At 38.9% G+C, this 243,793-nt stretch overlaps 2 protein-coding genes across 6 annotated transcripts; both read right to left on the reverse strand.

The window, feature by feature from the left end:
• Positions 1-9,285: 9,285 nt before the first annotated feature.
• On the reverse strand, positions 9,286-77,019 carry rad18 (RAD18 E3 ubiquitin protein ligase). 4 transcript variants are annotated; one of them, XR_001858508.2, is made up of 15 exons: positions 76,844-77,019; positions 76,371-76,449; positions 76,124-76,185; positions 75,874-75,944; positions 66,147-66,490; positions 61,977-62,076; positions 60,499-60,543; positions 57,110-57,291; positions 54,309-54,379; positions 54,091-54,151; positions 46,177-46,299; positions 43,281-43,413; positions 34,613-34,746; positions 21,093-21,139; positions 9,286-9,522 (listed from the first exon to the last, which is right to left on the reverse strand). XR_001858508.2 is itself a non-coding variant. In XM_017712648.2 (14 exons), exons 1-13 carry the CDS (start codon positions 76,892-76,894, stop codon positions 21,115-21,117), a joined length of 1,347 nt encoding a protein of 448 aa, XP_017568137.1. In that variant the 5' UTR covers positions 76,895-77,018; the 3' UTR covers positions 9,286-9,522; positions 21,093-21,114. The 4 variants fall into 4 exon arrangements, 3 of the variants coding, with proteins under 3 accessions (XP_017568137.1, XP_017568136.1, XP_017568139.1); XM_017712648.2 differs by lacking the exon at positions 34,613-34,746 and having other exon boundaries at positions 76,844-77,018; XM_017712647.2 differs by lacking the exons at positions 21,093-21,139; positions 34,613-34,746.
• Positions 77,020-116,412: 39,393 nt separating this feature from the next.
• srgap3 (SLIT-ROBO Rho GTPase activating protein 3) lies at positions 116,413-243,161 on the reverse strand. 2 transcript variants are annotated; one of them, XM_017712643.2, is made up of 22 exons: positions 242,556-243,161; positions 201,893-202,088; positions 182,134-182,296; positions 175,459-175,521; positions 164,695-164,880; positions 162,023-162,151; positions 155,844-156,065; positions 154,733-154,834; positions 151,323-151,520; positions 150,566-150,650; positions 147,793-147,820; positions 144,375-144,405; positions 143,025-143,085; positions 139,676-139,753; positions 139,092-139,226; positions 138,524-138,629; positions 134,095-134,322; positions 133,698-133,771; positions 127,723-127,903; positions 126,440-126,589; positions 125,410-125,725; positions 116,413-122,729 (listed from the first exon to the last, which is right to left on the reverse strand). In XM_017712643.2, exons 1-22 carry the CDS (start codon positions 242,620-242,622, stop codon positions 122,295-122,297), a joined length of 3,234 nt encoding a protein of 1,077 aa, XP_017568132.1. In that variant the 5' UTR covers positions 242,623-243,161; the 3' UTR covers positions 116,413-122,294. The 2 variants fall into 2 exon arrangements, with proteins under 2 accessions (XP_017568132.1, XP_017568131.1); XM_017712642.2 differs by lacking the exon at positions 144,375-144,405 and adding an exon at positions 144,809-144,911.
• Positions 243,162-243,793: the final 632 nt, after the last annotated feature.

Below are 243,793 nucleotides of genomic sequence, written 5' to 3' on the forward strand. Positions count from 1 at the left end.
ATTACCAGCACTGAAAGGTTTTCAATCATTTATATCCAATTTGGTTGTGAGTGTATGGAATGATGGAATGACTTTCACAGATCTCAAGTAACCAATAGGACATTAGGAAGCTGAAAAGAATGTTACATCCCTACTGTACAACAGAGTATATAATACAATTAATATCCATCATCATATTTCATAAGGGAACAAATTTCAAAGCAGATAACTTCACAAAAAATTGCAAATAAATGCATTTTCTTCTTGCAAACAGAATTCTTAGAATATTGAACAAAAAATACCTCCATCCATCCATCCATTTTCTAAGCCGCTTCTCCGTCAGGGTCACGGGGAGATGCTGGAGCCTATCCCAGCAGTCTTCGGGCGGAAGGCAGGATACACCCTGGACAGGTCGCCAGTCCATCGCAGGGCAGACAGACAGACACAGACACTCACTCACACCCAGGGGTAATTTAGCATGTCCAATTGGCCTGACTGCATGTCTTTGGACTGTGGGAGGAAACCGGAGAACCCGGAGGAAACCCACGCAGACACAGGGAGAACATGCAAACTCCACACAGAGAGGACCCTGGCCATCCCCGGCCGGGGAATCGAACCCAGGACCTCCTCGCTGTGAGGCGACAGCGCTACCCACCACGCCACCGTGCCGCCCACAAAAAATACCTTTTGGTGAATATATATTATATATAAAATAACAAAAATGATTAATATGGTCTGCGATGGACTGGCAACCTGTCCAGGGCGTATCCTGCCTTCCGCCCAAAGACTGCTGGGATAGGCTCCAGCACCCCCCCGCGACCCTGACAGAGAAGCGGCTTAGAAAATGGATGGATGGGTGGATGGATTAATATGGTAACATTAATGGTGATAATACTCCAAACATTTAAACAATAGTGTAATTTCGTAAATTCTCAGCACTGCAGTAACATTAATGTGGTGTTGGTGTGTTAGTGTGTGTGGCACTGGTATGAGTTGATCAGACAGAGCAAAGCTACTGGAGTTTTTAAACAGCTCGGTGTCACTGCTGGACTGAGAATAGTCCACCAAACAAAAATATCCAGCCAACAGCGTTCTGTGGGCAGTATCCTATGACCACTGATGAAGGACTAGAGGATGACCAACACTAACTGTGCAGCAGCAGATGAGCTGTCGTCTCTGACTTTACATCTACAAGGTGAACTTGGACAAGGTAGGAGTGTCTAATAGAGTGGACAGTGATATATATTTTTTTTCGTCCAAAAAAATTACAAATGATATACAGCAGTGCGGAATGAAACTCTTCAATTAGTAATTAATAATAAAAACAAAGAGATACATATTTGTCTGTTCTTGTAGGTTGTAAACATAGCAATGATAGCATCTGCATGACAGATAAAAAATAATAATTGAACTCTTATGACATTTGTGTTATTTATGAGTGAGTTTGCTTTTGTTCATTGTTTTTATTTTTGCCAGCAAGCTACAGCATCATTGTCACGAATGAAGCTTTTCATACACCTAATACAACTGAGCCGCTACACCGGTGTGGGATTTACTGGCCATTTTTTGTTTACTGTACCATCCCTTCCTAATACTGTCTATTGCAAAGAAGTCACATTTGCATTATGGCTAATTACCAATGCATACACAAAGCACATAAAATGAACTAACAATGGAACGGATTTTAAACAAATCCATAATCCAGCCTCTGTGAATGTTAAAAGCGGATATTTGCGTAAGGCCTGCCGCAGTGACGAGCTGCTGGATGTCTTTCAGTGTGGGTAAGATAGGGAAGGCATAGGCTACTGCACAAGCAAAGAAAGAGACTGAAAAAGTGTGCTCTGTTGCCATGACAAGCTAATGCATGTGTCTCTGTCTTTACGGGTCCACATCCATTTTTTGGCTCTAGTGATAAGCTTGTGTGCCTCAGTAGCTTCCAAACCCGCGGCTCAGAGAGCGCGCAGCTCTGTCCTGCCCTTACTGCTGCGGATGACGAGAACAGGCCGTATCCAGAGAGAGAGAGAGAGAGAGAGAGAGAGAGAGAGAGAGAGAGAGAGAGAGAGAGAGAGAGAGAGAGAGAGAGAGAGAGAGAGAGAGAGAGAGAGAGAGAGAGAGAGAGAGAGAGAGAGAGAGAGGTGGCAGAGCGGAGGCAGTCAGTGAGATATCAAGCAAAAAGAGAATTTGAGAAAGAGGAGACCAACGTGTCTGAAAGGAAAGAAAAGTCCAGAAAAAGGAGCAGCAGGGCAGGAGAAAGAGTTTGAATATTCAAGATTATTCACGGTCACACAGTGTTTGGCAGTGTTTGCATTCAGAACAGCTGTGTGTGTACAAATCTGCAACATCCTAATCCTTCTGGGTCATGGGGGTTGAAGGCTATCCCAGTGGTCACTGGGTGGTTTTCAAACAGTATTAAGCCAAATTCATTATTTTAATCAAGGATAACTGGTTGTATCTTGTTCAGAGTAAAGGGAACATGATATGCCTTTTAAATGATATGTGCTGTAATTGGCTATTTTTTTCTAAATAAATAGACTGAAAAGTACCAAAAGGGACCAAGGGGTGGGAGGCCTCTGTGGTATTCAAACAAAAAAGCTAAGGAAATACATATTTATCAGGACAATGAAGAGGACAGCCACATTTACAGCAAGTCACCAAACATGTACCCTTGTAGGAAATCTGCAGATTTATCTTCCCACAACATCATTCTGATTGCAGCCAATGCAGAGCAAAGCATTCAAACAACACAATGATAATCGATGTAGTCTTTTATACTACTATTTGTACATGCATCAGGTGGCAAAAGCAATCAAAGTCAAACCACGGTTTGTGTGCATTGCCTTTGCTTTGGTGTCACTTTGATTGCTTTTGTTATCCGTCACTATAGAAGCATGAGCATGGCCTGGCTAACCCATTTTAGGAAACTTACCTCAGAAAAATCTAACCTACTTCATCAAAACTATGCATGTGTTCAGTTGAAGAAGAAAAAAAATTAGTTAATCCTCACATATTCAAGGAATATTCGCTCATCTAATTCTTCCATCTGCAGTAGCCTGTCCCCAGTCCCCAGTCCCCAACCTGAGGTCACCAAGCACCCTGGTAGTCAGAGGCCCCTGGGCACTAGTCCAGTTCAGAAGTCGATCCCTGCAGCAAACATATTTACTACAGCACAGACATACACATTGCCAAAAGTATTCACTCACCCATCCAAATCATTGAATTCAGGTGTTTCAATCACTTCCATGGCCACAGGTGTATAAAACCAAGCACCTAGGCATGCAAACTGCTTCTACAAACATTTTTGAAAGAATAAGAAATGAGAAAGAACAGTGCGTAGAGAGCTTCATGGAATGGGTCTCTAGGCCGAGCAGCTGCATCCAAGCCTTACATCACCAAGTGCAATGTATAGCGTTGAATGCAGTGGTGTAAAGCACTGCCACCGGACTCTAGAGCAGTAGAGACGTGTTCTCTGGAGTGATGAATCACACTTCTCCATCTGGCAGTCCGACGGACAAGTCCGGGTTTGGCAATTGCCAGGAAAACGGTACTTGTCTGACTGCATTGTGCCAAGTGTAAAGTTTAGTGGAGGGGGATTATGGTGTGGGGTTGTTTTTCAGGACTTGGCTCGGCACCTCGGCACCTTGGCTCGGCACCTTAGTTCCAGTAAAAGGAACTCTTAATGCTTCAGCAGTCCAAGAGATTTTGGACAAATTCATGCTCCCAACTTTGTGGGAACAGTTGGGGACAGCCCCTTACTGTTCCAACATGACTGCGCACCAGTGCACAAAGCAAGGTCAATAAAGACATGGATGAGCAAGTTTGGTGTGGAAGAACTCGACTGGCTTGAGTCCTGACCTCAACCCATAGAACACCTAACACCTTTGAGATGAATTAGAGCAGAGACCGAGAGCCAGGCCTTCTCATCCAACATCAGTGTCTGACCTCACAAATGCACTTCTGGAGGAATGGTCAAAAATTCCTATGAACACACTCCTAGCCCTTGTGGAAAGCCTTCCCAGAAGAGTTGAAGGGAGACGACTGAATACTTTTGGCAATATATGTACAGTAATTACTTATTACTGAAAGATGTAAGTTGATGTAATGAACTGTAGTAAACAATTCTTGTTGAATAGTTTTAAGTTACTCATTTAAAATAAAGTCAGAACATTATATTTCCTCACAGAAAATTAACCAAAGTGAGACAGCAGCAGGTAGCTGATGGGCAGATTTCCCCTGCATGCCCCTTCACCAGGAAAGCTCATTCACATGCACTCATTTCTACCACGGTTTGTGATTTATAAATGATTTCAAAGGTGTGTTCATATATTGAACTATACACTTGTTTTTCTAAATCTCTCATATGCAAATTCTAAGAGCTTTTAATAAGAACTCATTTACTAGGAAATTAAAATACAATTTATAAATAAAGCACCAGCTCCTTCCAAAGTCCAACATAAATTCGTTAGATTCAATGGGAATTCTGTCAAGATTCTCTAAAGCCTGTCCAACCTTAAACACTGTGTGTTTTTTTGCCACATTTGTTTTGAGGGAAAACATTATAAATAATAGCATAAAAGTGCAGAACAGTGATGACTATGAACTGCTGGTTTCTGAGTTGAGAAGTGTAGGAGAAAGTACAAGGAGTGTGAAAAGTTGTAAAATAAAAAAAAAAAAAAAAAAAAAAAAAAAGGCCAAAAAAATTCCACAATGCCACTAATCAATACTTCTGCGTCTTTGACTCCAGAGGTGAGCTGGACCACAGTGTGACCTCTACTGGCTGTCTTTTTAGCTTAGTGACACTGTCCAAACTCCTGCTCAGCTGTATTAAATTACTGTTTCTATCCTGCTTCTCTTCCCTTTTGCCTTTCTCCTCTCTGGGCTGTCTTCCTTAAACCTTGAAAAGATTAAAATATCCAGGCTGTATACTTTCAAACAAACACAGAGTCAATCTGAAGGCTGTCTACAGCAAGAACCACGTACGCCGATAGCAAATGACAGGCATATTCAACAGCTCTCAGGCTCGCCAGGCTGAAGTTTCTAAACAAGGTAAAAAAAAAAGACATACAGCCACCATTTGCCCTAAGAGATGGTTCTTAGGAAGGCAACTGAGAAGGTCATTAAGAACAGTCTAAACAATAAGACTTCCAGTGTAGGGATAGATACAAGACAAGAGGTAATTGTCATATGGAAGAAGCCATACTCTCGCTGCCATGTTGTAGAACGATGTTTCATGTTACTGGGGTTGTACATCCACATAGCACTGATGTTCCAGGCTTTTCCAAGCATAACGTATACATTTCCAAACACGAAAAGCCAGTACAGCCCTCCAACAAGTGCATTTACACTCACTGAGCACTTTATTAGTAACACTATACTAACACTGGGTAGGAACTCCCTTCACTTTCAAAACGGCCTCAATTCTTCATGGCATGGAATCTACAAGTTGCTGCAAACACTCCTTTGACATTGTGGAACATGTTGGCATGACTGCATCATGCAATTCCTGCCGATTTTTCAGGTGTGCTTTCATTCTGCATTTCTCCCATTTTACTACTGTACATCCTCCAAAGGCGTTCTCGTTGTCATGTTCATGAAACCAGTTTGAGACGACTTTTGCTCTGTGATATGATGCATGATAGAAGCAGACATTAGAAGATGGAAAAATTTTGGCCAGAAAGAGATGCACATGATCACCAACAATACCCACACATAGGCTAATGCATTAAAGTGATAGTTGATTGGTATTAAAAAGGAAAAGAATTACACCCCATTACACCACCTCCACCAGCCTGGACTATTGACACAAACAGGCTGAGTCCATTCAATCTTTTTGTGCCGAATGCTGACGCTACCATCTACGTGCCTCAGCAGAAACTGAGATTCATCAGACCAAACTAAGTTTTTTCCAGTCTTCCAACTGTCCAGTTTTGGTGAGCCTGTGTCTACTGCCACAGCTTTCTTTTCTTAGCTGACAGAAGTGGAACTCAATGTGGACTCCTGCTGTTGCAGCCCATCTTCCTCAAGGTTAGACTGCTTTTCAGCTCACCACAAATGTACAGAGCAGTTATCTGAGTAACCGTAGTATTTCTGTCAGCTCGAATCAGTCTGGCTAGTTTCTCATCAACAAGACCTTTCCTTCAGCAGAACTGACACACGCTGAATGTTTTACCTTTATTGCATCATTCTGATTAAAATCTAGAGACTCTTGTGTGTGAAAATCCCAAAAGATGAGCAGTTACAGAAATAATCAACCCAGCCTGTCCGGCACCAACAATTATGCACGGTCAAAATCACAGAGATCTCACCCCGCCCCATTCTGATGGTTGATGTGTACATCGGATCAGCATGATTTTATGCACTGGACTGTTGCCACATGATTGGCTCATTAAATAATTGCATGAATGAGCAGATTTACAGGCGTTCTTAGTAGAGCATTCCATGAGTATATATATGCCTGAAAAAATATCAGACCAACAACTACTTACATCAAATGCATACTTACCACTTAAGAGCCTGAAAAGCATTTGCAACCTTCAATGATAAACAGTCAAACATGTAAAACATCTACAAAGTTGGCTGAGTGGTAACAGCACAGCTGGAGGACATGTACACTTATTTAAATTGTAAAAGGAAAGCCAGGTCAAATAAAGTAGCTATGGACCCATTTCTGCTTTTCTCTATTTGTACCTCAAGGCCTATCATATGGCATTAATAAGGACCTTGGAATTAGAACCACAAGTCAACCTGTAACCCAAGCAATGAGGGGCCTAGAGTAGGTACCGTAGCACTATGTTCAACAAATCAAACACCTACATTTCAATATTAGATTCTCCCGTCCAGTCTGTCGTCTTTGGATGTTTACCTAAATGCATGTCCAAAGCCAAGAATTTTCTTTAACTCTTCACAGATGTGAAACGCTAACTAAAATATGATTCTGTAACACAGACGCGCTGTACAGATGGAATGATTCAAGCAAGAAAACATGCTTTCTCTAAGAATCCCCATATCTTCCTTTCAAACACAAACTTTTGAATCCTTGGGTGGCTTAACTACAAGCAAGCCTGAAGCCCCACTAAAGACCTGTTACCTCTGTTCTTCTTTTCTCTTTCACAAGTAAGCATGTAAATCATTAACCCATTCTTTAGAGCCAATAAAAGGACTGCTAATCCTTTTTGTAGAAGTGGAACACAAGTGCATCAAGTGGAAACGGCCTATGGTCTTCTAATTGAGCACACATTGAGTAGGCTTTGCACGCTAAGCTTCAATTAGGAATATGCCATACAGTATGGGCACGCATGCTGTGTGAATCACTGAAACATCTTTCCGATGTTGAAACACAAATAGTCATACTTTTGTATAAAGACAATATGATTAGATTCAGATAACAGGTTACAATGCCCTAATCCGGTATTTAATTACCTGATTAGATTTGCATTTAGGCAAGCCATCATGCTACATGATCCAAAAAAGGAACTGCAAACCTCTTTTCAGTGTTTCTTGCTAGTTTCCAGAAAGAAAAGCTAAGCTACATATATGGAAGAGAGGAATAAAAAAGCTAATTATGGCCTAAAGGAAAAAACTCTGTTTTACAGGGGTACATGTTGTCATTTAGCATCACATCAGTACTTACAGACAGTTGCTTTAAACCTGGGATAAATGGGCATCTGAACATCCAATTCGACATATATTTCAAACTGATAAAATACCTATATGAGCTTGTTGGACATCCCATTCCAAAAGGAATAGGTGTTAATATGGAGCCTCTGCTCTTCTGGGAAGGCTTTCACAAGATTTTGCAGCATGTCTGTATAAATTTATGCCCATTCAGTCAAAATAGTACTTGAGAGGCCAGGCATTGATGTCCAATCAATGGTCCAATTCATCTCAAAGGTTTTCAGTCAGGCTGCGGTCAGAGCTCTGTGCAGACTATTTGTGCTCCTCCAAATCAAACTCACTAAACCATGTCTTTATGTGCCTTGCTTTGCACACAGGGCCAAACTATTGCCACAAAGTTGAAAGGAAGTAATTGTCTATAATTGTTTGTATGCTGCATTAACATTACCCTTGGGACTGGGCCAAACCCTGAAAAACAGCCCCAGATCATTTTCCCTCCTCCACCAAACTTGTTGGCACAGTATTCCATTCCGATATGTAGCGATCTCCTGGCATCAGTCCAGCGGCAGGATGGTTTTTAATATTTAGCATTGCGCATAGTGACCTTAGGCTTGTGTACAGCTGCTCAAGCAAAGGGGGACCCATTTCATAAAGCTCCCAATGTACAGTTCTGCTGTTGATGTAGCTTCCAGAGGTAGGCTGAGACTCTGTAGAGAGTGATGCAACAGGAGAACTGATTTTTACATGCTTCAGCTCTATACTTTTGCCTGATATACCCTTTTGTAGATGAGCTGTTGCTGTTCCATTTCACAATAATAACACTTATAGTTGCCTGGAGCAGATATAGCAAAGCAGATGTTTCACAAATGTACTAGTGCTAAAGGTGGCATCTTTTGACTGTGCTATGTTTAAAGCTTCACTATGTGAGACTTGGGGAGACCTCTCAGGTGAAAATGTGTAATTGTCTGCAACAACTACACATTTTGTACCATGGATTATGCTTTGGACCCCAATGATGAATCTGATGACTGCGAGTGCATTAATAAAAGACGACGTATGGCATCGCCCAAAAAAGGTCTCTGGATCTCTTGACTATTATTTTTATAATATAATTATTATATTATTTCAGGCTTTACAGAGTGACTTGCAGCAGTGCACGGAAACTATATTTTAAAGTGGTGTTTTGTACTGAGTGAGTAAAACTACTTGCATACATTTTGTTTTTTTGTTAAAATTGAAAGAAGTGCTACTTTAAGGTCACTGAGCTCTTCAGTACGACCCACTGTCCTTTCAGAGTTCGTCAGTAAAGATTTGATTTTATGTACCTGTTAGCAAAGAATGTGACAAACACCTGAACTCAATAATTAAGAAATGACTTTTGCCTACTGCACTAAAATGTCTGCATTTTATTCATTTTAATAAAATTTGAATTTGTAACCCTACAGAAAAAAATATTTCTCTGAAATGATAATTTAGGTAAATTCTGTGCCAATTGTATATCTTACAATTATTTACTATACTAACATCAATATGGGTAATCAGCAAATGTGTCCATGTGTCTCATTTCAGAATCTCATCCTTAGTGTTATACTACAAGAATAGTTAATACAATCAGGCAAAAAAAAAACAACCAAAACACTACCAAAAAGTTATTATTATCTTAATAGCATACTATTTACTGGCACACAGCAGAAGTAGTTTATCTGAACAGTTTTATTTAAAAATACACTATGTACAAAACTCATAATGAATACAGACATTACACAAAGGTATAAAAGCTTCATCATTCATTTTACATTGAGTCCAGGAGTCACACTGGTTCTTTCCACCAAGCTCAGCTTTGAGTGAGTGCATTTCACCTGCAGGTACAGTGTCTATTACTCCCTGGAGCCTGTGGCTGTGCGTTAGCCTCTTAGACCGTTCTCCAGGGCTCTGTGGAAAGAAAATCAGAGAAATTACCTGTCAGCTCTAACAGTAATGCTCAGGTCAATTGAGCAGAAGGAAAGATAACCAAAGAGAAACAAGCATTATGCAAAGTGCTGAAAAATACCAAACACCTGGTCTGAACAAATGGGCTCAATCACACGTCCACCAGCTGCTTGATGTATAATTGCCATAAACGAAAAAGTTATCCTGTGGTTGGGGCGATTTCATTACACCAGTATTCCCTAATTGTTTTCGCTTTTCCACCGAAGGCCTTTCAATCTTTCCAGCATTAGTGCAAACGGCTGGTTTCTACACAAGGGGAAAACAAGAGTACTTAGCCTAATGATAATTAAATGGCAGTACCAGACTAAATAGCAGGGTTTCCAGAGAGACCAATGTCTGGGGTGAATTGACGCTGCCCAAAACACACTCAGAAAGGCCCTCAGAGATCAGAGATTTTCAAGCTTTTTCCATGTTCTGTAGACCTGACTTTAGATCCAGTTCTAAGCCACCGTTCCCTTGGTAAGAACATGCATTGTATTATATATATATAGAACCATGCTCAAGGCAGAAAAGAAGTTCTACATTCTTCTAGAAAATCAATAACAGCTCATTCATCTCCTCTTGCCCTTCAGCCTCCTCTCTATTCAACTGCTTCTCTGAGTTGCTAGAATAGGGAGACAAATCACATGGCTTTCCTTAGGAAAACTTTTCAAATTAATTAACACCCATGCTAAGCTGCTTCTGGGTCAATAACCTGCCAACATCATTTCCTGCTTTCTGTTTCCAGCAAGACAACTCAAAGGGGCATGGTTAAAAAGGAAGTATCACAGGAGACAAGCTAAGAAGAAATTGCACCCATAGGAAGGTAATATATAGGACATCATTACACAACTGCACAGTTGTTTTCTCCTTTATTCTGTAAAGAATGACTCGTTAGCCATTGCGACAAATATGAGTGTATTAATACATTTCGTATTCGCCACTCGGACTTGTGGTTACGTTTTCATTATTTATGATTATGTTGCTGAGGCTTTGTTTCATGATTCTGCCCCAGATGTCACACTGGATAGTTTAAAGCGAGCTTCTTGTGCCTCTAACATTTCTGTTTGTCTATTCAAACCAACATTGGTTCTTCACTGTGTTCTCAATTCTGATGATGATGACTTTTGTTGACATCTAATTTCATCAGATCTCTGACATCTCAGAACGAATACGTTGTCTAACTTGGAGCTGATTCATCGGTATTGCCTGTCCTTTATATTTTATTTTTTTAAAATAAAATATTACGTCTCATATGGAAATAAAGAGTTTTGCACAGTGCAAAAGGAGGAGGACACCTAAAATGACAGCAGATCCTTCACGGGACAGCTGTTTTATAAATACTTCTCCTTCTGTCAGCAAAGACACTTGCAGAGATAAAAGCAGAAAAGAGGCAAACATTCATTAAACTAATATGGGCTGTCACAAACAACTAGAAAAGCAATTTATTAATCTACCCATTAGTAACACAAACCATACACAGCCTTACAAACATTTCAAAATACTTTCCAAGTGGACTCTAAAACAGAAGAACAAAGACATTTTTCAAACTACTGGATGGGAAAAGGAAATAAATACCCTCATGAATGAATGAATGAATGGTGCAGCAACACTTCTCTGCAGAGGATGTGTTATTTTCTCTTAAAAACAATCAACAAAACATGTCATTTGAACCGGTGTGTTCACAGGGATCCAAAATTGGTCTGATAAGTGGGGAGACACCAACATCAAGTGGTTAAAGCCATTTTAAAACAATACAAATGTAAAACTGCAAAACAAATGCAATTACAAATACTGACATCTCATTTTGATACATAAACATGACAACACAAAACTAACAATATTATAAAAAAAGGAAGAAAATAATCACACTATTTTAGGTGTAATGTGACTTTATAACTGTATTTCACAGCCTTATACTATCAGATATTGATATTTGATATTTGACAGCTCCTGTAACTTTTTTCCTGGTAAATTTTTTTAACATATTTAAAAAGGCTTTGTTTCTTACTTAAAATATATATTTAAAATTTTATTCTATTTTATAAATATATGTGATGAAAATTGTTATTCAGTTTTTTTAAATAGAGTAATAGCATTGAATGAAGTGTCCATGATGTCCTATTACAACATGTATGAAACTCTTTCAATAAAGAAATTCACAACAGTTACGCTAAAGCATAAAAATTTAAGAGGAGAAAAGGTGCCTTTGTGCTAAAACCACGCAGTGAAAAAGGACAACCCTGGATCGTAGACAAAAGAAGCACAGTTAGAACCTGAACAGAGTTGAAAATAGATGCTGGTCACACAGTGAGGTAAGGCTCGCTTGCTGCGTACGGTCAACAAGTTGACCAGTGATGCATGCGCAAACCCCCTGAAAACGAGTGTGAAGGTGACATCCTCCTTTGCACAATCACCTGCTGCACTCACGGATTGATGACGCACATTTCATTACAAGGGCTTTAGTGTTGGGAAGCATAGAGGCTCAGCCATAGGTTTTCATTACACTCAAGCAGCTGGAGACGCCTGAAAGCCATTCCTCAGGGGGAAACTGGACACAGAGACTATTAATCTCAGTCGCAAAGTGGCGAGGGGGGACAATGTGACCATTTGAAATACCATAACAATAACACTCCTTTGCAGGTCTGGATAATTCGTTCAGCATTATTTGCGGGGCATTTGCAACGGTTTAGCCAAGTCCAGTGATCCTAATATTTTCCAGCTCAGGTCCTAACAAGTGGAACAAATCAATCCATCCTGGCTAAAATGGAGAAGCTTTGAGGTGGCTTCATAGCCTGAGCAGAAGTCATCATGGGCCAAGGACTTCTGTCAAGTGAGATGGCAGAGTTAGAGGCACAAAACATCAAAATGTACATGCATAAACAGTGCTTGTCCTTGGGCTTTCTAATCGAAGCCTTTTCCAGACAAGGACTCAAACGAAATGATGCAAAAATGATGGAGAATGTTTGATGAGTCACTGAATAAGTAAACAGTCTCCTGGAGTGCTTATGTTACCAAAAATCTGCGGCCTTCTCATGAAACATGATTTTTTAACTAATGCACTAGATAATTAACAGATTCAATTTGATATGCCAATGTGCTCTTTTAAAAAGCATGTTTTAATACACCTTCTATTTTTCTATTGTACTCTCTTGTACCTGATTATGTCTCCGTTTTCTGGCGTTCTACATGACATTCTGAGCATCTTTGAGTCTTTAAAACAATTGTTATTATTACTAAATGCTTGAAAACCTCCCAGAGAGAAAAATCAATCGATTCTTTATATCAGCAATAGGCTTACTTTTTTCCCCGCGCAACTGTTAAATTGCTTAGCTGTACAAGCTCCGCAGTGAACAGAGCTTTGTTGTTTTTCTGTTAAATGAAAGTTGAATGACATCTATATCAAAACTGCAAATAAAAACACAGTCAGCTTAAAATTATGACTACATATACTAAATAATTACAGTAGATTATGATGTACATTTTTCCCAAAAAAAAAAAAAACCCTCTTAAATAAAAGATCTTCATAATGCCTTCTGGTCTCTAGCTTTTAGTATTACAATCATTCTATATTTGATGTTTTACATATACATACATATATATATATATATATATATATATATATATATATACACACACATACATACATACATACATATATATACACACACACACACACACACATATATATATATATATATATATATATATATATATATATATATATATATATATATACATACATACATACATACATACATACATACATATATATACACACACACACACACACATATATATATATATATATATATATATATATATATATATATATATATATATATATATATATATATATATATATATATATTTTTTTTTTTTTTTTTTTTTTTCAACACATTCCAAAAAAGGTACAACATCCTTCTTTTAAACATTTAGTAATTATTTGGAGACTGAAGAAACAAACTGATCCAGTTTTTGAATTTTGTCTGCACAACCGTACATGGCCTCTGTTTTTATATTTTGTCCTTCAGAATTCACCACACATTCACCATTCAAGCACAAAGAAGTTGACTTACGGCTTCCAGTGTACATGGTACAGTTTTAACACATGGTGATATCAATCACTGAAGCATGCCGGTTTTTAATGCTATGCCACCTGAAACATTGAAGGTCATGGGCATTCAGCTGTACGTTTTGACCTAACCTTTTACATTCCCATTTTTTCCAGATTTCCTAAAATGTAATAATATTAAATAATTAATATTGAATAAATAATACCATGTGTGGTAGAGGGTGAAATGCATAATATTTTTAAAATTATAACCAAAACTGTTTTAAACTGTTTAATTATTTGCTGACACATTTCTTTGCAAAGTGGTGAGCCTCGACCCATCCCTGCAGACAAAGAATAGGCCTTTCCTGGAACCACAGTCACAGCTACGTATATTTGACACTTCAAACAGAACAGCAAATCAAAACAAAGGGCAAAAAGAATATGTCCAGTTCAGAAAGCCCATGTTGACATGAATATACTCACATCAGCACAAATTTTACAAAGAGAACTAGATTGATGCAGAATCTCCAACAGCAAGCTGGAGGGCCAATGTGTGTTCCCTCCAGTGGAAAGAGGGATTTCCAATCATTGCTGGGACTTGGTCTTCATGGTCTCCTTAAAACCAAGAGCCTCCCATATGGAATCACTTACTTTTACATGAAGAGGCTCCTACAATCGTTTACTCTTCAGATGTACTTTTTGCCCACAGTCAGAGAGCAAGCCACGGACATACTGAAGAGAAAAACAAAATTCCACCACTGGAATTTGGATCACATGTTCACATATATAAGACGTATGTCGGGAATACGGTTATGTTATATGAATACTGTTATTGCATGTTTTATGACCCACTCATAAACTCGTCCACAGTCTTTCTTCTCACCATCATTGTGAACATACTCATGGAGTCACAGTTAACTATTGTTTACAAAACAGTTCTGATTGTAAATTCTGTTTGGCTGAAAATATATGACACACACACACATACACCAATGACCACATTCATCAAGTGTGTCCTGTACTATAGTGACAAGATACTAAAGATGGTTGCATTCATGAGGTAAAATAGGCTACTGAAGGATTTCCTCACTAAAGGATGAAGGATTTGCTCTAAAATGGCAACCTACAAAATAAAGAATGTGGTAGTTGAATATCTTATTAACTTCCAAGTGTTTATGGTACAGTTTCTATAAGTAGCATTAAAGCCAGTGTGGGAATGCACACCAGTGCTAGCCTGGTACATGACACAACACTTCAAATCCCATAAGGATGCTAGCAGAAATTATTGTAGTAGTCTGACAAAAAGGCTACTGATAAAGGTTTCTTCAGTAAACACCGCTACATTATGCATGACTGGCCCAAACTAATCATTATACATAAAAACTTTAAAAAGGTCACGAAATAACTGGAATATATAATTACTGCCTACTGAAAGCCAGCATAAGAAATAGGCCATTCTGTGACAACTGTTGCTTGGCAACAGTCTTGGAAGGACTATCACAATCATTATTCATAGTAATTAGTAATTGAAATTATTTAACATTTGTGTATTTTATCTTACTGCCTGCTGTTGCTCTCAAGGATTATTAATATATTATATTACAGGCTGAAAGTTGTAGATGAGCCTTCTCATGGATATAAACTGACCCATGTGAGAAGAAAAATAAACAAAAAAACATTATACTTTCCTCCAACACACCTGTCACACAGATCTGTTCAGAACCAGTGACCAACATCAATCATTTACTTCCTACTCCCAGAACAACTGGGTTAAATGCAAAACAAAAGACATTGCTGGGTATACAGTGACAGCCTTAAGTCTTAGGGGTGGTTTAGCTAAATAGAGATGGAGTTGGGGGTCTTTGTTTCATAAAAAATGGCAAAGCCAATAATAGCCAGATCCATTCCCAAATCATTCCTTTTCCCTTTGTATTACAGAACAAAGTCTCAGTGGCCAAAATATTTGGCATTTCACTCTCAGCACAAAAAATAAACAGCTGGGGCCTTGTGGGGGGTAAGATCTTACTTTCAAAGACCTGATCCATGTGTCATCATTTTAATAAACAAATAAATAAAAAAAAGATCATAATAAATTATGATCATTTCTTACTAACTTGTTTATTCCTACTAAATCATGCTAGTAGAAGTAAAGGATGGCTGTTATATTAAAGCAATATTCCACAACAGTCCTGTGTATCTGGTCGTTCAGCACAATGAGATATTCAACACAGTAATGTTATCGTGGACACTCTGGGACACTATCACTCCAATTTAGTCAAACAGGTTGCAGATTTACTTGAGGTTTCTCAGACACACAGAGCAGCTCTGCTTTCACAAACTCCTACTGCACTCGCACACACTGATCACGTGATACAGTCCCTCCTCAGAGCAGAGCTTGTAAACAATCACAACCGCCGCAGTACAGAGTTATGAACGGACAGATTTTTCTCTTTGTTTCCCTAAAAAAGGTGAAAATACGTCTCAGACAGCATGGAGAAAAAATGCTCAAGCTTTGTTTTTCCTAAGTCCATTTGTAGATGCGAGTCATGTAATATTAAACTTCGTGGATAAAAATTCCACTATCATCATGTTGATCCTACCATATAATAAAAAATCTCATATTACACCCAGCAGAAATTAGCACTCTCATCATGGGTCTTTCTGATAAACAAAACCTACCGATTTAGCAAGTTTCCACGTTATGAAACGTCTCATAATGGCTGGTGCCGCACATACGTTGTGATTATGTAATACAGCGCAGTATATGGCGTTTACGCCACTTAGCAGAGGTTTTCTCCAGCTCGACTTTTATCATTTTCATAACGGTAAGCAAAAGCATCAGTGTTAGGAGTGTTGCCCAATGACTCTTACGGGTATAGCGTAGGGTTCTTACGGGTTCGACAATACGGCAAAAAATTATAGTTATTATAGAATGGAAACAAGGGTGAAATGCCTCATGCTACACTATAAACCCCCAGGCTTGTCAATGAGAATCATTCCACTCCAAATGGAGGCCCTAGATGTCTTTAGGCTGACAAGCTGCACTAAAAAAAAAAAAAAAAAAAAAAAAAAAAAAAAAACCAAACACAAACACAAAACAAAACCCAGAAGGGAGAAAAAAAAAATTAAAAAATAAAATGTCCATTATTCTGGAACCCTGGGACGATTCATTCAGAACAGCTGGTGTATTTTCTGAAATAAGAATTATGGATATTTCTGAGAATAATGTCAACACCGATAACAGCAAGCAGATTTGGCAGAGATCGGGGTGCTGCTTCATACACCTGATAACAGCAACCGTAAATGCTGTGGCTTCACTGCAAGGTCTTATCTGACACAGTATGAAATGAGATCCATTTTTTATCACCCAAAAACAGGATTCCTGTCCACTTCTGCCTTGGCCGCAGGTCCCAGCCCCCATTTTCAACCCAGCACAACAATATAAACCCTGACTGGACATCAGCTGCTGAAGATGCATGTGAGGGAGATGTCTCAAATGAAATTTCACCCTTTTTCTACAAAGACACACCCGTTTCCAAGTTGATAACATTAATCAAAACCCCTAGCAGATTCCTGCAGACCTTTACAACATCCTACTTCTATGATAACTGCAGATTGTTACATCATCATACTGCACAATGTATCTACTGGACGCACAACATATCAGCAGTGCATACAGTATTTGCCGATATGTGAGAGAACATTAAGTCCATTCATTCTTATTAATCTGATATTGAAATTATGGTCGATAATTACAATTCATAGTTTGTCAAATTTTTAGCTTGTACACGTACTAAAGCATGTGTAGAAGCATGTGTAGGCACTAAAAATCTACTTTCGTCTACTGACATCCCGAAAGTGTTGTACTGGATTCGGATCTGATGACTGGAAAGGCCAATGAAGAACAATGAACTCACTGTCATGTTTATGAAACCAGTTTGAGATGATTTTTGCTTTGTGAGATGGTGTATCCATTAGAAGATGGATAATTTGTGATCATGAATAGATGTACATGGTCAGCAACAACACTAATAGGCCGTGGCATGAGAACGATGGTTAATGGGTATTAACAGGCCAAAAATTGTCAAGAAAACATTTTTCACTCCATTACACCACCTCCTCCAGCTTTGACTGTTGACGCAAGGAAGACCGGGTCCATGCATTCATGCTCTTGCCGCCAAATTCTAAACCTACCATGTGTGTTTGCCTCAGTAGAACTCGAGACTCATCAGACCAGGTTAGATTTCTTTTTACTTTTGGTGAGTCTGTGCTCACTTCAGCCTCAGTTCTCTGTTCTGATTGAAAAGAGGAATCCAAAGTAGTCTCCTGCTGTTGTAATCTGAACTGATTTAACCTTGCACTCACATCTTGATCTACATCTATTACTGCACAGAGTAATATTTTTTACATCTGTTTTCATCTGTCACTTGATGCACTTTATGAACAGCTGCTCACCTAATCATTATCTTTCTCTCTAATCATTATCTTTCTCTTTTTCCCCTCATGTCCTGAGCTGTTGTCTGGAGGTGTCCATCCAGGGTCCCTGTGCTCTTTCACAGGCGTGCCCCGCTCTTCAGCATAGTATAAAACCATTCTAACCTCTTTTTCTTCCCTCCCACTCTGTTCTCTCTCTCTGTCTCTCTCGCATGCGTCGAGATGTTCGGTTGGCCTGTCTGGAGGTGCCGATTCGTGTTTGCAGCACTCTGGAATCGGCCCTGTCCCGCTCAACAGAGATTAACACAACCCTTCTAACCTATCTTTCTTCCCTCCCACTCCGTTCTCTCTCTCTATCTCTCTCACATGTGTCGAGATGCCCCGTTGGCCTGTCTGGAGGTGCCCCATTCGTGGTTCCAGCGTTCCAGCCATCTTTTTGCACTCTCTTTGTACTGTTGTTCTTGTTTCTGTTCTGTTTCTTCTGTGCGGGTCGACCCACGGGGGTTGGGTTCCTCGGACTGAGCCTTGGTCCCTTCTAAGGTTTCTTCCTCTTAAAGGGAGTTTTTCCTTACCACTGTAGTCACCACAAAATTGGCTTCACTGTGGTGATGCTCATAAGAGGCGTGGACCTGTTTTTCTGTAAAGCTGCTTTGTGACAACCTTGTTGTAAAAAGCGCTATATAAATAAACTTGAATTGAATTGCTCCACTTACTTGTACATACGGACATGTAACTTTAATTTTATTTCAACTTTGCACATACTGTACACTTTTTTGCTTTTACCTTTTACTACTGTTTTTTAGAGTTATTCTTATATTTTCTTTTTTTATTTTCTTAAGAGTATATATGGTGAATGGAGGAACAGCAAAATAAGAATTTCATTGTACAGTGCAATTGCCTGTTCTGCTGTGCACAGGACAATAAAACTCTTGAATCTTGAATCTCTTGAATCTTGTAGCCCATGCGCTCAAGGTTTGATACGCTGTGCATGTCACCACAGTTGTATATTAGTGGTTAGCTAAATTAGTGGTAGCTTTTGTCAGCATGAACCAGTACGAGTATTCTCCATTGACCTCTCTCATCCACAAGGTTGATTAGGTCTTTTTTGCAATATTCTGAGTAAACTCTAGAGATTGCTATGCACGAAAATCCCAAATCAGCAATTATAGAAATTCAAAACAATCTGTTTGGCACCAACAATCATTCCACAGTCAAAATCACTGAGCTCACGTTTTCCTCATTCTTATGATTGATGTGAACATTACCTGAGGCGGCTGACCCATATCTGCATGACTTTATGCACTGTACAATTGAAACACTATTGGCTGATTAGATAATTGCATGAAATTACAGGTACACAAGTATTGCTAATAGCGCACGTGACAGGACAAGCTGTCAAATGTTCAATAGTTTTTTGAAGGAGCTGGTAAACAGTTCTAATAAACCAAGACAGTTAGAAATGCAACGTCAGTAAAGTAAGCTGCCGGCCTGCATGTGTAGAAAGCCAGTCAGACCATTCACACAGTTCCTGTTTACCGTCTATTTAATATTATTGCTACACCATGGGGTCTGAGATTAACGCAATTTCAATTCTCTGTATGTCCTGTACATATTATAGTACTATATGTTATGCAGTACTGCTACATTACTGGCTAACATGATGGCAGAAACTAACTGTAAATGAAAACACTACTAATAATAACATCAGTGATAATGATGGGCTGTGGTGATTTTTGTAACGTTAGCTTATTCACAAATCACACTATGAACCACGCTTTCATGGAGCAATTTAGTTGAGAACATCAGCATGAAAGAAAAGTTCAGTACCATTTACTGAATTTTCTGCTGCTTCGTTTTCTTTTCCAGTGGTCGAAAGCAAGTCAACACAGTCAGACCTGCATGTTTTATGTAACTACTTTCTTAAGACCCCAGGCTTTTTCTTTTTCAACTTTCAGTTACAACCGTTCTTTTTATCTGCTCGCAAAGGTACAACACTAAGGAAATTGCTGCCTCCTTCAGCTTATGTTGTTAACTCACTCTAGGTTAGATGTCACTTTGAAAAGGGAAATGAAAAATTGACAATGGACGATTTTGTAACGTCGTTATTATTGATGACAATACTACAACAAAAAATCCATTATTAGATTATGCAGTATTGTGAAGGCAAGACAAGTTTGCCTACAAAGTTGCAACTGAGGAAAGATTTTGTTAGAGCAACAACACTATGTTAGAAATTGTCACTCTTCATTTATCCATAACTTCTTTCAAGAATGTTAACTTCAAAGCACATTGGAAATTCTTTTCATTGTAGCACCGCTCACAGGAAAAACTGAGTTCTCCAAAAGGAAATGCTTGTGAGCTACTTCCTAAACTGCTGCCTCCCTGGTGACCTGCTCCGAGTAGGAGTGATCACTCTATCAAAAGACAGCAATTTCTTTCCATCTGGACAGACTGCAAGGAGGCCATATTTACTCCACATGTGGTGCAGTAACACATAGGCAGCGTGGGTTAACCACCAGCTAAACAAGGTTTAATTCGATAACTCTGGAGGAGGGAAGTTTATGAGCCAAAAACTGTTCATTCCAGGGTAGAGGAAGTGAGTTATGGAAAAACTGGCAAGCATAAAATAAAGCATAGCAGTGCATTAACGTGAATGGCAGTCTGCATGTGTTTAGAATGAGAGCATGGGATCTCTAGAGACTTCAGTGCACTTTACAAATGAATCAGCCTTCTTGCCTTCGTATCAAAAGGTTATATACTGCTAGAAACAATTAGCATAAACTGAAGTATGGATGAGTCTTCTAGAGGTCAGTGATTTCATGTGATACTAGTTTCAATGTAGACAAACTGTTCTAAACAAAATAATGACAATTAATACAAATGACTTATTCTTTATCAGGTTGTTCATGTTACTAGATAAATAAAATACATACGTTCATTTAAACATATAATACAAGAAACACATTTAATTATATTACAAAGATGTTATTCCAATTTTCTCAGTGTTTTTGTACATAACACTGAACAGTAGAGGATCACTTACTCTGAGCACTTCTACAAGGTCCTCAGTTGAAAACATCAGAAATGGAGCTACAACACAAAACAAAAACTTTATTTAGCATTTTATACACAGAAGCACGAAGAGATTCATGAGACAGAATGTTATTTAGACTTTATTATAAGCCCTACAGACAGAAGAGTGGACAAAAATGCCATCATAAGAAATAGACCTACGGAGACTTTATCTGATAGCACAAGGGTGGGTGTACTCAAACATCTGGCTGATGTCACGCGTCTGCCATGCGGCCTTCTGCTTAACTTACGGTGTCTGAACTGTTTGTCAGTTCTTTTAATGGTAATCCCTGCCAACAAAGAGAAGCTATTTTCCAAACCACTCTGAGCCAAAGTCTAAAACAAAGTCACTGACAGACCACAAACACAATCATTTTAGTTTAGAAATTTAATTCTTCATACATCTCAGTGTTCAAGAGAAAAACACATTGTTCTGCACTGCAACCCAGGATAGAAAAGATATATATTCAGTTTTAATGCATTTATCAGTTACGCATGTAGTGTTTGCCATCTGAACTATTTCACATCCTCAGGGCTGCATCATGTTCTTTTTACTATTCTAAGGGATTTTAAATAAGCATAGGCTGCATTAAGGCTTCTTACAACAAATCTGACCAGTTACACACAAAGGACTAAAATGGAGATAGAGACATAGCAAGAGCGAGCGAGAGCGAGAGAGAGAGCAAGAGCAAGAAACAGATGGGTAAGATATGGGATAAGAGAGAGAAGGAGGGATGGAGAGAGATTCATGATGAGAAGTGATGAGATGGGACACACAGGGAAACAGGAAGAGTAAGAGACAGAGAGAGAAAGAAGATGGGGAGACAGGTGAGGGAATGAGAGCAAGAGCACAAGAGTGAGAAATGAGGAAGCGAGACAGAGAAGATGGGGAGAGAGGGGGTCAGGAAGAGAGCGAGAGTACAAGAGCAAGGGATGGAAAATTAAGTGATGAAGAGATGAGAAAGAGAGCTAGACAGAGAAAGCTTGAAAGAAGGAGACAGTCAGAGAGAGAGAGAGAGAGAGAGAGAGAGACAGAAGAGGGGAGAGAGAGAGAGAGAGAGAGAGAGAGAGAGAGAGAGAGAGAGAGAGAGAGAGAGAGAGAGAGAGAGAGAGAGAGAGAGAGAGACAGAAGAGGGGAGATTGGGGTTAGAGGAAGAGGGAGGGGAAGGGGAAGAGTGAGAGGGAGAACGCACAGGGGAGTGAATGAGAGTAAGCAAGACAGTTAGAGGGAGAGGGTTGAGAGAAATGGAAATAAGAGGATGGGGAGAGTGGGGTTAGGGGAAGAGGGAGAGAGAGAACACACACAAGACAGTGAATGAAAGAGTGAACAAGACAGCTAGCGCAAGAGAGAGAGAGCCAGAGAGAGAGAGTTTCAGTCCAGGTCTGCTGGTGAGATGATTACAGGATGCTGTTCCTCTAATGAAAAGCACATGGATATAATAAGCCACCAGTCAGCCATGGACAAAGTGAGGAAATTGTGAAGCTGGAGGCAGTGAGGTGAGCGGGAGGCATCGACACCAGGGTGATGGAGGGGTGGTGCAGCAAGAAAGCAAAAGATGAAAAAATTCCTCTGTCTCCCTTAAGGTCAAAAAGACAAGTGAAGCACGCAAGCACTCCAAAGAAGTGGAAAAGATTATTTTTAAATAAAGAAAAGAAGAAAAAAATCCCTGTCATGTACGGTCATGGCCACCACATGCATACAAGCACACCATGACCATCTGCACAAAACTAATCCTCACTTATAGAATACTGCCGGTTTGAGCTATATAACACTGTACAGAGTCCGTTTAAGATGCCCAGTGGTTGTAATACAGACATTATTAATGGCGAAGAAACTCAAACTCCAAGAAAATTCAAAGAATCTCAAAACTCCATTGAACTTATCCTAAAAATTAGTTTGGAATGAGAAGCTGGCTTAATAAGCGATTTATCTCATGAAAAACGCATACTGCATGATTTTAAAGTTGCTTTATTGCCACAGATATGCAGATAGTTGCATGATACAGTATGGTATGGTTACTAATCTGCACTCTACACTATCTGTATCCTAATTGAATACATATGTAAGAAACTCGGGTTGATGATGATTCATACAGAAGTGCAAATTAAAATGACAAAATCTGTAATACTGGGTTTGTGAGTGTTCTGTACCACACCACTGGTGCACCTACACTATGATAAGAACTACAGAATACTGTTTTCTAAAGCCTAAAAGTAACCCGGTCACGCTGTGAAATAGTCTGTATCCATTTTGCAGCCCCCTAAACTCTCAGAACAAAAATGATGATGCTTTGCTGTTTTTTTCCCCAGAACCTATAAAGCTTGATTGCTTTATCTCCCAGGTGGGCTGTCTGGAATAACCAAGCTAACACTACTTTAGCTGCTAGAAAGAGAGCTCGACTGAGAACATTAAAAATATTTGTCTCTGCTCAGAAAAGCTACCTGACATGCACTGAGGTAAATTTGTTTTGTATTCATCAGACTGCACTGCATGTTTGGCTGTTGTACACTCAGAAAACAAAGGTTCAAAACTGTCACTGGGCTGGTACCCATAAAAGTATATTTCAGTATTTTTAGTCAGGGAACAAGCTATTCTGTCTTAAAACAACAGTTTATGAAAATGTAGAAATATGTACTTTTCACCTGTAAAAACTTATTTAAGGAAAACACTTGGACCTTAAAACCACTGTTGTACCTTTGAGGGCACATTTACACTGTCTGTACCTTGATGAATGAATCATGTACCTGCATGGTACCTTTATTTCTAACAGTGTACCTGCACAGGACCTTTATTTTTAAAATATATACTGCAGCTGCTATCATCTCTCCTGTAATGTGAACTTTGGTTATAAATTATATACTTTTGGTTACTTCCAAATCTTCAATGAAAATAAGTCTTTTCACTGTTTGATAAACAACCAAAAATTATCCATTATTTACTCCCTTTTTTCCCTGAAATGGCACTGATGTTAAAAACAGCTCTGAGATGATGTAGCACCGACTACCAAATACTGGACTGTCCTCCTCAGTCAGCCTCTTTCCTGCATTGAATGTGTGTATTTGGCTTATATGTTTATGTATGTATTATTTTTATTTGTTTACAGTCAATAATTTCTCTGTACAAGATTAGTAAACTACTATTCCTTCATGTCAAACTTTGTTTAGGTTGAAATCCTTCCAACATTTCCAACTTCTGACCAAGGAGGGAAAATGAGAGAAGGAGAGAATGCGTGTGTTTAACTCTCCAATTTATGAAAGAGCAATAAAAAAAAAACTGAAGTCCATTTGGTTCAAATGCAATATTGAACCAGCTTCTGGAGCACAGATAACAAAGCCTAAAGTAATGCATGCCCTCAATGACTTTTTCATTTTAGACGGGCAAAGCAAAGAATCTTTTCTAAGAGCAGAACATGAGGGCAATTACTCAAATCTGACCCAGCTCAATCTGTGTGGGTGGTTCAATGTTAAGATTTCTGCTGTAGAGCAAACACGGACAAGAGTAAACCACCAATCAATTGACCAAAACACCGCTCTTTTCAATGAGATGTACAGACACCATAAAATGACACCTGTCTAGACCAGGAAGGTTTCAGTAGACACACCAAGAATGTGTTCAGAACGATCCAAATTAGGAAAAATGGAAAGAGAGAGGCAAGAAATGAGGACAAAATGAACCGCAGGCCAAAAACTTCTTCCACTTGGTTTTCCCTAGTTTGTCTGCCCCACAGTTTGGCTTTTGGGAAACACTATCTTTTTTGTTTTCAGTTAGACTGACATTGCAATGACTAGAGTGCACCGAATGATATTCATGGTGTTTCTTATTGGTCAGAAATTTGGCAGGGATAGAAGCTCTGTGGCAAAAATGTAATTTGTTTATTTTATTTCATTTACCTTAAGACCTTTATACAGACAGCTTTGTATAAAATACAGATGTCAAGGTATCTTCAGATATATCTTCTATTTCTGAAAGCTTTTAAAATTAGCAAAACGAAATGTTCCAATCAATAATGCCATCCATCTAATATCAACAACCCTTCCTGTCCTTTAACCTGCTTAGATCATCTGCCCCATGCTTTTAAGCAAGAACAATACAGTACCATACAATACAATAGAGAATATAGAAAATATGTGAAATGGCTCACCCATGGGCAACACTTTACTGCCAGGCTCAACACCATCCAATCAGATTTTGGAAAACCGCAGACTAAACATCATACAAAGCTGTCAGATTCAGTAAAAACACATTTAATTGGAGCAGATATACTGTATAAACAAACACTTCGTGAGGTATCTTCCTCAGTTGTGACAGCTGTAGGCTTTCAGGTTACACAAACTACACTAGATGGCTCTCAGACAGAAAACTTTAAATAAATAACGGCACAACCGAGGCTACTATTTGAGGTATGATGAAAAACATCTATGTACCAAGATGAAACATCACAAAATAGCAGAAATTAACCACCCAATACTTACTGCTTGGTAGAACGAGAACGTGGGGCAAAATAAGTAAATAAATAAAAATAAATAAATAAATGAATTTGAAGGGGGTGATCAATTAAAGGTTATTAAATCACTATGGATTATCACAGTTAATACCTCTTCACAATTTTATTACAAAACACGTTATATTTCCACGGTTCCAAACGGTTGGTTTAAAACCGACTTGAGTCCTATAGCCCTGCGAGAAAGTGAAAGTAAAGCACCATTAGCTGGTTGCTGGGAGGGTAATAGGGCTACTTAAGTTATTGTTTAAACAAGACATGCAGTATTAACTACCATTCTTTAAAAGCTCACTTTATAATGGGGCTACTCTGTTTTAGATAAAAAATTAAAAACATTTTTCAGTTAATACTCCAATAACTTACGTTTACAGGTTAAAACAGTTAGTTAAAAGGTGTGTGACGTGTTGTGTGTTATTCTGTGGGTGACTGTGTGACACCAGTAGCAAGTAACGCGTGGTGACCTCCCCCACGGGTTTTCTGTATGTTACGTGTCTGTTTCTGCCTGTTTGCTAAAAAGCTCAGATCAGTACAATGGCTTCAGTTGATTCTTCTTCTGACCGCCATTACAATATCATAATTATTATAACTTTTATTTTGTACTATTAGTTGCAATTAAAATGGTAAAATGGTTATTTGACAGGCTAGCAACCCTGAACAGAAGTGAGCAGTGTTTTTTTAGTTTAGTTTTTAGCCATTTTTGTAAACAAGATAATGTATTTGTGAAGGACCTCTTCAAAATTTAAAGAACCACGTAACAAAGATTCTACACTAAAGTTGTTTTCCCAAAAACTGTACATCCAAGCCAAGACCCCTTTAGGAACCTTTATAAGTAAGAGTCATTTGATGCTTCCTGTGGCTGATAACACTTCCTGAGTTACATACTCAGGAAGCCAAGAAAAGCTGACCTACCCAGGCCAGAACTGTGTCCACAGGATTTACAGCCCATAAATATTTACTGGACGTAATTACAAAAGAAGACCACAGTTCAAATACACGGCACTGGGGGTCAAACAAGGAGGGTCAGCAGAGGAGGTTGCTCAGAAGGCAGTGATGAATGCTTAGCGATGGAACAAAAAAAGTACTGTTTTGAATAGCCTGCTTTCTAAAGCTCAGAATGACCCAGGGTTGTACAGTAAGCCAACAGCATGTGGCAGGTAAGTGAAACAGTCAAAGTCATTGGCATCTAATGTTGGACAATTCCACCACATGCATTTATAAAAATAGCTTTTTCTGACAAGTGCCAAAGTTTCTGCCATCCGTGGATTCCCTCACAGCAACAGCCATAGCAACAAGAAGATCCAGGCACACTGTACTAGACAGTATGCATGCTATTTCTAAACATGCATACTTTGCCTGGAAGAGCAGACACTGAAAGTGCAGCATGAAGATCCATAAAACACCTGCTTTATTGAGCAGTAAAACAGAAATTATGTTTAGAAATTATGAGTTGAGGAGAAAACTGCATTAAAAAAAATAATTAAAGTAGGAGACTGCATCACAAAACAGGGACTAAAAACCAGATAAATCAGATACACACTGAAGATGAATTTCTCAAATGAATACATTTCAACTGGGAAACTGCAGAAAGCATTTGCCATTCCAAGTAAGTAGGTTTTAAATAATTCTGTACAACGTACTACTGTGGCATGTTTCAATACTTCTACATATACATTTTCTATCTATTATTCTATATATTTCTTTAGTAATAGTAAAGGGAGTTAAACTTCATTAGAGTGTAAAGTCAGTTGCAGGAATATCTATAATTTCTAACAATACAACAACATTTTAAATACAAACTTCAACTGCAAAAAGTTGTGACAGTGGGTCAAATACAAATAAAAAACAAAGTAGGACTGTCACGATCATAAGACTGACAACTGTCATAAATAACTGCAATTAACAATGTCTTTTTTTGTTCACTGAACTTACCTATTACAGTACAAGCCTGAAGTTGTCAATTGGCTGATTAGCCATCTTGATTCTAAGCAATGTTTAATTAGAAGTTAATACCAAGTGTAATGTCAAAAGCATACACTACATTGTTGTGCATGTGACCAAATACACAAATGTCTACAGAATCATGCAGAATCAAGGAAAACAGTACTCCAAGATTACTCACGATTGCCATCTAAACATGTTAGAGCACCAAGTAAGAAATTCAAAAATTCCCATAAACACATTCCTAAACCTTGTGGAAAGCCTTCCCAGAAGAGCTGAAACTGTTATAGCTGCAAAGGGTGGGCCGAAATCATATTAAAGCTTATGGAATAAGAAAAGGATGTTACCCAAGTTCAAATGCATGTGAAGGCAGATGACTGAATACTTTTAATGTATCTTAAACAGGTGATGCAATCATGTCTGGGCACAAAAGCAGCATCCAAGGAAGACCAATTTAAGGCATGGCCCCATTTAATAATATACAAAACATTTGTGTGTAACTGCTTTGTCTGGTCACAAACTTAAACACCAAATTAGTAAGTTCTTAGCACATAGCACATCCTGAACCCTCAATATGTTTGTGAAAAAAGCCATTATTGTCCATTGCCAAGGCACTGCAAGTTCACGTTTAACAGCAGAAACGGCCCAACAGCAACGCTATGCTCCAGCACAACCCACTAAATCCATTCAGTAAATCAAAGCACAGTATTCAGGTCAGGTGACGCAATCCATTTTAGGCAGAATCTTAAATGTCTCTTTTCCCCCTAAAAAGTGCATTACGTAGTTCTCAAAAAATCTAAATAGTGGACAGTATGTCTAACAAAGGACCACTTTGGATTCAGCCATGTGGGCACAATTCCATGCTTGACAAAATCTAATGTTCGTGTATAAATGCCAAAATTGCATAACTCACATAGTGCACTATATAGGGAACAGTGAGCCATTTGTGACTCAGCCTTAGGATTTTCTGAGGAATGATCTTACTGATGTTTAATGTTGCCCATTAATGGACTGTTTAAGTTACCCGTATTTTTACTTCATCAAAACAACCAAACAGTAGTTTGATATTATCTCGAATGGAGAATAAAAATGCGATTTATGAAAACTCATTAAAATGGAGAGATCTGGTTTTGCTAATGAACTTTTTATATATTTTAAATAAATAAAAAAAACAAATAAATTTCATAAGGTATAACAATTTTTATAGTGTGTTTAATTTAATGTAGATATGCTTGCTAGTTTATCTACAGCCAGCTTTATGTCTGTTGGAGTAAGTTGTAATGTAAGCCAGAGTTTACATTTATGCGCTATAGTTAAAATGATCTTTACCTTTATTCCAAAAATGAATTTCTGCTGTGTGATACAAACACTGCAAAACTGCCATCTAAACGTCCATATTTCCACATGTCAGGGTGCATCAGGAGAAACAAAGTAGGGAATCAGATTTAACAGTTGTTTAATGCTAATGAGGCCTGTATCTTTCAGTAGTCAAAGGTTTAAATGATTAGTTCAGTTAAGCCTTAGACATGTCAACATCTAACAAATTGGTCTTTAAATCAGCACTGAGAAAGAGTTATGCTCCTCTTAAGCTGTCTCGTCAGCAGTTCAGAGTTATCAGAGCTTAGCCTGCAGCTCTAGTGGTGTCCAATTACTACTGGTCATTAAGACACACTAGCAAGGATAGAGCATTGTTAAACTACAATCATTTAGGAAGAAAGCCACATGGAACAAGTTGGAAAAAATATTGAGGATAGGTAAATGTATTGTTAAGAGGACTAAGGAAGAGCATCTTATGTTCTTTTATGTCACTTTTCATTAAATGTCAATACGGACACAGAAGGAGATAGCTCCCATCCACAGAGATGCCCTAGCTATAACAGACCAGCCAAAGTCCTCTTGTAGGATTGTTAAATGTAAGGGGGATTAGACACTTGAACATAATCCCACATATGACAGCTTTGCACTAGAGCTTACATCAGTGCTCCTGTAATAAAGCCGATTATTACTGCCACTTCATTACAATATCTGGAATGAACACTTCAAAAAAGCTTGTGCTTTGTGTCTTGATCAAAAGTACTTCAATATCACTTATATGGCAGTAACCAACACAGAATCACAATTTGGAGATAAAAGAACAAAACCTTCAAAACCTCAGCAGACTAAAAAGCAGTCAACAGAACTTTATCAACGTGTAATTTATTGCTTTTAGAGCCTCTAATAAGAAATAAAAAGTGGATTTTAGTAAGCACTACATTAACATACTTCCAATAAACAGCACCTTTCACATTAGAAACTTACGGTTTGACTCCTGGCAAATGCTGTTCCTGAAGCAAACTAAAGCCAAACAACTAAAGGTTTCACAGACATACATATTCAACACAAGTACTCTCAACTATAATGCTTTTGCAGAAATAACAAAAAATAATGAATGAGCTGGATTAACAGTAAAAGCCCCAGTAAATCCATTTCAATTATGTCCTGTAGCTTAAATAACACCAAACACTGCAATTGCATCAAGGTTTCTGTGGTCAGCATTCTTCTTTACTGAGAAAACGCAAAGAACGAGCATAACATGCAAGAGTTAATTTGGCTCTAGAACAGAAGAATACTGTCTAGCGATCAGTGTAATTGGACATGCCCCACTAATCTTCTTTAAATCCAGTGTGATTAGACTCAGTGCATAATGACAGAACTTAAGGGCAAAGACAAAAATCTTGACCTCCAAGTAATGTCCTTGTGTTCTGAGTTATTGAGAGAATATTCATGATTGAATATTTGCAGAATTAGCCCAGAGGAAACAGCACTTACCTTAATAAAGAATACAAGAGGATTATTTCCAAAATACAAACATTAATACACTATACTGTCAAAAGTATTCACTTGTCTGCATATGCATATGAATTTGAGTGACATCCCATTCTTAATTCACAGGGTTTAATATGATGTTGGCCCACCCTTTACAGCTATAACAGCTTTAGCTCTTCTGGGAAGGCTTTCCACGGGGGTTGGGAGTGTGTTTATGGGAATTTTTGACCATTCTTCCAGAAGTGCATTTGTGAGGTCAGACACTGATGTTGGAAGAGAAGGCCTGGCTCTCAGACTCTGCTCTAATTCATCCCGAAGGTGTTCTATCGGGTTGAGGTCAGGACTCAAGTGCAGGCTAGTCAAGTTCTTCCACACCAAACTAGCTCATGCATGTCTTTGTGGATCTTGCTTTCTGCACTGGTGCGCAGTCATGTTGGAACAGGAAGGGGCCATCCCCAAACTGTTCCCACAAGTTTGGCGGAATTAAATTGTGCAAAATCTGTTGGTCTGCTGAAGCATTAAGAGTTGCTTTCACTGGAACTAGGGGGCCGAGCCCAACTTCTGAAACACAGCCCCACACCATAATACCCCTCTACCAAACTTTTCACTTCACACAATGCACCCAGACAAGTACCGTTCTCCTGGCAACCGCCAAACCCAGACTTGCCCGTCGGATTGCCGGATGGAGAAGTGTGATTCATCACTCCAGAGAACACGTCTCCACTGCTCTAGAGCTCAGTGGTGGTGCTTTGCACCACTGCATTCAACGCTTTGCACTGCGCTTGGTGATGTAAGGCTTGGATGTAGCTGCTAGGCCATGGAAACCCATTCCATAAAGCTCTCTACACACTGTTCTTGAGCTAATCTGAAGGCCACATGAAGTTTGGAGGACTGTAGCGATTTACTCTGCAGAAAGTTGCGCACTATGCACCTCAGCATCCGCTGACCTCGTTCTGTCATTTTACGTGGCCTACCACTTTGCGGCTGAGTTGCTGTCGTTCCCAATCATAATACCACTGACAGTTGACTGTCATCCTTTTCAACATAGGTTGAAAAGGATTTGCAAATCATCGTATTCTGTTTTTATTTATGTTTTATACCATGTCCCGACTTCATTGGAATTGGGGTTGAAATTGGAGAAGGCTAATTTAGAGACACACACTGGGAGCATAGTGTATGCAGCCAACTGTTGATCTCTAAACCTAAAAATATAAACAGTAGTCAATATGGAGTAAAATTAACAACTGATTGAGCAAAATGTATGACGTAAATTTGGCTGTGTTTCAGAACAATGCTGCACTCTAGATTGACCAAGCTCGCAGACTATATGTATGCCCTGTTTTTGTCTAATATTCTAAAGTAGTGGTTTCCCAAAAATGCTGTATCTATATATGCTGAAAGCAGGATCGAGTAAATAGAGGGTCTGGGGTGCACTGAGGACCATGATGGTTTGAAAAACACTGTTCTAAAGCAATAAGCTACATCACTGCGTTACCACGGTTTTCATGAAATAGAGCAAAATCACTGTGACAAAATCTTGTGTAACTTACTGCAATTATATAGAAAACCTAGAACATTTAAGCAGTCCAGGGTTTTGTTTTATTATTCTCAGTGGCTGCTTACACTAAGTGAAGATAACACTGATCGCACAGCCTGGCTATTGTTCCTGTAATTTTCATACTTTCCATAAGCAAAAAAACTATATATCCATGAATAAGGACATTCACGTCGAAACTCCCAGAGTCAATAAAATGATCACAACAAAATAAACAGAAACTGTTGGCGAGAAACAAAATGAATATTTTTAAATGGTCTCTGGATCTAAACTAAATAAAGCTATTACATCGATCTAAGAAAGTCAAAGATATGACCCTATTCTGTATGGATAAATGATCCAACATCCCTCTCTCAGGGTGCTTCCAAGTGGCTAATAGTTCACTGACTTTATATTTACCAAGGGAATGTAACCAAGCACTAAAAGGGTATTTCAAAAAACATGACACTAGCTGTTTAGAAACATTTTACAACAAGTGTAATAGAAGGAACTCTACTATTAGCACAGCCTACCAGGCTCAGAGATTTCTGTTTACTAAGCTGCAAAAAGAAGATGCACAATCCCCAGTCCAAAAACTAAATTTCAGACATTAAAAGTACATTGAGCAATAAATCACACTGAGCAGCCACATCTTTGCACTGTATATTACACCGCTGCTTTGCCAGTTTTGTATCTTGGTCTTGATTTTGTATCAAAATGCTTCAGATTAGCATCAAGATAGTGAAGAAAACCTTTTTTATTTTTCTGTAGCACCCCCTGGGACTTGTCTGTAAGAAAACAGATATGCCTTAAAAGCGTCCTGAACATATACTCTCAGATATATGGTAAGGCAGCACACATTACTAGACAGCCAAGCTAGCTGCCAAAAATAAAGAATAAAAAGGCTTCCTCCCTGTTCACCTTGGCTCGGTCAATCCACTAATCTGTGAATAGTGCACTGGCAACATATAAAAGGAATCCATAAAACAAATTAAGTGTCCTAGCGCCTCACAGCCCAAGACATCTAACAAAGTCAAATGGATGTTTTGAAATACCTCCATTTCCATGTTAATGAAGAAAAGGTAGAACTCAAATTGAAAACTGATTCCACTTTAATTCTTTTCTCTAAAGTACATACAGCAGCATATTTTTAGCAGAATTTATGCAGTCGGAATAAGGATGTGCACTCAGTTGAATCTTTCTAACCATTAAATCATGGCTTAAACCTTATTTTGCTTCCAAACTAAAACACTGTCTCTATCTTATACCCTATACTAATTCATTCGTTAAAAATTGGCATAAATATTTTTTATTTTGTATGACAACATTTTAGGGCCACTTAATAAAAATAAAAACAGCAGACTTAAAGAAAAAAAGTCATAATATTTAGAGAATAAAGTCATAATATTTGGAGAATAAAAAAACTGTAGCAGGGCTGGCATAACACGTTGGGGTCTCGGTTGCTGTATTGGTGCACAGGAGTTCCACACACCCCTGTCTCCTTGTGGATCAATCATTTTGATCATCACCCTCATTGTCTGTGAAACTACATGCCCTCTTTGAATGGCATGGAGATGTAGCCACCAATAGCCGTGTAGACGACACGGCCTGTGATTCTCCTTCAAAAAATCCAGTTTCCTCTGAATCTGTCTGGTTCTTTATTCTAACTAAACACAGTTTCTGAAGCTCTGAAGCTTCTGCAGCTTCCAAGGGGTGTCAGTGGTATTTTGGCGTTGCTGGAGGAGTTTTTTGTGCAAACGGGGAGTACTGGTTGGGTCCCAGGGGCATCAATCTGAATGGCCCTGAGGACTACTGCACCCCCCTCAAGTACGGAGCCAAATGGTCCCAATGCAACACCATGTGGTGTGGGGATCTGATGCACCTCTAGACACCACATTTAACAGCTTCTACACTACAAATCAGGGTCCAATTTATTCATGGTCCCGCTTAAAAAGGGGCCTCTCTTGCAGCACAGAAAAAACAGCTAGAATCTGTCTGCTGGCTGAAACTGCTGGCCCTTACTCGCCCTCTCAGTCTCCCAGCACTGGCACTGCAAGTTCAGCTCCTCCAGCATTGGCATCTTTGACTGTGAAAAGCCATGGTGTCCTCAACCTGACCATGCTGCCCCGGGGATCCCCCAACCAGCTATGACACTGCCAGAGCAAGCAGCATCCCACATGGGGAACAAAGACCACACTCCCAGGGAGCTCCAACTCTCTGCTTCATCTATACCACTTGCTGCCAAGCCCGGCAATTCCTTCCTGAGATCAAGCCTGGCCCCAGCTGCTGCAAGAAAGTCCAAACTGACTATACATGCATCTTGTATCCTGTGAGTCAGAACTCATACACTCACCTCTGACCCCCTACCATAGCTGGAAGCCTCCTCCTCCCTCTCATTTAGCTTTGTCGCTCTCAGTGTGATAAAGAATGTCTGGACACAGCAGTGACACAGACGAGTCTGTGTCAGTGAGACTCCTGCTCATACTGCACTTATCCCAAGGACTATGGCAGCCAATGATCTTATAGACTGACTTCCGTTACCCTGCTGGCTTAGATTTGCAGCATTGACTGGCATAGTATCCCCTATTTCTGTCCTGTAGCCTCACCACTTGCTCAGCACACTTGCACACTCTCCCAAATTCACCTCCTTCTCTTCTGCACACCATAAAGCCCAGCACGCCACAAGTTCTCAAAAGGGCAAAACCCGGTCACCTGTGTTTCACGGCAGCTTGCTGCTTTCTTTTGTCACCTTTTGAAGAGCGCTGACCTCTCTTCTCCGTTTCTTGAGCCAGTTCTGACATCACTGTGTCAGACAGTGGTGTAAAAGTGAAATCTACAGTCTGCAACTGCAGGGGGAGCAAAAAAATATTAGTTCTCTCATAAAGCTGCCTAACGGTAACTCATGAACCTAATTTGTTTAGTGTGCAACATTACTTGTGTTGTGCCCTCAATACACACCATAGTTGAACAAATGTATAAGTGGTCAACACTGCCAGCCCATTTACCACTGGTCATTTCTACACTACTTCATCTCAAACTCTTGCTACTTCATTATCAGGCTACTTTCTGTTCAGAGAGTCATTAGGACTGTTACATATACACCACTTTCTTTTGTTTTTCCTTCAGTGTTTGTTAGTCCTCTCTGGTGTTATTACTCACCCACTGATTTGTTTTTGGAGCTTGGCCTAGCCTAGAGTGTTCTATTTGCCCTTGTATGACTTTATGCTGTTCCCTGGTTATGTGCTTTTGAATTTATTGACTTGCCTCATTACAATTGTCCTATGTATGTGTCCTTTTGTCTTAAACACTATAGGAGAGAGCTGTTGTGAGATTTCAAGGTTGCATGTACAGTAATATGTTTGGGTACTCAGTTAAATTAAAGGTTTTCTAAGTGAAAATGAGTTAACATATCTACAGGGAACAAGCTTTAATGTTTTGTGCAAAGTTTTATTGCACAATTTCTAGTTATTTGCTGAGTTTAACTTACTGGAAAAAATAAAAATCTAAAAATGTATCATAACTTCTGCACAGGGCATTTTATGTGAACCATAAAGCTTAAGTGGACTCAAGCATACCATCCGAGACATGAGCACATTTACTTACTGTGGCCCAAAGATTTTTAACTTAATCATTTAACTATTGATAAACTTCAATGACGTTATTTAGGTTAATATAAATAAATGTTATTAGTTTCAGAGAAAGCACTTTTTAGCACATCATCAAACCGATTGTAACCTTAGAGTGGAGAAAGCCTGGAGAAGAATTCCAACCAGACTGAGAGTCTGGTAAACACTAAGAGTGCTGTAAAGCACAGAGGTGTAAACAAAGCTGCTCTTATAGTGGTGTCAGTAAGCTTCAGTTCATTGGTAGGATTAAGACCTCAGAAGTGTTTGAAGACATTTTGGAAGTCAGCACAGAATCTTTTTAAACAACGACAATCTGAAAATTAAGAGTGTTGGAATGGTCTGTTTAAAATAAGTGCCACTTGGTTTGACACTTAGTCCCCTAACACCATAAACTTTCAGGGCCACTTTACTGATCAATACAAAATCTAAAAACACCTTTTTAAAATTTAAGTAAGCATTCAACAAAAACATACTTTTATTATAATGAATTAATACCAGTAATGGCCAGATTTTTGTGTTGAGAAAGTCATTATACTTTGAAACTACTACAAATCTACAAATTGCCACTGTCTAAATAAATAAACACACACTTTTTCAGATTGTTATTTTTGTAAATCATTTAAGGAGCTATCCTTTATATCGTGTAAAAGGCAGATGAACGGATGAACAGAAATCCTCCAAAATGACCTGAAACAAAATCTCTTTACATTAACCTCCATTAAAAGTTAAGAACGTTTTTGTGCCTTCTCTTGTAAAGTTACCATTTTGTATTTACTTTAATTTTTTTAGACAGCGACATAACAGTATAGCACAATGTCAGATCTAGATGCATGATTGGCCGCAGATGAATTAAAAAAAAAACCCAGTTCTTAGATTTTACTTCCATAGTGTGTGGGGGTATACCAGGGGGCCAAAGAACAGCTCTGAAGATTTTGCTGTATGCTGAACATAAATTAGCATGTCAAAATAAGCACATGCTTAGCCTCACACCATTTAAAAGGAGCACAAAGATTAATTTGTGAATTTAAAATCTATTTTTCCCCATATTATGCTACACATAAATGAGAAAAAAACTGTTTTGAAATCAGAACAATAAGATCTACAAAGCAATGCATCTAGTTCAAGAAGTGTGCAAGAGAAAAGAAAAAAAAAAAACTTGCCTAAACAACAACAGGCAAACATAATACATCAAACCTATAATCCTCCTCAAACAAAACCACCAGAATTAATCTAACCTGACTACTTCCTCTTAAATACAACTCCTTACTCTTCCTAAAAAAAACTTTTTCACAAAGCAACTGTAGGCAAATGCAGTCACAACAAGCCAATGAGTCTCCTCAAATAACAGATTAAATCCTCCAGCATTAAAAAAGGGCCAATGTCCCATCTGGAGTAAGTGTTTAAGTATTTAATGCAATGTAAAACAGCAGGAGAATGGGCACCGGCTCTGCATAAGAAGTAATGCTATATGGCAGCCACTCTAACAAACTGCAGTGAAGGAGTAGAAGTAAACAGGAGAAAAGCAAACCTTAAAAATGAGACTCACATGCTGAGGAGAGCAACATCCACAGGTAAAAATAAAGCTATAGAAGGTGTGAGCAATGTTAGCACTGAGACATGGAAATTTTAAGCACTGTAACTCATTTGCTCTTCAGTTTTTGCTGTTCAAGGTAACTGCAGCATTTTAATACAGTTGTAAAAGACATTTAATACTATTGATGCAGGAATACGTAGGAATCCCTCTGGGCAAAGATGATAATTAATAACTGTCTGCTCTGACCAATACCACTATACAAACCACTGTTTCAGATTTATTATGTACAAGTGCATAAGCATGGCAGGCACAGGTCAACCACACTTTAATTTTCAGTTTGCCTGCTTTACTTTTAAACTGACCTCTCCAGAGCTGCCAGGATTTATTATATGTTCTGTATTCTGTAGTACTATGCTGAGTTATGCTGTTTGGGGTGATAGTGTCTGTATCAAATATTGCTGAATACAACTATATTCTGCACAGATGGCACACAACCCTGTTAATATCCTGGGATTTGGTACAATGTTTTGGTATTACTGCCAAACTTTGTACAGCCTATAATTAAGTGCAGATATTGTGTACAAACCTCTGAAATAACTATATATTAGAATGATTACACAAAGGGAATACAATAAAAAAACAGGAAAAGGTGAAAAAAATAATAATCATAACTTTCTTAATTAGATCATTTGAATAATACCCACACTTATTTAAATGATTGCCATATTCAATAAAATCAATTATCGACCCAAGGCTGACAGACAAACAAAGTGAACACATTGGAAGCTGGACAGAGTTTTGCAAGGTTTTAAATGTGGATGATAATACATCAAATTAAGGTTCAGCAGGTGTGCTCTGAAAATAAAGATTAAATATTAATACTGATGTCATGTTGATGCTGACACCAACACAATTCTAAACTCAGATTAGATATCATTATCTAGCAGCCCAAGTCTCTGACCTCATAATTTAATTCAATTGAAGTTCTTTAAGAAAATGACTCAAAGCATCATGTAATCTCCAATTTTATGATCCAATTTACAGATGTGACTGATTGAATAACTTAAACAGCAATAAAATAATACAACATAATACAACGCTACAACAGTACAATAGGTTTTTCTGTATTTTTATGTTTGAAAACCAATTCATTTTAGCCAGAGACTTAGTTAAAGTCAGAGACCAACATTCTCTTATTTAATTTTCAGTCCAAAAGGTCACGGAGTGCAAATTTAGATTAAGATTAGAAAAGATTAAGAGACCCTTATTAGTCCCACAGTGGGGAAATTTCACCTCCGCATTTAACCCATCCGTGAAGTGAAACACCACATACACACTAGTGAGCACACACACACTAGGGGGTAGTGAGCACACTTGCCCGGTGCGGTGGGCAGCCCAATCCACAGTACCCAGGGAGCAGTTGGGGGATAGGTGTCTGGCTCAAAGACACCACAAGTCATGTGCTTTCGGCTCTGGGGATCGAACCGGCGACCTTCCGGTCACGAGGCTGGTCCCCTAACCTCAAAAAAAAAAAAAAAACACAGCAGCTTATTTAATCAGCAAACATTCTCTTTTGTCTATTTCTTTTTCTCTGCAACAGCTATACATTCATTCAGACTCAGTGTTGAGCTGTCTTCTCACAGTGGAATAATAAACAAAGACTTGTGGAATTTTTTCCAATCTGAAGCAAGAGTGGAGCTTGATTTTCGCTTCTCTCAAAGTACCATTTATCTGATGGTAAGAGTTAAGGTGGTCTCTCTTTAACTGATAAGTGTACATATTTTCTCTATATTTTTAAATAATTTTTTTTTACTCCAATTTTGGAAAATTCTCCTTTGACATTCTTTATGCAAGCTATATCTAATCAGAAATGAATAACTTCTTAAAAGCTACTAACTAACATACTGAAAGGCTGTTTTGACTGGAAGTTAAATACACATTGGGTGGTCTCCAACTTTTGCACAGTGCTTTACATAAATATTTTATTTTAATTGATTCCAATCTTCTAAAACTGATGCAGTTAAACAATGAATCCATGCTTTTTACACCAATATCCTTAACTACATTCATATATAGTGTTTGCATGCATTTACAGTGCTGTAAAAGATCATTCCATCTATTGAAGATAAAGATTAATTCAAAACCTATATTACCCGCGTGAAAAGGAACTTGCCCCTAAGCCTAATAAAAGGTTGTGCCAGCCTTGGCAGCACCAACTGCAAACAAACATTTGACATAACTTGCGATAATGTTTTTCATCACTGTGGAGAAATTCTGGCTCACTCCTCTTTGGAGAATTGTTTTAATTCAGCTTTATTGGAGGGTTTTCAAGTATGAACTGCCCATTTAAGGTCTTGCCACAGCATCTCAGTGGGATTCGAATCAGGACTTTGACTTGGAAACTCCAAAAGCTTAATTATATTTCTTTTGAGCCATTCAGACATGCACTTCTATGCTTTGGATCATTGTCCAGCTCCATAACCTAACCTTGCTTTAGACTTAGGTCATGAACTGAGGGGTGGGCATTGTTTTTCAGCATTTTCTCATAGGCAGCAGCTTCCATCAGTTATGACAAGTCGTCCAGGTCCTGAGGAAGCAATGAAGCCCCACAGCACAATACCTCCACCATGTTTGACTGTCAATATATGTACTTATGGAGAAATGCAGTGTTAGTTTGATGCCAGATGTAAAAGGACTCATGTCTTTTTTGGTCAGCAGTGGTTTGTACCTTGCAACTCTCCCACGGATGTCATTTTTGGCCAGTGTCTTTCTTATTGTGGAACTGTGAACACCTTAAGTGAGACAAATTAAGTCTGCAGTTCTTTAGATGGTCATCTGGATTCTTTTGTGACACCCAGGATGAGTTTTCTCTATTTGTACATAATATCTTTCACTGTGGATTGCTGGAGTACCAGAGCCTTATCAATGTCTTTGAAATCTACCAGCCTGGAAAGGGTTACAAGACTTAAGACTTTGTTTCACATCTGGATCGGACTTTCTTTAAAACGTGGCATCATGTACTGCTTTTTGAGACCTTCTAGCCTGCTTCACATTGCCAGACAGGTTCTGTTTAAGTGATGTTTAGATTCAACAGGTCTGACAGTAATCATCATTACTGTTCATCATGCCTGGGCGTGGCTTGTGAGCACTGAAGTCACTAGTCAATTCAACTGGTTGATTTACTAGCTAAGGGGGCAATTACTTTTTTCACACAAGGCCAGGTAGGGCTGAAAATAATCTCTTTCAATAAATGAATCATCATTTAAAAACTGTATTTTGTGTTTATTCGGGGTACATTTGACTAATATTAAAAGTAGTTTGATGATCTGAAACATTAAAGTGTGAAACATGCAATAATAGAAGAAATATGGAAGGGGTGAACATTTTTTCACAGCACTGCAGGTGTTTGGAGAAGACCCAGGGTGATTAGAGAGGTAAAGCCTGTCAATACTGCTCTAAATATAGTAGAATGGCTCCTGAGTGGATAGAGAGTAAGTCTAAATGAAGGAGAGTCACAGTTGAAGAGACAGTACCTCTCTCTCCACTCATTTCAGGGAAGACTCTTATCAGTGTGACGAATGAGAGAGCACGGAGTGCTGGAAAAGTAATTAATCAGATTGCTCCCACACCTGAACAAGTCCTCACCCACACAATTCAAGCGCTGCTGATATTCAGCACAGGCAGAGAGAGATGTGGGGCAACACACTGCATGTAATGCAAGAAACTAAGCCCTAATAAAGACCAGAATACGGCACAGTAATAACAAGCTACATTTAGTTATGAAGTTTCTAAATTATTGAAATATACCATGTGTTGTATTGCCTATAGAAATAAAAGCTGTCCTTTTTATTAACATGGCTATGTTCACTGCTGCTTTCCTATATAATATTTTCTCTACAATCAAAAGCATAAAATCTAAATGCTAATGCGTCTTTTTTCCCCCACCACTTCCCTGACACTTCACAGTTGTAAAAGGAAAACTTCTGAACTCATGCAGGTGTGACAATCATATTAACACAGGGTTTCAGGTGTGACTGGGGAAATTTCAGGGCTTCATGAGATTCAACTCAATTTATTTTTTGGTTTATGCGAACCTACTCTCAGCTATCTTGAGTTCTATAATAATTAGGGATGCACCAGTGTGGGAATTCTGTGTTAATGCTGATATTCAAGACTTTTTCACATCCATATCTATTGATGTCATATACACAGTATATGCACATTTATAAAATAACCAAACTGGGACTATGTCTACCTGGATAAGAATTACTGAGAACTATATGTATTTGTACAAAAAGTTACAAATGCACAAAAATTAATAAAATGCAGACAATTTAGCACAGTAGCCCAGCATCACCTAAATATTCTGCTCCTCCAGAGTACAATACACACAAATATCAGCTTGACATATCAGTATAATTTAGACATCCTTCTAAAAACACATTTTTCTTTTAAACAAAAATCAATGAAAATCACATTAATATGGTTGTGTATCTAACACAAATGCATAAAATTAAAAGGCAGTAAATCCTATCATATTTCTCCATTTCTAAAACAAATTTCTTTGTCCTGTGCTCAAAGCACTGTCCCTTCCCCTTAATCTGGTTAAACATTAAATTCTTTAAACTATAATGTGACGGATTTTTATTTGCGTTGGTAACACTACAGTGTACACTCTTAAATAACTACACACAAGTGCAAGGGATAATCTTTGTTTATATTATGTATTTCTGAATAATAAGAAAAAAAAATATTAGGCAATATATCAGATACATTAGATTTTTAAATCCTCAAATATTGAAATCGGTATTTGTCTTAAAAATCGTATATTGGTCGAGCTCAGTACCTCTAACCACACATTCTACAACATTCTATAAATTCAATAGTTTAGTACTGTACCATTAATATTATGTGATAAAACAATGCACAGCTAAAACAAACTAATGGCCTAAATAGAGAAGAAAACATTTTCTACAAATTATACCAGTGTTGCCTAAAATGGAGCAAAATTTCCATTTTAAAAAACTTGGACACATGAAAAAATTTCACATGAAGAAAAAAAAAATTGAAGCTGTATGATCCATAGATTTGGAGACCTCTCTTGCAGACATGTGCAATTGCACGCAACATATGTAAGTACATCTTCTAATGTAGGCTGCACCTCAGACCCCTATCCCTGAGAAGGTCGAATGTGCATTTGAGACCTAAACATCAAGCCGGATATTCTTTGTGAGTCTGTCATGGTCCGAAAAACTGCAAAATCCGACCTGATACTCAACTGTTAAACTGACAGGGTGCCTCGCAGCAGGAAACACAACATATTCTTTTCTCCTGACTGACACTACTTTTTAGAAATTACAAAAAAAAAAAAAAAAAAAAAAAAAAAACTTCGTGCTTTACATCAAACCCTGATTTGTAAATCTCCTCTTGCATTTTTCGTTTGTTCATGACCTCACCCAAAGAGAACCATTTAAAAACATTTACACTACAATTTTCCATTTTTTAAGTATTTGTTTAACTTTTGCTGCATTGGTCCACTCCCAGAAGATAAAGTTTATTAGTTTAGTTGCATCATGCCTCAGGGCAAAAGGCAGACTGTTCACGGTCAACTTCCTCTGTTTATCTGAGTTGCGTGCTCGTCAAAAAAGCCATCATGAGGACAGAGGTTGATGAATGATGGCTTATGCTGACAGATCTCACCCACCAGCTCCCTCAATAATGAAGAATTGATAAGAAGATACACTAACAGCTTAAAAGTGAATACTTTCAGTACAGCCTGTTTACAAGGCACGATATGCTTTCAAAGCAGGACAAAGAAAACTTCATAAATAATAATAAAAAATAGCAATTACAATAAGCATATATGAAACATAAATTAAACAGTATTACTATACACAATTTTTTGCTAGTTTCTCCTTTATTCATAGTGGTAGACTGTTTTGGTTGTTTTGGGTCTCTCTACTATGAAAGAACAGCACTGCCGGCTGGAAGAGCAATAACTCGTATATGATTTTCTATGACATGTACAACAGCAGCCTCCCACCCTACTTTAGCCTGCTACCGAATGAATTAGAAAACATGACAACCTTCTTAACCAACTGAACAGCCCTCGTCAGATATCACTGGGGAATTTGACGTGAAACAGGGCTCACCTATGCATTGCAATGCATTAGTGGAATTACAGGACTCAGAAAGAAAAAGAATGAAAATGGGAATTTACCTGCTGACTGACACTTCACTCAGGGTGGGACTTGGTGACCTTGATGTAATTTCTATAACTGAAGTCTTCTCATGATTGGCCACTTTCAGCACTGTGGAAACTGGTGTCTGAGCAGAGCTCAGGACTGTTGCAGCTGTATAAAAAAAATAAATAAATAAAAAAAATAAATAATTTATACTGTTTTTCCTTAAGTTTGTGACAAATTCACAAGCAATGTGTAGAATTTCAATTTCACCTCACAGGCCATTGCATGAATAAGCTGATATCCTGTCCTATGCTTTACTAGGTGTGTGGTTTTTTGTGTGTATGGGTGTGTAAACTTAATTTTTCAGTGTCAGAAAAAAAACTAGGAGGAATATATTCAATTGAAAAATTACACAGAAGCCTCGGCAATTAAACATATAAAATCTACCAGTATATAATTTGTTCACGCTTTACTAAAGAGGAAAGTCAGAGGAAGGTCTTAAAAAGGAGGTTTCAGAACTAGAATGTAAAAGACACACAGAAAATGGGACTCTGCAAGACCATCAGATACACAGTACTTAAAGCTTTCATCTTTGAGAGAGAGAAGAAAATCAGCTTCCACTCTGGCTTTAGATCTGAAAACATCCACAGGTGTTCTTTTCATCCTTACACTGTGTGAAGACAAATCAATGCTACAGGTTTTAAATTATGTGTCAAGAAGCTGTTACTGAGAAATAAACAAAACAAAAATAGAAGAAAATGTGTGCTGAAATGTAAAAACTGGACATTTGGGTTGTAGAGTGAGGTTTCATAGACTGACAGTTCTAAATTTGTAATTGGGCTGACTTGGATCATAGGAAGTGGAATGTGAGATCAGCTTCTATGACTGCCTTCTCGAGGTGTGGAAAAATATCCCTACCATTTTTTTTTAAAAACTTAAGAATGGAAGCTAAAGGTAAAGGGTGGACACACTAAACACTGAAAATAGTGATCTTATATTTAGTTGTTGCAGCTTCTGTGAAATTTTCAACCACAATTTAAAAAAAAAAAGTTCTCTTGATGCTGAAAAATGAACAACTTGTCCTTAATGACTGTTTTGAGTGGAAAGTAAACAAATGAAAGGGTGTCTGACTGGCTGTGTACTATAGTACGCCACTTCATAATGATTAACTTCTTCAAACATAACTCCAAACTTTATGATGATTAGCGTAGGACTATTGGGAGTGCAAAGAAATGCGAGTAAATTAATATGAATGTATTGTTCAGTATTAATGTTGTGGATTAATCAGATTACTTAAAGGGGATTTACACCTTAAGCAACTTTCTGAAATTGATACAATAAATAAAAATCAGATTGCAAATATTAACTTTCTGTTAACCTAAACATCATTGTGGAATAAAGATGCTTATGAAAACAAATGCTACTTGATTGCCACATTTGAATATAAGCCTAGTCTTTAAGCCTTGATCTACTAAGTGTCTCAATGGTGGCATGAGGGACCGAGGAGAAGCAATTTCTTCTTACTCTCACACGGCTCTTAATTATACTAAGCACCTGCTTCAACCCTCTGAGTTTAACTGCACCCACTTCAGCAAGTGATATAAGTAAGGCTGCATGACAAACCAGCGACTGGTTTATTATTCACCAATAAATTAGAAGTTCAACATAAACAAAATTGGCATTGTTTGAAAACCCTTGATGGCCTAATTGGTGCTCTGGATGGCATGGCATTCTATTTTATTCATTTGACTGGTGGACAAACATGCACCTGTGCTACAAGACTACACAAACCTTACACTGTCTTTTCAGTGTGTTTGACTTTATCAGTCCTGCTGTCCTGTAGTGCTTCGTCAGCTGTCAGTTGTGACCACATGGCCACTGTCAGCAGGATATTTTTGACGTGGATTAGTTTAATATACAAGATGTGCTTTCAACACAGTCTTTAGGCATCCTTTTACAATTAGGGATGTCCTGATCCTTTTTCTTTTGGCCCAGAGTTGATCAAAGTCCTTCAATATTGAATATCACCCGATACTCAGTCCATAACGCTATGTGTTCATTTTATGCTACTGATTGCAATTCAAGGGTAAAAAACATTGCCACAACTGTGTGCTGTATATACACCTGCAATGTCATTTACAATAAGCATCAGCAACCACGTTTATAAGCATCAGAAAACCATGTCTCTATAAGCAGGCATCTCTAGCCATATGTTCATAATTTACATGGCCATGCTAAAGAAAAGATGGATTGAAAAGATGGACCAGAATTATTTTAGGATTATTTTATCTTGTATTATAGCCCTGTTTGCACATAAAATTTGGGACACTGCAAAATATACATAAACACAGAATGCAATAATATGCAAATGCATTTAAACCCAATAGTTACTTGAAAATAGCACAAAGACAACATATCAAATGTTAAAACTGAAAAATGATAGTTTTTAAAAAGTTATGCCCATTTTGAATTTGATGCCAGTTTGGTGTTTGGGGTTTAAATGACTTCCACAACATTAGATTCTGCTTTTATTTACATTTTACACAGAGCTCAACTTTGTGGAAATGAGATTGTACAACAGAAGATGCAACGTGATGTCAACAGCTTTATTAAACACAAAGTGCTCAAATAAACCACCTGAAATCACTTCATATCTTCTGGCATGCTAACATCAAGATCTTCTGGTGATTTGACATGAATTGCTTTGTGCCTTGACTGTGACTTCATTGAATGGCAAGGAAGTCCATGCAGCTAACAAATAACTGTTCCAAGCAGACACACAAACACAGCCACCATAAGCACGAGTGCCTATTCCTGCACTGGAAATTGCTTATTGACTTGAATCCACCTGGACCAGCAAAAAGCTTTTCTAGGTCCCCTTATTTTGGAGCGAAGCCGTATCTCTGATGGAGATAATGGAGTTGTTGTTACCTTCTGAACACGACGCCTCCACTGACTTCCCTTCTTCTTGCTTTATCTGGGTCCTTCTAGACGTCTCCATACGACCTCTGACTTGGGTGATGAGACGGGAAAACTCACTGCTGTGTTGTTTCCCTATCAAATTAAGAAATGGAGACCACAGTTGAGTGATGCGAACACAGTCAAAGCAATATAATTAGATCAAGAACTAAACAACACTCAGATAACTTTAACTGATTTAGTCTATACAGTAGTTACCACTAATTTGGCAATAAATAAATAAAAATTAAAATGACCTGCCACTCAAGATCAGGAAATAAAGACCACATTTGTATAGAACACGTGAAAGCAATATGATCAGTTCAGAGTAGAGAGACAGAGACAGAGAGAGAGAGAGAGACATCAACATTACCAGAAGCAGATGGACTAATCTGCAACAAAATATACAATTCAGACATTATTTGTGCACAAACTGTAAACATTTTTTTCTCTAAATGTGTACTCATCCCATTGCGCTTTTGAGCTCATGCTTAAATACCAAGAAAATTTAATGCATATATATGTCATAACAAAGCAGATATTTAAACAGCACACACTGAGTACTGTGCAAAAGTCTCAGACAGCCATGAAAAAGTTTTTAAAGTACTTTGGTGCAGTAATTGTGCTGTTGTAACAACACACTTAACATTACAATAGTTACAAACACAGTAAATAAATACATTAAGTACATAAACACAGCAAAGCACAACAAGAACACTGTTTTTGAAAGAGTTATTCAGGTGTTCATTAAAAGAATAAAGTTGCTTACTTATTTATTCTCATTTTTCTCCCCAAACAAAGTGAAGATTTAAAACACGGAAGTGCTCGTTTACCAAGACTTTTTCCTTTTTGCCCAGAAAGATGATAAACATCCACAATCACAATGAGAGAGAAAATCTTATTTTTACTTCATAATGCAATCAGACAGCTCATCTCAAATTATATAAATGATCAAAGAAGGCAAAATCAGACAAAAGCTTAGTTCAGAGGGCACAGCTTGTGGAAGTACCTGCCAAAGTTGGAGAAAGACACCACTTAAGATAAAAAAGTTAATCTTTTAGAATATTACACACAGCCTTCCAAAGGAACAGTAAACACTCACATAGAAGAGAAATTCACTGTTAGAAATGAGAGTCCTCAAACAAGCTATATTTTAGTAAAGCACTTGAAAATATATTTTGCCAACTATAAATGATTAAACTTCTCTATTCAAACTCTTGGTAAAATACTTTGATATACACCATGTGGTTTTGTTAATACATTTATCAACATTTTGCAGAAATTATTTTCTTTATTTTCTTTATTTTATGCCGTTCTAAAATCCAGCCCAACATAACAGATAGGATAGTAACATGACATTGTTTACTTACATCTACCACGTATTAGCCCTAGTTAACAAATATATATGGGCTGACCTGGGCTACCTTGCAGTTTATATGCATAGATTAAACAATTAATTATTAAAATTGGTAGCTCATTTCGCTTTGAACATCTTTATACAATCCTGAATTGCATAATTTGCCAAACATATACTGTTGATACAGATGAGAACTCTGATATGTACGAGTAATTTACCCACATAAGGCAATAACCAGCATTGGATAAGAGAAAAAGAAAACAGGACTTGACAAATAAACTTTATTTTATATAAGTTATTTACAACAACTGAAGACAAAGCCATATAAATACATACCATATGCATGTTTTTAATAGCTAGATCTACAGTATTATCTATTTCTGTTCATCTGTATTATCCTTCCCCACTAAAACCACAAATGACTGCCTGCAGCGGCTGCATTGTGTCCACAAACCCCCTACCTGAGGAACCCTACAATAGCACATCACCAGAGCTTTCTTCATTTCTCTCTAGAAAGGTAATACAGGGAAATGTCATGTGTCGGGTCAATCAAAAGTGCTCTAATAACACAGAAGGATCATCTGACTGGCCAAATAGAGTCGCGTGCAAATGTCACACTGATGAAATGTCACATTCTGCTTCTGCTGTGAGACACTTCCGATCACTTCAGTCCATTTAGGTAAGCGTTCCTGCCCTAAAGTGAAGACTGATTCACCAGAAATAGATTCCAGGAAACGGTAGACAATAATACATTTGTGAAACCTGCCAACTTCAATGATTCCAAAATAAAGAGAGAATGTTAATGGCATTAAAGTCCATAAAGAACAGCTGGCCTTTTGAACAAATGTCTTACTCCAGAGTCTGACATCGTACAAATACTTGATGAATTCACCTACTTGACTTGCTTTTATCAGAAAACTAATAAAAATAAATAAATAAAAAGAGACACGAAATGTGAAAATGGCAGACAGTTTGAGTCTGGCCTCTCCGCTGAAAGATGAGCTTTCAGACTGAAAGGAAATTCTCAGCATGTATTCCACGTCAGCACAACATCTCAGATTTGAGAGCTACAGAACAACTCCAGTGGAAATATTCAGCGTCAGCCAGTTCAGCAGATTTTTACAAACCGCATTTATGGTGAGGAAGTAAAGAAAAATAAATAAATAAAATAAATAAAAGTGTCAGTCATGAAACTCAGAATGTATTATTTTATGCCACTGGGTCCACTTCAAACTTCTTTTTCCGCCGGCTTGCTTTTGTTTTGGGGCAGCGCAATGTATTGTTTGTTAATCAGTACTGTAACACCAGTATCACAAGGCTGCGATATCAAAATGAGCCATGGAACAAGTCAGACTTTTTTTGTGCTCTGTGAGAATCCTGACCTTTTCTAAAGGTTCACTTTTGGTGAAGTGATATGATTTAACTAAGAATTCATTTGACCAACATAAATTTTAATCTTAATCATGTCATGCCAAGGGTTCATGGTTTTTAGATGCAATTTAGTTATTCAGCAAGTCAATTAGCACCCCAATAAGTCAGTCAGTGACGCAGTCACATATATAGTAAGCTAAAGGTTTTCCACAGGGGCCCATATACACCCCTTTTACACTTCTGAATTTGACACAGAAGAAGTAGGGAAAACATAACATGAGGGGCAGCATTTACAAATGAGAACAGTCATCCCTTGTAATGTCTCTGATGTAAAGCACTTACTTGGCTACAAAAGTACATTTTAGGATCTCATTATAAGTTAAAACCAGTTTTCTCTTTTCCTAGAATATAGTCAATGTCATGCAGGTTGGGAGTAGTTATTTTAGTCAGTTACAACTTCTTGTTATTGGACTTTACATCTTTATATTTCCTCTAACATTAATGTTGTATTTTGTACAGTATCCAGTGTTATAAAAGGCTAGGCCAGAGTTCCTATCTAAGCTTACCAACATGCCAATGTTCAAGTAGTTCAGAGTTTAAGGATTGATATTAACATTAACCTTGATGTGGAAAAGTCCACGCAGTTCACTGGTTCATCTAACTAATGTTGTATAACTAATTTAATGACATATTTGTATAAAAAAAAAAAATACATAAAGTCATTTTCTCTCTCCCAACCAGTGAGAGCTTTTTACCCTCTTTAACCCTGCACCACTCGTACATTCAGTGCTGAAGCAGCAGGCATCAGTGGTCTACTTTTAACGTAGCCTTTCCTCAGCTTGCTCCTAACTGGAAATAAAAACTGCTTCACTAAATGAAAAACACCCTTCATGGAAAAATTAGGTGACTATCTAAATAAGGGTGCAAAAACGTGCGAGTCCTCTCCATTCTCTTTCGTAAACAATGACACTGCTGTAAAGTTTTCCCTCTTATGTCAACTTCTGCACTGTTGAATAAAGAAAACGAATGAAAACTGAAAAGGGTCTCCCAGCACCAAAATTGCTTTGAGTGCTTGGCATCAATGACACTGTGTCCTTGTTTTCTACAATATTTTAATATTGTGCAACCACAATATGCAGCAATGTAATCTGAAAATATGGTATTATGTCCATATTGTTCATCCCTACTGTGTTATTTACAAAACAGAAAATTCATCTCATATCTCATTCATATTTGCATGGCCTTAAGACAAAGGTATGAATGACATCATGACATGTACAAGGCAAAACAATCACGCATTCAGGCTTATGTGTACTAACAGTCATTAAAACATCTAAACAACACTGAACATTCCCCACCGACAGCTGTTGTATGTAATCTCCAGTGAACTGTGCACAAATAGGGACTGTTCTTATGTAACGCTGGCCTCAAACGCAAAACACACGTGCATGAAAATGAAAGCAGGTTTCTTCATTTCTAGTCCTTTCTTCTCTCAGCTGCTCCGATGATAGGTCAGGAAAGGTATGATTTTCTATATGCAGCACGCATGTTTCAGCCAAAAATTCAATTTCAAACAGAGCTAAAGGTGATTAAAGCCATATCCAGCCCAAGGCTGAAGACACTCAAACACTCCTGCATGCTGAATGAATGCTCTTTCACTGGAAGAAATAATGGATCAATGGAAAAAATTAAGGTTTGTAAATATTCTTGACAGATGTCTAGTTTATTTTTCCATGTTGCACTGGATCTAATATCCCACTGGGCTCATATCCTTCTTTAAATTTGTTTATGTAAAGAAGAGTTTGGTTTACTCCAGCTCCAAACATGCGAAACAGGACAGCTAACAGAGACAACGGGTAGACGTGATGGCTCACTATTCCGTTTGACCACTAAGGAACCATCACTGATCAATGACCCGTTTTCTCACTATTCTCATTCATTCGCCATGTCATTTCCCCATTCATCAGCCATTCAAGCAGCCCAGTGACTCAAGGCTTTCACTGATTAATCAAGAGGTTATCTCAGCATGGCTGCTATTCATAGAGACCCCTGTGTGCCACACATCAATATTTTAACATCCTCTTTCTAGCACAAATGTCTGACTGAGTTATTTTCATGCGCTCCTTCATCCTCCTCTTACCAGGTCGATTATGCATGGCAAATACCAACCAATCTGTCCGACGTGCGAAAAAGCACACAAAAACGAGCTCAAATGACTTCATTTCTTTTATTTGTTTGTAAAGGAGGCTGGAAGTGCAAGCAGCTCCAGAGAGAAGAGCCTTTGGCATAGAGAACTCAAGTGAAAGCTGCAGTTTAAATGGGCAGCACTGGGAATTGTGGGGCTTATTGAAGGGCTCTTTCTAAAACATATATGATACAATATCTTCTTATATGTACAGTGCACAATACTAGGCCTGGGTGATCTTTTTAGTGCTTATGCTTTTTGTTAACAATAACTGTTTTAAAGAAAATCTTTAATCTAGCTGGTATAAGGTAAATACCCAGTCACTTTATCTTGGTTGCTTTACTGCAGTTAGTCACACTAAAGTAAGCTGACGTTTCAGCGTCTATTGGCATTTATTTTCAGTTCCATGCTAAATCTAACAAAGTAAAATGAGTAGATGTATTGTCTTCTACGCCATTGGGTTAGTTGTCAATCAATCATCGACAATAACCAGTTGTATTGCTCATCACCAAGGCCTCATTAATCATTTCTTAAGCTGCATAAACACTGTCACTCTGTGTGTTGAGGACTTTTTCATTTACATCCAAAAATGTATCATCAATCGACTCGAATCTAAATGTAGAAGTTTATATTTCCACATTTCCATACTTCACAAATGTACACTGAAATATTAAACATCAGTGCATTCTACATGAGCTAAAACCGATTCTGTTAAATGCAAAAATATGAACACCCACAGTCAAATCATGTTTTGCTGATTTTCAAACAAAGGAAGTTAAAACATCCTCTGCAGGGAACAATATATATTTATTTGATGATTTAAAGTATCAAAAATAAATGAAAAAATGGATAAAAATAACGTGACAACTATTGCACAGACATGGTGTGTTTGTGTGTATTTTCCCAGTATGTTAAATCGATCAAATAAACAGTAATTGTGCATTAAAATGTGCAGAAGTGCGTTCTTTGTAGAGGATGTGTATTTATTTTATTATTTTCACAAAACACTACCCACAGGCGAGGTGTAACTGCAAAAACAAGCTTCTTTAGAAAATTAGATGCTTATGTGCTCAGTAAGATTTGGTCTGTTTTCCCCTTTTTTGAATAAGCGCTGTGTACAGGCTTGTTTAGAAAGATCAGAACACTGAATGAGGCAGGATTGATTGCAAGGACTTGTTGAAGCTCTCATCGTATTGATTTATCTCCTTAAAGCATCTCACACAGTCTCACACACACACCCTGGCAACACCGCAACTTATTTCAAAGCTTTTCATTTGGGAAAGTTTCTGGAAAAAAGCTCAGCAGAACCACCGAAAAGTCAGAGCATTTTCACTGAAACCACCAAGACAGAGCAATGGAAAATTAGAGAAGGCAAGTTCTCCCTCTCCAGTCTACGTTCACTTAGAAATCTGTTTCTTAAATGTAATGGGCCTTGAGTGCTCAAGTCCAAATTGCATATGAAAGCATGTCAGACTGTAAATTACAGAAAAAGTAGCCTAATGAAGGAAGAAAGCGCAGATGATTTCGCTCAATGCAAGAACAAATTAAGGTAATGAACTAAGCATGAAAATTAACAATGACACATTTTTCCTATTTAGACTGGCCAACTTAGAATGAATACATACTAACTAACCTACTCCCTTCTAATCATAAAGCTACTGTGGTTTACTGTGATTAGCAGTAATTTGGATTGAACAGGACTCGCCATTCAATGTCTAAATGACACCAAGGCATATTAAAACGGCTGAAATGTTTACTGTTTTTGTATTTGTACTGAATTCAGAGAAAATCAGAACAAGTCTGGAACTATCTGTACTTTTCTATGTTGGAGTGCATCTGGGGTGTAAAAATGTCCCCGTCTCATTCTTTATTTGGCCCCTCAAGCTACATTAGTTTCAGAGCAATATTCCAATTTTACATGGTAGACTGAGAATCATCTAGACTAATGAAGACAGACATATGGTATAGCACTGCAAAGGCAGAAGGATACAAATGCCTGATTTTCCATAGTTTAACAACAAACAATTACTGTGAAGATTTCTTAGTAATGTGTTTATGGAAAGGCCTCTAATCCTGACATCGATTTCCTACAGCCATAAATGTTAAAAGTGAGGAGGTAAGAAATCCTTTTCATAACCATACTTACACAACTTTATATAGTAAGTTGCTTAAACAAAGTATAAGGAGAGACCCTGCACTGGTTGTGATGTTTCCACCAGCACAGTCTGAATAGGTAAAGTCAGTTTAAACAATCTGAATTTTACTCTCTTGAACAATTGATACTAAATACAACATCCATTTACATAAATACATTTGAGTTTGGTTGCAATCAGGGGATGTCTGTAAAAAATAAATACATAAATAAATAATAGGCCTCCTCCATGATAAATCTAACACAATAATATTACATTACTAAGTGAGTTTTGGGTGCAATTTCTAAGAACCTGGATGTTTGTGTCACATGTGATCACTACCAAGTCACGTGAAAAGTTAATAATACTGTGCATATAAAGCAATGTTTTATGATATTCTGCAGCTATATGTGAATATAAAGTGCTTTTTAAAATGTTGTTGCCATAAGAATCTCCCCTTTAATCAGCCTGAAAAATCTCACTTCCCTGCTAGATTTTTCTTTGTTTCTCCTGCTGCTAAAGCTGTCCTAGAGTTGATAAGATGGAGAAAGTTCTATCACCTAGATAAAGTCCACCATTTCTACTCTGATGCAATCTACTCAGAAAACAAGGCAAAATCACAGAGATATGAATCCGGACCATACTAAGTTCATCAAACAACTGCAGAGTTTGGTGAGAAACAGTAGGTAATTTGAATTGAATTTTTCTCAGGGACTTGAAAGATCTGGAGAGAAATAAATTCACCAAACAGCACCTGTAAAAGTGAAATTACCCCAGGAGCCCATGCAAATTTAATCCCGTCTGAATAGGGCTTAAGTGTCGTTATTAGTGTGCCAACTTACGGTAGTTTGCGTGCAACTGTTCAATTTCTTCAGCTGTTTGGTTCTTTGTGATGGCTATTGCCTGCAATAAAAAGATAAAACATCAGACTCTAAAACAGCTTGTTAACGAAAGTGGGCAGTTTTGAAACTGCAGTTCATTATATAATAATGTAACATGTTACTGACTGACAACTTTCTTTAAACAAGCAAGCTACAACATAGACAAGACTGGTACCTACAGGTTTACTTTTAGTATCCAGTTGATTCTTTATTTTCTCATTGTTTTCGACCTCTTTAGCAATGTCCTCACCTGTCAGGAAAAGAACAGTGTATTATATTAACATCTCAAGTCATGACACGCAGATCTAGATGAGTGAATAATGATCCACTTATTGCATGTTTTGACTATACTGATTTTAAAGTTACTAGGAGACTACTGGCTGATACATCATTGGACAGAAAATGTGCTCTTTGGGCACATTGGTCATAAAACCAATGCACAACTGGAACGAAAATGTGAGTTCCACTGGAAGGGATTATGTCTGTATTATAGAAACATAAGAGTCCTAAAAATGTAAAGCCTTAGCAAATGATTGGAAACTGAACTGATTAGAGCGACTTGAATGAGGTGGCACTGATTTAAATTACACATACTAAGCTTGGAAGTGTCATAAACCATTGTAGCTGACATTACACCAACACTGAAATGTCATGCAATTAGCCAAATAAGACATTTAATCCTGAAATTACAAAAATGTACATTACAGTTTGCTATATGTTTCACCATGCCATAAATCTTTTTTCCATTTGTTTATTTCTGAAATGCAAACTTTGTTTCTTTGGAATGCAATTATCCCACAGAGAGTATAGCATTACAGAATGTTTATTTCAAGTAATCTGCAAAAAAGTCCTAAAACAAAAACAACCCATATATTCTTTACCTCAAAAAAACATGCGCATCTAAGCTTTGTCATGCAGGATTTTACTGCCCATCAAAACAGTTTCTATTGAAAGAACACTAACTAGTGAAGAAAATGCTTTAAGTCATTGAACCTTACTCAACCTTTGGGGTTTTGCTGCCAATAGCTAAATGTTGAGCAATCAGAAAAAAAGGGTCAGAAAGGGCCCTGCAGAAAACTTTCAGATGTTTTCTTAATGTTCACTTCAGCAACAAATTGAGATCTGATTTTTTTTCCCCACTTACTGCCAATAAGACAGACATGTGAAATGAGTTGTTATTAGGCCATCTCATAATTTAAATACTGATATATACACAAATGTTTGGGCCTTGCAAAAAAAAAACAACAAATATCCATGTATATTTATAATTGATTAGTCCCAAAAAAACAAAAAAAACAAACAAAAAAAAACAGAAAAACAAATAATATTTGTGGTATGTGCAAACACTAAGTCAGTACTTAGTAACATCTTTTTTGGCAGAAATAACAGCCTGTAAATGCTTTTAGAGTTTTGTGACTTTAACTGCATAATTTATTATCTCCTCTTCCTTACAGTCATTAAAAGCCTAATGAGTTTAGTTAACATACTAAGTTGACTGGATGAGTGTCCAAATTCTTTTTTTTTCAAATTTTTTAAACTAATTACTCATTTATACTTAAGGAAAAATACCACTGTAAAAAACTGTTTGCTGCAAAAGTCATGTTACTTATTTTTACTTCTTCTTCTTCTTTCGGCTGCTCCCTTTAGGGGTCGCCACAGCGGATCATCTGCCTCCATCTTGCCCTATCCACTGCCTCCTCTACTTTTACACCAACCATCTCCATGTCCACCTTCACTTATTTTTACTTTAATAAATCGAAATATGTAATTTGGCCAGGGGTGCCCAAACTTCTACATACAATTGCACTTTATCTGTCAGACAAAATAAGGCTATAAGGCTAGTGTCACTTATCACTGAGTGGGAGCTTGCTGCCAAGCTCATCAAATTAAATTCAATTTATGTTAGACCACCTTGTTGGATGACAATCTTGCATTTCCAATGTAATAACTTTGCATAGCTGACTTCCTTTGTCCTACTTGCACAGGGTAACTGAAAGCTTGTTTGCTATTTTTTACTCATCTTCTTGTTGCACTGAATAAGATTTACTAATACTAACAAATACTAATTTAAATTTTAGTACATCTGACTTAATTTGACACAGGTCAAATTAATCATATTTCATCAGATATTATGTAAGACTTTGTCTTAAACGGGTGGAAAAAAGTGAAAAGTGAAGCATCTGATGTTTGCTTGACATATTTCAAGATAACTAAAAGAAATACATAGGACTAGTTTAAAAAGTGGTGTTTTTGGAAACCTTTTGGGAATTGTTAAAAATAAATAAATAAATAAATAAATAAATAAAAACACAAGACAAACACTTCAGGCAAAGGTTTTAGACTAATAGCGCTAAGTCATTTTATACAGGCTGAATGTACACAAAAAATATAAAGTGTTTTCTGCAAAACCTAAAGGCAGCTCAACACAAAGTGATAAATTCAGCACTGCTTTCAGAGTCAGCTTGAGGGAAGGCACCAAGTTAATATAAGGCCAACAGCATTTTTCACTAAAAGAGAAACTGCTCTGCCATGGCCTTTACAGAACGACTAAATCTACATATGTGCATCGTCCTCCAGCGCCTACATTCTCTCAACAGCTGCAAACTGCGGCCTTCTAGACTATTATCTATTATTCAACATCTTGGCAAAAACTGCATAACACAAAGGCATATACACTTTTTCAGACTGGTCTCACTGTATCTGCACACAGGGAAAGTTTTGCCATTCTGTAGAAGCACTGTAGAAGTAACCTGTGAGAGACAGTTAACCCTTCAATGCTGATCCAAAATGTCTTTGTTGTCAAACTTCCATAAAGACAAATGATAAAAAAAAAAAAAAAATGTTATGTTACCTGAGAAAACAAGCAGACACATACATTAAAGACACAGAATTAAATGCTGCTATGCACTCTCTCAGCTCATATTATTATGTTCATATTATTAAAAAACTGAGCATCATCTTTTAGATCAGATAGTCATACTTGATCTGGGGTTCAGTGCGTCACACTGAGCATTGTAGATATGGGTGAACTCCTGGTGTCGTCTGATGAGCTGATCTCTGGAGCCCTGGGTAGGTAGGTGGCACTCTCTTAGCCTTCTCTTGAGCTCAGCCATAGTTAGCAAAGTGTACACCACCTTAGCCATTGGCCTGCGCTTTCCAGAGCTGCAATTAAAGAAATATTAATTGTATTAAAATCACCTACACAAATGTTATTAAAATCTTCTTGAAATTATCTATAAAGTGATCTGCAATTATTTCTTTCCATTATTTAAGCTTAAGCTAAACTATCACTGACTGAGCCTTTTCCCAAATGAAGATTGTAGGTGTTAATAGCTGATCATACGTCAAACACATTTTAAAAACTAAAGCAAACTTTGCATGCAGATACAATTAGCTGTTAAATTCCTAGTGCCTAGAACTGTACCTAGCTTTGGGTGAACAATGGTTTTGCACTCAGGAAAGAAAAGATCTAACTGACATCATTTGCTCACATCATCTTGTGGATTATGGGTATTTTTTTTTTTTTAACACATTCACTTAAACATTTAGCATAAAATGTCCTGTCAGTTTGTCAGTTATTCTGACTGCTGAGGAAAGTGATTCTGCAAAACTGGGACTTATAAAAAATAAAATAATTTATTGTAACTAATTGAATTACTGTACATAATTAATCGTGATCAATCACATTTCTCTTATTTGCTCAAATATGAATCTAAAGAGAGATTTTTTTTTTAAAACACAGTGCATTTGTTTTAAATATATACAGAGGGACAGAATAAGCTTCATCAGAACCCATTCAGTAATTCAACGATATTACTTTTCTCCATGTGAACACAGGAGATTATTTACTTGATCCTGAACCTGTAAATCAAACAATTTCCAAAGCGTGAATAGTTTCCAATTCTCACTGCCGACCACCTAGTGAGAGCAACAATGTCTCCATGTATATAGGATATATGTCAACTTCTGTACAGCTGATGCCCTCTAACTTTCATGCCACTGGCTCATGTCTTGTTTCAAGGGGAGCTGGAACCTTCCACTTTGATACCACATCTTTTTTTTTTATTTGCTGCTCTTCAATTTCTCTATAGTAGTCCCACAAGCAGGTCCAGCATTGACTACCAAATTACTGACACTGCAGGCATCAGCAGTGTTAATAAACGATACTTCAGGCTGAACGCATTTCATATTATATATATTTAATTATTTACAATAATTGTTAACATAAATAATTGTTAACAAAATCTGCCATTTAAAAGGCCCACACAATTGAAACCGAAACCTTCTTAAACAAAGAAATCCAAAGTAATATGTTAACACTGCTTAAGTTTCTGTGATGCTGTAAATGTCGTTTTCATACATCCACTTAGTCAGCCACAGCAATTTAGCCCTGCCCACTCACATTGAAGGCATAAGGCAAATCTCATTCTGGACTGATTGGTTGCCCTAAATTGTACCTCAGTTAATCAGAACAGAACTTATTTACATATAGTCACTGTCCAAAAAAAAAAGGGGGGGGGGGACATTTCCATAGGTATATTCATCATTCATCATGAAATTTTTCATACAATGTAAAGGGTAGCTGCTGTGCTCAAATGTAGTAAAAATGCATTAAAAAAATTATTCATTAATCTGAAAGGCCCAATAACAAAAATAGTCTGTTTGATTCTAAGGGATAAACAGAGGCTGGAAAATGGACAAGTAAAAATGTTTTATGGCTGTTTTTAGTTCATAAAATAAAAAAAATTAAGTGCAAGAAAAAAAGGATATGGGCCTTTAGAAGTCACAGAGTCAGTCACAGCAGCATACATGTGAACAGCTGGATTTCAGTGAGGGACTATGGATAAATCAAAGTGTCAATCAAGAAAAAAATGCATTTATGGCTTTAAAAAATAAAATAAATATAAAAAAAAAATAAATAAAATCAGCAGAGTGCTTAAAATAAAAATAACCATCAGACAGATGCTTAGATTAGACCAATATTTCAAATCAATATCTGGGAGTAGAATATTCAGATGAAAATTGGGCTACTCTGCTAAAATATCTGCATTCATTAATTTTACTGCATTTGTAGCCCTACAGAAAAAAAACATGCTAATGCAGTTGGACATAGCCTCACTTGGTACACTAAAGAAAAACAAAATTAAATAAATGAAATTCAGGCATCGGCCCACACCTCTCAAATTGATGCACTTACATGTTGCTGCGATTGCTGTTAAAACTGCCCGAAAGTAAATTTGTGGTCATATTTTATGCCCTATGAAAATGCTTAAGGTTGAAAAAAAAAAAAAAATGAATAGCACTAAAAAACTTCTACTGGAGGTTAAGGAAAAGATGTACCATTACCTTAAAACCATTAATTCACTCAACAGAATCCACTTAGCCTCGATGCCCAAAAACACCCACGACTAAAAGGTGAACTCATGCATCATGTTTTTAATTTGCCACCAGCCGCTGTGGCTGTGTGCAAGTGCGGAGTGGTGGGATGTGCTTAAGGCCAGCAGAATGCTGAAGCACACGCTCATTCATCAGTCTTTCCTCAAGGTCCCCCTGCAAACTGAATCAGCCTGCCTGCCAATCAAATCCTGCACCAAATGGCTGCCCTTCAACATGCTCCCAGGGGATTTCGGCTGAGAGGGTGAATAGTTGGGTTTAATAGAAACGCAAACAGAAATGCTGGGAGTCATGATAAGCAGGGTTTTTTTCCTCAGGGCACATTTTTGAGTTAACTGAACGGTTTTCGTTTGGTTTACATTTGGAACACAATGTTCAGAGAAAAAAGAATCCCAGGGAGATAAAGTTGGTATCTAAAGATGAAGCACAGCACTGTTTATTGACAAGACCAACATGGATTGGAAAATGGATTGGATTGATGGACTAAACGCACTTTTGTTATAAGAAATCAATCGAAAAGAAATTTTCTACCCAAGACTTACTTGTACAGTTTCCTTTGCTATTGTAAGTACTCTCTGTTTATCTTCTGGCCAATTATGTAGGATTGCTTCTATTTGTCTATACTACTCACAGATGCACTTCAGTCTCAGAGTGTCTTACATGAATGTATGCCACTGCATTGTCTCACATCCTGAATGCATTACACACTAACTCATGAAAAACCCAAGTGCATCTTTTTGCGCAATTTCTCCAAGTGCTTAAGTGGATATCTTCTAGTTAGTGGTTTCCCAGTTTTTTTTTTGTTTTTTTTTAATATATACAGCAGTGAGCAACTTCATGGAGGCTAGCTTAACAGCAGATGCTTTATCACATTATCAGAATGCAGCGCAACAACAGGAAACCTGGGCCAGGATGTTAGATAGTGTAAACGAAACCATCTAATCAAATTGCTTTAAGATGATCTTAGGAACTCACTTGGGCACTACAATTGCAGAACTGGGAGAGCCTAGCTGGTCAGACCTATGGAGAAGATAATAATTCATAAGACACAACATAGCTTCTCTTCAAAAAGGAGAAAAACAATGCTGCTTGCAATCCATTTGCAGAACATTCAACCCGTACTACACGGTCAAAAGTATGTGGACCATCACACTTACATGAGCTTGTTGGACATTTCATTCCAAAGCCATGGGCATTAATATGGAGTTCTGGGAAGCTTTCCACCAGATTTTGTAGTGTGTCTGGGGAAATGTGTGCCCAGTCAGTCAAAAGAGCACTTGGGAGGTCAGACACTAAAGTTGGATGAGAAGGCCTGGCTTCAATCAGATAAACAACTGCCAAATAGTGAAGCGTGGTTTATCTTAGGTCTATGTGCAGCTGCTCTGCCATGAAAATCCATGAAGCTCCTGATGCATAGTTCCTGTGTTGATGTTGATTCCAGAGGCAGTTTGGAATCACATGGTGAGTGATGCAACAGAGGCTAGGCAATTTTAAGCGCTGTACGCCTAGTACTCAGCAGCTCTGAGAGTTTACACTGCCTTTCACTTCATGGCACTGACAGTTGACTGTGGCAGATCTGGCAAGGCAGAAAATTTACTGACTTATAGCAAAGGTGGCATCCTATGATACAGTCACATTTGCAGTTACTGAGCACTTGAATACAACCCATTCTGCTGCCAACGTTCGTCTAGGGAGATTGCATGGCTACATGTTTGATTTTATATTTATGTCAGCAATGGATGTGGCTCAAATTCTGGAACTCAATAATTAGGAGGGTTGTCCACATACTTTTGATCACAGTGTATTTTAACTAAAGATTCTGTGAGATCCAAAATTAAAGTTCTTTGCCTGACAAAAAATGTCCCATGGTAAGAAAGTCTACTATATTCTTGACACAACTTTACATCTTGAAGTTCAGATACAAATCCAAGGTTTGTGAAGTCACAAGCTACAACAGCTGAGCTACCCACTGGCCCTTCCCACAGTTCAGTAGAAGCACACCACAAAATAATGCAGTGTCTTCAAATCGTAAAAATGCTGGCATATATTTAAACTATTCTAGAGTTTAGATACAAGAAAGTTTCAGGTCAACAATATTTTGCCTATATGTATAGGACATGATGCAGTGGAAGCATTTTCACAGAACTGATTTGTGGAATGTGTTTGTGATTGTGGAAAAACCTGCCTTACACTGAAAAAAGTTCTTAGAAAAAGTTCAAATAAGGGTACAACCTGTACTTTTACAGATTAATTTTAAACATTGTTCAATTCGTGACTTGTGCACTATATAAAGGCTGCACATTCAGGAGACATGCATAAGAAAAAGCAAACCACTGCAAGACCGACTATTATTTTTATGCACGTAACACTTAACCAAGCTTTCGCTGCTGCAGCAATTACTTACAACATCAGTCTTCTAGTTAATGTGGATTTATAAACTGCAATCTCCAAACCTTCTGAGGCCTTCCTTCTTCTCCCCTCTCATCAGACAAGTATCCAGATGTTTGTTAATGTGCTGCTGAGACACACCCACTCCACATACTGGACACTCCACTGCAATACAACAAATTAGGCAGAAGGCAAATTTGTTAACTTCACATATAGTTTCTTTATTGTGCCACATTTCAGTTTATTATACCATGTCTAGGTTAATATGTCACCCAAAGTAATCAGGACATCTGTTAAGCTGATAAGGGCCTTTTACCTTACCACTACCAATAATAAAGTATTAAAAGTTGAACAAACTTGTTAAACCGAAGGCAAAGACAGCCAAGCTGGAAACAAAAACCATCTAGAAAATCTTGCACACTGCAGTTATCATCAGACAGATACAGTCATGGCTGAAAGTATTGGCACCCCTCAGACTTTTCCAGAAAATGAAGTATTTCTCCCAGATAATTATTGCAATTACACATGTTTTGTTATGCACGTTTATTTCCTTTGCGTGTATTGGAACAACACAAAAAAGTAGAGACAAAAAAAAAGGTAAATTTGACATAATTTCACACAAAACTCCAAAAATGGGCAGGACAAAATTATGGGCACCTTTTCAAAATTGTGGGTAAACAACTTTTTCAAGCATGTGATACTTGTTTAAACTGACCTGTGGCAAGTAACAGGTGTGGGCAATATAAAAATCACACCTGAAACCAGATAAAAAGGAGACAAGTTGACTCAATCTTTTCATTTTGTGTCTGTGTGTGCCACACAGCATGGAGAAGAGAAAAAGGAGAACTGTCTGAGGACTCAGAACCAAAACTGTGGAAAAATATCAACAATCTCAAGGTTACAAGTCCATCTCCAGAGATCGTGATGTTCCTTTGTCCACAGTGCGCAACATAATCAAGAAGTTTACAACCCATGGCACTGTAGCTAATATCCCTGGATGTGGACGGAAGAAAAAAGTTGATGAAAGGTTGCAAGGCAGGATGGTCCGAATGGTGGATAAGCAGCCCCAGTCAAGTTCCAAAGAAATTCAAGCTGTTTTGCAAGCTCAGGGTACATCAGTGTCACTGCAAACTATCCGACGACATTTGACTGAAATGAAACGCTATGGCAGGAGACCCAGGAAGACCCCACTGTTGACACCGAGACATAAAAAGGCAAGACTGCAGTTTGCCAAAATGTACGTGAGTAAGCCAAAATCCTTCTGGGAAAAGAAGTGCTTTTTGGTAAAGCACATCATTCCACTGTTTACCGAAAACGGAATGAGGCCTACAAAGAAAAGAACACCGTACCTACAGCCAAATACGGTGGATGTTCAAAGATGTTTTGGGGTTGTTTTGCTGCCCCTGGCACAGGGTGCCTTGACTGTGTGCAAGGCATCATGAAATCTGAAGATTACCAAAGGATTTTGGGTTGCAATGTAGGGCCCAGTGTCAGAAAGCTGGGTTTGCATCCTAGGTCATGGGTCTTCCAGCAGGACAATGACCTAAAACATACTTCAAAAAGCACCCAGAAACGGATGGAAACAAAGCACTGGAGAGTTCTGAAGTGGCCAGCAATAAGTCTGGATCTAAATCCCATTGAACACCTGTGGAATGATCTTAAAATTGCTGTTGGGAGAGGCACCCTTCAAATATGAGAGACCTGGAGCAGTTTGCAAAAGAAGAGTGGTCCAAAATTCCAGTTGAGAGGTGTAACAAGCTTGTTGATGGATATAGGAAGCGATTGGTTTCAGTTATTTCAGAGTTTTGCATGAAATTAGATCAATTTTGGCTTTTTTCTGTTTTTGTGTTGTTCCAATGCACACAAAGGAAATAAACATGTGTATAACAAAACATGTGTAATTATACTAATTTTCTGGGAGAAATACTTCATTTTCTGGAAAAATTTCAGGGGTGCTAACACTTTCGGCCATAACTATGTGAACAAGCCCAAGAAAGCCTAGTTTAGCTGTACAACAGGGCCTAGACCCCCATGCTGCTAATTACAGCTATTTAGATATTTATCTGCAAACAAAGCCAGCTAGCTGATTAACATTAAACAAAACAGTCAGTCATTCTTGGAAGTGATCTGTATAACCACCTATCTATTATTAAGTGATAAGAGACAGAACAGTGGCCACTCTTTACGACAGGAAGTCAGTCCACTTTGTCTGCTGTGAATACAGAAGCAAGCAGTATTGTTGATACTGCAGCAATTCTCTAATGTAACCATGAACACTGCATATTGTCCATTTAAACATACGCACTCCGCAGCACTGGTGAGTCAGTAAGTCAGCTAGTCAGTCATGGATACTGACGATTACCGGACAAAACAGCTCACCAACTTATTCTAAGTTAACTTAGAATAAAATTAAAAGCTTTTATACCATGGAATTCAAACAAGAGGTCAAAATTAAACTGTCTTCTGCTTTCCAAGCCAACATGAATTTCAGTCTCTGTTATATGAATTTTGCACAACTGCTCCATGTACACCTCAGGGACCAATATAAAGGATTTCAAGCTTTTAAATTGACTTCGCATGTTATCACTGAGCTGCAAGACAAGTGGTTAATTAAATATGAGAAAGGAAATTATGCTTTTGGCACAAATTAAAAAAAAAAAGTAAAATTCAATGAGTGACAGCACAGAACAGGCAGATGCTGAACGGAAGAGCAAGTGAAGAGAAATAACCATGAGAGAGAGAGAGAGATAACCATGAGAGAGAGAGAGAGAGTGTATCAGAAGTGTCAAGGCATCCATCACAGAGGTGATACTGGCACAGTTCAGAAAATAACCTTTCTGTACTGTGCCTCCTTCTCTTACACAAGGCAACCTCTGTCAGAATGTAAATGAGTAAACATAAACAACAAGAACAACCTTGCTGAAACTCAAAAAGGTGAGATCAGGTATCTTTAAAATTAAAATTCAGCTCAACACCTAAATTCAAACCCTTTCAGACATTTCAAAAGTTCAAAAGCATGGTAATTAGAGACCGATGCAGCTGCTTGCAGAAAAAGGAGGTGAAGTGGTTTGTGTAATGAGTGGAAAGAAACGGTGGAGGTTTCTGAATGACGTCAGCACCTCAGAAGTCTTCACATCACTAAAACAATTATGCAACCTCTCAGCTTATTTCGCATCATCAACAAAAAAAGTACTAAAAAGTGCTAAGCAATTCACAAATCACAGAAGATTATGGCAAAGTGTGTGTATTTAAAATAAGCCGTATACTACCATGTGCAAAAGTCAGAGACCACCCTTTTATTTATTTTATTTGCAGTCTAAACCAACACCGATTGATTACAGATTACACAGAAGCCTCAACAACTAAATAAAATCTCTCCTTTGCCCTCATTACAGTTTGCATTTGCTCCAGGAGACTTGTCAAAGAAATCTTCAGTGGAATTTTCCACACCTTTAAAGTTCAGTCAAAAGAAGCTGGTTGGTTTTCTACTTCTCATGATACAAGTAATCCCAAATACAAACTCAAAAAAGAACCTCGCTATTCGTATGTCCAGTTTCACTGATCACCTGCAAATTCTCTTCTTTTTTGTCCATTTCCTTTTTTCAGTGAAGGCTTCTTGACAGCTACAAATTCTTTCATTTTTCACATCTTAAGCAGGAATAGAACTTGATTTTCTTCTCTCTCCTAAAGAGAAAGGTTTAAGTACTGTTTATCTGATAGTGACTGTTTTAAAGGTCTACCAGATCTTGCACAGTTGCTAGGAGTTACATTTTCTTTATGTCTGTTACAATTTTTGAACTTGTTGAAGTCCTGTTTTTCACTTTTTTTCCTTTGTTGTTTCTTTTTGCAAGCATTATCTTACATGAAATCTACATCAGAAGTATCTCTTTCAGACAGTAGAGATGCACAAAGAATCTGAAGACACCTAAGGGGAGTTGGGTAGCCGCTTGTACGAATGTTAGTGTCTCTTTTAAGGAGAACATAATGTTAGTGGGAACAGCTTTGGGAACAGTGGGAACGTTAGTGGGAACAGCTATAACTCATTGATATATATATATATATATATATATATATATAAAAACTTGTAATGGCGGTTTTGACTGCAAATTATATAAATGAAAAGGATGGTCTCTGATTTTTGCACAGTAATGTACTTCAGGCTCTAGTTCTCCACAAAAGCAACTGATGTAACAGTCTGAAACATTTCATAAAACCTACACGGAGGCGTACATCACCTTTGACCACTGGATTAGCAACCTGTGATGTGGAGGGGAAAGCAGACACATCCATCTTTTCCTCCTTCACCCTTGCACTCTGAGCTTCAGTGCTCTCCCGCTTTAGATCTCCCAGGACCTGCACACACACCTCCATGGGCTCCTCTTTCACTGGGCAGGAAAGAATGGGGTTTGTCTGTACCCCTGATGAGGGGGTCGCAGGAGGCCGTTTGTGGAAAAAGTGCGTCAGAGGGGTGCCCTCTTTCCTGGGGCACTTCTGTCTTGCTGCTTTGCCTTTCAAAGCCACAGAGGGGGTCTTGGGGGAAATCGGAGGGGAGTCAAAATTCGCCTGTGACAACTGTTGCCTGGGGAAAAAGAGAGAAACAGAGCAAGAAATTTAATTAGCCACAAAAAAACTGACACCTAACGATACACAATGTGCATACACAGAAATGTGGCACAAAAAACATTTGTAGACACAGCAAAAAAAAAGTAAGCCTTTTTATATAATTTTGCAGATGAAGTGCACATGTTGGGAGGAGGTGGCAGGGGCTGCGTATGTGACAGAGAAATATGAGCGCCTCGGCATGAACCGCGCACATCCAATTATCCTGCACTTCTCCTGCTGTGTACGTGCATGGGGTGGCTAGAGAGAGTGAGAGTGAGAGCACGAGAGTGAGAGAAAAGCACAGTTGGCTGCAACCTTGTAAATGTGGACGGCAAACAAACAGACCGGATAGTCACAAGACCATTATGGGGCTATAAAGTGGAGTCAATGAGGTGTGCAATGCTCTGCTTTCCACACTGAGACTTTTTATGTCTTTTGTCTGCACGTCTGCACCAAAGAGCACCCTCATTACATAGTCTCTTCTCTTGACAGTCACAATCACATCATGGACACAAACAGAATTCTAAAAATTAAAAAAAAAAAAAAAAAAAAAGGCATTCCCTCCCATCCATCCATCAAGAAGTATACATCACTAAAGGCCATATGTGACATGCTGGAGACACCTTGAAAATTATATGACAATATCAAAAATGACAATACCCTGTCTGGAAAAAGGACATGTAGAGATAAAGCCAAGTTTAACCTTTCCCTATAATTTATGAAAAATAAATAAAAAAGGACTCTAGAAAGTATGGGGATGCAATCAAAGCCATGTCTGTTGTGACTTATGCAGAGTCATGTCTGGAAAAGTAAAAGCCCCAACCTTCTGAGGGAAGTAGAAATCTGCAGAACTGGCACAATGACACAGTAAAAACTTCTAACTTGCACACTCGTTTTTGCCATAAACTTTGCCAATAGCTTTACAACAGTATCTTATCCATCTAATATTTTGATTAATTTCCATGTACTGTCATGTATAATTGAATAAAATCACAACCACAATAGGCATTGACCTTGTGCCCTTTTCTTTAGCGAGCACATTAAACTGAATACAGCTAGAGATAGAATCTTCAAGCTGATAAACTTTGCTTAAAGACTTAGCATAAAAAAATTTCACAAATTAATAGCAATCACACTAAATAATCTACCATTAGAAGCCTAGAGCTTGTCTCATTTTGGTATACATTTAATTTACACAACACAATTATTTATAGGCAAGTATAAAACTGCATAATTAGTTACAAAGTATGTTAAACAATAAATTACATTTACATTCTGAAGCAACAAATTTTTTAAAATAAATAAAATGACAAAAATATTATGGTCATTTTTTTCATTTCACAATACACAACAGTATAAATTTACATACATTCATATACACTGATAAGCCAAAATATTTTGACCACTCACCAACTAAGCAAATAACGATGATCGATTATTTCTTAATGACGGTGCATGTCATGGCCAGGGATGTATCTGACATAAGTCAGTTCTCATAGCTGATGTGTTGGATGTGGGAGAAATGGGCATGCATGAAGACCTGAGTGACAACTTCTAAACTGCTTAGCTCAGATGACTGAGTCAGAGAATCAGCAGCGGTGAGAGCCTACCCACAAACCAAGAACTGGTGACGGGGTGCTGGCTGCCCAAGACTCATCAAAATGTGAAGGTAATGAAGGCTTTCCCTTCTGGCCTGAACCAACAAAAGGGCTACTGTGGAACAAATCACAGAAATTTTTAACAATGGTTACAGGAGGCATGTAGCACAACTCACCCTACTGCACATGAAGCTGCACATGGAGAACCAGCATATTAGTCAGGTGGTCAAAATGTTGTGGCTCTTCAGTGTATACATACTTATTCTTTGATGCAAGCACAGTCATGTCATAGCCAAGGAAGGTATCTATGCACATGCTTTAAATTTTAAATAAACAGAGTCTTTCTACTATTATTCATAAATATTTTGAACAGCAGTGTCAACAAAGAACGATTCAGTTTTGTCATTTAAAGTAAGACCTACAGTATAAAGTATAATGTACCTCTGGGACAGATGGGTCAACTTCACCCACAGAAAAGCTTTATTCAGAAGAAAATCTAATTTTTCACACGTTTCCACTTCAATGACATTTTCGATCAGGCCTTGCGATACAAACAAGTACCAACAAACAATACAACAGGTAGATTTACTTTGATGCACAAATGGATTACAATAAGATTTTCAAACGGTGATGTGGTATTTGCATATTAAAGCAAATGAAGGCACAGTTTCAAGCACAGTTGGCAACCATCAATGCTGAATCCTGAAACCATAAAATATTTACACATATTATATACACATTTTTTCAAAAAAGAAAAATTCAGGGCATATACACCATCGAGGACCAATTAAAATCAAAATACACCACAATCCACAGCAACTCTGACGATGACCATGTTATAATAATCCTGTAATGTTACATTTAATTATAACCAAGTATTGCAATAAGTATAATGAGTATAATGAGTATAACGGATACAAGCATGAAATCATGAAATCAGTTAACTCACATTTTGTTGGAATTCCACTTTTCGACCATACTGATTTACAACTGTCTGCTCTCCACTCAACAAGGGCTCAAAATAGAATTAAATAGGGGGAAACAGCAGAATAGTGCAAAATATAAGGTCTTTGCAAATAATGTAGCATGTATATATCGCCGCTGTCCGACCAAAACCATGCATCTCCAATTTCATGATGAATGGACCAACAGAAATGCTCAAAAATCACTTGCAATAAAGCCTTTTTCTATTAACTTGCACTGGAAGGTAAGACTGTTTTTGCCCTCTCCCGTAACTATTTTGGAGACTTGTTTTTCAATGGACAGTGACGATATTTGGCCTGGACCAAAACATCCCAAGAATACAAACAGTGCATCACAATGCCAACGAGGGATATTAAAATCCACTAAATATAAATTAGACTTGGAGAAGCAGAAGAAGACCGAACTATGCTTCTCCTTAGTCATCACAGTCCCAGTCGGAGTATAACAGTTTCAAATATAAATGCTGAGCAGAATCGTGTATTGGCATAAACATTAAAGGCCCCTTCACTTCACAGACTGTCAGCACTCCAAAACCTCTCCATTTACAAGGGGCTGACAGGCTGTATTTGAAAGAATCCTTTTCTATTTCTCTTCTCTCTCTCCCCAGGTCTATTTCTCCCTCCCACTCTTCTCTTCATTTGTAGTGTATTTTATAACCCAGAATAATATTCCACATCAGTGGAACCAGCAGAGTGTCCTGTACGGCTAAACTCCACAATATCAGAGCAGCGCACATTATGACTGAACCTGAAATTGGACTAGAACACGGATCACATGACAATGCGATGAATACTTCCGTGACTTAAAATTTATGCTTCTTCAAAGCATCTTTAGTCAAGAAAATGGTCATATATAGAATCATGAACACTCAAAGAACCCTTTGCATGATTAAATGGTCCTTTGCATCACAAAGAGTTTCCTCAGGCTGATGGAGAATGTGCTATATAGCACCAAAACGGGTTCTTCTGTTGTTACAATGTTAAGCTTGTAATAATATATAGAACCCTTTTGGGTGCTTTACAAAATCCTTTTCAAAAAGGTTCTATGCAAAAAGCTCTACAGCACATACTCCATAAGTCTGAAGAACCCTTTCAGGATGCAAATAACCGTTTAATCATGCAAAGTGTTTGTGTTCATGGTTCTATACAGAACCATTTCCTTTACTAACTAAACCCTTGAAGAACCATTATTTTGTGCATGTGGGCTTCAGCTGACTGGTGATAGTACTGTGAACCGTTGATAGACGGCACTTATCGTGACTGTAAATCAAGTTTTTCTTTTAAATATCCAAAAACACATCATCCACAGCTTTAAGACGCGCTAATGCAATCATATTTGACCTGTAAAGTTTTAGCTCCTCTTTTAACATGTACTCTATGCCCATTTCAGTGTTAATATGTAGTGTGGTCAGATCATTCTATAGCAGCACTTTTTTGATTTTTAATTTTTATTTGTCTGAAGTCATGCATGTTAAGCAGATAAAGCACTGCTGCAGGATTCCATGTAAGGAACCCCTGCCTTCATAAAACTTATGTTTTTAAAAATCTACTACCACTGTTAATAATAATACTTGTAAGAATAGAATATGATTGTGGAAAGCAACGATAATGGCAGCTTATATATTTCCCATTGAAATGTCTGTTTCCACACCAGCAGAACAAAAGATACAAGGAAAGGTTATTGCACATATCTGCAGTTTTCAATGATTTATAGTTGAATAACCCAACATAAAAGATAAAAACCAAGAAATGATTATTTAATATGGTGGTGATGATTTTATGACTGTATTAAGCAACTACAATTTTATGACTGCTTTAATCTGCAACACACAACATCGTCTAAAGTGAGAGGCGGTCCTCACCTGACTGTTCACCTGGTTTAGTGATTGATCTTTGTGTTTTAGTCATGTGTGTGATAACAGTTCTTAACTCTGCCACATTTCCGTTCAAAATATTTCCACATATTTTTTTTTTCCTCAGTCTGGGATATTAAGCTTAAAGTGATTCATATCATCAACTGCTGCCATTCGCTACACTGTACAAGACATTATATTACAAGATAACCCACAATGTATTGCCTTTTTATTCAAAACTACCTATGTTTATTTGAGAACCTGATTAAGTAAAATAAGTATTAATACTGTCCAACATTCATATTTCTTTAAGTAGTTCTAAATGACCGCTGCCCACAAAGAACAAAAACTGAGGCTGAGGATCAGATGACAAATGGTGGCTGACAATTCTGGGAGAAAGAGCCACAGCAACACTCACTATTTGGTAAAGACAGATGAGCAACTTGGATAACACGTAAAACTGATGATGTGCCCAACTGATGATGTGAAACTGTTCATGAAAAATGGAACTGAAATCAATAAATGTGCCCAAGTTTCATACTAACTCAATCAAATCACATAATAATATAACAATTGGCACTATGTTACTGTAAAAATCTGTGTATAATCATAAAAATTGTCACACGTCAATATAGCAGGCTTTGAAAGCAAAGGAAACCGCTTTTCACAGCAGGTGGCAAAGTAAGGGCCATAGTTACAACTGCATTCAGATGCTTGGGGACTCATTGATCACTCAGAAGCAGTAAGAGAAGGAGGACAAAGAGCAGATAGCTCACACACAGTGACAGATCAGAGAGGAAGTCAATACTCAGGCCAGTCAGCTAATTGCATTGCCTCCATCCTCTCTGCCCCTACTGAGCGTAGTCAGGTGAACTCACTGAGGCATGCAAATCTAAATATATGCAACACATATATCCAAAATGCTAAGTGCATGTTATGCACCACAGCATATTTATTTCACTGAGATCACAGTGAAAATCTCCTACAAAAAAGGAATCTTCACTACTCAGTCACACGATGAACAGAACGAACAGAGATAGCTGACAATCAGCTTCTGAAAGAGTTCAAAATTTGATTTTTGTTAGTTATAAAATGGGAGTATGGCAGCCGAAATACAGACACCTACCATTCGGTTCAGAAACATATTTAAATATTCTTGCTCAAATTTTCTATTTTAAATAAAGGTATGTAAAGCATTCAAAGATCCTCCGAGACCTGTGAAGCCAGCCGCTTCTTTTCGAACTGCTGCTCACGCAACGTCATTGGACAGGCAAACGTGCTCGGAGGAAAGCAGCAACCGCCAGATCACATGCCAGGGATTGAACTCACGATCTCCTGACGATAGGTCACTTATATGGTTGCGCCACTCAGGAGCCCCTATATGTTTTTTTCTGACATCTAAAAGCTTAAGTTAAACAGGACTAATTTTGCTCTCTTTGTAATCAAACATGCAGTTGGAAGGTGTTTTTAAGTACTGACTGTAGCCACAACACGCTCAGTAAGCCGTACTGTGACTTATCTTTACATAATTTATCACAATGACAATGAAAATTATCATAATGGTCCATCTCTAAAGGAACATCACTGCTTTAAGTGTTACATCATGCTTACATTATTTTACATTGTGTAACAGGAAGGTTGTAGCTAACTGACCAGCATATGTTGAGTACAGACTAGCCAGTTTTTTAGGTTAGATTAGATGCTTGTGAAAGAACTATGTGCAGTTCAAACTGACACTTCGCTGATAGGACTACATGGAGAATAGGGGAATCTCACACGGCACTAAAACGTGGTGAAAGCGAGAATAAAGTGCCTTTCAATCACAGAGGCCCTTCTGTTGATGTTTGTACAACCTTGAATGTGGAAAATTATTGGTAGATGTAGAGCTTGTGATGCCACAGCCATGCATAGCTAGGAAATAATTGGCTCTGTGTAAGTGAGTAGTATGGCCATCCCTCCCACCTTACTCAGCCTAATGCTAGCCAGTACAGGTGTCTATTAGCCAACATAACAGAACTGGCCGTTAGTGGTCTCTGACGAGTGTGATGAGCTGTTAGAGCCAGCAAGGCTCAAGAGTGATGATGTCCTGTTGCCTCAGGAACAATAACAATAGCACACCGAATGATTTAAACGATTTTTGGATACTTCAGGGATGATTAATGTTTATGCATTAACTTCTCTGTAAAATAGTTATAAAATCATGAATGTGGCACTGTGTTCACTCACTCTAAATAAAGCAAAGTTTAATCCAGACACTGTTATTAATATCACTGTTCGATCAAATTTTTACTGCTAGCATTATGCTAATTTTCTTTAGCCCATCAATGAAGATTCCTATGGAATATCTGCATGAAGCTAACAATCGTGTCTATTCACAGGATTCACTATTCAGGACACTCTGCCTTAAACACAGACTATTAAGCTTGTAACAGATATTCAAGTAACATTTATCCGTGAATGCTGGATTGTAAGTGAGAGCCATGAGAGCTACGTTGAGAAAATGAAGTGGATGTCTTCACATGTCTCAAGGGTAAGCATCTGCTAGCCATTTTGTTGGTATAATGTGATGGAGGAGACCTAGCTAGCTGGCAGAACTGGCCATGACTAAATCAGGCAGACAACTGGATAAAAATGAAACTAAACGTTTTATCTTCTAATTAAGTCCTATCATACAGCACCTCTGGCATACATCTGCATATGCATATTCAATGATACAAAAACCTGTTGCGGATAATGTGAACAGCTAAAAGCTTGGAATGACATGAAATGATCAATATTGCTCAGATCTACACTTGAACATCTCTGAACATCTCCATTGTTCATTTTGATATATTGTGCCTGTATTTATAATACAAAGCAACACAATATAATGCTGGAAGCCTTGTTTCATCCACAAAGACCAAATCCAGACCTTCTACTGGTTTTGAGTCACTATTATCTAAACTCACAGCACCAAAACAAAAATGAACCAGGCAGAATCCATCACCCTAAACAATGTTGTTCCTTAGAACATACACACTAGCAACATCCGATTAAAACAGTATGACAGACTATAAGAATAACCTTCCTTCTTGATGCTACTGCACTTTGCCTTTCACATCACCAATGTGAGACAACAGGAAATTAAGCAACTGAGAGCAACACAGACATATAAGCCCCTTCTTCCAGCAGCCCGATGGCCATCTCTTATTCCACTATCCACTAAATTAGGCCCTCAGCCCCCAGACAATACCAAGAAGATTGATGACCACCAGTGACACTGACTCAAAAACTAATGACACTGTGGATTAAAAGCTACTGATCTCTCCAATCACACACAATCTGGTGCTTGTACAGCTCTTGGTAGAACTTCAGGCATTTTTATTCAGCAGACTCTCTTTTCTGGCTTACGACCAAACATATCTGATTAAGTCCTCTTATTACCAAGGTGAATCCACAGGTTTGCTACACAGCTTTAATATTAGTCTGAATTTAAGACTTTGAAAAGCTCTATATAAAGCATGTCTAATGGTCTATGGCAGAAGAGCACTACCCTCGTAGCAGGTGAAGAAAGCCACTGAAATGGATCAAGTTAATGAAAACAAAATCCCCACATTCATACAAGGAAATTCCCGAATGCATGGCAGACAAAAAAAAAAAAAAAATAGTAGGCCAACTGAAACAAATTTGTGAGCTACACTAGTACATAAAAGGAAGAGGCAAAAGGATTCAATAAAATATTTCATTTAAACCTTGATCCTATAAATTTGCTTGATTCCAGACAGAATTATGTCATTGGACAACATAACGTAGGATAACGCTGGTTTTAATGATCTTAGTCTTCTTTTAGATTTATGTGCTGATCTTCCATGCTTACATGGAAGAGCCAGTGGACCACAAAATGAGAAACATGAACATAATGCATGCTGGGTGTGCTAACATCAAACTGGATGTTACATTTCCAACAAGCACATTTTGTACTAGACGCACAAAATTTAACGTTCAATACAACATGCAATCCGCTTGGTCTGACAGTTATTAGCCCAAATCAAAGTCTATTATTCAGCTACGGGGGCAGTATCCCTAAGACACAGCAGGGTCCAACACAATTTGCTAAAAGATACAACAAGCGTATTATAGCAGGGGTGAACTTATCCTTTTCTGGATGTGGTTCTGCAGCTTCTGGTCTATGACACACCACTCAGCTACACCTAAACATTGCTAAATCATTTGCCATGACCATCAAGGATGTCCTAAATGTCAGGAAGCAGAATTTTCTGAATAAATCCACATAAAACATTTATTTTCATTGTCTGACAGCACCTAATTTGGTAATTAGGTGCATAATTTTTTATTTTCATTATTAAAATATAAATGAACAGTGTATTTTGTGTCCCTAATATCGATATTGGACCCTGCCGTCTTGGCCAATACAAATGGAAATAGGATATATTTCTTCTTTAACAACTACTAAGCTTTAAAATGAGCCAAGTTGTACATAGGAAGAGCAGCTAAAAGTAGGCTAAATGTTACTAACCCACAGTAACAAATACACAGCTAACATCACAACACACAACGGGCCTTATTCACCTCACCAATATCTTCTTAATTTTGTTCTTAAGAAAAGTCCTAAGAAAAAGACCACATTAGATTTGTGACATGTTCTTAAACCACAAAATTGTTCTCATGTTTGTCCTTTTGAGTGTGCGTACGTTCTGTTCTCACCTAAGAACAAATCTCAAGAGAAAACATTGGTGAAGATCAGAACCTTCGTAAAAACTGTGTGAGTTTTAATGAGGCTCAACGTGTGCTGTTTCAGGCTAGATTTTTTAACAGGATTGGATTAGATTTATTCTTCTGAGGTCAGCCCAATATTAACACATGGTGTTGGATCAATACCATCTCTATTTATAAATTAATATGACAGTCAAAAGCAGGACATCTTACCGTGCAGTTTGGAAGCTCTGAACAATGTCATCTAAAATCCGGTTGTTCCTCAGATCCTGTTCTGTCATTGGCTGAAATGAAAGCAGATGCCTTCATAAAACTGTAACATTTATTCAGCAGTATTATCACTATATGAAACAACTTTAGCTGCAGGAATTTAGGAACCAGCAAGACAGTGGACAATACACAATATTACTATATAGAACAGTATTATAATCAGTGTAAAAATACACAAAACCCCAATACTCACAGTGTTGCAAACAGGACACAATAATTTGTAGGAAAGAAACTTTCGAATACACAGGGAACAAACTAGGAAAAAACAATAAAATGTGTTAATCACGTGTTTCAGTGTTAATCATTTCATACTTGATGTCAGAACAATTCTCCACAGCAACACTAAAGCATACAGGACAGTAGTGACACTGAGCTGTTTTATATTCATTCATCTTATTGTGCTTTCACATCCATGTTTACAACACGACAAACATACTTACAGTTATGAGAACACTGCGTCATCATGGATATGTTCAAGAAGTCAAAGCAAATTGGACATCGGAGCAAGGTGTCTATAGTCTGTTAAAACAGAATGACCAAAAGGAGTTAAGGATCACGGCTACCGTGCTGTTCCACTAAGAAAGCCGACGTTAGTCGCTGTGGGTTGTGTCTTGTGTCAGGTAGTTAACAGCCAGCTTGTTGACGAAAAACGGTTTCAACCTGAGTTTAATGTTAACGTTAGCTAGACTAGCTAATTGACCAATGTCGTACCTAACCAGCAAAATACCAACATTCATGGCAGGGAAACGAATCTCCTTGTCGTTTATAAATTAGCTAAATTATAAAAAAGGAACACAGTAAAATCCTAAAATTGTGCACAGTTAACGCCACAGCAGCAACCTTAGCTTAGCTAAGCTAACGTGGGCTAATGTAGGATGGGTGATTTAGCAAAGCTTTCATGAGCGGAACTCACTTTCAGACATGACAAGTTCGGTGGTAAATCCGCCTCGTTTGAAATCGACATAATTACCCAAATATGTGCAGACAAACCAAATTTAGTGGATGTTTCTAACAGTAAACCCAGTCTGGTTGTGCTGCTACTTAATGCCGAACCTGGACGTCAACAAAGAATTTCCCCGCGCACACTTTTACATCCTACACTGACGTCACTTCCATTCACCGTTTCAAGCGATTCGCGGGAGTCACTCTCGACTCGGAGTGATGAAGTTCGATTCAGTTCAGTGAACCGATTCGAGCTGTACGTTTCAATTAATCAAACGTCGAATTAAATGACTCATTGATTCACAGATGCAGCTCAAATTTCGCCTCGGCTGTATCAACAAAAACAAAATAATATCACTAAATATTATGCCATAATATTGCACCTCCAATGGTAGTTAATACGTAGCGTGTGCAGTATGGAAGTGTGCAATTTTGGACGCAGCCGTGTTCAATCAGATTCCTTTCAGGCGGTGAGTCTGATGTCGCTGTTTGGAATAGATAAAGTATAAACAGAACACGAAGAAAGCTACAGCTTATAGAATTCACAGAGACAAAAACTTAAGGTACAGTGAGGTGTTTTATGTTCATTTTTTGAGCTCACGTTTCGAAACATTATCATTAGAACTCATGTGCTTATAAACATGTAGGCGCTAAAAGATTCGGTGCAAGTTCTGAATCGGCTCGACAGGCTAATTGTATTTGTTAATAAAAACAAGGGTTTATACATCTTATTTCTCAGCTCCAAGCTTACTTCATATGTACATTCCATTTAAAAAGATAAAATATTTCAAATGGGATATAAGCAGTGAGAATGAGACAGTAAAGTGGGTGGTGAAGTACAGTGGTAAACACATTTTTCTATTGCTTTTGTCGGAAGAAAACCGTGTATCTCCAAAATGTTAACTCTACAGGAGAAGAAAAGAGCATACATTACTTTTAATGTAAGTCAAAACTTTAATGTAAGTCAGACATTTTTCCAAGTCATTTTGGGCTGTTTCTTTTGGTCCATTCATCATGAAATTTAGACACAATGTAAAGGGTCACAGGTATTTTCAAATCATGTCAAAAACTGATGAACATAAACATGATTTTATCAGCCTTCTTCAAACCCATGCCGAAAATAAATACATGGGCATGTATTTTTCATTCAGAAATGTATTTCAAAAACTAAAGTACATTAAGCAAAAATAGATTCTTGGCCATTTTCATACATTTCCAAATGTATTTTAAAAAATACACTTTACATATCGTTATATCTTGTATCTCCATTTTTGATGTTTTGCAGTTTTGGCATGAATTGAAAATACCCGTTACATGTAACATTTTATGGAAATTTCATGATGAATGGACCAAAAGAAATGACCTACAATGACTTGGAAAAAAATCTGGTTCCATTAAAAGTAAAGAGGAAAAAGTTACCATTTTACAGATATGAGGTTTTCTTCCCCCCTTTACATATAGGGAAAAAATGTGATAAAAAAACCCCTGAGCTTTTCAGCTCTCTCACAGAAATACTCAGTGGTAAATCAGAAGAGTCAGTATCTGTCTCACATTTATCACAAAACAATGGAAGGCAGTTTGAATGTCCAGAGAAAAACATTTCGAGTCAAGAGTGCCTTCAGGTCTGTACTCCAACCTTATTACAGCTTAGTAACAAACACTGTTTGATACCCTGAATGTATTTGTAGAATGATCATTCTAATAACTCTTTGAGTGGCCTACAAATCTCTACTGGGCTTCAGAGCACTCATGTTACATCAGGATCTGGATCGTGGCTTCTGTATACAGGACTCTCAGCACTCAAACCATCATATTCCTGCCTGGGTTTGAGTGATTCAGACCAGGATTTCTCAAGGTCGCCTAGGTGTCTACCTGCACAAACAGAGCTTACAGGCAAGCTTAGAATAAAATCAAACTTGCATTGAAAGAAATTCTGCATGCAAATATTAGTAGGGTAGACTGAGGAAAGTGCTAACAGCAGGGCAGTTATAATATTTCCTTGCCATATAAGCTTCAAGTGCCAAATTCATACTGCAACATGCATGATATAATCCTCTTTGAGGGCTGGATGAACTATGCAGATATCTCTGCTACAAAGATAGGAGAATACATTTACTTTGGGGGACAGTGTTTACTTTCTTATCTTGTTTTTGGCTTAGATAGATTCCTGTTCCTACTTAACAATGGAAGAAAACAAATAGTCAGTAGTATTTCCTACTTATAAAAATCTGACATTCACCAATGTTTTCTTATTTGGGATTTGTTCTTAAGTAAGAACAGAATCTAAACCCACACTTTCTTAGGACATTTCTCAGGACCAAATTTAGGCAAAAACTTAGGAAGATAGTGATGAATAATTCCCAATGTTAAGATTAAGGTTTTCTTAGCTGTAGTGCAAATTGTTCATCTGAAGTGGCAGCTTCAGTTATTCAGCTTCAGTTATTCAAACCTTCTCCTTATTAGACTGGCTAGTTTTCATTTAGTTTAGTTTTGAATTAGCCTAACTTTTATTCATATTTTTTTAGTTCTCAATCCTGCATGTCTGAACATTTTGTAAAGACAGTTTATTTTTGAATAATGAAATGTTTCAGGTTTAGTCCTCTGTGTTCATCTACATTGTTATTTGTTCTACTGAGGTTTGTAGTCTATTAGCACTAGTGTTACAGGTGCTACTTGAGCTGGAAGTTTGACAGACATAGCAACAGTAAAGTAAAGGAGAAAAAAATCTCACATTCATTTATGCCAAACCAAAACACTCAGTAACATTAAAAAATAAATGGCTTATATTTATTGTCATCGTAGCCTTATGGCTTAATCAGTTTTTGTATTATTGCTATCACTGTGTTCATTATTGTTGATGAATTGATATTTGCAATTATTTAAATAACACCAAATAAAACAGACATTTAAAAATCAACATTATATCATGCAGTGTGCAGAGCGACAAATTCAATTCAAATCTAGATTAATTTAATAGTGTGTTTTACAACAGCTGTTGCCAGACAACAGCTTTACAGAAAATCCAGATCCAAGCCACAAATGAGCAAAGCAAGGGCGGCAGAGGCTAGGAAAACCTCCCTAAGAGCAAAAGGAAGAAGAGTCACAAGGGCAACTCATCCTCTTATAATCAAGAGCAGATAGCAGAACAATAACAGCACTGTGAATAAAGAATAATTTAATATAATATACAATAGTGAATATGGAAAAGAGCCTGTCACTGGAAAGAAGTATTTAGATCAACCAATGACAACTGATGACTACTGCTAGAGGCCTAGAGGTAACTCTGAAAACCAATGACCAGTGGTAAAATTAGCCTATGTAGCAGAGGTTAGAAACCTATTTTGATAACATAGTATGAATATATGAATACATCACCATTGTTCTCCTTATATAAATGAAGTGTACATGAATGAAGCTCAAAGATTTAGTAACTCATTACAAAGGTTGGTGCATTAGTTTTGTTTGGCAAATACAGAAATCTAAATTTAAATGAAATGTGACCTCTACCAGAGTGAAGTTACCTCTGTTATTATTCCATAGGCCAGTTTTGCAGAATAACAAACAAGTGTTCCTGCTGTCCCTGGTATAGGGTCCATTGTCATAAATGACTTGTTGTCTTCTGCACTTGCTGTGAAAAATATAAACTGTACAAATGTTCTTGACTTTGAATTTATTAGTATACAGATAAAAGAAACACAGTGCAAGAAAAAAACAACAATTGTACTCTAAATAATGGACACTGAGCAAAGCAAAGGATGCGTTTTTTTGAATAGTGATTACAACTAAAACGTTATGATTGTGCCAGGCCATTAAATTGTTCAGAGGGAAGAGAGGTTTGAGAAGGACCCTGAATGGAAGAAATCAAAGGAGGCATTCAAGAGAAATAATCCCTCAAACAATAGAGACTGATTTTGCATGTAACACATGGATAAATAGGAGAAGGGTGACCTTGAATGGTTATAATAACTGATCAACAAATCTTACAAAGGAGTTGTCATGTTCAAGAAGATGTGGCGCTTTCAGAAAAACTTTGAAAGGACAAGGTGGACATGAACATAAAGAAGGCAATTGTCATGATAGTGAGTTTGCTGTTGAATTCTTCAAACAAGTCTCAAAAGTTTTGATCATTTGCAGTATATTTAGCAATCCTATACACCTCGATTAATGTTTTCTTAGCTGTAGTGATGGCATGATAGCGGTAGTGGTACTTTCAGCATTAACTTGACTGAGGTGGCAGCTTCAGTCATTCAAACCTCCTTATTAGACATGAAAACTGAACACTTTAACATCTACTGGCCATAAGTTTTTATTTTGTTTAGTTTTAAATTAGCATATTTTGTCAGTTCTAAATAAGGCTGTACTAAAGATCTTGTAAATACAGTTTATTTTGAATGATAAAATATTTCTGTGTTCATCTACATTTTCATTTATACTGCTGAGATTTTTAATCTACCTTTACTACCTGAGCTGGAGGTTTCACAGACATAGCAACAATAAGGTGAAGGAGGCAGGACATATCAGAATTTTGCAAATAGTTAATTACACTTGTGGTAAGTTACAATATTAGATAAAATGAATGAAGTTCAGTCCCACATTCAATTAGGCAAATCCAAATCATTCAGTAACATTCAGCTGGTGCTTGGCCCCCGTTAATGATGCTTTCAGTCTTATTTTGTCTCATAATCTGGGGAATTAGTGTGACACAGTTGTTGTTGTTGTGAATCTGGCACTGTGCTGATATCATAGCACTGCACCCTCTCATTATAAACATGGAAATAAAAGTGTCTCCCTATTCAGGATTCCTTTAAATCCTTCATAATGATCTTCCATTTCAGTCAGTAGTCCATCATTGATATGGTTATTTGGGCAGCTTGGAAAAAAAGGCTCTGCTGTTCCAGAGCTTCTGAGAACTGAACAGCATTAGTGATTAAAACACAGCTCAGTGAATGAGCCTCAGTTGCATGTTCCTCAATTCCCTCACTGTAAACAAGGCTGAAAACACATAGCGCTTTCTTAAACGTCTATGAAATTGATTTAAAAATCCCCACATAATGAGCAGTTGCATTTGAATTAACACTGTTTTGCTGAATGCAGGTATAGCTAGTGTAAAATGGGTATTTTTTATAAATCTATATGAATATTTGGCCTGAATACCAAATAAAGAAACCAGTTTTGTTCATTTTTTTCCCTGAGAGATGGCTAAACAGCTGTACAGGGCCACATCATTAGAATGAATGGAGCAGACTGCAGATCACTCTGCACGTATGTAATTAGTCAAAGGAACAGACCTACAGCCGAGTGTTTATTTTTAAAACTCTCTGCCACAAAACAAAGTAAGTTGTAATTTAGTATGGACAGGGTGATGTGCTCCTGCTTTGTTCAAACAAATACGGACTGCCACGCACTCTATCTCTGTCCCAAAGCAGGACTGCATTAGATCTCCGATGCTTTGTCACTGAATCTCCTGCATGCAGTACCTGCCTTAGAGCCCAGGAATAAAGAAATGTCCATAAAACTGATGAAGAATGTAATTAGGTCAATTTGCATATTTATCAGCCCTATTCATAAATCCAGGCCTGTATTTTTGTGCAGCAAAGTTGTGCCAACTCACGTAGTGGTATTGATCAGAGTTATGAAAAATGTCTACAGGTGTAAAGCGTTTTTTATCCTGATCTATTCTAATCAAATGAACAAGGCTTTGCTAAATTAATTTTCGTGGTATCATGTGGAAGCATTTTTCTTCACATTGTGAGCATAGACAGTGTAGAAAGAGTGACAGCATTGAAGTTTATGAGTTAGTCACAGAATTTACTTTTCAAAACTAAAAATTAATTATTTCAACCACTTTTCTCAGAGAAAGACTAGCAGTCACGAGTCACAAGCATATGTAATGTATTAACTAGGACTGGACAGTAAGAAACACTTAAATCCAGTGTAGATCTAGTGCTAGAACATGAGGAGATGGAAAAAGAGAACACAGGGAAAATAAACTTTCCAAACCACCGTCCAGCCTATGTGAAATTAGCAAGATGACAAATGATGCATGCTCACGCGTGAAAATAGGCATGACCTAATCAACGCATTACCATTAAAGGAGGATCTGCTGCCGAGTCTGTACTGCAAATTTACTACTGCTCCACAATCAGAGTTGTAGTTTATGTCACAGGCTGCGAAACCAGATCCTGGAGGCCTCCCTGGTCTGTACATTTTAGTGTTTTCATAACTCCCAACACACCCCACAAGTCATGAAGGGCTTGTTAGTTAGCTGATTAGTTGGTTCAGGTGTGTTAGGAGCAGGAAACCATTGGAATTTGTGGATACACTCCTAAAAATACACAGTGATGCATAAGATATTTACATATTTGGTTGTCACTGACAGTGTTGTCACACAATATGAATAAAGTGTTAACTTTAGAAATGCAAGTAACCAGACTGATTTAATTATTTTAGCTCACTGAGCCTTAAATAGTAAGTCAACAGAATGTACAGCAGACATTATTGTCCTCTATTGCACAATGTTGACTCAGGGTAACAAGCCCATTTTCCACACTTTGCAATCATATATTCAATGACAATGAAAGGGTTTGTAATGAAAGGTGATATTTGATCATACAGACTCCTGATGGTGTATAGCAGGGGTTCCCAACCTTTTGCAACCCAAGGCCCACTTAACGCACCCCAAAACTTTCCACGGCCCCCCAGAATATTTTTTATTGCCGTTTGAAACCAAAGACAGTGCAACCATCCACGTGATCTGTGGAACTGACTGCATAATCACACAACAAAAGAAACTAAACATTTACAGCATTTGTCACTCACCTAATGAGATGGCTGATGTTGTTTGACAGCTACCTAGTGGTGAATGTCAGGTTGAAGTGCAGAAAGTTGCAAACGGAGGTCTGGCTCAACATTAAGCCTATTCCTATATTTGGAGTACCATGAACATAGAAAATCGTGAACATTAAGCCTATTCCTATATTTGGAGTACCATGAACATAGAAAACACTCAGACTTGCGATGGCTCCTTGGCATATGTCGACAAAGGGATTTTCTATCCAGCTGAAATGAACGTCTAGAGCTGGAAAGTAATTGCATAGCTGCATTTTCAAACTTTGCAGGTGCTCAACATTTGGTCTTGAAACCGCATTTGCCAGAGAAGCATTTTCTTTTGTCAGAAAATCTGACAGATCGTCAAATGACTCGTAGTTTGACTGTTCCACACACTTGGTCCACATGTCCAGCTTCTTTATTGTGGCTTCGATTTTGTTTTGGACTTGAAACGCTGTCACTGATTTGCCTTGTAGGCTAAGATTGAGTCCATTCAAGTGGGTAAAAATGTCTGAGAGGTAACTCAATTTAGCAAGCCACTCAAAATCAGTGAAGCGGTCTGAACGTTCAAAGTTTGAGTCCAATAAAAAAATTCTTACTTCATCCCTCAATTCAAAAAGTTGAGCCAGCACCTTGTTGTATTTTCTTCTTTTCAATTTATGCTTGCTTTTCCCGGTTCTCTCAGTAAGAGATACAGTGGCTGCTTCACTTGTAGATGGTCCAACTTCAGGGTCTTTTGTTGTCAAAGTTTTTAACCATTTATCCATGATGTGTACACAAGACAACAGCTTCACTCAGACTGAAGTAGCTAACTAACTAGTTAGTTAATCCACTAGCTAGTGCTGCGTGTCATGTGATTGTACTACGCCAAACCAATCAACGAACTTAAACTAAACACGTTTTGTTTTGCAAATAAACAAACTAAATATGCTGAACTATCTATTTATTGGAGAAAAAATACTTAGCAAAAAAAAAGAAAAAAAGATTTTTGGCCTGCGGCCCCCTTGCAGTATGTCTGCGGCCCACAGGTTGAAAACCACTGGTGTATAGAATATAGAGTGTAGAAGTAGTCCTACACTTGCACTGAAATCATTTTCTGGCATGTGCCAGCCTTTGCTTCAGATTCTTTCAAAAAGCATTTTTTTTGTCATTTTGTCATTCATCAAGACAAAAAATTAAAACCACATGTTCCATTGAGTTCCATTTGTGATATTCAGCATCATATAAAGTATATGTAGAATTTGTGAAGTTGCTTTAAAATGTATTTTGCCTATAAGCAACTGTGACATGGAGTGAGGAGGCAGACGCATGTGCTGAGTCAAGCGAAATTTATTTCAGGATCAGGGTCGGAACAGTCCAGGATCATACAACCAACAGAAACACAGCACATCAAACACAATCAAACAGTACATCCAACAAACAACAAAGACCAACACAGACCAAGGCAAACACAGGGCTTAAATACACGAGGGCTAACAAGGGATCACAAGACACAGGTGGAAACACAGGTGGGAACAATCAGGGGCAGAGTAACCAAACAAGGGGGCAGGACAGAAAAAACAAAACAAATGCACATGGAAGACCAGGAAGTAAACACGAGCAAATGGACAGGACAAAGGTAAACACAAGCTCATGAGGAGACTGGGAGGGGCCAATCGTGACAGCAACATTATGCAACAGTGAAAATTCCTTAGCTTAGTCTAAACTGTGGGTGGTTACACACATCAAAAATCCCTGTTAATGGCTTAGTTATGACTGATGTAACCAATAGAATTGTAATATTACTTAATCTAGATTGATTTCACTGTTTTTAATTAATAGAAAACAAAATAATAATTTGCAGAAATACACAAGAATGGCTCATTTAAGGAAAGCAGTGTGTTAAACCATACAGACGAACGCTAAAAGCCAATTACAAATGGCAATGGAACTAAAACTCTCACTCACTCACTCCTCCTTGATGAATTGAACACCTAATGGTATTCTACAAACCAGAGTCAGGCAGGCATTTTGTCTTGTCTGTGCACTGATGTCTTTGTACTTCGAGTAAGCATGTGCAGTAAGTGGTGCTGGCTATATGTAATCTGTGTATGTATAATATCCCCTGTTGTTTATTCATTTGTTCATTTATTACTGCACTCAAATTCCTCTTGGGCATTAATAAAGTATAAAATGTTTGGGCATTAATAAAGTATAAAATCTCTATCTATCTATCTATCTATCTATCTATCTATCTATCTATCTATCTATCTATCTATCTATCTATCTATCTATCTATCTATCTGTCTGTCTGTCGGTCTATCTATCTATCTATCTATCTATCTATCTATCTATCTATCTATCTATCTATCTATCTATCTGTCTGTCTGTCTGTCTATCGGTCTGTCTATCTATCTATCTATCTATCTATCTATCTATCTATCTGTCTATTTAAAATATATGATAGTTTTTAGTACACAGTGTGAGGAGACATGATTCAAGACAAGGAGGCTCAGAATAAAAGAAGCTTAAAACTAATGATGGATAAACAATAATTATTGTGTTTAATGAAACTGCAAACCTCAACCTTTCTATTTATTGTGCACAGTACTGTGAAATTACCCTACAGGATGTTATTTTTCCCACATCATTACTTTCTACATGTACATGTAGTTACATCTGTTAGTCACATAACACAGGAGTCAGCCTTTTTTTCAGTTAAAACCAAAATATTGCAATTCTATTGCTTATATCAATCATAATTAATCAGATAAAATGTATGGGTGCAAACACACCTCCCCAGTCCTGAGTGAGCAACAGACTAAACGCTATAAGTACAGAAATGTATTAAATAGGCAATCAGCTCCACACTGGTGAAGGATCTACTGCACTGATAGCAGACTATGATAAATGAAGTGCTGTAATGTGTGTGTATAATACTCACTCCCCAGACACTCGCAGTGTGTGATTCGCACTTACATTGTCCATTAATCGCACTCACTTTGCCTACTGCAATACAGAATATGCTGCCTCATTAGTTTAACAGAAAGTAAAGTAATTACTATGCACACAGTTTACAGGATTCGTTTTGCATCCATATTGGAGGCCCAACTCATTAGGCTAATGTACTTATAGTAGACCTACAATTAAGAAACCGTTAAATAAATAAATAAATACATGAATGATATGTATGAAAACAGGCTAAGAGTGAAGCACAAATACATCACAAACAATTAACAAATAAGTAAACTTCCTCTTTGTAACATTCCATAGTAAAATGATTATATCAGAATCGTATAAAATCAGTACTGGATAGATGTTTAGATTTTACCCATATTTCAAACCAATATTTGATGCTGTATTGATTGTACTCTGGGCATGGGGACCATTTAGATGGCACTGGGTTCACTGCATTTTGTAATAAAACTCTATCATGGTATAATTCAAATTTCTAATCATTTTGGTATGTAGCTGTAATGCTGGGAGAGACAAAGAGGCAGGATGCATGTGCAAGTCCTTTGATTTATTGAAAACACAAAAGGAAATGAAACTACAAAAGTGACTAAACAAATAAGGAACACTACTGACAAAATACTTACACAGAACGAAAACAAAAGACTGGATAACAAATGAGAAACAAGCAAAACAGGGGCCGTGAGAACAAAACACCAAACACAAAGCAAACAACCAGGGAAATAAATATACATGGAACGAACCAGAAACACCTGGGATAAATAAGAGGGCAGGCTATGGACTACATACAGGTGGGACAAATGACAAGGATGCGGGACCTGGGAGGAGACAAAAACTAGAACAACATAAAGAAAAGCACATGGAACAAGAAAACAGTGATCGAAGCAGTGAAAGACAAAGACAGGACAAGACAGGCATGTACAAAAATGCAAACCTATATTTAAGGGTTATTGGCTTATTATTCTGAGATGTTCCTTTAAATTTGAATAAGAACCATTTTATCAACCAAAGTGAATCAGAAATATTTGTATATTTTTGTTGTGAAAAATAAAAAAAATGCCTGATGTATAAATAAACCTATGTCAATATTGCTTTCAAACACTAGCCCCATGAACCTGGCAACAACGGTGCTACATTCTGTATCACACCTTTGTTTGTATAAGAATGTAGTTGGTTTCATATTTCCTGTCATTTTTCCACACAGACACTGCTGTCGTCTGACCCAGCTAACCAAGTCAGGCGGCTTCTCAAGAAGTATAAGAGGAAGTGTGTCAATCAGCCTGGTGTGTCTGGTGCCTATGTCAGCCTAAGGCTAAACTCAAAATGCTGGTCATTTCTTTGTCTGCTGTCTCAAAAATGAAGTGGACCACTTCAGATGCTACGGGCTAGAGAGAGGGATTGAGTTGATTGAGTGAAACGTATTCAATCATTTAGCTAAAGAGGCTAACAAGCATGGTTTGCACTGTTTGTACATTATGTTTTCTGTGTGTATTTGTGGCAGCATAAGTAATGCTATTCCACTTGGAATTAATGCTACATTTTATAAATGTTTTTGTATCAGCATCAGCAGATATGTAGATGAAAAATATAGAAAGTAACAAATTAATAATAAAACATCTATAAGCATTTATTTAACTCTTTCAAACTTAAGAATATTTGTACAGGACAGTTCATTTATCATTAACGCATGTGCTGACTGGTGAGAACTGCAGTGAAGTAGGATAAAAACGAAGCAAACCCACAGGAAAGGAGCACTTGAATTTTGAACTTAAAGATTCAAATACGCATGGTGGTCTTAAATAATGTGTTGTGTAAGCTTAAGCAGGGATCTATTAACAGAAATGGAATACTGTATACAAAGCCATTATTTCCTTAGTGTATAAACACCTGTAACTACGAATCATTGCACATTCATTCGTTTAGAATGAGCCCTTCACATCTACATACTGAGCAGAGCATATCTTCCAACAGAGGCCATTTGTCATGTGCAACCATGTTTCGAGAGTAGCCCAGAACGGACAAGCCAAACACTGGTTCTAGAGGATGCCTTTTGCTTTTTTATGGTGAAGCAGTAGCATAAATTTGGTGGTACTACAGCATCAGTCGGAAGATGCCGAAGAATCAGTGGTGGTATCTATCCATCAGGGTTGGGATAGCTACTGAAAAATGAGTAATTAGCTATTTTGTGGATGGCTACAATTTAGCTACTTTTACAGAAAATTGTAGTGGCTACTTTTTAGCTACTTTCAAAGCACTACACACCAAACAAGCCCAACTGATAGTGTGAACAAGCCACTGCATTTGATCATGTGCAAGAAAGATACAATTGAAAAGCTGCAGAAAAGTGACCAACAATCAGACTTACACAATCAAAGGTGTGATATCCAACAAAAATTTTGACTAAAGGCAAAGTTAATCATTCCAGGTTTTCCTAACAAAAATCAACAAAACTAACTGATACAAACCAGAGAATTTTGTGTAAAGCATTGTCAACTGCTGAAATAAAGCTGCTCCAATTTAATCATCTCAGCAAGGTCTGTACAGACACGACATTCAGAGTCATTTGTTAAACTTCAGCAACACTTTTGCCTCAAAATCCTCATCAGTGACTCTGGCTCTGTTTGGGGTGAGAATCAGCCTGAATAATCTCTCCACTACTGCAGAGCTGCTTCAGCTCCACAGCCAAACTAGATTTTAGGTAAAATAACATAATCCTCCTATGCTATAAAACTGTTAGAACACACAGCTCTAACATAGTTTTCACTATAAATGGTCTTAAACGCTGGAGTTAATGGGTAAGTGCTAATGCAGCCTACTTTCAAGGTTGGTGTCCAGATTGCTGGACATACAGCAACGCAGATAACAGTCTCGCCTAGTGGCTAACAAAATAGCAAAGAGAGAGATTTAAGACAAACATTGATAATTTGGAGATGAATGAATTTATCTGCATTCAGCTGGTGTCCTGATATGTTTAATCTGCAACGAGAAACTGTCAAACACAAAGTCATGAGGGTGCATTTTTCTCTTTCGCCAGCTTCTCGCTTGATTTATCTCATTCCACCTTAAATGACGCAGCAGTTATATTTTGGTGTCTCGGGCGTCATTTAAGATGAGACAGGAGAAGCTGGTGAATGAGAAGCGACTTCAGCCTCGTAAAAACCTGAACATTGAGAGACATTTTACAAGAAACCCTTTTGCTGTTTCCTGACTGAGATGCTAGAAAAGTGGCCACAGCTGAACTAAAGCAGCTTAAAGCAGAGCAAAGTAAGTCTGGCTTTTTGTGTACATTATATTTTTAGCCTATACTAGGACATTAGCACATACTGAGAGTTATTTACAGCCAAGATTGTAAAACGGACAAAAAAAATGTTGTGGCTCCCAAAGTGGTTTAATTTTGTTGAAAGGACAAAATGACTCATGTTAGCATTTCAGTTGCAGACCCCTGAACTAAGCCTACCCATTTGCTTGAACGGTGTGCGGCTCAGTCAGGATTGCAGAGTCGCCTTTAGCCCAGTTAACGACCGCGTTGTGTGGTTCAGATTTTGCGTGGATTACCTGAAGCCTGTAGCAAAATTGTAGTGAAAATTATCGCTATAGTTACACAAAAATTAGAAGGCGCTACATCTGTTAGCTACATTTCATAAAACTGTAGCTACAAAGATTTGTAGTTAGCTACAAGAAGTAGTACACTACTTTGCTACTCCCCCATCCCTGTTAACCATTCTGTGTTGTGAGAAATGAAGGATTATACACATTATATAGTACAATAAAAAGTAAGGGGGTGATTCCTTGTCGTCAAAGAAGCAAAAACATGAAAAAGCAGAACGACATCGGGACAGGTGATGACAGAAAACCTCTGACTCTACTGTAGGTTCTACTACATGCTTGGAAAGGGAGGGGTGAGAATCAGAATCAGAATCCTTTATTGATCCTAGAGGGAAATTGCAGTTACAGTTGCAACCATGTATGTAAAAGAATAAACAATTTAATAATTTAAAACAAAGATAAAGAGAAAAATTCCAATAGGTGAGGGAGGGGTATTCAGTAACTCACCATTAGTTGCCACTAAATCTTGCACACTGTACCTTTAAATGGCAATGATCTTAGTTCTATTATTATTGGAAAAATGCGCTACATAATGTGCTAGTATGTGTAAAAGGAGATCACATGGAACCTACACATGTTGAAATGCTGCAAAAGTTGCTTTCTAAAGCAGTTTCAACATTTTTGGTTCCAGTAATTTCAGATTTCACAGAATAAGAAATCTATACTTTCAACCATATAAAGTCTAGTCATGTGCATGTGTATTAAAGGAGGTGAATGAACCACAGGAAGGGGAGAGGGTAATGGTTACTGCAGGAGCCGTGCTGGGCACACGAGAACTGGACTTATGTATCTTTTCCACTAGACATCAGCACTGCCTCTGACAGACATTCTGTTGAGAAGTGTGTATAAATAAGCGCATGCTGTGGCAATCCCAGACTTTTGGTGCTCTCTCAAAAATCTCTTGAGTTTAACTAGAGGCTCACAGCAGTAAATAAACAGCGCGCACACACACACACACACACACACACACACACACACACACACACACACACACAGCCTTATTATAAAACAGCACATGACAACTACATCTCTCCCTCACTCTCTTTCTCTCTTTCTCTGTCCTGCAACCACATGGTCACAAATCAAATACAGTGCTGCTAGATTTCAGCTGCATACTTATTTTCACTTTTGCAAGCCCAATTTAGGAGGAAAGGCACAGTGATTACTCTTAAATCTGAAGGTCTTTTTAATCACATGTGGACAAAATGCTACGCTTCATGAGCTCTGAAGTAATTTTGCTCTGTTTTGTGGTTATTCAAAGCTGGAAAACTGTTCTCATGAGCCAACAGCAGCCACTGGGACAGCAAAGCTCCATAAGACACATTGTTATGTATAGATATGGACTTCCTGATTGAAGCACAGTGCACAAGGTAGGAAAAGCACAGCTCTCTCAAAGCATTTAACACAGTTTAAACAGCATATATTATATATTTCTGTGCAATGAGTCATAGAATTCAAATATAATAAAATAGTGAAGGAAGGAGGAAAGAAAAGAGAGAAGGAAAAACAAAGCCTCAGAAGCTTTAGAAGAATAAAAAATGATTTAAATAGTGTGTAGATGAATATTACTGATGTTATTTTAAAGTTTTTTAAACACAGAGAAGTGTAGAAACTTAAGAATAATTGGAATACAAATACAGTGGATGTGTAATAATAATAATAATAATAATAATAATAAGGTGTTTACCACTGTGTATCGTCATTGCTAAGGTAAAATTCTATCTCTTCTTTGGGTTGTTTTCAATAAATACCTGTACCAAAGTATTAAATTCACAGCTTTTTGTTTTTATTTGTATTTTTTCCTAGTGTCTCAACATGAAATTAGGTAATAATAATAATAATAATAACAACATATTGTTGTTATTATTATTATTATTATTATGAAAACAACAAAGACCATCCATCCTTGAGTGTGCCTCAGGCTAAAGGGGGCGTAACATGTAGTATGTGAAGAGAGATGGAAGTAAAGTGAACAGCAGTGCCACTTTCAGTCAATTTGTTAAATCTATGGGTTTAACGACAAATGAATAAAATTACAAGTTGTGCCCAAGCTGCCTGTCCGCACCTCACACTTGAGGGAGTGGGGCAGAGAGCGAGAGAGAGAGAGGGCAACAAGGTGAGGCTGAAGCAGTAAGTTCACTACATTTTCAAACAACCAGGCAGCAAACAGCAGTCAACTGTCACTGACCTAATGGCCTCAACCACAGTCCCAGGTAGATGCTTTTATCCTCAAAAAGCCACCTCTAATCAGACAGCAGCAATTCCAATTGGAGGATAAGAGAGAAGAAGCCAAACACCAGCGACAAAGCCATTGGTCAGACGCTTAGACGTACTGTTCATGGCTCTTCAAGGCTTCTTTAGTAAAGCCTATTTTACTATAAGAACCATTGAACAATGAACATTTGAATCTAAATAAACACCCAAAGAACAATGTGCATACTTAAATGATTCTTCAGATTGATGGAGAATGTGTTAAACGTGGTTTTATATAGAGCCTTTTTGAAAATGGTTCTATATAGCACCAAAAAGGGTTCTTATACTCTCATGTGTTCGTGGTCCTATATACAACCATTGGCTTTACTGAAGAACTCTTGAAGAACCATTTTTAGGAGTGTAGAAACAAAGAAGAGAAGAAAAGAAATCAAAAAGGAAAAAAAAGCTACAACAGAAAAAGTGCCCCCCCGGCACGTAACAAATACGCATTGTGAAGAAAGGAGAAAAGGAGTGCATCCCCAGCCAGCTATGATGGACCACCCAAGGAGATCCAGAAGGATATCACACTGTCCTGGGAAAGGGATAGTGAGTTCACAGTTCTGAAATGGTGACATGAGGAGCCACTTTGAGTTGAGTTTACCAATAACAGTCCATCATTGCGGCCTGTTCCAGCAGCAGGTGGCTGAGCTGCTGTATGGAGCGAACAGTGAGAACTTCATCCACTAGGGTTGGATCCTACAGGTTTTGGTGATAGGAAGATTCGTATGGTGATACAGTATTCGTATTGAGTCATACAGAATGACACGCTTTTCTGGGAATGTCACAGCAAGGTTGCAGTGTTTGAATCAGTCCACAACAACTGTGTCTTTCTGATAAAAGAAAGTCGTCTGATTTGGTAACCTGGTAGCTTTAATAATTCCAGGAACTGTACCAGCCTCCAGAGTGATTCTGATGAAGCTCATTATGGGGAGCTACGGCCATTTCTGAGAAAAAAAAAACTGAAAGAAGATATTGTCCTCTCCTTCAGGAAGAAGGTATGACTAATAGAAGATGGCACGGGTTGCGGCAGCTGTGTGTCTTTGAATGATATTGTATTCCTTCAGATGATTAAAGCAGCACAACCCCTGGTTTTATCACACTATTTCAGACCAGGCTAGCATGAATATGGAGGTCATTCTCTTTCTTTCTTCCAGTCTCTCTTTCCATCTCTCTCTCTCTCTCTCTCTCTCTCTCTCTCTCAGGGGACTCGTAAATGTCACAGCCAATCAGTTCTCCTGCTCAATTCATCTCGTTAGCCAGACTGATTAAATACCTGGAGCCAGAAACGATATATCATCAGCTCTCGCTCGCTCAATCTACAACACAATGAAGGACACTGCAAAATATTCGACAGCGTTATTGTTATTGTTTAACTCATTTATTCTGGATCTATTTTAAAGTGAGCCTTAATTTGTTTTCCTAATTGTCATGCATAAGACCTTCGTGATGTAAGGGTGGAATATCCTTTTGTTGCTTGCTTTCGACAGGAAAACAACGCAAAGTAACTCTATTAGGACTTTTCCATCTGGGATATTAATGGAGGCTCACGCTGGTTATTTTTCATATTTTCAGAAAGTGAGTTTTCTCCTGTAGGTAAGCTGCTTAACCGGCGGTGACAGATAAAGACACACACACACACACACACACTCCAGACAGTAACCAGACACTTTAACTGGCAGACCTATAATGTTCCGAGCTGTAATTATAAACCAGTACAAGTCTCAAGACAACTAAAGTCAGGAATTACCCAATCACACTGCATTAATGTCCTTATTTTGCAGGCTCTGCTTTAAATTTACTTGGTTCAAATCTGGGCATCTTTTCCACATTGACAAAACACAGTAAAGGACAAAATTGTGTTGGTTATTTCATTAATGGTTGGTCTTATTTCATTAGTGTGGCAGTAGTTGCAGTAAGGCTATGTTTCCTCTCATTCCTCTCTCTATATCATTGACTTCTAAAAGGGGTATTCCATTGATTTTTCAGAATTTCTACATGATTCAGTTGTTCAGATCATGCACAGTTTTAAAGGGATGGCTGAGGTGGCCAGTGTCCTGCCTGAAATCTGATTGATCTCCCCAGATAACTGACTCAAAATGACTGAGTTACTATCTCAACTATTCATTTTTGTGTTCATTTGATTTCAGATGAAGTTACTCTGAATTTCTATGGTATTTAAGTTGTGTTAACTTAATTCTTTCGTTAAGATATGCGGTGAGTTTTACAGTGTGGCTTTTAGAAGCATTGAACTTTTCAGACGTCTGGTTCCTATCACCAGCACTGTGAAAAATACTGACTCAACATGTTTCTCCACACATAGCATTTCACATCAAACTATTCTGAACAATTCTTAACAATTCAATTATGCTGGTATTTAGAAAAATCTGTGGAATTTCCCTTTAGGCAGCATTGGACTTGATTTCACTCCTCAGTGCCCACCCTCTGTCAGGAGAAGTTTAATGATAAGAAAGTGTCAAAATTGATTTATTGATTTATGCTTTTTAATAAAGTACACAGTTCATCCCAACATAGCAAAACACTGGTGAGGGAGGAGGGACACATTTTGGTCACAGTTGACGACACCTAGTTACATCAGCCCTGTAGCTCCAGTGCAAATGAAACAGAGTTCAGTCACTAATCATGTCCTGGCTGATAAACTTCGTTTGGGGTAAGCAGGAAATTGAAGAAATTAGATTTTTGGGTGATCCATTCCTTTAGAAATGCATGGCAGTACAAAGGACAATGTCTTCTAAATGCATTTTCCATTATTTTGACAGTGTTCTTGTGAGAATGCAGACATGCAGCTGTGTCCCAGCTGTCTCAGCCATCATCTGAGAGGGCGCAGGAGCTGCTATCTCTGCTCCACCTGCAGAAAACATTACAGCGTCTGTTCTGTGTGTTAGGTGTTTGAGATAAAACACCATGTTGTCAAAGTGTCAGGACTGGGAGAGCGAGCCTGGAGGATGCTGAACAGTCTTCCTAGTACTGTAACTGAGTGTGTGTGCACGTGCGTATATGCACGTGTTTACCTACACCCACTGTGAGCTCTCCAAATCAGATTTCCAGGCAAAAATTAACTTTGTAAATTAAAAATGAACCCTTTTCAATCACCACCTGTTTGGCAGGAGGGCTCTCAGTTAAGCGATGCATTTTTTTTTCTCAAATAATGTTGATGAAATATATTTCAATGCTGCCTGCTATCTGATTTATCTTAACACACAGTCTTTATGGAGGTAGCAGGAGGTTGTCGCTAGAGGCTCAATCAGGTAAGAAGTTGAAGCCCAAATTCGACACATTCCCTCGACTTTGAAAGCCAGCCCAGCCCGGCCTGGCTAGTAGTGCTAAGTGCAAAGACCTGAACCTGACCCAAGACCCAAACTCGACCCAAGCCTGCTCACACTCACTAACAGTGATGATTTCAGACATAGTTTAAGAGAACATTTTGTTGTTACTCATTGCTGGGGCACATTCACTCTCTCCTCATACATTTTGACAAAGAGAGAGAAAAAAATGAAGTGGAAAGAAAAAGTGTGAGAGTGGCCCAATTCTACTACATTCATCAGAAAACAAACTAGAGACTGCTGTTGCACATGAAAATCGGCCCAAACTCAGCCCGAAACCTAATACTTTGTCAGGCTGGGGGCAGGTAGCAGACCTCTGTTTCTTATCCCTCTCCTTTCCACTCTTCATTGCTCTCTAGCAGCTCAACTCAGAGTTACAACATTTCACACACAGAGATATTTTATTTGATTACATTCATTAAAAATTTCAACTGATCATCCACACTCAGAGAGATTTTCTATGTCTTTTCACCAGGATGCTATATTATAAAAATGACAAGTGGCTGCAGGCCTGTATGAAGCAGATTCAGGTTTTAAGAACCTAGTTTCTCATTTATGCACAGCATTGTGTCAAAGCTTGACCCTCTTTGAGAGCAGAACTGAAAGCAGCTTAACTTTTTTTCTTAGTGTTCTGAGCAAATTGCTGAATAAAAAGGCCATTAATTATTTGAGGACACTTGAAACAGAGAGCAATATTGTTATACCTTCACTCCTAAAAATAAAGGTGCCATAATGTTTTAAAGCAGAATGTCACGACTGCCCGTAACAGGAGAGACACTCGCTGATGGATATTACAAGGTTTAATTTAATAGGGCAATACAAGATAATCGTAAGGGACCGGCAGGGTCAAAAACAACAACAACAACAGCAGCAACATAGACATACCAGAGGGTGGTCGGACTGAAGAAAGGTCGGTACACGGGAGAGCAAAAACCAGGTAAAGGGGCTAGGCTAAAGGGTAGAGACAAGTACAAACAAAACGGCAACAGAAAGGCAATCAATGGGCAAGGCAAAAAAGGAGAAAACGAAGTACAGGCAAAGGACAGAAATAACAAAGGGAAAGAACAAGGAAAACGCGTCATAACAGAGCTAGAGGCTAGATAATACTCAGCACCAAACACAGGAAACAACAGGGCTTAAATACACAGGTTCACAGGTGTAGACAATCTCACTGATTAGAAACAAGGCGAGCCGGAGCGCCGGAGTGTCACATGCTCAGCAGAGTCACTGTAGTCCATAGGTAGAGCATGCTGGGAATTGGAGTCCATGGAGGTAACAGAGTCCAAGGCAGGCAGACTGACAGCGTCAGAGCTGACAGAGAACCCTTTTGGTTCCCTAGAAGAATCATTTAACAGAGTGACCTCAGCTGTGTTTTTTAAGAAACACCCACTGAAAGGTACTATTACTTTGAAGAATCTTTTTTGTGTTGCACAAATGTCCTTCATTTTTCAAACTGCTGTGTTTGGAAAGTTTACTGTGCATCTTTGAAGTTTCCAAAAAGACCTTTATTTTACTTAAAGTAACATTGTACATCTGTTCAACATGGAACAGCTGCTGCTTTGGCTGCATAGCAGTAATGAATTCCAGTTTATGAAATGCTCCATCATCATCTTCATTCTGTATTTAAGACGGGAGCTCTGTAAAGGCTTCATCACTTATCACAAGGCCTCCCAGAATGCTGTTCTGCACTCAGGAGGAGGAAGGTTTGTTTAAAGGCAGGGAAAAAAAAACAGCAGAAGCATGCAGAAGATGCCAAGCTGAGTTCTTCTCCCAGGAGCTTTAGCATTGTTTTGTTCCTGTGGATTTTCAAAGTTTCTGAGGTTGAAAAGTGAATGAGCCTAGCTGCGCCATTCTCTAGATCTAAATACCTTTTTGTGGAGCGCTGTGGAGATGACTAATTGTGCATGATCCACTTTGATTGCAGGCACGTTTTGCTATGCAGTTCTGGGCCTAAAACCAGCCTAAATGAGCGCCACTCTTGTGCATGGAAGATCAGGTGGATATAATGAACCTGACTGGTAATAGTGCAGCACTGAAGACTTAGAGAGACTTAGAGGAAGCTTGCCAGCTGTGCAGCGTGAAAAGCCGCCGGGCTCTCGCTTTTAACTCTGTTTTACACCTGTCAGATCTCAAACTTTCTTAACAACACTGTTCTGACCCACTTCCCTCGTCGGCATGGGTGTTACCTGCTAGCTTGTAGAGGCGCCACACATGGGTGAGTGTCACTTTTTGACACTGCGAGTAATGATGAATAGGTGACTGAGGTGAGTCATCTAATTATCCAATTGCATTAGTGAGCCGTCTGGGGATTCTCTATTCAAAGCTGTTTAGTAGAGCTAATTGCATACAACCGTCTCTCTCTCTCTCCTCCTCCTCTCTCTAAGTGTTTTCCTTTTCCATTTAATACCCACAAAGGCTTAAAGTACACGTGTCAAAACATACACTGAAAAACTCTGTGCTTTGAATGTACACTAACTGTTGTAAATGGAAAAAAATGTTACATCAACACAATTCTTGACAAGAGAAGTAAAACATGCACACACACACACACACACACACACACACACACACACACACACTCACACACACACACATACAAGCACACGCACACATCTTCCAAGCCTTCTGGGTGACGGGTGGAGCTGGAGCCCAAACCAGCAGTCATTGGGTGGAAGGCATTCCATTTAATACCCACAAAGGCTCAAAGTACACGTGTTAATATATTCACTGAAAAAGATGGCGATTTGTATGCACGCGAATTGTTGTATAACCAGTCCATCACAGGGCAGACAGACATATACATTCACACACCTAGGGGCAATTTTGCATCTCCAATTAGCCTGCTTGTCTTTGGACTGTGAGAAGAAACTGGAGTACCTGGAGGAGACCCACACAGACATGGGGAGAACATGCAAACTCCACACAGAAAGGACCCTGATCGCCTGGCCAGGGAATCAAGTCCGGCCTGTCTTGCTGGGAGGTGAAAGCGCTACCCACTCCCACTAAGTGGGAGTGTATATTGACAATAAACTGGACTGGGCTAAGAACACTGACGCCCTCTACAGAAGGGCCAAAGTCATTTCATTTTCTGAAGTGCCTGAGGTCCTTCAACATCTGCCGGACTATGCTCAGGATCTTCTATGAGTCTGTGGTGACGACTGCTATCCTCTATGCTGTTTCATGCTGGGGAAGCAGGGTGGCAGATGCAAGGCCAGTGATGTTGTGGGAGTGGAGCTGGACTCGCTGATGGCAGTGTCGGAGAGGAGGATGCTGTCTAAGCTGCAGGCCATTATGGTCAATAGCTCCCACCCACTCTATGACACAGTGATGAAACACAGGAGCTCATTCAGTGCAAGACTCATTCTACCGAAATGACCACAGAGCGGCACAGGAAGTCATTCTTACCTGTGGCCATCAAACTCTATAACTCCTCCCTCAATTTGTTAGAATTTAAATCTCATGTATGTATTGCAAATTTCTCTTTTTTGTTTTAAATTATTAAAGTGTTTATTATTTTACATACATGGTTGCAACTGTAATAACTGCAGTTTCCCTCTGGGATCAATAAAGTATTCTGATTCTGATTCACTGCGCCACCATGCTGCCGAGAAGTAAAATGACAGGAAGGGATTGTATACATGACTACCGCTTACTTGTGTAAGTGCTATGCATGTAAATCACCTGAGAGTCTGTTACTATGCTAATAGCAGTCCTAGAGTCTGCTAACATTACTAGAGCGCTGACTACATCAGTCCTCATGAATCTTTATGACATAACAGTGGATGCAGTATGTCAGAATTATGAAATTAATCCAATGAGAACTTATATTATTTTGTAATGATTAATGTATTTGTTAGGAAATTGAAACAGATCAGATACACGCAGATTAAAAAACAAGGCGGTTAGAGGTTTAGGAGAATCACAAAGAGGGAGACATAACAGTCCAAAGTCAAAACCAGAGAGCTTAATAGCCATAACCAAAAGGACATCAGGAGAGCAAAACCAGTGAAAAGAGATCAGAATAATCACAGCAAACAATAAAGGGTGATCACACTTCCCAGTTCTCAGTCGGACACACACTTCAATACAAACTCCCCTGTTTATCATGTGTCTCAGTCAGCAGATACCAGTCACCTGAGTACTGACTATGTTCACCTGTATGTAAACCTGTTTCTTCCTCTCACACATGGTGAAGTATTGCCTCTGTTCTATCAGTGAATCCCAGTGAATTCTCACGTTATGCCATTTTCCTGTTATGGCCTTGTTTTGTCTCTTGTTTTGTGGATCAACCCCTTTGGCTCAGTTAACCTGTGTTTTGGCTTTTTGGTTTCAACTCTTGCTTGTTTCTATACTTCCATGTACAGTATCTTGTTTTGCTGCCCTGGTCTGGTGTAAACCCTGTTCTGTGGGGGAAGTCACCTTTTTATAAAGCTTCCAGTGTAATTTTGTATCTGTGACTGTCTGGTTAGTCAACAAGGGAAGTTAAAAACACGAAAAAACAAGAAAGACACAAAGCTCAGTATGCAATAAGGAAGGTTGGCAATACTTCACAGTGTGTTAGTCTAAGGCTTAAATACTGAATAGCTAATGACTAGATGATAAGCAGGTGTGTGAATTCAGAAGTCTAGTGAGGAGGGACGAAAGAAAGAACGTTCTTCAATGAGGAATGAATAAAGAACAGGTGAAAGAGAGCAGTCAAAGAAGGCGTCCTCAACTGGAGGCATGACAACTTTTGTCAGATTTAATTTTTAGCAGTACTGCTAGTAGTAGTATTGTGTTTGAAATGCTGATAGATTTGCATTTACTGAAAACAAGTGGCTGGTAAAAAGTCTAATTGGGCATCATGCAGACACCGCAGGCAGGTGCATTAAAAGGTTCATTTGCCACCCTGCACATAATGCAAGGGCTTTCTTGTATTTTGGATGATGGATACGTTCAAGACAAAAATACCATGCAGCCAATGGCAGACTAGCAAAACCAGGCTTGCCCCGTCTTCTTAAAACCAATACATTCTGCACCATCACTTTTGGAGTTGTGACGCCACCCCTGATAGTGTTGTAACATATTTTAATCATGTGCAATCAAATGACACAGTGGAATCATGAATTTAAGATACCATTTTTTTCATTGTACAAAAATTTCCCCAGCATGTTTATCTACATATTTCACCAGCATTCTCTTTTCATTCAGACCATTACAACTCAATGAGCTGTTAGTATATTGTGAGTTGTCAAGTGCACATGGTTTGTTTGCAGCCATGAAGATGTTGTTGAAGTGATCCACAGTGCACGGTCATGTGAATGAGGAGTGCCTTCTGAGTCATCAGCTTTGTGTGTGTGTGTGTGTGTGTGTGTGTGTGTGTGTGTGTGTGTGTGTGTGTGTGGTCTTCTTACTCTCTCTCCCCACCTGCTGCGTGGAGGGAAATTATGTTAGCATCTGCAGCCACTGCTCTGGCCCACAGCTGCTCCAGCCTAATCAGCTGGCTGACTTGACAGATGGCCAGTGTTTACTTTCACACTCGGCCTGCTACCTGCCAGACTGCATCCACCCTGACTGTGCTGAACATTGCACTGTGTCCGGCTCGCGGTCAACCAGTGCCCACTTCATCAAATCTTTACTTTTTATTTTCAAAATAAATTGTATTCCCACATCAACCATGAGCTTCACCCTCAGCTAAAGACAGGCGGACCCTGAATAGTCTTTGAAAATCACAAACTGTGAAATTGTTTTTGGTTATAACTTAAAATCGATTGCTTAATCTGATGTGATTGTCAGTCAAATTAATGCCTGATCAAAGCCAGCCATACTGACAGTATGTGACCACTGCTATGATGTACATCTATTAAACTGATTACAGTTTATTTGTATAGGCCTTTTTACAATGGGCGTTGTCACAAAGCCCCTAATGAGCAAGCCGAGAGCAACAGTGGCAGCATGTGCTCCAGGCTCCAGACAGGAGGCGAGTGGATGTAAATGTGAGTGAGAACAAAACACATGGAAATAGATGAGTCAGCAAAGAGAACCAAATGAGAACAAACACTGGCTTTGCAAAAGTAAACACAAGGTAACAAATAAAGATACAGCTGTATAAATCAAACAACAAAACACACTGAAGACAAACAAAGACACAAACACTGAGGTTACACAAACACAACGTCTAACCAGGCTGACTGCGGAACACTAAAGGCTGTGTCTAAAAATTTGAAACTATTATAACTATTAACTATAATACAGGTGTACTGACCACAGGAGACTCCCAGCACTGCTCAATTTCTCTAAGCACCACAGCACACACACACACACACACACACACACACACACACACACACACACACACACACACACTTTCTAAGCTTCCTTCTGGGTCAATGGGGGGAGCTGGAGCCTATACCACACAGACAAATACAACCACACAACCACAAACACACCTATGGGCAATTTAGCATGTTCAATCGTCCTTTGAACTGTGTTAGGAAACCCACCCAGTCATGGGGAGGACATGCAACCTCCTGACAGAAAGGACCCTGTTCACCCAGCTGGGGAATTGAACCCAGGCCCTTCTTGCTGTGCCCCCTCATCCCCCCTCCCACAAAGTTAAAATATAATTATAAATAAAAGTTGATGAATTTTTTTCTAATCTAAAGCATTAAAATTTGAGACTTAACTGATGGACCTCCAAATGCAGGCTGGAACTGAATTTTATGCCAACTGTGAAAAAGGGGCTAAACACAGAACAAGAATGCAGAAATCAGGTAGGTTGCATGTGGGTTTAAAGTTACACTGAGAACAGCAGGAAGTGTCAGGTCTTTAAAATAAACAGTCAAATGATAATGTTGTAGTTGTAAAAATGCAAACTTACTTTTTTATATCTTTTTTTCTCTGTTATTGCATCTTGCATTAACTCCAAAAACACATGGGTAACAGCAGAGACATGAGATATTGAAAAAGACAGATTTGTTTTGCATATTACAGCTCCAATAACGTCCAATTTCACTGTAATTACAGCCCATTACTGTGTTTGTACGTCATATTTTGTTTCTCAGGAACACCCCAGAGAAAATCACACTCTAGTCTTCACTGGCCTCTACAGTAATAAAAGCAGATTCAAGCTTCAGATCCTCAGTGCTGTTACCCTGCTTCTAAGCCTGATCCCTCTCTTATTGCTGCACTTTTCCTTCTCTCTCCACTTTGTTCTCCTCTTTCCTGCGCCAGCCACTAAAGCACCGATTACCTCTGGATTAAGGGTGTGGTCCAAAGTGTTCTGTGTGTTCCTGGAGCACGTCCCCTGCTCCCTGATGCCCTCTGAGATGGCAGAGATAGCCACCGCAGTGCCCGGCACTCCAGGCCCTCCCTCCAAGATCAGTGAAAAAAGTGAAAAACCTGCTGTCTTCAGTCGTCTCTGAGCACCACAGACACTGTGTTCTTGGCAAGTAAACAAAACCAAAGGCGCTTCTTGCCGCATGGTTTCCAAGAGCCATCTTAACAGAGAGCCAGAGTGCTCAGAATGAGTTAGCAGCAAGACACAGTGGATTGTTTCTGTGTAAACTAATAGGTTCAAGTATTTAGATAATTCACCTGCAACCATGAACGGATATTTGTGACTTTCTCAGGCTCACATGTCTTGGTATAACTCATGAAAGGCAGCCAAAGTGAAACAGCAGCGCACAATGCAGGGAAACTACAACTGTCTAGCAATTCTGGCTTACATTCCTCAGATCAGGGGTTTTTAGTCCTGGTCCTGGTGGGTCAGCGTGCAGCATGGTTTGGCGATTTGCCTGTGAAAACACACCTGATTCAGCTCCTGAATTTAATACTGTTGCAATGGACAGTTGTACATGTAGATTACGAACAAGATCTATTGCAGAGTCAACATTTGTGGTACTGAGGGGCTGGAGGCCTGGACCATTTGATGATCCCTGCTCCAGCACACCTACTAAAGCTGGCCACTAAAGGACAGCTGAAGCATTTTCCTATTAAAGCAGCACTATGTAATATTTTTTGTGATAACTGAATGTGGAGAAAAAGAACACACTCAAATATGGTGAGCGTTAGCTGCTGCCAAACACCCTGTAAAGCCTGAAATAATCATTTAAAAGTCAGAGGTACTGGGGCAGATTAGGCAGGGTTTTTTTGGGACCATGTCATGTGTCTTTATGTATTAACATCACACACACAGATTTAAAAAAGAATGTCCAACTCAGTGTTTAGGTCTCAAATGCAAATCAGCATCATAGTGATGAAGGTATGATGACAGTAATAGATAATTAATTTACATACATGGGAGATACGTCCTTCACCAAGTTTTGACTGAATATTCTTTTAATGTGCTCGCAAAAGTCAGTTTTATCTACTTTTGGGGGTCTGAAACACGACTAACATTACAAACTGCTCTTCCACACGCTGCATGCAATTACATATATCCACCAGAGAGGTCTCCAAATCTCCAAATACTACAGTGTTGTTTTAACCTGAACCCTATCATTCAACCTGTACTATATATCGTCTCTCTACAAAAAAAAAAAAAGATTTTTATCTTTATACATCACTTAAACACAGCAGCTGTTCTTTACATTATGTGAAAATGCTTAGATCAAAATCTCTACATTAACTTACATTAAAAGTAAAGTTACTGAAAGTTATGTTCTGAAAAGTTACTGTTTTGGAGATGCTTGTTTTCTTTGGACTGCTGCAATATGTTGACTACTATTGACAATCATTTTGACTTGTTTTCCTGTGCTTAGAAAAGAACTGAAAACCTATTCATTTAGATTTTTTTAACAATATTTTTATCGGTAAAAATTAGGGCTACACTTTATTTCGATGGCCTCCTATAGATGATCTGCAGATACTTAAATTATTAACAAACTTTTTGGTGATACTCTTTAGGGTTAGGTTACGTTTGAGGTTGAAGTTAAAGCCAGGTTTAGGTTCAGGGTTGGGTTTAGATTCCATAGAATCCATCACACTCAATTTGAAGTTAAGTTGCATTTAAAAGATATTTAGCATCTTCAGTAGACTGTAAAAATGTGGTACCCAAATTAAAGAGGAATTCCACAGATTTGCATACATTTCTACACAGTTCAATCATTGAGGTCTAAGCAAAGTATTTCATTGTGGTCTGATGTGAAATGGTCCGTCCTAGAGAAGCTTACAGAGTCAGAATTGTTTAGAGTGGAGGTAACAGGAACTCTGAAAGCTCGCACACAGAAAGCCTGTACATGAAATGGAGGCAAATATGTTGTCTGATGCCTGAGATATTGTTTTATGGTAGTTTTGAGAAGGTTTTGGCCTAAAGCATTAGTGGGGCAGAGGTACAGACAGGGCATTACAAGGCAAAATAGTACTTTAAGAAATCATCAGGATTGCAGAAGACACGTCTACGTCTCCTGATCATTTTGGATAGGAATTTAAACGACTGTGTATGTGTTGTAGACATGTGACTCATGGTTTCTGTGACCACCACTGTAAAGTAATATGAGTCAGTAGGTTCCTCTACAATCAATCGTTTTACATCAAACCACTCTGAAAGACCTTGTTTACATCTCACTGATCAAATTACATAGGAATTTAGAAAAATCTGTGGATTTTGCTTTCAGCTATAAATCAATGGTAGTGTTTTGTTAGTGTAGTGGTATGGGTGGAGTTTTCAAAAGGTTCTGCCTGATCATACATGAAGACCAGAACACAGGAACTCTATTTTTTCATCAGGTTTTAGCAGCATTTGGAAGTTGGATTAAACCTTGGGGGCTTATTGAGACATTCTTTCTTGTCTTTATCATTCTAAAACCTATATTGTTTGAATGTAATCACGGTAGTTTTGAGTTTGCATTATATAGTTATGTATTTCAAACATTAATTAATGAAATTCAGCAGCTGCTCCATTATAAATGAGGTTCAGGTCAATGTGTTCTTTAAAAAGGGTACATTATTAAATTATAGTCTATGATAATTAACAGTATGATACAGATGCAGCAGGGAGAGACTGGGATAAAAATCACTAGAGTTGAATTGTGGGTGTTGGAGTAGGTAAATTACGAGACTGTGTACCAGAGTTGAGTATCCTATTCTAATGCATTTACATAAGTAAAGCTTGGTGTCAGTTCCAATGCTTGCTTTCTAGACACGTTTGCACTTCGAGTGCATTCACTGAAAGATGGTTCTCACCATCTTATGTAATTTTATGGAAACCCTCCTTGATTCCTGCACTTTCGTCCAGCTTCAGTGTGTGTGATCTGGACCTTTGAGCATGTGCAGTAATTAGCTGCCTGTATTGATCTGTTGAGTGCATGCTGAATGCAGAGCAGTGAGCCATCTGCCAACTCCCCTAATTCAGACCAATTACAGCAGCACCAGTGCCTCAAAACAGCAGCAGTGCACAGGGGCGTCACCATGGCAGCGCTGCTACCACGTCACCACACATTCAACAGATCATGACGAAGGCAAAGTATATTTTAAGAAATAAGATGTATTTTGGGTGCTTCTTTAAAAAGTGCCCTTTTTAGTCTAGAATATGTTTTACATTATGTCTTAATGTTAGAACTACTTCATAAAAGCAAAGCTTCAGTTACATGTTGGTGTTGTTTTGAGACTCACTGCAAAGCTGGTTTAAACATGCACAAATGTGGAGGTTGCCATGGTGATGCCCATGTTTGGGGTGTCTGTCTTATCCACTACGCTATCCCACGAAGTGTTTTTGATAAACATGAATGATTCACAGTGCATTTAATTGTGTTTTTATGTTCCACGTTTAAATTTGTCTGAAATATATTTTCACACTGAATGTGATGAAATCCATGATATACAAATCCATCATTGTGCAGAGACAACAGGAAGATGGTTTAGCATTTTAAAATATACACTCATTGGTTTCAGTGTGTTATATTTTAGATTTTTATTTGCTGTACCGTTCTTATGGTGAGAGTGCTTGTGCAACTGAGCTTGGAAGATTTTTTTTTTGGATAAGCAATACAATTATTATTTTTTTTATTAAAAAACATGATCTTTTACATTGTGGTATGTACAAAATTTGCAAAATACCAACAAAATAACAAATGGTTTTATAATAATACTAATACTCATGCTACTACTACTACTACTACTACTACTACTACTAATAATAATAATAATAATAATAATAATAATAATTCTAATAATAACAATAAAATAGAGATGCTTGACAACAGTCACTGCACTTCAAGTGAATCCAGTGTTGAGTTTGACATCACTAGCTAACACCATCCGTGACAAAGCAAATGAATCATTTTGATGTTTATGAAAAACTAGTTAGAAAACTAGTTGCTGGGACTCATGTCAACAAAAATTTGCATGGAGATGGCAAACAAATAATGTTATTTCATCTTAAAAATTGTGTTTGTTTGCTAAAAGCCATTGGTTTTACATGTGCTTGAATTTACTAACATCTAAAGAAACAGCTCTATGTGTAAAGGCCTTAACAAGAACTGTGATGAAATAACTTTCTTTAACAATAGCATAGCAACATAGTAGTTTAATTGAATTACAACAGCATAGCAATGTAGCAGTTTTTTAAATGACATCCTCTATCAGTAGTGCAGCACTAGCAGTTTTATTTAATTACAATGTGATAAAGGAGCACATAATAATACTCTGATGAGCCCATATTAAAAGGAAAGCTTTGTATTGCCATCTATGATGTTGCATTTGAGCAAATTCCCTTTTTCAGAGCATAAATAATGGCGGAGTTCAGTAAATGATGCTCAGTAAATGTCTCTGCAGGAAACCAAAATCATGCTGTTCAGTCTGTGATGTTTTAAAGAAATCTCAAATGTATGTCCACTGCAGGCCCCCATGAACAACATGCAGCCTATTAAAGACCTTCGGCTGACGTTCTGATCCTAAGAAAGGTTTTAGAAGAGATTTAAAGAAAATCATTCTTCTCTTCATTCCCTCTAACAGGGATGAACAAGCGACCACATGAGTCAGACTAAATCTATAGAGAATGAGCTGAGCTGGAGGAAAAAAGACAGGAACAAAAGAGAATAAGAAAAACAACGGGATACTTGTGTTTATTCTCCATTTTCATATTTATCTTCTAAAAAAACATTTGTTCTGATTGTCCTGATGGGAAATTAAAGGATGAGCTTAAACTAAATGCTAGAGGACATTGGCAAACTCAACCATCAGTCAAAATGCTTAAGCTCTGATTCCCTCCCTATAGGCACAATCAGGGTGTTTTTCTAGGATGAAACCATTATACACACCACATATAATACCATTATGACCACCTCCTTTTTCTATGCTAATTGTTCATTTTATCAGCTCCTCTTACTATATAGGTGAACTTTGTAGTCCTACAATTACAGACTGTAGTCCATCTGTTTCTCTGCGTACTTTGTTAGCCCCCTTTTACCCTGTTCTTCTGTGATTAGGACCCCCCATGGACCCTCACAGAGCAGGTACTATTTGGGTGATGGATCATATTCAGCACTGCAGTCATACTGTTGTGGTGGTGGTGTGTTAGTGTGTGTTGTATTGGTACGAGTGGATCAGATACAGCAGTGTTTATCAGTCAAACTTGTAGATGTAAAGTCAGAGACAATGTGTTGTGTTGGTCATCCTCTAGTCCATCAGCGGTTGCAGGATGCTGTTGGCTGGATATTTTTGGTTGGTGGACTATTCTCAGTCCAGCAGTGACACCAAGCTGTTTAAAAACTCCAGCAGCACTGCTGTGTATATATATATATATATACTATATTGCCAAAAAATAGTCACTCACCTGCCTTTACACGCATATCAACTTGAGTGACATCACATTCTTAATCCATAGGGTTTAAATATGATGTTGGCCCACCCTTTGCAGCTATAATAGCTTCAAATCTTTGACCATTCTTCCAGAAGCGCATTTGTGAGGTCAGACACTGATGTTGGACAAGAAGGCCTGGCTCTCAGTCTCTGCTCTAATTCATCCCAAAGGTGTTCTATCAAGTTGAGGTCAGGACTCTGTGTGTGTATACATGACTGATCTATTCTTAAGTTACAGAAGTGTGTAATAACCTTTGGGCCATTTATAAGGGTTAACTGAAGCTAACTGTAATTATACATGTGACTCATACTAAGGTAATCTACTTATTGCAGTAGTATATATAATATCCAGCCCTCAGTTGTAGTGCAGGGAGAGGTTAGACTGATACATCATAATTTCTCAGGATTAACATATCATGGATGCACTGCTGGACCACTTCCTCTGATCTAGACTGTTTGACTACATTTATCACCTCATCTTCCTCCTCTTTTCTGCAAACATATTATCATATTGTTTACACGCTGCTCTTGACACCCTGCCAGTGAAATTCCAGCTGGTTTTCTGTCCCGAATCCAAACACATCAAAGAGAAAGCACAAGTGCAGCAGTTATCTGGCACAGTCAGCTTCTCCAGTCCTGACTTATGTAAGAATATGGACAGTTTGGACACAGAAACATATAAAACATATGACTAACAATTTAATACAACTGTTCATTTTCTTTTGACAGCAAAACCAGCCCTGAACACAAAGTCACACAAAACAACAGATTTACACATCTGCCAATTCAGCCGACAGCAGTTTAGCCCCACCCACTCACGTTAACGTTAAAAGGAGTGTTTCAGCCAGTACTGCTTTAAAAAGAATGCTTACTTTTTTAAAATAAAAGAGTCTGACACAGTAGTTAATGTAAACATTGTCAAAGAAAATACTGGTTTGTGGTCTTGTGTCTTGCATATAGATATTTCTCCAGATTCTCTGCATCATTTAATGTTATTATATACAGTAAATGATGAAAAACAAAAGTTTGATATTTTATGTTGAGAAACGTTATTCTTGAATTATTGCATTATTTGATTGTGCAGTCTTTCACAGAGTCCTCATCTTTACTTCTGAAAGACTCAGCCTCTCTGGGATGCTTTTATGTTCCTTATCATTTTACTGTTCTGTTGCCAATTAGCCACTGGGCATTTTTTAGCATTACACAATTTTACCAGCCTTTTATTGCCTCCATCCCAACTTTTTGGAACATATTGTTGGCATCAAATTTAAAATGGGCATACATTTTTCCAAAAATAATCAAATTTGTCTGTTTCAACATTTGATTTGTTGTCTTTGTACTAGTTTCAATGAAATATTGGGTTTAAATCATTTGCATATCATTGCATTGTGATTGTATTTATATTTTGTCACAACTTTTTTTTAGAAATTGGGATGTCAAAATAGTATTAAAGTATAAAAAATGTCGGTTATGAGCCCTTTAAAGGTATCAAAACAGCCTGTTTAAATCTAAGGGGTAAAGAGAAGTTGGAAAATGGCTATGTAAAATGAATTATAATTGCTTTTGGAACATAAGCCCACACTAAAATCATAAGTGGACCTCAGGGGAAACAAAAGCAAAACAAATGCAAGAAGAATGCAGGTGCAGTTCCACTTAAAGAGAGAATGAGTAACAAATCCGCATTTCACGCAGAATCTATATACTATGGTTCCCTCCTTCAACTGAAAGCTAATTTTGTCTAGCGCTGAGTTTAAACACTGTCCACTAAAAATAGATGTAATCTATGTCTGTAAGCCCAGGTTCAAACCAAAATGAGGGAAAGTTCTCCACATATATCAGACACTCCAGTGGTCAGAGAGCCTGATCACACATTAAGGCTCAGGAGTGGTTGTGGTTTCAAGTTCAGGTAAGAAATCTGCCAGTTCTGATGTAGCCTTGAGTCAAGCAGAGTCAGCTGCATGGATAATGATGATGTGTGTGCATTTGTGTGTTTCTGTGCAGCATGGATAAAAATATGTATTTTCAGACTTGCAAATTGATTGTTCTGTCACTATTTCAATCGTCGCACAATAATTTTTCTCCTGGGAAGGTGGTAATTTTAATAAATGATGGACTTGTGTAACCTGACTTCCCTCAAGGGCTTTCTATTAGCTCAGTAATTGCCAGGCAGTTCATTTGTCCCAATAAAGCAGAAATGAGATGAGATAGGTGAAAAGGGGCTGAAGGTGGAAATTACCATACTACTGCATGTTCTGACACAAGCAACCAAAAGTAGGCTTAATTAAGTAGAATGTGCATATTTGTTCCTTTATTGTTGCAGAGAAAACGCCAAATTGTGTGAACAGATGTTTCTAACACAACCTGCATGGCAGGTTTCTTCACATGTGCTGGTGCTGGATGCTCACAAAAATCAGCCTATAAGGTATAATGACCCATAAAGGTAATGACTTATGACATGCATAAGCTGAAGTACGTCATAATACACATCTATGACTATATAAAGCAGGTTAATAAAACAGACGTAAAGTCTGATTGGTGGAGCTAAAGCCTTTGCAAAATGTTTGCACTCCTATCACTACTTTATGACAACAGAGTTTTATATTAATGTGCCAAGTTATTAAAATCCATTGTCCTCTTGTTCATACAATGACTTTTGACTGTTACACTGCATGGCATCCATAGTTTACCACGAATTAACTTCACAGAAGAAGTGTTCATTAAGTTGGCTTAAAAAATGCTATTCTTCATTTTCTTCTTCTAATTATTCTACAATCTAAATGTGCAACTTCAACTCCTACATCTTTTGAGCTAGAAACATGAAACCATGTGCAATCATAGAGGCTACATACAAAAAGATTACTTGTCCTTTTTTAACTGCACAGATCTGTTGTTTTCATATAGTGTTGATTCAAAGACATTTTCTCCTAAAACAAATGAATGGTGGATACCATGGCAACAGCCTAGCAACACCTTAGTAACCACTTGGGATAGCATAGGAACAATCTAGCAACGCCTTAGCCACCATCTGAGATAGCATAGCAGTGGTCTAGCAACACCTTAGCAATCACATGAAATAGCAGAGCAGTGGCCTAGCAACATTTAAGCAACCACCTGGGATACCATAGCAATGGCCTAAAAACGTCTGAACAAGTCCTTGGGATATCAAAACAACAACAATAACAACAACCTAGTAACACCTTAGCAATGGCCTAACAAGCACCAAACAACACCCTAATGACTAACTGGCTCAGCCAATCTGATTTTATGACCAGAATTAATCATGTCCACTAATCGTGAGGCGCTGGGTTTGAAAGGTGCAGTGAAATAATGGAGCCAGCAACATTCAGTGATGACATAATAGCTGTATTAATAAATGAAATGAATTTCCACCAAATCTACAGAGTTATTTTACTCCAGCTGAGGAAACAGTTTGTGAAACAGTAATGCAGGCTGCGCACATATTGCGGATTTTGTTCTGCGTCTTCTCACAAGTTTAAACAGTGTTATTCTGACTGTAAACATTCTTTCAGCGGCAGCACTCTTTCAGTGGCTGCTGTCTTTCTTTGCCATTCTCAGTTGTGTCTGCCACCATTGTTAAAGAACGTCTCTCAACAGCAGGTTCTTTCAGACCCCAAAGCACATCAGCGCAAAATCGACCACCATGAGCTGCTCGGACTTCAGTAAATCGAGCGGAATATGTAATCAACCCTCCCATGTTTACAGTTGTATGAAATGTTTGGCCGCCCTGCTCAAAAGATATGTTTTGTTGATTTTAGAAGTACAAAATCTCTACAGAGAACACACTTCTGCACAATTTAGTGCACAATTACTGTTTATTTACTCTGAAACATTAAATCTGGTCTGTGCAAAAGTTTTGGCAATTTTAGATTTTGTTAGTTTTTAAATGTTAAATTCAGCGAATACATAAAATTAGCAGGAAAATACCACAGCTAAGTTTGTTCCCTGTAGAAGATTAGTATACGACTGTAAGCATGTGGGAGAGAAGTGTGTTGCGCTTTACCATGCACACAACCCATAAACTGAGCGTTTAGGCTCCTGCAGCAGTTTCATACATAACATGTGGGCAGAATGTGTCCAAATTCCACCCAAATCTGCCACAAAAGGATTAGTGCGTCAGGCCCACTGTCTCATGTGGCTTATTGCTTTATACTACAGCTGAATTACTTTGTAGTAATAAATGGTCATTATGAAGTCGAGTAATTGCTATGTGACGTTACAAAAAATGCACTGGATTCATGACAAAACTGTTTCATCCAGCAATGTCAAGAACGCTGACACTTGACTAGTGAGCCAGCCTCTCTGTGAATAGGTTCTGTCAAACAGACTCTCTCACTCAATCACCAAAACCTGGAGCTTCTTCCTTTAAGCCTGTGTATTGCACACAGTGCAGACATGAAACTGGAGAGTAGCTTTGTGCAGGTTCTTCATGAGCAGCTGTTTTGAGTTTCATGCACGGAAGAGTTGTTGTTTTATCACCTTCTGGATCTCCACTCTTCCTCAATCAGCACCCTGCACAGCTCTGTACAGCAAGGTGAAGGAGACGCAGGAGGAACCGTGATGGAGACACAGTGTCTTTTTTACTTTTTACAGGAATCCAGAGACGCCAGGAGGGAACTCTCACTTTCTGGGCTGTTCTTCTGAGATCTTGAGTTTTATTTTTCTTGTGATCTCAAGATAGCAAATGTTGTTTTCTTGACAGCACAACTCATTTGCCTTGTGATCTCAAGATAACAAATGTTGTTTTCTCAAGATCACAACTTATTTGACTTGTGATCTCAAAATAACAGATGTTGTTTTCTCGAAAGCACAACTTGTTTGTCTTGTGATCACAAGATAATAAATGTTGTTTTCTTGAAAGCACAACTGGTTTTGTGATCTCAAGACAACCAAAGTTGTTTTCAAGATAACATGATAATCTTAATAATCTTGACATTTTGAGAAAAATAAGTTGTGATATAAAAAAAACTTCTGTTTTCTTGAGAACCTGTCCAGGGTGTTTCCTGCCTTCTGCCCAATGGCCATTGGCTTAGGCTCCAGCTCCCCCCACAACCCAGAAGGATATGTGGCTTAGAAAATGTGTGTGTGTGTGTATGTTTTCTTGAGATCACAAGACAATTAAGCTGTGATCTCAAGATAAGTCCAGAAAATTATAACTACCTCATGGCCTCTCTATGGAAGTCCTAATATTTTTCTGGATTGTTCTCTTGAGATAATGAGCTAGTATCTCACTACCTAAAAAAGCCAAAAAATTATAGCAACAGCTCACGGCCTCTCCGGACCCCCATCCCTCTCCGGACTTTGGTAACTTCACTCTGTGTAATATGTCTTTAAGTCCAACTGTCTTGTCTCATCTCTAGTGGCTTCCAGTCCAGGTGGAGGAGATGCACTCCGCCCTGTTTTGTGTTCTCCTCTCTAAACTTCAAAAGAAAAGCAATCTGGTGTGTAGCTGTGGAGTGGTCTGTGAATAAAAATGAGAGGAGATACGTGAAAATGGCTGCATGTCAAGCTGAGAGTTGGGAGCTTTCAGCAGATTTACCACTTACCCACCATGCTTTATCCCCCTGACATCAGCCTGCACACAGAGGCTCCACGGTGCTAAAGGCCCCACAGGGCTAAAGGACTGCGTGCTGCCCAAACCCGCCTCAAGACGCTTATCCCTCACTAGTGTATATAGGGGCCATATCTAATCTGGCCATGATGTACTCTAATGTTTACTGATTGTATATATGCAGCTTGTAATACTCTATTAAAACAAAAAAATACTCTAATTTGGGGCAGTCGTGGGCTGGAGGTTAGGGAACTGGCACTGTGACCGGAAGGTTGTCGGTTCGATCCCCAGCACCGACAGTCCATGACTGACGTGTCCTTGAGCAAGACACCTAACCCCCAATTGCTCCCTGGGCACCGTGGATAGGGCTGCCCACCGCTCCAGGCAAGTGTGCTCACTGCCCCCTAGTGTGTGTGTGTATTCACTAGTGTGTGATGGGTTAAATGCAGAGGTGGAATTTCCCTGCTTGTGGGATTAAAAAAAGTATCACTTAACTTAGAAGTGCCATAAAGTACGTCAGCATCCACTGTTTACTGCCCTGTGTTACTGATGAAGCACCGACATTGCCAGAAATAGTGAATATCTTGCTTGAAAGGTGAAAATCATAAATCACAGGTCTAATACATGCTGGCAAACCAGAGAATCAATACACAAGACGTTGTGATGTTCATCACGGAATTTCCCCGGAAGGTGAAAAGATGAGACAGTGGGCAGAGAACATCGTGTGCTGAGTGAAAGTAATGAGTCTCTCAGAGAGACAGTCTAAAGGCAGGAGAACGATGACTGTCATGTTCCCGTCGCGTTTATTAAGATCCGTCAGGTGTGACAAATGGGATTGTGTTCGTCCGCCTCTCTATACGCCTGTTTTCTGATGAACTGCGACAAATGAATAATTGACTGGTGCAAATCTTGCCCTCGCACTCAGAGGAAATCAAAAGGCTTTCTCCACCGAACTGGCCTTAGTGGGAAGCTAATGAAGGAAGAAAGACTCGCCGGTCTGGACTCTTGGTACTACCCCAGCTTTGGAAAACAACCCGCACCACAAACTCTTCCGCTTCACTACCCAAGCTCACGGAGTCCGTCTGACAGCATCACGCTGTTGCTCTATCGCCATCATGTGGGGAAGAGCGGTACTGCAGACAAAGACCGTTAAAACGAGCCATTCTTCAGCAGGAAGAAGCAGAAAACACGCATCTAGCAGAACGTTACACAAGAAGCCTCAACAAGTTATATATTTTCTCAGTAACAGCTTCTTGGCAGCTACACATCCTTTCAGGTCCATAAAGCTGAGGTCTCACAGTGGAAGGATGGACAGAAACACTTGTCTATATTTTCCGATCTGAAGCACGAGTGGAGACTGGGTTTCTCCTCTTTCTCACAGATGACAGCGTTAAGGCCTGTAGTTTTGATGATCTATAACATCTTCCACAGATTTAAGGAGTCTTATTTTTTCCATGTCTTTACATAAACTGTAGTTTTGGAGACATGTTTTTCATTTATTGTCCCTTTGATTTCCCCCTTCCTTACTATCTTGGTCAGAAACACCTCCTGAAACAGGAATAACACGTAATTAATGTCTATTTTGACTGAAAATGAAATATATGCAGGGTGGTGTCTGAATTTTGCGGTAATATTTACTTACTTAGACAGGAAGGAAGAACTTTCAAGATGGTTTTGCTCAAATAATGACTCGTCAGTTTTTCAGTTAAAAATCTAAGTTCATAATCTTTTGGTGGTTTAAACGCGTGAAAGGCTTCAGTGCTGACGTCACTACAAGGGGCTACAACGTGTGGAGTCTCCTAAGTTTGCCAAGTGATTCCAAACAGAGAAAGAAAGCTCACTGACAGGCTTTAGACATATGAATCTCAAGTCATGGAAGGACACATTATTCGATGCATATATGACCTACTACATGACTAAAGGCAAACACTACGTAATTATATGGCTTTTAGAATGATATGAATAGGATTTCCAGTATTGCCACATTCATTGCTGTGGACTGCTTAGACAGTGACTATCAGTCATTCACTCACCTTTAACAGACCTTTAATATTCTCAACAAGAGGGCACTTATTAGCATTGTGATGTTATGGTGCTGAAGACAAATCAGTGACTCTGTGTGTCCTTTCTGTCAAAATGCAGTTATTAATACACAAATATAATGAATCGAAATACATTCATGCACAAAAGGACTGCACGGTAACAATTTCATAGGAGATCAAAAAAAAGTTAATTCGTTTTTATTTTGGACTTGAATATTTTTCACATCCAAACAGTGGCATGGTGTACAGTTAACCTACATCACAGGGAGGATTCAACCATTCAAACAGTCATTAACAAACAGCATCACTAGACAAAAGTGTCAAGAGGAGGGCAAAAAACAGAATGTCAATATTCACAACCCACTAGTACAGACGGACGGCAAGTTTGGTCTTATGAATGTTGTTGTCTAGAGAAGGAGAAAGCCTATGTTACTTTAGCATACATACAGTTTTAGCATACGTACAATACACACCCGTTATAGCATACGTTCCCAAACTAAAAAATCTTCCAGAATTTACAGTCCACATACAGTCTATAAAGGACAGGGGTGCACCAAGTGCCTCAGTAATCAGTATTCGTGCAAGTACCATAGAAGATCTGACTAGGCCTTAAATACTGCGATGCATTAGCTTGGGTGGAGGGATTACAAGAGCAGAAAGTCAAACGCAGCTTTTACACAGCACAGTCTGGGCTCATTCGAGGAGAAAACAGGAATGAAAGGAATTAGGAAATGCAGATAAAGATGATGAAGAGGTGAACAAACAAATGGCAAATACCAAAAACTTCAGTTGATATGGACGGCAGCTTTCATGATTCCAGCAAGAAGGTCGAAAATTCCTACATTAGCGATCAGTGATATGTGAGGATTTCATAAGACGGGACACGTTATGTGATTAGAAGGTGATAAATCACAAAAGCACTGATGATAAAACAGCTGACGAAAGTCAACATACACTGTCTCAAAGGCTCAAAGATAACTAAGAGTGTCTTTCCCGTTACATTTAGATCACACAGTCATCTTTCATCACAATTTCCTGTTTGTGCTTATATTTGGAGACACTAGGATCAGATTTGTTCAAACATAATTATTTCAATGATACTAAAAGTGACAGAAAAACTAGAAAAATAAACCTACAAAATCAATTTGAATGTTTTTGGTACAGAGAAGGGCTCCATGAACTTGTTGGCTTTCAACACAGACCATGCAGTGCATTGTGCAAAGCAATGGCAATGCATTCCAACTGCTAACAGCTCTTTAATGCTAATTTTGAAAGGTCCTAACCTGCAGAGACAGACAGCAAAAAACTCAATGGCCTTCTGAAAAATCCCTATAATTAAACCTCTAAATACCAGCATTCACCAGCAGAGGGAGATGAGGAGGATGGACAGTGCCCTTTCTGTCCACCAGAGAGCAGTGCAGTAACTGGTGTAGGACAAAAGGTGCAGCCTTAGGCCTTTCCATACAAACTGAGGCTGGACGGTCATGGTCAGAGGGATGGAACCGCACCTATCTAATAGACAACTAATCAACATCACCATTCAATATACTACGTGGTCATCATGGTGTACGTAAGTCTAGAATGCTGTCCTAACCGATGCCTTGTAACTATTGTCTATTGTAGACATTGTAACTATAATAAAGCACTGGCTAATTTTAAGTGTCTGGAAGCTGAGCGTCCCACTCTGTATCATCACACTGCGCTCACTGACGGGCTGGATGGGTTAAAAGAATTTGAGGAATTTGCCAACATTTTCAGCTTAATCTGTCTGCTGTATTTGTGCCTTAGCATTGATTACCACATACAACATTTCCACGTTTTCCTGTACTTAGAAAAGAACAGAAAACTGAGCCGATGACTCAAAGCTCACTTAGAATAGAACTCAATGGGCAACTGCTGAAGTCAGTGAATCATTTTTTGAAATATGTGACTATGAACGCAAATTCAAAAGTACAACAATGAAACTCTAACAATGCCAGGGCCTTAAGCTGGCAGTATAATTCAAACACGAAAGAACTAAACAAAATTGAAGTATCAATGACTATAATGTTTCAAGTATCCTTAAAAAGAACTCAGTATTAGCAGCTCTAATAGCCCTCAGAACAAACGCTGTGGTAATTAGGACTAATCCCAGATCAGGGGAAGGTCTTGGAACAAATGGCAGTCGGGGGAGGTCTCAGAGCGAGTGATGTGGTGATTAGGAGTTCTACTCAGCGAGTACTGTAGGCCTACATCACACCATACAAAGTCAAACCACCACACCGGTTTAGCCAAAAAGTATTTTTACGTGTCGTTAGGAAGCAACCCGTGAAAACTGATGACACTGGTGAATTTTGTTCTCCCTCTGGAAGTTAGTCTCATCTCCAAAAGAATAAATTATACAGATTTACAGCTTAATTTACAAATACTTTTGACTGTATTATTCACCAAATTCTTCTACAAACATGTGTTTTGCATAGATGTTTATTGATAGAATTCATAAACTGCCCACTGCCTTCTATTATAAGTGCATTTTGAGTCAGTGAGTTTTACAATCCTTGCAAAGTTTACAGAAATGCACTGCCTATGGTAACTGACCATACAGTACACAAGCAGCAGGTGGTAATTAGGTAAAAAAAAATAATGCTGCAGCTTCTTTAATATGGACAGATGGATCTCCACATCTTGGCGATGTTTGTTTTTCTTTTTGAGGGACTCACTATGTGTTATGCACCACAGCATTGCCTTTGACTAGTCTCACTGCAGGTGGTGGTGTAATAGCTTATGGAAGCACATGCACGTCTGCCTCCCTCACATGCAGAATGAAAGTCCATGCAGGGGGCAAGGCTGAGGTGTCCAGACGCGAGCCAGCTGCTAGCTACAGCTAATTACCGGGTGCTAATGCTGACACAAAATGCCAGCAGCAAGAAAAGGTACAAGTAATTCCCAATTACATGAATAAAACATAGTGCAAAATAAAAGAAGTATGGCACATTAAACGGGTAAGACTCACACAGAGATGTGTGTTTAAAACAAAAAAACAAAAGGCTTAAATAGCAAGACAAAGAAAGAAGGCAAGACGTCTGTGCTGTTGATACATTAAGACAAGGGCTTGACTCTCACATCATCACATCACATTTGTAATCAAGAGAAGTGTGCAGTAACAGTACTTTTTTCCCAGCAGATTTTTTTTCTTTCTTTCATTTTTTTGCCACTATACAAGCATTTACATACTGTAGATTCGAGCGGAACAGGCAAGAGGTGGCAATTAAGAAGGCAGAAATGCAGACGTGGTTGATTATCTGTGCTGAAGATGAGATTAAAGCTGAATTGACTGAAGCGGATAAGTGGGTCAGTTGGACAATTTTCGTGCCAGAGCGGGAATTCCCCCCTTTGAGAGCAGCGGGGGAGGAGGGGATGACTGGAAACCAGTTTAAAGATGAACTGGAAATTATATGACAGATTGAGGGCAGCTGAGATGCTCCCAGTAAGAGCTGGTGAACTACAGCGTGTAATTCCTCAGTCTGGGGTTAGAACACATCTCTGAATGTCATCAGAGACCATGCAGCCTGGATTTACAGTCAAATCAAAAGCTGAACTAATTAGCTAATGTTTACTTATTCCATCTGCTAGAGATACAGCATAGTAGAGCCCTTTCACTTCTTTAGTGACATGAATACTAGGTAACCTGAATATTCATGATTTATGATAATTAGTTAACATATCTGAGTAATGTCATTAACATGATAATGTATGCATGTAGCTAACTCTAGGACTAGTTCTTGATTCTGTGCCTGGAGCAAGAGTTGAATCTAGGCTTAAAATACATCAGATGCTGGAATGTTCAATAACAGTGATTCAAACTTGGTCATAGATGGTTCTAAGCAATTAATAACAAATCAATAAACTAGGATGAAATCATACATATGTCTGACATTAATCATATAATCTATTTTTAATACCTTGGGTATTTTTAATACCTTGGGTGTTTTCCAGTTACATATTCAGTACAGGACAGTTTACTCCCAACATGCCCAAGGCCATTTTACTTTAAGTCCAAGCCTCAGAAGCAAAAAATAGCTTAGAAAAAACCCACATCAAGTTTTGAAAACACAAACATTAACTTTTGTGTCGCTTTTGTTTCCAAGCTCATGGATGCTCGTTGGATTGCTCATTTTAACAGCTTGGAGCTGAAACAGAGCTAAACACACCTACACACACTGAGACACCGCGTCAGAGCTTCTGCTCCTGCGTGAGTCAGAGAAACTGGTCATTTTTCATCTTTTTTTTTAAGTAGAATGGATTGATTTACCATTGCCTGAACACTTGAGTTGCACTTGCTAAAAGGGTAACTTGTTTGCAGTTACCACTTAATGCATACATTTATTTCCTTTTTCTTCCCACTTTCTCAGGGTTAAATAAGAGGTACACTGGACTTGATGTGAAGCTTTCAGTGCGCTAAATCTGTAAAACAGCATGAAAAGACCTCATGAAGACTAATTAGTAAACTCTGCTGAAGAATGCAACATACTAATGTAGCAATGTACTAGTGTGACACTCACTTATGCCATGTATGTAAATGTGTATGTAAATAATGAAATCTAATTACCAATTTCATGGCTGCTATTGATAGTTTTTAATAAATCAATGTGTTCCCAGCCCTATTTTTTAGTGCATGTTTGTATGCTATTTCAAATACTTCACAAATGAAGCAATAATCTGAAATATAACTGTGGTAGCTGTTTGTCCTTCTATGAATATTGAATTAGGCTATGAAACCACCTACAAGCACAAAGAAGAAGAAACTGTGATGTACACTATACTTGCTACATAGAACAGCTACATTTAGCTTGGGCACAGCCAACCAATATTAGGACTTAAGGTCAACTGAGGATGTGTTTTGAAGGCAAAATAAGTTTATTATGTTTGAAACAAAAGATATCTAAAGAAATGAAAGATGCTTATGCCAGTTCATCTGTGAATTTTTCATGTAAGAACAACGGACTCCGTTTGAATGCATTTAGTACTTTAGTTAAAAAATAAACAGGAATGAAGTTAAATGTAGTCAGAACTAATATTAATGGCTCAGATTGCTTACATGAAGTACCGATACTGATCAATCATTTCTTTGCTTGCTGGTTGTGATTGTTGTTTTTTGGATAAATGCCATTCTTGCCTGTTCTGTCCACAAATGTACATGTTTAACAATTAAAAAAAGAACCTACTTAAAAAGTATATACAAGTTAAACTACTTTTTTTACCACAGGTTTCTTACAATTAGTTGGTAATGTATATTGGTTTCAGATTCTGCATCTCATATATGTTTACAACTTGGCTATGTTGTTATGTTGCTGAACATCCCTTATACTACAAAACAAAAGGCATTACAAGTTCAAGTACAGTATATTTCTATTTACAACAGCTCAAAGGTAGCCATGTGGGCAGTCTTTGAGCGACAGTCTTCTTTTAAATGGAAAGTCTTGTTTTGGGGGAGGGACTAAGTAGGAGCTCCTCCCCCTCAATAACTGAACAACTCTGGCTGACCAGTGCAGAGAGAAACAAATGCTAAACTCAATTAGTATTGCTCTATCTACATTAAGTCCATGGTGAAAAGCAAAAGACTTGCCAGAGAGGGTCAATCAATAGTACGTGAGGTAAAAAAACAAAAAAGAAGGAAAAAAAACTAAGCTCTGAGGTGTTACTATATACTGTATGCATATTTATATACACATATGTGTAACAGGCTTATACATACGCATATACTGTATGTGTACACACATCTATATACCAAGACACATTTATTCTTTCCCAACTTTCTTCTTTTCCACCTCACCTTTCATCATGTTTCACAGAACGCTAGCTGATATACTTCACACGCCTTGTCGCCATAGCAACCTTGGCTCACTTCTGGAGTGTTCTGAGACTGATTCAGAATTTGAAAAATCTAAAGCTAGAATAAGAACAAAAAAAGACTGGGGAGCATTTTCCCCTCCTTTTGGTCTTCATATGCTTGATGCAATCTCACCAGGGTTGTAAGCTATACATCCAGCTTTGACCCCAACCCTGGTGGGGCTACATGCTGCCTCCTTGTTTATCTCCTGTGTTTGAGGAGGATGCTGTGGCTGAACTGTTGGGAAAGCCCTTCTCAGTGGGGGTGACTGCTGGGCTGCCCACACCGGACGAGCTGGAGCTGCTGGAGCGGTGTTGGGTTGGGGGAGGCCGCACCGGCCTCATAGGTGGAGGTCTGAGCTGGGCACCAACCAGCCTTGCGGAGAGTGCCGGTTTGAAGGTGGTCATCATCTCTGACGTGGAGCTACTTCCACGCCGCAGCGCTGCGTCTGGGTCACGGATCATGATGGTGTGCAAAGGGCTGGCCGGTTCTGAGCTCACAGGGTTCTTCATGGGTTCCAGAGTGTCCAGCACCACGTCCGGAGCCTGCTTGGCTGTATTCTGACGTTCTAGCTCCCGGAGCTCATGGAGAGCAGTGGTCATAGTTTTTTCTATGTCCTGTAGGTCAGACAGATTTACAAACACATTACAGTCCACTCTGAAATAAAACTCTAACTGGAATTATCATGGTAACAAGTATAGCAATTCACTGTAATGGCCCTTTTTGAATGTGCAGGATCTGACCTAGCATCTAGATAATAGTTAATGGGCCTTGCAGAAACCTCACACTCATTCTCAGCAACAGACTCTTATTACTTTCTTGAAAATCTTAAGTTTCTTGAATGTACCCTGCACTCCACAGGACAGATTTATGGTTGTGATCTGCACTTGGGCTTCACTGAGCTAGTCTTTGCGTTATATTTATCTCATAAGTCCCGTATGTCACTGCTGTACTTTATCTATGACATTTACACACCGCTTCAGCCAGGCCTCATATGCTATAAAACTAATGCTTGTCTGCCCTCATTCAAACCAATGGGCTCTGGCCTGCCTTATGACTCCACAAGCTATATTAAAGCTATGATGATAAGCGTAGTAAAACCATGCATGCGTGTACACACATACTCAAATGCACTAGGAAGCATATACCACACTGACTCTGACAGCAGGCATGATGAGTGAGAGATAGGGTAGACACTCAGCACCACCAATTCACTTTTAATACTATCTTCTCTCTCTCTCGTTCTCACAATTAACAAATTAAACCATGACAATGGCAATTTAATATAACTTCCATCCCCCACCACACACTTGCTGACTTCTAGATCTCATATTAATCTGAGTAATTAAACATCATAGCAAGAATTTAATCATGTCTTGCCTCTCCGGTCTGAAAGAATGATCAGAGAAAACTCCAAAATTAACAATATTACTTGCACATAAAAATAACATCTCTATAACATCTCTACTGGCTTAAACATAATGCTTCCATTCTGCAACCAAACATAATTTTTTTTCCTGCCATTAACTAATCACAAATGGAGTGAGTCATCTAAAAGAGACCTGTGCCCCTGTCTTTGCTATTAAACTAATGCTGATTGATTTGGATGAATCAATGACAGCTTATACTCAGTAATGCTCAACGCCACAAGAACTCTCTTAGTAATTCTTCCAGAAGGCCTGGAAGCTCTTATTAACAGAAGCTCAAACATACATACATACACACACACACACACACACACACACACACACACACACACACACACACACACACACACATATATAAAACATTGAAATTGTATTTATAGTGTGAGTATTATACAGCAACAATAAACTGGTGACAAATTAAAAGAAAAAACCATGTGCAGAAATATAACAAATGCAGATGCTTCCAGACAACTAACATCCTGCTATGCTCTGTGGCATGTAATCAAATGCTGAGCAGGCCCAAGTGACCATGATTTTGCATCACGATGGAAAGAAAGATATAAGTGATTTTGAAAAAGGGTTCATGACAGAGGCACAGATGACAGCAGCTTCAGTCACAAAGAGTGTTCAATTGGCTAGTGTTTTAAGAGGAATTAATGCACATTTGAGAATCCAGGGGTGTAAAAATCATAGACCAGGGGTTGGCAATGTGCAGCTCTTTCACTGCCCTGTTGCATCTCCATTTATAAGCACTCTACATCTGCAATGAGAAACTGTCAAACACTAAAAAGTTGCTAGGCTGAAGTCAGCTTCTCATTTGTGCGCTTGTTTATCAAATTCTCCTGTAAATGGTGCAGTAGTTACATTCTGGTGCCTTAGGCATCATGGTGAAACATGAAAAATAGAACGACGAATGAAAAGACTTCAGCTAAAAAATTAAATGTTGAGAGAACATTTACAAGAAACTATTCCTCTTTGGCGGAAAAGTGTCCTGCTGGAGACGTGAGAAAAGCGGCAGCAGCTGAACTATAACTTACAGCAGAGCAAACTGTGTGTGCACTTTCGTTTAGATTTTTTAGTCTATACTAAAATATTAGCACATATTGAGGCATATTTACAGCTAAAATAAAATGAACATAAAATGTTATGGCTCCCAAGGTGGTTTGATTTTTGTTGAAATGACAAAATGGCTCTTCTTAACAACTTGTATTGCCGACTGTCATCGACATTGATCTACAAGACGGTGAAAAAGTTATATGGTCAGATGAGTTGTCCTTCACCTTATTATTCACTAGTATGCGAGTGCATGTGTAGTGTATATCAAAACAACGGCACAGGCATAAATGCTTGATCCCTACATTGAGAGGGTCTGGTGACTTAATAGTGTGGCAGGCATTTTGCTGGCATCGTTTGAGATCACTTGCCACCTTAGAGGGATGGGTCACTGCAAATCAATGCAAAGTAATGATGGGAGTATTATCTTCTAGGTGCACAAAGAGGTCACAGAATGAATTTGCAGTATGAAAATATTATAAATCATATGCTATGACCGCCCTGCGATGGACTTGCGACCTGTCCAGGGTGTATCCTGCCTTCCGCCCGGTGGGGATAGGCTCCAGCACCCCCCCGTGACCCTGAGGGAGAAGTGGCTTAGAAGATGGATGGATGGATATGCTATGACCTACTTTCACAGAATCTCAACTCAACTGAACAGCTATGGAAGATTTTAGTATTAGACAGCGCTTTCCTATCATCAAAACATCTGAAATATCTTTTCATCAACGCTTTATGCTGGTATTTCCTTCAATTTATAACTTGTCTGGACGTCACTAGCAATAAAAACAAAAACAATCTAAGTCATGGTCCTCACCTCAGCTAAGGCCTCGGCCTCCAGGCTTTTGTGGTCTCCAAGGCTGCTGTGGCGTGTGGCCCCTGATCCGGGCCTCAATGGGTGGCCCTCAGGATAGGCTTTTCTCTCGGGGTAATTAATGCTGCCAGCACTGCCAAATGTGCCCAGCCGTCTCTTCTCAGGACTCTCTACTCGGCCTCTGCTCACTGCCACCTTGTGCGGGCTGCTGGGGCAGGCAGCAGCGCGAGGGGGAGTGTCCGTGCCACGTGTAGGGCTGTGGCTCTCTGTACCACTCCGCCGGCGAGGAATAGCAGCGCCATCTGAACGCAGTCTCACCCTGACAATGACAATAATCCACACAGTTAATCACAGCCCAATAACAGCAGCAACTAATAGTAACAGTTAAACTCTCTTTGATAACACCTGAGTTTCTTCAGTAGTTTTTTAATGTAGTGAAACCAGACTAAGCTCCCAGAAAGCTGAAGAAACCTGTAGACTCAGTAAATGTCCCTTATGTTTACAATATTGGCAACACTGATTTTCATAGTAGTGTAAACAGAATGCAGCCACAGTTAGATTTGAACAGTGCACTTAGGCACTATTACAAAATATATGACTTTATACACTGACATTAAAACCTTTGCTCAGAATAATGCTTAATTTTCCATTTTTTTATTAAAGGGAACTTTCTGTATTTTCTAAATATATGTATAATTCAATCATTAAGATCTGAAAGGCAAAATAACAAAATGACAGGAACAAAAAGAGATTGAAAAATAGTTGTGTACAAATGAGCTGTGACCATATGACTACATAATTGTGACATAAGACTACACAAATATTATAAGTGAACCTCAAGGGCAAAAGTACAATAAAAGAAGGTTATTGCAAACCTGCTGAAAAAGGTAATTGTTCCCAATCTTTTGATAGGCAGTGTATACTGTCCTTAAAAAACTACCTTCAGTGTCAATAAAGACACATGACAAACTCTATGGGAGTAAATACCAGCGCTTGTCCTCTTTATTCTTCCATCTGTGCTTTCAGTACTCACCTGCCCATCACCCCACTGAAGTTGTAATCAGGTGACTGCTCACACGGTGAATGGAGGTCGTTTTTGGATGAGGCCTTATCATCCAACAGCGGTCCACTACTCGCTTCACTGTCTGCCTTCTGACTCAGACTGTCAGAAAAGGCGTCATCCCTGAGAGAGGAGGTGAAGACAGAGCTTTAGTGTTATGCAGGGTGACACTGTGACAGGTGCTTTGGCTGGTATAGTCTCATCTATTCACAGCTTCACTTAGTTGAGCATCTGTCTGAAAATGATAACATAAAGCTCACTTCATTTCACTTATGTACTTGACTAACATTTTCAGAGAGTAATCTTGGATAGCTTCCCTGGCTCCATGTCCTCTCAAAGACAGGTCATTTTTATTCTTAAAACATTAATGTTTCTCTTTAGTGACTTTATTTGTTTTCAAACAGAGCAAATTTACAGACTTACTGACACCAGAAGCACTGTACTTATCAAAGATATCAAAAGAACTATCCATTTTCAAATGCAGAAAGCCAAGAAAAAGGCCTGTTGTGTCGTAACTGGCTATATTCCATTACTGTGTAAACAGTTTCTATCACATCTGTGTATTAAGTGTACTTTTAAAAAGAATGATCAATTGTGCCAAACAATACAATCACCTCCAACCCGAATTAAAAATTCTAAGGTTTCATGTTGCACTTAATCACAAATTAATTGCTTTAATTAATTACTTTAATTAATTTCTAATATTATTAAATAATATCTACTATGGGGCAACTATTTTTAATTACAAACATGGTTTGTTGCACCATAAGACAGAAGGACAAATGTATGCACAAGGGCAGAACCAGCGCAATATGTGCCTTAAAGGGACAACAATATTCACACATAATATCCCTGAATTTAATGTTTGATTTACTAAGACAGCTTATATCACAAACTAACTGTTCGCTTCCGAGATGCACGGTTTACAAGGTGCAGTGAAATATGCTGTCAAGTTCTTTTCCACCAAAACAGGGATCTTATTTTACTCTAGCTAAGAAAATAATAATCCAGATAATACAGACTGTGCACATTTTGAGGTGCCATCACAGCATATTTTGTGCTGTGCCTTCTTACATAACTAGATCTGAATGCGAGGGTGCTAATATAGAGACAGTCATTCTTACACTATGTGTTCGAGGCTTGGCCCTCTGTCTAACCGCTATGTCTGATGCTATTGTTAAAAAGTCTCCCAACAAAACTTCCTTGGAGACCTTAGTACAGAATTCATAGCAGTGTCGAGGTGTGTGTGCACTCACAAGTCCTGCACTACAATATACTGGTGAGGTATGAGGCCATCAACCCCGTTGTGTCTCCCTTCCCACCAGTCCTCCGACGCCCGGTGGTATAGCAGCAGCGATGCTCCCTTTTTAAAGGACAACTCCCTCGGGCTCCGCCCGGCATAATCAAACTTAGCAATGGCTTCAATCTGCTCCACCTCTGAGAGACAGAGAGAGAGAGAGATAGACAAAGAGAAAATGAATGTAAAGGAATACAGAAAGACAAAAAATAAAGGGAAAGCTACATAATCACACTCTCTCTCTCACACACACACTCATACTCTTACATGCACACAGCCACAGACACTCAGGCCCAAACCCATTTCACTCCTTGCCCCTACCACTTAGCCCCTCTGTTTTGAACGTTCACATCTAGGGTTAGGGTGTCCCAACTTTTGTTGAGATAGAGGGGTAGGGCACAGTGTTAGTGCTACATGGGCCTCCAAACAGATGTTTTTCAGAGACACACTTCAAACGGAGTGTTATGAGAAAAAAAAAACAAGCGGCAAAAAAAAAGAAAAACCAGCAACAAAAAAACAACACAAATGTATTTTTTCAGTTAATAAATTCAGATAACCATTGTATTATCTTAAATACATAGTTTAATGTGGTTTCAATGTATTATGGCCATTTTCTTCATAACAAACACAAAAAATCGCTAATAGCATGCTAATGTCTCGGTAGCTAGCTGGCTAACTTTCCCGTTCCACCTTAAATAGTCCAGCAATATTTACGCCTAAAGCGCCAGAATGTAACTGCTGCACCATTTAAGGAGAAACGGGAAAATTCAAACAAGAAGCTAGTGAACAGCTGACTTCAGCTTCATATCAGTGAAGAATTAGCAGTGGGCGATAATAATAATTGTCTTATACCCCCTCTCTGAAAGCGTATGATGCCCTAAATGTAACTAAAGCCCAGCAGTGAGGCTGAACTTTTCCCTTCTCAGTTATCACTGAAGATGGGCCGGGTTGCCTACAGAGCAGCACTAGTAACCTGTTAATGAAGCAATGGGTTTTTTTCCAGTTTGAGGGTTAAGTAGGGCATTTTGTAGGGCAAGATTTCAACCACTACTTCTTGTAACTTCTTGTAGTCTCAAGAGGTTAGGGTGACACTCAAAAACAAGGGGTAGGGGTAAAAAGAAGAAATGGGAGTGGGGCTAAAAGCTGGCAAATAAAAAGCGAGCTTAAGCTGCGTAAAAATTCAGATTTGAAAGATTGTCATTTTTGCCTGGCATGTGGTCCTAGTACTACTACTTCAGATTTTCACTGGTTGTAAAAAATGCTGCTTATTCAAATGTGAAGGGACATCCCATTAAGCCACTGTTAACCTACAAAAATAGGTTTATTTAAGCATCTAATATTAATTGCACCTTGATATACATTTTTGGCCATGCCACTCACTACTGTTGGGAATCATAACACACTTTCCTTCAGTACTCTGTGGTTTTTAAAATGGAACCTGGTATCAGAGAAAATCTCTGAGCCAGTGGAGCATTTTTGTTTCATTGACAGGTGGGGGTGGGCTCTGTCCACTGGTGCAGAGATACAGTATAAAAGATGAAGTACATGATATGATGAATCACGCTTAATATGACCAGAGACATGACATAAGAAGCTATTAAAAGTCAGTTTAGATTTCAGATTGACTTTAAGCCAGACTACAAGCCCCAAAAAGCCTCATATCACAACAGTACCCACCAGGGGGTGGGCTTCCATTTCCTGCTGTAATAAATATCTTTTTGCATAGCAACACTGTTCAAAATGCAAAGTGAAAATCAGGCTCTATCAAAAACCTATCAAACCTGTCACATCAGTCCCCCTCAGTGTCATTAGTGTGAACAGAGTGCAGGCCAGTGTTCAGCTCTGCCTGTGGCAGACATGGACAGACAGCCAGGTCAGCGGGGGTTAAACACATGCACTGAATAAATAGCCTCTCAGAGGGGAATCTCCAATTCAACCAGCAAAGCCAATCAGTTCCATTAAGAGCTTTAGCCAAGGGTGAAATTACCTACAGACACAGAGTGGACAGAGAATGGACAGACAGACAGACTTTATTCGGTGTGCAGCAGGCAGTACTGGAGTAATAATCTCTCTGAGAAGCATATGCTGGAAAAACAGGATTTATAATAGAGATAAAGAGGCATACACATAAGCTTTTATGCTGCTGTCTTTTGGCAGACCCATAGTGGCCACAGCACTGTGATTGTTTAAAACACAATGTTATTGGATAGTTAGATAACTGGATATTTAGATAGCTTGATAGGAAATGCTCTAAAATCTGATGGCTATGGCATTGCAAAATATTCAACATGTATAAATTCAATATGCAGTTCTAACTGCAGTTTCTCAGCACTTTCTGAAGGCAGTGAAAAAAGAGAGGCAGCACATCTGCTTCTAAAATTAAGCTACAGGTCTGAACACAGGAGTTCAAAGCTTTGTCTGCAGTGTTACTGACACTGGACTGTGGTGGGCTCTCTTGTCCCCTTGCTGTCTGCAGGGTAGATCTAAATCATTCTCAGTGTCTTTAATGTAGAGATGTAGCGATTCCAGTTTTCTCTGGGTATTGGCTGATGCCATGTACCGATCCAATATCAGTGCTTTTTTATTTGCACAGGGCTTTTATTCTGGCGCACCGCAGCGTAGAGAAATAACCGGGGCAGATTTCATGCTTGTTAGTTTAATTTCCTAAATAAGCAATAATAATAATAATCATCATCATCATCCTCATTGTTGTTGTTGACCGCTTAATCCAGATAGGGTCGCGGTACAATAATAATAATAAAATAATAAATAGCATGTTTTTTTAATTAATGTGTGCATAAAAATGAGCAAGAAAGGACTATTTTGATAACAAAACACTGTTTTTTCTTCTATATTGGAGGATATGGATTGCTCTCCAATATGGCCTGTGCAAAAGTTAAGGCACATTTTATGATTTATGGTTTTCTTTTCCACGTTAAACTTGGCAAATAAAACCTTCAGCACTGCATAGTTTTCACTGCATCAATAATCAGCTGATGAGCTGGACCAGTTGTGTTGAGTCGAGGAATACTTGAAATGATGCACTGCTGTTTTGCCAGGAGCAGGATTAAGAAATGCTGCAGAAGAGGATGTTTTAACTTATCTGCATATGATCAAAAATTCTTTTTTAAAGTTACTGTAAACAAAAAAAAAACAGTCTGCTAATTCTAAGAAAAAACAAAAGTAGGTAAATGGTCATTTAAAAATGTATTGCGATTAATTACTAATAAACATTGTACCAGTGTTATTTCCAAACTCCCATATTTCCAGCTGGCAGCAGAGTTAGCGCAAAATGCTAAATAACACTTACACTAGAGTTTTTTTTTCTATCTGCGTATATGTTTCACTTTACAAGTCACTGAGTGGAGGGGCAGAGAGGAAATACAGCTGAAGGTGGAAGCCCCTGAGGCCTGTTTGTAAACCCTGAGCTAAGGCAGCAGAGTGAAAGCGAGAAGGGAACGAGAACAGAGAGATAAAAGGCAGATGAGGAGCAGTTAAAAAGCATCTCTAGAGGAAAAAGGTGGAGATAAGAATGGCATTTTCCGCTCACTGTTCATTGATAAAATAAATAACAAGAATCTTGCCAACAGATTAACATTTCAGAGAAGTGGGAGAGAGAAAGAAAGACAAAGACAGAGAGAGTGAGAGAGGGGGGGGGCAGAGAGAGACAGAGAAAAAGAGAGAAGAGAAATTGAGCACATCTTGTCCAAGCCCTTTTGTAACCGTCAGCAGTCAAGTTCTATTTAAGATCAGCCTTGTTATCTCCTCAGTGCCTGCCAGCCAATGAGAACCCTTGCTCCATCTCTGCTGACAGAATGGCAATCTGACTGGCTGAGTGATCTGTCAGTCAAACCACTGACTACAGAATAACATCAACAGCAATACTGAACCCATTTCTCACAGCCTGTAACTAAGCTAGAATAGGACAAAGCGTCAAAATCCAACACAAAACTTTTTATTAAAAACACTGTTTGTTCCCTTCACTCTACTGTGTCTTTCTGCCAGACATATTTTAATGGTTTGAGCAGCACCAGATGAACTGCTTTGTGGGCCTATTTCATGGTTCCTATGAGGAACATTAGACCAGAGATTTGTAATCACTGTTCCTCCTGAGTATCAAGAAGGGGTACAATGCCCATGAACTTATATACTATAGATTTGATACCACTTAAAAACATACTCAATACATATAATGCAACAAAACAACAGCAGAATAGAAAGTATGTCAAAAGTGTTTGTAACCAGAGGAAAAAACTTTACAATCGACAGTGCAAAGTATGACTGGAAAATAATGGAATTCACTGCCTTGGATGATCGACTGTATTGGATTTAGTGGTGCATTCTGTAGCCTTCTTGCTGTAACAAGTTTCATAAGTTTATTTTACACAAACCTGTTTAAGTATCTCAGGGTCTTGCTCATAAGTGATGTGAAGAGTGATCACAAGATTGGCCGCAGGCTGGGACTGGTGGAAGCAGTTGCTGTACCGAACTGCAGTAGTGAAGAGGTAGCTGAGCCATAAGGCAAAGCTTTTTATTTACTGGTCAGTTTACATCCCTACCCTCACCTATGAGCTTTGGGAATGACTGAATGAATGAGGTTGTGAATACGCATCCGCATTGAGAGGAGCCACTTGAGGTGGTTCAGGCCCAATGGCCGCATCCCAGTGGAGGTTTACCAGGCACGACCTACTGGGAGGTGGCCCTGCGGCCATCCTGGGACCAGCTGAAGGGATCATATCTCCAAGTTGGCCTGGGAGCTCTCCCAACTGCTATCATGACCCTATCTGGATTAAGCGGTTCAAGATGAAAATAATAATGACGTTTCATAACTTTTTACACAATTTTATGGAAACTTCTTATTTATTGTTAGCTTTTTTGGCTTTTTTTAGGCTTTAGCAGAGTTTAGTAATACTGAGACTAATGACAGGCTCATAACATTAATTTATCAGTCTACTCAGGCTTTAACAGAGTTTAGTAATACTGAGACTAATGAGTAGCTCATCATGGCCTTTTCAAAGTATAACTTTGAAACTAAACACAGATGCATACATTTTAGAATACTTGTATTTGGTTACATCCCAACCCTGAACATACAGGATAAAAAATTACAATCTTGATAAGGGCCAAATGATCACAGTTTTCAGCATTATTGCTGCATCTTTAACACAGCCTGAATATTTATAAATAGTACTAATACACACTGAAAGCATTTAACTACAGGAAGTTAACTACAGTTATTACCTCTATCACTACAACTGTATACTACCGTTTACTGTTGAGATTAACTATGTAAACATCTTATGGCACATGCTTTGCACTGAAGTTGTAGCAGCATGCTATTAACCATAACTTTTTCATTTTTAAAAGAAGGTAACAGTGTTTTAAAAAGCACAGTTGTCATAATTATTTATGGTTTATGATGTTTTTATGGTTCTGTATCTGCTATATTACCAAATCCAACAGCTGTCCCATTCCTAACAACACAGTGAGGTGATTGACATAAATCACTGCTATTGTGACACTGCTAACACTGTTTTAAAAGCAAATATCTAACTGAATAGTCTATATCAAGGCATGCACACACACACACACACACACACACACACACACACACACACACACACACACACACACACACACACAAACCCCAAACACAATCTTTGGAATTTAGAAAACAATTACAATTACATAACTAACAAAACAGTCTCTTAAACAATAACAATTTCTGTCTCTAGAAACAGGAAAACATTTCTCTACAGCGGAGTCATTAAACCCGCTATAAATACTGCACACATAACTCAGCTGAGCTTTGTGCTGTAGTAACGTAGCTGTCTAGAGAAAGCCCTTAAAGGCCATGAAAGGATGTCAAAAAGGAAGGACAAATGAACACATGAGAAAATAAATAAATTAACAAGTATCCGTGTCTCCCTGTACCGTCATCACTAGTGTGTGGCTCAGTTCCGTTGTCAGCCTCGTCAATGGTGCCTGGTTCACTGTGGGGGCTGTCACTTTATACACACACAGACAAACACACACACACAGACACAGCTGTCAGTGCAAGGGGAATCTCCAAAAGCAGTACACAAAACAACAAACCTGATACTGACAGTACTGCGCAGCAATAGATACAAACATACCAGTGAATAAAAATCCTCACTAGCATTATTCATTTCTGCTGAGCCTGAATTTCTGCTGCTTCTACTTCCTGTGTATTTTCATTACATGACCTGACTGATGAACCTTCTTTTCATTTGGAGCAGAAAATTAAATCAGGCTGTGTTACGCTGTGGCACAGAACACAAGGTTTTCTACATTCATCCTCTTTTCTTACCAGTACTCCTCTCCTCCAGTCATACACTTCTCATAGACAGGGCCCTCCAGCTCACGGTGGGCAGGGAATATGAGTTCATTGTGGATGATTATGGTCTTGATGACCTCGTTGACGTGGGCCTGGCAGGCCACAGGGTCCTGACCATCAGGGATGGGCATCAGTGTGGGGCCAAAACAGATGGCCAGGTTGTAGGGGTCCATCATGTTCTCATCGCTGTACTGGGACAGGCTGATTTGGATGGTGGGAAAAGGGAAACGAGAGAAAAAATGTTCAGTGTCTTGGAATCTTAGAAAACACACTTTATATTTCCAAAAAAAAAATCATGCAAAAGTTTGAGCCACCTGGTAAAATTACATTTCTAAATAAAAATAAGCTTCTAATGTTTCTAAATGAAAACATAGAGGAGGATTATTTGCTGAATTTGACAAATTGAAAAACAAGCAAAATGTAATAAAATTATTTTATGGTTAATTTTATTTACCAATTTTGTTAAAAGCAAATATACAGAAATTTCGCAGTAAAAATTTGCAGAAAACACAATATTATGTTTTTGCTAACATATTTTCACTTAGAAAACAAAACATGCAAGGGGTGTCAACAAGGGGTGTTTAAACTTTTGCCTACAACAGGACATTCTCAATGACCTAACTGGTTTAAAGTACAAAATAAAGTTTGTACTGAACAAAAGAGTATTATGATTTACCCCCCTAGGCTAAGGCACATACACCTTATAACAGACCTTTTTGATTATTTGTTGCTTGTACCTCATCTAAATCTGGAGAACTCTGCTAAAAATAGTGGATTCTAAACTGAAAGATATTATACTGATTTGTTTTTTTATACTGATTGATAACAATAACAGTATCATTCGATTGAGCACCATTCCATAAGATAATATTTGACATGCAACTTATTTGGTACAATTCTAAAATAGAGTGGGACAGCAGGATTATATTCAATTCTATGGTAGTTGCCTTTGGATTGTGTCTGTGACCGAACCACAGCTGTTGTAGTCACAAGCGTTCTGTTGCTAACTGAATATATAACTGAATTTGATGAACAATGGTTTGTACACTCTTTTTCATGGAAAACAAAAACATCCTTGCATGCTTGGCATGGCTGTCGTTCTTGCATATCGAAAAAGGAAACGGACAGACATGCTCTCATGCCTACCAATACACAATGTAAATCAAATCTAATTGTAATTAATGTAACTAATAATATAATTATGTACTTATATATACAAACCGGATTCCAAAAAAGTTGGGACACTAAACAAATTGTGAATAAAAACTGAATGCAATGATGTGGAGATGTCAAATGCCAATATTTTATTCAGAATAAAACACAAATCACAGATCAAAAGTTTAAACTGAGAGAATGTATCAATTTAAGGGAAAAATATGTTGTTTCAAAATTTCATGGCGTCAACAAATCCCAAAAAAGTTGGGACAAGGCCATTTTCACCTCTGTGTGGCATCCCCCCTTCTTCTTACAACACTCAACAGACGTCTGGGGACAGAGGAGACCAGTTTCTCAAGTTTAGAAATAGGAATGCTCTCCCATTCAAGTCTAATACAGGCCTCTAACTGTTCAATCGTCTTGGGCCTTCTTTGTCATACCTTCCTCTTTATGATGCGCCAAATGTTCTCTATAGGTGAAAGATCTGGACTGCAGGCTGGCCATTTCAGTACCCGGATCCTTCTCCTACGTAGCCGTGATGTTGTGATTGCTGCAGAATGTGGTCTGGCATTATCTTGTTGAAAAATGCAGGGTCTTCCCTGAAAGAGATGACGTCTAGATGGAAGCATATGTTGTTCTAGAACCTGAACATAGTTCTCTGCATTAATGGTGCCTTTCCAGACATGCAAGCTGCCCATGCCACAAGCACTCATGCAACCCCATACCATCAGTGATGCAGGATTCTGAACTTGGCGTTGATAACAACTTGGGTTATCCTTGTCCTCTCTGGTCCGGATGACATGGCGTCCCAGTGTTCCATAAAGAACTTCAAATCGTGACTCATCTGATCACAGAACAGTCTTCCATTTTGCCACACTCCATTTTAAATGACCTCTGGCCCAGTGCAAACGTCTGAGCTTGTGGAGCTTGCTTAGAAATGGCTTCCTCTTTGCACTGTAGAGTTTCAGCTGGCAATGGCGGATGGCACGGTGGATTGTGTTCACTGACGATGCTTTCTGGAAGTATTCCTGAGCCCATTCTGTTATTTCCTTGACAGTGGCATTCCTGTTTGAGGTGCAGTGACGTTTAAGGGCCCGGAGATCACGAGCATCCAGTAGAGTTTTACGGCCTTGACCCTTACGCACAGCGATTGTTCCAGATTCTCTGAATCTTTTGATGATGTTATGCACGGTTGATGATGATAACTTAAAAGTCTTTGCTATTTTACGCTGGGTAACACCATTCTGGTATTGCTGCACTATCTTTCTGCGCAACAATGGTGGAATTGGTGATCCTCTTACCATCTTGGCTTCTGAGAGACACTGACACTCTGAGAAGCTCTTTTTATACCCAATCATTTTGTCAATTGAGCTAATTAGTGTTAATTGGTCTTCCAGCTGTTCGTTATATGCTCAATTTCCTTTTTCCAGCCACTTATTGCTACTTGTCCCAACTTTTTTGGGATTTGTTGACACTGTGAAATTTTGATTCAACATATTTTTCCTTTAAAATGTTACATTTACTCAGATTAAACTTTTGATCTTTCATCTATGTTCTATTACGAATAAAATATTGACATTTGCCATCTCCACATCATTGCATTCAGTTTTTATTCACAATTTGTTTAATGTCCCAACTTTTTTGGAATCCGGTTTGTAAATAGTTAGGCAAATGTGTAGCAAAACAATAACAGTAACTATATTATTCTAAGAGTTAAAGTGGAATTTTACTTTTAATAATTTAATGGTTGATTTGTAACCAAAGTCATTAAGTGTGGTTTGATGTGAAATGGTTCATTGTAGAGAAACCTGCCGACTACCATTTCTTTACAGTGGTGGTGATAGGCATCAGGGGTCTCAATGTCTACAAAGCAAATTTAGCCATTTTGGTTACTTTCCAAAACCACCAGTGAACACAAGTCTTGTGAGTTTTTATATGTAAAGTTGATGATGGCAAAATAGTAATACATCTGAAAAAATATATATTTTGGGACTATTTTGCCTTACAAAAAGTACCCTGCATATGCCTCTGCATCATAAATACATCTTAAAAATATCTTTCAGGACAAAATCTTTTCTCAAAACTAATACAAAACAAGTATATGCCTCAGGCATAAATTCTATTACTCTATTTTGTGTAATAACGTTCTGTGAAGGACCTTTAATAAGCATTAAATTCTTCAGATATCTGGTTCTGATCATCACCATTGTGATCAATTTCACTCTGCTAGTTTCTCTAAAATGGAGCAATTTAAATTAAACCACTCTGAATGACTTTGTTTACCTTTTAACGATTAAATTATGCAGCAATTGTAAGGACAGCAGCTGTATGATAAGTGACATTTGCTTTATCTTAGCATTATACTCTCACTTGACTGATATATCTTTGACATTTAAGCAAGTCTTCAGTATCTCATACAGTATTTTCTTTCAACCTGCATAAATGTCCAAAACTCATTCATATGCTTTCTTTATCATCTGCAAAGCTATCCTCCAACATTTGGCATTTCTTCAACAACCTTGTTCTGATAACATCCACCAGTCATGTCAGTAACAAGTTTCAGATGATTGTATTATTTCAGTACCACTAAACTGAAATCAGTCCTGACACTTTGGGGACAAGTGAACAAGGTTAAATGCAAGTCATAATTCACAGAACAACAGCCATCTCTTTCTCTGGCAGTTATGTTCAATGCAGACAATCTGAGTGACTCAATTCAATTCCACAGTGAAATTGTACAGTATCCAGACATTGCAGAGGAACTAAAGAGCGCAAGAAAAGGAGAAGAATTATATGAAGTTTGAGCTAAAAAAAAAAAAAAAGCTACAGGCCCAGCTCAGTATATAAATAAACTGTCCAGCTAAAAAACCCAGGATGTAAAATCTAATTCTTTGTTCTGCAGGAGGAAGCATGCAGAGGGAACATCAATATGAGTACAATAAAAAAGGACAGGTATAGCACTGCACAGAGCCCTGGCTTTTCCTCTGGCATAAATAACATCTAAAGCACTGCTTGACAGATGCGGTAATGAATTGGACATGAACAGTACGAGGCCTGTTCAATAACTCAGAATATAATGAATGTCTGTGCCTTTGACTGCAGTTATTCATATACATGCTGATTTACTATGCAGCAGCACAAACATAGAGGTATGTGGAAAACTAATCATGAGCTACTCCCAGCATTCTGTTTCTCAATGAAATTCTGAAATCTTTCAAGAAATGTAGTTTAAAAGCTGTAGACTCACTGGTTGAGAAACGCAAACAGGTATCTCATGACGATGATGATGGTACGAGGAAGAGTGACTATAATCTGCTGAATGTGATGGACTCGTTCAGCAGATGACTCAAGCTCTGAAAAAAAAGAAATACAAATAATATTCTCCCACACTGCAAATCAAACCCTTCCAAATCAATTTAACCAAACCATCCTTTTCCATAAATGTAGCTGATCAGCCAACACATGACTTGCATAGGTGACAACATACAAGATGTTTTTTCCTATATAGAAAAAAACAAGACATGCAATTTGCATAATCCTAAGTGGCAGGGTGTAAGTACCCATTACCTGTTAGCTACATTGGCTCCCAATGCAAAACTAAAAAAAGCAAACAAGTTTTGGCTCATTGGCTACATTATGGTGAAGGGGAAAACTGCACATTTGTTGTTCTGCCAAAACTGAATCACAAATTAATGGACACAGATTTATTAGATGATTTGCTTCTTCATCCAATGACTGGCACACTGAAGTCAGAGCAGGACTGAAAAAAGTTCAAAGCTCTTTCAGTAGTTCACGCCTGTGGCAGTAGGACTCACTGATGGTGGAGATGAAGTCTAGGAAGCGTTCCTTGGGGAAAAGAGGATTCTCAAGCCCTCTAAAGTACAGCTTCAGAACGCCTGCCACCGAGTTTATGTCATGATCACTCTGATCATCAATCAGTGGGTCTTCGCCTGAAACAGGGAACACACACTGCTTTAAAGACCTGCAAGAAAACCTCATGTTCATGCTTCATGACTGACTGTTCTACCAGTTTAGATCTTACACAAATTCTGAACTCAAGAGTGTGATTTACTCATTTATGTTGCAAACAATGAAACATAGATCTGAATAAATAAATTCACATCAAACCAAGACAGGCTTTATGTTAAGACACATGGTTTAGGAAGTCATGGTTTAGGAAGAAAGTAGATACATCACTGGAAACATCAACCTGCAACTGAGGTACTTATTCTACAGGACACTAAAGTAACTCAATGTCAGATTAAATTCATAAATATCGTTCCCTTCTCTCATGCATAGAGATAATCTTTTCTGACAGTCGCTGCCAAAACAAATTGACCGAGTTACAGGGAGAAAAGCAATTCAAAAACAATTAGGGGCTTCTCGCTTGGACACAAACCTCTTTCGAATGAATTTTTAATGTCATTGACTTCCACCTGAGATCCGGGAACTCTGAATATGCCCTGCTGCTGAAGGCCTGAAATAGAAAAGGAAACATGAAACCAGAAAACGTCAAGGCCTGCCATTATCTCAGCAGTACAACATCCGTTGACATGAAAGCAATCTGAAAATGCATAACACAGGGCAGGAAATGCAATCTGGTTGTAAAGTGACTTTTTGCTCCATGAGGCAGGGGCCTCCTTGGGTTTTGAGGGACATATGGTTTCTATTAAAGCTACTCTGATCAGTTTCTGAGATTTCATTAGATGTGGAGGGCAAAGGGAGAGAATGCCCCAGGCCAGCTCAGACATAATAACATGTGAAGCGTAGACAAACAGCAAAGCAAGGGTGAAGAAGGTAATCTGATAGAGGAAATTAAACGAGGACTGGCTATCTGAACTTCATCTCTAAGAATCACATAACTGATGCATAAGCCATGTTCACAATTGCGAGAAATCTGGAATGAAATAATTTGTATATCTCTTATTTCTTAACTTTTATATCTCTTATGTTCAGACATGTCATTGCTTTGAGGAGTGTGCATCACACTCATATATGCATACTGACATTTTAGCAGACATTTTATCGATTTGCCAGCTGTCCAGGCATACCAGTGTTTGCAATGGTCAGACTATGTAAGAAGGAGTGTGATCCTGTCCATCCACTATCCTATTATTATGTAACATCCATTTCTGTATATCTGAATTTCTTACACTTTCTACAATTTTGAAAACAGAGAAACAGAAGGGCTCTGTGAGTTATAGCATAGACGAACAACTTTTGGCTCCTTATGGATCATTTGAAAAGGAGATGTATGAGGGAGCTTAAAACTAATTTATCTGATGTATGATCCTATTTAAAAATAACTGATCTGACAAGTGTCTGGGTGTGGTTCTAATTCTTTTGAGCACACATGATTGACAGCCCTCAGTCCAAGGCCCAATCCCATTTCTTCTTTTTACCCCTACCCCTTGTTTTCTAGTGTCACCCTAACCCCTTGGAATGGAGTTACAAGTAGTAGTGGTTGAAATCTTGCCCTACGAAATGGGACCACCCTCAAATTAACAAAAAAAAATATTGCTTCATTAGCAGGTTACTAGCGCTACTTTGTAGGTGGCCTGGCCTGTCTTCAGTGATAGCAGCGAAGGAAAAAGTTCAGACTCACTGCTAGGCTTTAGTTACATTTAGAGCATCATATGCATTAAAAGAGGGGTATAAGACAATTATTTATTATCACCAACCGCTAATTCTTTGGTGAAAGGAAGCTGATGTCAACTATTCACCAGCTTCTTGTTTGAATTTTCCCATTCCAACTTAAATGGACTATTTGAGGTGGAACAGGAAAGTTAGCTAGTTACCGAGACATTAGCATGCTATTACCAATTTTTTATGCTTGTTATGAAGAAAACGACCATAATACATTGACACCACATTAAACTAAGATAATACAATGGTTATCATATTTTTTGGAACTGAGAAAATACATTTGTGGGTTTTTTTTTGGTTGCTCACACAACCGTCCTGCCAGTTATTCTTTGTGCCTCTGAAAAACCTCAATTTGGACGGTCATGTAGCCCTAATATTTCACCCTACCCCTCTATCTCAACAAGAACTGGGACACCCTAACCCTATACGTGATCATTCAGACAGACAACAGGCAGACAGATGACCTAGCTCGATGGCTCAGTTACAGGTGCTAGGTTTGCTTTCACTTGGTTGTTCGCTCTGTAAGTTTCTCCAACTCAAACACAGAGGGACCATAACAGGAAAACAGTTTTGTTAAAACTGTGTGGGCGGGACATCCAAAATCAGTCTTGTGATTGGTGAGGGAAAGGCTTACGCATGCGTTAACCAAGATCAGGACTGCCCAGTTTGCATCAGCCATTTAGTAAACAAATAAAAGTTATTCACAGGACACACTTGCAGTGCAAACACAGATTTAGGGTCTTCCTAGAATGCCAACATTATTCTTTACATTATTTTTTAAACTTTAAAAGTGTTCTTCACACTCACAATCTCATTTACAAAAATGGCTCTCCAAAGAACCATCAAATGAAAGGTTCTTCAGGGAACCAAAAGTGGTTCTCCTTTTTGGCATCTTTATTTTTAAGAGTGTACCCAGTCTGTTGCATGAAAATAAGAACCAATTCATATGAGGTCTACTGAATGTGTATCTCAATGCACACAATAAAATCAGACCACATATGTGTCACGATTGGCCCCTCCCAGTCTCCTCATGTGCTTTTATTTACCTTTTAGTCCTGTCATGTGGTTTTATTTACCTTTTAGTCCTGTCATGTGCTTTCTTTTTTTTACCGTTTAGTCCTGTCATGTGCTTTTGTTTTGATTTCTTCCTGGTCCGACCCCCTTGTTTTGTGACTACACCCCTGATTGTTCCCACCTGTTCTCCACATGTGTCCGGTTATCCTTCATTATCCCTGCTTGTATTTAAGACCTGTTTTCCTGAGTTTCTTGTTGGTCTTTGTTTGTTTGATGTAAGGTTTGTTTTTGAAGTGTATGTATTTTTTGAAGAGTTTTTCTTGCCTGTTTGGAGTTCTGTTTTAATTTTTATCATGTCTGTCCCTCCTGCTCTCCATATTGGCTCTCTGACCATGGACTGTTCTGGCCCTGATTATGGATTTGGACATAAATCTCGCTTCTCTTCACACATGAGTCCGCCTCATCGCTCCCCGGCGTTACAATATATGTTATGTTTGTAAATGAGGGGGTGTAGCATGTTAGATGCAGGTTGGTGAGCACTGTCTTAGAGTCATCATTAAGGATTCCAGTAAAAGAAATAGTATATAGTTCTGGCCATGGATGTTCTAAAACACAGTCAGACACCTGTTTTTCTAAAAATTCATAGTTTTGTTGATGTAAATGTTCTTATTCATAGTGTTAATGAACAAAAACTTGACAAACAAGAACCAAGTATTTACTGTTCTTGTATCTTTATGGACGCAGCATGCTCTTCCACAGCAAATATGCATGATGGAAAAAGCCCTACAGCAGTGCAGCCCGACATTTTACCCACTTAAGCTCATCCTCTCTCTAACAGATGGCAGGCTCAGAGAACTGTCTCTCCGCGAAGCTTCTGAGAATGACAAAACTTTCAGCAGAGGTATCTGTAGAGATTAGCCTGCATTTAAATTAGCATTAGCATCTGCGCTAAATCTACACACCTGCCATTGTGTCGTTAAGTGTGTATAGAGCACTCCATGAATGATGCAAATATGTGCTCTGCCAGAACTCTCTCACAGTCGCTGAGACAACATTGTATAGGCCAAAGTGAAGCTTGAACTGCTTACCATACAGATTGATGTATCGAATACAGCTCTCCACCACAAGAGGAATAGGCTGGCCTGAATCCTGAAAATGCAATTGAAAGAGAATGGAGACAATGTGATGTGAATTGTAAACGGTATAACATGTCAGTCTGTTTTCACAATTTGTTCACAATTATGTGATTAATAGAAGAAATACACTTGTACATAATACTGGGCTCTATGTCCTTTCAGTTTGTTACTAACAAAAATACAGATTTGATTATGATGACAGTTATGTATGTAGTATGATGACACAAGCATGCAAAAAAGTAATTTAGTAAAGAATACTGCATTAGGCACTTCTGTCCTCAACATCCAAAATCTGTAAGAAAATGTCTGCGCACACTTTGGAATTATCTGGTTCTGTTTAACAAAAGTGTTGCACTGTACAGTAGAAGTGTGATGTCGGTTAAATAAGGTCATTTATTTTTGTGATTTACAGGAAGATCATTAATGAACAAGTTAGATCATTTCAAATGGTTCAAAACATTTTCCTTACAACTGTATATAAATTGAGATTATATATTATTGTAGAAGCAATATGGAATCATTGAGAATTATGATCATTAAAAAGTGACTAGAACAGGGGTCGGCAACATGTTGCTCTGGAGCTGCATGTGGTTCTTTTATTGCCGTGTGACGGCTCCACAGCAGATTTAGATTTTTAATAAATAATAAAACTCTGCTGATGGTTTAAAATCACTTTAAACAATAAATGGTCTTAAACACTTGAGTTAATATATAACTGCTAATGTGCTCTTTAACCCTGATGGTTGGTGCACAGACTGCTGGTCACCATAGCATTTCTTGCCTAGCTATTAGCTAAGGAAAAGGCAAAGAGAGAGATTTTAGATGAATATCAATAATTTGGAGACGAATGGAGTTATCTACACTTATAATCACGCCATCTGGTTTCCTTATATGTTTAATCTGCAAACTGTCAAACACTAAAAAGCTGAGTTTTCCCATTCCACCTTAAATGGTGCAGCAGTTACATTCTAGATCCTCAGGTACCATTTATGGTGGAGGAAAAGCAGCTATAGCTGAGCTAAAGCCTTAAGCAGAGCGAAAGTAAGTCTAGATTTTCATTTATATTCTATTTTTTATTCTGCACTTGTACATTAGCACATACTGAGCCAAATTTACAGCCAAGATGGTAAAATGGATATAAAATGTCATGGCTCCCAGGATAGTTTGATTTTTGTTGAAAGGACAAAATGGCTCTTCTTAACATTTGGGTTGCCGACCCCTAAGCTAGAAGACACTTCGTATGAAGCCAACAATACAGTAATAGCCAACAGAAATCCTACAGCAGGCCCTGTGCTAAAGTACCTGATTGCGAATACGTGTATTCCGTCTTCCCCTAGGACAGAAAGCAGTGGCAAGCGGAGCAGAGAGGTGAGAAAAGCAAGAGAATAACAGTTAGAGAAAAAAGAACGACAGAATCGCCATGGAGACAACACTGTCGTTTTGAGTCTTGGAGCAGCTGCTGGAATGGCTCGAGATACAGTACAGGGTGGCATCTGAAAGCCTGGCTAACAACCACAGCCAATCACGTTTCCCTGATACAACTAGATGCACATCTGTGTCTGATTTTTGGCTCTGAAGGCTACAGTCTGGCATGTACCTCTGCCACCCTTATAAGCTGCATCATCACTGCCAGGAGAAGAAGTATGAGTGACAGGAATATTCAGAACGAGGGAGCGGTAAGAGGGGAAAGACAGGCATCCCTCCACCCCAGCAGACTGTACTGCAGGTGGTGGTACCTTAATGAAGGACTCCATATTTCCATTAAACAGCTTATGATTATAGACGGAGCGCGGCCGGGGTTTCCGCAATTTCTGTGGTTTAGGGGGAAGGGTGGGGGGTCTGGGGAGTGGAGCAAGGAGGAACAAAACACACAAACACCACCAAATGTAGTGAAATGTTATACCAGGTAGACTCCAGCATGAAGTAGAGCTGTCATCAATTAAATTAGCAATTAATTTGACAGTTACAATTAATTACCGTTGTTATGTATTATGTAATTATTAATTAATTACAATTAATTAATTACAATTCATTTTGACAATTAAAAGTTAAAAATTAGTCTCCTAAAAATGACTTAACTGAATAATAACAAGCCTAATCTTGCAGGATGAGATGTGATCTTGTACCTAGAGCATTTGGGGCTAAATTTGGGCGGGAACAAACTGATGGTCCTATGTTGAAGACTCAACATAGTCCAATGGACAATGAGCCTGTAGAGGGCCCACATATGCATCTACAAAAAGTCCTCCAATTAAGCATGAAGACTACTACACTACACGTCTCCATGTTTGTGGCACCAAAATTTTAACAAATTGTCCTCAGACATGTATTTTCATTAGGAGATCATGTTTGATCCAGAGAGGCTACAACAAACTATGCACAGCCATTCAAATATTTAAAAAGGTTATACAGCTTTAACTAAGATTTAACTTAAAATAATTGAATTATATACTATGGTCATGCTTATTGTATAATAAACTGCCAAATCATTCAAAAGGTACATTTCAATCAATGTTTTTAATGATGTAACTTTGACAGTCCCAGCATGAAGTCAAAAGAATTGAAATATCTGCTTTCCAAGCTAAATGTTCCAATGAAGCTAACAGCAATTAATGAAAGGGGTATGCAAACAGCACAGGATATCTGCATTTTAATGGACTGTAATTATGATCTAATTGCTCTGACCCTTAATTAACTTATAACAACTGCAAGTAAGGGTTTGTTTTCCTGCAGCAGCCCCCTACAGGAACGCATGCTGAGTTAGGAAAGCCTAATTGCTCTCAGGAGCTGTGATCCACCACCAAATTCAATACAAGTCAAATAGCATGTGATTCTGCACTTTAGCTGCAAACCTCAAGAGAACTGGCCAGGCCAGTGTTTACATATATTCTCATAGTCTTTAATTATGGCCATTATGTACTTTTTGATTCTGCTTTTAGATTTTTTTTTCTAAAAGGTCTCACACAGACATGTCGAAAGAGAACAGCAGTGGTTACCACTTTAGTTTTTTAGCATACTGATTCAAAGGGAAAGTAACATAAAAGTTTGAGACAAACTAATATGCTAAAGTCCTAGTTGATGAACAGTAAATGACTGTCTGCCATGGCATGCCACACAGGAGCAGGTTTTCATGGGCACCTGTACAGATGGCCACTCACATCTGCTCACCAGCAGAGGCCCTATTCTCTGCCTCACAGACAGACAGTGGACTCCCACTACTACTCAGCAGGAGTTGAGAAGTTGCCAATGACAGCTTGGGGACAAGTCCTCTTCGACCGCTGTGCAATAACTCAGTTGGGGGTGCCAAGAAAATAAATATTTGCCCTTCGTCTTCTTTCTTTCATTGTCACTGGCTTGCTTTGGGTTGTTTTTGCAGCTGAAACTGCAGGCAAATGGACTGGCAAAAGACTGTTTTTACATGAATGCACTGCTGTCAAAAGGAGCAAAGGCATTTGGCTGGACAGTTTTCACTCAAAAAAAGAGTCAAAAAAGTCATCCACCTTTTCTTCCCACTGACAGAAACAGACTGGATCTGTTACATTTTAATTATTTAGGGTAGATATGAAGATGAAGAGAAAATTGTATACATTTGTCATAGCCTTTTCACCATGACACTAGTTATATATTATTAATTACCAATTACCATTTATCTGTCTAGACTGCTTCACGGAGGCTAAGGGTGTCATTAGGCCATTGTATTCCGAGTTAGTTACTCTGAAACCATGATGTGCACCATCCCTTTATAAATGTAATATCAGGCTCTCTGCTTCAGCATTAGTGTTTTTTGCATTGACTTATAAAATATTTTTTATGAAAGAAGGACTGAAATTATATGTGAAGCTTAGGTAGCTTCCCTAGTCATTTATTATCAATTAGCAATTACCATCTATCTGTCTACACTGTTATCTTGTATATTTTGATATATAAAGCAATTCTGGGGGAAGCATCTGTATTAGTGTTTGTAGAATATAATATGCAAAACATTTCGTGAAAAGAATACAAAATTAGTAATTTCAGCTTCTTTTTCAGCACTGTGCAGACCAGAGACCAACTCTTTACTTCATTTCCAGGTTGAAATAGCCATTAAGTTATTATTTTTATTCTTTCAGCGTCAGTGTCAAAAAAACACATTTAACACAAAAATACACAAAGCCTCACCAACTAAATATAGCATCAAATTACTGCCCAGCCCAGGCCTCAACATCACTAAATATGTGTAAAATTACTTGAATTGTGAGGAGTAGAGAATCCATTCTAAGACTGAACTTTGAAGGTGTGGAAGCAACGCTCCCAAAGAGAAGGGAAGCTGTAATAAAGAATAAGGATATACATACTAAATACTGAAATTATTTCTATTATATTAAATATTATATATAGTTATTGATGTTTATGTGTAATTTTCTGTTTAACATTTGTATTTTGCACTTTATTTGTATTTGTACTTTTTTCCTGACACTGAAAAATGAATAATTTTGATTTCATGACCATTTTGACGTTCGGACAGCGTGTTGCATCAGTGCTACTAAGATTAATCATCAGCACATTGTATTCTAAGTTAGCAGTGTGTCCCACTCCTTCATACATTAAAACAGCAGTAAACATCATCTGTATTTGTGTTTTATGCTGCAATTTAATAAGACTGCTCATGAAAAGACGTTTCATCACTTGAAGCTGACATCAGTGAGAAAATGCTGTGAAGTGACCTTCATAAGGATCTTACCTTGTGGTTCCACACTCAGCCCTTTCTCCTGCAAAAAAAGAGTGAGAGATTATTCAGACGTTGAATTTAAAAGTATGATCTCATGCTCTCTGCTGTAGAGCTGTAGCAGAGTGGACACAGGGCTATAGTGAGAATGACCCAGACTATTGAAAGAGAAATGAATGAATGAGTGGCAGCTCCGTTCTTCAGACAAAAGGAGTGCCTGCGGTCGCTGTAGAAACCTTGGCTGATCCCTGTGGGGTGCTGGATGGCTCGCAGGAGAGATAAAGAGGGGAGAGTGTGTGCATGCATGTGTGTATGTGGTGATTTAACTGAGTGATGCATGTGACGGCTCACTCAGTTCTTTGTCGGAAAATTCACTGATATGAAAGAGGTGGAAAGGATTTGTCACAGCACATAAGGAAACCCAACACATACATACACAAAAGACAGACAGACACACAGACAAAGGGGGAGTCTGTCACATATGGTGCTAGTGGCAATCACTGGCCAAAAATTATGTAAATGAGAAAAGTGGGCGTGTTCCTGAAGCTAAGCAGGGCATATTCTTCAGCAATAACAACTATAAATGAATGGATGAAATTAATAAAGAGCTATAGCACAATAGAATAAGTGGTGAATCCTGACTTTTAAAGCTTCAGTTTGAGCTACAAATGTCAAAACACACCTCTATGTGCTCTGCTGTCACCTCTATGGGATTTTATAATAGTATATTAGCGCTAAGCCAATGCATTTTTTTCATATTGCACACTTAGCATGAAGACATTTAAAGCTTGTATATAAAACATTTACACACATCTACCTTTTTTGTCTCTAAGCACTGAGTGAAACCTGGTTAGACTACCATTTGTACTGTGAGGGAACGTATCTATGATTTTGATTTTTATTCTCACAACATTGTTCAATCATAAATTACAACCCAACTGGTTGATTCTACTGTTACTTCCCATCTAAATTCTTGGTTAATTTGAAAGATTAAGCCTTCTGCCTAGCTCCTGAAGGCTCATCTAAAGGAAGATCTAGTTTGGCTGCATCTGAGTAGATATAAAAAATCCTGATTGGGTGATTTTCTATTGGGCGTTGTAAGATCTGTTTCAATTTCAGTCAGAATTGAACAATGAACTAAGATAGTACTACAATCCATGCAGAGTAAATGCAACAAACATGATCATTCTATTTAAGAAAAATAACTAAAAATTTACAGACATGAACTTTTGAGTTCCCAGAGATCATTAAGCCTTATCTGAAGGGCTAGAAAGTCCTGAGAAGTCCTCACTGAACTAATCATTTTCTGCTAATGATTAAGACTGCAGAACACAATAAGCTATTTAACAAGAACGCACCCAAGATGATCTGTTATCCACATATGGCTGTTATATTTATGCTTGATCATCTATCACTGACGCAAAGAAAATACAATGAAAAAATAGTAAGCAGCTTATTTTTTCTGGCATCTCTGGAAGCTGTAAAGCACGTGAAGAAACAGTGTCTTTCCTGTCAGTCGTTTTTTCCAGGAGCAATAGCTTAGCTAAAGTGCCATGAATAACACCCTTTTATTAAGCACCTGGCCCCAACGCTGCATAATGCTTATCAAGTTTCCTTTCCAAATCTAAATCTCCACGTAATGCCATAACTGCAGAAGCTGTAGGACAGCTACTTGAGAAACTGAGGAAGGGCCACAAATAATTTTACTACTGCAAATTTGCATATCAAATGGAGTGCTTTGAGTGTGCCATCACTAAGCACTCTAAGAGAAAACCTTCAGCGTTGCCAGCTGAGGATGGAAAAAAATGCTTCAGAAGTCCCCTTGAGCGTTCATTCACAATGCTGGTTCTGATTCAGTGGTTCAGAAAGAGGCAGCTTTAAACATCATTCAGTTATTCAGATGACTGGAGTGCATCCAAGCCTGCTTGCTTCTTTATCATTCATTCTGAAGTCCACAAGCGCGGCTGTTGGGCCAGGTGGCTAGCACCACAGAAACACTGATAATATTACTAGAGCAGAACGGACTTTTTAACCCAATTCGGTTAATGCGTCTAGGACCAATTAAGCGAATAATTAAAAACTGGGGTACCTGCAGATGCCATATGTGATACAGGTACTCAAGTAGAAGCCACATAAATGTGCGCATGTCTACAGCTTGTGGCCAAAACAGAGCCCAGACATATTAACCCCTGTCTAGTGTGCCTCAGCTGATGAATCTGCAGTGTAATTGAGTGCTGTGGGTAGCAGGGGGGCCATAATTGTGAACATACATGTTCATGGATGGTCTCAGCTGGGGCGCCCCAATATGTGCCCCCATTAGATTGAGACCCAATGCACCAGCTGCTGCTGCTGATTGATTGGACACTAACCATCCGTAAAGGAGGTGAGAAGAGAGAAGGATGAAAGTCTCTACAGCGAGTTGACAAAAGAAACCTTATACATCTAAGGTCCTAGCCGGACACTATAATAAATAACAAGACGGCCGGAAGCATGACATTGTGGAATGCTTTTGAAGCTGTGCTTTACTCATGTAAATGGCATTTTTGGTCGTAATCTTATTTCTGAACAAAAAATACTCAAGTTCGTCTCATGGAAAACAGCTGCTGAGACAACACAGACCTCTTAACATTGCTCTTCATTAGACACTGGCTCTCTCAGACTGACCTTAATGTGACAGTTTCAAACCCCATATCCTGCAGTGACCAAAGTCATAATGAGAGACCTTCACGCAAGACCTGACACTTTTAACATTTAGCGCAAGCGCAGGGCTCATTATGCAACTACTCACCTTCCCCCAACGTCTGCTTCAGCAGGTCATGCTTGGCCTGCAGTTTAACGATGAGGTTGCTGCCGTTCAGGTACTCTTTGAATTTCTGCGGACACAGATGAAGGCATCAGGGAGCTAATGATTTTAATGAGCTCTGACAAGAACAGGAGAGAGTTGTCGGTTACGGCAGATGAAGAACAGATTTCGTTGTGTTTTGCGCGGCTCTAATTCAATCTGTTCCGAAAGGAGAGTTTAATTTCCGTTTCAATGGTAAAGGCATGGGGCCATGTCGCGAGTGTTTTATGATTTCATGCGTGATAGGGCATGCTGGGTAGACTTTAATTTCAATGTCAGTGTTGGAGACACTATGTTCTATGATTAGATAACAAAACTGATCTCACATACCAAATAACAGAAAAGCCACAAACAAGTAAAATCAAGCTCTACATTTGGCAGCACCGCAGTATTAACACTGAACACGATGTTTACTTAAAAAGAACTCTGTATGAGTCTTTCGTACATATTTCACAGCAAACCAATCACAGACAGGGAAAGGCGTCAGAACAAATATCATAATGCTTGTAAGTTAAATTTAGCAGCCGATGCACACTCTACTGTACGTATTCAAATCACGGTGTCATTTTGGCCATTAGGGGTTTTGCATTGAATTGTTATTTTCATTTGAAATGTGCTGTCTTCAGAAAAACCTATACTAACATAAGCCCACCTGTAGATCTGGGTAATTGTAGACCTTTGAGAGAGAACATGCCATACTCACAGTGAAGTAGAAGACCTCGGTCTCTTGTTGGTTGGCCCGTCGTTTGGCAATATTCAGCTTACTCATGTAGCCCTCAGAGGCCACTGATTTAATAGACTCTGTAGATCTGCTGTGCTGGAAGGCATCGGACACGTCAAAGTCCTCCACGGTCAGCATGTCCTGCAGTGTCTGCATGGTGGCATCTAAGGTCTTGCGCACCTGGCAAAGAGCAGGACACCTCTTCAGTTAACAAAAGAACAGAGAAGCATGTGTGCCCACTGATGTGTTCCTCTGTGACACTACTGAGTGTTTATTTCTGTTCTGATATCATTCGCGTACTGACTTCCTGCCTGTTTTTCTGCTAACCCAGATTTATGGTCTTTCCCTTTTGTACTTTTGCCTGCTGTGTTGGTTTCATGGTTTTGATTCATCGCCTGTCTTGCCCTTATCGGTTATGGTCGCCTTTCTTGTTTTGCTGTGTTTCCTGGATTTGACCCGTGCCTGTATCCTGACTACTGTCTGCTTCTACGATTCCATAAGTAAAGCTTCACTTTTGATCTTAAGCTGTGAGCATCTGCTTTCTGGTCAAATGTCACAATTCTATAGTTCCAAAGAACCCTTACTGTTATCGAGCTAGGCTTATTAGTTATTAATCTTAAGACTTACAGTATATGGAATGTATTGATACACACCTCTTAATTACTGAATGCCAGGTGTTTCATTCAGTCCCTTTGCCACAGGTGCATAAAATCAAGCACTTAGCCACACAGTCTGCCTTATAAATATTTGTGAAAGAATGGGTAAAGAGATCACTGAATTGAATAGATATTCAACTGTCAGCGGTATTTTTGAAAAGTGGAAGTGTTTAGGAACCAGAGCAACGCAGCCATAAAGTGTCAGACCACGTAAAGTTACAGAGTGGGGTTGCCAAGTGCTGAGGCGGATAGTGCATAAAGTCCCAAACGCTCTGCTGACTCAATAACTGTAGAGTTCCAAACCTTCTCTGGCATTAACATCAGCACAAAACTGTGCACTGGGAGCTTCATGGCATAGGTTTCCATGGCCAAGCAGCTGCATGCAAGCCTTATATCACCAAGCACAAAGCACACTGTGTCAGGCACAGTGATGTGAAGCACACAGCCACTGGACTCCACTGGAGCAGTGGAATGTATTCTGTGGAGTGATGAATAACAATCTGGCAGTCTGATGGATGGGTCTGGATTTGGCGAATGTCAGGAGAATGTTACCTGCCTGACTGCACTGTGCCAACTGTAAAGTTTGGTGGAGGAGGGATAATGCTATGGACAATTACATGCTTCCAATTTTGTGGGAACAGTTTGGGGAAGACCCTTTTCTGTTCCAGCATGACTGTACACAAGGCAAGGTCCATAAAGGCACGGCTGGGTGAGCGAATTTGGTGTGGAAGAACTTGACTGACCTGCACACAGCCCTGACCTCAACCCCACTGAACACCTTAGGGATAAACTAGAACGGAGATTGCAAACCAGGCCTGCTTGTCCAACATCAGCGTCTGACCTCACAAATGTTCTTCTGGATAAATCAGCAAAAATCCTGACACACACTCCAACATCTTGAAGAAGCTTCCCAGAAGAGTAGAAGCAGTTACAGTAGCAAAGGGGGGACCAACACTATATTAATGCCTATAGACTTAGAATGGGATTAATTTGTAGGTGCCCCAATACTTTTGTCCATATTAGTCATAAAGTACTATAAATTATTGCAATTACTATTAAACCAGTATGTAAGGTGTGTAGTCATGAGAGCAAGGAACTGTGGCCCAGCATAAGGGCCCTTGCAGTTTAAGCTGTTAAAGCGCCGTTTATCAATGTAATCTTGCACAAGCCTGTGAATGTTTACACAAGCAATGCTTTTACCACCTAATCCAAGCAAAACAAGCCGCCAAACCAAAAGCAGGGTTAAGGATGCACTCACTAACTGGTACATCAGTTTCAATGGTAAATCGAGTCACATTTCATCTGACCTTTGAGTGAACGTTCAGACAATTCTTGAGGGCAGGATTCTAAATGACCACCAAGGTTAAATATCCCTCATTTGAACAGCTGAAAATGAGGCCTGTCTGCCTGTTGTAGAGGTGATACGTAAAACTGCCCCAGGACCCAATTGTGGGGCCCTCAGATTAATGTGGCATATTCTCTCCGTAGTACAAATCGTCCATTACAGGCTGGTTATGAGACACAGAGTGATAAGGGCTAGATGGAGCCATCAATACGCACAGGCGGGGGCTATTATAGAGTCCATTAGCACCTGTATACACTTAGAGGGAGATCTCAGCATGCTGCCTTCTGCTCTCCATCAACCAAAAAGTACCTCTGCAGATTCAATACACAGAGCTGTTTCACCCCACACAAAAAAAATCACCATTAGCAGCAGCGAAAGCTAAAAATACACCCTCTGTTCCCATGGAAGGCCTGAATATTGAAAAATTAAATGAGTGCAGTTTCTATTCAGACACATCCTCCTGAGTGCCTTAGAAACTGCAAAAAGAAACTTGTCTCAGTAATGTTAAGGGGCCTCTGAAGAGCAGACTCTCGGCACAAAAGCTGAAACATTGTGACTCACACTGCTGAAATTCAAGCATATCTACATGCAGAACCTCATTTAAAGTCGTAGTCAGGATGTCTGTACAACAGATACGTCTTCAGGGCATAAAGGTTGCCAGAAACATGAGGATTTTTTGATACTTTTCAAAAATTAAGACTACATTTTAGATCCGAGGTGTTCATTTACATGTCAGTTGGTGTTAGAAATCACACACACTGAAGCCTCAACATAAAGTTGCTCTGGAGAGATGTTTTGAAAGTAGGATCTGAAAAGCCTCAACTTTAAAAAGAAAGTATCACTTTGACATTCAGCTTGGCATTTCACATTACTGAGCCTTGAACTCCAGGTGACTTCAGCAGTAGAATCAGCCTGCTTCATCTGGAGAACACAGTGAGTGTTACAAACCAAAACACAGACAAAATCATTTGAGCAAATCAAATACTGTTGTGGTTCAGGTGGGATGTATTGTACTGTGCAAAAATCTGAGATCACCTTTCATTTAACTTCCACTGCTTAAATAAAGGAAAATAAGTAAAGGAAAAATCAAAGGAAAATAAGAGAAAAAAAGAGTTTCCAAAACTGTGGTTCAAAAAATGAAAACCTGAAAGACCACTGAGAATGTCATAAGATAAACCGTATTCTGCTTCAGATCTAAGAAAGCTCAAAGTCGTTTCTGTCCATCCTACCACTGTAAGAAGACATCACTATGGGTCTGAAAAGATGGGTAGATGAGAAGAAGCTGTTACTGAGAAAAGAAAATGGACAAAAAAAGAAAATTTGCCATTAACAACCCAACTGCAAAAGGCTACAGTATATTAGTATAGCTCAGGCCACAAGGTGAATCCCACCTCCTCATTCTCGATCTTCAGTGTGGCTAGGCGAGACTGCAGCTGATGGTAGCGCATTAGGAGCTCCGTCTGAACTGGCTGCTGTGCACTCACTTGACACACCTAAAAACACACAATAGAAACTGTCAGCCTCCCAAATTCAACTGTCCACAGCAATTTCAAATCTGGAATGGATATTTTATGTAGTTAAACAGTCTCAAGTACAACATGCTTTCAGCCATCTTCTCATATTCCCATAGCAACAGCATCTACACATTTTGACAATAATCAGACATTTCTTCAGATTTACCATTAAGATTGTTACTGTACCATAAAAGCAACTATTTTTATCAAAAGTGTTTTTGAACTGCGTGTGTGCACAAGTCATAGAACTAACATCTGTATTATTATCATCCTTTCAGAAGCCATAATATAGCAGCATTCTTAAGCATATAAGTATCTCACAGTGAGAGCCAAATCTCCCTATATAAATTCAACAGTCCAGCTGTTTTAACGTTTTTATGCATACATAAAAAAATCCTACTACAGATGTCATATAAATAGAATATATTTCATTTTTATTTAAATATTTCCTCTTCTACGTAATGTTCAACAGTAAATGTTCCATGTTTCACACAGCCTCTTTTCACTAATCAGATTTATTCTGATGAATATATTTCTATGTATTTAGTTTGTCTGGTTCAAAGCACAGAAAATGCATTGAATTAATTCTGCTTGTATTACCTTAACAGACTTTTTAGCGACTGTTACAACTTGCAACCCAGTCCATTACAATTAACCCTATGGAGTATGATGTCACGTCTTCACTCCTGCTACTGTCAGCTGAACTGTTTATAAACATCTGGTGCTTAAAAGAAAGTTTGCACTTAATTTGTAGCAGAGGTGTGGAGGATGAATGTGTAAAAAATAGTAATCTTACTTTGAATATTTTTAAAATTATTCAACAAAAACCAAAATGTTTTGTAGGTTGAGTCCTGCTCTCTTGCTATTATATATGCTCTACAAAAAATGTATTCTTCTGTTACAACTACAGTTACAGATCTACGGCACAAATCCCAGTTTAACCTAATGAGATACTGATACATATGTTTTAGACACACAACAGTCTCACCTCGTCTCCCATGTGAGGCAGATACTCAAAGCGCATGGGCGGGCAGAACACCTGGTTGTACATGTCCATGATCTTGTGCTTGTCACTGCGGGAGTCCAGATTGTCCACTGCGTTCTCAATGAGGTCCAGACCCTCATGGCGAGATGTTTCCAGGTTATATTCCGCTGAGAGATAGGTCCTAAAAGTGCGGGCTAAGCTAGCATGGTACCCAAGGTCACAGCACTGAAAGAGAACAGAGTAGTGGGAGTGTTTCAGACAGTCTGGAATATTTCTTCTCTGTTCACTAGGGAAACAGGCTGCAGTCAGTTCAGTTTCAGAGGACGATTTGTTTTGACATTAGATTCATTTGAAAGAAATGACAGAAACCTTGCACATCTAATTAACGTCTTTATTATTGAGTGTTCTATACTTGTCTTAAGAGTAGAGCTCTTAATAAGACGTAAGATAAGGAGCAGTTCCTATAACCTTTTTGGATAACAATACATGCACAAAGACTTCAAACAAGACATAAAAAGAGAAAGATGTGAATCTGCTGCAAAATAAGACACATAACACACAAATTTAGAAGTACAAGCACAGTGGGACATCCAGCCTAATTAGTCTTTGTTAAAAAAGCACATAAGCTAACCTTATTTAGCAGAACACGGCATGAGTTTAAAATATGCTGCAGGGAAACGAACATTTCTGTGAATCATTATATGGTCATTTAATGAAGAGGAGTCAGTTAGCTCTCTATTGAGCCATAAACTCATTCATTAGGTTCAAGGAGGTGTCTGGCAAAGCTACTAGTGGGGCTCATTTGGATAACCTAATTAGAAGATACTTCTAAACTCTTCTATTATGTACTTACTCACCTTTATCCAAAGTGACTTCTAAAAACAGAGATAAAATGACAAAATGCATACAGAGAATATGAAAGGATTCACAACCTAAAAGTCTCATCATAGCTTGACCAAGTGCGAACGTAACCGAGGACAAAGAATTATTCAAAATACAATAGTATATTATTAGGGACAGTCTAGAATTATTCACATTTAATCAAGTACTCAGTAGAACCCTCTAGCAAGAGAACAGATCAATGCTTAATGGGCATATATGCAAATCTGCATTGAGAAAACAGCACATAGTACTATGGTATTGAATGTGCATTCAAAAATATCTACTACTAGTATAGAACAGAACACATATAGCACTTACAACAGAATACATTACCACAGCACTGACTGGAATATCCATTATGTTAATTCAGTGAGCTGATGTCAAGCAGCTTACTTAATGCTATAACTGCAATAGCAGCAATGCCATTTGTGTCTGTAACCGTCTGCTGTGGTGACAACACACTGGATTTTTCTGACGTTGTAGTATGATCTTGAGGTTGTAGAGGGTGTTAGAGGGGACTGTATGGCCTACAGGGGTGTGAAACTGCATTGTTGCACCACTATGTATCAATCTGAGAGTCAACTGCATTAATTCTGCAAAGCTATTGCCCCAAAATAATTCAAATCAACCCCAAATAATCAAATCATGGCAAAATGTTAACTGACGCACTAAGTTGATGTTTAAAAAAGTATCATAGTGTGATTTACTCATCTGATCTGAAACAATTCACTTTTACAGTATTCCTCTTTTCATACTGATGTACTTCAGTGCTGGATGCTATTAATAAAATTGAGTATCACACTTTTTTTAAACATATCAAAGGATTACAGTATTTGATGAGATTTAAGTTTGCATTAATTACGTAAATGAATCAATTCTTTCTGAGTACTGCCACTCTATGCTAAAACATTTAAAGATGCACCGATATGGAATTCTAGGCTGACACTGATATCCAATATTTCTTTATGCATAGTGCAAATTTATTGAAAATGTAATAAAATGATTAATAATTAATAATCAGGTGTAGTATTTACAGTATCATAGCCTCACCTACACATTCTACTTTTCAGGAGTACAATAAATACATCACTAAATATCACTCTGAAGTATCAGCCAAATCTGAGAAATTGGAAGCTGATAACTGTTCTAACATATTATCTGCAGATGTCTAATATTACTGTGTATCCCTAAAAAGCAAGCTGTATCATGTTTTACAAAAATGTTAACCAGACATAAACCAGACTGCCAGAACAATATTCAACAAATAGTAAGCATTGTAGTTGACTGTCAGGTAGGGCACACCTTGTATTAATACAGCAAAAAATACATTGTCTACTGTCTGCTGTCTGCCTGACAAGCACAGCATGACCATGTCAGCCTTCCTCCCTACCCTCAGCAACACTGTTGGTTACACTGCACTTTTAAAATGAAGCTGTGCTGAGAATTTTGAGTCAGTACATCAAAATCAATTCTTCAATCAATAACACACTGAAAGGTCCACACTAAATGTATTTATGTATATTCAAAATTACATATAAATTACAAAAGAATCAATTCTTGCCTCCTCTCATCGTTTCTCAGTGGATTATGGGTGACACACACACCACACACCATCAAAGCAGACCACAGGAACAGGAGAAAGCCAATCACTGTGGAGAGGAAAACCTGGCAGCAGGCTACCAGCCAATCACAGACCTCCAACATGAAAGCCAAATTCGACACACAGTGACTGTCACACTTCAGTATGTTTGAATGGTGTTTAAAAGAGCAAGACTGAGAGGGAGCTAAAGGAACACTCCACCTCATTTCCCCAAGCCAGTGGAATTATAAACCAGACTCAATTCAGTTGATTCGACATGTGCATGCAGTGTGCTTCAGTGTATTTGCACCCAGTAAACAGCTGAGAGTACATGGCCTGCTGCAATACTGTTTGAGTCTTGGCTTTGTTTATACACATCAGGACCGTAAAACAGACCCAGCTCTTTTATAAAGACCACCATGTTTGAGGAAAGGGGCAGGGGAGTATCACCTTGCAGTATCCTTGGAGGAGTTTACTGTATGTGCTGTGCTAAGAAGCACTGCAGCGGAATCCTGCCCTCAAGGGGCACTAGAATCAAGAAGAGGTGGAACCATTACTCAATTAGTCACTGATTATAGGCAAAGGTCAATGTTGTTTACTTAAAAACAAATGCCTTGTACAACGCTCTAACAGTGGTTAACAACTATACATCTGGAGATCAACATACCTGCAGAGTTTAGTTCCAACTTGCATCTAACATGCAGCCACCACTTTACCAAACACTAAAGCATCTGATCTGACCATTGAAGAATTTAATTAACTGTATCAGGTGGTTGAAACTAGAGTCCACAGGAAACTAGACCTCTAGGATGAGAAATTATAGACTCTGTTCTATAATATTCATATGATGCATATGATCATTCAGATTCCGGTAGACCTAAGGAAGAGCGGGGGGCGATATGGCTTCTACTTTTTCACTGCAGCATAAAAGAAGTAATGGTGTTGCCACACACTCTGCATCCATCACATGTGCCAAGACTACAGTACTGTGCAAAGACACTCATCATTTATTTAAATTCCAGCCAAAATGCCCATTAAGTACAAATTAATGTGTCAGTATCAGAATAACACATGTAACAGAAGCCACCCTTTGCCTTCATTTCCACTTCAATTTTTTCCAGACTTGCTTTTTGTTTTTCACATAAATTTGCATTGATTTTTCCCCACATCTCTGAAGTCTGTGCTCTTGGGTAGATAGTTGAGCTTTCTTGGAACTGATTTGTAAATGTTCTTCTTTTTTGTCTTTTGTCCTGGTTTTTATGCTTTGTGTAGTCTTTACCTGTAATGACATTACAATAATATGGACAAGGCTGGGCAAAATACACATATGCTCTCATGATAAACCAACAGCATTAAGTAGGTTTGTCTTCCTGTGTTCTAAGATTCATACATAGATTAAAAAAAAAACCCAAAAAACTCAATACTAATGAGTAAATACTCATGATAACATTATCATGAGTATTTACATGATAACATTATGATGATAATGATAACATTAACCTTAACATGATAACATGGCTTCCCAGTGTGAAAACCTTGATGTAGTTAAGACATGTCTGACGTGTGAATATGCAGTACAAGACAGGCAATAGACGTGGATCAGGTAGCCTCTGAGTGATGGTGTTGCCATGGCAGGTAAAGTGTGAGGCAACTGCAGCCATATCGGTTGTATTATTCAATTAATCATATAGAAAAGAGAGGAGTGGAGCAACGGAGCTCCAGAACCCTACTGGATTAATTAATAATAGAAATAAACAGCAGCGATCGGGGAATCATGCAATTTCCTTTAGTGGCCAACACAAGTCACAGCAACCCAGCCCAGGCCGGTTTCAAGTAAAAAAAAAAAAAAAATCCTGAAGTGAAGTTCTCAACCACTGTGACCACAATTTGACTGCAAAGATTTTTACACAGCGGCAGGAAGAGCACAGAAATACCAAGTAACCTGAAGGCCTGAGAAAACCTACAGAAAGCCACAGAGGCCACATGAACTTCTCTGTGCACAGAGGTGGGCTCTGTGGCATAGCACTGCCTCTGCATCTGTCTATTAGTGGTTTGAAAAGCCCCACATGCAGACCTTCTGACTGAGGTCCTGGGCCAAATTCCTCCCCAACTTACCCACATAGACATTCATTCTTGACTCAGAGCTCTCCTTTCATACTCTCATGAATAAAACACGAATATAGTTTCATTGATGCAGAGACTTCATTGTGTAATCTTTTATATCCATTTTTCCTTTACAAAAGTACAAAGTAATTCAAATGATTACACAATACCAGGTTAGTGCTTTATTAGATTAACTATGCAGCTGAAAAGTCCTCAGGGCTGTCTAGGCCTTTTAAAAAAAAAGAAGAAAAAAAAAAAGAAAATGTATTTTTAGGTGTATTTTATTTTTATTTTATTATAAACATCGTGCTAGTTTTATGTAATCTATGCAAGTAATATAGCAACATCTTTATTTATTCATTATATATTGGGTGTGGCAAAAGAGATTCCAAAAAATATTCTGTTTCAATAGTATCTAGGTAGATATAGCCACACAAACACGCCCACTGGTTAGGTCTTACGCAGCTGGGCTGAAAGCCTAACATGTCAGATTAACTATCAATTACCAATATTTAAATCAAATGTAAAATATTTCTTAAATGTCTGCTATAAGCTTTGAATAAAACATATGGAACGTATTTTACAAGCTGCAAATGTCAGCGTTTAATCTACACCAGGCAAAAAATCTTTGTCTGAATGGACATTAGCTTAGCGCTAATAAACTACCTGAATCGCACAGGGGTGTTAGGAGATCTTAGCATCACCACAGAGGTGATTTTCCCTCATTTTTGACAGAGCTTTGACATATATTGTCCACACTGAAGGCCTAGTACTAATAGTCATGGTTCTCCTTTGCTATTTACTAGTTCATCTGCAAATGGCCTATATTCGCTCCACATCTCTTTGCCTTTAGCAGGAAACAACCGAGAGGAAGCTTTTGCCCTGAATATGCCACCCTGAGCCATATTTCAATATAAGTGCGTGTGAGTGTTTGTTTTCCTCCGCCGCCTCAGGAGATCAGCGTGTTGAGTAGTGACAGACAGCAATGCGAGGCCACACTACATCTCTCAGCACAAATCCCTGAGGTTGGCATCATCTACTCACACACACTAATGCTGACATGATGCGCACACACAGCAAAAAGTGAGCATACATAAAGGGTCAGCTTGGGAAATCCATTAGTGTTATCCTCAGTTTTGAAAAAAGGGTAATCAGGATAATCACTGCAGTGCCAAACATAACAGTAATTCTAGTGGGCAGATTACAAATAATATACATAAAGCAATGACACTAGTTGCCAGGTTACTAGCTATAAAGCTGAAATAAATATCTGTGTGGGTGGCATCACCACTGCTACGTGCTTTGGGCTAGTTTTTGTTAACGGTGAATGTGTCTCACAATGGAACTGTAATTACAAGATACAAGAATAAAGCAGTTGCCAGACTTGCAATAATACCAAACTGTACAATATGCAATCCAGAGAAAATGAAATGAAGAAATGTTGAAAAAGACATGAGCAGGAAATAACTGTCGGATCAGCATTAGCAAGACCCAGTACCCACAATGCAAAGGAAGACAGATGGAACAGAGTCCTCCACAGTTCAACTGTGTTAAACCAACACTTACAAATCCCAGCAAAAACACACAAACAAACATACGCCTTACGAGGCATACTCACATCAATCATATCCGAGACATCGTGGATGTAGTATTTCGCCACCACAGCGTTGGTGGCTGCCAGGTTCAATAAATAGTCGTTGCGAGCTTTTGTGCACTTCAGCTTGTTTTCTGAATATTTGGCTTGTCTCTAGAGGAAGAAAAGTGAGCAGGAGTAAAGAACAGTACTTATAAAGGCATACCAGAACTTTAAAGGGTAAACTGAAAGTCTGTGTAAAATTTCTTTCTCAAAATTCTCCAAATTATTTTAAGAAATAGCTACAAATTTTAAGGGAAGAAGTGCTAGATAAAAATAATAAATTGTCTGGTAATCAAAAAATGTACATCAGATATTGTAGATAATGAAAAATATTATGATTCATTTGTGTACAACTGTTCAAAGCTGTGTTTGCTAGTTATGTACTGGCTACTGTTTCTAATGTATGCTCAAAATTAGCTTAAATTGCTGTTACTGAAACATTTGGCAAACTTTCAGTAGCGCTATGATTGTTTGGGTAGTGACAAAATGAAATCTTCAATCATTTGTTTTTATAAAGAAAACATAATTAAGGCACAAGGTCATTCACGACAAAAGGATTTTAGTCTAAAGTCTATATTCACCTTGAACCCATTCAGTAGACTGAACCATACAGTAAAAACCTACCGCAGATATTCACTTTGTTGTGCAGTCACACATTTAGTAGCGCTGATATGGAAGTGGTCTAAGCAGGGCTACACACACAGACTGGGCCTCATCTGTTAGGGAGCTCCAGCTGGGTTGTGTTGAATTTTTTATCAAACAGAATCAGCACTCAAAAGCTGACAGCTGCTTTAATGGCATTAATATTACAGACCACCTGACTATAACATAATTGTATTGACAAAACAAAATACTTAAATGATGTACAATTTCCTGAAAAGAAGTTAATCCTAATGAATTTTGATTAGATGAGCATGACTTTCTACATGTAATTTTTGTAAAATATTAAAATATGCATATATTTTAGATGGGGTTCCTCATCACATGGCACACAAAAAACATCCAATTGATTACAGTTGGCGCATGGGTCAGATTTTCTCCACCTCGTCTGCTAATTATTATGGAAATTATAAATGAGTGAGTCAAGGATTAGCATGGCTCAGTCTGGCTCTTTGAGTGTGCAAGCTTGCAGAATCGGGTCAGGCAAGCACACAGAGAGCAGAGAGAGCATCCATGGCTACGTTGGTTATAAATAGCGTGTGCCTGAGCAGCTTTCCTGCCAGCATCTCCACGCATTGCAGTGTGAGGGGGGTAGGGGGGCTGTATATTGGCCTTCTGGCAGCCTTTGCTTACTGCATGCTGCACCCACTTGGCTGACAGAAAAGCAGAATTTCATTTACATGAAAAATCAGTCTGGTGAAAGACTCCTATACAGTAACATCTTAAGCGCATTGTGCAACACACGCTTAAAATGCCTTACTGTGAATTAGCATGAGTTAAAGCCATGGTCATGGCGAAGTTATACAGTTCAGGTCACTGACCCGAAATGGTGCATTTTGGTGTGTGTGAGTGGTCAGGCATGAAAGATCCAAGAAGTCTTGATGTTCACTGTCATCCACATAGACTATCCTCACTCTCAGTGCTATGAGCCCTTTTATCAGGTCTAATCGAGCCGTCTTGTCTGAGGCCCTCAGGGCCTGGCAAGAAGACAGCAGTTACCAGAGGTGATGGATGCAGGTCAGATGCACTCCTTGAATGGAATGACTTTAATGTTACCTACTTCAGCAGTAAACTTTATGGACAGATGATTTAACAGGCTAACAAACAGTCTTCCTGGGGAGTCAGAGTAAAACACAATGGAGCAACATGGAAATGTGACCTAGTGCTTTCCTAATACACTGTGTACACTGGAAAATGAGGAGCACTTAAAAAAATCTGATTGGTTAAGCTATAGTCCAAAGCCTTTGTAAAATAATACTCAACACATGCACATGACCACATTCATACATTAAAATTTGTATTTATGCACCTGATTACTGAAAGACATAGCTTCCTCTTAAAGAGAATTACCACCGATTTTTCTAAATTTCTGCATAATAAACAGTTAAGATGAGTGGTCTGATGTGAAATGGTTCATTGTAGGGAAATGTACTGATTCTGATTTGTTTACAATGGTTGTGATAAGAACCACACAAATACAGGAATGTTTTTTACTATTCAACATGAATCTACAAGTGTCTTCTGAGTTTTTACATGTTCTATAGGAGGCTTTAGATCAAAACTATCATAAAATAATGTCTTATGCATAACGCAGTGTACTCGCAACCATTTAGTGTAATAACTTTTTAAGAGGCTGTGCATTACAGCAATTCTTACCACAGCTAAACCTCTTTAATTATTAGGGTGCATTGCTTTGAATAAACTTGAATCTAATATATAACACTACAGATCACATTATTTACGTTCAGTCACAACACACAACAGCACATTATAGGTATTCTGTCTCTGCTGGAGTTTATTGCTTGAATGCCTACTATTGTGGTTCACTATGGGACTGTAATAGTGCACTAGATATTCTCCACTATGTTCTCAAAGATGTCTACAAAATAACTTTTAAAATAGTACACTACATAGTGTACAGGGCATAATGACAGACACAGCCTGAGGCATGGTTCAAATAACATGGGCTCATTCACGAGGACACATATAATCACCTTCTCCTTCATCTTCTCGATCTTCCTGACAGAGCTGCGGCGCTGCGCACGCTCTTCATGCCGCAGCAGGTTGACGTTCAGGTCACCAGACTTGCTGAACTGCTTCTCTTCCTGTTTCTCAGCATCCTTCAGTTTGCTCTCAGCACTGATGCTCTCCGTGTGGTACATGTGATATGTCTTCATCACCTACAGAGGGCAGAAGGGAGGCAACAAGGGGAGGCCAATAAATGAAAATGGACTGAAAGAATGAACAATAAAAAACATGCAGAACATTTCAAAGATTTCAAAGAGCCTTTCAAAGAAATAAGATAAACTTGTACACCTTCAAAAACACAGTGTGGCCAAAAATGCATGGACCATTTCAAGTTTAAGCAATCATGGCAAGTATAACATCTAAAGAGTAATACTCTGACTAAAAGAAGCAAAGGTGCTGACACTGTATTCTCAATGTACTCTCAGAATTGGTTCTATGCTTAGAAAATGTGAAATGTGGTTGTACAAGAGGACAATTTGGTGGAACAGCTGTCACCCCCAGGACAAAGAGAGCATTCTAAAGGGTGATGATGAGAAATTAACAATAGAGTCAATTTGTTCAGAGGTTTGCCAATATATGTGCGCACATGTACACAAACACTCTCCCTCCCTGTTCACTGCTGTTGTTGAATCTAATCCAGGGCACCTTCTCTGAGGGTGAGAACTGTAAGATGATGCTTTGTTCAGCACAGAACTCATCCAAGATCCTCTTAACCTTTCACAGTCAAAGGTAATGCAAGAGACAGCAAAAGCATGGTGAAATACTACCAATACTACTCATAGGGAGATTTTCCACAAGATTCTGGTGTATGTTTGTGGGAACCTCAGTCAAAACAGCTTTCGTGAGGGCCGGCACTGATATTGGACAAGCAGGCTTGAATTGCAATCAGCGTTCCGATTCATCCCAAAGATCTTCAGTCGGGCTGAGGTCAGGGCTCTATGTAGGCCACTGAAGTTCGAACTCATTAAAGCATGTCTTCATGTACCTCATTTTGTGCACAGGGGTCATGTTTCCCCAAAATGTAGTCACAAAGTTGAAAGCATATAATTGTCTAAATGTGTCTGTATGCTGCAGCATTAAAGGAGACCTATTTTACTCTTGTTTTTTCAGTTTAGTTTGCGTTCTTGTGCTTTTTTTCACACTTTAATTCAGGTTTTGTGTAGTGTGTTTTAATCTAGAATTTTTTCATTTGTGAAAAAGGGACATTTCCAGGGCATACATGGTTTTGAAGGTGGTTGGGGTGACTAGTACTGCCCACACCCTGAAATGTGATCGGCTACCCCATACGCCACATCATGGCTTGCAACTTGCTGTGGGGCAGGTGTTTGCCCTTTTAAGAGGAAAATTGTTTCACTATCAGCGATCTGTCTAACCTCTCTCCAAATTCTTACCTCTACCACTCCACTCTACTGAGCTTAAAGATACGATGTGAAAAACCAGACGAGGCCAGTAACATTACAGAGGCAACAGACCATAAGTATTTGTGTGTTTATCTAAAAGACTGAATGCCTTGATAGCATTGTGTGTGACTAAAACAGCTGAACTCAACAATTAGATAGGTGTCCACATTCTTTTGACCATGTAGTGCATGTTATTAGGATCTGAAGGAGGTATCCTTTACACTTCTGTCATGTTTCTGTCATTTCTTGACATCAAAATAATTGGAAATATGTCTGTCACACAGTGTGAATCAACTGCAAATATAACCCATTGCTTAAGTCACAATTAATTAAGCATGTAATTATGTAATTATATTTGAATAGTGTAGCAAAACTAATGACTCTCAACTTACATTTACATTTACAGCATTTAGCAGACGCTCTTATCCAGAGCAACTTACAAGAAGTGCTTTGTGCTTTAGAGAAAGTATCTTTGCTAGCTACCATTAGCTTAGGGAAAAGACAGTCCTGAGCTCAGATACTGCTAGAAACAAAATGTCACTGCGGACACAGAGTGAAAAAGGAACAGAGTTGAACACAGAAAGAACAATGCAACACAATTACAATAAAATACAATGCAATAAAGTACAATACACAGTGCAATACAATAAAATATATATAAGTGCAGCTTATTTCTAGGCATTCGTGGTACATGACTTACACTAACAAGCCCAGGCCTCCCTTTACATCCCCCCAAACTACTTCTTTAAAAGGAAAAGTGAAGTAAATCTGCAATTCTGCAAAAACTTCACTTACTGTAAAATTTAAACAGAAATGATCTTCTATAGAGAAATCAAACACAAAACAATAAATAAAATAACATTCCCAGCTCTGTAATTCATTCAGGCTGAAATGGCTTATCCTCTCCCCACTGGAAAGATGAAGCTCCGCAGTCAGACACTATTTGCCTTGAAATGAAGCATATCTTTTGAGTAACATCATCCTTGAAGAGTCACTCAGGGCTCGGGTGAAAATGATGACAAATTTAGAACCATTTTGCCAACCATGTTCTGCCCACTGTGAAATTAGACCTCCACATTTAACCCAACCGTGCAGTGAAACATCCACACACATGCACACTAGTGAGCACACTTGCCCAGAGCGGTGGGCAGCCCTACACATGCCTGGGGAGCAAGTGGGGGTTAGGTGCCTTGCTCAAGGGCACTTCAGTTATGGACTATCAGCCGAGGGGATCGAACCGGTGACCTTCCGGTCCCAGGGCTGGTTCCCTAACCTCCAGCCCATGACTGCCCCGAAAAGCATTCCATCAGAACTCCACAGGCAGGCTATTCATTGACTATGTATGAGCCTTTAGAATAAAAATCGGAAAGAAGGTCCTACATGTTCTCATGTTCACTTAAGTCAGGGCTTTCACACAAACGCAGCAATGCTGAGTCAAGGAGTCTACTTACAATGGAGAGAACACTGTAATGATGAGGTTCTACACTAGGATGGGACATTTTTGGTCCTAGAAGCCCAAAACATTGCTCACTGTGGAATTTAATGTGCTCTAACTCACTTTTCCAGCTCATCAAATGCTTTGCAGTTATCTTACAGGTTCAAACATGTCCATCCCATCCCTCTACAAGAAAGCTCTGTAAGTGCTTTTGACCTATTCTGTGATGGTACTCATACAGCCAGAAGTAGCCAATTCAAATGATGATTTCACTGCCTTATTAAATCACTAAGCCTTTGGTAGACAGACTGCTCATGCAGGCTAATATATACCAATGAAAACACACACCCTTTTACTACTTCTCTGGTTAATGCTTTAGACTCAGTGGTCACTACCGGATGCTGGAATGTTACAGACAATGCAGCACAATGCAGCGTCACAATGTATCAAACAGTATCTCCACTGTATCTGTGCCACTCTAGTCTCTTTGTACTTGGTTCTCTATGCAGTAAGTAGTTCTACACAGATTTGGCAGTGGTTAGGATGAAGAATTAAAGGGCCCAGTTAGAAATCTCACCAACACTGGTCCAATTGTGTACCAGTGTAAATAAGTAAGTTGTACCTTTTCATAACCTAATGTTTTAAAACAGAACAATAAATATCAATGGATTATAGTACAATAATATTCCCTGACTAAAGGTCCTGAGACGTAGCCTTGAGGCTACCACCCTAGTGACAAGAGGGGTACTGCCCCAGTGACAGTTTAGTACCCTTATTTCTGAGAGTGTAGCTGTACAAGGCTAATGTAGCTAATAAGACATTTAAGTTTATACCAACCACAATGGCCCTGTTGCTGACATTGTACGAGTGTGGTCACCAATCCTCTTCCTTGAGATCTACCTTCCTGTGAAGTTTAATGCCACCCTGCATCCAACATGTTGCACCCCTCCCTTACCTAACACTAATGCATCTGAAACAGCCACTTAAGGACTTCTAAACAAATTAATTATCTAGAGCAGGTGTGGAAGATTGTGGTTTGAACTACAGTCCACAGGAAGGTAGATCTTCTGGACCAGCGTTGGTGACCACTGCTGAATGACATGCTGTTATCTGCAAAAAAAAGACAAAGTACAGCTTCAAACAGCTTTGCCTAAATTTATAGATAATGTACGATGTCATAAACAACATCAGTAAGTCTATTTTAGATAAAAATCCAATACCTCAGGTGAGTGTGTGTGACTTAGGCAGCAGTTTGCACAACATTAACTAGTGGAAGTAGTATAACCAAGTGTAATAGCTAATATGTCTCAATATGACACAATGCGCTTAACATGCTTCTTTAAACAAATTCTACAAATCCCAGGCATTAAAAAAGTGTGCAGCATCCGGGCCCTCATCCTCCGTAACCCCTGCTGGAAAAAGCTGTTTCCTGCTGCTCATTAGGAAGAGGATGAGCAGGGTGTTAGCCTGGGGACCGCTCACTAGCCCTGTACCTCAGTCTAGTAAAAGCACATATATGTGAGCAGCCTATTAAAGCACTTCTCCCTTGATACTAGCGACTGTAGTGCAAAGCAGTGCTTGTGTTATGAGCAGGATCCAGGAGTTAGTCTAAAGCTGAAAGGTGACTCAACATTATATTAATAATAAGAACGTTCATTTTTAACATGGTTTAATGTGGTGCTCACTATTAAGCATTATGGATCATGCTGCAAGATTGTGCAACATCCATAAGATCCTCTATGACAGCTGTCTAGAACTGATGCCTCTAAATTTCTCTTTATGGTGGAGTTTAATGGCCAGTGCTGCACAATTTTTATGAAAGCTAACAGCTGGCTCTTTTATGGTGCGCTGCTTTCTGGAGCACGGATCTGTGGCCTTCTGCAGAACAATACCACCATTAACTAACACAGAGTAAAAGCCAAACTCTCAATCACATTCATCTTTTGATCTGCAGAGAGTCACAAATCATGAATAAATATAATATGACAGGAAAACATAAAGCTGTGCCCTAGTTGGAGGAGTTCACAGAAGCCTTACTACAGACACTACAGCGTGGGAGAGAAACTAGGTTACCATTCCACTCCTCCCAAAGCTGTCAACCATCAACCCATTCCTCTACAGATGGAAAAAAGAAAGAAAAAAAAAATAGGGAAAAAACATGTTTACAAGCTAGCTGAATAGGCATGAGCTGAAAGACCTCCAGCAATAGAATCTCATTTACAGGCATGCTGAGGTGGTTCAGAGCCTGTAGTCTGATGACAGCTTCAAGCTGTTAGACTTTAAAAGAGGAACGCCACAGTACCTTCAAAACAGACCAGTCTTAACAGGGGTCAACACTGGCAGATAAGATTGCAATAACACAGATTTACTTTTTTGATGTACACTATATGGACAAAAGTATTGGGAATCTTAAACATTACACCTACAGGAGTTTTTATGATACCTCCTTCTAAATCCAGAAGCATTAATATAGAGCTGGTACTTTGCAGCTATAACAGCTTCTACTTTTTCTGTGAAGCTTTCTTCAAGATGTTGGAGTGTGTCTGTGGGAATTTTTGCCCATTCATCCAGAAGAGCATTTGTGAGGTCAGATAATGTGGGACGAGAGGGCCTGGCTCACAATCTCTGTTTAAGTTCATCCCAAAGGCGTTTGATGTGGTTGAGGTCAGGGCTCTGTGTGGGCCAGTAAAGTTCTTCTACACCAAACTTTAAGGGCCAACTACGTCTTCATGGACCTTGCTTTGTGCACTAAGACACAATCATGCTGGAACAGAAAAGGGTGTTTCCCCAACTGTTCCTCCAAAGTTAGAAGCATACAACTTTCCAAAATGTCCTGGTATGCTGAAGCATTAAGATTTCCCTTCACTGGAACTAAGCAGCCTAAGCCAACACCTGAAAAAGCACCACAGCATTATCCCTCCTCCACCAAACTTTACAGTTGGCAAAATCCACTCAGGAAGGTAATGTTCTCCTGACATTCACCAAACCCAGACTCGTTCCTCAGATGCAGATAGAGAACTGATTCGTCACTCCAAAGATTATGTTTCCACTGCTCCAGAGTCTAGTGACTTCATGTTTTACACCAGTTAGCAATTTGATCAGTTTTTCATGTTGGTGTTATCAGAACAAAAGCCTTGTCTCTCCATTTTTATTGTTTTTCACTTTTTTACAGAATTTGAAAATGCAATGAAATCTACACTGTCAGAAAAAAGGGCACTGTACAAGTGCATGTTTGTTCATCAAGGTACTAACAATATAAATGTTCCCTCAAATGTACAATATTGGTCTTAAAGTCCAATTGCATATCTTAAATAAGGCCAACATTTTGTCACAAACATGTAATGTTAAGGTTATTTTAAGTGTGGCTTCTTGAGTACATCTTTGTCATACAATATGGCAAATAGTCATACAATATGGCAAATAGTCATAGCATCAATGGGATTCACAATCTCTGGATGATGGGACAAAATTTTTAGGAGATTAAAAAAAAGGAGGAAATAAATAGAATGGTATAAACAATGTATATAATGAATTAAACCAATGCAAAAACAAATGCACTGGTGTATCTTTGAAGTGTACATGTTGCCATTATGAAAAATGCATAATGATAAGTACAAGACCACCTAAGTCTTCTTCTGGAAGCTTCATGACTGAATGGACAGTCAAAAGAAGGAAAATGAGAGTCATTACTGATACCATTATTACTGAAATACTAATATTTCTGATTAATGATAAGCTATTAGGTCAGTATGCCTATATAAGAATACTTTGATCACTTTGATCACAAATACATTGTTGTTACTAACAAACACACAAGTGGACTGCAGGACTGGAAAACCACTGCTGTTCATTTCTCTCTTCATCTCTCTCTTCATCTTCTTTGTAGCAGCATCAAGCAAAGGGAGTAATTGGCTGTACTGCAGCAGAGGGACTGCAGTCTCTCTACACTCTTATGTCTCATTCCTTATTCCCAACACATAATTCAACCAACACACGGCATGCTGATCAATAACCAAGCCTGCAGGAAAGTGCTTTTTTTATAATTAATCAATAATTTATTTTGGTTGTTTTTAATTATTGAGTTCTGATTACACATCAAAAACATCTGAAAAACAGTGTGTGCTCAACTAAATAAGTAATTAATTAGTTCTGAGCAGTATATCAACCTTTGTTGCTTTTCAAGATTATATGTAGGGATGCAATTATATGGTTTTATAGCCATTGTTCACACTTTAATACAATCAAACATGTAAGATGCCCAATGATTTTTCAAAATTTCTATGTAAACCTGCTGTTGAGATGTGGACAGTTAAATGCAGAGAAAATGACTGACTCAACATTTCTTTACAGTGGTGGTGATGCGAACCTGGGGTCACAATGTCATCAACACAAATACAGCCAATTGATTTAGTTTCCAAAGTGAGCAGTACACCCACACACATCTGTGTTTTTATGTTTTTTTGTAGCAATGAATAATGTAAATAATACGCTCTCTTTAGGTACACTCTTGAAACAGATGGAAAGAAAATGGTTCTATACAGAACCATGAACACTCTAAGACCCTTTGCATGATTAAAGAGTTGTTTGCATCATGAAATGGTTCTTCAGATTAATGGAGAATGGAATATGTATTACTTATAATATTCTACAATACATATTCCATTATTCCAATAATAATAATTATGTATCTTGCACCCCTAATGTATACAGCACTGTGCAAATGTCTGACTAGTCTACATTTTTTAATTGTCCAGTCAAAACAGCCAGTGAGCACAAGTTATTCATTTATCAGGAGATGTTACTAAAGAGATTATATAGAAGCTAATCCATTTACAGCCAGAGAAAAAGAAGTGCAAAAAAACTAGTTTCCAAAACCTGGAGATAAATACAACTAGAGACAATGGGGCTCCTGATGACTATGCAAGATGTAGTAGTCCACAAAAACTGTTACCATCAGATAAACAGTACTAAAATGTTTATCTTTGAGAGAGAGGAGAAAATAAAACTCCACTCTTGCTCCAGATCTGGAAAATAAGCCACCAGTGTTTCTGTCCATCCTTCGATTGAGACCAGATAAATCAACACCAAGAGTCTTGAAAAGCTGTCAAGAAGCCAAAGGAAACAGGCAAAAATTACATAATTAATTAATTAATTAAGCAAAGCAGCTACATTGGTTCTCAGAGCAATGGATTAACCACACCCAAATCCAGACATCGATATCACTGAATGTGTTTGGGATTACTTGGACTGTGAGAAGCAGAAGCAGAAACTGAAACTGAAACTGACACTTTGTTAGTGTGGAATGAAATCCCTGAAGATTTCTCTGAAAAACAGCAAGCAAGTCTTATCAGAAGAATGCACGCTATAATGAAAGCAAAGCATGGACCCACTAATTCTGAAAATGTAATATTTAACATTTTTAGGCTTCTGTGTAATTTTCTGTTAAATATGTTTTCTGCTTTTTCCCTAACACTAACAGATGAATTGTACTTAGTTGGTGTCTTCACTAGAAATTAAATAAAAGAAAGGTGGTCTCTGAATTTTCCATGGTACTACATAGTAATGTCTTTGTACTTGCAATGTAATTGCATTTTCCCCACATAATCCTGTTCAGCTCACATTCTACACATCCACACTAAAATACCAGATACGATCGCCCACCAAAACTGAAGCACATTCTTTTACAGCCTACAGTCAACCCCAAAAATACATTCTCCCCGGAATACAGACAGAGGTTTTAAAGGGATAAACTCCTGTATCTCTTCCCTGATGCATTATCTTCTCTGACAGTGACCTTGAAATGCACACCATCGCCCGGGCTCCACTGCTCACTGTGTGACACACATCGTTTAAGAATACAAACAATAGTAGCTTCATTCATAAACATTTCTGAGCTGGTAGAAAGCCTGTGCATGACTCAAGGACACAGAGAGGGAATTTGTTGTGCACTCTGTCTGTCTAAGATCAGCAGAACACATTCACTACTTTTACACTGTTTACTAAAGCAGTGAGCTGAAGTCTGGGTCTGGGAAAGCCTCCCGAACTGCACACTGTTCAGTCAGAGCGTTTGAAAGGGATGGGATATGGTTTCTATTACTATAGCACACTGTAATCAACTTTTAAATGAAATTTCCCACTCTACATTTCCCAACAGGTGTCCAAGGCCCCCAAAGGACTTTCTCAATATGAGTTTACTTTGCTTTACCAACAAAACTGTCAACGGGCTGGAATGTCACATTATCACAACCTCTTCATAGGGCTGACAATACTAGTTTAAAAGTCACATTGCTATATTTGAGGGTTTTTGCAATTAAAATAAAAATGCATGTTACATGCAATGTAGAAGATTCAGAACATTTTTTCAACAATCATCTTACAATCCCCTGGTTGACGATCGCTGGTTTATACCAGTGTGAGCTTCTGTTTTGTGTTTAAATCTGTATTTAAAAATTTAACGTTTGACAAATCATACTAGACAAAACTACAAATTTCACTTCTGATCCTACTTGGCAACCTTAATCATCACTATAGTGATGAAAAAACTGTCCACAAAACACCATACTGTAAGTACACTGCTATATATTGCGACTGAAAAGCTCCTTCCAATTTACTCATCCATTTCTTTTACTTCACTTTACCCATTCAGTTATGGAAAACTGTCCACCAGTTCAAAGTTGCTATCAGGGCACCTGCTGAAGTCTACAAGCGACAAAGGCAGAGACTGCTCTCCACATTGTCACTGGAGTCACTGAACAAATGAGTAATGTCAGTCTGCTCTCTCTCCCTCCAGCAGAAATGCTGAAAAAGCAGAGGAACACATCCAGAGAGAGAGAGAGACAGAGACAGAGAGAGAGAGTGAGAATGAGAGAGTGAGAGAGAGACAGAGAGAGAGTGAGAATGAGAGAGAGAAAGAAAGAGTGAGGGTGAGAGACAGAGAGAGAGTGAGAATGAGAGTGAATGAGAGAGACCGAGAGTAAGAATGAGAGAGTGAGAGAGTGAGAGAGTGAGAGAGACAGAGACAGAGAGTAAGAATGAGAGAGTGAGTGAGTGAGTGAGTGAGTGAGTGAGAGAGAGAGAGAGAGAGAGAGAGAGAGAGAGAGAGAGAGAGAGAGAGACCACCTATGCTGTTCTTTACTCCTTTACTGAGGAGGAATTTTTACAGTGCCAGTGTGGGATTAAGCAGATAGATTTTTAGAGACGTCACAAAGCAGCTTGACTTTAAAAATTCAGGTCCAAGTGCCAGTGAACAACACCTGCCAGTACAAACTCTCTAAAGGAAAATCTTGAGAGGAACCAAGACTCAAAAGGGGAACCCATCCTCCTCTGGTCGACATCAGACAGCAAAACAATAACATGACAAGAGCTGAATAGAGCAAAAGATTTTACAATCAATGTACATTAATGAATATAGAGAAAAAGATAAAAGAAACCATCTTGTCATTGGAAGTATTGGAAGAAGTATTTAGATGGAGGGATGGAAGGATGGAAACAGTAAGAGTGAAGAAACAGCAAAGGGATTTTCTTCTGCAGTGCTGAAGTGCATTCTGGCTTGCAGCTTGGAGATGCCACAAGTGTTGAAGTGATTTAAGCAGGGATGACTGCAGTGGTGAAAGCCTCCGTTTCATCATCAAATATTTTGATCACTGCCATCATTATTCTAAACACCTTCTTCATTGTCATCCTCATCATCATTATCCCACTGTAAACTACCTCCATTTCTTCAGCAACAGGTCATGTGAAGCATCACTTTCGTTCTTCACAGGACTCCAGCCGAGAATTAAAAACACTTAAACAGCAAGCAAAATGCTGTGTTGCCATGGTGAATGGCCCAGTGGGTGAGCTCCATTCAAAAAGAAAAGAGCAGAATGGAGGGGAGAGAGAGCGATTCTACTCACAGTGTACAGCTCGTTTGTCACTTTCACCAACTCTTCATGCATCTGAATACCGATTTCTTTACTCTGTAAAAAAAAAAAAAAAAGTAAACATGTCAACAATGGTTACAAATATTATCCTGAGCAAACATGAATGTAAAACATGAATAAAGAGTTTAATCTCCACAGAAAGAGGCCACAGATCAATAATACTCAGATGCACATCAAAAAGATGTTAGTTTAGGAAGGAAGGAAGGAAGGAAGCACGGACAACAGACAGACAGAAAGATGGAACAAAAGAATATAGACAGACAAAAAGAAAGACAGAGAGAAAGAAAGACAGAGAAAAAGAAAGTCAAGTTAAGGAAGGAAGGAAGGAAGGACAACAGACAGACAAACGTGGAACAAAAGAATACACACAGACAGAAAGAAAGGAAGACAGAAAGACAGACAGGCAGACAGACAGACAGGTTTTATACAGTGTGTGAGATGAGGGTGTATCAGCTGTAGTGAGGGCTGTGTCATTAACAGTGAGTGCAGTTTTGCTCTCCGCGTGTTCTAAGGACTCTTGGCATGTCTGTGGTTTGTAGTTAGATGTTTTGTGCAGGGCTCCATTTTCCTGTGATTATTGCAGGTCTATGTTTAGCAGCAGTGCAAATGTCAGTCTTTTCATTACGCTTCACCAAGTCTCGCTCACATACCATGACAACAACCAACCAGCCGGACCGTGAGGGCATAAAAAAACTGAAGGAAGTGATTAAAATAAATGATAGAATATTTGACCCTTCTCTCTTTCATCATGGTGGTCTTTCATGTCCAATTCTGTTTCTTGGGTTGGATTCTCAAAAGTGCCCACAAAGTGAGAACAGAGTGAAGTATTGTTGATCTGAGTCTTTAGTTTAGCCTAAATTTAGCTGATTGTACAGAAGAAAGAAGAACATGCTGTGCCAAGATGTCAGAAAGAGACACATGTACCCTCGCCTTTAGATAACTGTACAGTAACACACTAAGCAAAGGCAAAACACGACACATACAACACCAGAGCCCAGCAATGTGTTTTTACATGTTTATTTTTTTACATATATATATATTTAAAGTTAATTTTACATATTGATTTACATAGATATTGTTTAATATTCATGAGGATACTATTACTATTATTATAGTATTTTATTATTATTGTATTTACAGCCATCATATAAAGATTTTCACCCAAAAATAAATGCATTTCTCAATACAAAAGTAACTATCTATCTAGAGGGGACTAATGAGCCATTAGCACTGACTAATATTGGCAGATGCTACTGTACATTTCTGCACTGTACACTAAACAGAATGCTAAAAAATAACATTGAACTATAATCTTGATGTTTGTCCTCTGCTTTTAGTTTGGTGAGCAATGTCATATGCTACCTTCACTGTGAGGGTTTTGTTAATGTGCCTGCGTGTACACTGGTGTACAGTTTCTTGGTATGAACACGGATGATTTATGTCTGCTTCCCCAATGGCCCTTCATACTGATAAATCACAAAGTGCTGTAATACCCAACAATCAATAAGGCCCGCATCAGTGCAGCTTCTGCACACGAATACATCTGGGGACTGAGAGTCTCTCTTTCTCTCTCTCACACATCCATTTACAAACCCTGCCCTCCACATTAAGGGAAACAAGAGCCTAAATAAATCTCATTTGTGCAGGGTGTGTGTTTTGGACAACACCTGAGACCCTGATACATACATCTCATCCTGTCAGCTTGCTTCTGTTTCACATGGAGACATTACACAAGTCCTTCTTTAAAGGAGTTTATTGCTTCCTCAGTTGGATCTGAGTTGAGCGGGACGGCACTGGAAGATGCTGATGACTGTGAAGTGACCAATCTAACTAATCAGAATTAGGGCAGCTGCTTTTTGTCAGTAGCTACTTTTCTCAGCCACACCCTACACAAACTAAAGTCTAGCTAACATGTTACATGTAAAACACAAACTGGGGGCTCCTGAGTGACGCAGCCATCTAAGCGTGGGACCTATTATCTGGAGATCGCAATTTCGATCCCTGGTGATGGTGATGTTGGGAGTCAAAGAGAGTGCAATTGGCCTTCCTCCCTCTGGGTGGGTAGGATGCCCCCCCCTTTTCTCCCAATCAAACAATGCAATGCTAGTCAGCGCAGGCAGTTGGCGCTTTCCTTTGAGTGCACTCGGCTGTCCAGTGATGCTGCATTTAGCAGTTCAAAAAAATGCAGTGGCTGGCTTTACATGTCTCGGAGGAAGCCTGTGCTAGCCTTCACCCTCCTAGTGCTGGTGGTATTGTGTACTTGGGGAAGTCTTAACTACTGAGTGGAATTGGAAACATCTAAATTGTGAAGAAAATCCAAGACAAAAAAAAAAAAAAACGCAAATTGTAAAAAGCAGTGTTAATTAAAAAAAGAAATAAATCTGATCCCAGCCAGCAAAGAAAAGCACAAAAAAGAGGCTATTGCAATGGGTTTACTTGGGTTGTCACGACTACATATTTTTCTAATTCAATTAGACATATCTGAAATATTAATCATGATTTATTTTCCAAATCCAGCTTTCATCAATGATCAAGTCACAAATATTTTAGATCATTTTAATATTTTAAATCAAGTTGCCAGCCCCTTTAACACTGCAGATAACAAATTCTGTTTTCAATATTACAACTGCATACATTTTCTTAAACTCCTGCTTTTTATATAACTTTACCCAGTTGTGTTTTTATCATTTTCCATCACTGACACTATTTACATCTCAGAATACTCAAACAGAAGACATTCAGATGTTCTGTCAAACATATGTGCCCATTTCCGAAGCAAATGCTTTTTAATATGAGATCCAAATGTGTTTTAATTTGATATTCTGTGTGTAGCTGACATTTAGATGCACCATTGCAAGCACCAACTTCAATCACAGGACATGCCGACAGTCACAGTGCTCAGTAGATAACTCTGATGCAACATAGTGAAAGAGCAAATGCAACCGACACAGTGCAGTCACTCTCTGTCAGAACCACTGCTGCTCCCAGTGCTGTCACGCTTCATTCTTCCCTTTACTGCCTTCCCTTTAATCATTCTTCTACCATGCAAAGCAGCAGCAACAATGACTAGCTAATATCTCTGCAAGAGGAATTGGGACATCGATGCACTGACTGTCCTCAACACAAACAAACAGCGTCCTGTGCAGCTGAATGTTTCATTCAAGTTTATAAAGAGGCTAAAGAAAAACTACATGTGGGACCAGAGTGCTGCTCATTATCATAAGAGATGAGCTGTCAAACTTGTGATGCTTATATTGTGCAAATCCACTGAGATTGGCGTTCAGCCCCAGGTTGGCAAGGTATCCAGCTGAGAAGCTAGTTTAAGTTTTCAGTATGTGGCTGTTTTCGCACCTTAAAATTCAGGTGCAAAAAACCTCCCTCCAACTGCCAACATGCAAAACACATAAACAACAAACACTACAAAAGTAAACAGCGCTAGTGAGTGACCACTCTTTTCTTATGCTTCTTTACAAAGCAATTTAACCACCCACACCCAAAGAAGAGACAATTACTATGCAATTTACTAAGTGGCTAGAGGCATAAACCTGAAAGATAAATCTTAAGAATGGATTCTTGCAGTAATCCAAGTTAAAAATCAATGAAGAAAATACTTTAGTAAGCACAACAAGTTATCCAGTGTAAGCACCACTGTCGTTCAATCTTTTACATGTGGGCAATACGGCGAACACATAATCCCATAATACTAATCATAATAATCAGCTTTTTCTGCGGTTTGTAAACAAGGAGGAGCAGAGAAAACGCACCAACAATACAGCACTGTCACATTTAAAAAGGGCTATGAAAAGGACAATTACTTTTATTTTTAAATTCAGATTTGTTTATTTACTACTATGATTGCTATTACTTTTTTAGCATTTGATCTGTTTTTACTATTTAACTTCTCAATCCCTGATTTCTGCATTGGCTTCTGTATTGGTCTCCCTCAAAGTTCTCCGAGCTTAAATAAAGGTTGATTGATCTACTGCAAATTCATTAAAAAAAAAAAAAAAACATTTGACGGAGACCCGAAATCAAAATCACTTGTTTGTTATAAACACGTTCAGAAACAGGCCACTTATTGCTTGCATGTTTATGATATAAGTAAAATGAGCCACGTAAGTGCACTAACACTGTATTAGAATGCTTTTACACCTGTACCACAATGAGCATAATTATGTGTGACTCATAGTCAGTTGCCTCTTGCTTTCAATTTAGCAGAATATTTGCTTCATGTTATTTAAACAGGCAAATGAGTTATTGAATTTAAATTGTTAGATTGGCCTAAAACAGAGCAATGTGGTTTTTATATGGCAGCTTTGACTAAAAGAAAATACTGTAAATGTGCTTCTGTATTTCACAAGTTCATGTAGCCCTCTTAGTGTGTGAGTATCAGGTTAAAAGAAACAAGGTTAATAAAAATCAGCTAAAAAATGAACCATCAGCTGTACAGATTTCTTGGATTTCTTGGCTGTAAAGAAATCAGAATAATATAAAGGATCATGATCAGTTGAATACTCTAACTACTGGTAAAAATAACTGAATAAGATGGTATAATAATAAGCTGACATCCAGTCAGCTACTTGTTGCTAAGCAGTTTATGCAGTTGCTATGTTTACGCAGATACTATACACTGGTTGATGTTTCTCAGTAACTGGTTTAAATGATTCTGTTTCCCAAGCTGAGGGATACACATAGTCACATTGGGTGGTATTTCAAAAAACCCTGACAATAATCTTCATTCAATTTCATTCCATTAGCCAGCCATGTAGTTACCTCCTCTGATACAGACAACAGACACATCTCTACCACCCCTGCAGTCCCGCACGCCGCTCACTGAAACTGCCACAAGGGATCTTTGAATATTTAATCATAAGCCAATGCCAGATTTCTGGACAGTGTTACTTTTATATATTTTTACACATGGCATTTATGCATGAGTGATGAGTGAGTACAATATTTAACATATACCACATGGCAGATCCATGCTCGACTAGTTAGGTATTTTGCTGTGTGTTGGTTTTTATTCGTATAAAATGCTGTGTTAAAGCAGGCATTGTACTGTAGAGGTTGCTCATTAATTTATCACATGCGATTGTGTGCGAAATGCGAGTGTATCTTTTACTAACTGTTAAGGCATGTGTGATCTTTGTCAGTTGTGTTTATGTGTTTGTAACCCTGCTAAATGCTTCACACATGATGATGTGTTGATGTGAACTGTGGAACATGTTCATGAACATTTTATGTGCTGCTCAATTTACAGCCACAAGCTCTCATACTGGCCTCTGCCTGTCATGCCTTTTTGATTAGAAATAAACAATGTACATTCTTCCTCATCCCTGCAATCTTACCAGCACTACAGAGTAAACCATACCTAACATCTGAGCCTTAAACCTAAAAGCCACTGTCAATATTTCTTTATTCAGTATTATTCAGTACATCTGGTGATTTATCTTGCATCATAAACATGTTTTATTAATTAAAGGAGATTAATTATCATGGCAATGAATGCGAGTTTATGTGTACAGAGCGAGAGGGGCTACACATTAGGAGGCTTAATGTCAAGGTTTGGGAACCACTGATCTAGATCTTTATGATGTATGTATCCATGATATACTCAGAAAAGTATATTGTGACATAATTGATAGCGTTGACATATCGTCATACTGCCCAGCTCAACATTCATGACTATCTAGCTCAAGGCACTTCTACATACAAGTACCCACAATTTCTCCAGGGCATTTTAGCTGTGTGTCACTGGCTCATTTACTTTCCCCACTCTGGTATGAATGAAGACTGAGAGTGCAAAGCTTCACTCAGAGGAAGAACAGCCAGGTGTAAACATGCTAGTGGTGTTTAGGTTAGACCTCAAGAATCTGAATTATGCGCTGACAGCATTCCAATACATATTGAGCCCCCTGGCTGGAGTATGCTATACTGAATACTGCCTTGTGGCAAAACCCCTTATTAAACGCAGATGATTATGCAGTGGTGTGCCAATGCATTGTGTTAACACATGCCTGTTAAGGTAAATTTATACCAGCCAGCAATTCATAATGCTAGCTGTCAGCAGGTGAATGAATACATTCACATTCCAGGACCACAGTCAGAAAGGCTGAAGTACACAGGTAGATCATTTTAGTGGTAGATTTATTCATTCATTTATTCATTTATTCATTTTCCAGCTTCTGTCACATGAAGACACAGCATTTGGTAATTTGATATGCCGTGATTTGAAACAATCACTGCAATTTAGCCACTTCCTCGTCTTTGCTGGGTACCCTAGTTAGTCGTCGTGACAAACATCATGACATCTGTCAGGACAATAACCAGTAATGGTAATTGATGGTAATGGTAATATGACACTGTCATATAAGCTGCATATGACACATTTTTGGCATGGTTATGTCAAAGTTGTGTAGCATGTTTCAAGTGTTGCTGAGTTTTGGGCACTGAATTTTATTATCCTGTGCAGTACTGTGTCTATTTAAGACGTCTGCATCGCTTATTTGCTTTGACCGGCCACAATCTCTTGAACTCATTTCATTACTCCTGTTACTCTTGCCTCGGTGAGAATAATCAGTGTGTCTATGTATGTCTGAGCTTCTGTGAGAGTAAAAAAAAAAATGTGAGAGTAAAAAAGGCAAAGACCTTTTTGAAAAGCCGGATGACATCCTCGCTGATCTGAGCCAGGCGGACGATGACGTTGTTGATGTAAATGTCGTTGAGCGTGGCGTGATCTCTGCTCTCTCTGCGAGTCTGATTCAAAACCAGGTACCAGCAGTTTACTGAGGAGAGCAGGTGTTGATCTTTCCTAAAGGTCAGAAAAGGGGCATAAGAGAGAGATTTTAAGATTTTAGTTCTCAGTGCAGATTAGAACTGAAATATATTTACTTTTCAAATATACACTTTAAATATGCATTATAAATATACACAAAAAATACTGAAAATTCTCCTTTAAAATTCCTGGACTTTTAATAAACACAGAAACACAGAGAGATATGATTAATGCAATTCCAAACTGTTTACAGCTCTAGATATAGTTCACCTCACAAGACTTTCACTTAGAGCTCTGACATGGGTTACAAAATCACATCCAGAAATAAAATCAATATGGTGACACTCTTGGAAGCTGGTTGTATCTTCTGCTTCTTAGACTTAACTAATCCCAAACTCATTCAGTGATGTTGCGTTCTATTCAGTTTCTGTGTTCTAATGCATATTTTCAATTTTCTTTTCTTAGCACCAGCTTCTTAACATCCTTCTTCACTTATTTTCTTTTGACATTTCTATTCCTGGATCATCTAATATCTAATCTCCTCAGAAGTATCTCCTCCAGCCATTTTAGATGCATAAGAGAAAGAGACAGCTAAACTGTGCTTGGATAGTTCATTATGTAAATGTTAGAGTCACCAACATTCATAATGTCAGTGACACTTCTGGGAACAGCTCCGTTGGGGTTTAAGATTGGAAGGTTAAGCGTTCAAGTGTCAGTAGGAGGCCCAAACAACTGATTATTATTGTTAGCAATGGGGACATTTTTCTGACAGTGAAAAGTGAAATACTCAGCGGTTGTTTTGCCTGAGAAATTCAATAAATGAAAGGGTGGTAGCTCATGAATCTACATAAATCTGCATAACTAGAGTTGTCTGAGAACAGAGCATACAATCACATTTAAGTAACTCTGTTTGGCAAAAAAGGTTTTTAATGGCATTTTAGTTCAATTGTGTTCAACAGAGCTTCCAGTGGCCCTCGTTGTTCCTAGTATCAGGGACACAAGCCTAAGGGATATTACTCTCTGTCCCTTATTCTCTTGGAATAACCACGCCAACACACCATTTGAACGCCCCTCTTCCCCTGAACACATGCTTTTACGCACAAACATGCAGTCTGACAGCACATCGATCACTTAATTCCTTTTACGCTGCTAATCATAATGACCCTGAGAGAAAGCGTTCTGGCTTGAGCCTAATCAGCTTTCAGGGCTGTAAGGCTGTGCTAACCACCAATCCTGACTCGGCCCCTGTCTCAATCCTATCTCTTTCCCCAATCAATCAACAAGCTCAAGGATGAAGAAAGAAAAGAATGGATGAGAGGAGAATCTCAAGAAGCGCAGAGATAGCAGGATGAGGTTTCAGATAAGGGATGGGAAGGCAATTACTTTGGGGAGTTTGAGGACATGAGAGAGAACATCAAAGCACAGGCCCTTCGGAGAGTTAGCGAAATGCTAATCACTGCTAATGAAGTGCATATCTCTCTCCTGCAGTGTGAAGCTAGCATTATTAGCCCGCTAATCCGCCCCCACCACCAGAGATGAACGCAAACAAAGTAGCGTATGCTAACCGCCCTGCTATTAATCTCTTAGTCTCTTTATCCTGCTGGCAAAACCACTAATCTGGTCCCCCACATTCATGTTTTGTGGACTATATTTACAACATGCTGCAAGAATTACAATTTGCTAAATGAGAATTTAATAGACACAGGGTGTGTCGAAACTCCACCTATCTAATGCTTTTTAATCCTGCCAGTAACCATATTAGTCTTCATAGCTTATACGTAATGTACCTAAGTAACTATATTAAACACATTATGCTAAATGTATTCTTTTACCACCCAACCCTACAAGCCAAGTCTGGTAGAGCCCAACCCTGTACATCATAGGACAGACAAGCAGAGGGTAAAGTTTCCTCTTCATCTACAAGGATCATGGCGTGACACAATCTAGCTAAACAGGAAGTGGACATACAAGAAAACAAACAAACATAAAGGCCATAACATGGTTGAGCTAGTCTCTTGCAGCCAGATGGGATCTCGTAACCAGAACACACATCTGGGAACAACTTGCTTAACCAACGTCCTTACAGAAGAATCTGTCCACTCAAAGGCAATCCTGGCAACACCCTCAGGCATTTACTTCCAGTCATATATCACAAGATTTCTATTTCTTTAAATGGGGAGATACCTATAAACCCCAAACTGAAAGTAGCATTAATGCTTCAAAAAGCATTGAAATCACTGGTACAATCTGACAAAAAAAGTATAAATAGTTTGTAACGTTGGACTCAAGTAACATAAAAAAATGTCTTTTTCCAGCTTGCACTGGATGCACATGCACATATCTTAACCAGCATGCCAACTGGCTTCTTGTACTGAAGGAAGAGACTTTCCCAAATAACAGATGCCATGTTGAGCAGTGCAAGCGTTCCCACTCCTTTTCCAGCCAATGAAATGTCTCCTCCTTTAAAATATCTCTGGCTAAATTTCTTTTGCAAAACTCATCACTAAGAAGGGTGAGCCCTCTCTAAAATCTCCCCAGTTTACTGTAGTTTGTGCTCTTTAATGTCCAAAATACAATCGATAATACAAGCAAAACAAGCTAGTTAGTGAAACACTAACATTAGCCAACAGAACTGTTTTCTCTTTGAAGAGATAATGTTCATTTCTACTTCATGTAATGCTTTCTCTGCCCATGCGACCATCTACAGGCTTAACTGGAGTTTTTGGGGGGCTTTTCAACCTTGCTAACCGACCTTACATTCATGTCGGAGACTCACTTTTACCAGTTATTGGATTGGCTAAGGGATTTTACACTCTTTTTGTTTCTACTCTAATAGGTTTCTACCCATATTTTCTCATGCTTCTCCCCAGATATTGCTGTTCACATTCACATCTGACCCTGTAGGAGCAGGATAGATCTACCCTCTTAAATATAAAGGTTTCTAAATACCTTTGGCATGCATGTATGGTTCCACAAAGAACCTTTCCTGATGCTGACGCCGCTACTGAAACCACTTGCATCAACTGATATAGATGAGATATTTTTCTTTAAAAACTATTAAGTTTTAAAATGAGCTACTTTTAAACGAAGCACTTCACTTAAAGAAAGCATCTAAATTACTCAAATGTTCATAGGGAGAAACATACAGCTAATAACATCACAGCACACTGTGTGAGTGTGGGCTATTTCAGGTTAGATTTGTTACAGAATTGGATCAGAATCTTTTTTTTTCCATTTTCTCAGATATCGGCCTAATACACAGATCAGTGTCATCTCTTCATTGTGTCATCTTCATTCTTTACATCTCATTTGCAAAGTGATTCTTTAGAGATCCACCCACTGAAATGTTCATGTAGGGAACCACATTCACCAGAAACGGGACAAGATTTCTTCAGCTCGGCGTTGTCTGCGCTGTGCAGTTCAGAGGGCTCTGATTTGGAACTGGGTCATTCTCACTGAGCCTCAGGCTAATTCTTCTTAACATTGTCGATGGAAAATGTCTTTCTCCATCCAGAACTCTTGGAGTGACCTTATTCTCTTCCTTGCTCTGCCTTTTCATTTATTATTTTTTTACACATTTTGAGAACGTTCCAGAAATATCACTCCAATGGAGAAATAAAAAAAGCAGGGAATGCATACAAATTGACTACAAACTGAATGAATAATTACTGCTCTTAATTACTTTCATACAGTCAGATTAAGATATGTACTCCAGAGTCCATCCCCATACAATTAAATTGCTTTTTATTTCAGCTAATGCTACTAGCCAAGTCTGTTACCATATTTTACCTCAAAATTTGAGCTAGAAAACCGAGAGTTTGTGTTGAATCAGTTAACTGATACTAGAAATAACGAATAGCAAAATGAGGTTAAGATTCTTATTCATCAGAGCTTTTCTGCAACACTTCCTATTAGCTATGGCTGCAATTTGTACTGTCTGCTGCTTAGCACTTCACCTCTGGAGAGCAAGTTTGAAATATGATAAGTAGAATGGAGAACACAGTCCTAGTTAGCTACAGTGAATGTTCACTTTCTCACACAGGCTTTAATATTACCCTTATACTATCGAAATGAGCTTGGATTTCTGCATCAGAACTGGGCAATATGGTGCTATTTTATTGTTATTTTGATACATTTTGCTATTGTGACAACATACATTCCTGAGCATATCGTGGAAATCATCAGTACTTAAAGAACACTGACCATCTGCCTGGTTCATTACATGGAGAGCATTAGTGCTGTTTAACTGGATTCAGTACTGTGTGAATCAAAGAAAAATCATTGCGAGATTGTGATGGCATCACTGTTGCAGCATGCCTGAGTGTCAAAATACCTTAGTATTTATCAAACGTATTGTGTATTGTCAAAGATGATATTCAGATTTTTATGATATCTTGCCATATCACCTATCACTAAGCTGTAAGCTCAGATCGTACCTATTTCCTCCACCCCTCTCTGATTTCACTCTGTCTGTCTGTCTGTTTGTGTGCAGAAAACTACAAGAAAGTGTGAGTCATTTTTACAGGCAGGCATGCATTCCTTAAACATTACTCTAATCACGTTAATGCTATGTGTGGGCCACAGTGAAGTTATGGAGAAACAGACAGAGAGATATTACTTTCTCTGTTTGTGTTTTTGGGTTGTAGTGCCCACCCTCTTCCCTTCCCAAACAATCCAAAGGGTTCCCCTTTTGAGTATTTTTCAAAGTTGAACAAGGAGTGGAGTTATCTGATACAAAGGGGTTGTCATGAGTCTAAATATGACAGCATATAACATTATAGCTATGAAACCTAGTTTTTTTGATAGGTCTGAACCAGAGTTTTTTTTTGTAACACTGTCCCTTTTTCATTTAGTTTTATTTTGTTCAGATTTTATCCCACTGCAATGACTATAGTGCACTAAATTACACATGGGATAGCTTGTTTATTGGTCAGCAAATTTTGCTGGGATACAACTGCTCTGTTACTCTCACATTTGGCAAAATTTGAGCCAATAAACTCCTACTTTGCATAGAAATAGAGAAGATTAACATCTGTGTGAATTACAGTCAAAGCAATAATAATAAATCTTACTTTATATCTGCTTTGTCAAATTGAAGGTAACCAGTCAGTAAACTGATGCAATACACCCATGTACCAAAAAGAAAGGCATTGCTGTGCTATTATTTTATTGCTCATTTGTCGTTTCTAGAAGCAGCTTGTGCTGCAGAAACAAAATGAGCATCTGTGTAGAGTCGGACGTTAAAACAGGCAGACTATGTGGACAGTACAGCGTTGACGTGCTGTGAGAAGCGGAAAAACATGCTTTGCATCTGGTGCAGACCATCACTAAAATGCACTCCCACCATCAGTGAACTGAACAAGGTTTCAATTGGAAGTGAACTGAGACCAACAAATTTTGCCAGATGGTTCATTTGTTTTGTGCACACTTGAGTATGGGTGGGGTGTTCACACCTATCGAAATGGTCTGGAATAAAGAAAAAGATTCACACCAAACGAGGCAGGTGTGAAAGCGCCCTAGGCCTTGTTATACTGCTGGTGCATAACGTCTGAAAAATATTCAATATATGCTCTTTCGCTGCTTCATACATGTCAGAACACTATGGTTCTTATTCATCTTCTAAAGTGTAATCAGAGCTTCCTTCTCATCCCCATTTACACTCACACATACACAGTTCACTCAAGCACATGGGGACGTCCACTGTAGAGTGGACTGAGTTTCAGATCAGTCCACTCACACAAACGCTGACTACACATATTTTTCTCATGTAATCCCATATAAAATATTTAACTGCCTGTGAAAAGCCCTTTTTCAGCTTATTAAAATTCTGTCACGTGTTTTGGTGAGACGGCAGCCTTGGGCTAGCTACAACTCTATAGTTTATGACAGCAGTGAGAGCCCTCTGCAACTTAGCGATCTGAAACTTAGCCTTGTCTGTTTATCCACTAAAACTCTGATGCAGTTTTAGTCTCTGGAACAACCTGCAACAGAATTAAACTTCAAACCTTGTTGGTCAGTTCAGTACAAACATATCAATAGAGGATCAACACTGGTCCATGTGCATATGTCCCATTTTCTTCATCAGCAGTAACACACATGCTATCAGAAGTGTCATATGCTGTTAAAGCTGCAGAGGCTGGTTAGACCACTGGACTTGACAGGTCATAGTGCTCATGTCCCAGTTGCAAATTCCCAAGAAAGGTATTATACTACACTCATTTGACTGAAATACAATCTTACAAGAGACAAAGGGCACTAATTATCCATTTTTAGCCATGCTTGTGTCCTGGTTTGGAAAGCAATTGAGGGCAGCAGGTTGACTATTAAACTGGTTAACAGGAGCTCTGAGGGAGCTGCCTATTTTAATGCTCCTGAAAAAGACTCAGTGACGTACACTCTCACACAAAAGCATACACTCTAAATTAGAACAAAGACATCAAAAGTATTGATACTCCTGTGCCAAGTCTATATCAAAATTTTAAAAACGTAACAATACTGTTATATCTATAGTAGTGGAGGTATTGAGTATTTGGTGCCACAGTCCTGTTTAACTAACTGCAAGTAAAGAAAAGTGTGCGCACCAAAAACAAGATGGCAACCAGCACTACTGCTGCTACAGCACAACAACCGAAGATACACTTTAAATTGCAAAGCAAAAAACACTTTGTGGTTTGAGTTCATACAGCTAACACAAATTTTGACATGTCAACTGGGTTTCGGTTTCATTTTGTTCTTCAGTCGTTTGAATGCCACCTAGCAGTGCTGGTTATAATGTAGTACATAGTAATATTGTTTATTGCCATTGTGCATATATTCATGCATCTATATACCCTCCTGTAATGCAATTATTCCTAAATCCACTGCTTTTCCTATTTTAGATTTTGCCCCACTCTAAAACACCCACTTCATCTCTGGAAGGGCTGGTTAAGCAGTGAAAACACCAAAATACCCAGAACCAGGGCTGAAAATCACTAATGCATTATTGCTCTGTCGCTTGCTGTCCATGAGTTGCATGACCACTTCTCATATGGCAGCATATCCACATGTTGAGATCCCACCAGACCACACAGTCAAACGACCTCTCACTTTCTCCACTTTGCCGGACAGACCAGCAGCCAGTGGGATGAGTCACCAGCCCTTAAAAAGCCTGGATAATGACTGTGTGTGTGTTGTATGTGTGTGAATCGAGTGGGGTATCATTAGTGTGGAGTTGAGAGCAGGCAGATAGGCTCTGAAGCTCCTTAGGGAAATGCCTTACTGCTGAAACAAACAAAGCAAAATTCCAGCATCTGTCTGCCTCACACAACCACACATAACGCTTTTCTTACACCTATCACTCAGTGACAGTTTTACACCAGCACTGCTAACCTGACAGCCACAGTGGCTGTGAGCTAATATTCCTGCTCTGTAGTACTTTCTTTCATAACATGATTTCTCATAGCTGTTATGCTTTTCTGACATGTAAACTGGTGTCTAAAAACACGTCGATTTTTATTTCTTTTGCATTACAAACTACCAATCTGAACAAGACAATCACCTTGTATTACTGCTCTGATGAAACAAGTCAATAATAAGCATAGCTCAACAGTTCCAAAGCAATGTGAGTTCAGAAAGCTTGTTCAAAACCTTGTTCAAAAAGAAGATACAATAGCATTCAAAAAGCACAGAATTCTACTACTTAAACAACTCTGATGGTAGATTTGAATGAGTATTGCCCGTGTAGTGCTAGTTCACTTGAGAATAAGTATAAATAAGGTGTTTACTAAAAACTTTGAGCAATTACTTTGGGTCACTAATTTGATGTTTGTCTTATAGAAAGTTGTTTTAGTGATCTAATATGAACTCATATTAGCTCAATCGGCTTGCTAACAGGCACTCATAAGAGAAACTATAAGCAATAGAAAGGGTGCAATACTAAGAAATTTACTCAATAAAAGTAGTAGTAGTAATATTTAAAAAGCACCATTACATGAAAAAATGCATTCAAGTATTGAAACAAGAGCAAGTGCTACTTCTGTTACATTTCACCTCTGGTTAAAAACGTGTTCACCAAAGTGTCTGAATAAATAGCCGACGACACATTAAGTAACATAAGATAATATTCGATGTGTGGTCATGTGAGAATTTTTATGCAAATGATTGTAAATATATACATGCTTTTGTGTCTGTCTGTCTTTGAGGGGATGCTCCCAAATGTAAAGACCTCTAATCCCATCCTATATGGATGAATGACTACAAGCACCTCTCAGAGACCATTCAAAGGCACCAGCAACCAGACTTTTACTCAACCACAGCAGGCGTCAAACACAATCATATAATCACATATATCCGTTCACTTCAGTAAGAGACGCTGTTGTTTTTTTACCCTCAAAGCTCAATAGAGCTTCACCAAAAGGCTTTTCATCCAGTCGCCAGTGGCTTGCTCAAGCTTATCTCCTAAAAGAGAAGAAGCAAGAGAATCAAATGTGTATCAAAGTGAGATTGGGGGAAGGGGGCACAGGCACATGAGGCCCAGCTTTACACTTGAAATGCATTTCCAGCCTTTCAAGCGGAGTTCAATAAGCTCTAGCTGTGATTAGCACATCTTAAGACTGTTTTCCTTCCTCATGTATATACAAATACACACACGCATACAGCTCGTCAAAAGCTATTTTTTAAAAACAATTTTAATAAATTAACATGTTTTCCTTGTTGGTTTTTAATAATATCACCTAACACAATTTAAGTGCTTTATTTTTAGAAAATATTTATGTAGATGTTTGATTAAAAATTATGAAACTATTCGGTAATATAAGCTTTTGCTGTTGTGAGTAGGCCTCAACCAATGTACTGGTAATAATAATATTGGCTGACAGATGATCCACATTTTTATCAGTATAATAAAAATGACACTGAAAACATTGTTTACTACCAACTGTTTTTGTTTGTGTCATCACCATAACTCAAACTCTCCGAATAATGCGAAACCATAGAGCAAGCGCACCCAGTCCTGGTTCTGGAGATCTACCACCCTGGAGAGTTCAGATCCAGCACATCTGTCTCTAATACTCAGCGGCTCCTGAAGGCCTCCATTACCTACATCAGATGGGTTAGATTTGGGTTGGAACTAAACTCTGCAGAATTACAGCTCTCCATGATTAGGACTGGGCACCCATGCCTTAGACAGTTGTGGCACTGGGGAACCAAACACATGGCACCACCTGTTTAACTATATGACAGCAACTGCTGAATCTCAACACAGAATGCAACCTTGGCTAATAACAAATCCATGTAAAATATATCCAAACCTAACCCTTAACATCAGAAGAACACACTTTTTATAAAGAAAACTAATGAAAAATAAGAAAATTAGGAGGTTATTAAGTTGAAACGAAACTGCAAGGAATTATGGGCATCTTCAACTCTTGAAGTACATCCTAAAAATAATGATTCCTCAAGGGTTTTTTAGTAAAGGAAATGGTTCTGTATGGAACCAATGACACTCAAAAACATCTGAATTCATAAACAGTTCATTGCATTGGTCGAATGCTTCTTCTCTATAATGGATGATAAAAAAATAGTTTTATTAACTTAAGCACCAAAAGGATACACTACTGTGACAAGTCAAAGAACCATTCTTTTGGTATTCCATACACCCTTAATAGCTAAGACAGATTTTGGCATTTTTTTCTGTACTTTTTACGTCTTTTTAGACATTTATGTGACCTTTTCCAACCTCTCTTAGTCCCTTAGTATTATTGTGCCTTCAAGACTGACATATGTTAATGACTTCTCTTCCAACTGTCCCGTATTGTGCCTCATTCAAAAAAACATGCAAAACTGAAATATTCCTGATAACTTCAGTGTAAATGCTGTAGGCTGAACAGGAAGATAAGGAAAACTCAGTGTTCCATGATATTGGCCTTTTAAGACTGTGAGTTTCTGTTCACTTAGAAGTGTGACAATCATATCAGTCAGTAAAGCAATGTTGAACTATTCAAATTAAAATTAAATCTTAAATGCAAGTTATATTATGCACTAATATTTTCATGTACATATTTGATTTGATGCCAGTACATTAACACTTATCAAATATAGATATTGTGACTGGCAAAAGCAATATTACACTTATTTCTATAAGGTTGCAAATGCAGCAAAATGAACAAAAACTGATATTGCGTTACTAAACATTCTTCCAATCGATCCAATCAATTCAACATCACATATCAGTTAGTGACATCAGTCAAGTCTGAACAGCTGTCTGATCATTTCTTCTAAAGCAAATATCTACCCATACTGATATGATTTTGTTATCATTAATCATTTTAATATTATTAGTTTAAAAAGCTTTAAGGGCCCATGAAGGAACATGAAAACACTGAAAGCTTCAAAATGTGATATTAACTACCCAGTCCACACTCCACACTCTACACAAACTAAGCTGCAGAAACAGCTTGTAATGTCAGGAGAACCAACCCAGTTACATACACTATAAAGCCAAAAATATGTGGACATCATACATATGTGAGCGTGTCTGTGAGAATTTTGCCCATTCAGTCAAAACAGCCTGGCTCGCATTTAACGTTTAAATGTTTCACAGAGGTCTTCAGTGAGGTTGAGGTCAGATCTCAGAATTCTAGATACCAGAATTCCTCCACACTAAACTCATCACATCAAACTCATGTTAGATCAGTGATGACGGAACAGATCAAATTACCTCATACACGCAGCACCAGAGAGCATGATTACATTGCTAGTACAAACAGTGAGAAGCCTAATGAGTGCTTCTCTGTGCTGGGATTAAACCCTGGCTCTCCCAAGCGAGAGACGACTAACTTAACCATTAGGATAAATGGCCAATTAAAAAACACACATGTGCACAGCTCAAAACTACTCCATCCTGAATCAAAGCCTGTAAAAACACATGAGACATTAAGATTGTGTGTTTCGCCACAGTTCTTTTTGAATGAGACAGCCAATCATAACAGTGCACAAATGTTTCAAGTGAACCTCAAGTGCAAAAATAAAACAGAAGAAAAATGTAGCATATAGGCAAAATCAGTATCAGTGCCCTGTCACAAATATTAACAGTAATATTGTAAGGAAGAGAGGAGATGTTTCAGTAACAGACAAGACACTGACAAGACCTGACAAACCAATGCTTTAATTCACACTGTCTAGAGCTGTACATAGTTTACCACTCTCTCTCCGAGAGACAGCATTGCCCTGGCTTGTCTAAGTTTCACACACACACACACACACACACACACACCCACCGCTGTCAGAGAGGAGATAGTTTGAATGATTCATCTTCTTATATTCACACACACACACTCTTCTGCCACATGTTCAGAGGGCCTGGCAGTATGTGAATGAAGGTTGGAGGAGGGAGGCAGATGGGAGCTGAACTGTGCTGCAGTGGTTTGGGTCCAGGCTAAGAATAGGCATAACAATGGGTTCTGTTACCTGAATAGCTGTATTTTTTAAACAGCACTCAAATATGGCATATGCTATATAGAACATATTTTACATAATAAACATGGAATAAACACTAAAACATGGAATGTTTAATTACATTTGGCTAGCAAAAAAGATGACCCATTTCACTTTCTAAACACCAACACTGGTACAAATGTCACTTTTTGTTTTAAATATTTCCATGTTTAGCACCGCTCTTGCTTAACATGAATCATGTTTGCGTCTGCGGTTTCATGTCACACTTCACCCAAAAATATATTTATATATTACATGGTAATAAATTACACTGTGTTATTTCACTGTGTTATTCCAAATTACACGTGCCTTACTGGAACACCTTATTAAGTAACAAATATTCAAAAAGCCACGCCCACCCTCATTGAGTCTGCATGCTGAGATGTGCTGCAGTGGTTTCAGCTCAGACTGCAGGGTGAGAAATAAGCTACTGCTATGTCCAGCCCAGCGCTGCAGGCAACTACACACCACTGAGCTAAATCCTCATCTCTTCCACCCGCCACAACATGAACATGATGCTCCCAGGATTAGACAGTCTGAAAGAGTTTCTCAGACATACTCCACTTAATCCTGCACTGAAAAACTCCATGCAGAATTCAAATATTGCTTCATTCTAGGTCATGAAGGTCACTAACGCAACCTCTTCTCTGTAACTGACCTTTATAAACAAGCCACACACATCTAAAAAAAAAACAAAAAAAACAAACAGTTCTAAACCAAAAACCTGTCAAATGTCTTTAGCTTTTTTCTGTAACTCGGTAAAATGTTTTTAGATATCCACTCATCCAACATTTCTTATTAAATCATAAAAATCAAGGGTATTAATAGTTTGCTGCGGTAACAGTCTCTACTCTTCTGGGAAGGCTTTACACTAAATGTTGGAACATGGCTATGAGGATTGGATTCAGCCACAAAATCATTAGTGAGGTCAGCTACCAATGTAGGATGATTAGTTCTGGATCACAAACGCCATACTAGCTCATCCCAAACGTACTGGATAGAGCTCCATCACTCCAGAGAACACAGCTCCACAGTCCAATGCTAGAGGGCTTTATTGCTTGGCATTACACAGGGTGAGCTCTGACTCATGTACAGCTGCTCCAGAGCATCTTTTTTTTTCCACTGAGATTGCACAAGCTGTGTGTGCACACCTGATTCAGTAAAAGCTGCACCTTAAATTAGATGAAATCACTAATGAGAAGGCATTTGGATACCTCTGGACATGCAGTATATGTGCAAAAAAACACAGTAACCTTCTTCTGGAAAACCTACATTACTGAACCAACTGTAAACAGTGGCTGTAACAGCGTTAGTTTCCAATGAATACTGAATTAGCCCTACATGATTAAAATGACAACAAATTAGTCGCTACTATTTAATCAATAAATGCTTGGTTTTTCTAGATTTAGTTTAAGTAAATAACTTTAAAAGGCGGAAAAAAAACTAAGCTAGATAAGGCTAGCTAAAGTCTAGGCTGAAGGTATTCAAATTCAGATGCTGAATAACTTTTAATCATTTATAGTTAGCTGACGTACTGATGTAACTGACTGGCTACTCATACCTAACAGTGATAACAAAATCCAGAACCAGAGAGCGGATTCAAGGTTTAGATCTGAGGACCTCTGATCTAGGCTACTACCATCAGAACAGAAGTCTGCATGGGACAGGTTTTTCAGTCCTGGTCCCACAAGATTTCCCTCTCCCTTGCCAAAAACCTGCACCATTTGTCCCACTCCCAACCACAATCTACATGTTTTGTCCGGCTCCCACCTGCAGTCCTGTATAGCTGGTTTCAATCTGAATTACTCATGACTGAAAATGACTGCCACATGTTGGACATGCCTTTGGCTGGCTGTATTCATCCTTATTAATAACACTTATCATAGCTGTGGCTGTCTGACCATCTGAAGGCTCCAGTGTTTCTGTTGCCTATATTGCAATTGCAAGTGCAATTCACGTGTGGTTCAAGTGACTTAAGTATTCAAGATGAGTTTATTAATCTTTGTTATTTCTCTGTTAGATATTATTGCAAATTATTAAGTGATTGTTATCATATGTCTACACGTAATGTTTGTATCCTGTCTTCATTGGGTTGCTTAACGCCCACTCCCAAGCATGACACTGAAATTTTGTTAACTTTAAGTGAAAACGAGTGATGCAACTAGGATATAGAGGTTATTCATTTAGCCTCACCTCAGTACTGGTTATTCATGACATTTTGTAAAATCTTTGCTAAAACTACATGACATAATAAAGAAGCCTTCCAGACAGAAAAACGGAAGATAGCATTATGAACAAAAATGTTAGGCCGGATGACACGCTGACCAACTTAGCATTAGCGCAAACATATACCATTTAGTACTGAATTTACCTCATAATGTGAGCAGTTCACACATATTCATCTGTATAAAGTAAATAGGGTTAATGCTAAGGGTTAATCACAGCTATGGTTGATAGCTAACACGTCTTAGCATTGGATTAGGCTACTACATTTACTGCTGCGCTGCAGAAGCTTTTTTGCTCCCTGTACCGCTTCTTAAAGCTGCAGAGCAGAATGCAGAATGTCGTTTTTGTTTTACTGACTGTATCTAATGCCAGAGGCCCAATTCTTTATGCACAGTGTGCTGATATATAGGCGCAGGAAGGCACGTGCTGAAGTAGGACTGCAGAGCAGGTGGAATTAGTATTCAGCCTCTGTGTGTGGGCAGCAACTCCCTGAGCAACAGCTTCACGCATCAAAGTGGACAGGAGTCTTCCAGCAGGACTGAGGAGCAGCAAATGTGCGGCATTCACTGCTACAGCACGTACACACACTGAATGGCCAGGGAGTGATGCTAGATATGAAAACAGAACAGAGAGGAATTAATGCTCACAGTGCTCTAAGAATGAGGGCAATGAAGGGACAAAAATTCTGATTCACAGAGACATTCCTAAATGACTTCACGCTCACACACAGACACGCACAAACAAACAAATAAACAAGCTGTACCGAAAGGCAAACCTAATACTCTAACAATGACAATGAAGATACTCATTGTGTGTGTTTGTTAGAGAGAGAGAGAGAGAGAGAGAGAGAGAGAGAGAGAGAGAGAGAGAGAGAATACTAAAGAGAAGAGAAAGGGAGGGAGAGAAAGAGAGAGAGAGAGAGAGAGAGAGAGAGAGAGAGAGAGAGAGAGAGAGAGAAGGGTGGAGAGAAAGAGAACAAAGAAAACAGTAGAGTAAGGGGCAGTGAAAGACAAGAGAAAGGGAGAGAGAGAGAGAGAGAGACAGAGACACAGAGAGAGCCGGATACAGAGAGAACGGTCGAGAGAGGAGAAAGGTAAAGAGAGAGAGAGGTCAAAAGAGAGACAGATAGAGGGAGATAGAAAGAAAAGTCGAGAAAGAAGGGAGGGAGAGAGAGAGAGAGAGAGAAAGGTTGAGAGAAGAGTAAGGTCGAGAGAGGAGAGAAAGGTAGAGAGGGGGAAAGAGAGAGAGAGAGAGAGATACATATAGACTTGATCACTTTAAGTGTTCAGTGGATGCAGTTTCATGTTTAAATGGTCCTGCTTGGGTGAGTTTAATGGTGTTTAAAGATGTCCAGACAGAAGGCCACAAAATTTCCAGCAGAGGTCACAGTGTCACAACTACAGCTGCCGTGTACACCCACTCAGAGCCCCTCACTTGAGAGACACAGAGAGGAGCATTCAGTGATAAACATTCACTGACTGTGTGCATGTGTTTGTGTGATTGTGCACTTACGTTAATTTGCCCAGCATCGCCACAAAGAAGTGGTTTTTATCCAAATCTTGGTATCTTCCAACAAATCTGATAATCTCAACATTCTTCCTCCTTCCATTTTCCAGAACACAATGATTTATTACCGTAATACTTCCTGCTGTACAGGTAACCCAGTGGTGCTAGACAGTAATTAAAAATATGGGAGGGTCATGGCACTAAAAAGTCAGCATTAAAAAAAATGTAATGACCCTATGCTTCCTGAGGACTGCACTGCTAGTCTGTTAAAACAACGTCACTGACAACTGGTGCTGGAACTGTGCTTTATCCACTGGCCCTCAGTTCAGTAGCGAAGGTTCTAGTCCTTCCGAATTTTTTTGGTACCTGCTCCACATTGGGAAAAATAGGACCTCAGGGTAGTGAAAGGTGTTATCTTCTGTCTTCAGCAACATTTGAAACCAAAGCCAACAATAGTTTAGTGAATTTAATCAATTCTCTACTCATCTAGTTCTATTGAATGACCAATAAGCACAAAAATGCAAGTTACAAATAAAGAGTTCAATAAAGTGAGCTAGTTATGAAGCTAATGCTAATGTTGTGAGCATGTTAGTGGTCACAGTGTTTCTGTTCATTTCTTCACATTTCAGAGAAAAAATATTGTGCGATTCCACACATGATTCTGTGTCACTCAATACACTTTTACATCAATCAGTGAGTTAAGATACTAAGCTAAACTAGCAAGCAAGATTGCTAATTAACCAAATTAGACATTTTCAAATGGTTATTACAACAGCTCTTCTCAAGCAGGGGGACAATGAACAAAAACTAAAACTGTAAGTCCTGTTCGTTTACAATTTGATCAGTTCTTGTTTTTATCTGTGCAGTGCAAAAACAGCCACCCCTAAAAAACTGCAAAACAAGAGAGGTCAATGAGAAAGAGAGAGAACAGAACTATCAGCACAAGTACTAAAACAAGAGACGCAGTGCAGGATCAGGCCACGGCTGGAGACTGGCACGTTTTTCCTCCTCATTGTTGACTGCTGGTGCAGCAGCAAGGCTGGCCTGGGGAACACACAGCCGCCTGCCTACTCCCCTACAGCTGGCCTTAATTACACACACTGAGCCTGCTGCTATTGGATGAGGCCTCAGCAGGCTGACACACACACACACACACACAGCCGGTCTGCACTATACACACACGCACGCACGTGTACTCAAAGCTTCAATTTACTGGCCGACACACTTGTGTGCAATATCTGCCCCTCACAGCTGCGTATTCCTGCACTCGCATATTCCTCCACTCACGTTTTAGAGAATAAGTCACTCAAGTGATAGTTTGGATTTTTTCACTTTAGCCCTTACATAACCACCAATTAGCACTGTGCAAAATATGTGCTTTAATCACACACTTGCCTCATCTGCATCGAGTCACCAAGTACTCAGACTCGCTTGTTAGTGATGGAGAGTCAATTCCAAAAGAAACGATTCCTCAACCCCAACATGTCTGAGAGTGTGGGTGGAATTTTGGCCAGTGACTCTGAGAGTCAAAATGCTTTTCTGTTTTTTCATCATAAATGACTCAAGGGACATTTTGATGAAGGTGTGTGTAATTTAACAACAGTCGGCCTGTTTAATTACCAGCTATTATGCCAGAGCTGTTCAATAGCCACTGTAAGAAAAAACTCTGGTCACATAAGTGTTTTCACTGCAGTGCTCTACATAATTAGAGGTCCAATGATTAGAAACAGTACAAGGAACAAAACAGAAATCCAAAAAAAAAAAAAAAAACAATATTTTTCACAGAACGTTGTGGAAATTAAGCTGAAGTCTGCCTCTGATTTGCCAACTTCTTATTCAAAATTTCCATTCCACACTTAAATAGTGCTGCAGTTACATTTTGGTGCTGGCACACCATTAAAACAACTGGTGCACCACTTAAAATGGAACGGAAATGTCCGATAAGAAGCTGGCGAATACAAAGCCAACTTCAGCCTGTGGAAAGAGGAACAAATTAACGTCCAACTGCTCCAGAATGAAAACTTATTTCCTTTTTTAAAGAACTGAAAAAGACTTTGAAAGTGGTTCCTTTTCAAAGAATTATGATTACAGTAATGATTTTCTCTGTACATCACTGAGTTTCCCCTCGTCCTCATTACATAAATAGACTGATGGCAAGAAGGTGTTAAATATCAGTCAACAGTAATCATTTGTCCAGCTACTGGATATTACTTGGTATAATCTACAAAATTTTATCGTATCACTATAATCGGGACTAAAAAATGGGTAACCTATGTTTGGAATGGTTTATTCTCTGCTGCATGTTTTTGTCATCAGCTCTGGGGTTGTCTTGGTTAAAATTAAGTAGGTTTTTCTATAAAAATGGACAAAATTATAAAAGAGTTCAGCCTCAAAATGGCTGCTACTGCTTATTTCAGCAGTACAATACATTTTTCATATATGCATGATAAGACAATGCATTGTCATACAGTGTCAGATATTACAAGAGCAAGTCTACCTGAGATTACTTAACAATTAAACATGACTTCGCCTGAGGTAAGTGTGTGTAAATTTAGGCGTGCTGTTTGCATGACGCTAATTGGTAGGGTATAAGCTTCCATTACATGTTAGCTACATTAGCCTTGTAGCTCCAAACTTCAGACTACACTGTCTTTTTGCCTTCTTTAATGAACAAGAGCAGGGCTACTGAAAGTGGGATCTGTGCATTGTAACCTCATTCAAAAACAAGCATCTATAATAGCAGGATCCTCCAAATGAAGTCATGTGAGCAGAACCCCACTGCAGGCTAAGAATCTATGGCTGGCTGGATGCCACCAAACAGAGAATTGCCCATTGATCTAATATGCACCAGCAGCAGCTCTATCACATGCAAAGAGAAGAACTCCAGTTGTGCTGTTCTTAGGAGCGCTGCAGCTCTAACTGTCTTGAAGATGCACTTCTTTGAGCGAGAAAAAGACAAAAGAAGCTCTTTTCCATTAAGAGCTGAATTATAGTGGCTACAGTGAAATAGAGATAAAAATCCTCATGCCTTTGGATGTTTTATGACTTCTTAGAAGTTTAAGGAAGAGAGCTGTGCACGGGTGAAGGACGTTCATAACCAGAGGAGAAGTGTGAGAGAGTTTTTGAAATTCACCAGCAGCTATTTCTGCTCTGATAAGAAGAGCACAGAGAAAAAACGTGGAGCAGTAGAAATGAAGTGAGAAGTAGAAGAAAATCACAGCATGCACATGAATATATATATATACACAGTTTCCAAACTCTCCCAATAAAGTCCAGTATTATTTGTAGTTATGATCTAATATCTGGGCTTCTAATATCAAGGGCTTCATTATTTTAAATCACGTGTGCAGGTGATGGAATAGAACAAATCTGGGTGATGACTTAAGACATTGAGGAGATATATGGAACCTTTGCTCCTGTTATTAATCATGTACTTTTCAGGGAAAAAAATACTTTTTCCTGGAATTATGTTTATTTGCATCCATTCTAATGACATATGGTGTTTCACACAAGCACAAAGGCAGAAGCACACATTGCTAAAAAAAATATGGGCTAGTGTGGACATGTATGAATCCTATAGGAATCCCTGAGGGATGATTTGGTCTTTAGGAGTCACAACAAAGAACAAGGAAAGTTCTGCATAACCTGCTCCCAGTCTGGTAAAGGAAACAGCTACATTAGCTGTCTAACTAACCATGAAACACAGCTCACTCACACAATGTAAGTACTTTCATGATAACATTAATTATAGATAGTGATAAGAAGCAAGAACCAAGTATTGTCAGTGCAAGCCAGTCAGTGAGTTTACATGCACTTAATAATCCAATAGCTGCAGAAAATCAGGTTTCCGGGTCTACGTGAGTCTGCAATAATTGGATTTCTGTTCTTCAACATGCCAATAAACTCACAGAATAATACATGATAAAAACATAATGTAAAACTCAAACAGGTGCTGTGTTAAATGCTGCTTGCTACTGAGAAACTGAGAAAAATGAAAGAAATCAGAGTAAGGGTACACAGACTGAAACACCTGATTACTGTGTTAAATCCAGCTCTCTTTATTGGATGTCTTGATTGGATTTCTGAATACTGACTGAGACTAAGGTGTTTGCAAAAACTAAAGCAAGAAGGCAGAAGTATACCAGCAACCCTGAACAAACCTAATAAAGCATTGATTAACCAAACCCAAGTATCTGACCGACTGGACCAGATGTCTCAGAATTTAAAAAGGGGTGGGACAGCTTACTGGATACAGGTTAGAACTAAATTCTGTAGGAAACTAGCTCTCCTGGACACCACAGACTTATTGTGTTAATTACTGTATTCATATTATTTGTATTTATTGTGATACACACACACTTCTTTCCTCCTCCTCTTCCTCTCTCTCTCTCCACAGAAATTCAGAGTTATAGTGGGCCAGCGGCTTACTTGAACTGCTGGTGCTCCCTGGACGAACGGATTTTGGAGGAGAATCTCTCGGCCAGTTTCTCCAGGCTGCGGGAATACTCCAGCTGAATCTCTGCCTTGCGGCGGAAAAACTCCTGCAGGTCTTGCAGCAGCTGGATCCGAGACTCCGACTGCTGCTCCAGACACTTAAACTGCTCCACCAGCTGATTACGGATCTCTGACATAAAACAATCACACATATGCAAACATGTTAGCATCAGCAGAACAGCACAACTCCTCAACAGGATACTGATGTTCAAAAGGTTTCATATCACTGCATTCTATATCAGTTACTGTCATGGGTGTAAAAATCTGACCTCACAATGGTTTAATTGGTGTGATTTGAACACAATTCAGTGTATCATGAGTTTTGGTACAATTCGGAATTATTTTTTCAATAATAAGACTAGGGCTGGGTATCATCCAAACCTTTTTGATACAAATACTGATATCTTGACTTCAGTACTGATACTTAATATCAATTAACAAACCCAAAGTAGGTGTGGCTTATCAAGAAGGTCTGACATTAAGTACATGTACACAGCATGCACCCAATCAGCAGTCTAGATTCTACAATAAATATTCCTATTTGCTCGCTGATGCTAATTAGACAGAAAACGTAGACACTAAAATTTTATATATTTAATGACATGGATTTCTTTGATTCTGAGCAGTACTGAAGTAGTTCACTGGGTACCATAAAAGTATGCATTTTCAATATCCGACTCTATTAAAGGCAAAAAAGGCTGGAGGAGCTATTTTTGCCACAGTGGAATAAGGACAATAAAACAATAAAACAGTTGCTGTTTATTAAGCACATTTATTTTTAAAAAGTGCAATATTACAACCAAAATGAAACCAAATCAATATTTACTTCTTTAGTTCAACTTTGTAACTTACTGCATACTATCAAAGTCGTTCTACATGTTCTATGAATCTATAGTGAGAAGCTCTTGGAGACTAAGAGCATCCTCAATCTGTCAGTGCAAGGAGCAGCCTGCAGTCTATGTTCATGGCCCCTATTGTCATTCTTTCTCTTTTTTTTTTTTTTTTGGGATGCGATCTGCCTACTTCCCCCCACCCCTCATCCCTTGCACCCCAAACTCAGTGAAAGCTAGGGAGCGCAGTCGGATTTGGATAGAGGTACACTGCACTCAGTATCACAAGTCTACTCATCCTAGCCTCCCAGAGAGATCAATGGCTGTTACGCTTTCTTGGACTTCCTGTAATGGATGGCTGTGTCAACAAATACATCTATTTTACAAGAAAATCAAAATCTATTGCAGGTTAATGGCCTTTCTAAAAGGCTTGTTACTTCCTCAAAAGGAAGAATGTTCTTAAGTGGTTTGACAAGCTATTAAAAAGGAAAGCCAACATCAGTAGATTCAGGTTGTACAGCCAGTCACATCCCCAGAGCCAACAGTGCCTAATGTGTCAAAACAGAACTCTTTCATGAGCCATTTCAAAGCTGCTTGTGCCGCTTCAAACAGCACTGCATCTGTTTACTTCCTCTAAGGTTCACAGAGAAATTAGGCATGTATGGTTTGGCAGCGCAAATGGAGGTATTTGCTGAGGGCATCACATTTTAAATGACTGCTTCATCACTTTTTTTCAGCAAAGACATTTTGCTCTTTGGACTTTATAATAAAATGATATACATTATATCACAAAAAAATTTAAGACACTATCATAATGTTAAGAGCCTTAGAACTCAGGACACACAGCTTCATATATGTTCACTCACACACACACACACACACACACACACACACAACCTCAATTCTTAAAAGGTTGGGATGCGCTATGAAATGTAAATACATGTAAATAAGAACAGAATGCAATGATTTACAGATCTCATAAAGCCATGTTTTATTCACAACAGAACACAGAACACACATCAGATATTGAAAGTGAGACATTTCACTGTTTTACATTTTACTATTTCATGAAAAAATCTTAACTTGTGCAGAACTTAATGGCAGCAATGCATCTCAAAAAAAGTTAGGACAGGGCCATGTCTTGTGTAACATCCCTATAGCATTGAAATACCATTTAAATAGCCTTTTAATATAAAAAAGTGGCAGAGTGTCACAACTGCAGATTCTATCATAGCAACATATGTGGCTGAGCAGCTGGGCTTTAGCCTGCACGGCCAGGAATGCATTTAAATACAAGGGACATTAGTGCTTTGTCACATTAACACTGTACTTACATGTTAACTTAGGAAGCCCTCATACATATTAAATAGGAAAAATATTTAATAAGAGAAAAGCAAAAAATTTGCTTTACAGTTGCTCAATATGAATAAGATCTAACTATGACAGGAGGGAACACATCACTGAACACTTGACACAGTCGCTACACAGTGATGAGGAACTGGGACTGGCTAGTGTGTTCATATCTCACACAGCTGAAAGGTGTAATTTCCTCCTGCTTTCTATTGGACAGACTAAAATACACTGCACAAATTCTTCTGCTGGAAATTGCTCAAAATCATGACGTGTTATTAAAAGACTTAAAAGGCCTGCAAATTTGATAGTATAGTGTTACACTGTTAGGGGTATAACTTAGACAGCAGAATTCTTTTTGACGTTGTCCTGGCTAGCCATCGGCTGTGTAACTCTCCACAAGCTCAGGTTAACCACCAAAACCTAGCATTTCCTTTAGATGCTGAAGGCTTGAGCCTCTGTGGCTTAAACCCTTTTTCAGATACAGCTCACATACTGAGAAAAACCCAAACCATCCGCGGCCTCGGTGATGCCGTTCTCAAACACATTCCAATCCTCTGCAAAAGCTGTGCCCTGCTTTTCCTTTTTTAATTCTCCCATTTCTTTCACTCAGTTCCTGGCATGTGTCTGATGACAAAACAAGAGAACTCAGAGGAACACCCCAGAAACATCAGACATCGCTTTGCTTGAACGGCAGGCAGGACTTCGAAAATACTCTCGTAAAAAGACGAGTTCACTTCAAAACCAGCAGCAGCACAAGAACTCGAATGCGGGTTCGGAAAAATAGGTCACGTTGTAAGAGAGCCTTCAACCTCTTGCAGAGACCATGAGCAATCACAGAGTTATTCAGAGGAACAGTGGATTTCATGCACACATACTGCAGTCACTCTGTGTGATTTCACTACAAGCTCAAAACTGTTAGATGTTATACTGCTCAATCCTTAAACGTCTAACGTTATTACGGCTCTTCTGGTACATTTGATTCACATTACATAACTTTATATGTAATGATTTTATATGTAATGAAGCCTTTAAAATCCAAGGTTTATTACATACTAAGGCTTATTATTCAGTAACCACAAAGATTCCAATGCAAATCAATTGAGCTGTTCTTAGGTTATAGAAGTGTGTAGTAAACTCTGGTCCTGCCAGCAGGCCCTGGCCATGTAAGAGGTTGAAATCAATTTGACTTATACTCTGTGCTGACAGAGTATTTCTCAAAACTTTGTTTGCTTCAATATCAAGAAATGACCAAATGCGGCAAAAATGTGTTTTGCAGAATGAAAAGCCTGGATGGTTTTTGATTCAGTAAAACAAAACTGTACAAACAACAATGACTTCACCAAATGCAAACCATAATAAACTGATGCTTCTCCTAACAAACATGAATGTGGTGTCAATTTAAAGTTTTAAGTCTGTACTTTGACAGAAATGTGTTACTTGTTTCAATGAGTAGCAATACAGAAATCATTAATGTGCCCCTAAAGCCATCACTTAAAACACAAAAAATCTATGTTGATCTGAGCATTATTATTTCCAAAAAACCCCAAAATATGGCCTCCCTAAACCTCAACACTCATTAAGAACGTGAAGATCTATGAATTTGCATAATTGAGGCAACTATAAATGTAATATTGACACCCATTTTCAAAATCCCACCCCTTCCCTGCACATAAACAAAGCTTTCAATGTAACTTTAATCATCAAAAAGATTTGGTCTTTGTTGCTCCATTTCACTCGCTCAGGTTTGAGCGGTGCCTCGAATCACAAAAAAAATTTGGTCCAACCAAAAGAGGTGGGCTCGGTCTGGATAAAACTGACCCATGGTTTGGCTTTGTCTGCTGCGTGAAAACACTTTTATAAGTGGTTCGGACTTCAGAGCAATTACAGGAAGTTGAGGCAGACTATCGTCACCCATTATACAACAGAAGAATAAAAAAAAACAGGAGAGAAATGGAAATGAGCCATGGAAGCACACGAGGAGAGCACAAGATGAAATATTTCATTGTAATTTGGTAAAAGTCAAAATGTACAAAAATGCAGTAACTTATAGAGTACTGTGTGAAAGTCTTAGGCACCCAAGACACATTTTCAAAATCTATTTATTTGTGTAGTATGTGTTTATTTGCTGAGAAAAGTGTTAGTGATTTTCTGGATGTTAGTGTGTTTGTTTAACTGTTTTCAAACCTCTCCTCAAGGAAGCCCAGTATTATATGTAACCAATCAGTGCTTCAGTAAATTGTGCTCATGATGTCATTGATGATATTAACAAGTCTCTGTGGCGGCTGTGAAGGTGTCAAGGAAAAAATGGATCCAAGAAATTCTTGTTACTTTTTATTGTTTTTATGTTTATTTGAATTATGAATATGACTTTATTCTAATGTATATTGTGATAAACTCACTGCTGAGGTAAATTGTTAAAAAATTAACTTAGATACTTAAAACTTTCGCACAGTACTATAGCTTATTTTCTGAGACGGTGAAAGAGAGAGAGGGAGAGAGAGAGAGAAAGAATATTCATGTTTCTCCATTCAAACTGACAACGCTACCTGTTAAATCGGCTACACACCGATGTGGAGACACACACTCCTCTACAAACCAATGAATGTTAAGTATGGGGAGATGTAGCGAGTGTAGGTGATGACAGGACCTCTACACTGGCCTGAGTGCAGCATCAGTGAGTCAGAATTGCTGGTGGTTTAGCCTTCTTGACAACCTGGCATTAGCTTCTGGTGCCAACATGGAGATAAATTAAAGGTGGCTTAACACAAAAACACTCAATTACTCACTCAGATTTGAATCTTCTTTATCCTCTAAACCAGAGGTCACTAATAGGCAGACCGCGGTCTGAGTCTGGACCCAGACGCTGTCCTATACAGACCTGAACCTACAACCAATAAACTATGGAGAATTATTTAATTTCAACGGGGTGGTCCTATTTTAATCGTAGTGTAGCTTTTCTAGCCTTTACGGTGCGGCTTTAGTGGCCCGGGAGACTCACAGACCAATCGCACGCGCTGTAAATAACACACATGACGCTACTCAGCAAATGTGAATCCTGCATTACGATGAGCACTGAGACTCGAGTGAGTGATGCTCACACAGAGGAGAGATGAGGCGGGAACCAAGCAGTTGGAAAAGAGAGTGGGCCAGATTATTTTACATGGCATGATCCAAAAAGAGAAAACTGACCATAAATACTGAAATATGATTGTACTTTATTTGATTTGATATTCAGTTGTTGACTGCATAAGACGTTATGACTACTAACTTACTTCAGTAAACAATATATGGCACTGAGTGATGATGCAAGCTTGAGGAAGTTTTCTTTAACTGGACCTTATTGAATATTAATTAAATATCCCTGCTCTAAACAAACACCAGTGAAGATTTAATGAACTAGAATGAACCTGCATGGCTGTGTATAAAGCTGTTTAGTCACTCTCACTAAGCTAACGCTAGCTTCCAGTGCTAAGGACACTGAAGTAAAAGTAGCTTAAGCTAACAGCTCTACATACACCAATATAGGTTTCCTCGCTCAGACTTGCATTAGTGAGCTGGAATGACACTGTGCTGTGGTGTGAAGATGCGAAGTTCCTGCAGTGACATGCTACTTACTACTAGAACAGCTCCTCACACCACATTTGACAGGTAAAGACAGATATGGAATATAGATTTCACACCCTTGTAGCAACATTATTTATTTTGGCTAATAGTTTATTGCACAGTCAAAATACTTCAAAGAAGTTAGCTGTGTTAGCACAGATACATTCTGTAGCTGTAAAAGAAAGTTTCCTATCACAATGTCATTATTATCTCACTGGCATATTTTAGTGCTGGACTATGGTTCAAGCTCATTTGTGACATGCACAGCTAAGCTGCTACATAGCATCCTACAACTTGCTTGTTTGGGATGCTCTGAGAAAGTCTGTGTTTTCAATGGAAAAATATGAATGACGCTTTGCATTGCGCTTGGTGATGTAAGGATTGGATGCAGCTGCTCTGCCATGGAAACCCATTCCATGAAGCTCTCTGGAGCACTGTCCTTGAGCTAATCTGAAGGCCACATGAAGTTTGGAGGCCTGTAGTGATTGACTCTACAGAAAGTTGGACACCTCTGCACGCTATGCGCCTTAGCATCTGGGTCATTTCACGTGGCCTACCACTTTGTGGCTGAGTTGCTGTCATTCCCAATCACTTCCACTTTGCTTTAATACCACTGACAGTTGACTGTGGAATATTTAGTTGTGAGAAAATGTCACGACTGGACTTGTTGCAAAGGTGGCGTCCTATCATGGTACCACGCTGGAATTCACTGAGCTCCTCAAAGCAACCCATTCTTTCACAAATGTTTGTAGAAGCAGTCTGCATGCCTAAGTGCTTGGTTTTATACTTAACATATACTTAATATGACTTATAGGCATATTGTAAAGTTTGCGGACGATACGGCAGTGGTTGGATGCATCATAAATAGTGATGACTCTGGTTATAGGCAGGAGGTGGAACACCAGGAGAGTTGGTGCAGTGAGAACAATCTCTGCATCAACGTGAAGAAGACAAAGGAGATGATTGTGGATTTCAGAAGAGGCAACACCATCCCTCCCCTTCCCCTACATGTCGGCGGATCTGCAGTGGAAGTGGTCTCCAGCTATAAGTACTTGGGCGTACACCTAAGTAACAATCTCACCTGGAGTAATAACACTTCCAGCCTGATCAGGAAGGCACATCAGCGCCTTTACTTCCTCAGACGGTTGAGGCATGTTGGACTTGGGAGCTCAGTCCTCACCTCATTCTACAGATGTGAGGTGGAGAGCGTTCTGTGCTCCAGCATCACCGTGTGGCATGGAAGCTGCTCTGTGGCAGAAAGGAAAGCTCTGCAGAGGGTGGTGAAGGCTGCACAGAGGACTGTTGGAGTCAGCCTTCCCACCACCATGGACATTTACACCTCCAGATGCAGGAAAAGGGCCACTGGCATCATGAAGGACCCAACCCATCCAGCACACACACTTTTTGTTCCGCTCCCCTCAGGTAGGAGGCTGTGGAACATTAAGTGCAAAACAACCAGACTGAGAAACAGCTTCTACCCTGAAGCTGTAAGACTCTTAAATTCCAATTAGACAATTACTGCAATGGCACTTCATGTCCAATTATTTATTTATTGCTGCTTTACTGAATCAGTGCCTCCACTATATCATCCACACATGTCACTTTATACATTACCAGCATTTAGATGTACACCTCCTACCTCGTACTCATACTGCTGCGGTCCATGCTGCTGTTATTTGTCCACCCCTTTATTTGCACCTTCTATTTATTGTTTATGTTACTTGGGAGTTGAGTGGAGAGTACAATGTTTCGTTCCACCTCATGTACCACATGTGATGTGAATGACAATAAAGCCTTATCTTATCTTATCTTATCTTATACACCTGTGGCCATGGAAGTGATTGGAACACCTGAATTCAATGATTTGGATGGTTGACTGAATACTTTTGAAAATATAGTGCATTATCACAAATAACAACACAGAGCACTTCTCAACTCATCAGACTGTGTTGACAGAACTACATGTTTCATAAAAGAACACAATGCAGTTCCACATTCTACATAATTGACAAACTAATTCTTTCTTCTGAAAAAATATGGCACAGCAAACTAGCACAGACTATCCACAGACAACAATACAACCTCCAAATGTATTACAGAAATGATTCAGTGAACATCATAGAGAGCTGAGCACGTCCGGGCTAATGTGAATGAATAAAGCGCTGCTGTTCCTCTCGGTCTGTGTGCATGTGACTGCGACTAAGCCATCTGAATGATTAAGAAATGATTACTCCCACATACAGCGCAGTAAAAGAGGGTGGAGCATCACAGAAGAACCAAAACACAGGAAAGCCTGTTTAATTAGATATAGGCTATGGGCTTAACCTTTAATTGAAGGGGTTTCCACCTCATACTGTGGTTTGATTAAGCAAAGCTGCAATTACACCCAGTACATCACGATCATCCCCTCCCCCAGCATATTTCCATTGGACGCCCTTTGTCTGCTTGCCTGCAGATCGGGGTTATGGGAGGAAGTTAATGGTTCAGCAGCCAAAGCTCCAACCAGACCAGCCAAGTGTTTTTGTGACAATCAAGAAGCCTTCCGAATGTTTCCCCTCAGCCCTGAAGCACAAATGGATGAGAGTTTGGCGGAATGTTTTTGTTTCCTCAGTAAACAGAAAATGTTGGGGTTCAATAAGATGAAGAATCAAGATGGTGATCACAGTCATCAGAGCTCATCTGTAGCAACAGCCCTTGAATGCAGGTGTGAGTGAAGCCCTTTAGGCAGGTACACTCTATAATTTTGGCCACTATAATGTTGATGTTGACAACAACTGCAATTCTTTTGGACAAGTTAAAATTGGTGGTCTAAGAACATTTACCAGCCGATTTACTTCCTTTGCAGTCAGAGACAGTCTACAAATGAGTTCCTGTTTCGCGAGCAAACCTGTGGTTGACTCTGCCTACTGGCCACTGGCCAGTGGCCATTTGTTGCCCAGCAAGTTCCTCACCCTCGAAATTGTGTTTGCATTATTATGTCATTTCAACAAACAACCAGGCCAGCTGAATTTCCACACATTCATAAATATCTACCATCAATGAAAAAAACACTTGTTTTATTGTTCGTTTCCTCTTTAAACAGCTAATGTAAACTGAGTGCATTTCATTGTAGCATGCAATGATGACTAGGTTATTCAGGCTTCATTGCCAGTGACAGTGCTGACAATAAAATAGAATCAGCTAGCAAAGAATACTACGAGAGGGTATAAAGGGGAATAAAGAACTTATGTGCCTGGAGTATCTTTTTGAGGATTTCATGTTTTCTCAAGGATGTTGCCAGTTTCCACAACAGGCAGATACCACAAGTTCATTTCTTACTTGGAATAGTCATTCCTGGTAAAAATAAATAAATAAATAAATAAATAAACTGAAAATACAGTGTTCAAAAGCACACCTGCAGCTTTCGGCACTAACACTATTATAATGCAATGATCTTCAGCGCTTCCAAAAACATCACTCAGCACCATCACCTTTATTTATACAGTGCTTTTCCCATGCTCAAGGATGCCTTACAGTCAAAGAACATGAATACATTAAACAGGAGGCAATAAAGAAAAGACATTACCGGAATTGCATTGCAATAACAAACCTGCACAGCCAATTGATCAAAAACTAATAAAGACAAAGTTTGGTCAGCTGGACTGAACGACTAAAAATGCTCAGTCTGGCTGAATGTCTCAGTCATGCTCAGTCTGACTGGTATAACAAAAAAAGACTGTTGGTTTTTGGTACTAGAGCATGCTTGTTAATTGTAAGTACTACATATAAGGGTTTGAATACCCCTGATCAAATGATGATTTCTTAGTGAACCTAAGTTAACACACCCTCTACAGGGAAGCAACGTAAATATGGCATTTTCTGCAAATTTTAGCATTTCTGTTTATTTGCTGAATTAGACATAAAGGAGGAAATAAAATATCACAGTGTCATGACTTTGATACAGTTCTTCTTTCTGTCTCATTCAGCGTGACATGCAATAAACTTAAGACCCCCAGTTATTGCACGGTTTGCTCCTGTAACCAAAGAGCAGTGACTACATTCACTCCATGGTTGTGTTGTCGAGCAGTGAAATGCTGTAAGAAGCTGCATCACTTCCTGTGACATTTATTACTGGAGATCATTCCATTATTATTGTCCTGTGAGCACTGGAAATGTTATGTCTTATAAAACAGTGTGCACGATGTAAGAAATGGCATCACATGGCTATTAAACTCCTCAGAGGCAAAGAGGAGAGCTACATGGTATGACACCCTAATAATATTTGTTGTGTTAATCTAGCATTTGATCTTTGTGACTATTCCTTATTTTCCACAAATAAGAATGAGCTGATTTTGGCTCAGCAACTCTTCTAGTGTATATGCTTGGGCTGATAACAGGTGTTACCAGCAGCATATGCTGTATGAGGCTGCAGTGGAATAATTTACCAACTACATGCTGACATTCATGAAACCTTTCACCTTTTCTGGATGAAGTGGTGTGGTACAAGCCTTACATGCTGTGATTTCCTCAGAACAGAGATCTAATCACACTGCAGAAGCAGATGGAGTGGGCAAATGGAGACACAGTGGATATTTTACACAGTGGCATTTTACTATTTAGCACTGCTAGACTTTCGATATAATACTAATCTTTTACATCTTTACATCTTACAACTGGACTAGTTATGTGCCTAAATAAAGAACGGCAGTACCTCTTTCATTAAGCCCCCTTTATCAGTTGTGAATAGCTGTACCAATGCAGCACTTGGAAAGAAAGCCTCTTTCAGTATTGGATCCATAATGCATTTCTAGTCCTGGACAAGGGAATATCTGTGCCTTTTTTAGCAAACAATGATTGGCTGCTCTCTGTCTGCTGTGAAGCAAATGGAATCAGACAATATGAAACGTTTTATAGTCTGCTTGAACAGAACAGTGTATATTATTGTTGCAATATTAATATGTGTTTTCTTCACTCAGAGAACAATAATAACCTCACAGAAACACTAAGAGATGTGCAATTTCTCCTGACCTGCATGTCATTTCCTTAAATAACTTCAGGCCTCAGGATTTGGGCTGCTATCCTACAGGATGGGGAAGAGACACAGAAAAGTCTGGCCTCATCCTGCATGGCTACCGCTCTGTTAAAAATGAATTCATATTTTTGGCTACTGTTGATATCATGATCTGTAAAATGAATAGCTGCTGAAATCAGACTTCAGGCACTCCTTTTAGTATTTTGTAATAAGTGCCTCCAAGCTGTCCTTTATCAAAGCTGTCTTATGCTGCACAATTAAAGGACAGGTGAGGACATGCATACAGTCAGAATGTGGCGCAATCAAGCTATTCTACTTCTGGAACTGTAGGCTTGCATCTAGCTGCAGCATGTAATTTCAGAAATGATAACTGCATTAGCCATTTTACACAATGGGAACAGCTGCTGGAGGATACAGAGGATACAGCACAGCTGACACACTCTGTGCCTTGATCATTAATATGATATGACCATAACAGGGATGCGATGATAAGGAATTTGATGGTCAATGATGATTTCGCGTTTTTTTTTACCTCCAATCTCCAGCATTTTCAGATATTAGGCTGATGCGATATGTCGTTTCAGAATGGTACTATCTCTATAAACATGAGACCTTCAGCAAGCATGAGATAATCAATCAGTCACAAATATATAATGCACCCCTGCATCATTGAATGTGGCATAGAAAAGTCAATACTAGCTATGCACAGTCAGACCATATACCTGTCTCAAGAAACAACTGTTAAGACATAATCACACATCGTTGTTTCACAAGCAGATCAAGATCACACTTTCATTTCTCAATTAAATACTATCATCTGCCAATAAACAGGAGTATAGCGCTACTGCTATCCTGCCCAATCGATTCAGACCACCTTTTAGTGTGGTCCAGGCTCATTAGAGCCCATGTAGGAGCAGACAGGATGACAGAGATAAGCAAAAAAGTACTTCACGTTGACCTTGAGACAATACATCAGCATAATCCACAAAGTTCCAAAAGCCCTGTGTCTGATGCATGTAAACTGGCCTTGAAATCGTTCTGTGAATAGGAGGACAACCTCTGTGAACAATAGCAGGATACAGGGGAAGCACGACCCTGCAGTGCGCAAGAAAAAAAAAGTCAACGTGGAAGATGGGTGTTATGTTAATGAGTGATGTATGACTATACAGGAGGAAAGCGAGTGAGACAGCAATAGTGAGAGAAACAGAGAAGATAAGAGCGAGAGACAAAGAAAGAGAGAGGAGAGCAAGAGAGTGAGACAGAGAGGTCAAGTATAAATAACTCCAGATTGATGTGAGAGAAGAGTTCACTCATTTTTCACCAGGTTTCTCCTCACTTCTCAATAACACAAAGGAAAAGAAAGATACACAACAAAGCAAGATATATGTCATGTTTTTATTTATTTGTTTACTATTTGTCACTATAACATAATGAGAATGCCATGGACAGCACTGAGCAGGGCACAGAACACTGAGTGCCATGGGGCAGAACTGCATCTGCAATTCATTTATTCATGCTCCACCCACAAACGCACTCATTTGTTGCAACCGTTGAAAGGTTGCACACTGTGTTTTTATTGTCCAATCAAGCTAATTTAGTAGTTTAGCATTTAAACTGGAAACTCCACATTACGAAGCAAAACTAAACTCTGGCCTAAATTAGGTTCAATGAGATTTTTGTAAAATTCTGTTAAGCTTGTCTACTAGCTGCTACGAAAGAGCACATCTGAGAGCAGAGCATGTACAGGTCAGTTTCCAACCTAAAATGCTCTATCTATGACTACCCGGTGGTTCTTAAAGAACACCCTGTCTGACATGTCACTCAAAGAATAAACAAACTCACCAATATGCAGCAGTTAGCCTTTGGGATGACCTGAAACTAAAAGTTAATGTTGAATTATTTCAATCACACAACCTGCTTGCATGTCCTCCACACAAAAATAACAAAATCAATGTCTCCCTGTATTGTTTTGGAGGGACGCGTCGCCCTCCGTAGAAAACAAAGCCCTGAAAAACCCTGGAAAAGCAAACAAACCCACTGAAAAGAGACGCTTGGAAGACCATCAAAGTGCGTTTCTGAAAGCTCTCTCCCTAGCTCGCTCGTTCTGTTTCAGGGAGGAGCTGCTCTAAGGCAACAGTTCAGCATTTTTCAGTTTACTTCATGCAGTGATGAAGAGCTGTGAGTCATAGACTGTGGCTGAATGCCACCCATGGGCTTTGAGCTTCTCCAACACAGGCTTCCGAGTAAGTCAAGTTGCAGGTGAAAACTAACAACTGTTGCAGATGCAACCATATACAGACTCAACCATGACCGACCATTCCACAGCCTTCTCACTGAAAAGAGTTCAACTTGATTAAATGGGGCATTTCAGTGAACCCTGACTTGAACATGGATTTGATTTTGGCAATTTTTATTGAAAGAGATACAAGATGAAGAGCACACAGAAGTCAAAACCTTCCTTCTGTCTTTATATTTGCATGCAGATATGAGAGTTTAAAAGGATTAGCTAAGAAGCTAGCCCCCTTCTCCCCATATTCCTATACTGGACTCATGATGCATCTGCCATTCACCTTAAATAAATAAATATATATAAATACACATGATGAAGAGGAGTGAAGTGGTTGTAATGATGATACTGGCAGCAGGAGAACGTAAAAGGAAAGCTGAAAGCAACAATGCGCTTTCAAAAGGTGCTTACTATCTTTCAACAAACATAATAGTCAATATTTTAACCATTTAAAGCAACAACACAACACTTGCATTTGAGACCACAACATTGGGCGCAACCTTCTTCTTCGGACAGTAACGTGTATACACATGGTCTGAAAAACTCCCACCAAATCCACCGCAGTACCTGTGACGTTTAAATGATTATTTGAGGCGTAACAGGTTGACTCACAGTACATGCACACCATATTTTACTGTGTTCTTTTTTCTCCTCACTGTAATGCTACTTCTTTCTGTTTTAACAGAAAATATAACACAGCGCTGCTTCATTGTTTACACATAAACCCGCCACCTCTGACGTCTAATTTACATTTCTCTTTTAATGACGTGTCAATGTGATGTCATGTTTAGACTGATATGCAAAATCTGTTCTAACCAAACTTAAAGCCTAAAACTGGCATGTTTTTGTTTATGTTGCCCTTCATATTCCACATAAATAGTAATATATTTCACACTTCAGTCAACATTTACTGTTAATCTGATTTTTTTTTTTGAGTGTACAAACTTGCTCCAGGCATCCAATAAAGCTAGCTTTGTTCTTCTTTTATACACTGATAAATAACACAGTAACACACAGGAAGCTCCAATTCCACACATATATTTCACTCAGACCACTATGGACATGAATCATACACTACTCTGGCAAAAGATTAATGAGAAAGAGGACAAAGTCTTCAGGAGCCACTGAAATGTTACACAGATGTTTGATAAGGTTAAGTAGGTGGACCAGACTGGAGTTGACAACTGGAGTTGTTACAATACACAGCCAGTTTTTGACAGTACACTAAGAGTTAGACTCAGTCCCATTTCACCCCTCGCCACTACCACTTAGTCCTTACCCCTCCATTTTGCACTTTCACTCCTACGGGTGGGGTGTCTCGATTTTTGTTGAGATAGAGGGGTGGGGCGAAGTGTTAGGGCTACATGGCCCTCCAAACAGAGGGTTTTCAGAGGCACATGCCAACATGCAGGAGTGCTGCTACATGCTGCATGAGTGACGTGGATAACAAGCTTTAAAAATCACTAGTAGTATGATATCTCAGTAGCTAGCTAGCTGCATTACCCATTCCACCTTAAATGGTGCAGCAGTTACATTCAGGCACCTCAAACAAGAAGCTGGCGAATAGCTGACTTCAGCTTCATATCACTGAGGTTGCTGAACTTCACCCTCCTCTGCTATCACTGCAGACTGGCAGCGTCGCTTATAGAGCACCGCTAGCAGCCTATTAATGAAGCAATGTTCTTTTTATTTTAAGGGTTGACCCATTAGAGGAAGATTTCAACCACTACCTCTTGTGACTCAGTTCCAGGGGCAAGGTGACACTCAAAAATAAGGGGTAGGGGTAAAAAATAAGAAATGAGATTAGGCCTTAGTGTTAAAGCATGCGCTCTTTCATCATACTTATTTATTCTTTAATATTGATTCATTAAATGTAGGCCTTTGTATTCTTTCAGCATGAGCGTTTGCCATAACCAGAAAAATAACAAAATAAATTTGTTACAACCTAATCAGAAGGCTAATGCTGTTATGAACACCTGCACCCCCTCAATTTCAGCCTCTGTCATCCAAAAGAAAAAATAATAATACTTGGGTCACATCTGCAAATCAGAACGCATTCCTCATCTGTACCAACAGAATGATCTACATAACACTTAGCAATTATACTGTGTGTTTAGACGCAATCATTAACACATTAAATGTAATGAAGACCCGATCAGGGACTGCTCATTCTGGGAGGATATTTTTTTGCTACTGCAACCGTAGCAATGCTAAACAACTGCATCCATTTAAATGCATGCCTATCATTCTCTGTTAGCAATGACAGAGACATTAGCCTTCAGTATAAATATGCTGCTAGTGTAAATAAATGAAACTGTGCAGAGCAGCACATTCTAACACAGAGGCAGAGCAATAAGCAGAACAAAAACAGACAGGCTCAAAGTAAAAGCAAAACAAAAGAGTTTGGGCCTTTTTGTTACAGGATTACAGTGTTATGTTTCAGCTCACAACAGTGAATTGGTTTACTCGGGCACTGAAATACAATGCTATTCTCACAGATCACAACTAAGAACTAAGAATGTCTAGTGAAATTGTTCTCACAGGTCTAACCCTTCAGAAAAAAAACAGATTTCCTTCCTCTCTCTTTCTCTCTCTCTCTACCGTCTGTGAAGCCAGTTTTTGCTACACTGCAGCAGCTTTGCAGCTCTAAGACTGAAGGTTACACAGTGCGCACTGCAGGCAATTAACTTCAAACCGAATGTGTTAACCCCCCATTGGCTCCATTACTGCCCATTCATTAATGACAGCAGCCGTGGCCTGGAGTATCCATTAGTCAAACTCCTGAACCAAAACCAAGCTGAGGTGAGAACACAGCAGGGAGAAAGTTTCAGATCCATACACAACAAGAGGCAGCAGAAATGACCAGGGCGTCCAAACTTTCAAACTGACTAATTCATAAAGAACACATTTCAGTGTGAATGGGTGGAGTTCAACCGCTGTAGGCAGACACATGCATGTGTAACACATTTACACAAAGATTAGCAAAAACATTAAAAACACCTCCTTCTTCTACACTAATTGTCCATTTTATCAGCTCCACTTATCACCTTCCACTTAGGTGCACTGCATTGTGCTCTAATTTCACCCTGTAGTCCAGCTGTTTCTCTGCATAATTTGTTAGCCCCCTTTTACCCTGTTCTTCAATGGTCAGCACCCCCACAGGACCGCCACAGAGCAGGTATCATTTGGGAGGTAGCAGTGTGTTAGTGTATGTTGTGCTGGTACAAGACCAAGGTGAAAGAAAGCTTACAAATTATGCAGAGAAACAGCTGAACTACAGTCTGTAATTGTAGAACTACAAAGTGCACCTATATGGTAACTGGAGTTGATAAAACGGTCAATAAGCATAGATATAAGAGGGTGGTTTTAATGATGTGGCTGATGAGTGTATATAGCTTAGCTTACATTTATGGAGCATTCGGACTGGAGACCAAATTAAACATTTCATAACTTGTTTACATACTACACCAAACACTTTTATTTTTAGGAAGTGAGGAAATTTCAGTTTTCCATGGTAAGTGCTGACGTCCTACAGTGCATTATAAACCAATCACTGTTAATATCAGGTCCCACCAAAAGCTAAAGATTCACGTTTATGCTGGACAAGTGTACATTAGTTGTACTTTTTCCTCTTTGGATAATACCATTTGCTCCAAAATGGCACAAAATGACATAAAATCCTTTTAAGTGGCACACTTCCTCAGTGTGACTGGAGCACTGATGGTAATATGATAGCATTCTTTATTCCATAACCCAATATTGCAATGATGGTGCACTGAGGCAGAGTGACTTCCACAATGCAGAAAATAAGTTCAGTATGACCCACGCTTGCTCCATTACAGCCACTAGACACTGGAGAGCTGGTAGAGTACTTACAGGTATAATAAAGCTGCAACCTCCCTCTTCATTTCAAGCAGTGGACAAATATCTACAGACCCATCACAGCACATCAATCAACAGATTTAAGTGACATAACTATGTGTGGGTTGAAGATGATTTGGAAATGCTGAAATGATGGTTTCCAAGTCAGACTAATTCAATGTGTCTGAAACAGTACCAAGCCCACAATGTCTATGCATGTCATCCTTCATGTGTAGGCTGACTGGCAGTTCTTAAGGCACCAACAGCCCACAAAGGCTAAAACAAACTGCCATAGAGACTGAACAGAAGACTCATTATGAGTTTTGACTTGCTCTGGAGCCACGCATCATTTTTACTTTGTTTGAAAAGAAGCTGGTTTGCACACAGCACAATGAAACACCATGATTTCTTGGCAACATTTATACATCTTTTATGTCACTGAGCAGCACCATCAGCCAAATTCTCCTACTGAATCCTCAACTCTATATGAAGTGTATGTTCAAGGCCCATTTACAATATTCACCACAGCCCCAGGCAGCAGCTGTACCCCAGAGTACTTCAGGAAATACTCCCTAAATGCAGCTTCAACTTTTCAAACTTTACTTTAACAAGATACTAACTTGAAATGACCCCTCAAGCCAAAAAACGCCTTTTGAGATTTACCATGGCTTGGAAACACAATCTTAAAACTCCTGTCATGTCATGGGGTTAACCCAAGCAGCAAGTTGCTAGCTGGTTGCACCATGAACCTCCAAGCCAGTGAGCATCTGCAAACATCACTGCTGTAATTTCTGTCAGACCAAAACATGAACAGATGGACCGACGATGCAAACAACATTACACTTCTGCCTGGAAACTTGTTGAAAGTGAGTGTACTGTCTATAAGAAATACGCAGTGCCTCCTGGCAGCAGGGACAGATAAATGTGACATGCTGCGCTATCTTTACTGCGGTGAAAGCTGAAATGAAACATATTCCAATCAAATGGAAAGGTTTGACAAGCGATTAGACTTGTAAGATGAGAGAGGTGCTGAGGCAGCACATTTTATCGATTTCCCTGATAGTGAAGACTGTGGTCAGCTTTTGCCATTGCTTCATACTACAGATCACTTCTTCTCTCAGCTTCTCTCTCGCTTTCTCTTTCAGTCTTTCTCCCTCACACACACCTCTTCCAACACAAACCTCCCCAGTCTTCTTTTCATGAGAAAGAACAGAAAAGATAAGTGTGCTAAAGTAACTTACTACAATGCTTAAAAATTTAAATGAGTTTGATGCGTGATGATGTCATTCTTAGGAATCTTATAAATAATCTATATAATAATAATCATAGGAATATAGGCTCACTGCTTAAAACTATTTATCTAGTGTATTTTTGCTTGTAAGAACACCATATAAAACAACACACACAAACATTAATGCAGTAAAAAGTAAGAAGAATTTCCTGTTTTTTTAAAAAAAGCAGTTAGATATCTTGTAAGCAAATTGGAGGAGAAAGGTTTGGTTCCAGATTTCTCCTCATTGCCCCAGCTGATGCTTGTAACAGACATTAACCTAATATTTTACCTTGAATGTACTAATTTTATAGTGACTCTTTCAGCAAAGTGCCCTGCCATTTCTAACTGACAAACCCAGTTAGACTGGTATTCACAGTGATGTATCCAGAACTTCCAGAAGGCTTAAAGTTTTTGCTCATAAAACTAGTCACACCTATCAAAGCATAACTGGATGACTTCATAATCACACTGGTGGTTAATCTAATGTGTAAGGCCTCAAATTCAGCTCCTGAAGCTTTAGCCATTGGCAAAGCTAGCTTTGCCATATCTACCTACATATCACAGAGAAAACCTTCTGATTGGATAATTTTATGTTAGTTGTATTAATAGTTAAACTTTTCAACAGAAATGTAACAATAAAATATGTTCTACATAAGTAGTAAATAAGCAGAACTACAGTACTTTGCAGTGTTTGAACACAATGAATATGATGATTCTATAAATACAAATGAACCAAAACGTACATGTTTTTTTTCAGTTCCCAGACGTCACTAGGCAGCCCTGAGAGTTCCAAACTGGATTTGTCACATTCCATCACCAGTACATCTGATCTCACATACGGAAGCACAAATTAGGCAAACTAGGTGTTGAATAATAACTGCAAATATCCTCTAGCTTAAAATGGTTTAATAAACATACTGACATACCTAAAATCAGTACTTATACATTAATCTTACTTGTATTTATTCTAATTTTAGTTCTTTGAGGGCAAATAAATGCTTAATGCCCAGATAAAGAGCTTGTTGCAGAGTACCATATATTCGCTCATTCAACCTACAGCAGTTTAGCTACACCTGCTCAAGTTCTAAACAGTGGGCAGCTTATTAGAAAAGAGATCATTTACATATTTCAGTGTTAAAGGCACAGTAACCAATACAGGTTGTTAAACTGTAAGAAATAAAGAGGGGGTGAAATGTATGGTCATGTAAGAAAATAATTTATACTGTTCTTGACACATAAACTGTGGACGTCAGTGAGACAGGAAGACAATACAAGAAGAATGTATGGATGATTTCACTGAGCTTCAGTAACCAGAGAAGCTACAGCGGTCCAGTGTATTTGGACTATTAGGGACTTACACAAACACAACACACGTCCTTCGCAGTGAAGTCAAGTGTGTGAAACATTTCTGAAGGAGCTGAGCTCTTCGCAGGTTAAAGGCCATCTGAAGTGTTGCAGGCTGTGATAAATCTGTCTCATTGTGTAAACAAAAGTTTGAATGAAGCACTTGAATCACAAACTGAAACAAACAAACAGACACACATCCATACAACCACAAGCGCACACACAAAAGCATTATTTGCAGCCTTTCATCCTCCAGCCCATCGATTTTTCTCCTCTGAGGCTGAGCCATCAGCAGCAGCATCCTGTGTGTGTGTTATATGATCCTGCCCCTTCAGGGAACCACACCCTTTTCGGAGACGCCATCAATCACGACCGTCTCCACATCGACTGCAGTCACCCAGAGAAATGACTGCACGGCATCTCTACGGCAACGCGTCATCCCGCGCTCTCTGGGGAGGAGGTGTGGTGTGATGAGAGTGAAGAGGTGAGGGGAAGATGTTGACACATGCTCATTCACAAACACCGACATGACACGATGACAGTCTGACCTCTTTTTCCTACTGTGTACTGCTGCCTAATGCTATTTTCCCCAAGCACACATAACTCCTCCTTTTGTACGGTTATGTGGTTTCAAGTTTAAAAATAAAATCTCATAACAAAGCTCAGAAAATAGCAGCTAAATATTCAGTATAAAAAATTTTCCATCACTATTAAATGCCACTGTAGTAGGTAACCCTTATAAACCAAGAGATTTTACTTCTGTTTTTCTGGACTATTCAAAAGTAATTATGTATTTAGAGTGAGTTACACAAGAAATTACATTTCAATTTACATGATGTATGGACAGATTGACGTCTGCACTTCTGACTTTTTCCCATTTGTTTCAATGTCAAGAAATGGCATAAACTTGGAACATGTATGGGTACTAACATACTCACTTAACCTTTTATCTAACACTTCTCAGATACTCATTAGAGTCCATCACAGAAAGACAATATACAGGCCAACAATTCAGTATAACTGTGATTTTGTTGTGACAGGACTGTAAAATTGGACAGTTCTGCTGTGTATATGCTATTTTACGCTTTGTCTACCATGAGTGTCTCAACATGAGCATGTTGTGAAAGAAGTTAGTTGCCACTAGTTTAGTTCATTAAGCCATCTGAATGGGCAGCCTTTGTTAATCGTCCGACACAAATACATGACTTTTTTTAAACAATTAAGAAAAAAATTAAATACATCCCTCAGCATGCTGCTTCATTTTTGTGTTTTTATTTTTTACACCAGTGACCTCACCTAAATATTAAGCCCACAGCCCTATTTCAACCTTTGGCCCAATCCCATTTCTTCTTTTTACCCCTACCCCTTGTTTTTGAGTATCACCCTAACCCCTTGGAACTGAGTTACAAGGGGTAGTGGTTGAAATCTTGTCCTATAAAATGGGACAACCCTCAAATAAAAAAAAGAAAAACACTGCTTCATTAACAGGATACTAGTGCTGCTCTAGGTGTTACTAGCAGGCAACCCAGCTTGTCTTCAGTAATGGCAGAGAAGGGAAAAATTCAGGATCCTCACTGCTGGGCTTTAGTTACATTTAGGGCATCATACGCTTTCAAAACCACTAATTCTTTGATGATACGAAGCTGAAGTCAGCTATTCACCAGCTTCTTGTTCGAATTTTCCCTTTCCACCTTAAATGGTGCCGCAGTTACATTCTGGCGCTTCAGGCATCAGAATTGCTGGAGTATATGAGGTGGAACAGGAAAGTTAGCTAGCTCACTACCCAAGATATTAGCATGCTATTAGTGTTTTTTATGTTTGTTATGAAGAAAACATCCATAATACATTGAAATGACATTATCGTAATTCATTAACAGAGAAAATACTTACATTTGCGTGTTTCTTTGGTTGCTCTCGCAGCCATCTTGCTGGTTTGGAGTGTGTCTCTGAAAAACCTCTGTTTGGAGGGTCATGCAGCCCTAACACTTCACCAATTCAAAAATTGGGACACCCTAACCCTAGACATGAACCTGCAAAACAGAGCGCTAAGTGGTAGGGGCAAGGGGTGAAATGGGATTGGGCCTTTCAGTCTTTTGTTCCCTTTGTCCTTCCCTGGTAACCAAACACAAATACTTGAATACCAAGATTCATCAGAATGCACATCCATAGCAAAACTTGGCAAGAATGTCTTATGTTAACCAAGATACAACAATTTACAACATTCATTTGTTTCACTGAGCTATGAGTGCAATATTAATTACTTTCACCATTCTTTTCCTTTTAGCAGCTATAACATCAGCCTTTAAGGTTTAAGACATCTCAGAGAAAATTAACAGACACATTTACTAACATATTACAACTATCTACAATGATCACCTTTAGCCTGTATATTGTAGGTTTGCTTTTAGCTGTGAAGACACAGTAACAGAATGAGAACATGAACACTTATTTATGATTCAGTCAGGTGTGACACACCGGGATCTCGTCAGTTCGGCTACAAAACCTCTCGTCTTAACACCCTTACCACCATGTATTTCTGTTGGCAGTGGGGAAAAACTGTAATAGTTCCATCAATTATTCATGAGGATTAGCCCTCTCTCATTGCCAAGAGTAAAGGAAGGAGGAGAAGATGTAGCATAGCATGAGGTAACAGCTAGGCTTCATCCAAGCCTTTACTGCACTGTCTCAGAAGCTGCAGGACCAATTTATATCATCTACAGGAAAGATAGCCTATTCAAAAGCCTGTCACTAACAGTCTGGATGCAGAATGCAACATATGGCCAGCTATTCGGGTACTAGCAGCTAAAGATTATACAACCCCAATTCCAATTAAGTTGGGACGTTGTGTAAAACCTAAATAAAAACAGAATATGATGATTTGCAAATCATTTTCAACCTATATTTAATTGAATACACTACAAAGACAAGATTTTTAATGTTCAAACAGATAAACTTTATTGTTTTTTGCAAATATTCACTCATTTTGAATTTGACGCCTGCAACACATTCCAAAGTTGGGACAGGGGCGTGTTTACCACTGTGTTACATCACCTTTCCTTTTAACAACACTCAATAAGCGTTTGGGAACTCAGGACACTTTGTTGTCACAATTGTTGAAGCTTTGTAGGTGGATTTTTTTCCCCATTCTTGCCTGATGTACAACTTCAGTTGATCAACAGTCCAGGGTCTCCATTGTCGTATTTTGTGCTTCATAATGCACCACACTTTGTCAATGGGAGACAGGTCTGGACTGCAGGCAGGCCAGTCTAGTACCCGCACTCTTTTAGTATGAAGCCACACTGTTGTAACACGTGCAGAATGTGGCTTGGCATTGTCTTGCTGAAATAAGCAGGACGTCCCTGAAAAAGACGTTGTTTGGATGGCAGCATATGTTGTGCCAAAACCTGTATGTACCTTTCAGCATTAATGGTGTCTTCACAGATGTGCAAGTTACCCATGCCATGGGCACTAACACACCCCCACACCATCAGAGATGCTGGCTTTTGAACTTTGTGCTGATAACAATCCGGACAGTCCTTTTCCTCTTTGACCTAGAGGACATAACGTCCATGACTTCCAAAAACAATTTAAAACATGGACTCGTCAGACCACAGGACACTTTCCCATTTTGCGTCAGTCCATCTCAGATGAGCTCGGGCCCAGAGAAGCCGGCGGTGTTTCTGGGTGTTGTTGATATATGACTTTCACTTTGCATGGCAGAGTTTTAACTTGCACTTGTAGATGGAGCGACGAACTGTGTTCACTGACAGTGGTTTTCTAAAGTTTTCCTGAGCCCATGTGGTAATATCCATTACAGAATGATGTGGGTTTTTAATGCAGTGCTGCCTGAGGGATCGAAGGTCACGGGCATTCAATGTTGGTTTTCTATCTTGCCGCTTACTTGCAGAGATTTCTCCAGATTCTCTGAATCTTTTGATGATATTATGGACTGTAGATGATGAAACCCCTAAATTCCTTGCAATTTCACATTGAGAAACGTTCTTAAACTGTTGGACTATTTGCTCATGCAGTTGTTCACAAAGTGGTGAACCTCACCCCATCCTTGCTTGTGAACGACTGAGCCTTTCAGGGATGCTCCCTTTATACCCAATCATGACACTCACCTGTTTCCAATTAACCTGTTCACCTGTGGAACGTTCCAACAGGTGTTTTTTGAACATTCCTCAACTTTCCCAGTCTTTTGTTGTCCCTGTCCCAACTTCTTTGGAATGTGTTTGAGGCATCAAATTCAAAATAAGTGAATATTTGCAAAAAACAATAAAGTTTATCCATTCAAACATTAAATATCTTGTCTTTGTAGTGAATTCAATTGAATATAGGTTGAAAAGGATTTGCAAATCATTGTAGTCCGTTTCTATTTATGTTTTACACAACGTCCAACTTCATTGGAATTGGGGTTGTACACAGCAGAGCAGTTCACCAAAAAGTTTCAATCCCAGGCAAATCGAGACAGACTTGAGTGCAGACTGACTAACAAATTCCAGAAGAATTCAGGGTAAAAATAGCACAATTCTTCTCCCCAGCTTCATTAGCCTGCTGGGCATGACCAGTGCTGAAATAGGAAAATGCTGATTCACAGGTTCTTGCAAAATATGGTTCTGAGAAATGTTCTCATCAGTCTCAAAAAATGGCTCCAAAATGTTCCCTCGCCCCACACACACACAAACACAAAAACTCTTTTGAAATCTAAGAAGAACTCATAGCCACAGTGGCTAGATGTGAGGTAATCACCAATTGCTTCACAGATCATATTCTACAGCCAGTACGTTTAGATCTTGAAAATCATATAGCTGAGATTGCTTGTGTTTAATACAAAATCTAATATAAACTGTTGCAGAATTTACGCTACGGTCACTTGGCCACGCGCTGCATAACTAGCCAAGAGCATTTCCAACGTCTCAGAGCTAAAGCTGTTATGCAGTCCAACCACATACCTGACCAAACCACTTTGCAAAGCATACTGCATCATCCACAAACGCCACTTCCTCAATTTAACAAAAAATAATCTCTAAATGAATGTCTCTAATCATTTACTCCACATTAAAACATGAAAATACATAGTATTTAATTGATTTTTTCCTGGTTTCTGACAGATGTACGTTTGCCACGTTCTAGAGGAATCTTAAAATTTGGATCCGCAGAGTTACAGTCAATGTAATCTTTGCACCAAATGAACAAGAAAGTAAGCTAATTTTTCAATACATTTATGCAGGTCATATTTCCTTAACTTTCAGTTAAGGAAACTATTCAGATCATCAACCAAACTGCTGTGAAAGACAGATAAGCCCTCTTTCTTCCAAGCCTGTTCTCTGACGATTGCAAAAACTTCATGTAAATGTATTAAGCCATCAGTTGTGTCAGTATGTGATATTAAGGCTACCCAGAGACAAGCATAGCAAAAATTAGAAATTGCTGTAAATGTTGTAAAGGGTGGAAAATACTATGCAGCAACCTTCAGTCATCTCCTTCCAGCGTTCAAGTGGAAACATATTTCAGTGGTGCCTGATAGATACACTATTTTGAGGACCAAAACTGAGAGCACTTTTCTCCAAGTCTGACACTTGGCTGTAGCTATGAGGTTCCCATTGAATGAATTTCAAACTGACAGCTGGAAAAGCCTTTGGAGAACACTGACGACATCGTCCCTGCATTTGGCTTGCATAACTCTAAAAATCATCAAGTGTTCCTAGAAGCGCACATGACAATAATTCAAAACAGGAGAGCACGGGAAGGGCATAAAGGAAACCCTGTGACTGGGTTTAAAGCCACTGGCTTTATACCTACAGTCAAACCATTTTAAGAAAAGATGATTCTTTTGACTATTGCATATATGTGTCTGTCAGCAATGGCTGAATTATGAATCATCTTTAGGTTATCTGAAGCACAAACAACTAAAAAAACAAAAGATTCCGTTTATATATACCTGTTATTCTGGGTACAAGATGAATATAGAAAAGATTTTCATGTTTACCAGTTCTGCAATATCTCTTGGATAATACAAGTAATCAAGTTCATACCAGCCAGTTAAACAACCTTTTCAGAAGTGTGCTTAAAACAGAAAAGTTGTTATTGACACCAGCACTTCATCAGTACTTAACATTCAGTGCTTGGAACTGGTATTGCCTTTGAAAAATTGGTACTGCTGCATCCCTAGGTAACACTTCATTTACAGTGTCAGATGATTGATAAAGAGCTATGGGCTATAGAGGCGAACAATATAAAATATCAGTTCTTCAGCTGGTACACAAATTTCTTCCACTAAGAACAAGGCATGGCAACATAAATACTTTTAAAATGATCATCCAACCTCAGTATTTAATGGAGACCATCACTGAAACTGTCATCACATCTTCCATGACTGTGTGATTTGGCTCTGTATCTGCTTTCTTCAAGGACGAACAGCAGCACACAGTCTCATCCACAAAGAAAATAGCTGGCTGCCATCTCCTTTCTGCTGAAAGAACTAATGGCAAGAGAAGTGCGTCTCCTGCTCCAAAAACCAGTGCTTTATCCCTGTCAAACAAAGACTCCAGATCAACCAGACCTCTAACGCCCCCCATTTCCCCCTTCTTAGAGACACAATCCACTGTCTTTACATTGCAATATACTGCATTTTACAGGTGATATCTATACAGAGCATTTTCATATTTTGTACGATTCAAATGTAAATTACTCAGATTGACACTTCCTTAAATACGTCACAGCAATTTCCTGACAAGAATACACACCTGAAGACAAAAACCCGTAACACCCGTAGTAACACATCACCAAAACTTCAACCTACACATATATTCTTGCATGTGTTGCAAACATATATATATATATATATATATATATATATATATATATACACACACATATGTATTCTTGTATTCTTGCATGTATATACATATATGGAACCAGATGTTTTCCAAGTAATTTTGGTCTGTTTCCTTTGGTCAGTTAATCATAAGATTAACAGGGCAACAGGCATTTTAAATGTATGTCAAACACTGAAAAACAAAAAAAATGGAGATTCGAGTTTTTTTCCCAACAGCATATATATATATATATATATATATATATACACAATACTGTGAGACACATCTATTTATTTGTGTAGCATGTGTTTATTTGCTGAGAAAATTGTTCATATTTGAATAAACAAAATTTATAGAATATTAATTAATAATGATTTTTTTTTATATATAGACACATATATTTACATATATGAATACAGATGTTCATGATGCAGGTTTCACTCGTGTCACATTACTGATCAGAATGTGTGCATGTGGGTTGTTTCGTGAGACAGGTTCATTCACATTATTGACAGATTTGAGTCACTCACCTACATGAATGTGAACCGTCAAGCTGAAATGATTAGATCTGCACAAAAAAAAACATAACTGAGCAATGAGGCTTGTAATGTGAACGTAGCCAAAGTTCTCCAGCGCACCATCGGCCCTATTTTAAGCTATGCCTTCACAAGGCATTGGACTAGTTTAGAAAATTTAAAAGAAGTTTGTTTCCTTTCTAACAAGTCCACACTTTCACTTACATTTAAGCTGAATTACCTCATGGTTGTCTGCAGACGCGTTCTCGTTATAAGACATACCTTAGCTGTGAGCAACACCCACCACACTAAAGCACACTCAGGCCTACCACACTCAGGCCTAACCTATTTTACAGTAATACTCAATGCAGATGCAACTCATTTAGGTGTGCAGCTCAAATAGATCTCAGAATAGTCAAGTAAGAAACAGTACAGCCAACGTGCAGCTTGGAAGTGGACCGCTGTAGGCAAGGAAACAGAAATGAATTCCATTTTTAGTGACAGAAACTTCTACCTCATTGTCCACCCTTGTTTCACATGCTTTTTCGCTAGTACCAGCACCTACAACTGTCTGTGTACTTGGACATTGTTTAGATTAGGCCTTAGCACAGGAAGCCTAGCAGGGTTAGCACCTGCAGAGAAAAAAACAGAGGTGTGAAAACAGCCCACATTTGCAGACTTGTGTGCACCCAGACCTGAAAGGGTCACCTCATATGCAGACTTGTGTGCACCCAGACCTGAAAGGGTCACCTCATATGCAGACTTGTGTGCACCCAGACCTGAAAAGGTCACCTCATATGCAGACTTGTGTGCACACAGGGTCACCTTGTTCTTCAGTGGTTTCACAGTGCAGAAGAAAATGATCACGCATTCGCTAGGTGACGATCTGTTTGCTTCAGCCACAGAGAAAGAGCCACTCTAACCAATGGCTTTGTGTCAGCTGCAGCCATATACCAGTTTAATTGGATTAGACCTCGAGTCGGAGTTGGCCAGACCTGCTGTCTTTGTCTTGGTGTTATCACTGATGATTAGGGTACGTATCCTCTCAGGAGCAGAGAGATATAGAGGGGACCATGATCTACAGCCATGGCTCAGGTTTTAAAAGGCCGCCCAGCACCAGGGCACCCGGCCAAGAGCACAGAAAACCCACTCTCCCCCACTCCTAACCACTGCTGCAGAGAACCAAGGAGAACAATGGAGGATAAATAACAGACCAATCTAATAAAACTCAGGCACTGAAAAAGGCAACCTCGCCATGTGATCTACACCATATGGCCACAGTGCAGACATAAGTCGTTTACGAGGGATTAAGATCAGGGACAAAAACACTGTGCAAAGCACTCTGAACTAGAAGATCAGGATTTATCAATACAAAATAAGCCAATACTCTTAGTCTAACCTTAAGTAAGATTAGCTAGGTTACTTTAAAACGCCAAGTAAACTAAGCTCTATGGTGGTTGGGATAAGTGATACATTGTAGTGCTGGATGATACCGATAACATTCAGTATCACAATATTTTCCAAATACATCCTGGTATCACCCTTCTAGATGATATTTAATTTTGCATTAATAAAATGAATGAACACATGCTTCCCGAGCTCTACTACGATATACTAAAATAATGTCTAATAAACCTGTTTTCAAGCCCGTTTTGAATGGCCACTCTTTAAATTACCACAAAGGGGACCTTACATGGTCTAGTTGTGTTTCCAGACAGGAAATACATTTTCAGAAAGGAATCTTACTTTTTTGTTGTTGTTTTATGTGATTTATTTAATTGTTTATGTACTTTCAACTGTTACTACAAAGCAAATTACTACACCAGGGGTGGGCGATACTGCAATACATATCAAGTTTTCCCAGCTCTAGATTACACTGCAGTTAACCATTTCTCTGTCATCTAACAATACCCCTAAACTAAAAAGGAATATTGTTATGTGAGGTGACAACAATATCAGTATGCCAGTATAGACGGCATATTGTCCACCACTAACTGCCTGATGTAATTTCTGTCCGATGCTTGTCGTCCGAGATTACTGAAAGACCTCATTTCAGAACATTACTGCCAACAAACTGGTGCAACTGAAAGCTGGCAAAAGAAGCAGCCTGGGACTCTGTCCTTGCTCTAACATTTAGCAGTAGGGAGCCAGCGGTCCTCATGGCCAATGCCTGACCCATTACATAATGCACCCCTTTCACTGCCTCTGAATATGACAAGGGTGAAAAGGAGAGTGCAGACAAGCAGGAAGCAGCTCTCTCCAAGCCTGTCCGTCTCTTGCTGTTCTGTGTGAGAGGAAAGACTAAAACCAGCCCAATAGAGGCCCTGCTCCTTGTCCACTTGGAGCCTCTCTATTTAAATGCAAATAAAGCTGTGTAGCAGCTGAACAGCTTTGGACGGAGGTGAGGCATGCAGCCCCCTGGTCCTTCAGAGGCCCGTGGACTGGCACTCGTCCCCTGGGTCCTTAAACCAGTTGATCAAGATTCCACCCTTCTTCCCTGATGCACCATAATACTCATCTGTACAACTACCAAGAAGTAATGTGCACCAACAAGTGAAGCCTCTGTGCACTTTTAATGTCATTTTTTTGTGTAATGGGATTTTACATAAAAGTTGAGCTGCAGTGGCTGCGGCAGGTTGTTTGAACTGAGGTGTTAACTATATACTTTACATACACATTAAATGGCGGGCACTGAGGGCCATCTGTGAATCAAGTAGCCAGACTCTGAGCAACACTAAGCATCACAGCAGTAGAGGGGTAGAGGGCATTGTCATGAATCACTGCTGGCCAGTTGCATGGTGCCACATAAACCTGTCATTCACATTCCTGCCCTGTGATGTATGGCCAGACAGTGTTCAGCAGCCAGCTTGCTAGAGTAGGTATTCTGACCTGCAGGCCACATCTGAGGAAAAGGGAGAGTAAAGTGCTATTCAGACAGGATCAGACTTATATAGAGAGTTGTAATTATTGCCAGAGTTTAAGAACAATGTTAGAACTACAAAAAAAAACACATTAGACTAATCCTGCTTGAATTGCCATGTTGGTGAATACTCAATCATATCATGTGAAAAAATAAAGTGTTGTTTTTTCCTTAAATTCAGAGGCACTCAAAGTTTTCACATGTATTCTCTGTAGCCCAAACCATGCCAACATGTATTGTCCCAACCTCAGATGTACTCCAAACATGTAAACATACAAAATGACAGAAGAAAAATGAAAAGTTTTAGCAAAGTCACAGAAAGAGTGCTTACTTATAAAGTTGTTTTATCCAGTTACACATCTCTGAAGCATTCTGGGACAGCATGCAGTTTGCGAGTGTCAGTACAGATGAGTGAAGATAAAATTACGGCAAGAACAGCAACGCTACAAGCAGCACAGAGCTTCAGCAGGTATGAGAATAGCTTCATAGTGACTCTGAAAAAGCCTAGTTGTTAGAGGTGAAATCTGGCCACATAAAATACAATCATCCAATCAATGAAGAACTCTCAGTTAAACATCACTGTTTGCTCTTATTAGACTCACACTAGCTTTTTTACACATTATATTCTCTTTAACTGGATTCTGCCCTCACTAGCAGGCAGAGCAGATAGCAACAAGCTATTGCCGGCTTTCAAGCTATTGCTACAGTAATAAAAGACAGGCTTCACAGTAAAGAATGTTACTTACAGGCCAGTTACTAATTTAAAAAGTCTGTATTTAAACTAGAGCGGACATTAAAATCCCACATAGTGCTAAGCTAACCCCGCTAGTTTGATGCTAACACAGGTAGTGGTGAACATACGTGGAGCATGACCGTAGCACTGGTTTCAAAAACATTAGACATTGCTGTGTAATGTCACTGATTTATAGTTCTTTGTCTGTACATAACTTCCAGTGTAAACACAATCAAAAGTTTACATGAAATGACTTTATTAGCAGGATTAAAAGACCTTATTAGCGTGAATAATCGGTGTAGTTGTAAGGTTTTGAATGCAGTCGACCTGGTTCTTTCTCATCTTAGATGTGTCTATGTTTTTGTCTCCTACTAAAGCGTTTCTCTTACGCAGGTTCTGCTTTCTGTTGATTCAAGCATCCCAGCGATAAACTCTGGCAGTCCAGAATGTTTGTAGTAAGTAAACCCGGAGTAATGGGAAACTTTATGAGTGTTCAACTCCATCGCTATGTCGTTTTGAGGAGAGACATAAAACTCACAGCCAGTGCGTGAGAGTTGGCAGCCCTGAATGTATTGCTTGTTTATGCTTCGCCACATGTTTATGTCCATAAGTCACTGAAATCACCATGGGGCACAGAAATAAGGTGGATTGCACGTGATGCCACAGTTGGTAGGAGTCACTGTGGTTACGCACACTGATAGCGTTCAGTGTGAATGACATGAACACACAAAATATCGAAAATGAGAAAGATCCAGGTCCGCTGGACTCAAAACCTCTCTGCTGACATGACAATGAAGTAAAAGGTGTGTCATCACACATCCTCACTCTGGACATACCTGCAAACATCAACATTGCTGCATGCTAATATGTCTCTCCAAGTCCTACCATCCATGCACAACGCACTGTCAACTGTCCCTGTCTTCAATGCAGCTATCTAAGGTTTCAGTGCGGGCTCATTCATTCTTTGTCACTTTAATTTCACCAACACATTCTGTTTTTAAGTTTGAAGAAGCATCAAGGCTTTCATGTGCTTTCATGCTTTGCTTAATGTATTTCTCTAGCGTCAAAATCAGGTACATACAAAGGTCAGGAAAACTGATTCCTGGCCATATGTCAACATCCACAAACAACTGGTACCTTGGTAATTTGGATGGATCACTGTTGAATCCAACTGCCTTTAATTTAAGCAGATATCCACTTGTCTCACCACCGGTTTCACTATTTTCCCTAATAAACACAGCCATGCTGTAGAAACTTTTGCCACTCACAGGGGCGTATTCTAGCAGGAAAGAGACGTCAAGGCACACCCTTTGTAGGTCATAAACATTACAGACATTCTGTGGTAAAATTACATTATCCCACCTACCTATGTAAAATGTATCCTTTAATGTAATTGTATGTGCTTTACTGATCCTAAAAGGGCAACTTGTCATTTTGCTGCCTAACTAACCCCAGTCTGGGAGCAGCACAACTTCACCAGCAGAGCAGCGCTGCCTGGGGCAGTGGAGGGTTAAGCGCCTTGCCCAAATGCACAACCAGGAATACCCAGTCACTCCTGGAATTTGAACCCACAAACTTCTGGTCGCTGGCTCACCCTTCCTAGTACTAGGCTACCAGCCACCTCATTTGAATAGTACTTAAGAATAGTTTAAACAAACACCACCACTTACAGCTCCTGTTTACACTTGGCATCAACATCCAAACATCATCCAGTCTAGATACAGTATGCTTATGCTCACCCTTTTCAAACATGGCTATTGCATCCAGATATTAATCGGATTTTATTTACCTGCACAATATGTATGTTTAAGTCATGCCAGTGCGGCGCCAGTGCCAAACAGGCATATACAAGTTCTGCTGTGTTTCTTTTTGTCAAATAAACATTGACATCAGAAAGAAAGAAAATAGTTGTGTACATTACTAACTAAACCACACAGAGTCAAAAGAAAAATAAGGGTTACACAAATAGCTTTTCAGTTTTCGCATACGTAAGCCTGTCTTTAAATACACACGCAGATGCCTAAAAATGACTAGTTAAACGAGAGCGGTGGAAACCATGCTAAAAGCTGCAGGTGGAGTTTACCTAGCGTCAGACTATGAAAGTAGAGGAGCTTGTTGTATTTCATAATCTGATCACACGGCATGCCTGTCTACTTCAGGATGAGGACAAGTAGATCTGAACACAATCTGATCAAAATGTGGTTACATTTGTTTTTTAAAGCACACGGGCAATATTCTAATATCAGAATGCATTTTAAAGCCAAACGTAAAAAGGAGCTGTTTCCAACTGGCGTCCTAGATCCTTTTGATCTGTTTACAATTTAACAGCAAACACACATATGATGCTAAAAGTGTGCAAACTCACATTTATAAGGTGAATGGAAGAGGAAAATTAAACGTGAGTATGCTGAAACAAACACATCATTAAAGGCCCCGTCTGCTCATTTTCATGATCTTCTTCTGATAGTTTTTGTGGTGTCCATGTCTTTATGGACCTTGCTTTGTGCACTGCTGCACAGTCATGTTGGAACAGAAAGGGTTCACAAACTGTTCCCACAAAGTTGGGAGCATGAAATTGTCCAAAATCTCATGGTCTCTTGAATCATTAAGAGTTCCTTTCACTGGTACTAAGGGGCCGAGCCCAACTCCTGAAAAACAACCCCACACCATAATCCCAACTCCACCAAACTTTACATTTGGCACTATGCAGTCAGACAACTACCGTACTCCTGGCAACCACGAAACCCAGACTCGTTCATTGGATTGCCAAACTGAGAAGCATGATTTGTCATTCCAGAGAACTCCAGAAGTCTCAACTGCTCTAGAGTCCAGTGGCAGTGCTTTACACCACTGCATTCAATGCTTTGCATTGTGCTTGGTGATGTAAGGCTTCGATGCAGCTGCTTGGCCATGGAAACCCATTTCATGAAGCTCTCTGTGCTGTTCTTGAGCTTATCTGAAGGCCACATGAAGTTTGGAGGTCTGTAGCAATTGACTCTGCAAAAAGTTGGCAACATCTGTGCACTATGCACCTCAGCATCCACTGATCCCACTCAGCCATTTATGTGGCCTACAACTTTGTGGCTGAGTTGCCGTCATTTCCAATCGCTTCACTTTGTTATAATACCACTGACAGTTTACTGAGGAATATTTAGTTGTGAGCAAATTTCACGACTGGACTTGCTGCACAGGTGGCATCCTATCACTGTACAATTGTACACTGGAATTCTCTGAGCTCCTGAGAGCGACCCATTCTTTCACAAATGTTTGTAGAAGCAGTCTACATGCCTAGTGCTTGGTTTTATAGAACTTTGGCCATGGAAGTGATTGGAACACCTGAACTCAATGATTTGGATGGGTGAGTGAATACTTTTGGCAGTATAGTGTACTTCTTGAATAATAATGAGTAAATGCCTTTTCTATAGTGTTTTTTTTTTTACTGTCAAAACAAATTTGTTAACATTTGAGACAAGGTCTCAACCTAGATCCCCAAACAATAAGATAGTATTTACTTTCTTCTGATAATTAAGTGTCCACAGACATCATGTTCAACCTGTTAGAAAACCAGCTAATGTCATAGGCTAGTGTGGTGTGCTGTCAGTGCTCTGCACATGACAATTAAAATTCAAATACCTTGAGATTTTCTTTCATTTTCTTAGATAGATCAGTCTTAAAGCTTTCATCTTTGAGAAACGGGAGAAAACCAAGCTCTGACCTTTCAACAGATCTGAAAAAATCTACAGGTGTTTCTGTCTATCCTTCCAATGTGAGAAGACAGCTCAACGCTATGGATCTGAAAGGTTGTGTAGCTGCCAAGGGGCCGTTAATGACAAAAGGAAATAAAAAAGAAACAAATTACTAATCAAAGAAAGAAGCTGCTGGTGTTTCCAGAACAATGGAATGACCACCCCAGAGCCCAGACCTCAACATTACTAAATGTGTAACTGGGATCCTTAGAATCAGAAAATGCAACCACCTTTAAAAAAAGGCAGCTGTAATAAAGGCAAAGCATAGACACACAACCTTCAGACAAGCCTAAATAAAAAAGCAGCCACAGGCTCATCTCCTCAAACCAGATATTCCTGACACTAGTGCAGATACCAATACTAGTGCAGACTCAAATACAAGAACAGTGAAGATGACACTTCATTTGCCATCACAAACAGAGATCAGTGCGGTTTATTATTATTTATTTGTGAATACAGACCTTTTTAAAATAGATGAACAAATACATCAGCAGTAAATCTCTTCACAAAACTTCTAAAAGCTCAGGGCAACAAAACTAACGGTGTGTCTTTATGCTAATTCAATAATGTTGTGTCATGATAATGATCCCTGCACCAATTATGGTCCTTATCTCCTTGCATTGCATCGTCTCATCTCCATGTGTATGGCAGAGCTGCAAACGTCTCATCATGCAAACATGATACAATCTAATCTACTGCTGACTCCTGAATATGCAAACCCAGCAAAACAGCCATAATTCCAGCCATGACACGAGCCGTTTAAAGCCGCATCTCATTATCAGCTTCGAACAGCGCTGAACAGATCCGAGTGATGAAACAACCGTTGCTTAAAACTAATGTATTAAAGGGACAAATTCCCCTGTGGAGGTGATAAGCAAACCTCCATGGGCGTAAAACAGCTGAGACTGAATTAGCATTGAATTCCTATTAACCCAGCACTCCTTTATTCCCCCTTGTCTCGTATGGAAAGTCGCTTAATTAAACAGGAGCCGGGCACCAATGGCAAGCCCAGATGCAAACTGCATAATTAATGTTCATATGCACAACAAGGCATCCAAGTTACTTGACAAGCCTAGGACAAATGGTGCTAGAAGAGCTGCTGCTACATCCAAAGTCACCCCGTTAGAGGTCATCACCAAGAAGGCATGAATAACAATAGTTACCCAGGTTTAATATAGCAGTAAAATATGAATGCACAATCAGAATCGGCTGAGGTCGGAATCGGCTCAAATCAGATCTGCGCTGCAATGTTATTGTATAACATGAGCCAGGTAGGCGCACTCACTCACTTCCACTCACTTCCTATTTATTTCATGTTATTAAAAAACACAATTTTTTCATTTGAAGATATGAAATGCCATTTTGGCCTGTTAAAAGAGCAAATAAAGTTTATATGGCAACTTCGGTTAACAGAAAGTATTAGACGTGCTGGTGTGGTCAAGCAGTGTGAGCTTCTGATTAATAAAAAACAAATAAAATTCGGCCAAAAATTTTAGCCATCAACCAATTTAGTTTTAAAAAATAGAATCAACCATAAAAATTCAATGCAAACCTACCTCAAACTTAGGCCCAATCCCATTTCACCCCTTGCCTCTACCACTTAGCCCTTAGCCCTCTGTTTTACGCGTTCATGTCTAGTGTCCCAATTTTTTTTGAGATAGAGGCTACATGACCCTCCAAACTGAGGTTTTTCAGAGACACACTCCAAACAGAGCGTAATGAGAAAAAAAAGAAAAACCAGCAAGATGGCTGTGCAAACGACCAAAGAAACCCACAAATTTAAGTATTTTCTCAGTTAAAAAAATATGATAACCATTGTATTAACTTAATTTAATGTCGTTTCAAAGTATTATGGTCGTTTTCTTCATAACAAGCACAAAAACCCTTAATAGCATGCTAATGTCTCTGTAGCTAGCTAGCTAACTTTCCCGCTCCACCTTAAATGGCACATCAGTTACATTCTGGCACTTCAGCTGGCGAATAGCTGACTTCAGCGTTATCTCTGTTATCACTGAAGACGTGCAGGGTCGCCTACAGAGCACCACAAGGGACCTGTTGCAATGTTACTTTGAAGCAATGAAGCGATGTTGTTTTTTTTGTGTTTTATTTGAGGGTTGTCCCATTTCATAGGGCAAGATTTCAACCACTACCCCTTGTAACTCAGTGTTAGGGTGACACTCAAAAACAAGAAGTAGGGGTAAAAAGAAGAAATAGAATTGGGCCTTTGCCTTTGTGTTATTTTGTTGTAGATGTTATGTGGTTGGTTGTACAGCTACATATTTTCATTTTTTATTACAAGCTTTCCTCCATCATAAACAAAACTAAAAAAATGTAAATAGTCCAAACAAAAAGTGGCCATGCTGGACCTTCAAACACTTTTAAAAAATGAATTTTAAACACACAGATCTTCTAAAGCAATTAAACAGCCAACGGCCCAACAGTTGTACATGTTGCAAGTTCAAATGCATGCTCTTTGCACACCATTACCATCTCTCTGACTGTATTTTCTTCTCTTTCTCTGTGTCTGAGCACGGTGCAGAGGTAGAAAGGCCCTCGCAGATTCATGCTGGCATTCCCTATGCATTTTTACTGCTACACAGGCACTTATGCTGTCTTTATTCTTCTGCTAGCTCTGTGCTCCCTGGGTCTTTCAGTCTTCATCCTTCTATAATTCATTCCTATGGCTTACATTATTCACAACATTTTTAAAGAGCTCAGCTTTCTCAAGCTCTGTACCCAACTTCCTACTCGTACATTATGTAGGTAGAGTGTTAAAGGTGATTATCGGTGCAGTCGTTGACAGCGCCACTGAGTGTGACTAGCCTAGTCTGACTAGTCTTGGTATTTTGAGATACTGAAACTGGCCCTGGCTTCTGGCGAGAAGTTCTGGGCAGCTTCTTCTTAAAGATAGGAGGCTGCACACCTCCCATTCACATTTGAACTGTGGTAGAAACATGGAGGAGGTGGTGTGGTGGAAAGAGGAAGATTTCAGACCTGCTCCTCCCCCAAAAACGTAATTTATTCCATAGCTCAATGTATGATTTATTTCATGCAAACCATAAGGAGGCATTAGTACCCCTCACATGAACACAACTGGACTTTTAAAAATGGTGGGTGAATCAACATTAATCCCACATTTACAGTGCTTATCATGGATAGGATTCTTTTAGAAAAGAAGTCGTTTACATGTTCAGAGTGGCAGACACATATCATACCTGTACAAAAAGTTTCTTTTATTTCACAAAGACAAACTCACAGGCGGTCACGGTGCTTGCTCCTACATCCGCTCCAATGCCATGGACTCAGATGGCAAAATGTGCTATTATTATATGTATTTTATCGTTCTTGGATGTTATTACCATTGTTAACACTGCTATGAATTTCTTACGCCACTATTAGCAAGTCCAAAGACAACTAGCTGATGCCCATGTTCTTTATTTATCTGAAACACTCGGCTCAAGGTGAAGACAGACTACCGGATATGAGCTCTTATCAGATCAACTCATATGGCAACAAGTTAAGACACTCTGACAAACTTTGTGACTATCTTTGAATAATAATCTTAACAAGGAACTGGTTGCCAAAGTAGAGATCTATATCATGTAAACGTTTTACATGCAGGAAGTATTATCTTCATATACGTAGCTGCATTCACAGGGCTGTGCAGCAGGGCCTACTTGGATCTGTCTCTTTGCTCTTAACAGCTATGGAACGCTGATTTAAAAGTCTCTGGTCCATGTCAGACTGGTTATGTGGATTAGAAACTTCAAAGTGGCTCGACCACCTCACTGAACCCCAGCCAAAGTACAGGCGTCATGGGGCTCCACCGGGCCAAAGTCTTTTTCAGCATTCACAGTTTACTGCTGCCTAAGCTACTTCTCCCCTAAGACCACCAATTACTGTCTGTTTTAATGCATCGCCATTACAGGCCACTACACTTGAGTACCTAACACATACACTGAATGGAGCCATAAAAGAAAATACAGTCCACATACAAATGCACAAAGACCACTGCAGTATTTTTAAAACACTTCCTTTGGGTGACATGTTAACATAATTTGTTCATGCTATTACTGGGACCCATCAGTGTACTATTATATCAGGGACGCTCATCCTGAATGTGAGACAGGCTGGTTTGAGCTTTAAGTCATGTCGAGCATGCAGCCTCTGTTAGTCTCAAGGGAAAGGTGAGCCTTTTAGCACATGCTACTCAAGCGAGAATCCAATCAGACATCTCCATAATCTGCAAAACATTTAAGCTGATGTGTTACGCAGTGGGCCTCAGCATGGTCAGCTCTGCCTGAATACGCTGCTTCAGTTCATTCATAAAATGCAGAGCCTCACTGCAGTGGGTGGGCATGGTTTTAGTAGAATATTAAGCAGAGGGGTTCTGAATGACAACAGCACACTCACTAAGACATGCAGTATACTTTTACCATCTTCTTATTGTGCAGTTGTGAGCTGCAGAAGGGCAGCTTAGTTTATTGGGAAAACTGAGATTAGTAGCAAAATTAGTCCTGCTTAACTGGATTTACTTATCCAACTTACCAAACCTCAGAAAAACTAAATTTCATTCTGCATGCTGTGTACCATGAAAGTGTTTTCACCTGGCATGGTATTTTTGCCATATCACCAAGCCCTGTCCAGATCGACAGTGATGTGTTAAACGCTTTCCAGAAACTCCAATCAGCTGGAAGAACAGCCTATGTTGAAGAGCTCCATGGAGCCAATTGACGGAAACACCCACAAGCCAGTGGTCACTAATCCACCCCTCAGCTGTGTCACAGCAATGAGTATCAACACTGTCTTCCAACGTCTCACCCAACCCTTTTTTTAAAATTAAAATACCATAGTACTGCGCTGTGTGAATGAATCACCTGATGATCGATCGAATTACTGCAGTTTATGAAGGAACATTTTGTTCTGACGCCATGCCGGACATCACATTTCTCACAATTATACTGTCTATACTCGATATATATGCCTCCACTCTTAAAAACAATGGTTCTACAAGGGTTCTTTAGTAAAGGGAATGGGTCTATTTAAAACCATAATTTACAGAATCGTACAGAACCATTTGCTTAATGCTTAAATAGATGGTGAATTGGCTGTTCAGACTGATGGAGACTGTGATGTACATCTGCATGTTCAAATGGTTTGTTGCGTGGTTCTTCAGTTTGTATTTTGTTCTATATGGAATCTTTTTGAAAATTGTCCTATATACGACCTAAAAAGGATTCTGCTACTGCTGCAGGCCTGACATATAGCACCATTTCCAAATATAGCACCATTTCCAAAAAGGTTCTATACATAACCATACATATCAATCTGCATATCCATTTCTTCATGCAAAGAACTATTTAAGCATGCAAGTTGTTCTATACAGACCAAATGGTTCTAAATAGAATCATCGCCTTTACTAAGGAACCCCTGAAGAACCATCCTTTTTAGCAGGGTGGTGTACTGGGTGAGTTTGTGAAAAATATCGTTGGGGTCATGTTGGATTCCGTATGAACCGACCCCCCTCCAAAATAGCCTCTTCCACCGTGCACTAATAGGCGGTGCCAGACATCTGATCTCACAGAGGTCCTTCAAAACGTGCAACAAAGGGAAGAATTAGCCGCGCTGGTCGCCTTCAAGTTCCACCCCTCTGTGTGAGGATCACGGCACTGGACTCCGTTCTACCCAGCAACAAAGCGAGCTGGAGCCTTCAGGTCAGTATGGGCGCACATTTACAACACAAAACCATGAACTGGAAAGCAGCCAAGGGCAGCGAGCCTGTGTAACGTTTCCCTGCCCTTGCATAAGCTTCACTCGATTTCCCCCATGATAACAAACTTGGGTTCCTCCATCTACGCTCCTAACGTGAGTGTGCTGACTGATTGCATTGCACAACAACAGTGGTTCATATCTTACTCAGCTGAAATGCTGCAACTTCTATTACAAATAAAATGTGGTCCGTGTGACCCTTTTGACTGCTGACTGGGGTGTGGGGAGGGTCATTGGCAGGGAGAGGTGAGGCGGTACCCACTGTGGGTTCAATGCAGAGAGCACCACATCAAGGCTAAGCGACGCTAATCCTGGCTGCATTTAACCCACCATCATGTCCCTGTAGGCAGTGAAGACTTTTACACGGTGAACTGCGACGTGCGGTGATCAACACGTCTGTAGCTCAATGTACTGATGATGTTTGTTGCCTGAGACTAAAAACGTAGGTTAGCTAATCAGCCCCGTGTGGGCGCGACGCCTCGCCAAACTTCAGATTTATGAACGTGTCATGACAGCCCGGCGGCCACATACCTTTAACTTGCGTTTCATATTCTCCAATGATCTCCTTGTCCTTCTTAAATTTCGTCTGAGACGACATTTTTCCTGAGGTAACTACTTATTAACGGAGTAGAAATCCAGTGAGATGTCGTGGAGCCTCGCGCGAGCTCTTGTGGCACAGCTCGCAGCGGGTTGTTTTGATTTTTTTTTCTTTTTTGTCTTGTTTTTTCTTTTCTTCTGGTCTTATTTTCATCAGTTGCGTAAAAGAACAGTGTCCCCGCTGCTGCACCGAGCAGTGTCTCTAATGCTTTCCTCAACCCAGGAGACCACCAAGTCACCTCACACACCTGCCTGCGCGCGCTCTCTCTCAGCTATCTAGTCCCTCGCTACGCTGCTGCTGCTGCACTCGGGGAGCTCCTCCTTGTCCTCCTCCTTGCCATGCAAAGTGGCTGAAGAAAGGCGAATTCCTCTATTCATAAAACGACCAGTTTGCTGTGTGGGTGGTAGCACTTCGTACGTGCGCCCATGCCGTTTAAAGTATCACTATGGCCATGGCTGGAGAGTTCAGAGCGCATTTCAGAGCCGCGGTGCGCACGAATCAGCTCCGCTGCCCCAAAATCTCAGCAGTGAAGAACGAAGAATGGAGTTGCACCGAGCAGCGTCGCCTCAAGCCCCGCCCACTGCAGAGTTCCCGCCCTCGTCCGAGCCAATCAGCGCCATCCTGGCGCTTCTTCCTCTCTCATTGGCCACGTCAACAGTTCGTTTTCCGAAAGGCAGCCAATGGGCTTTCGACCAGCCTGTTTGTTTTCACTTCTTTTACTTTACATTATGACAGTGGCTGAAAGGTCTGTGATCATACCAGCATCAAAGTGCAGTCCGAGTTTTTGGCATTATTTGGAATAATTGTAGTGAATATAGAGTTTTATTTTAGCTGTTTGCTTTGCTACGTTTTATTTCTACGTGTATGGACACAATACTATGCAATAGTAAATCTTAATTATAGGCCCATGCCTCTGACAGTCTCATGCAGCCTCGAGATAAATCCCAAGCAGCTCTCTACACCTTTTCTCAGTGAGGCCTTAATTTAAAGAGTTATTCGACAAAGATTTCAACATTTTTGTAGAATTAATAAATTAAGATGTAAACAGAGTGTTTATGCAGTGCACCGTTCTAGGGAAACCTGCCCAATCAGAATTGTTCACAGTGGTAGAGACTGGAGGCAGGTGCATCCTTTAAAGGTGGAGCGTGTAAGATTTTGTGGCATCTAGCAA

Source organism: Pygocentrus nattereri, chromosome 26 (assembly GCF_015220715.1).
Source record: "Pygocentrus nattereri isolate fPygNat1 chromosome 26, fPygNat1.pri, whole genome shotgun sequence".
NCBI classification, from domain to species: Eukaryota; Metazoa; Chordata; class Actinopteri; order Characiformes; family Serrasalmidae; genus Pygocentrus; species Pygocentrus nattereri.

Coding starts and splice junctions, on each gene's coding strand:
- rad18 (XM_017712647.2), bottom strand. CDS start 76,894: ATGTCGATTTCAAACGAGGCGGATTTACCACCGAACTTGTCATGTCTG. Junction 75,945..76,123: donor TGTGTCCTGTTTGCAACACT/GTGAGTATTGGG, acceptor CTTTCATTTCAG/CCAATGACAGAACAGGATCT. Junction 46,300..54,090: donor ACAGTTGCACGCAAACTACC/GTAAGTTGGCAC, acceptor TTAATTTGATAG/GGAAACAACACAGCAGTGAG.
- srgap3 (XM_017712642.2), bottom strand. CDS start 242,622: ATGTCGTCTCAGACGAAATTTAAGAAGGACAAGGAGATCATTGGAGAA. Junction 202,089..242,555: donor ATATGAAACGCAAGTTAAAG/GTATGTGGCCGC, acceptor GTTTTATGTCAG/AGATCCGTAATCAGCTGGTG. Junction 150,651..151,322: donor CCGAGGTCTTCTACTTCACT/GTGAGTATGGCA, acceptor CTGTGTCCGCAG/AAATTCAAAGAGTACCTGAA.